A 272,458-nucleotide genomic window follows, 5' to 3' on the forward strand; every position below is an offset into this window, starting at 1 on the left:
TGTATATATAAATATATATGTATATAGCTGTAGTCAAATGTCTTCACATCCTTTGATTTTATTCAGTTTTGTTTTAAATTTAGGGTGTGAAAATTTTAAATGACAAATTAATGTCTGTGGGGTCCTTGGTTCACCACTGATGCTGCAGTCATCCTCTGGGCTTGTAAATACCTTTCAGGAAAGTAGTTCCCCTTGTAGTTTCCTCCTCTTTCGCTTACATGGAATTTTATCTGAGTTCTACCAGAAATAATATTAATTATCAACACATCTTGACCAATATGCACCTATCAACCAATACCAATTTCACATTTAAAATAAATACATAAATGATAAATCTCAGTTTTAAAAAATAAATATTTGCCATTTGACTAATTAAACTAAATCCTAAATATGGCCTTTGCAATTTAAACATTTAACTTAAATCTTAAGTATCTTTCTCACAAAATATTTATCTTTTAAATTAATGTTTAGTTTAAATCTAAATGTAAAATCTAAATCTAAATGTTAAATCTAAATCTAAATCTTTATTTAAATCTAAATATGTATTTAAATCTCAATGTTAAATCTGAAGTTTGCAAAATAAATATTTTGCTAACATACAAATGAGTCCCACCCATCTGGTGTACATGAGCCTTCTCAATGTAATGGAGGTGTGGTATTGCAGTAAATTCTATAATCTGAGTTGTGTTTTCGTGCATTGACTTTGTCATCAAGTTGTCTGATTGTGTTTTCATGATGTGGTCAGTGGACCTGTTGGTCACTGATCCACTTAGTAGAGACTAATTCAAAAGCAAAAGCAATCCTGTGAAAACTGCATAACAAATCTCACCAAGTTGGGGATGAGGCAGGGTTTCATGTGTAGTAAGTGGCCAGAGGACCAGTGAGCCCACGGTGTGAAGTTGTAAATTCATGGAGAACATTTTTTCCCTTTGGTACTTTGGCCACAATCCCACCAGTTTATTGGATTTTTTTTTAAAACCATATATTCCTGGACATTACTGGTCCACTCACTGAACCAGTTACGTGTTGTATTGTGGGATTCTTGCAGAAACGAGTGACTATAAAACACGAATTACGAAATATATATACCAAGGTATTACTACTTACATATATAGTACCTGTATTAATACATCAATATCAATGAATATATGTTTACCTTTCAGTTTCGAAACCATTCCCAGGGGCTATGGGAACTTCACCTGGAAGCACTTCAAGCCTACTAGCAAAGCTGCCACCCTTGTGCGCTGTGACCCCCTTGGCTGAACCCCTGTTCACTGCATGCAGGCACAACGCCCTCTTTGCCTTTTCACGAGTGCATGAGAAGCTTTTTTATTTTTATTTTTATTTTTTTATTATTATTTTTATTTAATATTATTTACATACCTGATATCCACTCCAAACCGCTACAGTTGTTGAATGGAAACTGACATCTGCTCCTTCCTGGGTGCTTTGGAGAGGATTCCTGTCAGTGGACTCTCCACCAGACAAGGATTCTAGTCCCTGAAGTCTTTTGGGAGTGAGTTTGGGGCTCCAGACTCCTACATCCCTTCTCCCTACTACACTGGAGTGGTGAGTCATTCCATGTTCGTCCACCGCCATTGTGTTTTTCCTTTGCAGAGAGAGAGACACGGGTGTCTACTGTGGCTCCAGTAGGCCTAGCTACCGGGCTTGATTTTTGTGCTAGCTGAGGCCTTTGTGCCTGACAGCCGACAACACTTGTAATCCAGCCTATGACTGTGGACCTGCATTGGAGTGTTTGTTGTTGCTGTTCCAGATTCTGTCAGGACTCTGTTTGCTGGAATCACCATAGCCCAAGTGGGGAGCTCCAAACTGCACCGGCCACACTGGCATGGGACCTTACTAACTACTCCATCTCAGAGGCGGACGACATTGGATTCCATCATCAAGCTCATGCATTTCAGTGCTAGGGCATTGGGGAGCTCACCAGCAGCTTTGGTGGTGGCCCAGTGCCAGCTGTGGTTCACCCAAGCCCAGGTGCCTGGGAAGGACACGCCTGTTTCCCCCGGTTTCCCCCGGTTTCACCCAAGCACAATTGCCTGGGATATGTAGTGTTTTAGACCCCCTGGTGACTTGTGCCACTATCTGCAGGCTTGGCAGGCACAGCAGCAGAGGGCAGGGGTGAAGCACCTTAGGCCTTTGTGCTTCTAGCCGCAGTGCGACTCTCAGGCTCTGCTATCCATCCAGCCAGCTGCCCCCCGTCACTGAGACTATGCAGCAGTCTCTGGCCAACCCTTACAAATGGCATTCCTGCACCCACAACTTGTGGGTGCTCCTAGTTATAGCGCTTGGTTTCTCCCTCCAGTTTTAGCTCTGTCCACCCCACTTTTGTGGTTTCATTGCAGAGCGTTCAAGTTCTGTGTTTGGCCTGTCACTCATTCCCCACACTTTCAATACATGGATACCATTCTAGCACCTCTGCAACTCCAGGGCATGAGGGTCCTCAATTACTTGGACGAAAATCTGCTCTGTGCCCAGTCGTGGGTGCAATTTGCAAATCATACAACGCTAGTCCTCTTTCATCTACTGGGGTTGGGCCTCAGGGTCAACCTGGAGAAGAGCCATCTGCAGCTGAGTCAACATCCGTAGTTCCTGGGTTTGCATCTGGACTCTGTGTCCATGCATCCCTCACGGCTGAATTGATACCAATTTTTTCTTGTCTGTCTCAATTCAGGCTGGGGTACAGAATCAAGGTAAGATCCACATCATGATCAACATTGCCAGGTGTTGGTGACCCCAAGAGGTGATCACCACTGACACCTCCAACAATGCTTGCAGGGCAGTGTGGAACAGAGTGGGAGTTCAAGCTGTTCAGGATTCTCCACATCTCTTGCCTTCATGGCCAAGTGCCCCTCCCAACACTTGCATTGCAAAATAATGCCTGTCCCACTGGATTGTGGATGCCTTTGGCTTATGAAGCAGTAGGCCTCCAGGCACCTGAGTGACTGGTAGGTCATTCTACACATGGTGTGGCTACCTCGTGGGCACTTTTCAGGGGCACACCCTTAGCTGAGGTCTGTGCTACAGTGAGCTGGTCAATGCTGCACATGTTCATGTGTTTTTACAGGCTGGATGTTCTGAGTTATGCTCCATCTCTTACATTACATGTCCTTAGTCCTGCTTCACCACCTGAGCAGGTTTGAGTTTTGAGTTCCTTGCTGCTATCCATATGGTTATCCATACCATCTTTTGTTAATTGAAAGATTTATTGATTATTGGAAGATGTTAAACAACATTGTTTTTGGGAGGATGCAGTCCCAATATTTGAATTACTTCTTGTTTCAGCTTACAGTATTGTACAGTATTGTGAATACATTTAATCTTTTTCTGACATAAACAAACTATAACATTATGAAATAACACAATTTAAAATATCCATTTTAGAAATTACTAAAATGGGAGAAAACTAAATCAAAACACACACTAATATGACAGTAATATTACACAGTAGTAACATTTGGTCTTGTCAATTGTCCACCTTTGGCATGTCTAGGCAATGGGGTGGCCACTGCAGTCATTTTAAACCTCCAGCTGTTTATTGTGCAATACATGCTTGTAAATCCTGTAATTTCACAAGAAAACACTGATGAGCTCAAACTTTTTTTCCCACAGTACTGTATAGTTATGTTTATATTAAACATGCCTTGTAAATTGTTAGAAATATCGCTTGCACTTTTTTCATACTTGAACAAAAGTATACATATTTTTTTCTGAAATAAATTTCCCCACATTAAATTTTCATATTTTTCTAAACATTCATATTAAATACATTTATGAACACACTTTTATCTGAAATATTTTAATATATCATACAAATCTGTTTATAAGATTCAATATTATAGGTTAATGAATCGAGTCTGGCAGATTATGCAAGTTCTGCTCAGTGCCTACCATGTCCAGGACTTATAATACTGGAGTAAAATCTGTGAAAAGGGATAGATGGAGAACATTATCAGAAATTACCCAAGGAATTCCAGGATGTGGATTTTTATTACATCTCTAATCAAATTATCATCATTATTAATTATCAAAACCTAACTTCTGCCAAAGCAGGACACATTTTGTTGTTGTGCTTGTTCATGTTCTTTTCATGACTATATGTCAGTACCATCCACTTTATATATTTTAACAAATTGATCTCTGCCAATATTATTACAACCAGTGCACCGTTATTTAAACAGAAAGATTTTCTTCTCGTTACATTTATTACTTTGGGTCACATGTATCATCCATTCACTCATTATCAATAACCGCTTCATCCAGTACAGGGTCACAGTGAGCCGGAGCCTGATCCGGCAAGGTGCAACGCAAGGTTCATCAAGGTCCATCAAGGCAAGGTGTGCGCCCGTCAGTCCATCACATTGCATGTGTAATATATAAGATTGACAAGTTACAAATCGCTTATTTGTGAGTTACACTTGCATATTGTTGAGTTACCACTCTGAATATTTGGTAGTTGTATAGAGCATGAAATAACTGTCAAAAATATGTCAAAGGTCACAGGCCAAGATTGTGGATTGTGGAACAGCTACAGAACGATGTTGTTGTGACATGAGAATGCTCAAGCGAAATGCCGATGCTAATGCTTTATTCTCTCTTAATATGTCAATGCCAATCTTGTCAAAATACTATATGCTTATTGTAAAAACTACACATGTGCAGGGCTCACAAACTAAACATTTTGTCCTCTTTTGAGAAGTTAATAGCTCATTTGACTTCCTCAGCGTCTGCGTTTTGCCGGGACAGTCCCGGATTGTAATGAAACACCCCTTGTCCCAACAATTCTCTCGATCGTTTGCATGTCCTGGTTTTTAGCTTTCCCTTGTTTAGACTCACTTAAAACTCCTAAAACCTTTAAAATAGACAAGGCATGTTTTATGTGATCGATTCCATGAAGAAGTGAACATTTTAATTATATTGGTAAACCCTCATTACTGGTAACTAATATGGTAATGTTACTATAGACAGTTTTCTGGATGACAATGTAAACAGAAGACACTGAGAGCGCATGCGTCAGAGCTGTGTGCCCCAGCACAGAGACGTGCAGCTGCCTGTGAAACCAACATGAATTTGACAGATAACAGGCACATGTTTCTTAGATTTACCCTGCAGAAATAAATCACTACCTTGAATCATGTGCAGTTAATACAACCACTTCCTGATCCATCAGGACAAGTTTCTTAATATTTTTTTTTAAGGAATCCCATACAAAATAATTTTCCGCACACAATTCTACAGTGTGATTAATTTATTTAGTTGACACTTATTGTAATTCAGAGGCGTTGCTAGGATTCCAATACAGTAGGGGCTTAGCCCAGAGTCCAAGTAGGGTGGTCCGGGGGCATTCTCCCCTGTTAGAAAAAAAAAAAAGATTTTGAACAGCTAAATGTATTAATCTGGTGCACTTTTTAATGAGTATTAATAAAAAAGATTTTCGACGAAAAAGGAAAGAAAACCTGATCTGAAAAAAATCTCCAGCCAGCAGTAACGTTAGCTAGCTAGCTAGACTTATACATTGTCAATCAGCCATCAACTCTTTAGCTGCTTAGTCAGTGGTACTCTAACTCATCTGCTGCTACAGCTACAGGAGATAACTTGTCCTCGTCCTCCACTTCCTCTAGCCTCGCCTGCGCCTCCTTGCCTTCATGATCCTTTTTCTTTTTGAAAAAGCTTCTTATATTCATAGCCGCCCTCCAGCTTAAGTCTTACCTAAGTGAATTAGCCACCACCAGATGTCAACAATGACAAGCCCTGTAACCGGGCTCTCTCTCTCGCGCTCTCTCTCTCAATTTAATTTTTTTAAATTTAAGGGTGCTTTATTGGCATGGCAAACTGTTATGCAGTATTGCCAAAGCAGTTAATATTACATACATACATTGAAAAATAAGATAATATTTTTGTAAAAAAAAAAAATTGAGATCCGGGGCTATTCATAAAACATTCGGGGCTGTAGCCCCGGACGCACAGGCCTAATGATGCCACTGTTGTCATTTTTAAACTTATGTGGAAGTTGTCCAGAGAAAAATGCTGACGCTGAATTTGTGAAAAACATTTTGAGTAAGTTGTAAATCCCAGATTATTGTACACATATTCATAATTCTATACAATACATGTTTTAACTGTCATTAAGAGTAAGTTCTGCTACGTTAGTTACAATGAGTTAGCAACATAGCCTATAGGCTGCGATATTTCACACTGCTAACACACATGGCTACATAGGACAGATTTAATCATCACAAATGGGACTTTTAATTATGGAACTATGAGTTTTATTCTCCTGCAGAGAAATCATAATGGAAAATATCTGGGATACTTATTCCCTGCTAACACACAATTTTGCCACAACATTGTAGCAATGTAAATTACATTATATTACGTTGCTACAATGTTGTGTGTTGTCAGTGTAATAGGGATGATGACGGAGAAGTCATATACATTTGTCATTCTTGTAAAAATTTTACTCAAAAAATAAAGGTAGATATAATGGCAGCAGACATCTGGAAATTAACACTTTGTTTAACAAATACCATAATTTCAAGTGATGTAAGTGTTTATCAAATATTTTTTCAATATGTCCAGGTTTTGAATTTTGAAGTGGAAATATTGCAGACATTTTGAAGAAAAGTTTATTAAAATTAAAAAGTTTTTAATTGGATGCATGCAAATATTATGATTATTAAATGTCGACTGTAAAAAAACAATAAAGTTATTGTATAAATAAAGTACTGGAATGTGCAGTACTCCAGTCACACATTGCTTGTAAATTTGGCGAGATTGGCATTGATTTATTAAAATGCAAACAAATACAGCATTAGTATCAGCATTTCACTTGAGCATTCACTGGTCACACCTGCTTTCTGTAATTGAACGCATGCACTGTTAAATTCTCATCGATTGTTCCACAATCCACAATCTCAGACTGTGACTTTTGTGATGTATTTTTGACAATTATTTCATGCTATATCCAACTCACAAATATATGTGAGTGGTAACTCACAAATATATGAGTGATAACTCACAAATAAATGATTTGTAACTCACACACGCATTAAAAAAACACATCAGAATGTTGCATTTGTGTTACATTTTCATTAAATTATTTTTGTAGTCTGAGGTGAACTCTTGGGCATTTGTGGTTGTTCATTTAAAAGTCTACAAGCATTCAGTGCAGACAATACCTATTTTTATAGACTTTTCTATTTGGGTGCTGGCAGGGGGATCTCATCATATAGTTAATGAATCTGTTAACTACCCTTGCATTGTACTTCCCTTTCACATCTCTTTTTTTTTTGGTAGAAAAATGGTAAGAACTTGACTATGTAACCCTGCTGTTTTAATTAAACTTTTCAAATATAAATGTGACACTTGTCACAGCTGAAACTCACATGTAAACTCAAACATTGGTCTAGAAGCTTTCCCTTTTTAACTGGAAATGATTTATTAAAATTGGGGCTAATAATACATGTGTTTCAACTTGATTTTGGTTTATTTGCTTTGAGTGCCAAAGTAAATTAATATTGTCTTAGTGCAAAGCATTGTCTTGGTTGGCTTTAATGTTAAGGTCTGTAGTGCCACCAGTTGGCTTTATTAAATACAGTCAAGAATGTCTTTGTTGTTTCTGACCTAAAAAAAACTACCAATGTGTTTGTTAGCATCACAAAACTGGTTCAGGTTTGTCATAGGTACATGGGTTAAAGGCCAGGGTGGGGTGTTAGTCATTAGGAGTTCATAAAAGATTAAAGTGGAGCTGAATTTTTTTGCATTACGTCTTCTGATTCCTTAACAACCCGGAACTTTTGAAAAATGAAAAAAAAAAGAAACATGACTGCAAAGCAGGTTAAAACCTAATCATAAAGTAAACTGGTTGGAGGATTACAGACTTGTGATGAAAGCAGTTTTTTTCTGTGTGTGTGTGGTTTCCTTTTTTTTTGTCTGCAGTGGTGGGGTGAGTATTGCTTTGGTTGCTAGTTTACTCAGGACTTTGGACTTTGAAATGAGATGCTGGGTGTGTGTGAGTCTGCATGTGCATTTCAGATGGAGGTGGGTGAAGAAGCAAGCACACACATTTTATGGCTTAACCCATAGAGTTAAACCTGGAATGCAGTTAGTCACAAGGCACCCAGACAAACTGTGCAGTCGGCTAAGGTGTAGGGGTCACACGTCACCAGTTATAGAACACAGAAATACGTTGGCAATCCTCCAATCTGATTCTGCACTATTTATATGAGTCTTTACATTTTGCCTTAAATTAATTTGTTTAATTAAGATTTATTGTGTATACACTTTCTATTATTTTTCTCGACCACGGAGCAATGGAAGAAGGTTGCCTGGTCTGATGAATCATGAGTTCAAGGTGTTGATTTGGCTCCAAATTCCCCAGATCTCAATCCAATCGAGCATCTGTGGGATGTGCTGGACAAACAAGTCCGATCCATGGAGGCCCCACCTCGCAACTTACATGATTTAAAAGATGTGCTGCTAACGTCTTGGTGCCAGATACCACAGCACACCTTCGACGGGTTAGGGCTGTTTTGGCTGCAAAAGGGGGACCTACACAGTATTAGGCAGGTGGTCATAATGTTATGGCTGATCGGTTTATATATGCATACACATGCCATGCAAAAGTATTCAGACCCCTGACCAATTCTCTCATATTACTGAATTGCAAATGGTACATTGAAAATTTGTTCTGTTTGAAATTTTATTTTAAAACATTGAAACTCAAAATCAATTGTTGTATGTTTGGAAATATTTGTAAAAAAATGTAATACTGAAATATGTTGCTTGTATAAGTATTAAACCCCCACACATTGATATTTGGTAGAGCCACCTTTCGCTGTAATAACAGCTTTAAATCTTTTGGGGTAGTTATGTACCAGCTTTGCACACTGTGTCAGAGTGATTTTGGCCCATTCTTCTTGACCGATTTGCTCCAGGTTGTTCAGGTTGGTTGGATGACTCTTGTGGACAGCAATTTTCAAATAGTGCCACAGATTCTCAATGGGATTGAGATCAGAGCTTTGACTGGGCCGCTGTAGAACATTTACCTTTCTGTTCTTGAGCCACCCAAGCACTTTATTTCTTTGGCCTTGTGCTTGGGATCATTGTCCAGCTGAAAGGTGAATTTCCTCCCACGTTTCAGTTTTTTAGCAGACTGGAGCAGGTCCTCTCGCAGTATTTCTCTGTATTTTGCTACATCTATTCTTCCTTCATTTTTAACAAGATGCCCAATCCCTGCTGAAGAAAACCATCTCCACAGCATGATGCTGCCACCACCATACTTCACTGTAGGGATGGTGTGTCTTGAGTCATGGGCAGTGTTAGATTTGCACCACACTTAACTCTTGGAGTGTTGGCTAAAAAGCTCTATCTAGGTCTCATTTGACCACAAAAACTTTTCCCACGTTGCAGCTGGGTCACTCTCATGCTTTCTGGCAAACTCCAGATGTGCTTTCAGTTGGTATTTTTGAGTACTGGCTTTCTTGACACCCTCCCATATGGGCCAGTGTTATGCAGAGCACTTGATATGGTTGACTAGTGCATCATTACTCCACTCCCAGCCATTGAACTCTGTAGCTCCTTCAAAGTGATTGCTGGCCTCTGTTGCTTCTCCTACGAGTCTCCTTCTTGTTTGAGCGCTGAGTTTTGAATGACTGTCTTTTATTTTCTCTTGGGTGGTATGATGCAGCTTCCACTTCCTGATTATTGATCCAATTGTGCTCACTGGGATATTCAAACACTTGAATATTATTTTGTACCCTTTTCCTAATCTTTAACTTCTGTAGAATTCTATTTGGTCTTAATTTTCCTTCAGATTCACAGCTGATCAGTGTGGTTTTTATCCAGAAAAGTGACAGCAACTTTAATGGTTCACAGGTGGAGACCAATGGTAAGGTAATTGTGTCCTCATTACATCTGTGTAAACTGGGAGCTTCCAAAGCAGAGGGGTTGAATACTTATGCAAGCAACATATTTGAGTTTTTTTACTTTTCTTACAAATAAAATTCAATGTTTAAAAATAAATTATCAAACAGAACGAAATTTCAATGTACCATTTGTAATTCAGTAATATGAAAAAATTGGTGAGTGAGAACAGAAATACAATGAATCGTTGATTATGGATTGTGGATTGGACAGATTGCTGTGTGTTCAGATATTGGTTATATTTTTAAAGAGGAACCTGTTTATGTGCAAATTAGACTCAAAGAAGAGTTAGGTTTTTGTATTTTGGTTTTGTCTGTCTGTTTTTTTCCAATCTCCAGTGTACTGTACATAAATAAATCACCTGATGTATTTTCCTAAACCCCAGCATTTAGAGCCCTGAGCACTGTGGCTAATCCTCCTACGGTGCTACAATATATAAACCCTCTTTTTTTATCTTTGAATTCATACAGCTATTGCAAACCTCCATCACTCTTCATATATCGTATGTCTGCTAATAAATAAATAAATAAATAAAAATAATAATAATTATTATTATTAATGGACACCAAACGAGCACAATGGGTCGAATGGCCTCCTCTCATTTGTAAACTTTCTTATGTTCTAATAATAATAAGGAACAAGACAAAACACTTCTACCCTAGAGAGGCTGTCAAAGAACACCTTCTATCTGAGAATTGGATGCAGATGGAACGGCACAACCTAAACCTGCCCGCACCTGAGCAGCCACAGGAGTTGCTTGTGTGGTGAATACTACATTTCCCCAGCCAACCTCCACCACTTTTATGTCTTTGCATTGAACACATTAAAAGATTTTTCAACATTTTATTTTTACCACCCTTAGCTATCAGAATAAGGAATGGTTTGATTCAATATGTTGAAAGGGTGGGAGCAATATCCTGCTTTTCATTTCTGGTTTCATATTCATCTGGTAACAGAAAAGGCCTATGGTAAAAATTGATATTATACAGAAGATTTGTTGACACCATATTTATAAACAAAGGAAGAAAGAGGCTGTTCATTCATGGACTTTAATTAAATTAATAGCATGTGAAATAAAGATGGCACCTTATCCAAGTTGCAAATATACAAAAAGAAACAAAAAAGAGATTATCTTGAAATGAAAACTATACAGATGCTAACTCATATATAATGTTATGTTAAACAAATCCAATATTAACAAAACAAAGTTGTACAACTCTATCTTAAATGTTTAGCTTTAAAAAAATAATTTTGAAGACTTTTGGTACTGTGCAGTTTCCTTTAGTCACCAAAGGTGAGATTACAAACACACAAACAAACAAAAAGACCACACAGAGACCAATAGGCAGTCAGTGTGTATTAGTACAAAAGCCATGACACTGAAGATACTTGAGTAGAAAGGGATGAGACGTGTTGTATCTGGAATACAGTATATTTTTTTATTCAATATACGTAAGTATTTAGTCTTTTGAATTTGAACACATCATATGGATAAACTTTTTTATTTTAAATTAAAATATTAACAAATACATATATAAAACAAAGTCCTAAAACAGCTGAAAGTAACTGAGGTTTTGACTGTCTGCAGTGTAATACAACTTTAAAGCTCAAATGAAAATTTGATTACACTGAATATACATGTATATGTTATACCAATTCACTATAGTATGGTCAGAAAATAGCATTAATAACTGTGTTATTAAGTAGTAGCAAGTGTCCTTTATGCCCATTGTCACTTTAAATGGTCTGTAATTGGGGCATAACACACATACACAGTCAGACTCTTCATTAATGTATAAAATATATATGAAACACTGGAATCGACTGCATTGCCTAAAGAAATTGGAAAACTATTCCCTTTTAATCAATCATTAAAACAATAAATAAATAAATACAAAATCTTGATATACAGTAGTATTATATTTTAACATTTTATTATTACAAATATTCCATAAACTTTTATTTTGTTCATAAACATTGGGAATTTGAACTGGTAACTACTATATTCAGCGCACAAATTGATAGTATTGAGTATCCTTTTGATTTATAGAAAATAATAATATTCTATTCGAGATGCCCAAATTGAATACGTTCATTCTTGTTTTGTATGGATCAAATAAAGAAAAGTCTCCCAAAATGAATTTGAATTAAAATTAATTCCACTGTTAATGTAGAATATAAGAGTGTGTGTGTTTATACTTCAGAGAACAAAAACAATCAGCTTTTTAAAAAACATTTCTTGGCAAAACTGTCTCAGACTTCCAGTTTAGCGGGTAGACCATGGGTTACATGTTGGTTCCAGTTCAAGCAGTACTTATTTAGTGGGTTAATATATATATATATATATATATATATATATATATATATACTTAATAACCCACTAAATACCTTTGTACTTCTCAGAGGGCTGCTCACATGAGAGAAAACCCATACTGGAATCTAATCCTCATGAAAAAAATACATAAATACACAAATAATGATAATAATAAATGTCGAGATTGAGATTATAGAAGTATCAACTATGGACAGCTAAGAATATTTTCAATTTTATGAACATCAATAATAATGACTGTCTATGTAATTAAACATCTGTGTCCATAGTTGATACTTCTATAATCTCAATCTCGACTTTTATTCTTATCATTATTTGTGTATTTATTTATTTTTTCGTGAGGATTAGATTCCAGTATGGGTTTTCTCTCATATGTGAGCAGGCTGTCTGAGCAGTACAAAGGGACTTTACAAATTTAAAGTCTTAGATTGCAGGAATATTCATTGACAAATATTTCAAATGGGCGATGTTAAATTTGAGGGAAGCAACTTGAAAAAGGACCTGCAACCTGCAATATCTTCATCTAGACAATTTGTAGAAAAAATAAACCAGGATATAAATCAAAAGTCAACAAGTAACATGTTGGATTTTGGCATTTCCCTATTAAACCCTAATTCAGATTATTGTAAACGCTTGTGCTCAACACACTACAAGAAGGACATGATGCCCTAGAAGGACAGAGTAATGCCTTGTTCCATATAATTGTCTTACATGGACAGGTACAGAGGATGGTTAGTCTCAAAGAGAAATTTGGTTATTCAAAATATTAATCACACTAAGAGTTTCAGGGGTCTGGAACAATCTCCCCAGCCATGCACATGAAGCTCACTTTAGGGTTCCTTCAAGAAACATCTTGATGATTTTCTATTGGGCTGTTGGATGTAACCTTACCATACCTAGCTGCTTAGTACTTGCAGGAACGATTCCTAGTCACAGTCTAAAATCAACTTGTTGATGTTGGTTCCCAGATTACTTTTTGTAGTAAAAAGAAGGCATTGTTTCAGTTGTTATACAACATTTTGGTATGCTATTACATTAAGGATAATGAAACCAAATACAAAAAGATTTTTAAAATATAATATATATATCAGGCACACAACACAAAGTCCATAGCTGCCTCTGCTGTTAAATTGAAGACACATTCAACAGCAGTTACATATCTGAGACAGCTTGTTCAACAGAGGAGTCAGTTATCTTTTCATGTAGAAAAATATATTAGCAATCCAGGGAGTAGACAATAGAGCCTGGTACAAGAAAAATGGTACAAGAAGCATGAAGCTGTTTGGTGTTCAAGAAGGCAATATGATGTGGGCTGGGATGATTCCCTATGCATGTGGACCAATTTCCATTGCCCTACAGTTTACCATTTGCATGATACAGTTATTTGAACATGTATTGTGTATACATGTGAATGGCTCAGCTGGTTTGAATGGTTCTAATAACATCAATCTCTGTCCATTCCTATATGCTCACCAGTCAGTGGATTGACAATGGCTGGAGGCGGAGATGCTTATAAAATATAAATGTACACTGTGTTCCAATTTGACTGCAATCTTCCTAAGAAAGTAGAACTATACATAAACCATCAGCTTATGCAAAAATGTATTGTCGATTTCAAAAGTAAACGTAACAGGGTATCTATCTAGGTCTAGAAAAAGGGTATGTTTTACTGGCATTTTAGCTATGTTACTCCTATTCAATTATTTTCCCTTAGAAGTTATCACATAGAAATCTGATGATCATGTGTCTATTATCACCCTGTTATATTACATAGGTTGAAGATGGCAATGCAAGATCATTTTTTGAGTATCCATGCAAGAAAACTATGCGTCAAACTGCAGGGCTAGAACAGTGAGCTGCAGTTTGATGGTAAATTGTATTATTTGATTGATTAATTGAATAGTACCTCCTTGCACTGTTGTCTTCCAAGGGACAGATTTCAGAACATGACACAAAACAAATCTAGAGCAGGAGACCCCCATACTGGTCCTGGGGGGCTGCAGTATCTTCAGGTTTTCATTCCACTAGAGAACTGTGCCTAATCTGTGCTTACTCTGTCCAGTTCTGAGAGTGAATTTTATGAAGACATGCAAACACCAGCTGGTCTGTAGCACTCCAGGACCAGGACTGATCTAGAATGATCAGCTTTCCCATTTCTCTGGTATTTGAAAGTAATCCTCAGCATTGTTCAGTAATGTTGGCAATGTGCTGAAGACCCATTCAACTGGAAATGCATCCCCACAAAATCTGGTTCTAGTCCTTGGTCCTTTTGAGCCCCAATCCAACATGTTATATAGGTCACCCTTACATTATCAACTGAAATTCAGTCCTTTAGAGATAATGAGACCAATCTTGCTTTCTAATCCTAATAATAACTAATAGCATGACACACACGAAAGCTAAACCAAGTATGTGCTCCATTTCTACACTTCACAGATGACACTTGCTAATCTGCTTGAACCTGATTTTTTTTCCTCTTCATGTAATCACATGAGTGGTTTGTTATCAGTTATCATGCTTTTCGTGAACTGGAAAATTCTAATAAGAATACCAGGAACATTTCATTAAAGTTTGAATTGTTATCTTTCTTTTACTGTTCAGACTTAAGATTGAATGATATTTTTGACAGATACACTTTTAAAAGATTATATTAGTTTCATAGTATTTTGTTATTTTTTAGCACCCCTTTTCTTTTGGATTGTCTTCAGAAATCCCTGCAAGCAATCTCCAAGATTTCTTCTGTGATTTCTTTCTATTTCTTCTAAAGTTAAGAATTAAGTGGTGGCCCCTTGTGGGAAAATATGTCAACTCAACCATTTAAAATAATGATAACATTACATAATTCAACATAAACCTGTGTTAAAGCATGGGAGTCTAAATACAAATTTGAATAACCATGTATAGACGTAAACCACATGTTTCTGTAAATCAAGCAAAACTAGAAAGGGATCACTTCAGTATGATATTGATCTGAAGAAATTAGATTTTTCTTATGAATTGTTAATTACATTTATTAAGCTGATTTGTAAATATATAAATAAAATATACCAGCTACGAAAGCAGATGTGTCATGTCCCAGTCTAAAGCCAGGATTAAATCCTAAGTGCAAAACCCACCCACCAGACTCTGATACTCTTTTTATTGTCTTTTTCTGTTTACCAGAGGCTTCTACTCAATAAGATTACTATAATTAAGTATCTGAGTTTGTAATATTATATTGGCTGTTGATTTAATCCTCATCTTAATGTTTTATTTTGTATAAAAAATAAACATATTATTGTTTGAACAATTTTACATAACTGGTGTTATTTTAAATTGCTCTGCAATTTTTTTAGTAAATTAATCAGCAGTCTAATTATTAATTGTGACCATTAACATGGACACATGGACATTTTATGTGTGGGTGGTCAGTGCTGCCAAAAAACTGCAACTTTTCCACCTTTGATCTTAACATCTCCACAAATGTATTTTGTTCTGTACCAGTGCAAGATACATAATGTATCTGGAAATAATTCCATCTGATTAATAAATTAGTTTTTTCAACCCAATTTTTTATGAAACAATACAACTGAGAGGAAAGTAAGGAAATCAAACAATGAATACCAGAAACCACTCTTTTGTCAATATGATGGGCCTTATCTAATGTGACACAGTAGAGCTCCCTTGTGCTGTGGAAGATGTACAGTCCCTCTGTGTGTAACACAGATAACAGTAGAGAGAGTCTGAGATAGCCCCGCAGAAACACTAGGCTGTGGGCCCCCTAATAGTCAAACACAATGGAAATTGTTGGTTTAGAGGTGTGATCATCTCTCGATCTCAGCCATCCCCAAGGGGTGGAAGTGCTTGGAGTCCAAGAAGAGTGTCCCAAGGCGGTAGAGGAGCCTGGGATACCAGTGGAGGCCATTCCCCTGTCCACCAGATGGCCCTATCAGACTGTACAGCAGCCTAAGAGGGGCAAATGCCCATTGGGCCACTGCGTGTTTGTCAAAGGTGGCATAGCAAGAAGCCAGGACACCGTTCACCACCACTGTTCCCTGGCGTGTAAGTGGGGCATACACCCCCAGGTCCTCTTGTACGCCTACTGAATTGATCCGGACTGATCGCAGTTCCCCCTGACCCCTGGGCACCAGCACACACTGCCCCAGCTGAGCCTCACTGGCGTATATCGTCCGCCACTCCCCTGAGCCCATGCCTGCTGAGCAGTTGGTGGCCACAAACAGAAGATGGGCGGCAGTGAGGGCCAACTCCCTTGGGAACTCTTCTTCAGTCCGAATGGTGTAAAAGAGCTTCCTGGCTAAGGGGTCCTTGTCCAAGAAAGTGATGAATTCGCTGTAGAGCAGCTGCCCATCAACCGAGGCGGCTAAAATACGTTCCCCGGGCTGAAGGTCCCTCAGTGCCTTTTGCTTTCCTGTCTCCAGGCTCACCAATGCCTTCCCAGGAAAGCAGCCTCCTGTCTTGGCTGCTACTGAATGTTCTGAAGAGAAGAAACAAAACAAAACAACAATCACTTTATTATCCTGCAATAACTCTTTGCTAATTTCGGTGTCCTAACAAAACTTAAATATGTTAAATAAATATGGTATTTCATATACTTTATTGTACTCTTGTAAACCTTATAAGTCAGCTTGGATAATGGCCACAACTAAATGTATATATATTATTATTATTATTATTATTATTATTATTATTATTAATAATAATAATAATAATAATAATAATAATAATAATAATAATAATATAATTAATGTAAAAACTCAGTCCTCCTCAGATATATAATTCACACTTAGATACCCCTTTATATATGTCTAAAAGGTGCCATACACTAATCACCTGCATTTACCATAACTACATATAATTACACAATTGCATTAAACAACATCAAAAATAATTATGAATTTTGGGGGGGAGATTATATTGTTGCTGTTGTTGTGTTGTATTGATTTACCCCAATACAAACATTTGATCACAAAAAAAAAAAATATATATATATATATATATGAATACCTTAACTTTTTTCTTACATCCTATTAGATATTTTTGCCTCTACCTAAATTGTTACTTGCCACTCAGTATTATAGCTAATAGATGCATAAAAGAACAGAGTGGGAAATTTGTTCAGTGTTACACAGTCAAACAAATGGGCTCCAGAACATTGTTCCACAGTCTATGGCTTCCTCGCTACAGGCAGTCAGGTCTGCGTTCAGAAGGGACTCCATATTCCATATTAGAATGAGCAACCCCAAAATCTACAGAATCCTCCAATGTTCCATCACTTTATTTGAGAGTGTGCATAATTTCTATGTGAAGGCTGCTTGTTTAAACACAACAGGAGCTGGCAGTGTAAAGCTCAATAGAAAATCAGTCAGAACACACACAAGAGGATCTGAAGCAAGCAAGAATGACACAAGAAAGTGGATGATTTAAATGTACCCTGTAATGGATGCAGTGGCCATTAAATGGCTGACTGGGGTATATAAGTGCACAGTTTATTGCTTTGACTCAGCTACAGATGCTTTATTGGCTATCAATCCAAGGTATCTACTGTTCTATTTCTAGTATCTTCAAACAATCTCACCAACCATCCCACCACCTTTGTGACTGTTGCCACATCTCTTTATAGACTTTCTTATTCATTGATGTGGTTGCGGCCCCACTTCTGTAAATACCTTTGTAGTGAATCAGTTACAGGCTGTCAAATAGAGTCCAAGATAACCCCTCCCCCCCCATCTACCCCCCCTACACATACACCCTCCCCACCACTTCTCCGGAAACCATCGCTGAATCTTTCCCTCTGATGATATATACTGTACAAGCAGGCTGAGAAAAAGTGAGACTCTACATCTGGAGAAACCAGCTGTGGTTTAAATGACTGCAATAAGTCACTGGGGATGGTAGTTAAAACTATAATGAAGGACAACTAGTCTGAGACGATCTTCATAATTATAGTGGAAAAGTGGTATAATTAATATTTTTTAATACTGGCAGCAACTGGATCAATTGCATAACAGTATAATGATTTTTTGTATTTTTATGGTTTTGAGCTTTGGCATCTTAGTACTACAAACAATAATGTTCATTAGTCTTAGGAAAAAAGTATTCTTAATTAATTATTGTTAATTTATGTTTTTTAGTGGGTGTTAAATAAGAAGAGTCTTTCAACATGTACTGTATGAGCAATGGTCTGTTTCTGCCTGTTTTTGTAACTGTTTCTACATGTTTCTATATTTTTAAATTAGTACTTTTATAAGGAAAACATTACCACCACAGCACTAAATGGCTTTGAATTGTGTAAATTCCTAAATCTAATGATTAAATAAATGTATCTTTTAGATTCATTTAAAGATGCCCGGATATTTAACATTGGATATCGATCAGGCTTTCAATGGTATTTTATTTTATTGTTTGACATTGGGAATGCTGGAACTTATGCATATGTATGCACACACTCAATGATATGTATATCTGTGTATTTATGTGTATGTCCTACCATGCTGAAAGTATGAATAGCCTTCATTTGAACCAGTCTGGGCTTAAATACTTAAAGCTGCATGGATGTAGGTATTGAATTATTTTATGTAAATATAAAACAATCAGTTTATTTTCCCCTCTATAATTGTTGCATTTCAACTGAAGTGAATTACTTGCATACCACATACAAACATGAAAAATGAAAAATTGTGTCAATAGGGCCTCCTATGTGCTCCTTACACTGTCAGATAACCCTGATATAATTAAGAGTTACTTTAACAAACAATGGTAATTACCATAGATTAGAAACAGATTAAATCATGGAATGCTAGCAGAACTTTCTTCATAAATAGGATAAAATAACTGATTCTCTTCAATAGGAAATAAGTACTTTAGGGAGACTTGATTAAGATACCCAAAATCTTTAAAGGCCTGAACAAATTACTTGCTTCAAACTCAATATAGAAACGAGGACATGAATGAACAGATCGTATTTTATTTTATGTTGTTTTAATTTAATTTACTTTATCCATCCCTCCATATTCAATAACCACTTAATCCAGTACATGGTCTCTCTTAAGGCAGGGTACAGGATATGTGCTAGTTTATTTTATTATTTATTCTGATGCACAAATTTATTGTAATGTAACACCAGCCTCTTACAAGTGTTTTAATTAATTAATTTGCACCTGATAACTGTTTACATTACTTGACGACACTGAATTGGATGGCTAATTTCAGTAGTTATTAACTTCAGTTTGATTATTTTTTATTTCTGTAAAAACAGTAAATACATGAGTTCCCTTGTTTTAATCAAAACACAGGCCAATTGCGCCAGCCTCATGACTTGATTGTTAGCCTAAAAGCTCAAATTAACTAATCAAGCCTGTCCTATGAAATAGATCACAAATTTTGACCTCCCTCAGAATTAGAAATTAGAAATTTGTACTCAATCATTTCCTGTCAGAAGCCACTTTATACTATGTATAGATAAAAATGCAATAGGGTATGGGTTTGTAATTCGTGGTTTGTGGATTGGTCAATGTTTTGATGTGGTCCAGGGTTTCATTAGGTGATGATCATATCAGCTACTGGCTAAATATGAAAATACCCCACAGTAACGAGAGACATTCATGACATTCCTGTAATTGATAGATTTTTCTTAGGTATAACCAACACATATTTAATGTTTTAATTAAGAGAAAGGATGAAGCGCTGTCTCTTACACATAAATATGTCAAGGACTTAATCATGGGAAGCATGAGTCTTTTAATTGAAGGAAAATCTCAATAGATTACAAGCCTCGTTACAATAAAATATATCTAAAAAAATATAATGATATGATCAAATGAAATCTTTGTATATATGTCACTCCACAGCATGTGTTTAAGGCAATAGTATATCTGATGGGTTTGTACCTGCAGGAGATATTCCGTTTACGGAAGATGTTTTGCATATTCTGGTGACTATTATATTTAAGCTGTGTGTAATTGAGTAGTAAGTTCTGCAAAATCAGTGAAAAGCACATATCCTTGAATATTTTAGGCAGGTTTTAAGTGCAACAAAATATAGTCAAACAGACTTATTTTTTTGTTTGTTTGGACTGTTGTCAATATTGATGCAAACGCATCAGTCGGAGATAATATCTTAATTGTCCTTCATTATTTTATAATACGCCAGTGTTAGGTGAGTTGATGACCTCATGATGATTGTTTAAATGTGTATTATTAAATTGGCTCAACTGACAGCTTCAAACTCAATGTAGTTAGTATATTATAGTATAGTCTGTATGTGAATGCATGTTGTCAAGTAATATGACTTTCCCTTTGAATTTCGCAGGACCTGACTTATGTCACGTGACATAGTAGAACTGAATGACTTCTGGGAAAGTGATAAAGACATACATCATTTGTGTTCTATACTTGTCCCCCCAGCCATCCAGGATCCGAATGTACAAATATTTGGGAAAGGTAAGAACCAGGAACAGATAAGAAAGGGATGAGATAAAGGATCTGAAAGAACGAACAAGGGGAAATGCCGATTCAGAAACAAAGGAGTGTGTTAATCATCGGAGGCAGCCCTTATCTACCCATTGTAACTTTCAGTCTGTATGACACCTCACAGTCTCACTGCCTGGTCCCTCGAACTGGTGTTCACTTTAACAGCAGAAATAATATATAATTATACAAAATAACAACATTTGCCCAAAAGTTACAAAATACGGATTTTAAGCTGTCATAATATGTCAATATCTATATTTATACACATATAGTTGAAAAATATTCACATACTTCATCTGAAATTGTTATCTATGATTCATTTAATTAATAAATACTGTTATTTAAACTTGCTTTTCAGCAAGGATTTTAAACTGGATTCAGCTTGGACTTGGGACAGTTTTCACAATGTCCTAAACTAGTCAACTGGAATCTTTTCAGTTTTAGTTGGTGTTGACTAAGCTCTTACTGCATACTCTTATCATCATTATAATCATTATTAATTATTTTAAGTAGCAACCGCCTAAGCAGATAGTATATTACAGGCTTTTTAAGTATTTTTAAGATTGAGTGTATTTTACTTGGTTACTGGGTGTACCTGGTTACTCAGTATTTATTTGATACCATATTTAGATTCACATTTATATTGCATAATATTTTATTTCTTTGCTTGTTTTATTATTATGATTATGATTATGATTATGATTATTATTGAAGCTGAAGGACATGTAAAAAAGATATTCTAATCTAAACAATTGTTTTGTCTCTAATAAAGGTCAAAGGCCATGTCCTATGAAGCGTTCTGTACTTTTTCAGTAATTATGAGTCATTGATTTGCATGAGTCATTAAGCCATTGGTTCGCTGAGGAGACAGGTGAAAAATTAAGGTAATGCAGAGTTTAAAAAAAGAATCTTAACAACAGCCCTTCAGTCATTGTGAGTATTAAGGTTACATTACGATTGGTTTGCTTTATCACATTCTGGAGCACTGCACAAAACTGAGATTTTTAACTTAATAAACTCCCTGCCTATGCACAGTACAGTGCCGAATTTATATCTTGGGGAAAACAAAAATCTATCTATATCTATTCATATGTCTACTTATGTACAGGTATTTTTAAAATGTCTTAATACTAAAAAGGAAATGAATTGTTTTTAGTCTAAGTGTTTTAAGACAGAACTTGGGTGTCTGAAACAAGAAATAAAGTCAACATGTTCAAGGAGATTCCCTGAGATGTTTCAGGCAATGGCTGGAAGAGACACTGGGATCAATAAGCTACCAAATAAGCTAGATGGACTAGTTACAGCTCCTCTTGTTTGAAACCATTCTTATGTTCTTTGGTATAGGAGAAACCCACCTTAGGTTAATGATATTACATTAATCATTAGTAGGGAGCAAACTCTGTTAACAACAGAAGAGGAGAAACGCAATGGTGGAGACAATGGGACTATCACTGGAACTTGCAATTCCACTTTATCTTTCTGGTAATTGTTTGTGTTGGGTTCTGCATCATGCAGGTATCTATCAAAGTCAAGATATGTGATATTATATCATTTAAATACAGAGGGAAGTATTGTATGGTCATTTTTTGTATATCAGATTTGCTTGGCAAGTCACAGGAAAGAGAAAGCCATATAAGAAGGGATATAGCGAAGATATTTTGTTTAATTAATATTATGCAGCCCAGTTGTTGGTTTTCTATTTAATACAAAATGATTTTTGGAAACTAAAAGAATTATCAAAATAAAAAAAGACCCAGATCATTAAATCAGTCTACATGTCTAGATTTGCAATCTGCATTAAATAATAAAATGGCAAAACCGGTACCATTGTAGAGGCAAATGCATTTGAGATAAGTAAACTCACACTGGACACTGTATGTTAACTAAAGTGGTTTAGATGCAGACACAATTAGGTGCTGCCAGAAAGATTGTACTATGTAATAAGTACACAGTATAGGAGTCCTATATGATATTGTTGCATTGCAGTGATGTCTATAGATTTTAACCTTTAAAAGTTAAATGTCTGACAATATGCTCTCTATAGCATACTCACCTATTCAGAGTGCACCATTAGATCCCACTGTCAATCTGTGCTTTGCAACCTCTAAAATATTATCACCATTAACCTGCTACTTCACAGATAAAATCAAAAGCTCCCTTTGTTCAGTTCTTAGTTCTTCTGCAAGCTGCCATTGCTGCACAATTGTACTGCATTTTTGTATAACTTTGCATTGTTACAATACACATTTTCTGATATCATGCAACTTTAACACAACGTAACTTCAGATGAGTACTATCTTGCACCACACTCTAAATTATCCACATTTGTACCAGATTTTACAAATATCCAATATTGGTCAAAACGTTAAAGGAATTAAGTCACAGCATCACTTATTCAACACAGATTTAAAGCCATGACATTCCTTAAATGTTTTGGTCATCCAAATACATACATACATACATACATACATACAAAATATTCCCGTATCCCTGTCAATATTGCCCCCCCTTGCCTGTGTAATTGCTGTTTTTAATCCATGTCCATTTCTCAGTTAAATTACAGAGATCAAGCATTCAGTCATTTCCTTTCCATTAAAATAACAATATTATACAAGCAGTTGATACAGAGTTTTGCTCTCAATTCATTATTATCATAATTTTAAGCATTAGGTAATGGCACGCTGACTAATTCATTACTCTAACAGGTGCATTGCTCCACATCTCCTGATTACCATTTATAAAAACATTATTTATCTTAATACAAATAGATTTTAAAGCCATGATATTTACTGTAGCAGTGGCAGCTCTGCATTGCATTTCTAAGAATATGGAGAACAAATGGAATTAGTATCTGTACTATATAACTCAGAGCCTGTAAAGCAAAAAAAAAAAAAAAAAATGAAGGTTAAGCAATATAAAACCTCGGCAAACCATTGCACACCCATCACCCACAAAAATAGTCAACTCCATAAAGTACACTGTGAATCTGCTTTATCTTGTTACTTGGGCCTAAATCAGCCCTAATAAGTATACATATGCCTGGTGTGCAAATACTTATTTGACTACTTAAATACTTATACTTAATCACATGACATGGTTAGTGTCTGCATGGACATGACCTAATTAAATTATATGCATAGATTTCACCTTTACATCTTCAAAAGCAATGGAATTCAGGGAACTTAAAACAGGATCCTTTCCATTATTTCCAGAAAATGGATGGTTATATTTTAAGAATATACTACTTGCTCAGGATTTTTTTTACCAAAATTTAGCAAACTGAGGAAAAAACATTGGCCAAAATGGTTTAATAGAGGTATGCAAAAAAATATCAAGAGAAAGAAAATGTTGTATAGCGCATACAAAAGGGCGAAACAAAATACAAAGAATATGTTGAACTGCAAAGAGATGTTAAGAAATGGATCAGGAAAGCAAAGAGGGAAATATAAAGAAACAGCTTGTCGAGCTAAAACTAAAGCAAAGAGCATTTTTCAATACTACAACAGCAAAAGGTCAATAAAGGAGGAAGTGAAACAGCTAAAAGGCAAAAATTGAAGTATCTTGGAAAATTAACAGATGTGGCAAATGTTCTAAACGAGTTTAAACATGCAACTGCAGCTGTGGATCACGTGAAAGCATATGATATGATATACTTCAAATTGGAAGCTCAAAAAAATATCAAGAGAAAGAAAATGTTGTATAGCGCATATAAAAGGGCGAAACAAAATACAAAGAATATGTTGAACTGCAAAGAGATGTTAAGAAAGGGATCAGGAAAGCAAAGAGGGAAATATAAAGAAAGCTTGTCGAGCCAAATCTAAAGCAAAGAGCATTTTTCAATACTACAACAGCAAAAGGTCAATAAAGGAGGAAGTGAAACAGCTAAAAGGCAAAAATCGAAGTATCTTGGAAAATTAACAGATGTCGCAAATGTTCTAAACGAGTTTAAACATGCAACTGCAGCTGTGGATCACGTGAAAGCATATGATATGATATACTTCAAATTGGGTGATTTAAGTAGATGGATTATGAACTGGCTGATGTATTGGAAACAGGGTGTCGATAAGAGGAGTTGCTTCTAACTGGAGTGAGGTTGTTAGTGGAGTTCCACAGGGATCAGTATTAGGGCCTTTGCTTTTCCTAATGTATATTAATGATCTGGACTCTGGGATAGTTAGCAAACTTGTCAAATTTGCAGATGATACTAAAATAGGTGGCTCAGCAGATACAATCTCGGCAGCACAGGTTATTCAAAGGGACTTGGATAATATTCAGTTGTGGGCCCACACCTGGCAGATGAAATTAAATGTGGACAAGTGCAAGGCAGGTAACAAAAATGTCCACTATAATTACACTATGGGAGGAATAGAACTAGATGAAGTAATGCATGAGAAAGACCTAAGAGTCTATGTGGACTCCTCACTTTCTCCATTCAAACAATGTGGGGAAGCAATAAAAAAAGCAAGATTCAGGTCTTCAACATCATGAACGGCATCGACCACATCAAACCAGAGGAGCTTTTCCAGATCAGCAGGGACACGTACCCGGGGACACAAATGGAAATTGGGCTTCAAGGCACTCAAGACAGAAAACAGGATACACTTTTTCACCCAGAGAGTTGTCACAATCTGGAACAAACTCCCCAGCGATGTGGTTGAAGCTGAACATTTGGGAACATTTAAAAATAGACTGGATAGTATTGAACTGGATAGTACAAATGAGCACGATGGGTCGAATGGCCTCATCTCGTTTGTAAACTTTCTTATGTTCTTATGTTCAGTCCATGGACAAGGACATCAATAATTAAGTGCTATAAGGCCAGAATCTCTGCAATAATCCTGCCTTGCACAGATTAAATGGTTTGTTATTGCCTGATGTTCTGTTTTTGTTATACTTTCCTTTCTTTCTCCCTGTTTTTGAAAGTCCCACTCTTTCAGCTGTGTTTCCCATTTTAAAATGCTGTTTTGAGCAATGAGAGCAGTTCTGTATAGTTTGAGCAAGATCTTCTTTTTATAAAGTAGAGAATATAGAGATGTCTAGTAGGGACTATCTCCACTGAATCAAATTTCCCCAGACATCCACTCAGTTCCAATCAGGGAGGAATAAAGCCAATATAGTACTATTGTTGAACCTCGGATAAGAATAGAACTTTGCTGCAGTGTGGGCTTGTCTTTGCACAATGTGTCAGCTAGTGTAAACTGCACTTCTTTAAAATCTCTATTTAAATCTGCGCTACTCACTTGGTTAATCTTGTAAATTAGGCCAAAAAAACTAAACAGGTAGCTACCTTAAACAGAGTCACTATCAACAACCCATATATGCATACTGATCCACGTCTCGTAGGTTCATCTTGTTGCTTTTTGGACAAGGGTGGCTGCTACGTTCATAGGCATCACAGACAATTCAAGAAGCCTTTCTCTGTGCCCAGTGAGAACCTGTGTTGGACGTGCACTGGAGATTGTCACCAGTACTGTATTCTAGATAGGGACAATGTCAAATGATTTGCAGTTTTTTTTTTGTCATGAGTCCATTTCTCATCGTTCTCTGTGCGTCTTCCCCCCAGCTGTTATTCTTCAGGGGAATATTCAATATTCTATGAGTTAGTGCTACTCTCTCTCGCTCTCACGTTTCCTTTTCTTTATTTCTCTCTTTCTCTTTCTTTTTTATTAAGGGGAAAATCTCTGAGGTTCCGTTTGTCTGTACCACAAAAAAAGCCCAGAGGCTATGTTGCCACGACGATCAAGTCAGCGAATGGTGAGCTGCGAACCGATCTGGGCAGAAGGAGAAAAAGGGAGGAAGGGAGGGGAAGAGAAAACAAGCAAGAGAAAGAAAACAAAAACAAGAAAGAGAGAAAAAAGAAAACAGACTTTCAGACAATGCTAAGAGGGGAAAGAAAAGGGGGGGGCACGTCGACAGTAGCAGCTTTTGAGATGGACAACACTTGTGGACAATTAACATTCTCACACTGTATTAAGCATTTTACTTGTAAAACAGTGTTTTTTAAGACAAAAAATAAATAAAACAGTAGTTTCTGATTAAATGACAATAAAGTGTGGGAGTATTTTGCAAGAGCATGTTGTCTTTGTCATTGCCTAACCCTCTCTATTTTCAGAACACAGTCCATTTACCATGAATGGCAATTGTGGTATCAAAAACAAAAAATACTGCAGCTAAGGATGTGATCTCAGGTCTGGGTTTTGAAGTAAATAACAGGTGACTGTGTGTTTAACGTTGCCTCACTGAAAGCCCAAATAAATACCACATGCCAAAAAAGCTCCTACTTTGACATGTATGAATGAGTCTAACCCAATGAAGGGTAGACAAATTTTGGATACATATCCGCATGCATACACACATATGAGGAATTTCAGTTCATTTCACTTGATTACCTGATCACCCGAACACATTTCTTAATGCATACTTTTCTAATTTATGCATATATCAAATATATACATATTAAAAAGCGTATTAATTAATAGCAGATAAAGGTTTCAGTCCATTAAACACAGCTGTTTCAAAAAAACACTTCCAAGCATCAAATGACAGTGTTAGCAAGCTGAGCATTAGCAATGTCAGTGTTAGTCCTTAGTCTGACATTTGATTGCCATCAAGTGTTTTGTCTGGTAGCAAGTGGTCTATTTTAATTAATGTTTCTCTTTTATGCAACCAAGTTCATTGTTGAGGTCGACACTTTGGTAGCCTTCAAGAAAGCAACTCTATCACCATCCTAAATTATGAAGTTATATTGAATGGCCTGCTGTAGTGTGCACCCTTTTTTAATTTTACTTTGTTATTTGGCCTCTGGACGGGGGGCTTCAGAGTGCAAGAGTCTCTAATACTGGCTATGCTTAAGCAAGGTTTTCCCATAGAGAACTATATTGATAAGAGATACATTAAAATTTATATACCTGGAGTTGACCCAGGAATCACAAACTCCCTGCTATGTTTTATTTTATTTACTGAAGCCACTATAAATCAAATTGTTTCAGGGTACAGGATTCTATTTTGATATTCACTAATATGTCAAAGTTTGATTTGGTCAAAGCCCTAATCTCTGTACTGAACACATTTGGAAAATTGAACATATTATAGGAAAACTCACGGCGAGGTACAATAATGTATTTCTACTAAATCAGTGAAAATGTTACTCTAGACAGCGTAAATATATCAGTGAGTAACATCATACACCAACAATGTTGTATAGATCCTGATGCAAAAACCCAACACACTACTTGATTGCTTTCCATTAAAATAACACATAAATTCAGTCAAATTATACAGTAATGCACCCATTTGATTAATGAACTCAGTCAGTGTGCTGCATAATTTTTCCATTGAAAAGAAATTAGTTGAGAGCAAATTACATGAATTCACTTGTTTTGTTAAAAAATACTTAAACAAGTGAACAGATAATAACTCAATAAGTCTTTATTTTCACTCAGATAATAACTTGACAGCACACTGATTGGTTGGTACTCTGCATCTCCTCATTTTAATGAAAAGCATGAATTAATACGTGTGATTCATCATCAGATCTCTGTGATTCAACTGAGAAATGGACATGGATTAACAATCCTAATTACAGCTTTAAATGCAACCAGGGACAGCAAAAATAATCATAGAAATTAGGCAGCCCTAAATATGATGTATATAGAGAACAATTCATGCATGTATTTGAACCTCAGATAAGTGCTTAGAAAGCAAAAACTTGATGAAAAGATGTTTGAGAAAGGGCAATGATTAGAAAATCCACAGCATTTTATATTTTCATATGCATACTCCTTTTAATATGTGACTTCAGACTGAGTGTCTTGATCAAGCAACTCAGACATTTTGTCAGACTTCAAAAAATGACTGGATGAGATATTTGGGTCAAAAAGCTACTGGCAAACAATTGACCAGGATCCCCCATTATTTGTAATCCTTCGCATGCTCTTATGATTTTGTAGTAGAGGATCACATTCATTAATGAGCAGCCAGAGAGTTAATTGCATTCTCTACCAAAAAAGACTGCTTTTTTCCTGCTATGAAGAGATATTCATATGTATGAAGGGTGGTCTTTTCCTCTAACTATTGTGTGCACAAACAGCACAAACTTTCAACATTGGGACAGCAACCTCCACCTCTCCTCCCTCCCTATAATGCAGCCACTGATGGGAAAGTGAGCACAGCCATCCCATCATATGCAATATGAGATTTAGAAGCATACATTATTAGTGACTCACTTAGACAACTAGACGCAATGCAATTGAATTTGCCTTGAGTGTTTTGAAAGGAATCTTACGGACCATTCTGCATAGCACAGGGGTGCTGATGTTAGGCAGACAACACGGGGGTAGTTGTTCCTGTTATGCTCAGATGTTTAGGTGCAGCGATGCAAATGAGACACCATTGGGTGAAAACACCTTTTGATAAAACAGAAATGTAGACAATGGAGTGATCTTGTCATGATGATCATTCATCTTTTTAATATGTCTGTCTGTCATAAATAGATTTTGACCTAATGCAGCTAAAACCAGACAAAAAGCCGAGTGGGAAAATGCATTTTCTATTTTGATCACCAGTTGGTACAAAATTATTTTCTTGCTGTATTGTGGTTGGTTTCATTTGCTCCCTGTGGCCACCCCCCTCCCCCCACACACTAGCTCAGGTGCCCTGCAAGCATTGTTGACCAGTAATTATCTTTTTGTATGGAACTCTGCATCATTACCTGTCTGCCTGAACTGTGAAGGTCTGGCACTTACCTCACCAGCACTAATGACCAGTGTCTACCTCATAAGAGCTCTCCCATAAGACCTGTGAGCAGTTTCATGAAAATCTGAAATTGCTTCTATACAGTAGAAAATAAAACCTTGCCTTTCAGTCATTTCAGTCATAAACCAAACACCAAAAGTGCTAAACATCCAAGACAGATTGCCTATAGATGCTATGCTTGAATGCATTTTTACTGCACATCAAATTTTTTACTCCAAACAAAATTATCCCTTTCTTTCCCAGCTGTTGAATGGTGAAGAAGAGAAAAATTGTATTGTAGGGAGCTGTTAGTCTTAATGATACTTTGTGGTTGATGATTTTAGAACGATCATTTTTGCCAATAGGCAATATTTTTTTAATTTCTATTTTTTATATCAGTTCTTAAACATAAAAAGAGTACTATATATCTCTCCATGACTCAAGGATAAATAAATAATCCAAAGGAAATTCTGAATAAAAAACAAGTTACCTAGCAAAAAATTCAAACTAACTTTAGACTGTTGAAATTGGTCCTATGACTCCAGGGATAACAGTTTTTGTATCAATCAATTTATTCAAAGTTACAGAGAATGGCATATCAGCCCATGTTTCCCTTATTATAGTAAACATGTTCAAATGTAATGTTGCTGTATGGGCAACACTTGAAAAGAAAAGGTAAATGTTCTAATGTTCTCTTAACTCTGATCTGATTTCTCTTGAGAACAGTCTCGTTAGAGGTTGACTAGCTTGAGAACTAGCAAACAAGTTATATCAGCCAACCACAGTCCTCAAGGGCAACAGTTCAGCAGACTTTATAGTTCTCTTCAACTCAGAATCTGGTTAAGACTAGTTAAGCATTAAGCAGAATCATTATTTCCATTTGCCAATTAAAAGCTCAGCTGGAATGAAAACAAGAAAACCCTGCAGCGTTTTAAACACATTTTACAACTAGAACTCTCCAACTCTGGTTTGTTCATGGGCACACTCAAGCTCCCTCAAGGCATTCTTCCTATTGTCTTCAATAATATGGACCTTGGAGGACAATGCCAGGCCCACACTCAGAAGGAGTCTGTTACAAGATCAAGTACATACTGTTTAAAGTGTACATACTGTGATGGGGGAGGGGGAGGGCATTAAAATAATCTAAGCAGAACTAATAAAACAAGTGAACATTTGCAGAGAGTGGAAAAGCAATCAACTACAGCAAACACAAATTAACTATACATAGAGACATCCTTTTTGTGTTCTGTGGCTTTTTTTCCTACAATGTGTTATTGCCTGACTGCTTTAGTCTGCTAAAGAGCATTCATAGGGAGAACCCTGGGTAGGTCTATTTGAAGAATGTAATACTTTGTTTAACCACACCATACTTGAAGGGTGTATACATGGTGCACCACGAGCTATTGTCTAATTGTAACATTGAACCATTTTTTAGTTATGATTGCTGCACCCAACTCATTTACAGGCAGATATTTTCAAAACAGCACTGTTGGCACTACTGTGCCAGCCTCATGCGAGTTAGCAGATTGTAAGAGTGGGAGATTAGCATTTCCATTAACTTATGAAAATACTATCAATCTCATCAAAAGCCATGCAGAAAGCCAACAATGGTGTCTAGAGACATTTGGCGAGATGGTATATCTCATCCTGCTTTGTTAGTTCAAAACTGCCCAATTTATGCCCTGACTTGACTCAAAGGTTATTCTTCTAACATTGGCACTTGCAAATGACTGTGACAATGACTTGCCTAAGTACATCATTTTGAATAGTAAGTTAATTAAATTAATCTAAATGGCTAAAGTTTAATAGGTAGTAAAAGTAGTGCAAATGTCATGAGACAGATACTACTTTTAAGCAGTTGATTAGAAAACTGCAGATGTTGTAGTTTCTTTATGCTTCACCTTTGTTTCCAAATTGATAACCTTTTCTCTCACCTCTCAGGTGGCATTTCAGATATAGTGTTGGTTGTTTAGAAATTTTGATCTAACAATGCTAATAAGGAATAATGTCTGCACAAAAAAGGAAGCATGCATGATTTCAATCATTTATTTCTGCATTAAGGAAAGAAAAATCCATCTTCCAGTCTTCATCTGGAAGCTGAAATGTTATTTCTTTGTGAAGGTGGAAATAAGATTTGAAAGGACTTTAAAAGTGTCCAGTCTGATTTTTGTGTCATTTACATTGATTTATTTATTGAGTGATCACCTACAGTGCATATTTGGCAGGGTGGGGAATAATCCATGCATTTGGTTACACTGAATGTCCTTAATAAACTGTTGTGTCTGGAACCCTGTTGCCTTGGTTTGAACCAAAACCAAATACGGTCAGCATGTGACTCCTGTATCAGTATCACTGACTTCCAAGGCAATTTAAAATTAATTTAATTACATTCAAGAACCTGTATAATAGTCTAATACAGTGGTTCCCAAACTTTCTGGGTGGCGCCCCCCAAAAACATTTGAGTCACCCCCCATGTCCCACACATTCATATTTATATTACCATTTATTTATTTTTAAAGCCCTAACGTTTACATTTCACTTTTCATAATTTTATTTGGCCATTTACATTGAAATCTCTAATGCATGAACCTATTCTTACTCCATCTAGTACGGATTAGCCTGAATCAACATAGTTACAGAAGATACAGTAACACTCTCTTTCCATTTTATACAATTTTACTAGTTATTTAATATATAGGATATATATTAAGGATGAGACCGAATAGTCGAACATTCAATTATTCGTTAAAGATGGCTACTATCGACAAGTGAATCTAACATCCGATAGTTAAAATAATAATAATAATAATAATAATAATAATAATAATAATAATAATAATAATAATAATTATTATTATTATTATTATATTGATTTTATTTTAAAACCTGTGCAGTTGATTGTCTCTCTTTGTAGCTGTAATGAAGATCGATGGCAGGGTGGGATTTGTAATTTCTTGTCTGTTTTTGATAGACAAGGACAGATCTGTGCGACTCCGCCAATGGGATCGGTGAAATTCTGCAGATCTGCACAGATCTGCGGCGTTACAAGAACGCAACCAATGGCTTTCTCTCAGAGAATTTCTGCGTGGAAATAATTAAAACACTGTTAAGTGTATAATATGTGCAGTGCAATTAATATACCACAAATCTACAGCTGGTATGTTAACCCACCTAAAAGCCAAACACCCTTCTGCGAAACTAGAGAGAGGCAACAAACAAACTAATATTATTAAAACACACACAGCCAGCTATTGCTATATATTTTCTTTTCACTGGAACTTGAACGTACAGGCATGTTTCAGAATTTATTTAATAAAGTTGTTGCGTCAGATGAGTATTTTAAAATAAAATTCAGAACTTCTTGCAATTGCAAAAAATGTTGCATTGCATTATTTTGCATTTAATGTATTTTTTGTTAATGTGTTTCCAAAATATTGTAGCACAGAGTCCTGGTGAGCTCGTTTCCCACTCGATGACATTTTGGAGCTGCAAGTTATTCTGATGTATTTATTTTACTGTAATTATCACCTTATATATACTGCTGTGTATTTTGATCTGAAACTACCAATTATTGGCTTTCACAGACACTGCTACCTGACAATCCTCTATTCTGATTGGCCAGGACTGGATATGGAAGAATCCAATAACCACTCTTGTGAGTCATGAAAGTACAGTTTGTTTTAAATGTGTGTAAGTGTAGAATAAGTCGTTTCACAGAGATAGGTCGATGCAAAAGATATCAGTTTATCCAATGCGATTTCAGCGGTGCGGCAATCAACAGTTGGCAGATCCCTTCGTGGATTTCTTGTGTCTTGTCTTGACTTTTTACAAATTCAGCTCTTTCCCCGCACCCCCCAATAAAGGGTCTTGCGCCCCCCCAGGGGGCACGCCCCACAGTTTGGGAACCTCTGGTCTAATACAGTGGATTATGCTAGATATAAAATATAAAGTTCTTCGAGATTTGTTTTTGCGTGAGTGGCTATATGCACTGATCAGCCATAACATTATGATCACTGACAGGTGAAGTGAATAACATTGATAATCTCATTATCATGGCACCTGTCAGTGGGTGGGATATATTAGGCAGCAAGTGAACATTTTGTCCTCAAAGTTGATGTGTTAGAAGCAGGAAAAATGAGCAAGCGTAAGGATCTGACCGACTTTGACAAGGGCCAAATTGTGATGGCTAGACGACTGGGTCAGAGCATCTCCAAAACTGCAGCTCTAGTGGGGTGTTCCCGGTCTGCAGTGGTCAGTACCTATCAAAAGTGGTCCAAGGAAGTAAAAGCGGTGAACCGGCAACAGGGTCATGGGTGGCCAAGGCTCATTGATGCACGTGAGGAGCGAAGGCTGGCCAGTGTGGTCCGATCCAACAGACGAGCTACTGTAGCTCAAATTGCTGAAAAAGTTAATGCTGGTTCTGATAGAAAGGTGTCAGAACACACAGTGCATCGCAGTTTGTTGCGTATGGGGCTGCGAAGCCGCCGACCAGTCAGGGTGCCCATGCTGACCCCTGTCCACTGCCGAATGCGCCTACATGAACATCAGAACTGTACCACGGAGCAATGGAAGAAGATCTGATGAATCACGAGTTCAAGGTGTTGACTTGGCCTCCAAATTCCCCAGATCTCAATCCAATTGAGCATCTGTGGGATGTGCTGGACAAACAAGTCCGATCCATGGAGACCCCACCTCGCAACTTACAGGACTTAAAGGATCTGCTGCTAACGTCTTGGTGCCAGATACCACAGCACACCTTTAGAGGTCTAGTGGAGTCCATGCCTCGACGGGTCAGGGCTGTTTTGGCGGCAAAAGGGGGACCTACACAATATTAGGCAGGCGGTCATAATGTTATGGCTGATTGGTGTATAAATGATGATGATGATTATTATTACTGTGTATGGAATTTGCTATTTCTGTAGGACAGCAGGACAGTATGTTTCAACATTAACAAACGTACCTGATTTGACACTGCAGTGGACGTGAGCCTTGGACTCATAGTAGACCCAGTCAAAACCAGCCTCAACTGCCAGTCTGGCCAGCATAGCATACTTGGTGCGATCACGGTCAGAGGTGGTGATGTCTACAGCACGGCCCTCATAGTGAAGAGACTCATCAGAGTGGTGGCCATCCTCGTCCCAGCCCTCTGTCACCCGCAGTTTCACTCCTGGCCACAAGTTCATTACAGAGATCGCCAGGGAGTTCAGCTTGTCCTTGCAGCGCTGCAGACAGTTGCGGGAAACACACACAGACAGACACAGGGTCAGAGACACACACGGAAGGTTAGAGACAGACAAGAGGCTCGTCATAGGTGAAAACACACATTCAAGCACACTCACACATAGGCAGACACAGACACACACAGACAGACGATGGAAGCCACATAGGGATAAGGCTGCACACATATCATCAGGTGGTGGCATTTAGGGAAACTGATGCAAGAACAAAAATAGGTAAGAACAGGGTCGTGCAGATGAACACAGGGGGTGAGAGAAAATAGAGATGGAAAATTAAACTGGAGACAGGAACAGATAGATTTGTTGAAGAGACACAGGAGATGTTGAATCAGATTAAATACAATGAGTCAGATGCTCACAAACAGTGAAAGTGAAAAAAGACTGGGGTAAGGTTAAGTGCACAGGCCACAAAACGACAGAGAGTTAGAGCCACAAAGAACAGAGACAGAATAATATCAATTCAGAAAGTATCTGAAGTTCATACATTATATATATATATATATATATATTTGTATATACACACATAGACATGCTCAAATTTGTTGATACCCGTCCACAAGAAACAAAGAATGCCCAATTTCCTCTGAAATAACTTGAAACTGACAAAAGTAATCGGCATGCATCATTGTTTATTCCATATTTAATAGAAATCAGACTTTGCTTTTGATTTTGTTTTTCAACATAATATTGTAAATAATAAAAAAGATGACAATGGCATGGACAAAAATGATGGGACCTAATAATTTTTTTGCACAACGTTTAGAGGCAATCACTGCAATCAAACGTTTTCTGTAGCTCTCAATGAGACTTCTGCACCTGTTAACAGGTAGTTTGGCCTACTCTTTCTGTTTCAGCTCTTTTTATAGATGTTCTATAAGATTCAGATCAGGACTCATAGAAGGCCACTTCAGAACAGTCCAATGTTTTGTTCTTTTAGCTGTGTGTTTTGGGTTATTATTATCCTGTTGGAGGACCCGTTTCACTCCAGAATGCCTTGATAGTCTTGAGATTTCATTGTGCCCTGCACAGATTAAAGGCACCATGTGCCAGATGCAGAAAAGCAGCCCCAAAACATAACCAAGCCTGCTCCATGTTTCACTGTAGGCAAAAGCTCCAGTTTTGACTCATCTGTCCAAAGGACATACTCCCAAAAGGATTGTGGCTTGTCAATATGCATTTTAGCAAATTCCAGTCTGGCTTTTTTATGTTTTTCTTTCAAAAGTTGAGTCTTCCTGAGAGGCCACTTTCGCTCAAACAGCGAAGGATGGTGCGATCAGAAACTGACGTACCTTTACCTTGGAGTTCAGCTTGTATCTCTTTGGCAGTTATCCTTGTTTCTTTTTCTGCCATTCACACTATCCTTCTGTTCAATCTGGGGCCGATTTTCCTCTTGCGGCCGCACCCAGGGAGGTTGGCTACAGTTCCATGGACCTTGAACATCTAAATTATATTTGAAACTGTTGTCACAGGAACATCAAGCTGCTTGGAGATGGTCTTGTAGCCTTTACCTTTACCATGCTTGTATATAATTTTCTTTCTGATTTCCTCAAACAACTCTCTCCTTTGCTTGTGGTGCACACAATGATACCAAATGGCACTTGACTGATTACATGACTGATTAGAAGATTGGAGACATGTGTGATACTAATTAAAGAAACTAATTAGTTTGGAATATCACTATAATCCAATTATTTATTATCTTTTCTAAGGGGTACCAACAAATGTGTCCAGGCCATTTTAAAATATCTTTGTAGAATGAGAAATAATTAATCTCTATTCACAGCTTCTTTGCTTTATTCTATGACATACCAAAGGCATGCAAGTATACACGATGCAATAGCTTTTAATTTCATCACTTTTCAGGAGGAATGAAGCATTATTTCAATGAGCTGTAAGGGTAAAAATTTGAGTATATATATATATATATATATATATATATATATATATATATATATATATATATATATATATATATTTGAATGCTGAATCACCAATCAGCAATTGAATGTTAACTATTTAAAAAATATTGACATTCAATCATCAATTGCTATCTGGGGCCCCACTGCACCTGCAATTCAGCAGGTTTTCTAGGTCTTCCTGAATCATCAGAACCTTAATAACTGGGCAATGTTGGGAAATCAGTCCAACTGTAGCAATAATGAGCTGAAATATGTGGTTAACGGTTTGGGTGGAATGAAAACATTAAGTAAGCTTAGTTTTTGCATATTTGACTGTGGCATCTTCTTATTAACAATATTAGCATCATGAACATGTGCCAGAAAGCCATTCTGGGATGTTTTGAATGCCACGACAAGATACCAACACATAGATTAAAAAAAATCTATATTGACATGTACATGACAAATGTATGAAAATGGCTTTTATATTTAAAACTTTTTTTAATGGGAATTGTGAAGTTTTGTAAGCTGTGCACTATTTTATTGTAAAGCCTTGCAACTCGCCTTACCCAATGAAAAGAAGAAGAATCACTAGTAGCTTGTGCTGAAAGCTTGTATCTGAAATTCTAATTCACTGTTTACGAATGGGACCACTGCTAATTCTAATACACAACAATCGTGTCGATAGCAGTTGCTCATATATCTCATTGTTTTAACCATACATAATTGAATATACAAATTTAAGGAATATTTACTCTAGCTGTCATGATATACAGAAAATATGGCACACATAATGAAAATAAAAATTATTAATGTAGTTATGCAATTTTCATTACGATTTTTACCTTACAATAACATTTTTGTGGAAACTGATATTTGCCACCATGGTAGAATTGTATTGAATGTATGTATTGATCTCTTGATCAAAGCCCTGGGATGGAGTGATAACAACACACACAATAATGATAGTAGTTTACAGGCATGTTCCTATTATTGCATGCAGAAAATTACTACTTACTAATTAAGAAGAAGAAGAAGAAGAAGAAGAAGAAGAAGAAGAAGAAGAAGAAGAAGAAGAAGAAGAAGAAGAAGAAGAAGAAGAAGAAGAAGAAGAAGAAGAAGAAGAAGAAGAAGAAGAAGAAGAAGAAGAAGAAGAAGAAGAAGAAGAAGAAGAAGAAATATAAACCTATGGCAAAGACTTGCAGAGTGCTTGAACAAGAACAAAACCACAGAAGAAAACAGTAAAGCCAAGAAAGAGTAACCTGAAACCTAGACAAGCAGGCTAAAGCCACACTTCCCAAGTGACTCACACATTACCCTGCAATGCTGCATATAAAGCCATTCAATTTGGTTATTAGGATTGGGCATCACTCTCTGACCATACACTCACAGACTACAGACCTAACAAAACAGAGGTTCTTATTAAAATAAAAAACAATAAGATTTTAACCTCATCAAAACCACATTCTTCTGTCAGGAGATAAGATTTGTATGTAGTTTAGTTTTTCAACCAAAGAGCTTAAACAAATATTTAATTAAGTTAAATGGCTTATTGAGTGCAACCTATAAATTTGACATTTACTGTTTTGCTAAGAGAATATTCATCACAGAAGAAATAAAAAGGGCTTATAATTGGACTTGTAATTTCACAAGTCATGCATATCCTTTCATTTTAATAAAGTATTGAATGCAGTGCATATATATTGCAAATATGTTTCCAAATCAATACAAATTACTGAAATCTATTTATAAAGTATCATCTGTACCCAGAAATAAATTGAATCTACTCTTTTACTGGTATGGAAAAATCTGCCATGAGCTTTCACACTGAACAATACTTATCTGTATAATGTTTTTGTCTCTATGGTTAATGATTTACACAGTTCTCTTTTTTAAGAATGTGCAAGTTGTGCAGAACTGTGTCTTATGAAAGGCCTGCCACTGTTAAAAAAACAACGATACATTATAATTCTTACAAAAAGAAATGCAATAATTCAGTGGGTTTTACAAGCCAACCAAAACCATAATAATTGCATGAAATATAAGGGAATTTAACGAGCAAGGGAAAATTTGTTTTCAAACATGTTTTTCAACATCCACTTCTGTACACTGCAATTAACAACAAGTTAATAGTGGGGAAGTGGTAATCTGTCTCTATGTTTCTAAAACTTAGAATTTCTAAATATCAAAAGGCTCTCAGAGAGATAAAGGTAACAAAACTCCTAATGTATAACTATGAGATCCACCAATCTGGTATTCTATGTAAAGTCCTTATATTCAAGTTTCCAGGTGGCCTTCAAAATGCCATTGCTTTAAACATATCAATAGTGAGATTTAGAGGTTAAGATGGTTTCAACTGTATCCCTGAAAGTTACCTGAAAAACATTGCTAAAGAAAGTGAACAAATATATATGTATGCTCAGATTCCTGTTGACTGATTTGATTTCAAACAGGGGCTGTTAATACTTATGTCTAGATCTCAACAGATACCTCAGTTTTACTCCACATCAGGCTTAACTCATCTCAGTCAACTGGAAGATAAGAAAGCTTTTCTCACTACAAGAAATAAAACACTTCCCCTAAATAAAAACACTTCCCCTAAATAATGATAGCTGTTGTTTGGAAAACTGAAAGGGGTAAGACAGCGATTGTACTTACTCGATGGGGGATAATCTGTTCACATTGGGGCACTATAATATTGGCAATTTAAAAAAGAATGTATAAAAGGAACGATAATACTCAAGCTGGCCTGTAAGTCAGAGAATTGGCTATTTTTTTTTTGTACCTGAATGAAATAAGAAAAATAAGAGAAAATTAAGTAATAACTATTTTGAATGTCCTGTATTAAGGCAAACAAAACAAAAACAAAACTAATGGCTAAATCACCATGAGGAACTTGAAGGAAAAGACTCTGAATAATTAATCGAACTCTACAGTAAACTGAAGTGCCGCTTCTACCCTGACAACAAGCCCAGCCCCTTTCTCAGCATAATAAATCCTAACTACATTTCGAGCCTGGACAGTAGTTGAATGTCAAGAGCCATGCAAGAAACTTACATTTGTGGGCTCATTATCTCCCTGTGCATGATACAGAGAATGGGCCAGATGCATATTAGAGGCAGTCGGTTGCCAAAAGCCGCATTACTGTTCTCTTAACCCAAGCTCGCCACAACGATAAACATACACTCACGCTAAATAATTCATTTAATGTTTGGAGGACCTTGCCTGAGAAACACAAACAGCAGCAGACACCAATAATGATCATTATTTTTCGGCTGGCAGACAGAAAATAAAAATAAAATACATTTTTAATTGGTAAACAGACTGGTATGGGTGATTGGGATGGGGGGATGGGGGATTCTGCAGACACTTTTTATTTCATTAAATGCTAGTATCAGCTTTTATTTTTGTCTACACATTCTGCAATATTGCAGTGTTTATAGGAAAAGCCCTGAACAATGTGATAACGGTCTTACAGTTTAGGTCCCCATCAATAAAAGAAGGCCAACAGAATGCTTTGATATACTGGCAGAATTGTAGAACTTGAATAAAGGAAAGTAATGTTTAAACTCTAAAATAAACTAGCAATGACATGAAGGATCCATTTTCATACAGAGATTTGTGGCAGTATGAAAGTAACTAAGTATACTGCCAAAGCCAAATCCTTAATATTATCTAATATCAGGCTTGATGCAATTCTTGGATTATTATGTCACTATCAACAAATCAAGTATGTTGGGTTGAATGGCCTTTCTTTCATTTGTCATTTTTCATGTTGTCTGATGTTTTTGTGTTCTCATGCTTCTTTCTTGTAAGCTGTGAAACAGACATAGTTACCTTTAGTACAGTGAAAAGAAGGGTCAAAATGAAACTGCCTACAAAATGAAACTGCCTACAAAAATAAAGTGAAGGAGCACAGCTGCAACTATACTCAGCAAAAAAAGAAACGTCCTCTCACTTTCAACTGCTTTTATTTTCAGCAAACTTAACGTGTAAATATTTATATGAACATAAAAAGATTCAACAACTAAGACATAAACTGAACAAGTTTCACAGACATGTGACTAACAGAAATGGAATAATGTGTCCCTGAACAAAGGGGGGGTCAAAATCAAAAATAACAGTCAGTATCTGGTGTGGCCACCAGCTGCATTAAGTATTGCAGTGCATCTCCTCCTCATGGACTGCACCAAATTTGCCAGTTCTTGCTGTGAGATGTTACCCCACTCTTCCACAAAGGCACTTGCAAGTTCCTGAACATTTCTCGGGGGAATGGCCCTAGCCCTTACCCTCCGATCCAACAGGTCCCAGATGTGCACAATGGGATTGAGATTCAGGCTGTTGTTGTTGCCATCCTGTACCTGTCCTGCAGGTGTGATATTCGGATGTGCTGATTCTCTGCAGGTGTTGTTACACGTGGTCTGCCACTGCGAGGATGATCAGCTGTCCTTCCTGTCTCCCTGTAGTGCTGTCGTAGGTGTCTCACAGTATGGACATTGCAATTTATTGCCCTGGCCACATCTGTAGTCCTCATGCCTCCTTGCAGCATGCCTAAGGCACGTTCACACAGATGAGCAGAGACGCTGGGCATCTCTCTTTTGGTGTTTTTCAGAGTCAGTAGAAAGGTCTCTTTAGTGTCCTAAGTTTTTATAACTGTGACCTTAATTGCCTACCATCTGTAAGCTGTTAGTGTCTTAACGACCGTTCCACAGGTGTATGTTCATTAATTGTTTATGGTTCATTGAACAAGCATGGAAAACATTGTTTAAACCCTTTACAATAAAGATCTGTAAAGTTTGGAGTTTTACAAAATTATCTTTAAAATACAGTGTCCTGAAAAAGGGACGTTTCTTTTTTTGCTGAGTATATATCTGTCAATATTTGACACCTTATAGGAAAGCCCAACTGGCAAATAAGCATGAAATATTATTGCATGGTCTTCATTTTTACATATTAGGTGTCACACTCAGTACCAAAAAAAAATGCAAAGCTGGTCAAGGCATCAAAAATCTAAATTAAATCTAAATTACATTAATATATTTTTTGTTTCATGAAAAAATATAAAAATAGGGAAACAATGAGGTTGACTTTTCGAACAGTTTGTCCAAGCAAGTTGGACATTTAAAACCTCACCTAATGGGACCTTGAAACAGATATTCAAAATCAGGACAGGTATTGATAAATGTACTACTACTTTGCAATGAAACATGAACTCGTGAACATAAGAGGAAATTAAGAGGATGTGCTGTTAGGACTGAAAACAGGAAGTACTTCTTTACACAAAGGGGGAGTGGGAGTCTGGAAGAAGACTAAATGTCTCCTTGCAAAGTCAGCAGGACACATGAATAAGTCATCTGATAAAATGAATTACATTTTAAATGCTTGATAAAGCCTAGTGGCAACTGGAATATAGTATTATTGAACTTGGTGGGGTAGAAATGACTAAGGGCTAAATTGCTTTGATTGAGGACTCTACTGGCAAGGATGTTACCTACAGGTTATCTTTCAAATTTTGAAACAGTTCCCCATAGGGTGTTGGGAAATTACTTTTCACCTCAGAAATACCTGAATAAGCCTTATTTAAAAGTCGCCGGTAGGCCCCTATGTCCAGTACGATACGAGACCCTTACTACTACTGCACTTTTTGAATATTCTTTAAAACTCTTTATCGTGTAAACTTTCTTATGTTCATATATTAATGGCCTCCTCTCATTTCTTTATGTTCTTATGTTTTATAAAAATGTTATGTTAAAAAAAAAAACTGTTGATGTAGTCCTGCAGCCCATATTAAGCGTTTCACCTCTCAGAGAAAGAATAATGTGTAAAAACAAACATGGAAATGCCTATTATATATTAGTTAATATTGTTAATATTTTTAAGATGTTAAATTCCGCTTACCTTAAATAACCATTATTCCTTCTTTAAATCACTAGGAAAATGTCCACTGCATGACTCAAACATGAATGAGTGTTGCTATGTCATCGCTAGTTTATTTGTTTTTAATTCTGTTCTTGTATTTACTTGACCTTCGTCATCCAGAGAAGCAGGAACCTTGCATATATCTTCCACTAGTTTTTGAAGTTTATTAACATTATTATTTTATTATTTTATTTTTGTAATGTTTTCTCACACTTGAAAAATCTATCAAGTACGTGTTTTCTCAACGCATGTACACGTGCACAGGAAGAAGGCGCTAGTTATGGACAAGGTGCGATGCCATGGAAACACAGCACTGCAACATGAAGTACCACACCATAACTATATATATTTGATCATGTTTTATAACGAATAATAGGGCTGCCATTTTTATTTTATTTTAATTATTATTATTATTTTTTTTGCATTATACGTTTGGTATTTTTTGAGAAGTGCTGGTATGGCATACCGTTGTATACCGGCCCATTTCGAACAGTGTATATATATATATATATGATTATTATTATTATTTTTATCTGTTATTATTACACATTGCGATAAGCTAACCTTACCGTAGTTCATGGTCCCGAGTCTCTGGACTGGAAGCTGGCTGCTGCCCCTTCCTGGGTTTCCACGGACATCTGTCGAAGACGGATAGGTAAGTAGGTGAAATTCAGGGCTGTGACGAGGAGGATTGTACAACCATGAGCTAGTGTCTGTGCGGCTGCGGCTGCACAGCACTTAGTTTTAAATAAACAGCAGCTTGTGTTTATTTTTCCTGTTCAGGTGTCCACGGCTCCTCTGCTTTAGCTGCCTCCCATGTGCTGAGGCCTCAGGTCTGTAATAATCAGAGTGCCCGTAGACCTACCTTTTTCTAAGGCTTTTGTTACAGAATGCTACCACACCTGAGGTCATGCGGGAGATTGCTGGCATAGCAGGCGTGGTGGTGGAGTTGATGATGTACACCACACATGCATCTGGACACTTGCTGGTGGCCCTTGTGGCAGACAGTTTTGATTTTCCCAAGCCAGGGTACCCCGAGAAGGACAAGCCACACCTTCATGCCATGTTTCACATTCAGCCCTGCAGTGGAGGTGATGTTGGAAGGCTACAGGGAGGCAAAGGAGCAGTCCCAACAGACGTCTCAAGTCCTTCCTCGCCAGGGAAGTCTTTTCCTGCTTACTGGTCCCAGTGGAGCCACACCTCTGTGCCTCTTCCTTCCCGGCCTCCCGGGCTTATTAGCAGTGGCTTCCAAAGCCTTACCGCTGGGACTGTTGCATCTCAGGCTGTGTCAGGCCTTGTTCAAAAACCTGGTGTTGCATCTGTGTGTCACTTCACACATGGCGCAACCCTTGGGACAGTCTGGCTATCAATGCTTCCAACAAAGGGTGGAATGGTGTAGGAATTCACGGGGGGTGGATTGAGCAGTTCAGGTCTCTCCATATCAATGTACATGATGTTCCTGGGTCTGCAGTACTTTCTGCCAGCCCTCAGTGTCTTCCATCAACCACCAAGGGGGCCTGCGCTTGCCAAGGTTACAGGATCTTGTTGTGGTCTCAGTCACAGCTAGCCTCCCTGCAAGCAGTCCATGTGCTTGATCTGGTCCTCGGTCATACAAATGGTGCCTTCAACTGCAAGTGGTGACTCAAATATGGACTCAGTTCAGCAAAGCATTTGCAGATCTCTTCACCTCATTAGAGTCCATGCACTGCCTCCTGAAAGCCCTCTGGGAATGGACGTGCTGGCCAATTCATGGCCCCGTGGACAGCTTTATGTCTTTTTGCAAGTCCCTCTTCTCCCGTCTTTCTTGAAGAGGGTTTGGTTTGAGAGCATGTAGGTCCTCCTGGTGGCCCCTCAGTGACCCCAGTGTGGTTTCCGCTGGTCGCGGATCTGTTGTCTCAGGCTGTGTTCCAGTTGTGGGTCTGGCCCCTGAAAGGCACAGGTTTTCAGTGCTAGGACTGTCTGACACTGTGGTCTCCAGTCTAAAGAGTACTAGGGCCCTGTCTACGCACTGCCACTGGTAGATGTTTATATCTTGGTGTGTATGCCATGGCTTACTCAATAGCGGTCAATTTCAATGGTGAGTTGGTCATATCGAATTTCCTCACCTCCAAGTCTTTGCAATACACTTCTGTTGTGGCACCTTGATGTAATGCTTTCCAAGGCCTTTGAAGACAGACTTCCTATTGCTATTGTTTCAGCTAAGCAGGTGTGTGAGTTACATGCAATTTCCTTGCATTCTTCCTGTTGATGGCTCCAGAGTTTCTCTGCGTCCGAACCCCACTTTTCTCCCTAAGGTTTTGTGCCTGACCCATGTCAACATGCCAGTGAAGTTGATGGCTTTTCAGCCTCCTCCCTTCTTATTGGAGGAGGAGCGTCATTTACATTTGCTTTGCCCTGTGAGGATATTGCAATGCTATGTTGACAGGACACACACTATTCAGCAGACTGATCAACTCTTTGTCTGCAATGCTGTCCATGCTTTGTCAAAACATCGCCTGTCTCACTGGATTGTGGATGCCATTGGCTTGGCTTATGAGTCAGCTGGCCTTCAAGTACCAGAGGATATAGTGGCCAGTTCCATGTGTGGGATAGCTAAGATGTGGGCCTTCGTGGGTTGAGTTCCTCCCTGCTCCTTTGTCTTGACTGGATGTTGAGCGTTGTTCCATGCTTTATGCTTGACATTACTGAACTGTCAGAGCAGGTTGATGTTCGCTCTCTGTGTGTGGATGTTTGTTTTGAATGCTTCTCCATCCATTTTTTTGTTTAAAACCTTAATTGTCTTTGAGTTCCCTTCTCTGCTTCTGGCTGGAGATACTGAACTCTGCTCCATCCTTTGTATTGCATGCTATGACTTTATTGAACATCGAAGTGGGTCGACAGTCTCAGTCTGGGGAACTGTTTCAAAATTGAAAGATAACATTGGGTTGTGGATGGAACCTTGGTTATTGATATGAAGAAAGAGTTACCCAACTTTCAGGGCCGCACTTGCGACCTAATACACTAATACAGATTGGCAAAGAGGGTCTTACTCCTGTGTGCAGCGTACAAGCTGGGCATGAGGCCAAGTGACTGACTGTACACAGGGGCCTATCGACAACTTTGAAATACAGCTTATTCAGGTGTTTCTGAGGTGAAAGGAAATTTCCCAACACCTTCTGGGAAACTGAATCCACAATCCAATGTTTTCAGCCCTGTTCCTGCAGTATCCCTGTGTCTTCTGCAACTGAGTTCTCACTTATTTAATTAAATCCTGGTCTAAAGTATCTCTTATAGTACTATAGTCAAAATTAATTGAAATAATCTACTTAAGCAATAATAGTTTAATTTAGTAATTTACTATTATTATTATTATTATTAGTAGTAGTAGTAGTAGTAGTAGTAGTAGTAGTAGTAGTATTACATACAAGGTGACTTATCACTAACATCCAATGCTATTCATCTATACAATATTACAAGGGTAACAACATAGATAGAAAATAATCTATTCAACACAGTGAATACAATTGAGGTAGGCTATGATAGAATATTAGAATTATCTAACACTAACCCTAACCCTAAGTGTCTTAAGGAAGCATCAAAAGGTGGAAATGTAGAGCTAAGATGGAAACAAATCAGGGTAAACCAGAACCAGGGGTGAAAGCCCCTGACCACGAAGGTCTGTTCTCCAGTAAAAACAGGTTCAGCAACAGCAGGTGGCTTAGAAATGTAAAACAATTAAAGGACCTTTTTCTGTTCGCGTAGCTTTAATGGTCTTGGGGTTTGCAAATGTGGCGATTGAAATAATAGACAACAATGACTAGAGACATCAACAACCTGTGCCACACTGCCACAGAAGTGATGTAGGATAATGTTGGAAAGCTCCACACTGACAGCAACAATGCTGTGGATTAGATATGAGACAGGTATTCAAGCCAACTACCTACTTTGATCATGATAGAAAGGAAGACTGGTGATGAATATACAGGTTCCTTGTCAATAGGTCTCTTACAGATTAATGTCACACTTAGCTTATTTTGACAATAATCAAGCAAAGGGCCACTCATATAATGATGAAATTAGTTGACAAAATGTTTTGACAAAGTCTGTAGCCAAGATTGGTAACAGTAAAAAAATATTGGGATTGGAATGAGGAAAATACAGATGAAAAATTACAATAAATGCCCTTGTGAAAACAGACTGCCCTTATTTTTGTTTAATAAATTTGTGTTTATCAGCTCTATTATTATAACATATTATATTTTTTAGCAGACATCTTTATCCCAGGCAACTTACAATTCATCACATTACTTTTATATACAATTACCCATTTATACAGATGGGTTTTAACCAGAGCAATCTATGTAAAGTACCTTGCTCAAGGGTACAACAGCAGAATCCACCTCCTAGGGATTAAATCCTAGCCCTAACCACTACTCCACACTGCTGCCCAGTTCTCAGTTCTAACTACACTTTATTAGCTATGAAAATGCATCTCAGCCTTCACTCTATAATAAGCAACTTGCACAAAGATCAACAGCTATCCTTAGGAGTGCTTCACCCAGCTATGTTTGAATTGAAACACTATAGGCCCTTTGTTTGCTGTGCGGTTAAGAATCAGGCAGAGTAAATAAGGTCTAGAACTCTCAAAAACTGAAAATTAACTACCATCCTCCAATCAATAGTGCGGCCCAGCACTCAAAATTAGAGTGTTCAGTAAGGGAAAGTAAACGAAGTCTGAGAGGGGCTACTGTAGCTTCAAATACTTTATTATTTATTACTCAGAACTACTTTTGGGTCAATATGATTTCTGTAATTTGGCAACTCTAGTCTTATGAAGCTATCACCCCAAGAACTTGACTTATTTTTCTTGATTTAGGGGGGTATGGGGGTGTCATAATTACCCAATTTCATCAACCAACACACTCACGTTTGAGGTGATACAAACAGCTCATTGTTCAGATATTGGTAGCTAAAGATACAAGATCTCTGTGCTAATGAGATATACATATTTATCACCTAACCTGCAAAGAAAAAGTAATTATAAAAACAAGTGGAAAATTACATATTTAGTCACTGGTGAATACAAACCTACATGAGATTTGGAAGCTATGATGTTTTTTAGTAGTTTTTTTATCTTTCTTTTGAATTTCTAATGCACAAGAAATAAATATTATGTATAATACACTTTTGCACAAAAGATCCCAAAATACATGTCTGATGCAAGACCAGATTTCTGTTTTTTCTGCATTGGTTTGCTAATGCAATAAGTTTTTTTCATTTATTTTTTCAAGCTGTATGCACCTCTCTGGGCATAAAGAAGATCAAGTGTTTATTTCATCACATACTAAATGATTAGTTTTTAAGCAAGCAAAGTGACCTCCATTTTGGTTTGTGAGTAAGAGTCATGTACTTTTCAAATCTGTTTCTTGGCTGCTACATTAACTGTACCATCAAATTAAAGATTACCTTAATGCTTATCTGATATTATCAATGATGGATCATTACTGCATTTTCAAATCATGACACCCGTTTTACTCATTCAAAATATCAATCAGAATATTTTATATTTTAGATGCTTAGAATCTAACAAATAAGATTTCAGGTCAGGAAAAATTCAGCCTAGTTAATTTAATTTGACCTTTAACTAGCAGATTGTTTATTTTAGATGCTATCACAGTACTGCTGTTATGTTGGCATCAAACATGTTTCTGAAGGTAATATTTTCAATCAGTGACTGAAGGCAAAATATTAGAAGTAGAATGTAGAAAGGTTCAAGTGCATCAGACAGCACTGTTGGTACCTAACAGCTGAGTTTACAAACTAATTTCTCAAATCATTCAAAAAGAAAACTCATATTTGCACACAGCAACCTCAAATTGCTTTTTCAAATATCCAATTTTAAATTGCTACATGAAAGGGTTAAAGACTGGGGAAAATGAACCACTAACAGCAAGCTTAAACTGCAATATGTAATCGCCTTTGCTTCGTAATCCTGATATACTTAATTTATTTTCTCTGTGTTTACATTCACATTTAAGTCCAGGTGTTAATATGCAAAGATATGCACACAGGATGATAGGATGGGTCAAAATGTATTTAATGTTTATTTACTGCTGATATCCTAAAGAAGCATGTCTCACTAATCTGGCAAGATTTACAATGTACAAGGTAAATAACATGCAAAGGAGATCATCAGAGTGAATGCAACAAGCTGATCAATAAGGTGAAGTGCAACAACTGTTATTATTATTATTATTATTATTATTATTATTATTTCTTGGCAGACGCCCTTATCCAGGGCGACTTACAACATAAGTGCAAAAATACAGTTAAGTACAAGGCATCAATCATTCAATTTAGCTAAAACAGCAATTCAAAATAATACATTTTACAAATTCAAATTTACAATTCAAACAAGTACAGTAAGTCCTACATCCTGGACGGTGAAAGCTAAGTGCTGTCAAGATGCAGGGAAGGGAAAGTCAACTGCTGCTGAATCATATTCTGACATGATAAATACAGAATTGTCTGCCTTCAACCTCCTACATTATATTAAGAAAAATAAAAAGTTTCATAAGCTGAAAGGAGAATGTAGTTGAACATTGAGATTTGTAGACACTTCATCAAGCTTACAACAGTGGAGAAAATGGAAATCTAGCTTTGAAAAATCACAAATGCATTGCTGGTCTTCCAAATTCCAACACAAAATGTAGTACAAAACAAGTCCCACAGATGTCAGTAAGAATCATTCAGTTAAAATCTATTTCTAGACATTAGTACCATAATGTCTAAAAGTGGCTGCTACACCATAAATATATAGAAATGCCATGTTTATTTCTCAGATAAGGCTGCAGGACAGAGTAATTTGAAACAATTATAGCATTCAACTTTATTGTGTATTTTTCAGTGCTGTATGGGTTGGAATAAATTATTTCTTTCATATGAAAACATCAGCTAATCACTTGAAATGTCATTGATTACTGCTCAATTTCATCAGTAGAGTCTCCTTAATTTATTTGTTTTCTCTTATCCTCATAATGACTTACAAATGTAAGTCCTGTGCAAAAATGTTTTAGGCAGGTGTGAAAAAATGCATTAAAGTAAGAATGCTTTAAAAAATAGACGTTAATAGATTGTATTTATCAATTAACGAACTGCAAAGTGAGTGAATAGAAGAAAAATCTATATCAAATCAATATTTGGTGTGACCACCCTTTGCCTTCAAAACAGTATCAGTTATTATAGGTACACTTGCACAAAGTCAGGGATTTTGTAGGCATATAGTCAGGTGTATGATTAAACAATTATACCAAACAGGTGCTACTGATCATCAATTCAATATGTAGGTTGAAACACAATAATTAATTGAAACAGAAACAGCTGTGTAGGAGGAATAAAACTGGGTGAGTATGAAAGTATGAAAGGGGTTGTTCAGACCTAGTGTAAAAATACAAATCCTTACACATCCATAAGTAAGGGGATGGAACCAGGCAATTACAAACCAATCAGTATTTTACAGAAATGCTAATAATATCTTAGTAATATGTTGTAAGTCACCCTGGATATGTTGTAAGTCGCCCTGGATAAGGGCGTCTGCCAAGAAATAATAATAATAATAATAATAATAATAATAATAATAATAATAATAATAATAATTATTATTATTATTATTATATATCACCTAGAAACCTATGAAATAATCAATACGGAATTAGAAAAGGCATCTTTAACTTTGATTATTTGTTTATGTTACAATCACACAAAGCTTTGGGAAAACTCCATTTAGGTAAACTCATTAGTGTTCAGTGAGATTAAAGTATTACCACTTGGGTAACAGACTTTCCTCAACTAGACTCCCACTAAACCAGACTCTTCGAAACAGCATCATTGTCTTCATGTCAAATTAACATACACAGTCACAGCTAATGGCCAGCCAGCCTACAATGTGAAATACATTCTACAATGTGAAATACATTTTTCTTATTTCTCTTGTTCTCACTGATTGCATTTACTCATATGTTTATTGTGTAATATTATGTCACAATTACTGTTGCACATTCTGATTTGTGAGTGATTGCTTTATGGTGATGTTGTTACCCTTGTAATGTTGTGTATATGTTGTGTAGTACATTGTATGTTGTATAAAACTATGAACTTGGATAAATGTGTTTGCTGAATACATATTGATACTTATAATATAATACTACACAGAAGGAAAGGGCTGAGAATCAAATCATTTTGGGTGTCTGGTGTTAGACCAACAAACTGAAGTATGTATTTCTTTCATGCCAGCATCTGACAAGTGGCATCTGTGAGTGGAAATACCTAATTCTCTGGACCCAGCCAGCCATAGGTCTGTGGGGCATTAGATTTAAAGTAATGGGTTCTGTGTCTACAACAGCACCATGACAAAATCTTTTTTTAGGAGAAGACTGTATGTGTCAGAGATAGCACTGCGAGTCCCTGGAATTGCAGGGAGGTGTAAATTGTGTTTTAATTTGTGTCTCTCACAAAGTCCCAGTCGCTCCTTTCCAAAGTTGAGTCATGCTTTACAGTGAGGGTGGTAAGGAAAACAAGATCAGTTTTTCAATAGGCTGACTTGAGCAGGTCAGTAGTGCATGTTGGCCTGGCTCATTAGCAGACAGGAGGCAATTCATGCTGGGATGATCTTGAGCTGGGTTTTCAAATTGAGGACAAAACCTGTTTAACAGCTCTTGCAAACGTGAAAATTACATTCAGACCCAGCAAACTATAACAACTCTTAAAATTCACTTTCTACTTTAAGTGATTCAGCAAATAACCACAACAAATACTTCCATCCATTTTCTAAACCACTTATCCTGGTGAGGGTCGTGGGGAAGCCGGAGCCGATCCTGGGCGGCATTGGGCGCAAGGCAGGAATACACCCAGGACAGGACGCCAGTCCATCACTGGGCACAACACATACTTATGGCTACCTAATATAAATAAATTAGTTCCATAGCATTTGAAAACATAAAAAATGGTCTAAGCAATTTGTGTACAAATCCACTTCAAGCGTTGCAAGAGGTTTCTTAAAAAACTGTCAAATTCAGCTCAATCATTGAAACCCATTTGCCTAATAACATATTTATCATTTGATTTAATATATAAGTCAATAACCGCCGTATTTGCATCTCATATAATATAATAATTTCCACAAGGTATATACGTTAAAGCATAAAGACATAAAGCAGCACATCATTAGAGGAAAATAACAGATTTCATACATATAGTATGAATTGATACAGAATGGCATAAATACATAATTAAAACAAATACCAATGTTTCTATTCAATAGAGTTTAAATATTGCACATGTTTTTCTGTTATTTTATCAGATAACAGAATTTATATTTATGTATATATACCATGAATTTGTGGTATCAGACTGAGAACACATTAGATACCGAACCCAATGACATTGCAATTAAATCTACATTTTGATTAAAATTGTTTTGGATTGGGTAATCAGCAATTAAAATGAAATATGAAAGTGAATAAATATTTAAATCTGCAACGTTAATTAAAAATGCAGATTTGTGTAGTTTAGAATTCAAGTCTATTTGTGATAGGAACCAATGGAGTAGAAGGGTGGTCATCTCCTTTAAATCTAAGTTGTCATCATCAAACGTACAAAGATAACATTTCAATATACAAGTAACAGTAAATAAAATCAATTGAAAGGTTTGGAGATAAGATGAGGCCATTTGGTGAAAAGAGACAGATCAATTACTTGCCCCAAGATATTATTTTTTTCTGTCATTTATATTTCTTCCTGGGCTCCGTATTCTTGTGGTATTTGGTAATATATAGTATGTAGAAATAAAATGGTTTAATTAAGAACTGGGTCTGGGTATGATCTATATGTTCGCAGTAGTTGCTATCTTTCTTCATTCTTTTGGCTTGTGCACTTAAAGTGTGAATCCCTGAACATATATTTGTGTATCTGTCAGTATACTTGTAGGGCCAGCAGAATGGTTTTCATAACTATTTATATGTATCATTATCGTTGTTTGTTCTCATATTCCAGAAGCTTTGACCACTTATTTCCATTCGCTTCACTTCTGCTCTGTTTTTGATTTGCCTATTTTAATGGTACATACCAGGAGCTAAACTGTGTATACCAAGAAAAAAAACACAGCCACTTTAGGCCAGTTAATACATCCCATTGTTGTCCTACACAAAATGGGGTAGGAGATTCAAATCCATGTGTCTACCACGTCTTTACATTTCTGTAAATGCAGTCACACCCTATGTTTTGCAGTTCAAGGTGCAAAAATGGGAATAGCACCTATGCTAATTGTGCGGGGATATATTCTATCCCCATAAAATTAGCATTGGTGCCATTCCCATTTTTCGCAAACTGATCTGGATTGACAATAGAAGAATGGATCGGATGTGATTCTTGAATAACTAAGTTTCTAGATTCAAAACAAGCTCAATGTGGTGAATAGCCTGCTCTCTTTTGTAACATTTCTTTAGGTTCTTATGTTCTATTTATTTCTGCTGTGAGAACAATAGATTTAGATGTTGTTGTGTGTGTTTTTTAAGATACATCTCTGGTTTGTGTATTCATGTATAGATCCTGATGTGAGATAAAAGCCAAGTATTGATTTACCTCTTGATAAATATATTATTTCTCCATTTAGGCACTAGGAAATCAGATTTCAATGCTATGGAAAATGTTTGTAATCTTGTCATACTGCTGTTGTTGTTTTAGTTTATGTTTTTACACAATAGTGATGTTATTTAAAGGATTGATAATGTTTAACTGAACTCAGAAATGACAAAAAACATCTGACAATGAGTCATCAATTAGATTTGATTAGTAAATGTAATGGATAAACTACTACAGTACTTCAGATTAGCTGGTCATGTGTAGTTCGCTGGTATTGTGATCACAGGTTTTTGAAGATTCTAATCAATGTGAAGTAAAGATTGCTAAACGACCGTTATGTCTATGTTCTATCAAATATGTTATAATAGTAAAGGCTTTGGGTACATTTTCATGCTTTGCGTTATACATGGCCTGGCTTGTATACTGTATTACAGTCATTCTGAACACAGGGCCCTACTCATAACATCCACATCCTGTGTCCAAGACCATTTTTTTCAATTGACATTCATTGCTTTATGCATCAGAAATCTTGTTTCTTTCAGACCAGCTCTCAGCTCCCTAATTTCTCTAATTAAATGACTGACTTTGTAGGTGCTGAACCTTGCGTCAAAAGAATAATTTAAGCTCTCAGCTATTTTAATAAAGGAAAACAATATCCATGTAAAACTCATAAGCTAAGCCTAACTTAAATGAATTTAGGCCTCAGCTGGAATTAAACAGTGAAACCAGTGTTAAAGAAACTGATATACCATTGATGGCCAACCATTTAACTTCTTTAACAATGTCAAACAGACCTTAATCATAGGAATCTGAGTTTACTAATGATTGCCCCAGATACATATTCCTATAACTAAGTCTCACTGCAGTCACAAATTTCCCAACAACTTATTGTCAAGGCACCCTAAACTTATAAGATATTTGTTCTGTCCATATTTAAAATACATTTTCTTGGATATTGTTCTACTATTAGAAATATGAACTTTTGAGAGGTGATATCTCAGTAAAAAAGGTAGGTTTAAATAAAGGTCACTTCTAACTATAGCTAAACAGAGTAAATGTATGGTAGGCCTTCATTTGCAACCCCTGCCATTTCAAACTATACTGCTTCTTCTCTATAATGTCTCAGTAGCTGCTGACCCTTTAATCAAACTTTGAATGTAAATGAAAAGAAAATCAAAGTTACTAATATATTTCAGTGAAAGAAAATTGCACTGTTCCAATAAAACAACTCTGGCATTTGATCAGGACAAAAGGAGGAAAAAAAGAGTCTGGAATACACTTTCTATTACAGAGCAGTTGGTCAGGAAAGGCGAGACAGGTTTAATAGAGCTCCACACATGATGAAGAAGCATGAGAAAGTCCACTGATAGTGGGGCCGTCAGATAAACTATCATAAGTGAGGGTAAAGTACACTAAAACGCTTTATGTGTGTGTTTGTCTATGTGTTGTGGGGAAAAGTTTGCACACCCTAGGCAGAAAACAGGGTAGATGAACTTCGTTTGCAGTTCACAAATACAATTGTGCAATGTGACTCTATTGGTATATATTGTTGATGTCTGTTTATTTACTTAAGCCCACTCCCACCCCCATATATATACACATATATCACAATTATATTGTTTTCTCATTTCATGTAAAGGAGAAAAATGCATTTAATAATCTCTCTCTTTCTCATTATATATGAATATATATATATACTTGCATATTTACATACATATTAATATACAAAAATATATATTCTAAGAGAAGCTGTTGCATTTGTAAGGCATATGCATGTGCCATAGTTCATACTAAATTCTCTTTTTTGTTTCTTGTATGTTTTTTGTATTATTATTTGAATCAGTTAGTGCTGGTAAAATGTATTTCACTTTAGAAAAGGTTAAATAATCACATTTTGCAGAGCATGGAAGTCAAACTTGGTTGGCAGTGCAATCGCTCAAAGCAATGTAGGGTAACTTGTTAAACATTAAGACTTTTTTAAACCTTTTACAACTGGCTCAATCTGTATTCTGCTCCCAATGTTTCAGTACCAAGGCTGAATCATTATTCATCTACCCGGACCTGAGATAGTAAACAACAAACACACTATTGCTATTGATTAAATGTTAATTAAAATATCAAATAGGAGTGTGATTTCATCATTTTATGTCAAAATCTGACTGGATTATTGTGGTATTTCTTTGTTCAGCCTTTCCAAAGATTTGTATTTGTTTTGGGGGGGTTTCATAAAGATGATATCCAGCTGTTTACTGACTCACTGATTGACTGACATGCACATTTATTTTCGCCTCACACTACAGTCCTGCTGTATAAGTCTCACAACTATTTCCCGTTTATAAAAGTATTTTGAAGCCCCGCAAAATATTTTATTTCCATTGGAGTGTTTTGCATGAGGGATAAGAGTAGATTATTACATATCTATAATACATGCCCATTCACAAGATGGTGTGGATTTCCAGTGCTATTTTTTTCCTCTGCGGTTGCAAAAAGAAACGAGTTCATAAATCAGTCTCTAAACTCTGTTAGTTTTTCTTTCAAGGTATAGATTGCCTGGATTTCAGTAGGAGCGGTTTTGCCGTAACCACTGGCTACACAAACATTCACCAGCGCACTCAAAACATGCGCCTTATGTGCACCTTTATTAGTCAGAGGTAATATAGTCACGTTTATATAAATGACATTGGGTCGTAGACGTGACCATCGGATTAAAATTAGCCCCTTTTACGCTCAACTTCAAAATTACAGCCTGCACAACGGAACTCAAATAAGCATGTATCTTCCGTTCAAACAGAAACATGCTTGAGTCGACGGATCATTTAAATCCTCGTTTACATTAAATGTACACTCCGTTATTCCTTGTTAGCATACGTTAATATCAACGCTTACTGACAGACAAAATGAGATTCAATGTCATTAGATGGTTTATTCAAATGAATTAAAATGTAATTCCACATGGAGCCACATGCAGTTAAAGTCCGAACACAAACAGGTCTTTAAGGCGCTCTCTGAAAGCTCACAGTAATGCAAACATTTTAACATGTCCAACTTTTATCTTTTTAAAGAATACCATACGCTGTGTACTTTCCTAAACGCAAGTCCAAAGCAGACATCAATGAATTAATCTGCTGTACTGTACTGTAATATTCCGTTTATCTTGCCCCATGACCAACTTCACAGTTCAATAAATACACTGACTTAAAAAAAAAAAAAAAAAAAAAACATTGTCCAGTATAACAAACAGGGATATCGATTACCAGCTTATTTAGATACATGCAATGCGTTATATTGCCACAATTTCAATTTAAACCAGATATGTAGAAGCAAAGGCGAGACGCAGCATGTCCAAGGGGCTGTTCAGCGCAACACACGGTTTAAAGCACGCACTATATCGCTGTGCACTGGTTACATTTGTGACTAATACTGTTTTTCTTTCTCTCTCTCTTTTTACACAATCCTGAGGGAAAGGTTACGTGACCATTTTAAAAACCACTGTGTAAATACCATTCTCTGTAATCAGTGCTCTCCACTGCGTCGGAGAAATGGTCAATAAACGCAAATCAATGGGCTCGCCCTGCTTTACTCAAAGTATGCAAATGAAAGCCTGTAAAAGAACAGCAAACACACACTCAGTGTGCTAACTGGAGAAGGGAAAGCAGCAGGAAAAAAACATCAGCATTGCAAACCAGCGCGCTGTCCTTACCTGTGTCATAAGGCGGTCTGCACCTGTGTTCTCCTCATCTTTGAATATGATGTCGGGGTTATAGTTGGGAGTGAGCTCTTTAAATCGATCCGAGTTCCTGGTTATTTTCCCCTCGTACCTGCCGCTCGCTCCTAGTGTTTTTTCGGCCACATTCGGGCTGAACTGTTTATAGGCGAGTGGCGTGAGCTTCCTAGGCGGCCGTCTCTTGCCGTATCCTCTGCCCGGCCCGCAACCCTCGGTAGCCGGGGAGAGGATCAGGGCGCAGCCGCTGAAGAGCGCCAGCAACACAGGCAGCCGCATTCCACCCAGACCCAGGTGGGCACTCCGACCCGAGTGGCAGTGTGAAACAGATCTCCCGTGTATTTGAAGCCCCCCCCCCTTTTCTTCTCCTTATTTCCCCCACGGGGTACGGGAGGGGGAGGAGGACAGTGCCTTAAGATCTGACCACGGGGTCCTCAATCCTCGCCATCCCCAATGCGCAAAGGAGATCCCGGGGCTGGGTGTCTTAGCACCAGGTGCGGCGCGTACTCCTCTCGCAGTCTCGCTACTCCTGCACTCCGCGGACAGGCACGGGAATAAATAGGAAAGTTCGTTTACTTTGGCAAACAGGTTCAAAGCCGGTTCCACTCTTACGACTGGTCCCAGACTGTCCGGGCTGTGTTTTAGGGCAGCGGTCAAAGGGTGTCCCGCAGCGGTTTGCGCTTCTGGTTGGCTCTGAATGCGTCCCTGTGGCGCACGGCTCCGGGTTGCAATGGAAATTGAAGAGATCCGAGATCAGTAGCCGCTTGAGACCGCACCCTGTCAGCCCAGCCTTTCTGTCCCAGCCTACCTCTCCTCCTCCCATCGGGTCACAGTGTCTGTGCTGCACTTTTATTACCCACCCGCTCCGGTCTCCCTTTGGCCAGAGCTCCATATCTGCCAACCTACAAATAGCGCAGTGCCAATTGAAAGCTATGGCACTAGCCTATGTACCATACACGCACTCTCATATGTAGCGCATACCAACTTAGTGAACATTCAGGTGCCTTTCCTTTTCTGTTAACTACAATTGTGCCAATGATATCCGTTTTTATCTGCTTTCCAGCTTATTCAATTATTTGCCACCCCTTTTCCTCACATTGCTTTTAATGGGTTGTCAGTGGGTTTAAAAAAATATATAAATACTTTGTAGAGGGAAAAAAAGTATATATATATATATATATATGGAATTGATGCTGTCGACTTGGTGTAAGGCTTTTATGTGGGTAACAGTTTAAGGCACACTTCACTGTCACCTGTAGACTGCACAGGACTTGGCGTATCAAAAACATCTCCAAGAAAAATAAGATACATATTTAAACAGTTTTACATGGTGGTGGAAAATAGTAATACTTTCCTTCGGGACCCTTTTATGAATGTAAAAAATTCCGATCCTTGGCTAATTCTAGAACCCGGTCTACCGTGATGCCAGGCAGAGCAGCTGCCTATCATTGCGCAGTGTGTTGCGCATTGACATTGAAAACATTCAGGGGCAGTTCCACTGGTAACCATTTATTAGCTTACTAAAAATATACTGAACTTCTCTTTGGTGAGTTGTAAATGAGAAAGCGATGTTTGAAATGTTTTTCTGACATGGGAACAGAGGAAATACTCTCACTAGCCCAAAACTGTGGGCCAGTGTATGCAACCTTGGTCAGTAGGCGATACATTAGTGCCACACTCCAAAACACAAATGAAATACACTACAAAAACGAATTGGTTAAAAAAACAACCAATGCGGTTGATCAGACGGTCATATTAACCAAATTCTTGTTTGATTGAACCCCAAAGCAACCAATAGTAATTGAGTCAACCAATTCTTTTTTCCAGTGTACAGTAGCATTAATTTCTGTATAGGTCCTAAAGATCTATATATGCAGTCTGGTGTAGACATGGGGATATCACGATTATAGACTACAATGTAAGAAAACTGTGATTGTAATATCAGGCATTTTTTTCAAATAATTAAATTATAACCATTCGTATCTCCCCCCAAAAAGTATGTATTAGCGAGTTTTCAAAGTAATTTTATGAATCTAGAATAAATGCACTTTTAATCTCAAAATTGTCATATATATAAAAAACACACATATATATATATATATATGGTTTCTTTAAAATTAGATAGAGGATATAACATTGATTCTTAAATGGCCTTGTACTGTATTTCAGGTTAGTTATTAAATTTACAATATTGTATTCCGCGTCGAAGGAAAGGATGAGCGCGTGTGCTTAATTGTAGTTCCGCTTCCACCCGACAGGTGGCAGCTCTTATAAACTTTGAATTTTAATTCCAGTAGGCATTCACCTGTACACTGCTAGAATTCTGCTAGTGTTAACACGGAATGAAAAATAAAATTAACAGATTATTACAGGGTTTAACAAAATCCGATTTCTATAGAAATTACACATGTCATGGCTATATTTTTCAGTGTTTTCAGTGTTTTGTGTTGAAGCGTTTTCGTTTTTGCGTGAATTGACCCTCTCAGTGGGTGATATTAAGATGTAGCCCTTAACATTGAAAAAACAAACAAACAAACAAACAAACAAACACATCCAACAAATGCAATTTGGATCTCTGCTCCAGTTGCCGTGGAATAGAAATACCCCACTTCCCAGCAGCAGTGTCAGAGCACACTGCAGGCAGAAGTGCTGTTTCATCAGAGGGTCAATCCATGGCAGCAATGCTCTATTAATAGCACTTTCATGCTTTTTCAGCAAAATACCAATTACTCTTTATACTTAAAACATTAAAGGGATCATAATAAGATTGTAAATTGCAGTAACGATACATCGAATAGTAGGAAACATTTTGTTGTTGTTGTTGTTAATTAGGAACATGATAAAGTATAATGTCCTCCAAACCACCGTGAACTAGTGCTGTAAATATAGGTAATATTCAATACGGATATGTTAGTTGGACCTCCTGCCTTTCTAATTGACATCCAAACCATATTTTCAAGAAAGTTTGAGATTATTTGTTTATTAAGAAACTGCAGCCATTTTTGTTACATTTTTCAAATCATCAAATGACTGTAGCTTAGAAAAATAAAGGTTAATTTGATTAATTCAATTAGGGGTTTAGAGGAGAATAAACTGAACTTAATTAAATTGAAAGGAGTATTAAATCTTAACAAAGAGGTCTACAACTAAAAAACCTACACCTTTTCCTTTTCATTAAAATAACCTACACTGAGAATAACTGAATCCAAGTGCATTTTTTGGTTCTTTTCGCTACTGCAAAGGTAATGTGTAGTAGTCAGTGCATTTCAATACAATACTATTGGGCCATTTGTGTGTTTGTGTGTGTGTGTGTGTGTGTGTGTGTGTGTGTGTGTGTGTGTGTTTTATGCCATGTCCTCCACCCTCACTTTTCAGAGTTCAGGTTATAATGTTTAACCTGAACTCTGAAAAGGAATACATGGGATTCTAGGTACAAATCTACTGTGATTTATTGTGATTATTCATATCCTGCAAGATTTCCTGCTTTGAAATGGAAATCAATGGCAGGTGCCTCTGTAACTAAAACACAGGCCTTTCTGTGTACGCAATTGTCTCGTCATTCACTGATTCATTTTGTGTGATTTATGTGAATTATTTCACATATTGATATTCACACGTTTTTGTTATTGTTTGCATGTTTTCAGTTGAACCCTTGCATCCAGGGCACACCTGCACTGCATCAGGTGTCACCCTACCCCTTAGCCAACAGGATTAATTGGGCAGCCAGATGAGAAAGGGTGAGGAGCTGAGCTGAGTGTTACTGACCACCCGTGACACAATGAACTAGGGGTGACTCAAGTGCTGCCCACTCATGTTTTTGAAAGTAAATGCTTAAGAGACTTCAAGGAATGGGTGATGAGATTTTTAATTTGATTATCGACCACCTCCCTTTTTCTTGTAAAAGTAATTTTTCATCAAAACATGACAAAGGTTACAAATGAGAGGAGGGCACTTGGCCCAATTTGCTAATTATTGTTTTTAGTACTTCAGAATGGTGAGGATGGCCATTGTCTGATCGAACGTGTTCCTTTTTTTTTAACCTCAAATATAAAATATGAAAAAGTAATCTATTAGATTGTTTTTTCTTTTTGATGTGTGCAGGCAACTAATGCAAAAGGCGAGTACTTCAGAACTTCAAAACTTACCCTTTCTTGAAGGAACCCAGGGAGTAAAATTCAACTACATGTTCCAGACCCCTAAAATCTTTGTGAAAACAAGTCCTTCCTATTTATATACTCAAACTTGCTTAGTCTTCATTTCCACTAGTGAACTCTGGTACTTGTTTAATTTTTTTTAGTGTGAAGTAGTCCTTGGAGGTGACCTGTTTTTTCCCCTTCAGGATTTGAATACTTGAATCAAATTGTTTATCTTATAGATAACTGCCCTTTATTTTCAATAAACACAGTTTACTGTATATCCAAGGATTGTGTTGGCCTTTTTATCACTTCCCCACAATCTATGGATGAGGACATCGATGACTCAACATGAAGTGCCTTTGTCCTTTTTATGGGATGTTCAATAGCACTCATTTAATATTTATTACATAAATTTATGTCACGTTGTTGTTATTTTCATGTTTAAACTCATCTGATCCCTTCTGCTTAATCATGGATATAGCTTAAAATCTTTTGAATATCCTTTACTACTATAGTTCTTGCTACACCTTAAATCTGAATCTTTGCAGAAGATTTTGACAGGCTTGATAAGTCTCAGGAGGCAGGTTAAAGCCCTCCATTTTATACAACTCTCTGCACACTCTGTGGAGACATGGTTAAAATGTTGGCACGCCTGCTAAGACTGACATCGCACAAAACAGCAGAAGCAGAAGGCAATGAAGCAAATTAAGGACACACAATCCTAAAATTTAATATTAATATATATTTATCTAAAAAAATGTAATGCAAATTGCAAACAGCAGGTACTTTGTATTCCAACTATTATCTCAAGTTAAAACGTTCTGCCTATTTTGAGGTGTCATTAAGACATATGCATATGCTACATTTCTGAGGTATGTTTTCTGAGGTACTTTGCCAAGAAAGGTTTTTGGAATTCTGAATTTATCACATCATACATTTTAACACCAGGAAAGGCAGCAGCAGACAGTTATTTATCTTGCGTTCTCCATACACAAAAGGAAACGATTTCCAATTAGTACAACAATAACAATACTGTTCTGCTTAAGCAGAACCCATCCCCTCATGGACTGCTCTCTTAGTTTTCAATACTCTTATTCCATAGGAATAGATCAGTTTATTTTTTCTCCCCTGTCTTTCTCAGAGTGAATTCCACTGTTATTTCTGTAGCTGCCTTCTATTGGCTTGTAATGCTGCTCCCCTCCCCAGGTGCTCTGCCCCTCTGGATGCTATATATCACACTCATAATTTAACTGCGGCATTGACACACAGCAAGCAATAGTAACATTACCAACAGACAACCTCAAAACAGCACATAAATCAAGCAGCCAGAGAGAGTAGCACAGTGTGTATATGTGTGTGCGCGTGCATATGTGTATCAAATAGCCAGAGAGAGCAGCACAGCAGTATCCTGTTGTTACTGCAGATTAGCCTAAGTCTGACTCACCATTACAGTCAGAATGTATTTGTTCTGGTCTTTGCTGATGCAAACTCATCAATATATATTTGAAGTTCAACTCACGCAGTTGGTCATGTTCAATTGACATCAGTGTTAGATGGTTAAGCCACTGCTCACCCATTGATGTTCTCAGTTTGTTTCTCCCACTCAGATTTACTTGCCAGCTAGCTAGCTAATAACATTAGTACAGGGAAGAATAATTCAATGTTTCCAAAAGTCGGCAAGCATCTACTACGGTGCACACTGAATGACACACTTGAGAAATGCAACAGATATTTTTTATTAGACAATGTAAAATATCGATTGACAGACTCGCTGAGCCCCCCTGGAGGTAGCAGCCCAAGTAGCCCAGAGGAAACCCACGCAGACACGGGGAGAACATACAAACTCCACACAGACACGCACCCTGAGCCGGGACTCAAACCCAGTGCTAACCACCGCACCACTGTGCCACCCAAAAACTATTATATCAAATATAAATCCAAACAATCAATAAATTAAGTGCTGAGATCTGCCACCCTCCATGACAAACACAAGAGCAGTTAGAATCTGCCTTGTTGGAAATGTATGCATTAATTGAGACAGGCAGTAATAAGACTATGGAGCTAAGTGCTGGACGGATCACCGCATAATATTGGTCATGATCAGAAATAATGTTCGTCCATCTGCCTGCCTAAAGAGGTCAACTAAGAAAAGGCTGAACTGCCCTTGACTTCAAGATGCTGAGCCCAAGAAAACCTATGAGAGTTTCTAGAAAAAAACCTAGAGAATATTGATCTGCTCATGGATTCAGAGGGATCCATTGATGACAAATCGATGTCAGTTATTGTGTCACATGAGGCTGCAGCCTTTTCAGTAAGATATAGCAACAAGACACACCAGGTCTGGTTTAATGAGAACACTCAAAACATCTCCATCAAAACATGGCCAAGGTGACTGTTGCCAGTCAAGAGCTGACACCTTTCAAAATGGGCACTGGTGTAAGACAAGGCTGTGTACTGGCACCAGTCCTATTTAATGTCTTTCACTTGTGTATAACAACACTTCTGCACAAGGATATACAAACAGAAAGTGGCCCTAACAGCAGCGGTCAGAGCATATACCAGAATCTGAACCAGACATCTTCATCTCAGACTCTAAACTTGCCATTGTTCCATACTTTAACTACCTGGGAAACATCCCTTATGAAGATTGTACCATCGACTAGGACATCCAGTATAGAATCAAACAAGGCTCATCCTTTTTGTACGATTGTAAAAGAGAGTCTTTAATAACAACGATCTGCTCCTTCATACCAAAGTTTCTGTGTATCAGAAACTGCTTGAATCCTTTCATATTGAATGTCTGCAATGCACTCTGAAGATAACCAGGCATGACCATGTTTCACACTTTGAGATCCTGCAGAGAGCCAACTGCAGGAGCATTGAGGGCACCATCACTCACCACCAGCTACAATGGCTCGGGCATGTTATCAGAATGCCAGCGGATGGCCTTCCAAAGCAGATATTGTATAGTCAGCTGCACATGGGATGCTGCTCCACAGGAGGGCAGACAAAAATTCTAAAAGACCATCTGAAGGCAACACTAAAGCAGTGTGGGATCAACAGTCATTGACTTGAGGCTGCTGCTGCAAATCGTTCTGCCTGGTGACAACATTGCCATGAAGGGGTCCAGCTGGCTGCAAAGTGAAGGGTAGAAGTACAACTGGTGGAACATCAGAGTAGACACATGTTATTGGCTACACCCACCCAAACAACTCAGCTCTTTGTTTGCCCTTTCTGTAGCAGGCAGTGTGCCTCACGCATAGGTTTATACAGTCATCAAAAAACTCACAAGCAGTACTGGAAGTCATCTTCGGTGGTGAATGACAACCAGAGAAAATAGAGACAGGCAGTAATCAGACTCTGGAGCGTGCAGATTTGGTTGATGGTTCAGTGCACCAATTAGGAGTATAGAACTATGGATCTGCATATAGTGGTTCAGTAGCAAAAGTATTTTCTCACAGGAGCAATAGTGCATAGGTTGCCATATGAAGTTGTATTGGACCAAGATGTACCCGAGTCAACCGATTTGGTAAAGACACCTATAAATGTGGTTGCATGCAGGCCAAGTGTGGTGCCATGCACATGACATTGTGTGGGAGGCAACATTCACTAATGAGGAGGAACTTGGGGATGTTATTTCAAGGCAGGAAGTCTTACCATCAAAGCAGGAAAGAGAAACAGGCAGGAACAAATCTGCAGATTGCAGAGCTGATGCAGCCAGAGGTGAAGAACTTGGTTAAATTTCATGAGTTGCAGAAAGAATATTGCAGATTGATAGGGTTGTTCAAACGTGCTTTAGAGACAAAGTCATGAAGGCTAATGGATAAGGGACAGAAAGGGAATCAAGTAGCAGTCCCCGTGTCAGAAACAGAGATAATTTTTAGGTTGGGACATTTCTATGGCAGGGCATTTGAGTCAAAGGAAGACATTTGCTCAAATTGCAAAAAGGGGTTCCTGGCCTGGCATATATACAGATATGATTAAGTACTGCAGAACATGCCCAGAGTTTCAGTTTACCTCTTAGACAGTACTCTGTTGGTTCCACTTCCAAACGGTAGATATCTAATTCTTTACAATAGCTTTGATGTGTTGTGTTAGGCCCTCTAGAAAGGAGCATTAGTGGGAATAGATTTATTTTGGTTATATGTAATTATGCTACTCATTATCCAGAAGCATATGCATTGCTCATTTCCAGAGTAAGAGTTCCCAAGAAAATTATAACTGATCAGGGCACAAATGTTATGTCAGGCATACTGAAACACATATGTAGGTTGCTCGGCATTATAGGTGTGTGTACCACCCCTTACCTTCCACTGACAGATGGTTTGGTGAAAAGGTTCAACCAAACTTTAAAGACCATGCTGTGGCACAAACTGGGACTGGTGGCTTCCATTTCTTTAACAAAGAAGTTCTGGAAATGTCAGGTTTTTCACCGGACTCAATCCTGGTGAGGAAATACCTGGACAGTGAGAAGCCAGAGTAGGCTTCTTTTCCCCTGTTGGAATTCCTGTGTACCACCCAACCCGGAGCATCGCTCTCCAGAACACCATGACTTCTTACAGGTTTTGGCACCTTTCCAGATTCATTTCACAAAGGAACCTGGATTGACTTGGTCAGTCATTCCATTGAGCTCACCCAAAACCCATCAGACAGTGGATGTACCGGGGAGATGCTGAGATGCAACATTATGTTGAAGCTGAGTGCTTGGATCATCCCTGTTGTCTTGGTGCCAAAGAGGGTGGGAAAGATTTATTTCTGTATCACGTTTTGGAAATTGAACTGACTCTCCAAGTTTGACAGCTATCCAATCCCACACATGATCTTCTTGATCGTGGCGCATGGCTTGCTGAGGACATGCCCTGGCTGCCCTGCACCTCTCCGGACCCCAGGGGAGGGAAGATACCAGCGGAACAGCTGACTTGCTGTTGCCTCCATCACTGGCTCCCTGCCTCTATAACATAGGGAAGCAGTCCACTTGCTGTTGTTGGGAAGGCAGGAGGAGTACCTATGAGGAGGGTGCGTTGGAGAACGAGCATGTGTGAGTGTTGCTGAAAGGATTGCTTTGGTTATTGGGACTTTGCTTTTGAATTACGGATTACGACTTGGATCACGTACTTTGCTTGTCTTGGATCTGCAAAGAGGAGTGGGACAAAATCCCTCCTGAGATGTGTGCAAACCTGGTGGCCAACTACAAGAAATGTCTGACCTCTATGATTGCCAACAAGGGTTTTGCCACCAAGTCGAAGGGGTCAAATACTTATTTCACTCATTAACATGCAAATCAATTTATAACTTTTTTGAAATGCGTTTTTTTGTTTTTTTTTTGTTGTTATTCTGTCTCTCACTGTTAAAATACACCTACCATTAAAATTATAGACTGATCATTTCTTTGTCAGTGGGCAAACGTACAAATACAGCAGGGGATCAAATACTTTTTTCCCTCACTGCCCACTACCCACCACTAGCAAGTAAGATTCTTCATGGGTTTGGTGGGCTAGTATCAATGTTTCACCCCTTACTTTTCTGACACCACCTTACAGGTTTGTCAAAAAATGTGCCTGTTTTTTAGTTTGCGAAGAAACCTTTACTCAACTGAAAGACATCTTCAGCAGTAAGCCAGTTTTAATAAGCCCTGACTTTGACAAGCCATTTCAGATACAGACTGATGCTTCAGATGTTGGTCTGGGAGCTTCAAGGACCCCACGGAGAAATGAGGTCAGTGGTTACATTAGTGGAAACTTAGAGCCAAGGGAAACCAAATACTCTTCAATCAAAAAGGAGTGCCTGACAATAAAATGAGTCATGGAACGGCTCCCTTGATATTTTCTGGGAAGAAAATTCATATTGGAGACTGACCGCCACAATCTTTGGTGGCTTGAATCTTTGTAGGATACCAATACAAACCCACTGGTCTCTATCCCTGCAACCATTTTCATTCAATATTATCCATACACCTGGGAAGGCCAACCAGGTTGCAGACTTATTTTCACATTTTCCATATGACGGTGGATTAGGGCAGGCTGAATTGAATAGACTTTTATTGATATATATATTTTCAGTAGCGAAACTGTAATGAATATAGAGAAAACGTTTGAATTTGACTACAAGTATATTGCTTGATCCAAATAACCATGTCTGGGAATTTAAAAGTGCTCTTAGTAAGAATACATTTATGAAGAAGGTCTACATTTAACATTTAAAGAAAACAGAAAAGCTGATGATCCCCTGAACCATGCTTTGAGTAGAGAAAGTGTGACATCTAATGTGATTGGTTAATCCTGATAGTGACTCATTATTTATACCAATTGGCACTGTGGGGGGGCTTTCCTGCAAGAATTGGCACCCTGAAGAAATTTCAATGATTTTTGCAGAATAAAATTCGGCATCTTTCTGTTTTTATGTATGACATGGGCATGTATGGCTGCCAAGGGAACTGGCAAGTCTACACTTGCTTATAGTAAGCCTAATCCTGTTGCCAAAACATTATCACAACATGGTTGTTTCCTTTCAAATCCATTGTGGTGGTGTACAGAGCCAAAATGATGACAATTGTGTCACTCTCCAAATATTTATGGACCTAACTGTACATGCTGTATCTCCTCATCCAGCGGTAATCAAACATGAATAATGGAGTTTGCACAGGAAAGGTGGTCCCCGCAGACCCAATCAGCCATAGACGACTCAGTTCTCAAAATGTGTGCCGGAGATCTTTGGCCGTTTAATGTTGTGTTTACATGCCTGTAAACAGACTTCCTACAGAAAACTACCATGCCCAGAATGCATCACTGTCTGCGTGTTTACATGAGGTGCATCCATGTTGCGAAGACTTTCGTCATTCTGCACAGACTCTGCGCATATTCTGCCCATTTAGCCCAGATTCTGTGCAGAATTGTCACACCCCATGTATACAGGGTGCGAAGCTTAACAAAGTTCTAGTTTGAAAATATGTAATGACTGGTGTTATTCTGAAAACGCATTGTACTTTCCAAGTAGCGATAATTGTTTAAAATTGTCCTTACATGCTTTACCCTTTCAGATTTTATGAGGTTAAAAGCAAGCTTTTATCATATTATTATTATTATTATTATTATTTGAAGTGCTCAGATTTTTTGTATTACTTGATATTGTCTCATCATCCGAACAGTGGAAAATATTGTGATATTAATTTCAGTTCATATCACCCACCCCTAATTCTAGAATGAATACATTATTGATTACATTTTGGAAATAAATACCTAAACATAGCTTTTAAGATTCCGTAATGGAGTAAGAGGTTAATAATAAGTGTATAATTAATAGGTACAGCTGGTAGCCTACTGAAATTCACTATATAGATAGGTTTTTAATTGTTTTAGAAAAGTAACGGTATGGGATGCGACAAGATTTTTTTTTTTTACAGGACAGGATTGGACGGGAATGAAAAAATATATATATGTGGGACAGGATGGAATGGGAAAAATTCTGACGGGACAGAATGGGACCGGACTCAAGAATCAGTCCTGTGTCACTCTCAACTCTCTCCCTCTCTTTGTAATTCTTTCCAATATGGCCCCCATCAAAATCCTAGGTGCCAAACGCTAATGGTGTATTATTAAATATATTGATCTAAGATCAGCCTTCACTATGAATCCACGTTCAAATAATATTAAATGACAAAATCATACTACTGATCATGGACCAGTCTGTAGGCTATATATGTTAGTAACATAAAAGTGAGATAATGCAAGAATATTGGTATGGCTAAGAATCTATGTAGGTTCTAGCTATCATGATTAAATTGATTACATTATCGGTTAGTTAGTGAGCAAAACCATTTGACAAAATGGACTGCTTCCTTCTTCCAACAATTTGAAGTGGTACTGCCAGTACCAGTTAGAACTGAGATCATGGATGAGGGGGATACCAACTGCCAACCAGAGTTGGAGAGTGAGACAGAAAAATCAGATCAGGATGAGTGGGAGGAGAATGTTGCAGTTGCTGCTGCTAGTGACGTCTGATATTAGCCAGCATCCAGACGAAGGACCAAGACATCCCAAGGCCTATGTTGTAACAATGGTTTGGCATTAGGATTAGGCTTACTGTAAGCAAAATATTAGACCCACATCTGCAGAAACAACTTTTTGTGTAAGACGTATAGCGTGTGCTTTGCATTGTGGTATATAAATGTTTGTAGTGTAGTAGTGACAACTTGCATGTCCGCGTGTGGTTGTACTTCATAGATCATGGAGCTACCCCACTCAATGACCAAGCACCCCCATAGCACCAGCAACCAAAACTCTCTGGCACCTCCACTGACATATTATGGCCGAACTGCAAAACCACATACATGTATTGTAAAATAGTGTTGCCAGAAATATTCCTAGACAGATGTAATTGGATATCTCTTGAAATGCAGAAAACAGAAGAATCTCATAGTCTGCTGAGTATAAATGTACATCTGACACAAACTGCAAGCAAATTAAGGTCTTAATGTGTGCCCTATATTTCCAAAGATATTCAATGCAGTGCAGATTTATTTCACATTCTGCATACACATTGCATCTATACTGAGCCTCATGCCAAAAAACACACAAAAGATATCAGTTTTCCAACTACTGTAATCTTTATCAATTCAATAAATTAATAGGTTAATTTAATTAATTTAGTTAATTTTAATTAATAGGTAAATTGCTTACTGTAAATTGCAAATTTAAAGTAGAATGAGAGACAACTTCAGCCCAGGTGCAACATATTTATTTTGTTTCCACTGCAAAAGCAGCACAGCAGCCTGTGATGACCATTGAGATCAAAATTGTACAGGCTCTGATAATGCTGTCTGAGTTTTTGCATGCCATCTACTGACAGGATGCTACAGTAATATTTATTAAATATGGCACCAAAACTGTGCAAACAGAAATCAAATCTTACATGTCCACAGAAACAAAGTATAACAATAATCAGAATCAGAATCAGACAAAAAGGATAAATATGAATATGCTATACAGTATGTATGTTTGTTGTCTCAGATAAATCAGATATAGTTTATGTTCTAAACAGCACCATTCATCACAAAAAAGAATGATAGTAATATTGTTATATGTATATGAATATACATGTCGTACATACATACATACATACATACATACATACATACATGTAAACAGTACATGCATAAATAAATGTGTGTGTATACACTGTTGGTATCCAGGATATGGCAATGCAGCCATGTGGAACACCAGTAGAAGGGTGCAGGCACAAACATCAGAAAGGATACCCCAAGTAGGGACATACTTTCCAAAATACAAAACATAGACAGATACATCCTCCCAGCCCTGGATCTCCTCCATTCTCCACTCATCCCAATCCACTCTGCGATCTGTTGAAAAGAAGTGGAAGAGGTCCAAACTCCCATCTGCCTTCAACCTCTACTGCTCTCTTCTGTCTCTGTCTGCCTCCTCACTCAGCCAAGAAGTCTAACTTCCAATTACTCTTTGAATCCTGTCAATAACCCCAGCAAACATTTCTTTCTCCACCTTCTCTTCCCTTTTACCCCTCTCCCATTCCTCCTCCTTCTTCCATCTCTGCTGATGATTTTGCTTTCTACTTTTCCTCTGAAATCACAGACAAGCCCATCCCATCCCATCCCACCTATATCTCGTACTAACCGATCTTGCTTTTCTTCATTCTCACATCTCTCTGACTCTGAACTCTCCCCTCTGCTCCTAAGCTACAAACCCATGACAAGCACCATGGACCCCCTCCCCACTTGTCTCACCAATTCTATGCAGATGATGCCCAGATCTTCCTGTCTTTTCCATCTTCTAATCCCCTCTTTCATCTCTTCCTGTCTGCTGTTTCCTTCTGAATGCATATTCCCACCACCTCAAGCTCAGCCTCTCTAAATCTGATTTCCTCTTCTTTTCCCCCTCTTCTTCACCTTCTGCTGATCTCTCCATCTCAATTCCCTTAGAATCTGCCTCTTCTTCTGCTAAGAACCTAGAAGTCACCCTGGATCCTGCATTCTCCTACTCAGCACATCACCACACTGACACCCACCTGCTGATTCTTCCTCAGCAACATATGTCCAATCCAACCCTTCCTCACTGACTACACTCAGGAGGAAATTAGTTCTGTACAGCAGAGTCCCTGACCACCTTCTGACGATTACTCAACACATCTATTCAGACTGTTCTTGTAATTTAGCAGCTTATTCACCTGAGCTGTTTAGCACTTTATATAAGTTTAATTATACTGATATTCTTACAAATAATGTGTTCATAATTTTTGGGTAAATTTTACTCATCCAAATATTTTTTGACTGTCAGTAAACCTGTTTTTATTTAACTTTAATTAGACATATATTACATTTACTAAAAGCCTTTATACCAGTAGTTTCTTGTTTTATCATCAACATTTCATTTGTTGTTCCATTTATCTTCAAAAAACAAACAAACAAACAAACATTAAAAACAGCAATAATTGTTCATAAAAACATGTCAATGTGTTTATAAAGTTGTCGAAAGGCACAGATAAGGGGATGAGTATAAAAATAACAACAAAGGCTTGAATATCCCTTGAAGCACGGTCAAGACCACACAGGGTCAGGTTGTCCCTCCAAACTGGGTGACCGAGCAAGAAGACTGATCAGAGAGGCTACCAAGAAAACAACAGCAACTGTGCAAGAGCTACATGATTTTATTGCCAAGACTGGTCAAAATGTGCATGGGACAACAATATCCCAAACACTCCATAAATCTGGCCTGTATGGTACTCAAGATAGGCAACCTTGACTTGACCATTTGAATAATGCAAAAAAAAAAAAAAAAACACTCATGTAGCAGCCATGTAGCAACATTTGTCTGGCAACAGTAAAAACTTTTTTTTTTACCTAAATTTGGCCCAAACCCAACAGTGCGCATCACCCAAATAACACCATTTGTGAAGCATGGTGCTGGCAGAATCATGTTATTTGGATGTTTTTAATCAGCAGTTACCGTTTTTAATCAGAGGTACTGCCCTCTGCAAGAAAGCTGAAAGCTGAAACTGGGACAGAAGTTCACCTTTCAGCATTACAATGACATAAAGCACATAGGCAAAGCTACACTAAATTGGCTAAGGACCAAAAAGGTGGATGTCCTCTTTCATTTTACAAGTCACAATTAAAATATTTTATAAGCATTGGTTTTGATCATGAAACTTGTAAACATATACCATATAAACTATCCAACAGATAAATGGTCAGTTCATAATTATTGAAACAATATTGCTTTTAATGTAGTTAAATGAAAAGGTCCTTGCTCTGGATTTTCAATTGCAAAAAGTTGCTACAATGCTAACAATGAAGAGAAATTGCAGATGCATAACTTAAAATACATGTATTAACATAAAAGCCTTTTTTAAGATTCCCTCTTTAAACACTGCAAGAGTTGGTGCTGTAACCTTTTTCCTTTCAATTTACATTAATTCATTAAGTTAATTAAAAAAAGAATGTTGACAATTATTCAGATCCCGGCAATCCATATTTTGTGAATCCATTTTGGCTCTGATAATATGGAGATGGCTAACTGAACCTTGTTTTAATTGGTTCATTAAATTGGGGGTTTCAATGAAAATTAAATTCAATATGGATGGTGCAAGTGCAAGGTATTACATGCAGGTAACAAAAATGTTCACTATAATTACACTATGGGAGGAATAGAACTAGATGAAGTAAAGCATGAGAAAGACCTAGGAGTCTATGTGGACTCCTCACTTTCAATGTGGGGAAGCAATACAAAAGGCAAACAGAATGTTAGGGTATATTGTCAAAAGTGTAGAGTTTAGAACAAGGAAAGTAATGTTAAGACTGTACAATGCACTAGTTAGACCTCATCTGGAATACTGTGTACAGTTCTGGGATCCACACTTCAAGAAAGATATCGCTGCTCTAGAGGCAGTTCAGAGGTGAGCAACCAGACTTATTCCAGGTCTGAAGGTAATGTCCTACTCGGAGAGAATGAGGGAACTGAACCTTTTCACCCTGGAACAGAGGAGACTACGTGGGGACTTCATTCAAGTCTTTAAAATCATGAAAGGCATCGACCACATCAAACCAGAAGAGCTTTTCCAGATCAGCAGGGACACATGGACCCGAGAACACAAATGGAAATTGGGCTTCAAGGCATTCAAGATGGAAAACAGGAAACACTTCTTCACACAGCGAGTTGTCACAATCTGAACAAACTCCCCAGTGATGTGGTTGAAGCTGAAAATTTGGGAACATTTAAAATACTGGATAGTATCCTTGGATCACTTAGTTATTAATGGACACCAAACGGGGACAATGGGTTGAATGTCCTTTGTAAACTTTCTTATGTTCTAACTTATGCCTGATTGACGACGGTTGAAAATGCTGACTCGGGTGTCATTACAGTATACACTCACCTAAAGGATTATTAGGAACACCTGTTCAATTTCTCATTAATGCAATTATCTAACCAACCAATCACATGGCAGTTGCTTCAATGCATTTAGGGGTGTGGTCCTGGTCAAGACAGTCTCCTGAACTCCAAAATGAATGTCTGAATGGGAAAGAAAGGTGATTTAAGCAATTTTGAGCGTGGCATGGTTGTTGGTGCCAGACGGGCCGGTCTGAGTATTTCACAATCTGCTCAGTTACTGGGATTTTCACGCACAACCATTTCTAGGGTTTACAAAGAATGGTGTGAAAAGGGAAAAACATCCAGTATGCGGCAGTCCTGTGGGCGAAAATGCCTTGTTGATGCTAGAAGTCAGAGGAGAATGGGCCGACTGATTCAAGCTGATAGAAGAGCAACTTTGACTGAAATAACCACTCGTTACAACCGAGGTATGAAGCAAAGCATTTGTGAAGCCACAACACGTACAACCTTGAGGCGGATGGGCTACAACAGCAGAAGACCCCACCGGGTACCACTCATCTCCACTACAAATAGGAAAAAGAGGCTACAATTTGCACAAGCTCACCAAAATTGGACAGTTGAAGACTGGAAAAATGTTGCCTGGTCTGATGAGTCTCGATTTCTGTTGAGACATTCAGATGGTAGAGTCAGAATTTGGCGTAAACAGAATGAGAACATGGATCCATCATGCCTTGTTACCACTGTGCAGGCTGGTGGTGGTGGTGTAATGGTGTTGGGGATGTTTTCTTGGCACACTTTAGGCCCCTTAGTGCCAATTGGGCATCGTTTAAATGCCACGGCCTACCTGAGCATTGTTTCTGACCATGTCCATCCCTTTATGACCACCATGTACCCATCCTCTGATGGCTACTTCCAGCAGGATAATGCACCATGTCACAAAGGTCCAATCATTTCAAATTGGTTTCTTGAACATGACAATGAGTTCACTGTACTAAACTGGCCCCCACAGTCACCAGATCTCAACCCAATAGAGCATCTTTGGGATGTGGTGGAACGGGAGCTTCGTGCCCTGGATGTGCATCCCACAAATCTCCATCAACTGCAAGATGCTATCCTATCAATGTGGGCCAACATTTCTAAAGAATGCTTTCAGCACCTTGTTGAATCAATGCCACGTAGAATTAAGGCAGTTCTGAAGGCGAAAGGTGGTCAAACACAGTATTAGTATGGTGTTCCTAATAATCCTTTAGGTGAGTGTATACCATAGATGTTCAGTTGGTTTCAGATCTGAGAAGGCCGTGACATATGGATAACATCAGTGAAGATGATCACTCAGTACCATTAAGTGAGGAGTAGCTTGACCTAAACCATGTCAGCAAAATGTGGCCCATAACATTACGGACCCACCAGAACCCCTTCACTGTGGGAACCAAGCGCTCAGGGCTGGAGAGTTCTTCAGGTTGTCACCAGACATGCTCTCGCCCGTTTGTCAAGAACACAGTGAACAATGATTATTCTGACCATATCACCTCTTACCTCTTGGAAACATGCATTGCCAGGTGTGGTGAGCGACTTGTGCCCTGCAGCTCAACTATGTGATCCCACTCTGAGATCCCCAATCAGGCATCTACCCAGATCATATATCATTTACCAGATGTTTACATTTTTTTGTCCACTACCTGTATGTACCAGTATTGTCAGATTTACTATTGAGGCATTTTTTAATTGTACAGAAAAATATAGAAAAGCTTAAATGGTCTGAATACATTTGTAAGATACTGTAAATACAAATAAAAAGAACACACCAAGTCATAGTCATTATATTTATTACTAAATTAAAAGAGTTTTGTTTAAAAAAAGGATTTAAATAAAGTCAGATTTCCTTGATTTGTCAAAACAATAAAATTATATATATATATATATATATATATATATTAAAAAAAGGAAGCGATTAAATCATACAGATGATTTAAAATAAGCCACATAAAGAAGTAGAGACTAGTTTAAGGATCTGAGGATTTAAAAAAACAACAGTCATTGCAGTACAGGTGCATGCCTTTGGAAGGCTACGAGCTTGACTCAGGAAAACAATCCTTTGGCTTTCTTCTTCTTTGGTTTTACACTGGACTGTGCGGAACGCGGACTTCCGTGGGGCTGGGGCAGAGCGCCGAGGGGAACAGTCTGAGAAAATACAGAACACCACCAGACAACATTAGCAACATTAAATCTGTTGTTTCAATTCACTTGCAAGGAGCAAGCCTTTCTGAGATTTTTGTTTGTGAATCATTAAAGGCAGAGGTCTACAATGCGATAAAATAATCAAATGCTACTTAATCATCGTACTTATAAGTACATCCGCAAGCTCTTCAACAGTCTCCCCCTCCTCACCCATCACGCCCAAGTCTCCCACCGACCAAGCTTCCTTTTCTTCATTCTCACCTCTCTCGGACACTGAACTTTCCTCTCTCCTCCTAGGTCAGAAACCTACAACGTGTGCCCTGGCCCCTCTCCCCACTCGCCTCCTCCAAGTGACTGCTCCTGATCTACTTCATCTTCTCCCTCCTCAACTCCTCACTCCTCTCTGGCTGTTTCCACTATGCTTTTAAACAAGCTGCTGTCATCCCACTCCTCAAGAAACCTACCCTTGACCCCACCTCTCCTCAGAACTACCACCCTGTCTCCTTACTCCCCTTCCTCTCAAACACCCTCAAGCGTGCTGTCCACCATCAGCTCTCTGCATTTCTTTCCCATCACTCACTCCTGGATCCTCTGCAATCCAGCTTCCGCACAGCTCACTCCACTGAGACCGCTCTCCTGGCAGTCACTGACTCCCTCAGCTGTGCTTGAGCGGCCTCCCTCTCCTCAGTCCTCATCCTCGTTGATCTCTCTGCAGCATTTGACACTGTCGATCATTCCATCCTCCTCTTCTGCCTCGCTGAGCTTGGAATCTCTGGAACTGCTCTCACCTGGTTCTCCTCCTACCTCAACGACCGGACCTACCAAGTGACATGGTGAGGTTCCTAATCCACCCCCTAACCTCTCCTCACAGGCGTACCCCAAGACTCCGTCCTGGGTCCCCTCCTGTTCTCTCTCTACATTATGCCCCCTCATCGCATCTGATGGTTTCTCCTACCACTTCTATGCAGATAATGCCCAGATCTAAAAATGCCTCTTCCTCACCTTCTTCTGATCTCTCCATCTCAATCCCCTTGGAATCTACGACACTCTCTCCCTCTTATTCCGCTAAGAACCTAGGAGTCACCCTTGATCCTGCGCTCTCCTACACTCAGCACATCACCACACTGACACACCTTGCAGATTCTTTCAGAGCAACACTGGTCCTCTCCCGCCTGGACTACTGCAACTCCCTCCTGGCCGGCCTGCCTGCAACTACTACCCGCCCGCTCCAGCTCATCCAGAACTCTGTGGCTCGTCTGGTATTCTCTCTGCCCCGATTTGCACACAGTACTCCACTGCTCCGCTCCCTTCACTGGCTCCCAATACCGGCACACATTCAGTTCAAGACATTGACCCTCACCTACCACTGTCTCGACCACACTGCACCAAGCTACCTTCAGACCCTCGTCTCTCCATACATCCCCTCCAGACCACTGCGGTGTTCCGGTGCCGGAAGACTAACTGCCTCCTCTCCACTCCCCTTCCTCCGGAGCCAACTCCTTCTTATCCCTGGCCCGTAAGTGGTGGAACGACCTTCCCACTGAAGTCAAAACAGCAGAGTCCCTGACCTCCTTCCGGCGCTTACTCAAAACACATCTTTTCAGACAGTCATTTACTCTCCTATAAGATAGCACTTTACAACATTCTATCATACTACTTGCCTTGTGTTACCAGTAGTCATATTGTTATTTTGAATTCCCCTATAATCCCTTTCCCTTTGCCCTTGACCTAACATCTTGTCTGCACTCAGCTTTCACAATCCAGGATGTAAGACCTCATATATTGTATACACTTGTGTAAATTGGAATTTGTAAAATGTATTATGCTTTGAATTGCACTGTATTATGTAAATTGGAATTTGTAATGTTTTATGCCATGAACTGCACTGTATTTTTGCAATTTGTATTGCTCTTATATTTTGTAAGTTGCCCTGGATAAGGGCGTCTGCTAAGAAATAAATAATAATAATAATAATAATAATAATAATAATAATAATAATAATAATAATAATAATGAGGAAATGGAGGATTCGTGTTGATAATTATGTGTGTAAAACATTGTCTACTATGTTTCTTGTATAGAGCAATGAACATTTTAACCATCCTGTGTGCATAATTAGGTGCATATGTGGATCATTTTAGGTGGGGCAGCGTGGGTTTTAAAATGAAATAGTGATTGGAACGGAGAATAAGGAGTGAGTCCAGAGCAAAAAGCACCAAAAGACAAAAGACGGGTGCAGGGAAGAACGCGCCAGGAGAAGGATGTCCAGTTCTCCCTGAAAAGAGCCACAGCTAACGAAGGGTGAATAATTCTTCACCTACTCCATATTTTAGAGCACTGCCTTGGAGTTTATTTTAGTGGCTGTGTGGCCAGGTCCACAGTTTTTAATAGTTAATGCTTAACTTGGATTTTTAATCTATTTATCACAGATCAGATTGTTTGCAGGCATAAATACCACTCTGCTTTTAGACTTATTTATTATGCACGTTATCTTTTCATTATCATCATAGGTTTTTAGTGTTATTTAATATAGGTGTTTTGAATAACTGCTTTCAAGGTTGGGAATCTAGTGTGAAAGAAGTAAAATGCAACTATATCATTTTAATGTAAATAAAATGCCTACTATTCATTCTTTGAACCTCACGTACATGTACAATACAAGGACACTGTATCAAAGGAGTGTCTATACTAGTACTAAACCTGTAGCAAAGTGGATCAATAACTTTGACTCCTTTTAAGCAGAAAATAAGCCATTGATTCAATTCAACTGAAAGGTCTATTCGGTAGCAAAGCCAATTGTGTGTATAATATACCCCTTTCCTATAATTTTGTACAAAAACTGAAATATTCCCAATTTTTGTGAGTAGTGTATATATGAATATGTCTGTAATATTTCTATCTAGGATGTAAAGAATACTGTGAATGTGGACAGGCAGCTGGACCTGTGTCAGAAGAGGATCTAGCTAATTCAGCATTACTCTTTGATTGAAAAATATGTACAGATAAGAAATACGTTAAGTATATTTTAATTACTTGTGAATCGGTATTAGAAAACTATTAGAAACTATACTCTCAAAAGCAGTATTCAATTTTGGTGAAGAGAACTCACATGCAAGTTGTGTCTTTGTGTAGTTTGTAAATAAGCAGACGCTTTAAAATGTGTAAAAATAAAAACAAATCAGATTACTAAAATAATTCCTGTGTCAAACAACTGTAATTTCCTTGCTATTAATTTTAAATGGGCAACAATAATACATTATTAAGTTGTGCGATATTTACTTAATTATGTAAGAAGATAAAAGTAGTAAAAGTGCTTCTTTCAGTTAGCTGGATTGTAATAGACAGACAGCAGAATCACGAGTCACCGTTAACATGAAATCCACAAATTGTATCTTCAGCTGATCCAAGAAGCTTTACCAACTCAAAAGAAAGGTGCTGAAGTAAACTACATATACTAGTATTTTTCTATATAGCCCAGTCTGTGTTTGTACATTAAGAATGACTAAATGCCTAAATATGTCAGTTTTAAGTGCAGACTTGAGATGAAAACTAGTGTAGTGGCATAATTAATTGTAACCGGTGCAGAGATTAATACACTGGGAGAAATTAAAGGCCACTCCATTGCTACCATTTATTTTAAGTTAGATATCAAAAAGACTCCTGATTTGTGTGTGTGTGTGTGTATTTCAGTGTTCATAAACACACTGCTGTAGATAAAATCACATTTGAAATATTACTAAACAGCATAAAAATGAAAAAAGTACACTAAATGGTTAGGATGTAGCAGAGAGAAAGACATCACACTGCGTGTTTGTATGAATAAACCCCACAAAATGGGGAGCATGCAGCCACAAACTTCTGGAAACTCCAGATAAAATTAGTTTTTGTTGCAGAGTGGGCACCCATAACACCAACAGAAAGCTTTGTGTCAGTATGATAAGATTTAAACCATAACAAAATATTTCCGGCCGGGCAATGTTCCAACAGATGCTCCAAAAGGATACTACCTTTTACAGAGCCCAATGCCAAATATATGTCAAGTACCATAGTAGTAAGCACAGTTAGAGCCTAAATTCGAAAAGATTACATGGTAGTAAACTTTTCACACTGTACTTATAATATAGCAACTTACTCTTGAACTGCTCAGCACTTCTATAATATTGCACTTTCTATAACTATGCTTCATTATGATCCTGCTCACTTGCACATTGTTAGAGATCCTGTGTTGTTTACTGTAATTTCTCCCATGCCCCCTCCCTTTAGCCCTTATCTAGGACATCATGTCTGCACCTCTTTGAACTAGGATGTATGCTTTGTATTTTTATTAACTACTTTTGCACTTTTGAAATTCTTAAATTGTAAGTTGAGTTCTGTATTGAATTGTATTGCTTCACTGTTGTAATGCTTGTGTAACCTGTAAGTCACCCTGGATAAGGGCATCTGCCAATAAATAATAACAATAAAAGTAATAATAATAGACCTGTACAGGAGCAAATGTTACAACCATCGTTAGGATTTTTAGTTTCTTTTTAATGTTTGACAAGCTTTATGGTTGAGTATCTGTGTCATGGTTCGACTCTCACTTAAAAGCTCCATATAAACCTATAAAGATATTATGAAATATTTAGTTACTTCACGTCATGGTTTGTTAATTTAATACAATTTGATTTGAAATTATTCTACAGGGCGATTGAGAATTTATAAATGTACACATTCACCAGTCATTTCAGAGGGTTGAAACTTGCTCTTCCTGAAAGTATAGAAAGCAGCATGGGAAGTGACCTTGTGACCTCTAACACAGATGCAATACTTAGATTAGAATATCTGTGATCAAATTTCCTGCAAAAATACTAATATTAAAAATAGTAAACTGATTTTCTATAAAGGCTGAAAGAAACTTTCAGTATCTCCATGAAAAAACTAGTCAATATCCTTGGAGATGACTCATCAATACACATACTCATCAATAATTTCGAAATTTCCCTATAGAACGATTTTGGAGAACGACTGAATCATTTGACATAATTTGATGTAGAATTAGAATCTGTACTGCAAAACATTTGGAATGGTGATGCCACGGCCTCATGAGTATTTTATATCATTTTTAATTTTAATTTTCCAAGTTCTGCTTGCATAGGCAAAATTTTCAAAAAATAATTTCAAAGGACAGAACAATAAGAAGGCTGGACCTGTTCTTCCTGAGAGCCGTCGGTTGAAGAGACGTCTCTCTTTGGTTTCTTTTCCACAGCCGTTTCAGAGGAACTCCTCTGATTGTGACTGGGCACAGCACATTCGCTTACAGTCTTTTCTGTTCAAAATAGTAAAAAACAAAACAAAAAGCAAAACAGTCAGTACAAGAACACTGGAGGCAGAGATATTGAGGCTTGTTTTTTATTTCAAAATCACACTCACAAGGAAAACAATACATTTCAAGCATTACTTCTAGGCATCCTTTCCTTTTTCCCCACTTCCTGTCAGTACACATGTGGAAAAGATCTCTGTGCCTTTCAGAGAAACTACAACAATGACTGACTTTTGGGTGATTTCAGGATAAAATAATATAATACAATAAGCTGCTATTGTGTAAATGTAGGTTAAAAATAGCTTTAGAGCATTTTCTCTAATTCATTAGAAATACATTGAAAAACTGTATTACTATGTGGATGTAAAGTATGTTCAGACACCAGTTGTCCAATGGCAGATTTCAGAAGGATTCAAAATACTGTAACATCAGTGCTATGAAAAAGTTTTTTCTTGAAGCAAATCTTGACCTAGAATATCTATTTGTCAGTTTCATATCATATCATATCATATCATATCACTATCATCAGCACTAAGCACAAAAAACAAAGTGCTTCCATCAGCAGAATACGCTGACTATGTATTTGTTTACTCGTTCAAGGCCCAAGGTCATAGAATGTGATTATAAACAATTCAATCCAACAGAAACCTGTAGGTTTTTTGGATGCTAAAATATAGGACATAAACATTGTAAGTATTTGTTAAAAGATGCACCAGAGACACCAAACTTAGCTATTTTAAATAGATGTATCAGATACTGTTTAAAAATACTGGTAATATACATGGATACATCAGATAAAGCTGTTATATTGCCCACAAACATGTTGATTCAGTATGTCATACTAACTGGTGAGGAAAGGCTGACATGAATATGTTTATACATTTAAACAAAGATTCAGTGACTGTGGTTTACAAGAATGGTATTCTAGTTGATTTTCCTTTATATTTTTAAATAATTTACATTGATATTTCTTTCGTTACACGTTTAAGATTTATTATTTTTTATTTATTCCAAGAAAGTGGTACAACATACAAAAGGATCAGAAAAACACTCCATACTAAACCCCACCCCAAATGTTTGTTTATTGTACATTTAGATATAGGAAAAAAGTATACAACATAAGCTGTTCTATTAACATTATAATCCAAGTTATATACGTACAAGTATTAGTTTCACCAATTTGCTGGATTTGTACTGGTTGTTTAGGCCTATGGACAAATTTTACCTGAATAAACATTGTACTGCTCCTATATTTAACTTTATTAATTCTTGATTACAAAAAACTCATATTGAGTGGCCTATCATGTTTACACTTCTTGAGGTTAAGTTGCAATGTTGCCTACTGTGATGTAATTTTCAGAGCAAAAGAGTGTGCAAGCCACATATTCAGAAATGAAGTGTTTTAATCTTAGTATAGCAGGACTTAAGTGACTAAACATTTGTGGATATATCTGACATTAAATGGACAACACAGCCTCTAAAACCCTCCAGGCATGCTCAGACCACATGGTTTCTAGTGCTGTTCCAGCTTTGCCATTAAGTTAAGCTGCTTCACAGTTTCACCTTTGGCTCATATACAATATCTATTATTTTACCATTATACCACAACACAGCAGAATGAAAAACAAGGTAACTTGACCTGAGATGCAGCCTGAAGCCTGTCCTAGACATAACAGAATTAACATGGGGCCTTACCTGTGTGGGTGGGGCTGTCTTGTGTGTTGGAGCCCCTGCGTTTGAAAGCTGCCCTCTGTTTCATCACTGCCATATAAAGCTCCTGGATGTCCCCATTGAAACCGTAACAGTTCTGCACGGCACACAATTCTGACAGCCTCTGGAAGACAAGGAATTCCTAAGTTAGACGTATTCTACAACTTAGTGTACTGTCCAACTTCCCACTTTACAAACAAAGAAAGACGCAGAAGCCTTAGAGAATGCCCATCAAAGAACAACAAGGCTCATTCAAGGGATTAAACCAGAGAGAGGACACATTGAAATGTGAAGCTGAAGATCAAAACAAGAGGAATCATTTGGGGAAGACTACAGATACCTACTTATGAGTCTCCATTTCATGTCTTGGCAATTTATTACACGATTAGATTTTTAGTTTAGTATCAGTGCAGGATCTACTTTTACAAGTTCCCTTTTGTGAAATGCGATTGATACACCTCTCTTATCAACCTATAATCTTGAGAATTTTTATTACACAGAAAACCTTTGCTATCATATCTGAGTGCATAAATAGGAAACTCTGGGCCCTTTCAAGTAGACTTAGCACACGTCTTTCAAGATGGTTGTTATTCATTTATTGGAGTCACACTGCTGAAACTGAAATAAAAAAATAAAAAAAGGTAACATATTTACCACAAGTGGTGGGCTCCACACTTTTTATGGTTTATGGCTGTTAAAACATTTCTTCACAATTTAAACTTTTTCCATAACTTTATTTGCTTATTAATCAGATACTTGTTTTTGGTTAATTTAATTTGCTATGCATAATACAAATAGTAGTCATGGAGATTTACTGTGTAATGATAAAACGGTCATTCCTGAACCTGTCCAGAAGAGGGCATGTTAAAGTGGAACAAAGGTTGTAAATAAATAATAAACATATTTATAAAATACATATATTTTTTATACTTTTCTAAACAATATAAATAGCAAAACTTTGGATTCACAAGAGAATATGAAATGCTATAATTAAGTCCCCTTGCAATTTTTTCTAATTTAGGTAGTTATTTTTGGCACACAGACACTATAAGGTAGTAAGTAGACTGAATACAAATTAAGACAAATAACTGAGTCACATTCAGCACTTGAGATGTTGCAGCAATTGATTACTAATTTGAATAAATACAATACAATACAATACAATACAATATAACAAAACACACACACATTGTATGTATGACACATTTAGCATTAATTTCCCAAAATATGAGAAAAATATCCACCAGTAGTTCTTGCAGTTGTTATTGTGAGAGGCAAAAGAAAAGTAAATGAGGTGTTGAAAGGGTCCCGGTGAACACAGAGCATATCAGCTTAGAAATTCATTTTAAACATAGTAATATAATAAACAACCAAAATACATTAATGTATATGCATGTAGTGAAGATGATGTTCACTTTTTGGCCTATGTACAATTCCGGTCAAAAGTTTTAGAACACCTCAATTTCTCCAGTTTGTATTGAAATGTATGCAGTTTAACGTCTCAATGTACTATGAAATTAAAGCATAAAACAAATAAACAATTGGAGATATGAGATGAGGAGATTGGAGAAATAATGGAATCATTTGTTTAACAAAATTTTATCTACATTTTTTACTCAAAGTAGCCACCTTTTGCAGATATAATAGCTGGACACACTCGTGGCATTCTTTCTACAATGGTAATCAAATATTGTTCGGAAAGTTCTTCCCAACACTGTTGCAGAAGTTCTCACACATGTGTTGCACTTGTAGGTTGCTTTGCTTTAACCCTTCTGCCAAGTTCATCCCAAACTGGCCATTTCATGATTTGAAGCCACTGTCTTGTTCTTTTCTTCTAAGGTAGTTCTGACATAGCCTGGAGGTCATTGGGTCATTATCTTGCTGTAAGATTAACCAACTAGGCACTGCAAAATGCTGTGGAAGCTGTTTTGATTCAGCGTGCAACTCACTCTGTGCAAGTCGCCAACTCTGGATCCAGCAAAAGAGCCCCAGACTATCACACTTCCTCCTCCATGTTTGACAGTTGGTGTCACACACTGAGGAACCATCCTTTCACCTACTCGACGACATACAAAAACCCTGCGTGATGAACCGAAGATTAAAAATTTTGATTAATCGGTCCATAAGACCCCTTCTTCCAGTCTTCAGTAGTCCACTGGCAGTGCTTCATGGCCCAGGCAAGCCTCTTTTTCTTATTTTGCCATCTTAGCAATAGCTTTCTTACTGCCACTCGACCTGTCAAACCTGCAGCTGAAAGCTGTAAGTTGCTTACTTCGACCAGTGATAAGCTGTGCTTGAAGCTTTTTGCCTGTGAGCTGTTGACTCTCAGAAACGTGTCTTCTGATTCTGTTGTGGCTTTGGATCTGCCAGACCTCTTCCTGTCAGAGTTTCCTCCAGTTTCCAAGTGCCTTTTGATGGTGTAGGAAACTGTACTCACAGACACCTTGGCTTTCTTTGCAATTTCTCTAAAGGAAAGACCTACACTTTTAAGGGTTATAATGGTCTGACTGTCCTTTGTTAATTGCCTTTTTCTCGCCATTATGATAGCAATATACTACTTCCTGCAGTACAATACTGTGCAAATAATTCTTCCAACACTGATTTTATACAGACAGAGGGTTTGTAAGTAATCAACAAAAGTTGGGACACCTGTAGGAATTGTTAGCATCAACTTTCAAGGCTTAATTTACTTCCATTGCTGCAAAACAGCTGTAAATTGTTAACCCATTACTTGTTCCCTGAAAAAACTGAAATTTACATTATTTTTCATTTTTTGGTAGCCTAAACTTTTTTTCTTTAACCTCTGTCAATTTACTGCTTAACTTTGTACCATTTCAGGTTATTCACTGGACTTGAACTGCTTACATTTAAATAAAAACTGGAAAAATGGGGGTGTTCTAAATCTTTTCACCGGTAGTGTACTGTTAGCAATTAGGAAACTATACAACCAATAGAAACTTGTATTATTTTATAATAGTGAAACCACGTTCAACTGATGGGTCAGGTCAGAGAAAAGATGACATCACGAAGGGGTGGGAATGTTTTGTTTCATGTTATTACAGTGGACCACAATGCTACATTTAAACATTCACCAATAGAAGCACAGAAAATAACAGAGCATGGGGCAATAGTGTGATCTTCCAGAGAAAGGAACTGGAAAGGAAAGGAAAGGAAGGAGTACAGCGGAAATACATTTAGTTTTTTTTTTCTTCTTATAGCCGTTGGTCATATTTGCATCCTTCCATTGTTTTGCATTTGAATGGGACCATATTGTTATAGCAATGGGCTCAGCTCTATTGTCTATAAGTCTGGTATAACTGTTGAAATAGGAAAAGACACCTACTGGCTGATTAGGAGGATATTCACATGAGGAGCACATGGCATCACTGCCTTTATCAACTTGTTTAATAACAAATAGAGAACAATAAATACAAAGTTGTGCTAAAGATATTGGGCTGAATTCACTACACACTATAATTTTGTCACCTCACAGTTTTGCACAGCAACAGTCTTCTATTTCCCCATGGCAGGTTCAACAGAAGATTATTTTGCATCTTGCTGACTGAACATCAGCAGGGAATAATATGATATTTTCTGTGAGAAACTGAAAACCCTGTGTAAACACTTTATATTTCCAAAAGGAAAGGAACAAATATGTGCATCAAAAACAATACACCAAAAACACTAGATCTAATTTTGCAAGGAAAGAACACAAACGCTCAACAATACAACATCCAAAATACTTTACATCTAAACTGCCAGGATTCTGACTTCTGGTCAGTATTCTTTGATACTATTTTTGCAAGTGGCAAGATAATTTATTTCTACTCAATAAATGTGCTTCCCCTAGGTCTAGGCTAATATATTTATATAAACAGGAGAAGGGTATTACCAAATCCTCCCATGGTATCAGCTCGGCTAGTGGGGATAGAGATCAGAAGCCACACAAAAGAGGTGGCGAACAGGGGTCAGAGAAGTTAAGTCCCATCGGCTTACAGAGCGCATCCTACTTAGGACACTCAACGGAAATACAGCCTCCCAGTGGAGAAGAAAAACAAACAGCACCAGGAAAGAACACAATTTGCAAAACTAAATAGGAAAAAATCTGTGAATGTAAATAGTCCTGCCAATAAACACATTTGCTTGGATTCCGCTATCCCACAGTCAAGTCTATTTTCTATCTCCTGTACAAATCCACCATAGTTTGCTCTCTCCACATATTTGTTTGCAGGACAGAGGGGCAGGCTGAGAAAGATGGGTTTAAGAATATACCTGGAAGACATGCGTTCAAGGTTTTAGGCCAAATTCGGCCAAATTAGCTCTTCAAATATTTACCTCATGAAAATGTCTCCCCCTGCGCTTTTTGGACGGAACAACTCCAAGCCTAAATATACCAGTGAGATTTGTTTTATTTGTTTATTGAAATAACATAAAAATAAATGTACGTTCTGGTCAGTAGAGGTATTTATTTTAATCCCCCCGCAAAAAAAAAAAAGCTTTTTCTCAGCTGCACAGATGCAACCAGTGTGCGGAAACTGATTCATACACCTTGAGCTTTTGCTGCTGCTTTCTCAGATACCCTTGAGAAATCATTTTCTGTATTAAAATGTGCTTTTTTTTTTAAACCACCAATTTAAGAGTTGCCCACTTCAATCTTAAAGAACACGAATGCACCCCTACATTCAGTAAGTCACATATGAGTCATCTACAGGAAATGTGCCTCAAAATGATCATTATCTTTTTCCTTGCTGGGTTAAAATAATTTACAATAGTCATTTGGGATGGTATTTTCTTCTTTCCCAATTCTTTGTTCAAAAGAAAAACAGTCCAATATTTCACAATGGCTTGTAAACAGAGATCATTTCATGTTGCTGCCTGAACTATGGATTTGATGGATCTCATATGAGATTCTGATGGAGAAAAAGAAAACCTTTATTAACTCTTTATAGTTCCAAGAACAAATAACTACAGAAAAACAAACACTCAAAAATAAAACATCTAAATTGCCTGCCAGGGCTTTTTCAGTGATTGTGTGGATTGTGTCAGCAGATTGACTTCGCTTTTACCCTCCGCACCCCCACCCCCCCAGCTGGCCCTTCCTTCCTGAGAACAAGAGACCTGAAATGAGGTGTAACTATCTCTTCAAGGACCCGTGATATACCCGTCTGAGTGCATTCATATCTCTTACCAAGGGAATTTAGAGATGTGCAACTTTTACTGAAATGGCGCTTGCTTTCTTTTTCACTAGACAGCTGTTGTCTAGGTTGTCATTTCTGCTTTTACAAAGGTGTATCTTTAGAAGCATTAGTGTGCAAAACAAAACATTAGGAACACCTGCTTTTTCCAAGAAATACACTGGTGAGGTGAATCCAGTTGAAAGCTATGATCCATCCCTTATTGATGTAACCTGTTAAATCCACTCCAATCAGCATAGATGCAGGGGAGGACACAGGTTAAAGAAGGATCTTTAAACCTTGACAAAATTGAGATATGGACTGTGTATGTGTGGCATTCAGAGGGTAAGTGGGCAAGACAAAAGATTTAAGTGGTAGTAGATGCCAGGCGCACTGGTTTGAGTCTAGAACTGCAATGCAGCTTGGTTTTTCATGCTCAGAAGTTTCCTGTTTGTATTAAGGATGGTGCACCATGCAAAGGACATCCAGCAACCAGGCCAATTGTCGACAAAGGAGGCTGACACGAATTGGGCAGTGCAACAGACGGGCTACAGTTAGTCAACTGACAGTACATTACAACATTGGTGCCGAAAGAATGCACAAATCGTCATACACTGACATGAATATGGCTGCCGACTACCTAACAAGAGTCGCACTTCTTTCAGATAATCACATTGTGACAATCCCGCAGGTGCAGAAGCTGAATGTGGAGGCGTGGTTACACGTGGTCTGCGGGTGTGAGGCCTGTTGGACATACTGCCAATTTCTCTAAAACGATTTTGGAGGTGGCTTATGATAGAGAAATTAACATTCAATTATCTGGCAACAGCTCTGGTGGACATTCCTACAGTCAACATGCCAATTTCATGCTCCCTCAAAATTTGAGACATCTGTGGCATTGTGCTGTGAGACAATACTGCATATTTTAGAGTGGCATTTTATCGTCTTTTATTTTTTGGCCTTGTGCATCTGTGTAATGATCATGCTGTTTAATCAACTTCTTGATATGCCACACCTGTCAGGTGGATGAATTATCTTGGCGAAATGCTCACTAACAGGAATGTAAACAAATTGTGCACAAAATTTGAGAAATAAGCTTTTTGTGTGCATGGAACATCTGGGATCTTTCATTTCAGCTCATGAAATATGGGATGAACGCTTTACATTTTGCATTTATATTGTAGTTTATTATATTTATTGTCTCAAATATGCTGATCCTTATACAATTAAAATACAATACAATTATTGTATACAATTTGCATAATTTGCCTAACAATAAGCTCTCATTATTCACTTATCTATTTTAAGGACAATTCCATTTTCAACTAGGCTGGATTAGCACAGTGAATAAAAACAACATCAACAAACCTTTTAAAAAATATATAGTCCTAAAAAAGTATTTTAAACAAACATAAGCAAAATCTTGCTTCTTAAGCGAATTTCACTATAATCTATATTGTCAGCACAGACACCTGCCCAAGAAGCTACTAGAGAAAGTTCTATGAACACATAAAGACAGACTATAACCTTGAGGTCAGCCCATAAAACATTGGAAGGCTGGAAATGAGTCATAGCCACACAAGCTGCAAACAGAAAGCAACCAAGAGAATGACAACTGGCAAGAGATGGCAAAGTCCAGAAGAGATGGCTGTCAAAGATGACAACACAAAGAAAAAAGGTCTCACTGAGCTGTTATAAAAATGAAGGATCTACCTTTTCCCTCTTTGTCTCTTCTTTATGTCAGTTTTGTAAACTGTAATGGCTAATGCCTATGGGCTTGCATCAGAACAGATGGAGTAGTTTCTTAAGAGGGTCCAAATAAATTCAGAATCTCTGCTTCAGTCAGCAGGTGTGCAGAGTTAAGAACATAAGAAAGTTTACAAACAAGAGGCCATTCGACCCATCATGCTCGTTTGGTGTCCATTAATAACGGAGTTATCCAAGGATCCTATCCAGCCTATTTTTAAATGTTCCCAAATTTTCAGCATCTACCACATTGTTGGGGAGTTTGTTGCAGATTGTGACAACTCTCTGTGTGAAGAAGTGTCTCCTGTTTTCCGTCTTGAATGCCTTGAAGCCCAATTTCCATTTGTGTCCCCGGTGTGCGTGTCCCTGCTGATCTGGAAAAGCTCCTCTGGTTTGATGTGGTCGATGCCCTTCATGATTTTGAAGACTTGGATTAAGTCCCCAACGTAGTCTCCTCTGTTCCAGGGTGAAAAGGTTCAGTTCCCTCAGTCTCTCCGAGTAGGACAGTCCCTTCAGATCTGGAATAAGTCTGGTTGCTCTCTAGTTGCCTCTAGAGCAGGAATATCCTTCTTGAAGTGTGGTGCCCAGAACTGTACACAGTATTCCAGATGAGGTCTAACTAGCGCATTGTACAGTCTTAACATTACTTTCCCTGTTTTAAATTCTACACTTTTGACAAAATACCCTAACATTCTGTTTGCCTTTTTTATTGCTTCCCCACATTGTTCGGATGGAGAAAGTGAGGAGTCCACATAGACTCCTAGGTCTTTCTCATGCGATACTTCATCTAGTTCTATTCCTCCCATAGTGTAATTATAGTGGACATTTTTACCTGCATGTATTACCTTGCACTTGTCCAAATTGAATTTCATCTGCCAGGTGTCGGCCCACAACTGAATGTTATCTAAGTCCCTTTGAATAGCCTGTGCTGCCGAGATTGTATCTGCTGCGCCACCTATTTTAGTATCATCTGCAAATTTGACAAGTTTGCTAACTATCCCAGAGTACAGATCATTAATATAGATTAGAAGAAGCAAAGGACCTAGTACTGATCCCTGTGGAACTCCACTAACAACCTCACTCCAGTTAGAAGCAACTACTCTAATCGACACCCTCTGTTTCCTATACATTAGCCAGTTCATAATCCATCTACTTACGTTACCCTGAATGCCTACAGCTTCCAATTTGAGGATCAGTCTTTGGTGTGGAACCTTATCAAATGCTTAATACTCGTCTAAACCCATGTTGACCATCTTAAGCATTAAGATGCTCCTCTATTTTCTGTCTAATAATTTTTTTCAAGATTTTACAAGTGATGCAGGTGAGACTGATTGGTCTGTAATTTCCTGGCTTAGTTTTGTCCCCTTTCTTGTGGATTGGAATGACATTTGCTGTCTTCCAGTCAGTTGGCACATCCCCTTTTCATTTGGAATATTTGAGTTAGATGCCTATAAATAATTTCCCTCATTTCTTTAAGTATTGTTGGAAATATACCATCTGGCCCAGGTGATTTGTTTGTTTTTAATTCTGCTAGTCCCTTTAGTACCTCCTCCTCATTTATCCTGATCTCTCTTAGGATTTGCCTGGACTGATTGTTAACCTGTGGCATGTTATTTGTCTTTTCTTTTGTAAAAACCTCTGTCAAATACTAATTTAGAACATTTGCGTTTTCCAAGGACTTCCATTTTTGCCCTTTAACTGTTTCATTTCTTCCATTATTGACCTGTTGCTGTTATAGTATTGAAAAAAGCTCTTTGCATTAGTTTTAGCTCCAAGAGCTAAGTTTCTTTCTATTTCCCTATTTGCTTTCCTGATACCTTTCTTAAGATCTCTTTACAGCTCAACATATTCTATGTATTTTGTTAAATCTCCGTCCCTTTTGTATGCGCTATACAACATTTTCTTCCTTTATGGAAGTTACAGTGAGGGAAAAAAAGTATTTGATCCCCTGCTGATTTTGTACGTTTGCCCACTGACAAAGAAATGATCAGTCTATAATTTTAATGGTAAGTGTATTTTAACAGTGAGAGACAGAATAACAACAAAACAATCCAGAAAAACGCATTTCAAAAAAGTTATAAATTGATTTGCATGTTAATGAGGGAAATAAGTATTTGATCCCCTATCAATCAGCAAGATTTCTGGCTCCCAGGTGTCTTATATACAGGTAAGAAGCTGAGATTAGGAGCACTCTCTTAAAGGGAGTGCTCCTTATCTCAGCTCGTTACCTGTATAAAAGACACCTGTCCACAGAAGCAATCAATCAATCAGATTCCAAACTCTCCACCATGGCCAAGACCAAAGAGCTGTCCAAGGATGTCAGGGACAAGACTGTAGACCTACACAAGGCTAGAATGGGCTACAAGACCATCGCCAAGCAGCTTGGTGAGAAGGTAACAACAGCTGGTGCGATTATTCGCAAATGGAAGAAACACAAAATAACTGTCAGTCTCCCTCGGTCTGGGGCTCCATGGAAGATCTCACCTCATGGAGTTTCAATGATCATGAGAACGGTGAGGAATCAGCCCAGAACTACACGGGAGGATCTTGTTAATGATCTCAAGGCAGCTGGGACCATAGTCACCAAGAAAACAATTGGTAACACACTACGCCGTGAAGGACTGAAATCCTGCAGCGCCCGCAAGGTCCCCCTGCTCAAGAAAGCACATGTACAGGCCCGTCTGAAGTTTGCCAATGAACATCTGAATGATTCAGAGGAGAACTGGGTGAAAGTGTTGTGGTCAGATGAGACCAAAATCGAGCTCTTTGGCATCAACTCAACTCACCGTGTTTGGAGGAGGAGGAATGACCCCAAGAACACCATCCCCACCGTCAAACATGGAGGTGGAAACATTATGCTTTGGGGGTGTTTTTCTGCTAAGGGGACAGGACAACTGCACCACATCAAAGGGACGATGGACGGGGCCATGTACCGTCAAATCTTTGGTGAGAACCTCCTTCCCTCAGCCAGGGCATTGAAAATGGGTCATGGATGGGTATTCCAGCATGACAATGACCCAAAATACACAGCCAAAGCAACAAAGGAGTGGCTCAAGAAGAAGCACATTAAGGTCCTGGAGTGGCCTAGCCAGTCTCCAGACCTTAATCCTATAGAAAATCTGTGGAGGGAGCTGAAGGTTCGAGTTGCCAAACGTCAGCCTCGAAACCTTAATGACTTGGAGAGGATCTGCAAAGAGGAGTGGGACAAAATCCCTCCTGAGATGTGTGCAAACCTGGTGGCCAACTACAAGAAACGTCTGACCTCTGTGATTGCCAACAAGGGTTTTGCCACCAAGTACAAAGTCGAAGGACTGTTAAAATACACCTACCATTAAAATTATAGACTGATAATTTCTTTGTCAGTGGGCAAACGTACAAAATCAGCAGGGGATCAAATACTTTTCTCCCTCACTGTATGGATGATTGGTAGGATGTGTAAAACTCCAAAACACAAAGCACTATAATGGAGTGGATTAATGTAATTCATGGTTGACCAGCCTTGGTCCCAAAGAACTACAGCATTGTCACATTTTCATTGCAACCGTGGTCAGCTGAACAACATTTCTTCAAAAAATCATTAACAAAAACTATTTCTTTATTAGTATAAAGATACAGCATTTGTTTCCTTCAGCGCCTTTCATAGCTCTGTTTTAAATTATTATAAACATAAAAAAATGTCCACCGGTAGAAATTCCGCTGCAAACCTACCCAGCTCAGCTCTTTTCTGGTCACAAAGCTACGCATTTCGTTTTTAATTTCGTACTTTCGTACATTTTCGTACTTTTTGTTAATCAGGTCATCAGGAAAAGCAGATTAGTTTGTGTCAAGATTGATGGCATCCATGGCCTTTAATTATAGCCTGTGTGAGGAAAAGAATACTTGCTTCTCCTCATTGCAGATGTATGATTCACTGGCCATCTGAAGAAGACAACTATTTTCAGCAAAAAGTGGCAACAAAAATAAAAATGAATGGAGAAGCTTGAAACTGAGATTGGAGGACAACAGATTCTAGAATGCAGTTAAGTAGTAAAATCGAATTAAGGAAAGATTAAATCTACACTAGATAATTTGGATTCATGAAGCATGCACATATAACTCTGGCTCTAGAGTGCAGTTAGTTATCTAATGTCAAAAGAAACCTGCTGAACAGAATAGACTGTGTCACCTTACAGCAAGAAACAGGGAAAAGTCATGTCATTGCAGATACATCTTCAGTCATCAGTCATCAGTTCATAAGGCAGGTATAATAATGACATGTGCTATCTAGTGGAGGCCCTCCCAAGTATTGTTGCTTTTCATTCAGGTATTCAGATTCTGGGGTTAAGATGTTAATTGCCTCAGTTAAAAGACAGTGGTGTCAAATGACTTTACCAATTTGCAATGAAACTTTTGCAATGACATTTATTGGTCGAAGTATGAGATCACCTAGCTCCTTCCTGCTATGGATCAACTGACTATTTCTTAAAAATGATATATACTGAACAAACATATAAATGCAACATGTAAAGTGTTGCTCCTATGTTTCATGAGCTGAATGAAATATCCCAGAAATTTGCCATACGCACAAAAAGCTTATTTCTCTCAAATTTTTTGCACAAATTTGTTTACATCCCTGTTAGTGAGCATTTCTCCTTTCGCCAAGATAATCCATCCACCTGACAGCATATCAAGAAGCTGATTAAAGAATATGATCAGTACACGGGTGCACCTTATGCTGGGGACAATAAAAGGCCACTGTAAAATGTGCAGTTCTGTTACACTGTGCAGGACATTCCTGCAGTCAGCATGCCATTTGCACACTCCCTCAAAACTTGAAATCCATAGATAAGGGCCTAATGCATTTTTAAAATTTACTGATTTCTTTATATGAAGTGTAACACAGTAAAATCTTTGAAATTGTTGCATGTTACATAACAAAAATAAAAAATAAACGGGATCACAGATATTTAGATTAAATAGCATTCGTTGTATTTATCGTGTTCTGGGACTATCCTATTTTGTAAATGTATTAATACAGTAGAGATGCAAAACCTAAATAAAACTAACAAAAACAGTACATAATCTTAATAATAATAAATATTTTATTTTTGATACTTATCAGGAGACCTTTAAACATTATCTTGCAAAAACTTTGGAAAGTTCAATGATGTTATTTTGATATACCATTTTTCTGTCATTATGTCATTTAAGGTTTAAAATTGGGAAATACACTCACCTAAAGGATTATTAGGAACACCTGTTCAATTTCTCATTAATGCAATTATCTAACCAACCAATCACATGGCAGTTGCTTCAATGCATTTAGGGGTGTGGTCCTGGTCAAGACAATCTCCTGAACTCCAAACTGAATGTCTGAATGGGAAAGAAAGGTGATTTAAGCAATTTTGAGCGTGGCATGGTTGTTGGTGCCAGACGGGCCGGTCTGAGTATTTCACAATCTGCTCAGTTACTGGGATTTTCACGCACAACCATTTCTAGGGTTTACAAAGAATGGTGTGAAAAGGGAAAAACATCCAGTATGTGGCAGTCCTGTGGGCGAAAATGCCTTGTTGATGCTAGAGGTCAGAGGAGAATGGGCCGACTGATTCAAGCTGATAGAAGAGCAACTTTGACTGAAATAACCACTCGTTACAACCGAGGTATGCAGCAAAGCATTTGTGAAGCCACAACACGTACAACCTTGAGGCGGATGGGCTACAACAGCAGAAGACCCCACCGGGTACCACTCATCTCCACTACAAATAGGAAAAAGAGGCTACAATTTGCACAAGCTCACCAAAATTGGACAGTTGAAGACTGGAAAAATGTTGCCTGGTCTGATGAGTCTCGATTTCTGTTGAGACATTCAGATGGTAGAGTCAGAATTTGGCGTAAACAGAATGAGAACATGGATCCATCATGCCTTGTTACCACTGTGCAGGCTGGTGGTGGTGGTGTAATGATGTGGGGGATGTTTTCTTGGCACACTTTAGGCCCCTTAGTGCCAATTGGGCATCGTTTAAATGCCACGGCCTACCTGAGCATTGTTTCTGACCATGTCCATCCCTTTATGACCACCATGTACCCATCCTCTGATGGCTACTTCCAGCAGGATAATGCACCATGTCACAAAGGTCGAATCATTTAAAATTGGTTTCTTGAACATGACAATGAGTTCACTGTACTAAACTGGCCCCCACAATCACCAGATTTCAACCCAATAGAGCATCTTTGGGATGTGGTGGAACGGGAGCTTCGTGCCCTGGATGTGCATCCCACAAATCTCCATCAACTGCAAGATGCTATCCTATCAATATGGGCCAACATTTCTAAAGAATGCTTTCAGCACCTTGTTGAATCAATGCCACGTAGAATTAAGGCAGTTCTGAAGGCGAAAGGGGGTCAAACACAGTATTAGTATGGTGTTCCTAATAATCCTTTAGGTGAGTGTATATATATATATATATATATATAGAGAGAGTGCATCCGGAAAGTATTCACAGCGCTTCACTTTTTACACATTTTGTTATGTTACAGCCTTATTCCAAAATGGATTAAATTCATTATTTTCCTCAACATTCTACAAACAATACCCCATAATGACAATGTGAAAGAAGTTAGTTTGAAATCTTTGCAAATGTATTAAAAATAAAAAACAAAAAAAAGCACATGTACATAAGTATTCACAGCCTTTGCCATGACACTCAAAATTGAGCTCAGGTGCATCCTGTTTCCACTGATCATCCTTGAGATGTTTCTACAACTTGATTGGAGTCCACCTGTGGTAAATTCAGTTGATTGGACATGATTTGGAAAGGCACACACCTGTCTATAGAAGGTCCTACAGTTAACAGTGCATGTCAGAGCACAAACCAAGGCATGAAGTCCAAGGAATTGTCTGTAGACCTCCGAGACAGGATTGTATCGAGGCACAGATCTGGGGAAGAGTACAGAATACTTTCTGCAGCATTGAAGGTCCCAATGAGCACAGTGGCCTCCATCATCCTTATATGGAAGAAGTTTGGAACCACTAGGACTCTTCTTAGAGCTGGCCGCCCGGCCAAACTGAGCGATCGGGGGACAAGGGCCTTAGTTAGGGAGGTGACCAAGAAACCGATGGACAGAGCTCCAGCGTGTCTCTGTGGAGAGAGGAGAACCTTCCAGAAGAACAACCATCTCTGCAGCACTCCACCAATCAGGCCTGTATGGTAGAGTGGCCAGATGGAAGCCACTCCTCAGTAAAAGGCACATGACAGCCCGCCTGGAGTTTGCCAAAAGGACTCTCAGACCATGAGAAACAAAATTCTCTGGTCTGATGAAACAAAGATTGAACTCTTTGTCCTGAATGGCAAGTGTCATGTCTGGAGGAAACCAGGCACCGCTGATCACCTGGCAGCATCATGCTGTGGGGATGTTTTTCAGTGGCAGGAACTGGGAGACTAGTCAAGATAGAGGGAAAGATGAATGCAGCAATGTACAGAGACATCCTTGATGAAAACCTGCTCCAGAGCACTCTGGACCTCAGACTGGGGTGAAGGTTCTTCTTCCAACAGGACAATGACCCTAAGCACATAGCCAAGATAACAAAGGAGTGGCTACAGGACAACTCTGTGAATGTCCTTGAGTGGCCCAGCCAGAGCCCAGACTTGAACCCGATTGAACATCTCTGGAGAGATCTGAAAATGGCTGTGCACCGACGCTCCCCATCCAACCTGATGGAGCTTGAGAGGTCCTGCAAAGAACAATGGGAGAAACTGCCCAAAAATAGGTTTGCCAAGCTTGTAGCATCATGCTAAAAAATACTTGAGGCTGTAATTGGTGCCAAAGGTGCTTCAACAAAGGCTGTGATTACTTATGTACATGTGCTTTTTTGTTTTTTATTCTTAATACATTTGCAAAGATTTAAAAGAAACTTCTTTCACGTTGTCATTATGGGATATTGTTTGTAGAATTTTGAGGAAAATAATGAATTTAATCCATTTTGGAATAAGGCTGTAACATAACAAAATGTGGAAAAAGTGAAGTGCTGTGAATACTTTCCGGATGCACTGTATAGTAAATACCTTGTACTGGATAAATTATTTAGTTTTTGCTAGGGTTAGGCGATTACCTTATTTTAGAAACTGTTTAGTTTGTTTTTGCCCTGTGCCAGTGCTGAATGACACTCCCTGCGAAATTATCAGTGTCTCTTTCTCGTTTTGTTGCGGTTATTCTGCTTATTGCTTTGCAAGTCTGACAAAGCATATTCTATCCATCTATCTTTCTAGTAATTTAATTCTAATTAAATCAATCTTTATTAACTGTATTTCGTGTACAACGATCAATTGAGTACACATATGCAACAGTTATTATTATTATTCTGTCTCTTGGTTGTGGTTGTGCTTATTGCTGTGCATGTCTGAAAAATAAAGGCTTATTCTTTCGTATTCTAGTACTTTTATGTTTATTTTGTCAAATTCACATTGATTATTTAAATACACAAGCACAAGTATTATATTATATACTTGTAGAAAACCTATACAGTATTTTTTAAGTCTTAATAATACACAAAGAAAAGTTAAGCAACTTAAGAAAAATTCAAAACTCATGCTCGACAGCACATGCGCACACATGACACTGATATGCAGATACATGGATGTGCACAGAAAGAGGAATTGTCAGCAAACCATCAAACACGTGCCTACAGTGGCCATTCACGTCTAGAAATTAGGGAAAATTCCCTGCAGTTTACTTTTGGCATAAATCAACAGAATGAAAAATTGAATCTTTTTCTTGCAAACCTTACAATGCTGTCCGCAAATGTGGACCTTTTTTAACCATAGTGTATAATGTATATTTAATTGTATCGAGGCACCTCTCTTTAAAACGGCAGCATTCGGGCATATTTGCCTCACTGGGCGCTGATGCCGCGCTGTCCCAGCGGCTCACACTCGCAGCGCATCAAACAGGAGTCGTAAAGGCCGCGGCATAAAGCAATCAACTGGCTCTCTCCAACCACTGTAGTTATATCCCGAAGTTAATTAATTTAATCAGACTGCCGACAGTGACAGTGATTAGCAAATTTTTAAATATATATATATTCACAAAATTCCAGCACTTTGAAGCACTTTATTCAAAATTCAAGCACTTTCACAACCTGAACAAGCAGGTGACAAGCTTCAGCTCGTTGGAGTGAAAGGGCACCTTGGAAACAAGCAGGTTGAATGGCAAAAAGAAGCTGTGTCACGTGAGCGACAACGTGAAGTGGCCAATAGTTGGTTTTGATAGACAATACTTCTAGTTCCCATGGTAACAAATATTTGTTAGTAATTTAAAAATATTCACTACTAGAAAGTCTGAAAAGTCTCTAACGGCGCCACATAGATGCAATGAAGGAACCTAAGGAAGGAAAACTGAGAATTACAAAAGTAAATTCAGGAGGGCACATAGGATAGCCTATGATTATGCAGAATACAGCCCATATGTAAACCACAACAGTGCCCCCATGTGGCTAGCCAGTCTCCTGAGAGCATACAGCATTATGAGAGCCATTATCACACCTCTTCAGCTCTTCAGCTCGGCTGTCTGCACTGTTTAGTGGGAAATAAAAAGCCGAAGACCTGATTACAAGTTTTGGGGGACAGCTGCATAACGGGTAAGCTGATATGACATGGTGGCAATGAGAGATCAACACTTGATAATTCCAAACTGTTAGGAGGGGGAGTATAAAAAAAAATGACTTCTGAAGTGTCAGAGAATATTACCAAGTCATTCAATAGTCAAGAGTCGCTAGTACAGAAAAGGTCTCTACCCAGAGTGCAGGATGTGTCTGATAGCTACTTCCAATAATGCCTATTGCTGAATTAAAATAGAGGTTCCTAAGTGGGGTGGCGCAAAACTGGCCAGCAATCACCAGGATCTCGAGAACAACATTCATCTAGGGATTCTTCATCGCACACCAGCACTTCCCTGTGGCTTCTCAGGCACCTACAGTTTTCAACTTAGCAGTTCCAGTTTGCATCCAATACTCCCATTAGCATAATAGCAGGACTGTGGTCATACTGGTCTGGCTAAATAAAAAACAGGAATAAAGCAGGGGTTCTTAATCAGGTGTGCAAGCCCTTTCTGTGGGTGCAGGACATTGCAGATTTTGTTTAGAACAGGGTTTCTTAAACTGGGTGCCATCCCTGTGGATGCAAGAAGGGAGTCAATGGGATGGTTTATTTATTTATTTATTTATTTATTTTAAATAATAAGACATTCCAATCCACCCAAAATGAAATTCATATTAATATGGCAATTCAAAAGGGGTGAGGGGTTGTGGGCTTACCATTGATTTCTGCAGGGAGTTTGAGCCAGTAAAAGGTTAACACTGGAATAGAGGAATAACCTGGACAGTTTGCGGTTCATCTCCTCCCTGCTGAGGAAGAGTTGTAGCGGTGATGGGTTTAACAGAAGACGCTGCCTTGAATTTTAATAAAAACAAAACCAGCACCATTTCCACCACTGAAATGAACCCACAAAAAGACAAATACCGAACTAGGCTCCGCCAAGATACATTGAAGTCCTATGGGAGCTGAATTTTAAAGACACCTTTTAGTAGTAAAGTGTCACTTTTTTTTTGCCATTTGGATATTTAGAAGAAAAGTATACAAAACAGCCAGCAAACCCAAATAGGAGATTATTTTCTCCAAGTCACAACAAAAACATATACAATTATACACATACTGGTAAACACACTCAGAAATGGCTTGAAAGAAATAGATTTTTTTTTTTTATACAAAAAAAAGCACATGTATAAGAGCTTGGCTTTTGACAATGCTTCAGAAGTGGTAACTGTAGCAAGAGATCCCTCCTGCCCTCAAGAAAAGGACCATTTATTTTGCTGATTCTAAAAAAGACCCAAAGCAGTGTCTTTCTAGGCTGAACGAGTGGTTCAGCCTGAAACCCAGGCTATTGATGTTGCACAGTTATTAATTTGCCCTCTCAAATAAAAGGACACCAAGGCCAAGGAGAGAGATGGATGCCTTTCAAAAGATGCCAGCCAGGCTCTTTCATTTCACTCCAGTGGGCTTGACATCACTGGGTCATCACATGGGCACCAAACACCAGAGGGGCACTATGGGAAGCCAAGGGCAGAACTGCAAACCAAAAAAGAAAAAAAGCCTATAAAGAAAAAGCACGTTGTCTTTCACATAACCCTTTATTATTTAATTGTAAACAAGTGGTTTTTTATGAAACCTTGTGCTGTGGTTTCATATTTCCTCCAAAATATCCCTACTCCCAACTCTGAAATAACCAGCAGGTAACCCCCCCATCCAAAAAAAACCCCGTAAAATTACTCAAAATTATTGTATCTTGATCAGTATAGAAAATGGATTGCAGTACATACAAAATTGAGATTCCACCAGTATATTCCCAAAAGACATCTCTATGTTAATCCACATAATCTAAGTCATGGAAACTGGTGTGGCAAATTTACCACAAGGAACCAAGAAGTAGTACCTTACAATAGCAAGAGGGTCACAAACACATACACAAATAAATAAGTGCATGCATACATTTGTTAATAAATATAAAGGTGGCGAACAGCTCGAACACTGAACAAACTTCACTCTCTGGTCAGTTTGGGGAGAAGCTAAAAGTGGACTGAGCTATCCTGAGAAATGGCCGCCTGAAAAGAAAACAAATTCTGCCTTGGGACGCTTTGAAAATAATCGGGGGCTGCTGAAAAGCAGAGACTGAGCCTCTATCATTATTTGCCACAGGTCTATTTCCCCACGTCGATCACCCGGCCACTAAGAAAATATCAGATATAAATGTGTGTAATTAGGGGATGCTGACAGGATTTATGAATGTCCCTGAATAACTCCAGGGTTTACACAAGCACCACAATGTAAACCTCAGGGCCCTCTCCCTCTGTCTGTCTGTCTGCACTACTCGCTCCTCAGAGGATGGGTAAAGGAGGAGTTTGTTATTTTTCCCCTTAAGTTTTATCACAGCTGAATTAAGGCCTATGTACAGTGTGCAGGTACAGAGAGCTTTCGGGTGGAGCATAGGCATAAGCTAAAGGCCCCTGAATCGATCCCAGACAAACCACAGAGCTGTCACACTTGTGACGCAATCTGTATGTATTGATCTTGTCTACAGCATCTCTACACAGCCTAGAACGTCTACACCCCCTTTCAAAGTTTTCACCTTTTGTTGTGTTCTTCATGTCTTCTTCATTTATCTAAACATCCTACTCCACAACTTCCAAAGTGAAAAAAGGGCAGTCTTTTTTCCCCTGAATAGTGTGGGGTATGGTGTGTAGATAAGTGGAAATAAATGTGTTAAACTCTGAGACACTGACACCACAAAATGTGAAAAAATGTCAAGGGGGTGTAGCCTTTCTATAGGCACTGTATAGCAATATAATATTAAATAAATAATAATATATATATTTGTATTGCACTTATGTTGTAAGTCGTCCTGGATAAGGGCATCTGCCAAGAAATAAAAATAATAATAAATATAAAATATTATGCTGAGGAATGTACACATTCAACCAAGATTGAGCAAAACAAAATTAAATGTTTTTGAAAGGTCAAAAAACACAGAAAATGTGAATAAAAATAAAAATGTTAACTGATAGTCTATATTATCACATTATAGTTATTGATTACAAACAGAAAATCGCTAACAATATGGAGACTATAAACAATTAAATAATTGATTTTTGTCCTAAATTTGAGTCATGAACTGGAAACAAAATCCATATTCCTTCCTTCCTCCCAAAAAGCACAGTAGGTGGCAGCACTAAGAACAACCACAATAGGAATTGGAAAAACAAATTGTACCTACAGTGGCTCTCAAAAATATTCACCACCCTTGGCCTTTTCCACATTTCATTGTGTTACAACATGACATCAGAATGGATTAAATCAGGAGTTTTTGTCACTGATCAATAATCAATGTCCTTAATGTCAAATTGAAAAATATAATCTGCAAATTGTTCTAAATTAATTACAAATACAAAACAGAAAATAATTGAATGCATAAGCAATCACCCCCTTTAGTCAATATTTGGTAGAGGCACCTTTGGCAGCAATTACAGCCATGAGTCTATGTGGATAAGTCTCTACCAGCTTTGCACATCTGGACATAGCAAATTTGTTACCATTCTTCTTTGTAAAATTGCAGGATGGGGACCTTTGGTGAACAGCAATTTTCAACTCTTTCCACATATTCTCAATTGAATTGAGATCTGGGCTTTGACATTGACCTTTGTGTTTTTAAGCCACTCCAGTGTGGATTTGGCTGTATGTTTGGAGTCATTGTCCTGCTGGAAGTCCCAGGTCTCTTGCAGACATGTTTTATTCAGGGATTTCTCTGTACTTTGCTGCATCCAGTTTGCCCTGTATCTTTACAAGGTTTCCAGGCACTGACACAGAGAAGCATCCCCATAGCATGATGCTGCCACCACTATGCTTCACAGTAGAGATGGTGTTCTCAAGATAATATGCCGTGTTAGGCTTGCGCCAAACGTAGCGCTTAGCGTTGAGACAAAAATAGAGCTTTTTGGCCTCATCAGACCATAGAATCTTCCTCCACTTGGTCTCAGAGTCTCCCACATATGCCTTCTGGCAAACTCTTGATGAGATTTGATGCGAGTTTTTTTCTCTCCCATAAAGGCCACTTTTGTGAAGCACCCGGGCTTTTGTTGCAGTATGCACAGTTAGCGCTTTTCCACCGACAAGGAGCTGGTGCCTAATTTGGAAAAATTTTTTGCTCTTCCACCGCAAACGAACTTTCTCGGTGCCGGCACGGAACCACTTTTCTGGCACCAAAAACTTGCTGGTCTGGAACCTAAGAACCAGTGACGTCAGAATCCGGGGGGCGGAGTAAAGACGTCTACACAAAAAGTTATTTGCCGGAGTTCAGCCGCCATGTTTAAAATGCCAGCAGAGACGCGAGCAGTGAGGAGAGTTTTGATTAAAAATGAGCGAAATCAGCAGCAAACAGCGGTCTGTCAGAGAGAGACACTACACTAACAATATGGTCTCACCATGTCAATAACTAGTTAGGAGTTGGCAAATGGCAGCAATGAAAGACGACTCCGTGACAGGAAAGACGTGTTACAGCGATATTATGATGATGAGAGTTAATGCGACGATATAGATTGAACAGAAATGTTGTTAGTTAATGAACTGGTCATTAACTGGTTCGGTGTGAAGTCAATAGGCTAGCATATAGTGATTGTTTTTTAAATAAGAATAAAATTAAAAATAAGCCACAAAATGAATGAAAATGTATCCACTTATACAAATATATTCATAATTAACTGTGTGCGCGGTGACGAATGCATGTTAACTCTATCTTGTATTTTATTCAATACAGTAAAAGTGTCTGAAATAGCGAATCGGTGTAAATCCCTTAATGCATCAATAAAAATAAAAGTCTGAGTTATCTTAGCATATTCGTATAGTTGTATTTTCGTTTCTGCTTGTCTACATGTGATCTTGCGTTTTTTGTTTTGCTTTTTACAATGAGTTTGATTGTGATGTTAAATAGGGTTTAAAGTCGCAGTCGCCTCGGTGCTGATTATTATTGCTGTGTTTCTCCACTTCTACTCCGCGCTTGAGAACGCCCACATCTAGTGACGTCAGCGTTCGGTTCCAAAACCGGTGGAAAAGCGGGCCGGTTCCCAAAAAGATAAGCTCGTTCCCAGGCCGAGCACCGGCTCCGGCTACAGCATCGGCTCCTTGTCGGTGGAAAAGCGTCTCCCAGCTCAGCTGTGGAAGACTGTAAATCCTTTAGAGTTGCAATAGGCCTCTTGGTGGTTACAATTCAACTAATTACGTGACTTCTAAAGACAATTGGTTTCACCACAGCGCAATCAGGTGTGTCATAGCAAAGGGGGTGATTACTTATGCATTCAAGTATTTTCTGTATTTAGGCCTCTTGGTGGCCTCCCTGACTAGTGACTTTTCACCCGAATACTCAGTTTTTGAGGACGGCCTGATCTAGGCAGCTTCACAGTTGTGTCATATTCTCTCCATTTCTTAATAATGGGCTTTACTTAGATCCAGGGGATATTCAATGCCTTGGAAATGTTCTTATATCATACCCTTGATTGGTGCTTTTGAAGAACCATATTCCTGATTTGCATTTAATGTTCCTTTGTCTTCATGATATAGTTTTTGTTAGGAATTGTTCTAACCAACTGTGGGACCTCCCAGAGACAGGTTACACACTTTAATTGTGGACTCCATTCAACTAATTACGTGACTTCTAAAGACAATTGGTTTCACCACAGCTCAATCAGGTGTGTCATAGCAAAGGGGGTGATTACGTATGCATTCAAGTATATCTGTTTTGTATTTGTAATTCATTTAGAACAATTTGCAGATTATATTTTTCACTTTAACTTTATGGATATCAGTGGCAAAAACTCCTGATTAAATCCATTCTGATTTCATGTTGTAACACAATGAAATGTGGAAAAGTCCAAGGGGGTGAATACTTTTGAGAGCTACTGTACATAATGACAGGAGCAATCATGTAGGAGGCAAGTAAGCACTTTAATACTTGCAAACAGGAAAAAACAAATATTGAAGGAGCTTGCATGACTGAAATACAAATAGACATTTACTATTCACAATATACATAAACTTCACACTCATGGACTTGTGGACATTTTAGGAAAATAAACAGGGAAGGGTTAATATTCAGTCTCAAAAGTGGTTCAGCATACAGCTTGACAGTTATTCATAAACATGTCCACATCTTCCCAAGGTATTGTCTTATTCTATCTAAAGAGAAACCTGTGTGTTTACAGACTAGGCCTCATGCAGGCAATGGCTGGACTAAAGACTGGAAGAAGGAAATCACAGGCAATAAAAAAAAAGGGTACACTGGCTGTAGGTCCAAAATTTCAAGTCAACAAAAACACGAAAAACAAAATGATCTCAGCAATGTTATCATCAAAATATTACTGACTAATTATATAATATTGTCTTAATAATTTGCAACATTTATTTATTCAGATGTTGTCTTGAGTCTCGTCTTCACTTTTGTTTTTGTGTCATATTAAACGTGTCTCTTGAGTTCTATCTTAACTTCACAAATATATTTCCATGGCCCCTGCTAGTTCAAGTAAGCTACATTTAAGGCATGCATGCAAGAAACACACAAATATTGAATAAACAACTGATTCTCAAAAATTCTGATCTGAAAAATGACATTCACCTTTTTGTTTTATTGTGATGGGTGATTACTTACAGTACTGCATACATTCATTTATAAATCACAATGTTAAAATAGTGAAAAGAGAGCTATAAGTAAAAACTACGGTTTCTGCCTATAATGTGCTGTAGTCTAGAAGACCAACTTGCAATTTGAAACCCTTTTCCAAGGGGTTACAAACTATTTATTTACCTTGCATTTTTGTTTTAATTTATATATTTGGGGATTTCAGATGTATTTATTTTAAACTTCTGAAGTGGACGGTACTACATATAACCACTATAATTACACTATGGGAGGAATAGAACTAGATGAAGTAATGCATGAGAAAGACATAGGAGTCTATGTGGACTCCTCACTTTCTCCATCCAAACAGTGTGGGGAAGCAATAAAAAAGGCAAACAGAATGTGAGGGTATAGGGCATTCAAAACAGAAAACAGGAGACACTTCTTCACACAGAGTTGTCACAATCTGGAACAAACTCTCCAGTGATGTGTTTGAAGCTGAATATTTTGGAACATTTAAAATCAGACTGGATAGGATCCTTGGATCACTCAGTTATTAATGGACACCAAACGAGCATGATGGGTCGAATGGCCTCCTCTTGTTTGTAAACGTTCTTATGTTCTTTCTTACATAGAAAACATCGCCACTACTAATGTTCTGAATCTTTAGCTTACCATTCCTACCTTCACCTATTCCCTGAGTGATCTCTGGCTCTCTACCTGTAATTATGTAATACTTCTGCAGACCACCTGAAAGGAGTTTGCAGATCACAGTTTGAGAACTTCTGACAAACTGTAGCAAGCAGGTAGTCTCCTATAATACGGTCATGAAAATGCATTTATAAGAAGTGGCAACCCTAAACTAATTTACAAAAAGAGAATGGCCAGAATAAAACAAAGCTTTGACCTACCTGCTAATAAAAATACTACCCACTACAAGTCAGTGCAGGCAAAATGTCTGGTCAGATGCTTCAATCTTTAATTCAAAATATAACCACTTAAATATTTCCACATAAGTATAACCTATGTAGCTTGCTAATAGTCGATGGGTCAAAGTTTTCATTTAATCTGATTTGGAAGGTGCAAACATTTTTAATAGAGCTACAAGGTGTCTTATCATACTTCAGGGAGCTTTAATGGTGTCCATTTAATTACGGGTACGACTGCAAAATTGTGGGATACTGGGACTCTGATAGGGTCTATGTGCTTTTTGAAAAGGTCTATGTGCTGTGGAAGCACCTTTTCCATGTGCTCAGGTTACAGGCTGGCTGTGTTGATGAGCTAATGGCAAGAGAAAGCAGGTGAATGTGCGAGGGCTCAAGGGTGGATATCTGAGACCAGGCCTGTGGAGAATCAGCCGGTTTCCACTGGATTATGCCCAGCACAGCTGGATACACAGAGACAGGGGGGCAGAGAGGCAGGCATAATGGAAACAAAGATATCTTTCCTGGATATCTGGCACTGGACCTACATGGGCCGAAGATTACCTATTATAAAGGTGAAACGAAAACACTATTTGTAGGAAATGCAGTTATATATATATATATATATATATATATATATATATATATATATATATATATATATATAGACCCCCCCACTACCATTCTTGGATTCAAACAGGGTTGTTGATCTATCTGCCTGGAGGGAAGTGATAGAATCCTTGTTGACAACTAATGTGGAGAGCAGGAACTGCCTCTTCCACTTGTTCCATATGTTTGCATCTGGATCGTTTGTCCCGATGCCCAAAAAGCTCTGTGGGACACCACAGTCACCCTCGCTGCGGCCAGCAGCATTCTGTGCTTCAAAGAGCCCACGGCTTGCCACACATCTAATTAGAGGGGCCATGGTTCTTACATTGCCCAAAGCCCAGAGTTGGGGACAAGTAAGTGGAAAGTTTGCGCAAGTGCACATAGCTGAGGGCCGATATCAGGCAGCTGCAGACTCACGCCAGCAGTGGGCAAGGCGCCTCATTCACGGCTCTTTTTTACGGAAATAATGGCGGTCCTGGCCTTGGTCTGATAGCTTTTGTTTGGAGTGTCTAGTGCATTTGCCGCTAATCTATTCCAAGCTTTAAACTATCATATACTGTCAATTTGAACACAAATACAACAATATCAAAAACAAACAGGAATAGTACACTTTGGAGTTTTACGAATGTAAAGTCTCTAACAGGTTTATAGCATGTACATATACATGTAGTACTGCATGCTAGGCAACAATATTTTCTTTAAGTTGCAGATCTCCTACAGCCAACATGGCCTCTCAAATGGGTATTAAAGCATTACATGGCTATCAGTGCAGTGGGATTACAACAACTCGGCCTGGGATTTTGTGGAGGCCTGGGGCTCAATTTCAGTAGGCAGGCTGACTCCCGGCTGACCCCTGGCTGGCTGCGGGTGATGCTCACTGGCAGGGGTCAGGGACAGGTGACAGCTCAGAGTAGACTGGTGTGTCAGGTTTCCTTTACCACCTGCCCATAATAAAACATCTCTCCACAGAGGGCCATGGGACATCCTAATCTATTGGGTCTAAGTTAGACAAACATCTGCAAAGCCCCCAGTAATTCCTGGTAAACCCAGTCACAACAAGTTCATCCTTTTTGCCGTCTACATGGGGTGATCAGCCCAACAAACTAAAAAATATACCAGCCATTCTGGACACTGCCTGTTGGCCAATCTGCCTATGATGACTGGGAAACATTTTATTGTGATCAATTAAGACATTACAATTAAGGGAAATTCAGTAATTCCTTTCAGCCCTCAATGAGCAGAACAACTGACGTGCACATTTTTTAAATTGAAGGTAGCTCCTGAGACAGAGTAATCTTGAAGTGTACCTGAACTTAGACAGTAATGTTCCAGTGCTCATGCCTATTGTTTCTGTAGCAGCCGACTTTATGAAGCCAGAAATGTTAAAGATGTGTGTGTGTGTGTGTGTGTAATGTGAACAAGCTTTAACAATTCTCTGCACACACGGCTCCTAACCAAAATGCACATTTAAAAAGAGAGGACCACTTAAAAAGAGCTGGTAGAATGAACTTGGTATACCACTCCCTAGAGGAACAGAGCCATATATATATATATATATATATATATATATATATATATATACATACACATACATACATGAAATATACTCAAGCAGTTCTCCATATTTATAGCATTGGGTTTATGGTTGAACAATTTTGGCAGATACACAGATACCCAGCTTTATTTCCTCAAATGAAAAAGTGGCATATTATAAGATGGTTATGGGTTTCAAACGTTTTGTGGGTGACTTGACAATGCTTTAGGCTGCTAATCTGGGAGGGAAGCTAAGTCAGTCTGTTCTGAGTCACTTATACACAAACACTTTAAATCTCACTCACATTAAGAAGCAGAAGAACTATTATAACTTCTATTAAGATTGTCCACAAATATTAGTTGCTTAGATTTGCTATGGCATAATTTCAATGTGTTACTCCTGTCATACTGGTAAATCCTACCAAATGTATATTTATTGTGAAATTTTAAAACGTCGTTCAACACTCATTTGTTTTATCCATTGGTGAACACTTGATTTAACTGAATGACCATATTCATTTATTTTGAAACAAGTGAGGAAATAAGGTGAATAATGGTAAGTATATAATTTGTCCCTCCCCCTCATAGCCCTGGATGTCCTCCATCGTCTGCTCAGCCTGATCCACTCTGCGCTCTGCTGAAAAGAAGTGGAAGAGGTGCAAACTCTCAACTGCCCACGACCTCTACAAATCATTCTGTCTACAGTGGCTCTCAAAAGTATTCACCCCCCTTGGACTTTTCCACATTTCATTGCGTTACAACATGAAATGAGAATGGATTTAATCAGGTGTTCTTCCACTGATCAACACAGAAAATGTACATAATGTCAATGTGGAAAATATAATCTTTAAATTGTTCTAAATTAACTACAAATACAAAACAGAAAATACTTGAATGAGTGAAGTAATCACCCCCTTTGCTATGACACACCTGATTGATTGAGCTGTGGTGAAACCAATTGTCTTTAGAAGTCATGTAATGAGTTGAATAAAGTCCACAAAGAGGCCTATGGCAACTCTAAAGGACTTACAGTCTTGCACGGCTGAGCTGGGAGACACTGTGCATACTGCAACAATACCCCGGGTACTTCACAAAAGTGCCCTTTATGGGAGAGAAAAACACTCACATCAAATCTCGGCTAGAGTTTGGCAGAAGGCATGTGGGAGACTCTGAGACCAAGTGGAGGAAGATTGTATGGTCTGATAAGACCAAAATAGAGCTTTCTGGCCTCAATGCTAAGCGCTACGTTTAGTGCAAGCCTAACACCGCACATCATCCTGAGAACACCATCCCTACTGAGAAGCATGCTGGTGGCAGCATCATGCTATGGGGATTCTCTGTGTCAGGGCCTAGAAACCTTCTAAAGATAGAGGGCAAAATGGATGCAGCAAAGTACAGAGAAATCCTGGTAGAAAACCTGCTGAAGTCTGCAAGGGACTTGGGAGAAGATTAATCTTCCAGTAGGACAATGTCTTGGAGTGGCCCGGTCCAAGCCCCGACCTCAATCCAATTGAAAATATGTGGAAAGAGTTGAACATTGCTGTTCACCAAAGGTCCCCATCCAACTTGATGGAGCTTGAGCAATTTTGCAAAGAAGAATTGTTGTGTCCAGATGTGCAAAGCTGGTAGAGACTTATCCACATAGACTCATGGCTGTAATTGCGGCCAAAGGTGTCTCTACCAAATATTGACTGAAGGGGGTGATTACTTATGCATTCAAGTATTTTCTGTTCTGTATTTGTAATTAATTTAGAACAATTTGTAGATTATATATAACAGTCCAAGGGGGTGAATACTTTTGAGAGCCACTGTACACCAATCAGCCATAACATTATGACCACCTGCCTAATATGGTGTAGGTCCCCCTTTTGCCGCCAAAACAGCCCTGACCCGTCGAGGCATGGACTCCACTAGACCTCTGAAGGTGTGCTGTGGTATCTGGCACAAAGATGTTAGCAGCACATCCTTTAAGTCCTGTAAGTTGCGAGGTGGGGCCTCCATGGATCAGACTTGTTTGTCCAGCACATCCCACAGATGCTCGATTGGATTGAGATCTGGGGAATTTGGAGGCAAAGTCAACACTTTGAACTCGTGATTCAGCAGACCAGGCCACCTTCTTCCATTGCACTTTCGGCAGTGGACATGGGTCAGCATGGGCACCCTGACTGGTCTGCGGCTACGCAGACCAATACGCAACCAACTGCTATGCACTGTGTGTTCTGACACCTTTCTATCAGAACCAGCATTAACTTTTTCAGCAATTTGAGATACAGTAGCTCGTCTGTTGGATCGGCCCACACGGGCCAGCCTTCGCTCCCCACGTGCATCAGTGAGTCTTGGCCGCCCATGACCCTGTCGCCGGTTCACCGCTTTTCCTTCCTTGGACCACTTTTGATAGGTACTGACCACTGCAGACTGGGAACACCCCACAAGAGCTGCAGTTTTGGAGATGCTCTGACCCAGTAGTATAGCCATCACAATTTGGTCCTTGTCAAAGTCGCTCAGATCCTTATGCTTGCCCATTTCTCCTGCTTCTAACACATCAAATTTGAGGACAAAATGTTCACTTGCTGCCTAATATAATCCAACCCACTGACAGGTGCCATGATAACGAGATTATCAGTGTTATTCACTTCACCTGTCAGTGGTCATAATGTATTGGCTGGTGTAGATTCTCCTCCTCACTCACCTCTGTCTTACTTTCAATAACTCTTTGAATCCTCTGCCAATAACCCTTGAAAAGCTTTGCTCCACCTTCTGCTCCCTCTTCATACACAGCCCTTCCTCCTCCTTCTATCTCCGCGGATGATTTTGCCTCCTCCTTCTCCTCTAAATTTGCACTGATATCTGCACTAATAACTCTTCAACATCCCCCTTCTCCTTCTATCTTCCCTAATTTTCCTACTAATCAACCTTCTTTTTCCTCTTTCTCACCTCTCTGACTGAGCTCTCCTCTCAGGTTCAAGGCCACAAACCCACCACATACACCCTTGACGCACTCCCCACTCGCCTCCTCCCAGCAACTGCTCCTCCCCTTCATCTCCTCACTCCTCTCTGGCTGTTTCCCCTCTGCTTTCAAACATCTTCAGTGATTGCATGCCTCAAAAAAAAAAAAAAAAAGCCTCAATCCTACTTCTCCTCAAAATCACTGGCCTGTCTCCCTTCTTCCTTTCTGCAGGCTGCTCACCATCAGCTTTCTGCATTTCTATCTTATCATTCAATCCTTGATCCTCTACAATGCAGCTTCCACACTGTTCAATCCACTGAAACTGCTTTCCTGGTGGTCATTGACTCCCTCAACTCTGTTCAGAGTGCCTCCCTCTCCTCTGTCCTGATCCCCCATGATCTCTCTGCAGCCTTCCACACTATTGATCACTACATCCTCCTCTCCTGCCTTTGAGCCTTGGAATCTCTGGAGCTGCTCTCCCCTGGCTCACCTCCCACCTCAATGACAGCACCTATCAAGTGACATGGCATGCATTCATGGCATTCATCCAAACCACAACCATTCCTAACAGGTGTGCCCCAAGGTTCTGTCCTGGGCCCCCTCTTTTTCTCTCTCTAGACCTGATCTTTGCCCCCCCTTATTGCTTCATATGGGTTATCATATTAATTCTATGCAGATGATGCCCAGATCTACCTTTCTTCCCCTCTCCTGATCCTTTAATTTCCTCTCACATCTCTTACTTTCTGTCTGCTGTGTCCACCTGGATGCACTCACATCATCCCAATCTTAATGATGTTAGCTCTAGGAGCTAACACTGATGCAAAGAGCTTTCTTAAATACTATAACAGCAAAATGTCAATAAAGGAGGAAGTGAAACAGCTAAAAGCTAAAAGATGTGCAACAAACAAGATTTACAAAAGAAAAAACAGATAACATGCCACAGGTTAACTATCAGTCCAGTCAAGACAGATCAGGATAAATGAAAAGGAGGTAATAAAGGGACTAGCATAATTTAAAACCAACAAATCACCTGGGCCAGATGGTATATATCCAACAGCACTCAAAGAAATTAGGGAAATTAATCTTAGGCTGCTAACTAAAATATTCCAATTGGCACTTAGAACAGGGGACGTGCCAACTGATTGGAAAACTGCTAATGTCATACCAATCCACAAGAAAGGGGACAAAACTTAGAGGAGCATTTTAATGAAAACCATATTCTTGGTGATAGTCATCATGGGTTTAGATGAGGCAGATCATGTCTTACTAATTTATTTGAGTTTTTTGAACATGCAAGTACAGCTGTAGATCACGTGAAAGAATGTTTTGACAAGTTTCCATACTAAAGATTGATCCTAAAATTGGATTGATTATGAACTGGTTGATGTCTAGGAAACAGAGGGTGTTGATAAGAGGAGTTGCTTCTAACTGGACTGAGGTTGTTAGTGGAGTTCCACAGGGATCAGTATTAGGGCCTTTGCTTTTTCTAATCTATATTAATGACCTGGACTCAGGGATAGTTTGCAAACTTGTAAAATTTGCAGATGATACTAAAATACGTGGCTCGGTAGATACAATCTCAAGATACAAGCACAGGTTTTTCAAAGGGACTTAGATAATATTCAGATATTCAAATTCAGTGTAGTCAAGTGCAATTTATTACATGCAGGTAACACAATTGTCCACTATAATTACACTATGGGAGGAATAGAACGACATCAAGTAACACATACTCCTCTTCACCTTCTTTTGATCTCTCCATTCCTCTGGAATCTACCACACTCTCCCCCTATCCTTCCAGTAAGCATCTTGGAGTCACTCTTGACACTACTCTGTTCTTTTCCCAGTCCACTTTTATAGGCACTTGCTGATTCTTCCTAAGCAACATTCACAGAATTGGATTCTTGCAATGGGTTCTGCACTGGCGACACATATGTAACTATAAGACTTTCATGTAGTCTAAATTAATAAGCTAGTATAAGATAAGGAGTTATCTTAAAGCAAAGTTTGAGCTGGGAAAGCTGAATGTTAAAAATTGGCACTGTAAAAGCTGACACTTTCTTAAAGTGTTCACACTGTAAAATGCTGTAAAATACTGCAGTGGCTTGTTTGCATGCTTTGTACTGAACAATTAACAGCAATAAGACGTATAGTTAAAAAATAAAATAGCATCTGTTTACTATCTTTTGGCATTTGGCAACATGATAGTTTTAGATTTTCTTGCCACATGAATTTGTAGCATCTGTGGGCTAATACGGTGCTTTCCAGAAGGTGGATGAAATGTCCAGAACACTTTTGAATACAGCCTTGTAAACGTATTGAGTATTTAGGATTAATTAAAAATATGTCTGAAATATTACTATGATTTAATATAGAAATAGGTATTTTTATTTCTATATTAAATCATAGTAATATTTCAGACATATTTTTAATTAATTCTAAATACTCAATACATTTACAAGGCTGTATTCAAAAGTGTGACCCGTATTCATCAAGACCTGTAACACAAATGCCATATCCTGAGATCATTAAATTAAGGCATGGCAGTTTGGCAAACACATGCAGGTCATTTCAATATAACATGATTTACCTAATGAATGATAAAACATGTTATGCAAGCAATTAATGTCTATTGTATGGAGGTATTTAAAAACATTTTGTAAAAAACCTTGCACGAAGTGCGTAAAGGATATTTGCTGTGTTACAACTTGATATTTTGATGCATTTAAATGGGATATATTTTCCTTGGATTCACACAACCTACTCAACACAACAGGCAAGTTAATAAAAAATGGAAATGTCTTAGTTAGAGATTGTATACAGCCCCCTGAGTCAATACCTGGTAGAACCATATTTGGCGGCAATTACAGCTGTGAGTCTTTTAGAGTAAGTCTCTACCAGGTTTGCACATTTGGATGGGAATCAAGTTTTGCCACAGATTCTAAAGCGGTTTCAAGTCTGGGCTTTGACTGGGCCAATCTAGAACATTCACTAGCTTGTTTTTTCTGATAATAAATGCTCGTTAGTCTATGAAGAATTCAGGACAAATTGAATTTCTAATCAGTGGGCAACTCCAATAGAAGACCTTTCTATTCTTTATTCTGTAAGTGTCATTGTTTACTATGAAAACCTGGCTCCCGACAACAGAACTAACAAAAATAATTGGTTGTAAGCAATTCCACTTTAGTTAGTGTGAATCCCAAGATCAATCCCAGGCAACAACAACAATAATACAAATAACACATAAGATCCCAGTAAGACAATGGCTTGTTATTGTCTAAGTTCTCGCAACTTTTTTTGGGATAACATTTTAAATTTTGGGGTTTCCACAGAATTATTAAGCCTTTGCCCTTGTCCCATCTCATGTTCAGAATTAGAGTTTATTCCAGGGAATTCATTTTTCAGATGCATACTAAATCATGATTGATGCTGTGATGCCCGAGAACAGACTAAGAAATCAGATAAGCAAATTCAGGAGCCTAGACTCGGAAATGGGACATGGAAATATTTAGAGCTAGGAAATAAAAACATGTTCTCTTATTGTGCGACTGTTTATCTGACAGCATACAGAAGATATTCTTAAAACCCACGAGATTATAATACAATTTTTAGATAAGAAAAAAAGCCCATTAAATATTTTTTTAAATGGCTTTTACTTTATATATATATATATATATTTTAAATACTTGCTAATGGCAAGAGCTTTCTGCAGTTATTTTTTATTATTATTTTTAAACTGTTGCAACTTCACCTTCATATCACCACTGAAGTATACTATGTAATACAATGGAAGATATCCTAAAAAAATATATATTATATGTATTAATATTTAATTTGTTCTTACAGAGGCAGATGTTTCACATTCTATTCAGATACATTTTTAAACATAAGTTTTTTCCCCCCGCACCATAATGATGCTGGTGGGGGTACGTGTTTTTTTTCATGGCATATTAAAAGAATGATTGTTACACATGAACATGATGAACATTAATGAAATACTTTGCAGTTGTCTTTACTACAATACTACAGTATTGTCTTGTTTACAACACAACAATCACAAACGATAGAAATATAATCAAATGGATCAAAATCAATCAATTTAAAGGCAACAGATTTTCACACACGAGATTCACATAAAAACGGTAAGGTTGTGTTTTGAATTGTACATGGGCTTTTTGTTCTCAGTCCATATGAGTCATGGACCTGACAAAAAGGGTCTACAGGACAAACAGACATACTTTTGTTTTACGGAAAAGGTTCACCAATACTGATTTTTGCTGACATTGAAACAAAACATCTAATCATATTGTTAGCATTGATACTCAAACATCACTGAGACCAGTAAAACTAACACCATTTGCATTTGCACCATATGACAGTAATTGTAGGTTGGAAACTCAGACAATGTCAAAGAGATCTTAAGAAAGGGATCAGGAAAGCAAAGAGGGAAATAGAAAGAAACATAGCTCTTGGAGCTAAAACCAATGCAAAGAGCTTTTTTCAATATTACAACAGCAAGCGGTCAATAAAGGAGGAGGTGAAACAGATAAAGGGCAAAAATTGAGGTATCTTGGAAAACGAACAAGATGTGGCAAATATTCTAAATGAGTATTTCACAGAGGTTTTTACAAAAGAAAAAACAGATGACATGCCACAGGTTGACAATCAGTCCAGTCAAACCCTAAGAGAGATCAGGATAAATGAGGAGGAGGTACTAAAGGGACTAGCAGAATTAAAAACAAACAAATCACCTGGGCCAGATGGGATATTTCCAACAGTACTTATTATTTATAGGCCGCTAACTCGATTATTCCAAATGACACTTAGAACAGGGGATGTGCCCACTGACTGGAAGACAGCAAATGTCATACCAATCCACAAGAAAGGGGACAAAACTGAGCCAGGAAATTACAGACCAATCAGTCTCACCTGCATTACCTGTAAAATGTTGGAAAAAATTATTAGACAGAAAATAGAGGAGCATCTCAATGAAAAACATATTCTTGGAGATAGTCAACATGGGTTTAGATGAGGCAGATCATGTCTTACTAATTTATTAAAAAAATTTGAACATGCAACTGCAGCTGTAGATCACGTGAAAGCATATGATATGATATACTTAGATTTCCAAAAAGCTTTTGATAAGGTTCCACACCAAAGACTGATCCTCAAATTGGAAGCTGTAGGCATTCAGGGTAATGTAAGTAGATGTAGTTGATTAGAGGAGTCACTTCTAACTGGAGTGAGGTTGTTAGTGGAGTTCCACAGGGATCAGTACTAGGGCCTTTGCTTTTTCTAATCTATATTAATGATCTGGACTCTGGGATAGTTAGCAAACTTGTCAAATTTGCAGATGATACTAAAATAGGTGGCTCAGCAGATACAATCTTGGCAGCACAGGCTATTCAGAGGGACTTAGATAATATTCAGTTGTGGGCTGACACCTGGCAAATGAAATTCAATGTGGACAAGTGCAAGGTAATACATGCAGGTAACAAAAATGTCCACTATAATTACACTATGGGAGGTACAGATCTAGATGAAGTAACGCATGAGAAAGACCTAGGAGTCTATGTGGACTCCTCACTTTCTCCATCCAAGCAATGTGGGGAAGCAATAAAAAAGGCAAACAGAATGCTAGGGTATATTGTCAAAAGTGTAGTATTTAAAACAAGGGAAGTAATGTTAAGACTGTACAATGCACTAGTTAGACCTCATCTGGAATACTGTGTACAGTTCTGGGCACCACACTTCAAGAAGGATATTGCTGCTTTAGAGGCAGTTCAGAGGAGAGCAACCAGACTTATTCCAGGTCTGAAGGGAAAGTCCTACTCGGATAGACTGAGGGAAGTGAACCTTTTCACCCTGGAACAGAGGAGACTACGTGGGGACTTGATCCAAGTCTTCAAAATCATGAAAGGCATCGACCACATCAAACCAGAGGAGCTTTTCCAGATCAGCAGGGACACACGCACCCGGGGACACAAATGGAAACTGGGCTTCAAGGCATTCAAAACGGAAAACGAGACACTTCTTTACACAGAGAGTAGTCACAATCTGCAAACTACCCAGCGATGTGGTTGAAGCTGAAAGTTTGGGAACATTTAAAAATAGTCTGGATAGGATCCTTGGATCACTTAGATATTAATGAACACCAAACGAGCACGATGGGTCGAATGGCCCCCTCTCGTTTGTAAACTTTCTTATGTTCTTAAGAGGAAATTAACAAAATAACGGCCATATCGCAAATACTCTTAAATACATTACTGCATGAGGACAAACTTCGAAAATGAGATGGGGGTGTGGAACCCATCTTGGCAGTTTAGACTTAATTAGCTAGTTGGATTTAGAATTTCTTGAAGCAACCCAAAGAGTCAGATTCAAATACATGGCTCAGGAACTTGTTTCCACTAGAACTCTGTGTCCCTAATTGCAATTGGACTTTCCTTGGATTGTTGCACAACAGTGACTCCCTGTGGCTTACTATGCACCTGTGAGATCCACAGTGTCATCAGTGAGAGTTACATTAGATTATAACTTCTTACAGTCTGCTGGTTCTGCTGGGGTATCTAAAACAGTTAGCAGATCACAGTCCTTACCATAGTACTAGTAAAAACATACAGATCCAAATCCAGACTATCACAATTGGATACAGTCATAGTTTAAATTGCCCGAGCTTTAAACCCTTTGATTGTTTGTTTGTGCACTCCCTCTCCTCCCTGTGTTTGGCAGGACCCCCAAGTTCCATTTGTGAGAAAGAGAGAGAGATGCAACATGCGATACAGGAAATAGTGAAATGCAAACAGCACTTGTCGTGAAAGGGTGACTCAGTTCCCCAGACCAGGCCACTTCCCAGCACACAGAGCAAAATATTCCCCTTGGTAGTAGATTGATTCCCCAACAGTTAATGGTTATGGCTAGAGTCTTTAAGAACATAATTTTATTTGCATGTTCCCTGGCCCCAAACAAAATGATTCCAACAATTATGAGAGACACGCTTCATTTGTGTAATCTTGTTATCTAGGAGTATAGGCAGCCCTGAGGGGTCCACTCGACCCGGGATGAGATGGTGTAGTGTGAAAACAGCTTAGGTCTCTTGATCCTGAATTTTCGAAAGTCTTTAATTGATTGCATCCAATCCCATCCCCGCTTGGCAATTGTAATTTTGCTACCCGACAGAGTATGAAAAGTAAATATTATCACACAGTCTCTGCTCAGCTGTGACCAGTCTTTTGCTAGTGTGTTGGCCCAGCTGCAAACTCTAGCACCTACCCACTAGACCTGGGAAAAACTAAACCAACTTAGCATGAAGTTCACCACAGAACAAAATATATACATCACTGGGACCTTACAAACATCACCACATCAACAGAGTTTATCTTTTAGTCTAACCTAGTGTATTGTTCATACAGCGGAGAAAACTGTGAATAGCAGTGTCTAGCTTAAGATTAAGAAAATAAATGAAAATGTGTCAATATGGACATCTACAGTTTAGGCCTAATCACAACCATTTATCCTCATTTTGCTCCCTGTGACTAGTTACTCAGCTACAAAAACTACATATTGATCATACGTTTTCGTTTTTTTTAAAGATAATCCGCCATTACATTTTTATTCTCACGCACCCCTTGAGGTCAGTCAGCATACCCCTGGGGGTTCGCGCACCACAGTTTGGGAACCGCTGGGGTAGACTGACGCTATGTGAAGACGAGTTCATTGAACTTCTCCCCCGGCACTGCTGGGCCCCGGGCCAGCACTAGGTAAGGAGCAAGTGCCGAAAATTGAAGTACTGGTTCTGGGTCGGCTTGACAAAATTGCCATTGGAAAAGTGGTATATGAGCTCCACAATGTTCTCAGTGAGATCTGTAACAGTCCTCCCACAATGCACTAGCCCTGCCAGTTGTGCTTGGGCTCGCAGTGTGACACAAAAAATAAGAAAGAAAAAAAAAAAGCTTGATAGCTTGATGTACCTGTGTCTGAAATACAATCTTTCCAGAGGAGATTACCAATGCCAACTTTGGAGAGCCAAGGTGAAGAAGAAAAAAGAATGGCAACTCAAAATTTTAAAGAAAATTTAAAAGAAAGTGTACAGTCCACGTGAATCAAGCTTTACAAAGCCTTCTGTGATCCTCTGTGGGTTTCTTGGGGGGAAGGGGGAGAGGGGGGTGGTTGTTGGGGGGTGGGAGAATTAAACTCAGTGCCTGTAATCCTGAAGTATAGCCTCCACCAATTAGAGAGCTTCAAAAGGCAAAAGGAAGAAAAAATGAAACCAGAAACCCAGCTAAGGCATATTTAGTAACATTTTGGCAAGCTGTAATTACATATGTGGCTAACAGAGTCATTTCACTACTTTCTCCCACTGATTGACAGCTCTGCATGAAATGGGGCTGCCGTTTTTACTGCAGTGAAAACCAACTCAATCATTAAGAGTGCAAGAGATTCTTAATGTGACACAGCTATGTAACAGGTATGAAGTAACAGGACCCAACATTAATTGATCTACTGCATGTGGTGATCAATTTGAGGAAAATAAATAAGAAAAACATTAAATAAAACTATATATATATATATATATATATATACACTCACCTAAAGGATTATTAGGAACACCTGTTCAATTTCTCATGAATGCAATTATCTAACCAACCAATCACATGGCAGTTGCTTCAATGCATTTAGGGGTGTGGTCCTGGTCAAGACAATCTCCTGAACTCCAAACTGAATGTCTGAATGGGAAAGAAAGGTGATTTAAGCAATTTTGAGCGTGGCATGGTTGTTGGTGCCAGACGGGCCGGTCTGAGTATTTCACAATCTGCTCAGTTACTGGGATTTTCACGCACAACCATTTCTAGGGTTTACAAAGAATGGTGTGAAAAGGGAAAAACATCCAGTATGCGGCAGTCCTGTGGGCGAAAATGCCTTGTTGATGCTAGAGGTCAGAGGAGAATGGGCCGACTGATTCAAGCTGATAGAAGAGCAACTTTGACTGAAATAACCACTCGTTACAACCGAGGTATGCAGCAAAGCATTTGTGAAGCCACAACACGTACAACCTTGAGGCGGATGGGCTACAACAGCAGAAGACCCCACCGGGTACCACTCATCTCCACTACAAATAGGAAAAAGAGGCTACAATTTGCACAAGCTCACCAAAATTGGACAGTTGAAGACTGGAAAAATGTTGCCTGGTCTGATGAGTCTCGATTTCTGTTGAGACATTCAGATGGTAGAGTCAGAATTTGGCGTAAACAGAATGAGAACATGGATCCATCATGCCTTGTTACCACTGTGCAGGCTGGTGGTGGTGGTGTAATGGTGTGGGGGATGTTTTCTTGGAACACTTTAGGCCCCTTAGTGCCAATTGGGCATCGTTTAAATGCCACGGCCTACCTGAGCATTGTTTCTGACCATGTCCATCCCTTTATGACCACCATGTACCCATCCTCTGATGGCTACTTCCAGCAGGATAATGCACCATGTCACAAAGGTTGAATCATTTCAAATTGGTTTCTTGAACATGACAATGAGTTCACTGTACTAAACTGGCCCCCACAGTCACCAGATCTCAACCCAATAGAGCATCTTTGGGATGTGGTGGAACGGGAGCTTCGTGCCCTGGATGTGCATCCCACAAATCTCCCACAAATGCTTTCAGAACCTTGTTGAATCAATGCCATGTAGAATTAAGGCAGTTCTGAAGGCGAAAGGGGGTCAAACACAGTATTAGTATGGTGTTCCTAATAATCCTTTAGGTGAGTGTATATGTATATGTATATATATATATATATGTATATGTATATGTATATGTATATATGTATATGTATATATATATGTATATATATATATATAAAATAGTTTCCTTATTTACTAAATTGTCTTTGAGAGCTGGATTGGAGAAAATAAAATCACCTCTTTGTTTTTTTTTTTTGTGAAGAAACAGTACAAGTAGAAACTTTTGTTGCCTGGTGTTTCTTGAAATGGATCTAGATAAAAATAATAAACAAACAAACTAAATACATACATATAAGAGTTGATTTTGGGTTTGGGCACATATACTCCCCATCACTCAATCATCTTCCATGATAAAAAAGCATAGGAAAGTAAATAAATAAATCGTATAAATATATGGCCACCCTTTAAAAATAAATGAAGGTCTGAAAAGGTCAACACAGTGTGGCAGGCACAGTGCAGTTATAATTAACCCCAGGTCAATATTGACCTTTGGGTGGGTGGAGGCTGAGAGCTATGTGCTGTTGACCACTGTGGGATCACAGTGGCTGCCCTTGCAGGGTTGGCCTTGGTAGACTGTGAATCAGTGTGGATCTGTCTATCTGAATGCCCCTGTATCCCAGTCCCAACTCTTCATTCTCCGGTAAGTTTGTTAACCCTAAACAGATGCCACATCCTTGATCCCCCTATCATAAGAACATAAGAAAGTTTACAAACGAGAGGGGGCCATTCGACCCATCATGCTCGTTTGGTGTTTATTAATATCTAAGTGATCCAAGGATCCTATCCAGACTATTTTTAAATGTTCCCAAACTTTCAGCTTCAACCACATCGCTGGGTAGTTTATTCCAGATTGTGACTACTCTCTGTGTAAAGAAGTGTCTCCTGTTTTCCATTTTAAATGCCTTGAAGCCCAATTTCCATTTGTGTCCCCGGGTGTGTGTGTCCCTGCTGATCTGGAAAAGCTCCTCTGGTTTGAAGTGGTCGATGCCTTTCATGATTTTGAAGACTTGGATCAAGTCCCCACGTAGTCTCCTCTGTTCCAGGGTGAAAAGGTTCAGTTCCCTCAGTCTCTCCGAGTAGGACTTTCCCTTCAGACCTGGAATAAGTCTGGTTGCTCGCCTCTGAACTGCCTCTAAAGCAGCAATATCCTTCTTGAAGTGTGGTGCCCAGAACTGTACACAGTATTCCAGATGAGGTCTAACTAGCGCATTGTACAGTCTTAACATTACTTCACTTGTTTTAAATACTACTCTTTTGACAATATACCCTAGCATTCTGTTTGCCTTTTTTTATTGCTTCCCCACATTGCTTGGATGGAGAAAGTGAGGAGTCCACATAGACTCCTAGGTCTTTCTCATGCGTTACTTCATCTAGATCTGTACCTCCCATAGTGTAATTATAGTGGACATTTTTGTTACCTGCATGTATTACCTTGCACTTGTCCACATTGAATTTCATTTGCCAGGTGTCAGCCCACAACTGAATATTATCTAAGTCCCTCTGAATAGCTTGTGCTGCCAAGATTGTATCTGCTGAGCCACCTATTTTAGTATCATCTGCAAACTATCCCAGAGTCCAGATCATTAATATAGATTAGAAAAAGCAAAGGCCCTAGTACTGATCCCTGTGGAACTCCACTAACAACCTCACTCCAGTTAGAAGTGACTCCTCTAATTGACACCCTCTGTTTCCTAGACATCAATCAGAATGTCTCCCGGGCCCAGCGTGAAAGTCAAGAAGGTCACAAAAGCTAATATCAATGACTGCCATTCCTAAAGAAACCATGAAGGTCCTGGAAGGCCCCAATCCAATGAGTTTTATAGGTCACGTGGGTTGTTCATTTCTTTCAGTTTTAGGGCAACTTTAAAATCCTTTCCTGTTTCAAGGTTTCCTAGAAATAATATTTGTTTAGTTTCCTTATATTTTAAACAAAGTGAAATCCAAAGATTCCTGGACATAACAATATATTTTACTGAAAAAATCTGAAAGTATTCTGTACCCTAGAACGGAAAACATTTTTACAGAGATAAGTGGGGAGAGTAGTACACATGTTCATTAAGAAAGGGCCACATTCATACAAATCAAATGTAATATTTAGTTTACCACCACATTTTTAAAATATGAATAACACATTAAAAAATAAAAAACAACCCTTTGCTTTGCTTTTATGTGACACTTCCTCAATTCCGTTTTTTTTTTCCCCTCATTACGAAAAACAGGTGACTAATTAATGCAATGCTAGACTTTGATGACTAAGACCCAAATAAATATAGGTGTATAAAAAAAAAAAAAAACATAAGCATAACCTGAAAAGCTGATTCACTAACTTGATTATTTATAGAAGCCTTTCATAAAAAATACAATGTTAAGATTTTGCTGGAATATGTAGTTAGCACATAAAGATTAAAGCAATGGAAAGAAAAAGCATCCCAACAAAATGTCATTATGGCAGTAAGGAGGAAGACTGAAGATACAGGAAAACGCAGGTGATGTGTGGATACTGCTTTAAAGGGAAAGAAGCTGTCAACACTGTGCACTTTTATTTATATTAAAGCATTTTCTTCTGATCTGTACCATGGCATATGCTTATTACTTGAATCAAAACAGTGATTTAAAAGAAAGGTTTGATACTGTTAGATTACTGGGCATGCTAATACAATCCACATATATGTAAATTTGCTTTGCTTTCTAAAACCATGCATTTCAGTAAGTCTTCCTTCACATAAAGCTGCTGATTTGATATACAGTAAAATTGCTGTCAAAAACGTAAGTATGCATGCAAGAAACTTGAAAACATCAATGTGTTGCTGCCTCAGTTTGTAATAAACTTAAGCAGCATCACATTGGTTATCAATTCTATGATGTTTCCTCAATGTGATGCCAAAACCTATAGGTTTAGGTATTAGATAGATTACATTAGTTATTAATGTATTAAATAAATGTAAAAGTATTAAATTAACTAGAATTTACAGATGGATGTTTTAATCACACCAAATGATAATCTGATGTATTACAATATAATGAATCCCTAGTCCTATTGTTTTCTTCACATCATTTAATTATAAATATCTGGAAAAACTATAAAATAGTGTTATAAATATTAATTTATATGTACTGTACATAAAGCAGAGATAATGACGAATGCATATGCATTAACATCCAGACCAATTCACCCCCCCATTGGGCAGCTAATGCTAATAGTGTTGTTGGTAATTTCAGTCTTTGCAAGTCCAAGTCATCATTAATGCACTTCACAAAATCTGTGCATTTCTGTGGATTACTATTTTTGCAAGTGGTTTTATGAATGAGTGTTGTCAGTATACAGTATAGATTTTTGGTGATTCGTACACTTACAATGCATACAAATACACTGCATCTTATGTTCTTTTTTGAGTTGACACACATTTGTTTTACATGCATACGAGTGTTATTGACAGCAATTTTACCAAATAAATAATACCAATATTAATACTACAGGTTATTATTATTGTTGTTATTATTATTAAAAATAGAAAATAATCAAGTATATTTCGCCTAACAAATAGCATTTAACAATATTATAGTATTTTTTTGCAAAGTAACCTTATTTAAATGTATAAGTTAAGTTCACCATAATTAAGACTTTCATTTCAAGCAAAACATAACTTCCAAACACCTTCCTTACATAAATAAAATGTAGGCCTAAATGTCTAGAACTAATCTACACATTAGAATGACAACCAGCTAAAATGATTTCTGACCCCTTTGGTCATACAGGGGAACAGGGTTTGTTTAATTGTACACAGTTTGGGGAGATTCATAAAAAATTAAACCCCAAAAATTGATGTGTGTGTGTGTTTAGAACAGCAACAGGTTGCCAAGACACATAAAAACAAGTAAAACCAAAACTCTCCTTTTAACCGTGACACTTTAATTTTAGGAAACTAAAATTGCTAAAAATACTATATTTCAGCTTACTTTGCTTTGATGACAAAGGCTCTTTTTCCAGAGTAAAATGAATAAATAAATATATTTCAGAAGTTAAATTATTAATAAGTATTGCTTTACCTAGTTTATGTCAACTGTGTTTAAAGATGGCATTGTATAAGGGGGCCAACTGGAAAATAAACTATTTTACGCATATATGGAACACAGCAATATATTAGTGATTCCTGCTTGTTTTTTTAGATAGTAATATGTTTCATCTAAAGCACAAAGGAGCTTTTTATTCTTGTATGGCAATGTATAATGATTTTTTCCAAGAAATACACATTTGTTTATTGCTTTGAATAATAAATATGTATTAACGTCCTCACTAGTACAAGGTCTACAAAATAGGTCTGGGACAGATATAAAGTGTGATACTGACTATTCTATGCTTGTCATCTTAATGTTGTTAGCATTCATAGTGACTAGTACTTAATTTGTACTGTTATTGCTGTTAATCTTGAGTTCCAGCTATGGTTTTCCTAACAGTTGCAGAGATATATATATTTCTTTTTGTTAAGGAGTGATTTCTGAGAAACTACAATTTTTAGTCATGATGTTGATAATATTTTTCTTATAATTTCTCATGGTCCCATCATTGTACAGCACTTTAACACATAACACTTCTAGCCTTCCTTATGTTCTTACATTTAAATGAAAAGGGAAAATTAGAAACAACAAACAAAGACCTAAGTGGCAAAGTTTATTCTGGGAACTGGACACAAAGAGCAATTAAAATGTAGTTGCATTGATAGATTTGCCTCAAATATATAAATAGACCATCTACAACATATAACACTTCATATTAAGACTTCAGCAACAAGCAAATCAACAATAATTATCCAATCAAGTGGCAGGAACCCTTCTTCTCTTTGGATTTTGGAACTATTAACGCCAAGTCAACTACATTTCTCCCATTATGGAAATCCACAAGCAACAGTAATAACACTTGGGAAGCCCTGGAGCTTGTACAGGCACGATTAGCATTTCCCATCCTCTAAAAGCTGACCGGAAGTGGCCCATTATTCACTGACAGTCACTATGTTTATATGGTACACCCAATAAATGAGCTTCTCCACTCCTTCAAATACCTAGTTTCATATAGGTTGCCTTATAATGTTTCTGCTTTCTGTTTCCCCTCTCACTCCTGCCTAGTACTTCTCCCCAGCATAGGAAACAGATACCAAAGAACATTCATGATTTGATTTCTGACCCCTTCTCAAAAACTTATATTCTCATACTGTACCTGCAGACTACATTTAATCTCTCTGATTTAAACACAAACTGTTAACCCCAACAGGAAAGAAAATAAAACCAACAACAGTAGCAGCAGCTCCACAAAGTTAGGCTATTTCCCCAACTTATGCCCATGTTTCTCAAAATAATATGTGGATTTACATGAAAGTAAGTTGTCTTTGAAAATCTACATGAACTGGTATCTTATTTGTCTCACACAGGAGACTCAGTTTAACAACAATAAAAAAATAATTGTATACACATATATTTCTTTAATGTAAGAGAATATAGAAGGACTGCAAACTGTGAATTACCTTTCTTGAGTCTTTTCTCTATTCTGTTTGTACTCTCCATCAGTTCATTACAAAACACTATAAAATCTGAAGTCCCAGCCCTTACTGTTTAAGGTGGGGCGCATTTAAAGGCCCATATTGTGTAGGCTAATTGAAGATCCTTTGCTGTCAACTTATTCTACCAACATCTGAAAATAAAGGTTTAAAGCAAGCAGGTAATCAATCATATCACATAAAGCCACACAGTCAACATTGCTAACTTTGAAACTATAGGTCCAGGTGGACAAATACCTAAAGCTAAAATAGTGGGAACCATGGAATTCAAAACCAGGTTTAATCAGAGGTGTAAAAAGTAGTCAGAAGTCATACTTGAGTAAAAGTAAAAATATTCTATCAAAAACTTACTCCAGTAAAAGTAAAAAGTCTCCCATTCAAACAGTACTAGATTAAAAATAAAAAAGTAGCTACATTCAACAGTACTCAAGTACCAAAAGTAAAAGTAAATTGTGATTTTAGTAATAAAGTGAATGTGCATGTGTTTGTGTGTGAACCTTATGAAGAGGCACGCAATAGATTAATTTGATGTTTTAACCCAACATTATATTTTCCATAAATGATCAAGGTATTTTATTTTTATGGTTCCTCAATTTTATCAATTTATAGAATAGCCTATTTTGAGTTTTCTTAGCAAACTCACTGCACACATGCACGCACACACCCAAAGACTTGTATTATAAAACAAAAAATAAAATAAACTATATAAAATATGTACCCCTGCAGTGATCACATTTGTCATCCTCCTGGGAGACTTCAACATCCATCTCTCCAACCCTTCCCACTGTGCCGGACTTCTTCCTCTCCTTCACTCCTTTAACTTCTCTCTCTCCCCTTCTCCCCCCACTCACAGGGCAGGCCGCCACCTAGACCTCATATACTCTAGAGGCTGCTCCCCTTCAACACTCTCCGTGACACCCATGGACATCTCAGACCACCACTTCATCTCCTTCTCCCTTTCCCTCCCCACCCCACACACTCCTTCTGTCACTTTCTGCTGTAATCTCCGCTCCGTCTCCCCCTCCACCCTTGCTTCCACTGCCCTCACTCTCTTACCTTCCATTGACTGTTTTGCCCATCTATGTGTCAACTGTGCTACCTCCTCTTTGTTCTCCTCCCTCACCTCCTTCCTTGACTCTCCGTCCTATCACGTCTCATCCTGCCCGTCCCTCCCCTCCTCAGCCTTGGATCTCTGCTGTTCTCCGCTCAACCTGAACTAGTCTGCGTGCTGCCGAACAGAAGTGGAAAAGGACCAAACTCCCAGCTGCCCTCGAACTCTACCGCTCTCTACTGTCTATATTCTCCTCCTCACTCACCTCAGCCAAGAAAGCTTACTTCCAATCACTCTTTGAATCCACTGTCAAGAACCCCCGCAAACTCCACTCCACCTTCTCCTCCCTCTTTGCACCCCCTTCCACTCCTCCTCCCTCATCTCTCACTGCTGATGATTTCACCTCCTTCTTCTCCTCCAAAATTGCAGACATCCGCAAGCTCTTCAATAGTCCCCCCTCCTCTCCTATCACACCCAAACCTCCCACCGTCCAAGCTTCTTTTTCTTCATTCTCACCTCTCTCAGACTCTGAAGTTTCCTCTCTCCTCCTATGTCACAAACCTACAACGTGTGCCCTGGACAACTATTTTCAGTCGATGATAACGCAGGATGTACAATGATCGATATTATAATTACACACACTGTTTTTGCATAGCTCTCAAGTTTTCATAACAACAATGCATGAGATTTGTCACAAACAAAATGCGGTGCCTTCACAGGTGACGGGCATGAGAGCCGAGTGAGGGACACATCAATCGATTACGAGCAGGATAGGATCATTATCGCTGACTGTACATATACATTAATATACACATATTACAGTTATAACAGTTGGTACTGGTACTGTATTTGTTGTTTGTTATGTATTAATAACTTTGTTTTTTTAATGTAACTTGGTGGTGACCAAATGTGATGCTGTTCAAGTTTATAACAAACGGAGGCAGCATCACTTTGACAAAACATTTCGGCTAATAAAGAGAAGTGAAACCAATCTAGACTCATGACGGTACAGTACTGCCCTTACATACGTCTTTTGATCAAACTGTCAATTAAGTGTCTGCCACACCATTTGAGCATATACAGTATGTTAATGTTATTTTTCGTTTTTTAATTATATTAATTATATCACCCAGCAGTGGATCACCCAAAGATGTTTTCACTTTAAACTGTTGGGTGATATAGTTAATATAATGTAGTTAACTGTATACACAGCTATAGGCTAGATTGAAGTAACTATAGTGGCTATAGTTGTATATAGAGTACATATAAATTGATTTGCATGTTAATGAGGGAAATAAGTATTTGATCCCCTATCAATCAGCAAGATTTCTGGCTCCCAGGTGTCTTTTATACAGGTAACGATCTGAGATTAGGAGCACTCTCTTAAAGGGAGTGCTCCTTATCTCAGCTCGTTACCTGTATAAAAGACACCTGTCCACAGAAGCAATCAATCAATCAGATTCCAAACTCTCCACCATGGCCAAGACCAAAGAGCTGTCCAAGGATGTCAGGGACAAGACTGTAGACCTACACAAGGCTGGAATGGGATACAAGACCATCGCCAAGCAGCTTGGTGAGAAGGTGACAACAGTTGGGACGATTATTCGCAAATGGAAGAAACACAAAATAATTGTCAGTCTCCCTCGGTCTGGGGCTCCATGGAAGATCTCACCTCGTGGAGTTTCAATGATCATGAGAACGGTGAGGAATCAGCCCAGAACTACACGGGAGGATCTTGTTAATGATCTCAAGGCAGCTGGGACCATAGTCACGAAGAAAACAACTGGTAACACACTATGCCGTGAAGGACTGAAATCCTGCAGCGCCCGCAAGGTCCCCCTGCTCAAGAAAGCACATGTACAGGCCCGTCTGAAGTTTGCCAATGAACATCTGAATGATTCAGAGGAGAACTGGGTGAAAGTGTTGTGGTCAGATGAGACCAAATTCGAGCTCTTTGGCATCAACTCAACTCGCCATGTTTGGAGGAGGAGGAATGACCCCAAGAACACCATCCCCACCGTCAAACATGGAGGTGGAAACATTATGCTTTGGGGTGTTTTTCTGCTAAGGGGACAGGACAACTGCACCGCATCAAAGGGACGATGGATGGGGCCATGTACTGTCAAATCTTGGGTGAGAACCTCCTTCCCTCAGCCAGGGCATTGAAAATGGGTCATGGATGGGTATTCCAGCATGACAATGACCCAAAACCACAGCCAAGGCAACAAAGGAGTGGCTCAAGAAGAAGCACATTAAGGTCCTGGAGTGGCCTAGCCAGTCTCCAGACCTTAATCCCATAGAAAATCTGTGGAGGGAGCTGAAGGTTCGAGTTGCCAAACATCAGCCTCGAAACCTTAATGACTTGGAGAGGATCTGCAAAGAGGAGTGGGAAAAAATCCCTCCTGAGATGTGTGCAAACCTGGTGGCCAACTACAAGAAACATCTGACCTCTGTGATTGCCAACAAGGGTTTTGCCACCAAGTACTAAGTCGAAGGGGTCAAATACTTATTTCCCTCATTAACATGCAAATCAATGTATAACTTTTTTGAAATGCGTTTTTCTGGATTTTTTTGTCGTAACTTGTCTCTCACTGTTAAAATACACCTACCATTACAATTATAGACTGATCATTTCTTTGTCAGTGGGCAAACGTACAACATCAGCAGGGGATCAAATACTTTTTTCCCTCACTGTACATATAGGTATGCTATATAAATATGTACACACACATTTTGTTGCCTTTTTCTGAATTAATACATTAATCCTGAACAGCCTTGTGTCATTCAATGCAACACAGGTGTGTCCTAACTAGTTACAGGTGTCGTATTTAACCGCCCCCCACACCTCTGCGCCAGCAGTCAGCATCAGCAGCCTTCAGTGCCCCCCCTTCCGAAGGGCCACACTTACAAAGGGCAGGAACTCTAGCGGCGGGGACTCCAGCGAGGAGAAGACTGCGAGGAGACAACAGGCAACCATGATGATCTCTCCGATTCCTGTCCTGCTCTCTCCTTCCTCTCGGCGTGCACCTGCGCGCCATTGTTTCCCTAATCCCTCCAACCTCATCTCTCTGCCTCTCCCCCCTCCTCCTCCCTCCCCTCTACTCCACTCTCTGGGGGCCTGTGGAACTGCCACTCAGCTTCCAACAAGGCCGACTTCATCTCCGCCTTTGCCTCCCACCAGTCTCTGGATTTCCTTGCTCTCACCGAGACATGGATCTCCCCAGACAACTCTACCACCCCTGCTGCCTTATTCTCTCTGTTCGTCCTGTCCCACTCCCCTTGTCTTACCGGGCGGGGAGGAGGAACAGGGCTCCTGCTCTCCCCTACTCTCCTCTTCTCTGTCCCCCCTCTCTCTCCTCTATCTTGACCCACAGCTTTGAATTCCATGCAGTGGAAATCAACTCTCCCTCTCACCTCATCCTTCTAGTTCTCTACCCTCCACCTGGTCCACTCACCTCCTTCCTCAATGAACTCAACTTTCTTTTCTCCTCCCTCCCCTCGCTGTCCTCACCTACCATCCTCCTGGGAGACTTCAACATCCACCTCTCCAACCCTTCCCAGTGTGCCGGATTTCTTCCTCTCCTTCACTCCTTTAACTTCTCTCTCTCCCCGTCTCCCCCCACTCACAGGGCTGGCCGCCAGCTAGACCTCATCTTCTCTAGAGGCTGCTCCCCTTCAACACTCTCCGTGACACCCATGGACATCTCGGACCATCACTTCATCTCCTTCTCCCTTTCCTTCCCCACTCCAACCACTCCCTCTGTCACCTTCCACCGTAATCTCCGCTCTGTCTCCCCCTCCACCCTTGCTTTCACTGCCCTCATTCTCTTCCCTTCCATTGACTGTTTTTCCCATCTATCTGTCAACTGTGCTACTTCCTCTTTGTTCTCCTCCCTCACCTCCTTCCTTGACTCTCTCTGTCGTCGCACGTCTTGTCCTGCCCGTCCCTCCCCTCCTCAGCCTTGGCTCTCTGCTGTTCTCTGCTCAACCCGAACTAGTCTGCATGCCGCCGAACAGAAGTGGAAAAGGACCAAACTCCCAGCTGCCCTCGAACTCTACCGCTCTCTACTGTCCACATTCTCCTCCTCACTCACCTCAGCCAAGAAGTCTTACTTCCAATCTCTCTTCGAATGCACTGTCAACAACCCCCGCAAACTCTACTCCACCTTCTCCTCCCTCTTTGCCCCCCCTCCCCTTCCTCCTCCCTCATCTCTCATTGCTGATGATTTCACCTCTTTCTTCTCCTCCAAGATTGCAGACTTCAAGCTTCCTTTTATTCATTCTCACCTCTCTCAGATGCTGAAGTTACTGCTCTCCTCCTACATCACAAACCTACAACGTGTGCCCTGGACCCTCTCCCTTCTCGCCTCTTCCAAGCTACTGCTCTTGATCTTCTCCCCTTCATCTCCTCCCTCCTCAACTCCTCCCTCCACTCTGGCTGTTTCCCCTCTGCATATAAACAAGCTGCTGTCATCCCACTGCTCAAGAAACCAACCCTTGATACCACCTCTCCTCAGAACTACCGCCCTGTCTCCCTACTCCCTTCCTCTCAAAGACTATCGAGCGGGCGGTCCACCGTCAGCTCTCTGATGTCCCAACACTCACTCCTTGATCCTCTGCAATTTGGCTTCCAAACAGCTCATTCCACTGAGATGGCTCTCCTGGCAGTGACTGACTCCCTCAGCTGTGCTCGGGCGGCCTCCCTCTCCTCAGTCCTCATCCTCCTTGACCTCTCCGCAGGATTTGACACCGTTGATCACTCTATCCTCCTCTCCTGCCTCGCTGACCTTGGAATCTCTGGGACTGCTCTCACCTGGTTCTCCTCCTACCTCAGTGACCGGTCCTACCAAGTGACATGGCGAGGCTCCTCATCCACCCCTCAACCTCTCCTCACAGGTGTACCCCAAGGCTCTGTCCTGGGCCCGCTCCTGTTCTCTCTCTACACTCGCTCCCTGGGCCCCCTCATCGCATCCCATGGTTTCTCCTACCACTTCTACACTGATGATGCCCAGATCTTCCTGTCTTTTCCCTCTTCCGACCCTCTCATACCCTCTCGCATCTCTTCCTGCTTGTCTGCTATTTCCGCCTGGATTCACTCGCACCACCTCAAGCTCAACCTCTCCAAATCGGATCTCCTGTTTTTCCCCCACTCTTCCTCACCTTCTGCTGACCTCCCCATCTCGATCCCCTTGGAATCCACCACACTCTCTCCTTCTTCTTCTGCTAAAAATCTAGGAGTCACCCTCGATCCAGTGCTCTCCTACACCCAGCACATCACCACACTAACACGCACCTGTAGATTCTTCCTGAGCAACATACGCCAGATCCGTCCCTTCCTCACCGACTACTCGACTCAGCTGCTTGTCCAGTCACTGGTCCTCTCCCGCCTGGACTACTGCAACTCCCTCCTGGCCGGTCTGCCTGCAACTACTACTCACCCGCTCCAGCTCATCCAGAACTCTGCGGCTCGTTTGGTATTCTCTCTGCCATGATTCGCACACGCTACTCCACTGCTCCGGTCCCTCCACTGACTCCCGATACTGGCACGCATTCAGTTCAAGACACTGATCCTCACCTACCGCTGTCTCGACCACACTGCACCAAGCTACCTTCAGACACTCGTCTCTCCATACATCCCCTCCAGACCACTGTGCTCCTCCAGTGCCAGAAGGCTAACTCTTACCTCCTCTCCACTCTCCTTCCTCCAGAGCCCGCTCCTTCTCATCCCTGGCCCCTAAATGGTGGAAAGACCTGCCCACCGAAGTCAAAACAGCTGAGTCCTTGACCTCATTCCGGCGCTTACTCAAGACGCATCTTTTCCGACAGTACCAACTAATATTAGTCCTTTTATCCCTGCTAGATGGCACTTCACAGTTTTATTATGCTCCTTTGTGCTTTTGATTGTTTTCCTCCTTGCTCCCTTTCCCGTAGCCCTTGACTGTGACCCTACATCTTGACAGCACTTAGCTTTCACTGTCCAGGATGTAGGACCTCACTTACTGTACTTGTGTAAATTGAAAATTGGAATTTGTAAAATGTATATTGAATTAGTTAAATTGAATTTGTAATGATTGATGCCTTGTACTTAACTGTATTTTTGCACTTTGTTTTGCACTTATGTTGTAAGTCGCCCTGGATAAGGGCGTCTGCCAAGAAATAAAAATAATAATAATAATTGGAGATTCCAATAATTCAATCATATCCAGCTAATCGGGACACCCGTCTGAGCGGCTCCAGTGTCGGATGATCCTTCTCTGCGCGGCGGGTATGAGCAGCTGTAGCTCAGGGTTGTGGGTCCGATGTGTGGATGTTATTTCTTATGTCGATTGTTTTTATTACATTGTTTGAATATACACTCACCTAAAGGATTATTAGGAACACCTGTTCAATTTCTCATTAATGCAATTATCTAACCAACCAATCACATGGCAGTTGCTTCAATGCATTTAGGGGTGTGGTCCTGGTCAAGACAATCTCCTGAACTCCAAACTGAATGTCTGAATGGGAAAGAAAGGTGATTTAAGCAATTTTGAGCGTGGCATGGTTGTTGGTGCCAGACGGGCCGGTCTGAGTATTTCACAATCTGCTCAGTTACTGGGATTTTCACGCACAACCATTTCTAGGGTTTACAAAGAATGGTGTGAAAAGGGAAAAACATCCAGTATGCGGCAGTCCTGTGGGCGAAAATGCCTTGTTGATGCTAGAGGTCAGAGGAGAATGGGCCGACTGATTCAAGCTGATAGAAGAGCAACTTTGACTGAAATAACCACTCGTTACAACCGAGGTATGCAGCAAAGCATTTGTGAAGCCACAACACGTACAACCTTGAGGCGGATGGGCTACAACAGCAGAAGACCCCACCGGGTACCACTCATCTCCACTACAAATAGGAAAAAGAGGCTACAATTTGCACAAGCTCACCAAAATTGGACAGTTGAAGACTGGAAAAATGTTGCCTGGTCTGATGAGTCTCGATTTCTGTTAAGACATTCAGATGGTAGAGTCAGAATTTGGTGTAAAGAGAATGAGAACATGGATCCATCATGCCTTGTTACCACTGTGCAGGCTGGTGGTGGTGGTGTAATGGTGTGGGGGATGTTTTCTTGGCACACTTTAGGCCCCTTAGTGCCAATTGGGCATCGTTTAAATGCCACGGCCTACCTGAGCATTGTTTCTGACCATGTCCATCCCTTTATGACCACCATCTACCCATCCTCTGATGGCTACTTCCAGCAGGATAATGCATCATGTCACAAAGATCGAATCATTTCAAATTGGTTTCTTGAACATGACAATGAGTTCACTGTACTAAACTGGCCCCCACAGTCACCAGATCTCAACCCAATAGAGCATCTTTGGGATGTGGTGGAACGGGAGCTTCGTGCCCTGGATGTGCATCCCACAAATCTCCATCAACTGCAAGATGCTATCCTACCAATATGGGCCAACATTTCTAAAGAATGCTTTCAGCACCTTGTTGAATCAATGCCACGTAGAATTAAGGCAATTCTGAAGGCGAAAGGGGGTCAAACACAGTATTAGTATGGTGTTCCTAATAATCCTTTAGGTGAGTGTATATCCCTGTGTTTAACTGTATCAGAGTAGAAGGGACAATGATAATGGGATTAATGACACGTTGAAACAGCTGGTCTGTATTGAATGGCGTGTCAGTATCATGGTTCACAGACTGACCCTACACCACAGAAATGAACACATTGATGCACTAGATTTCCTATCATACATCTTTAATTCGCTGCGAGTGAGATGTTGAGTCCGCCACCTTGGGTAATAATGACCCTTCTTCTGAAAACACCACCATGATAAAAGCATAGCTTATTAATTATAAAGTACAGCATACAATAAAACATAGCGAGCAACATATACACTAGCCTCAGAGTGTACACCCGTAATCTTTAATTTAGGCTTCATCGTGATGAATGCCTACGCATGAGTGTCCACATCGATGTGTCCCTCACTCATGCCTGTGACCTGTGAAGGATCCGCTCTCATCTCTAACCAACTACGCACACTGCGCATGTCCAACCCAGCATCTACACCACGTGACTTTGGTATATATATTTTTTCTGCTATGTGAAATATTTTTTCTGGTATATGATATATCCACTTTGGTATACGATTTTTTTTCCTGCTATGTGAAATATCCACTTTGGTATGTGATTTATATTTTTGTGCCATATGATATATCCATTTTGGTAAATTATTTTTTGTTTTTCTGCTATATGATATATCCACTTTGGTATATATATATTTTTTTCTGCTATATGATATATCCACTTTGGTATATGATTTATTTTATCTGTTAATTTTGAATTGAACGGCCCCTCATAGAAGGCTCCATCAACAGTACGAAGGTCACTCTTGAAATCAGGCTTTAAAGCATAACAAGCACAGTTTTTTGCGAATTTATGTTTTCGTATAGTGTATAAGTAAGATATAAACCATTCTTCCACATAGATTCTATCATATCAAAAACTTTAAAAACTAAAAAAGATGCAACTTACCAAATAGGCCTAATGGCCGATGTCTAAAGTTGGCATGCAGGCTATGCTCCTTCAGCTTTTCAGGATGTCACTTCCTGGATAGCAGAAATACTACAAAAGCACTGGATTTGTCTTTGTCATAGCAACTCAAGTGATTATAATCAAGTCAACCAAGTGTTAGTGTCACATGGTAATACTCTGTGATAGTAATTATAATCTCCTTAGAGAACTTGAAGTGCTGGTGTATCCACAGCTATATGAAAAACAGTGAAGAAAGAGATTCATCCACAGTTGAGTTTACTTGTGCAAGTAAACAATCTCCCATTCAAAAAAGGACACCACCACAACACCTCCTAAAGGAGAATTTGCTGGTTTTTGACACCAGCCAGTATTTTTTAATTGTTCATATTATAGAATCAATCTGAAAGAGTGGTATGTATCTTACTTATGCACTATAACAAAAAGATGATTTAAAAAAAATATTTTAGGAATCACGCTAGTTACACTTTAAAGGATGTGTTTGCAGTAAGAAAATAATTTCTAATAAGAAAGGGTAACAATACCTAAAGACTAAAGTATTTACAAGAATACAGAAATTGGATGATGGAACAGTGGTCAAAGGTGCTTAGGACAGATGAGTCCAAGGTTCACTTATTTTGATCTTGCTGAAGCCAACAATTAAGTATGAAGGTGGTTCAATTCAAGTTTGGCGGTGCATATCCTCAAGTGACAATCACTAGTTTCTACTGACATTATAGCAGAGGAACACAGGCTTTAGAATGGTCAGTCTCAAACATCATTACTTGGGAGGTGGTTCAGAGCACTGCATCAACAACATCAACTTTACCATTCTGGAAAAACGCGATTTCGAGTTTAAAGATCATGGGAATGTGAAGTGTTTTCATATGCACTATCTATTCCTGTTGTTCTTTAAAGTTGTATATAGAATTGTATATTTTTGAAAGCTACCCAACCTGACCGTTTAAAATTTTTCAGAGTAAAAATAAAGAAGGAAAGACATTCAAGAAGCGTTGCAGTTGCTGGGTTTTGACATCACCTAATTCTACATAGTAAGCAGATGGCAACTCATTCCATTACACTACTGCTCTGTTAAAATGGGATCCAGGGAAAAAAAATATGTATTTTTGGGGTTCGGGGGGGTTGTGGAGGGGAGGGGACGGACAAAATCACTATAGTGAATACAAAAGTAAAAAATAACAAAAATAAGAGTAACAGATCAAGCAAATAAATACACAACAGCAGTTGATCCAGAACGAGCATAAAGCAGCTTAGAATAATTTAAAAGCGATGGAAACACCATAATAATAGCTTCATAGTAATGGTGGCTTGTACACATTGCCCCAGGGCTTTATAACTTTGCAACATCTGAGTAGGTTGGTAAGGAATCAAAAAGAATAAAAAAGAAAGAACTGGGTGTACAGCAATATTAGAGGACTTTCTATTTGGTGCACTTACATGTGGTTTACGGTGGGAAGGTGCATCTAGAATTAGGCATGCCAGTTTGGACAAAAAATGAAATAAAAGAAAAGCATACAGGATAGTCAAAACAACCCCTCCCTTATCCCTTCCCTCTTCCCCCTTTCCCTCCATTAAACAGTGGGAGTAATTTCCATTCAAATACAAAAGCAAAGTAAACTACTACCACCCAAAGAATTTCATTTGTAAACAAGCCAGTACAATAATGAGATGTTAGGAAGTCGTCTCTAACCTCTGGTGACTTCTGGGATTGGCACTCAGACACTGTCTAGTTTCTCACCACAGGCTGTACCCGGTCCCACACTGACTCACGCATCTATACCTGCTCACATGTGTGTAATATGGGATCATTTAAGATACCAGTCCACATCAGTGCACAATTACCTTAGGCATGTTTACTATAGTACACCATGGTTTACACATTGTCAAGTGTAGTAAAGCACTGTGAACCCAGAGGAAACCACTTTTGAAAAATGGTAAAACCACCATGTTAAAAGTGCAATACACTTAATATACTTAAGGTAAACTTGCATATGCATATGGTTGGTATGGTTATTCAGTGAATGGTTTTAAATTTCATCACTGTCTTGCAAAGGCTTACAAGATAAGCACCCTGAAATCAGAACCACTGTGATCAGAATAAATAATCATTAATATAGGCTGCAGTCTCAGCCGAAGCGTTACTCAAACAATTGTAGTAACAGTTCACACTCATAGAGGACACCATGACGATTACAAATGCACAACAAAAAGTTTGAATCTTGGTTCATAACAATATGTTCTTACTGTTGTTTTGCTCATTGTATAGTCATAGCTGAAAGTTAATTAATCTGTACTTATCAGTAAACTTATTTTAGAGTTTGTTGGTGACTGAGTCAGACCAAAGTTCACCCCCCACCCACCCATTCTCCAAGCTAGTGTTCAAAATTAAGTTATTATATTATATATGATTATAGTACAATTTAATGTACTGGTATTCACCAAAATGAAATTCAACTGAGTTCATATATATATATATATATATATATATATATATATATATATAAAAATACTCAAATTCATAAGTGTTCAAACAAAAGTGCCTGAATGCATGTACAGTAGAGGCACAAATTAAGTCAATGTACTCCCCAAGAGTTTTTTTTTTCTCTCATTATAGTTTTGCAGGAGGCTGCAATGTTCTGCTGAAGTAGTTGTGTGAAATAGCTCCAGGATTTTTTTTTTTTTTTTTTTTTTTTGAGTAATGCTACCTGTAATTCTGATGTTGAATTTCTCAGGTTGGAAGAATGTGAGGGATACACAGACAACTATGGAATAACATGGTGGTTATAATAAAACAAAAACAAAAACAAACAAAAAAGACAAATCAAAAAACGAAAACCACAAAATAAAAAAAATGGTTTCTGTCACTTTACTGCATGTGATGCAAAATCAGAGAAATTCTAAGCTCTGGGTAAATGGTTCCTATTTTTTGTTTCTCTTCATGCTCCCAACAGATGAAAAGTTCAGGAGTGGTGCTCTATTTTCCCCACAAGAAGACTTATTTTCCTACCACAGGGCTGAGAGACTTAGCCACCAGAGGGTTTGCTGGTTCCAAACATAAAACAAAATGCAGAAAAATAAAAAAGAGAAAAAAGGACAAAAAAAGGAAGAAAAAAGCAAAAGAGAAAAAAGAAAAGAGAAAAGCATTTTCTAATCCAGCCTTTATTGAGGTTACTGGTTACAGCAGCATAACCTTTTCATGTGCAAAAACATGCTCTCTAATTACCCTCACCACCAAAAGTGGACAGACTTGTAATAAAGACAGCCTATTTTTGTACTCCTCTATAATAATTCAGTCCTTTTTTGTCAGATTAATGCATATCATTTTTTCCTGTTTTAGTCTTATATTTTGTGAAGAATCTGTCAATTTTGAGAGCAGTTACAACATGCTTTGGTGTTGGAAGTGTATTCCTGAGATTCTTGTTACCATCTGCTTACAGATGCCTGTGTTGCTATTTTGTATGTTTTATTTTAATATGTTAGTTGTCAGTAGTGTTATTTGTGTCTAGTGGAAAAAACAACATCTGAAAAATTCTTAATCTTTTAAAGCAAGCATGTGTTTAAGGACAGCTGGCATTTACTGCAACTAAGTCCATTGGTGAGGCATGATTTACAAAACGTGAGAAGCTGGAGGAGTGAGTTTTAAAGCCAGACTGATCTAACCAAATTAATTCATTTATATTAAAGCTGAAGACAGCATATATGAAAATTGAAAACTCTTTGAAAGGAGTTTATGAAGTGACACGATTTAGTCTCTAGTTCACCCCCTCAAAAAAAATCATAAGTGTCAATGAACTACAGGAGAAACACAATTTAAATAACATACAGAAAGAATAGAAGGAACAACAACCAAAAAAGGCTACATCTTATTATAGATAATGCTATTGTAAGCTATTGTCAGCCTGTTGTTTTCAACCCGCCGGCAGCCGCCAGCTTATTATAGCCAGAAACATAATTTTTATGTTAATGGAAGCTAGAGATGTGGGTCTTTCAAATGACACATTGCTGTGTAGAGATATTGACTTGCAAAGTAAGGGGGGAAATGACTCAGGTTCGAGGATTGTTATTTTAAATAAATGATCATAACGCCTTCAATTTGTATCCAACTTTCACCCAGTATGTCTTATAATTTGTATGTTGCCTAGTACTTCAAGGAACAATAACATTATATTTAATAAAAAATTAGCAATGCCCCCTCAGTTGGAATATTGTGCCCCTCACATTTTATTTTGATGCGGTTATTATTTGTCCATGAAGAAATGTCTTACGGTAATGTGCATTCTGGTTACAAAACTGACGTGCATTGCCACATTCTGCAATTTTACTTCCGCCCTACCCCGAGCGCACTTCGCCAGCAATTCCAACACTGACCGCAGCACCACCCCTTCCCCAAACTTGTGCCCCCCTGCCGAGTTCATCCTACGGCCGGGACTAATCAAGATGCAGTTGCACTTTAAAAATGCATACACTACTACAAAATGCAAAGTATAACTATGCAAGAGAATTAACTGAGGAAAATGTTAATCACCATTTTAATTGTTGAACTCAGCTGCTTTTGTTTTTTGATAAAGAAAAATAATAATAATAATAATAATAATCTAAAAGTATTCTGATTACGTTCTGAAGGTTGTGGGTTCAAATCCCAGGTGGGCAGTGCTGTTGTACCCTTGAGCAAGGCACTTCACTCAGATTGCTCCAGTAAAATGCCCAGCTGTATAAATGGGTACAAATGTAAGTCGCCCTGGATCAGAGTGTCAGCTAAATAACAAATAATGTAATGTAATGTATTGGATTAGGTTACAGATTATTTTCAAAACAAGGTAATCAGTATTCTGTAACGGAATACTTTTTAAAAGTAACCCTCCCAACACTGGTTATCTTGGGAAAAACGGTGGTAGTGTTGCAATATTGTGTGTCAAATCATGATCAACAATGGTGAAACTTATTCTATAGTTTGTATGCTTTAATTTGAGTGGTCCCACATGCCACATGACAGAACTAAGCCTATGCGGAAAAGTTTTTAGAAAATTAGTACCACAAAATGCATGCAAAAGTATGGCCGTTCCATAGGCTAGGTTCTTTCAAATGCACATTATTACTTCATTTCTTATGCTACCTTCACTCAACAACTTCTACAAAGTTTCAATTTGAGTGGTATAACATTTTCATCTCAAAATTGCCCATACACTAAAAATGCATTTCTGTTTTTGCGAAACAACTTTGTAGTATTGTAATATAGTTTATCTAATAATGATCATCTATGCAGAATATTATAGTACAGTTTGACTATGATAGGTGTCACATACCTGTATTCCTTATAATGGCCATATTAAAACTTTGTGTGTCTAAGAAGTTCAAACCAGCTGAAATTGGGGCTGAGTGTAGATAGTTAAAATACTACATACATTATTTGGTTTATGAACAGAACTGATTTAGAGAAAAAAAATTACTGATTCATGATGTTGTAACATTTTTTTATGCCTCAGACTTTGCAACAAACCAAGACCAGTAAATGAGCTTTTACACTGGATGCAGCCCGTTGTCACTGCAGACTAGTATTGGGTGGTAGTACCAGCGTTGCACCGCGATACTTAAATGCAGCGGTTCTTATATCATGGCCTCCCACGCTACTGCTTTACCACTTCCTGTGTGTCCTTGGCTGCTATGTCGATTATCCATACACTCCTCCTAGGTGTGTTTTTATCGCAAAGCCATTTTGATTCAGAAGACAATTGGACAGGCATTCAACCAACAGGAAGTGTCCGAAATTCTAAAAGCTATGAAAACCGAAGGTGCGTGGTGTAGTTACTCCTAGCAGCGACACATGCGTCAGGTGCTCTCCGATATTGTTTGCTTTTATGTTTGAATTTTTATGCTTTATTGAATGCATGTTTGAAGTTTTATTGAACATTCACTGCAAAAAAAAATGTTTTTGCATACGGGGTTATGCCACAGACCATACTGCGGTGTTACCGTAATATACAGTACATATACTGTACTACCCTTCTGAAATCTGAAAAATTCAGAATCCCGAAACACATCTGGCCCAAAGGGGTTCGGATAATTATTCTTAAAAAATAAAAATAAAAATAAATCTCTGTGCTATATATTAAAGCAAGCTAAGAAACACACATCCATGTTTTGTGCTGGTTTTATTGATTGATTGTAGCTACCACTTAACATGGAATTGTATTGGAGTTTTTAAAAATATTTATTACTAATGTTTTCTTCCACTGCCTATTGACCAAAAAGTTGTGCAAAAGTATTCTTTCCTGTATTCACTATACTACCACTTACATTTTGGTAATGCCAGTGTATGTTTATGACTTCAACAGCTCAGTAATAAGAAGAATATTAAGAACTTTTTGGTTGATGATGGTGTTAAATGGCATCAAGATGTTTTTTCATTATGAATCCAAAGTATTCTTATCAGGTGTCATTCCCTCGGGGGAAAGCCAGAGGAAACCAGGAAAGAGAACCATATATAATTTCTGAGTGCCTCCATTGTGGGGAAAAGTTTAAGGAGTGTCCACTACTCTGCCACTCTATGCTATTCTGGCAATTATAGTGAGGGTTGATTTGCCATCAGAATCAGGAACAAGCTACAAACTTCATTTGTTTTTATAAAATGTAATTTAATTTATTAATCAGTTATTTTTTCTCAGTTATTTTCACTGTAGTTTTTTAAAACTTTATGTTGCAAAGTAATTGTTTCAAGTTTCAAACCGTTAATATAATGATAATCTCTGCGTTCCAGACACTGTGTGATGAAGCTCCTGTTAGTCTGAAATTTGTGACTTTTAAAGTGTCTGAAAGACTTTGTTTGCTTGTTAGAGAAGTGTGGAAGTGATTGTGTGGTTTCATTGCTGTGTTATGAAAGACATTAAAGCAGGCCCATAACTGGAAGGTTCATCAACCCCACAAATATGTAGGTAATGAATCAATGAAGTGTAGCAAAAAGTGGGTTTGAAAATATTGATTAGGGCTGCATCAGTGACAGTCACTACATTTTGTGGTAGAAAAGCAAATAAGAATTTCATAAGTTTTACATTTTGTAAAGGTATTTGATTGGAATTTGTAATTGGTATTATTTAATTAAGTATTATACATGTATTATTATACTTAGGAAAAAATGTCCAATTAAAAATTCCTATCAATTTATTATTTATTAATAATACAAATAATACATACAGCCCTTTCTTGTGACGGCCCCCCCAACCCATTACAATATATATATATATATATATATATATATATATATATATATATATATATATATATATATATATATATACACAAGCTGTATGTAGGCGGGGTGTGGTCTTGAAACACACAGTAGGAAGGCAGGCAAAGGGTACAAAACAGGCTTGCTGTTGTTTTATTGCTTCCCTAAATGGCAGGCACATTGTCAAAAAGCAAAACAAAACCTAGCTCTGTCCGAGCACTAACTAAACGTAAACACAAGAGGGAGAATGGTCCAGATCCAGAAAAAGGGTCGTAAGCCAGTGAATCCGTCAACTGTGAACTTATCCCTTCTTTCTCCTGCTCTTCCACTCTCTCGCTCTCGCCTCTCCCCGTCGTCTTCTCGCCCTCCTGTACACCTTGCTACCCCAGCCAAGCATGCACACACTAGTTCGCTTCCTTCTTCCTTTTATAGGGGAAGTGGTGGGCGGGGCTATGGTCATCAGGAGCCCTGCTGGCTTCTGGGGTTTGGAGTCCTGGAGGAGATGTTCTATAGGCTCCTCCACTGAAAGACCCGCCCTGACCACAGCCTTGCCTCTCACTGCCACAATATATATATATATATATATATATATATATATATATATATATATATATATATATATATATATATATATATATATATTAGATAGTATTAATTGAATACAAAAAAAAAAATCTAAGAGCTAACTACTGCACAACATAGGTTTGGACATATAACATTATGGAAAATAGTCTGCTAGCTGCCAATTGTTACATTTCCATTAGAATATAAACAAAACTATTTCTTAATTCTTAAATACTTGTATAGGTAAAAAAAAAAGCAACATGACGATGCATTCTATACTGATCCCAAAAGAACACTCAATCTTTCTGTCAATCTTCATCACCCATCTGTGAGTGTTGTGTTTTTCTGCAAAGTACACTATTCTTGTCAGCTCACCTTGCAAATAGAGCTTAATCTTTCTTAATCTTTGCACAGAACTGGGAGAGTTACACCCCGTTTCCACTGGCTGAGCGTCCAGACACGTCCGTGTTTTGTAGAGGTTAAATATCTGGTGCTACGCGTGTCCGTAAGCGTCCGTCCCCACTGAGGACATGATTTGCTTTCAGGAACGGAGGTGTGCGTAGGACTAGCAGACACAGGGAAGAGATCAGATACATTATATCGGAAGATCCGTGTGTGATCACGAAGAAATAACAGTTTTATTAGCAGCATGGAGTGAAATCCCCCTACAGAAACAATGACTGCTTACAGTTAATATCCGAGCGTATTAAAAACTTGGATTTCATAGGACCGGTGCAGTGCAGTGATTAGTTAAAAATAAACTGAAGGATAATAATCGGATCGGTAGCAGCCGATTTTATTAATATTTTATGAACAACTGGACAGTGTTTCAGGCTGTGGTTTTGTGAATGGTGTGCAGGACAATCCGCAGAGACAATCAGTATGAAGGCGAACACGATTCAGTTAACGTGTGCCATTAATGAATGAATAAATAAATACAGCAGATCTGGGTTTCCCTCTAAAACATTAAGGACTGGTTTAATAAATGCGTCCATAAACGCCATGACTGAGACGTGCACACTTTAGTTAAATTATAACCTGCTATATTGTAGCTGGATGATTCATCGTGAAACGTGTGTATTTTGTTTCAACTATAACTTGCCCTGGTTAAGGACGTCTGATAAGTAAATTATAAATAATACGGCAAAAAGTATTGTTTGCAGTTACAAATCTGTAGTAAGAGTAATACATTAAAGGAGTCACGCTGTGCCGTTTAAAATACATATATACTAGCACAAATGATGACAATAATAATAACAATACATATTTGTTATTTAGTATTATTGTTGCACATAGAAACGTATTCTTATGGGAACATGCTTGTCTAAATATAATGTTGTCTATACATGTTTAGCTCTTCCTAATATCTCTTAACAGAAACGTGTATTTATTACGCCGTTTACAATCATGTAAAGCACAAAGAATAAAATAGACACAGAAGTCCTTTCCACGTCAGGCTGTATCGCTCGTAGTGTATGGGCAATTAGCGCCATAAGTATCGCATTCAAAAAAATCGAAGGCAAAAAAAAAAAAAACGATAGCAAAACTCGCCTTTGCTTGCGATGCTACAATTTATGCTTTCGGCGCCGGTTTCTTTGCTTTCAATTGTTTTTTTTTTTAGTTTACGAGTTTTGGCACTGTTTTGTCGTGAGGGGGGGATTTACAGGGATGCGTGGATCCTGGGTCTCCATTGGTCCAGTAGGTTTGAGTGACGGTTCTTCCTATCCCAATCAGTTATCAGGGTGGGCTGGTCTGACAGTCACTCTGCAACACATCTGACTTCACCGCTGACTGACCCATAGACTGAGTGGTGCAACTACATGGGCTCGGAATTTAATTATAAACAAACCATGCTTTTAATAAAAGTTGTGGACAGTCGCTTTCTACATATTACATGTGTTTATTTCATACAGCCTTCATTCGCATCTTTATCAATGGCGCCAGTAATTTTGTAGGTGACTATATATATATATATATATATATATATATATATATATATATATATATATATATATATATAATATGACGTGATCTACATCAGTCTGGCGCTGTGTTATCTGAGCAGCTGAATAAAGTGCTCTGCAGGTTACATTAATATGAACATGATATTAAACATGTTACTGTGCATGTAGCTGGTGAGTCCTGTGTTTTGTTTCAGTGCTGTATATATGGGCTCAAATGGCGGTGGGATCCAGTGATTGTCCAGCTCTTGGCTGCAGGTCTCTGCTTAATGAGTCGCTGAATCAGCTCTGCTGTTGAAACCGAGACAGTCGATTCCCATCCCACATAGAGATCACCACACCAGCCCACCTGCTCACTGACTGGGTTAGGAAGAACCGTCACTCAAACCTACTGGACCATTGGAGACCCATGTTCCACACCTCTCTGTAAATCCCGCCCTCAAGACAAACAGTGCCAAAACTCTTAAAAAAAATAAATAAATTGAAAGCAAAGAAACTGGCGGCGAAAGCAAAAATTGCAGCATTGCAAGCAAAGACAGGGACTGCAGGTTAGTTTTGCTACCATTTTTTTTTTTTTGCTTTCAATACATTTTTTTTGTTTACAATTCTATAAATTTTGCATTTGATTTTTAAATTTTTTATCTCAACATCAGTTTTTTTTTTTTTGAATGCGATACTTATGGCGCTAATTTGAGCCCATAGTAGTGTTTCCTGTCTCTGTTTTTAACACAAACACAAACCAAACCCACACTCGCTCTGCTCCTCCCAGAAGAGGGACGGACTTCACAATGGCCTGGTTTTACAAAAAAAGCTCTGGGACCCGGCATGGACGCTTAAGCCAGTGGAACTGAGGCATTAGTTATGGGCCCAGGCCAGAAATGTAAATATCAGTATGTTTTTTTTTTCCTTAATTATGCATGTCCTTCAGTGTATAATTTTATACGGTAACCATTACACTACAGTAATGGTACTAACCAGCTGTAAAAAGTAACCACCCTCAACCCAATGATTCAGAGCATTAAGCTTGAAACAGTCAGTCCACACAAACATATGAATGGAAAAGGCAATCTATTGACAATGACAAACACCATAAATTAGTAAAAAATAAACATTAAAATGCTTGTTAGATGGTATGAAAGGAATACGTTCTATTTCTTATATACAGTATATGAATACAGTGCCTATACAAAGTCTACACCGCATTGAACACCCCATTGAAGTTACATTTTAGTATGTCAATCCACAACATTTTTGTTGGCTTCCTTCTTTCCATCCTACCATACAGGCAAGATTTGAGGAGTGCTTGGGATGTTTTTGTCACATGGACACTTTTACCAGTCTTGGCCTTAAAAGCCTGTAGCTCTTGCAAAGTTACCATTGGCCTCTTATCAGTCTCCTTCTTCCTCAGTCATCCCGTGTGAACTGATCTAAGCGGGGTCTTGGTGGTGCCATACACCTTCCCCTTCCTCTTGGTCGCCTTTGTCAATCATTTTATTGATCATGCTAAACGGATTATTCAAGATGTTTGATATTTTTTTAAAGTGAGGGAAAAAAGTATTTGATCCCCTGCTGATTTTGTACGTTTGCCCACTGACAAAGAAAGTATCAGTCTATAATTTTAATGGTAGGTGTATTTTAACAGTGAGAGACAGAATAACAACAAAATCCAGAAAAACGCATTTCAAAAAAGTTATACATTGATTTGCATGTTAATGAGTGAAATAAGTATTTGACCCCTTCGACTTAGTACTTGGTGGCAAAATCCTTGTTGGCAATCACAGAGGTCAGACGTTTCTTGTAGTTGGCCACCAGGTTTGCACACATCTCAGGAGGGATTTTGTCCCACTCCTCTTTGCAGATCTTCTCCAAGTCATTAAGGTTTCGAGGCTGACGTTTGGCATCTCGAACCTTCAGCTCCCTCCACAGATTTTCTATGGGATTAAGGTCTGGAGACTGGCTAGGCCACTCCAGGACCTTAATGTGCTTCTTCCTGAGCCACTCCTTTGTTGCCTTGGCTGTGTGTTTTGGGTCATTGTCATGCTGGAATACCCATCCATGACCCATTTTCAATGCCCTGGCTGAGGGAAGGAGGTTCTCACCCAAGATTTGACGGTACATGGCCCCATCCATCGTCCCTTTGATGCGGTGCAGTTGTCCTGTCCCCTTAGCAGAAAAACACCCCCAAAGCATTATGTTTCCACCTCCATGTTTGACGGTAGAGATGGTGTTCTTGGGGTTAATAGGCAGCATTCCTCCTCCTCCAAACACGGCAAGTTGAGTTGATGCCAAAGAGCTCGATTTTGGTCTCATCTGATCACAACACTTTCACCCAGTTCTCCTCTGAATCATTCAGATGTTCATTGACAAACTTCAGACGGGCCTGTACATGTGCTTTCTTGAGCAGGGGGACCTTGCGGGCGCTGCAGGATTTCAGTCCTTCAAGGCATAGTGTGTTACCAATTGTTTTCTTGGTGACTATAGTCCCAGCTGCCTTGAGATCCTCACGTGTAGTTCTGGGCTGATTCCTCAACGTTCTCATGATCATTGAAACTCCATGAGGCGAGATCTTCCATGGAGCCCCAGACCGAGGGAGACTGACAGTTATTTTGTGTTTCTTCCATTTGCAAATAATCGCACCAACTGTTGTCACCTTCTCACCAAGCTGCTTGGCGATGGTCTTGTAGCCCATTCCAGCCTTGTGTAGGTCTACAATCTTGTCCCTGACATCCTTGGACAGCTCTTTGGTCTTGGCCATGGTGGAGAGTTTGGAATCTGATTGATTGATTGCTTCTGTGGACGGGTGTCTTTTATACAGGTAACGAGCTGAGATTAGGAGCACTCCCTTTAAGAGAGTGCTCCTAATCTCAGCTCGTTACCTGTATAAAAGACACCTGGGAGCCAGAAATTTTGCTGATTGATAGGGGATCAAATACTTATTTCACTCATTAACATGCAAATCAATTTATAACTTTTTTGAAATGCTTTTGTTGTTATTCTGTCTCTCACTGTTAAAATATACCTACCATTAAAATTATAGACTGATCATTTCTTTGTCAGTGGGCAAACGTACAAAATCAGCAGGGGATCAAATACTTTTTTCCCCTCACTGTATATTCACACCAATTTGTACCTTTCAACTTTGTCTCTGAAAGCTTCCTGGTGCTCATGGTTGAATCCTTGCTTTGAAAGGCACTATAGGAATCTATAGGAGCTGCTGAAGTTATCTTAACACATGGGAGGCAAGTTAACTTGGTGTGTGATGTTCAATGCATTTGCTTACACCTGAGCTAATTTAAGATTACAATTACATTTTTTTTTTATTCCACACATTTCTAGAATATTTTGTTTCACTTGGAAGGTGTGGGGTTGAATGTTTAGATTAATGAAAACAAAAAACAATTTTGCTGCATTTTCATTCCAGGCTATAAGGCAACAAAAGGTGAAATTATTGATAGGCATGCATTTATACACACACTTTACATATCTGGCACGTTTCCAAAAGCCAGACCTCAGGTCAGTTTAACTAAAAGCTGCTCAGTTAAAAGAAAAAGAAAAAGCAAACAGGGTGCAAATTCATTTTTGTAGCATAACTGTGTTATTAGTAAAATAAACCATAGTAGCCTACTATGCACTACTGCCTGTGATGTAGCCAACTCAAAAATAGATCCAATATTACAGTTACTAAATGGAGCCTAAGGTAATTTCAGCTACATGCCAGTAAGCCGAATTCCTACAGAAAACTACCAATCCAAGGATGCATCACTCTGTCTGTGTTTGTTTACATGGGGTGGGTCAATGTAGACTCATCATTCTGGCAGAATCTGCATGTAATGCCAGGAGCCCATAGCTCTTTCAAAGTTGCCATTGGCCACTTGGTAGCCGCTCTGATCAGTCTCGTTGCTCGGTCCAGTTTGGTGGGACGACCTTTGTCACTTTTTTCTGTGAAATCTTTGTTCTGCCAAATTAAATACTGTTAATCCTGTAGCCTTCTGTGATAGATTGGGAAATAATTATTGTGCTTTAATTAATACAAAATCCATTCAAAAACATTCCACAATGTGTTGTATTATTTCAGTTTAAATACATACATCTAATTGTTTATGGATTTTTGTATTTATATAGTATTAGGGCTGTGCTGGTAAAAAGTATAACACCTCACCATTGTGAAAAATCATTTATCAGCAATACCAGCCTTTGTGCGTAGATCTGCTCAGCTCTGTCAATGGTGTCGGTGGGATTCTGCAGATCTGTGCCACAAGAACACAATCTCATTCTACACCAAATATGAGGAAAGTCTGAGCTTTCATTGGCTAAATGGTCATACTCTGCACCAATGTTTTTTGATCCTCAGTTTGCTAAGCTAATTTCTCCTTCTCCTAGTAGTATATTCATGAACTATAACCATCCATTTTTGAATGAATCTGTATCCAGTGTGTTCCAGTCTAACTCTTCTAAGTGCCACCTCATACCTTCAAGGTTTGCTTTTCTAAAATTGTAGACCATTGTTTTAGACTTGGTACTTGTTTTTTGAAAGTATGCCTCAAAGCTAATCATATTGTGATCGCAGTTCACCATTGGCTGTAGTCATGCAGCAAAACATTTTGTGGTCTGACAAAACTAACATGTTTGGTACAAACTCGGGCTGGGCGATAAATCAATATCAATAATTATCGATGTAATTACTTACCTCAATAATGATATAAAAACGTTTAGATTAATTTTCGATAATGTCGATATAGAATAACGTGCTATATAGGAACATGCAGAGAAGTAACAATATGCACGTGGAGAGATATACGCCCACTAAAAAACGTATATGCCTCAGTTCCACTAGCTTAAGCATCCGTGCCGTGCCGTGCCGTGCCGTGCCCAGAGCTGTTTGTAAAACCAGGCCATTGTCGGAAGTCCATCCCCTGTTGTGGGAGGAGCAGAGAGATTGTGGGTTTGGTTTGTCTTTCGTTTTAAAAACAAAGACCGAAAACATCACTACGAGCAATAGAGCCTGATGTGGAAAGGACTTTTGTGTCTATTTTATTCTTTATGCTTTACATGATTGGAGACACCATAATAAATGCACGTTTCTGTTATGAGATATTAACAAGAGCTAAATGTGTATAGACAACATTCAGACAAGCATTACGTTACTGTAAGATTTTTTTTCCATGTGCAACAGTAAAATAAATATTTCCTATTTATTATTATTATTGTTATTATTGTTATTATCATCAATATATGTGCTAGTAGATGTTTTTTAAATTGCACAACTTGACTCCCTTAACTTATTACTCTTACTACAGATTTGTAACTGCAAACGACACCGTATTATTTTTAATTTACTTAACCAGGGCAAATTACAGTTGAAACAAAATTCTCACGTTTCACGATTAATCATCCAGCTACAATATAGCAGGTTATAATTTAACTAAAGTGTGCACGTTTCAGTTATGGCGTTTATGGACTTATGGACACATTTATTAAACCAGTCCTTAATATTATAGAGGGAAACCCAGATCTGCTGTATTTATTTATTCATTCATTCATTTAACTTGTAAATAGGCACACGTTAACTAAATCGTGTTCGCCTTCATACTGATTGTCTCTGCGGCACTGTTATACAACTGACCTGCACACCATCCACAGGACAACAGCTTGAAACACCGTCCAGTTATTCATAACATATTAATAAAATCGGCTGCTACCAATCCGATTATTGTGCTTCAGTTTATTTTTAACTAGTCACGGCACTGCACCGGGTCCTGTGAAATCCATGTTCGGCAACTTTTTAATACACTCAGATATTAACTGTAAGCAGTAATTGTTTCTTTACGTGAATTTTACTCCATGCTGCTAATAAAACTAATTTCTTTGTGATCCCACACGGACGCATCCACCAGTGGAAACGGGGCAATAGTGATCTGCCATAGAACAGCTTTAAAGCCAGAGACTGTAGACAGACATTTCTTTCTTTCTTGTAACTTGTAAGACAACAACTACTGTACCAACATAAACTGTGATGTGCCATTAAACTAACAGTTATAATGCATATTGACTGGCACTATTTTTTTTTTAATTTTCTATTTCTTGTTCATAACTTGTAAGGGTTTACAGCTTTAAAAAAAAGTGGAGTTAAAATGTTATTTGTGAGTTCTACGTCTGTCAATGAATAAGAAACATTAAAGCCTTTGGTTTGTTCATGCATTCAAGCAGATATGCACCTTTTAAACATTATTTGATTAATATTGAGGTATTATCGTTATTGAATGAAAAAAAAAAAATATATATATATATACACTCACCTAAAGGATTATTAGGAACACCTGTTCAATTTCTCATTAATGCAATTATCTAACCAACCAATCACATGGCAGTTGCTTCAATGCATTTAGGGGTGTGGTCCTGGTCAAGACAATCTCCTGAACTCCAAACTGAATGTCTGAATGGGAAAGAAAGGTGATTTAAGCAATGTTGAGCGTGGCATGCTTGTTGGTGCCAGACGGGCCGGTCTGAGTATTTCACAATCTGCTCAGTTACTGGGATTTTCACGCACAACCATTTCTAGGGTTTACAAAGAATGGTGTGAAAAGGGAAAAACATCCAGTATGCGGCAGTCCTGTGGGCGAAAATGCCTTGTTGATGCTAGAGGTCAGAGGAGAATGGGCCGACTGATTCAAGCTGATAGAAGAGCAACTTTGACTGAAATAACCACTCGTTACAACCGAGGTATGAAGCAAAGCATTTGTGAAGCCACAACACATACAACCTTGAGGCGGATGGGCTACAACAGCAGAAGACCCCACCGGGTACCACTCATCTCCACTACAAATAGGAAAAAGAGGCTACAATTTGCACAAGCTCACCAACATTGGACAGTTGAAGACTGGAAAAATGTTGCCTGGTCTGATGAGTCTCGATTTCTGTTGAGACATTCAGATGGTAGAGTCAGAATTTGGCGTAAACAGAATGAGAACATGGATCCATCATGCCTTGTTACCACTGTGCAGGCTGGTGGTGGTGGTGTAATGGTGTGGGGGATGTTTTCTTGGCACACTTTAGGCCCCTTAGTGCCAATTGGGCATCGTTTAAATGCCACGGCCTACCTGAGCATTGTTTCTGACCATGTCCATCCCTTTATGACCACCATGTACCCATCCTCTGATGGCTACTTCCAGCAGGATAATGCACCATGTCACAAAGGTCGAATCATTTCAAATTGGTTTCTTGAACATGACAATGAGTTCACTGTACTAAACTGGCCCACACAGTCACCAGATCTCAACCCAATAGAGCATCTTTGGGATGTGGTGGAACGGGAGCTTCGTGCCCTGGATGTGCATCCAACAAATCTCCATCAACTGCAAGATGCTATCCTATCAATATGGGCCAACATTTCTAAAGAATGCTTTCAGCACCTTGTTGAATCAATGCCACGTAGAATTAAGGCAGTTCTGAAGGCGAAAGGGGGTCAAACACAGTATTAGTATGGTGTTCCTAATAATCCTTTAGGTGAGTGTATATATATATATATATATATATATATATGTGATAATTTATTTGCCATATTGCCCAGCCCTAGTACAAACCCAAAACACCACATAACTGAAAGAACAACATGGAAAACGAACAAGATGTGGCAAATGTTCTAAATGAGTATTTCACAGAGGTTTTTACAAAAGAAAAAACAGACAACATGCCACAGGTTGACAATCAGTCCAGGCAAACCCTAAGAGAGATCAGGATAAATGAGGAGGAGGTACTAAAGGGACTAGCAGAATTAAAAACAAACAAATCACCTTGACCAGATGGGATATTTCCAACAGTACTTTATTATTATTATTTTTGTCATTTAGCTGACGCTCTTATCCAGGGCGACTTTTGTACCCATTTATACAGCTGGGCATTTTACTGGAACAATCTAAGTACCTTGCTGGAAGACAGCAAATGTCATACCAATCCACAAGAAAGGGGACAAAACTGAGCCAGGAAATTACAGATCTGCATCACTTGTAAAATGTTGGAAAAAATGGTTAGACAGAAAATAAAGGAGAATCTTAATGAAAACCATATTCTTGGAGATAGTCAACATGGGTTTAGACGAGGCAGATCATGTCTTACTAATTTATTAGAATTTTTTGAACATGCAACTGCAGCTGTAGATTTCCAAAAAGCTTTTGATAAGGTTCCACACCAAAGACTGATCCTCAAATTGGAAGCTGTAGGCATTCAGGGTAATGTAAGTAGATGGATTTTCAACTGGTTAATGTATAGGAAGCAGAGGGTGTCGATTAAAGGAGTTGCTTCTAACTGGAGTGAGGATGTTAGTGGAGTTCCACAGGGATCAGTACTAGGGCCTTTGCTTTTTCTAATCTATATTAATGATCTGGACTCTGGGATAGTTAGCAAACTTGTCAAATTTGCAGATGATACTAAAATAGGTGCCTCAGCAGGTACAGTCTTGGCAGCACAGGCTATTCAAAGGGACTTAGATAATATTCAGTTGTGGGCCGACACCTGGCAAATGAAATTCAATGTGGACAAGTACAAGGTAATACATGCAGGTAACAAAAATGTCCACTATAATTACACTATGGGAGGTATAGATCTAGATGAAGTAACGCATGAGAAAGACCTAGGAGTCTATGTGGACTCCTCACTTTCTCCATCCAAGCAATGTGGGGAAGCAATAAAAAAGGCAAACAGAGTGTTAGGGTATATTGTCAAAAGTGTAGAATTTAGAACAAGGGAAGTAATGTTAAGACTGTACAATGCGCTAGTTAGACCTCATCTGGAATACTGTGTGCAGTTCTGGGCACCACACTTCAAGAAGGATATTGCTGCTTTAGAGGCAGTTCAGAGGAGAGCAACCAGACTTATTCCAGGTCTGAAGGGAAAGTCCTACTCGGAGAGACTGAGGGAACTGAACCTTTTCAGCCTGGAACAGAGGAGACTACGTGGGGACTTGATCCAAGTCTTCAAAATCATGAAAGGCATCGACCACATCAAACCAGAGGAGCTTTTCCAGATCAGCAGGGACACACGCACCCGGAGACGCAAATGGAAATTGGGCTTCAAGGCATTCAAAACGGAAAACAGGAGACACTTCTTTACACAGAGAGTAGACACACGCGGAACTTGCCATGATAGAAGGGAAAATGAATGGCGCAAAAAAGTCCTTGAGGAAAACCTGCTGCCCACTGCAGGAAAGCTGAAATTGGGACGGAAGTTCACCTTTCAGCATGAAAACACCCCAAAGCACACAAGCAAAGCTACACTGAAGCGGCTAAGGAACAAAAAGGTCCTTGAGTGGCCCAGTCAGAGCCCCATCCTAAATCCAATCAAACATGCGAACATCGTTGTAAAGAATGGTCCAACTTTGCCAAATTTAGATGTGCAGAGTCGATAGAGAACTATCCCAAGAGACTCACAACCATAACTGCTGCCAAAGGTGCGTCCACCAAGTATTAACTGAGGGGGGGATGGAGACTAATCCAATTATGTTTATTATATAATATATATATATATATATATATTTTTTTTTTTTTTTTTTTTTTCCCCCAACACAATAAAAATGTTTTTCCCCTATAACAGTGTGGAGTATGGTATGTAGATAAGTGGAAAAAAATGCACAGGCACAGTAGATTCTTTTTTTATTGGGATGGGTGCATTTAAGAAATGAAATTAACAAAAAAACGAATTAAGTGACAATTGTAGTCGCTCCAAGTACTGTATGGAGTTGGTTGTCTCAGATCATCTGATTATACTGTTGGATTCCACAGGGATCTGCATGACAATCAAATCTGTACATTTAGGATTGCGTTAAAATACAACAGAACCAGAAACACGCATTTAAATTCCAATGATGGCTACTGATTATTCGGTTTAAAATCTATACTAGTAGGTTTTAAAGAACCAAGAGGGGGGCAGGGGTGCGCATTGATAATCATTCGTTTTGCCGTTACTATATTAAAATGTAGACTGAAGAGATGACTTAGAGACCAAAAAAGCCTACAGAAATAAGAAGGGAAATAGGAAAGAAAATTAACAGAAAGGTGTTTTTCAGGTGTTTTCTGTTGGTATTATCTGTCATTTCTTGTGAGGAATTTTCCCCCAATGCGTATTTGAAAAATGTATTTTGTCATTTTGTCATAGCCCTTTTCTAATTTGATCAAGAGGAAGTGAGAGAGAAAGAAAAAGTGTTGTTTTTGTTTGTTTTTTCCCCTGCCCTGTAATAGCCCCAGTGTCACCTCTCACTTTAATTAGCTCTTAATTGAAAACTTGCCATCTCCTCCCCCCTGCATTCCGGTGGTAAAAGTGATTAAAGCAGCGGTCAGTCTTAATACAGCGGGATGATTTTAAAAAGGACGGTCTTGTTGCATGACAGAATCCCTCCCAACCAAGACTTGTCCTTTAATACGAGGTGCTTTCATGTGGCTTTCTCGATTGTACGTTGGGTAATGCAAACCGCCTGGGAGGGTTGGCGCTAATTATATGCTTCTGTGTCTGTGAGCCAGAGGATTGGAACCACGATCTGTTTCCAATAGTGTAGCCGCCCAATCAAGTAGCCTGAGCGGAACCTGCTGGCACACACATTGCCCCTTTAACGGATGGGAAGAGCCTGCAAGCTCCAGGGGTGTCGGCTACATTTAGATGCTTTTCTTGTTTCGTGCTTGAAGAAAAAAAAATAAAAAAAAAATAAAGGCTAGCCGACTTTAAGAGCAGCCTGCAGAGAGATAAGGAGGTAGCATCGAATTGCTAAGCAAAAGGACTGTAAAAAAGTTCTGTCAAAGAATGTCTTCTTGTAGGCCTTTTACACTTTCTAAAGCAGGCTTGGGTCTCATCCTGACAGTGTAGAGGCTCGCTTTCTCATTCTTTTCAATTATTATTTATGTAGTGAGTGGAGAGTGTGACAAGCATAAATCAAGCCAAGGCAATCCCTGTTACTCCAGCCCAATAAGAGAGGATGAAAAATGAAACACTGAAAGGAGGAGGAGGAGGAGGAGAAAAAAAAACAGAACAGTAAAATGGAATAAATGGCCACAGACAATTATTATTAATTTAAGCATTTGTAGTAATTTGATATTCCCATAAGAGAGAGATTACTTTGGTATGAACATAGTATTTAAGACAGTTGCACATATCTTTTCAGAAATATGATAAATTGTAAACCACTGCACACAGGCCAGTTGCATAACAAGCCAGTCTTTGGATTATCAGTTTTGATAGGAATTTGCCATGATCTGAAACCAGGTACTAAACTACCAAAGTAGTAGCAGCAGACAGCAGTTTGCACTGTTAGGGTGAGATAGCAACTTTCACTCTTTATTTGTATTTGTGGGATGTACAGCAATCATACTAATATTGTACCATACTAATATTCCTTCACAAAATATTGAAAAAGCACATAATATTAATAAGAAAATGCAGGTTTTTTTTGTCAATTTATACTAAGGGCCTTCAAAGGAATCCTGTAAATGAAATGAACCTCCTTTTTCCAGATTCAGGGTACAAAAAGGAAAATGGTTTAAAAAGAGCAGTATGACAGCAACTATGACATCACCGGAAGGTCACCATCTCATTCAGTATATTAAGGCTCCAAGGATGAGAGGGTTTAGGGCGGGTGGGGGCAATGTCTCAAAGGGAGTGCTCAGATAGGGGAGGGTGGGGCACGTTAGTGCCAAAAGGGTTGGGAAAAACCCTGTTATAAACAGAACAAGCTGAAAAAGTTGGTGAAAAATAACTGAATACTGTGAGCTTTTGCAAGTGTGTGGTGTGACCATGTGACTTTGTTTTTAACACTAGGTGTTATTCATTCCCAGATATATATATATATATATATATATAGCAAACAAACTAAAACTACCCTCAGTACTGGATTGACTTTAAATGGACATTATTTCACACAGTGTAAATACCATGAAAATCAGTCGATGAGTCTCTCCCCAAACATTTCATTAGATGAAGCAAACCAGAACTTATATAATAACTTTCCATCTCTGCTCTGTACACAGGCAGAAGCACAGCTTCATACTGGGTGGGGGTGGGGGTACAACTATACACCAAATACAAACATTCAAGCAAGGTGCAGCTTTTTATTTTTATTTCACCCAATGTGGAATCGCCAAAGCCTATCTATTAAACCGTACAGAGGAAAGTGATAATGATCTGAACATCCAGGCACCTAAGAAGCCATTTGCAATAAAGAGGGAAATGCAAACCTCTGCCAGATTTAGCATTTAACTACACAAATAAACTTCAAAAAGACAAGTTGCATGCAAGTGAACTCAAAGTGTTACTCTATTTAATACATTATTATAATACAACTTTAAAACATATCAGTTCCAATGTACTCCTTTTTTCCCTGTATTTTGGTTTTGATTTGTGCCCCTTTCTAGACCAGGGGTCTCAAGCCCAGATCCTTTAAAACAATGTCTTCTGGTTTTTGTTCCAACCAAAATTCCAGTTACTTAATTGGTGTAATTAGCAGATTAAATGTATTAATTTCAATTACTTTACAGGCAGTGAATCTTGAATAATCAAATGTAAAATAACTGAAAACAATGTTGTCTAAGCCCCACTCATAATCTATTAAAATAGGAGTTCCAATAGGAACAAATGACAGAAGACATGGGGGCCAATCAGGAACTGAGTTTCTGATCTTTGGTCTACACAAAGGCTTCATCAATATTCTGGGACATGCACTTATACTGCCTCTCACAGACGTTTCACTGACTGCCTTGCCCATTCACTGATAGATATTACAAAAAAAATGACATACTGAATGGGTTTCATTCAGCAGGACTGGCTGTTTTCAGCAGCTAATGTGCCATCTACTGACCAGTCTCTGAAATAGTAGATCTCTAATATAGTGAGAAAAAAACACTTGTTGCTATTAATATGTATTTAAGTCTGGAAATTGGAAAGGGAAATGTGTGCCTTTTTTACACAAAAAAGATTTGTAGGGATCGAACAGAAGTATTTACAAGTTGCCACAGAGAGAGACAGGAGAGTACAGGTGAGAGGCAGCCATCTTGTTAGATGAGGACAGGAGAGGTCGAGACAGAGAGGCACTTCCTCCTCCACTGCAATAAATATGCCAAATTAAGGGACACATTCTTTAATAAATTCATAAATATTACAAAATCATTCTCTGAATTGATAAATGAAAAAAAAATAGCTATCCTCCTGGGGGAGGGACATACAGCCCCCCTGGCCGCCCAATATGTAGCCGCCTGCCACAGCCTGAGGGGCTCACTGTGAAAACATACATGAGCACCAGCTGTAACCTGATAACTATAAATCAAGTAAATGTACATGTCTATTAAATTTTATTTATAAATTATAATGTTACTGTTTTATTTTTTTTTCTTACCTTTTATTATTTTTCAATGTATGTATATAATATCAACTGCTTTGGCAACACTACGAAACTGTTTGTCATGCCAATAAAGCACCCTTGAATTGAATTGAATTGAACTGTTATTTGACTAGTTTCAGACCAGTCTTAGCACTGCTCATTTTGTTTTAAGTTTGCCTTAATTGATGTTAGCATTGTCTGTAGTTTGCCTAAATTGAAGTCAATTCAGTTCAGCTGCTGAGTTGGTGAAAGTAAACAGGTTGTAGAAGGGAGATTTTGTCTAGGACTAGCTGGAATTCTGTTGCAGGAGCAGCCAGGTGTGGCCTGTTAGGTGTGAATTGGGGGTAGGTAGACAAAAGCTACTTAAAGCAGCTGTTGAGAAAGGGCTGCGCTGTTTCTCGGTGATAAAAGTTAGGCAGTTGACTAGGCAGCAGGAACCAAGAGACGTAAAAAAAACGAACATTTAGAAGCATGTGGCCACTACAGTGTCAGGTTTGCAGAATGATTGCCTTCCTGGATGAACTCGAAGAAGGCTTCATTTGTGAACGTTGTCGGCAGGTTGAAATCCTAGAGATCAAGTTTGGTGATCTTGAGGCTCAGCTTGTTGATATAAGGATATAGTTGTTGTATTAGGGATATAGAAGAATTGGGTAATCAGCCCATGAGAGAGATGGTGTGCACGCCAAAACCTAGGAGAGTTGAGACCTTAGAGCAGGACAGTGTAGAGAACTGCTGGGTTACAGTAGGTCGTAAATGCAGAAAAGGGCGTGCACAACCCCTAGAGACACGCCAAGAGCTAGAATTGCCCAACAGGTTCCAACTGCTGGAAACCGAGTTGGACAGTGACAGCTCAGAGGGTGATGGGGGGGGGAGGCAGTTGAGCACCAGAGCACCACGGTGCCCACTCCCCCCCAGAAGAGGGAGGTAGTTATAGTAGGAGACTCAATTCTTATAGGTGTAGATCAAACAGTGTGTTCTAGTGACAAGGAGACCCGCATGGTATCTTGCCTGCCTGGTGCTCAGGTTGCAGATCTCCCTAAACTAGTAGACGGGCTACTGGCCAAAGCCGGGGGTAATCCACTGGTCATGGTCCACATTGGAACCAATGACATAGGCAAAGGTAGGACAGAGGTTCTGCAAGACAAATTTAAAGAGTTAGGAACAAAACTAAAGAGCAGAACCTCCACGGTAGTTTTCTCTGAAATACTTCCGGTACCACGTGCCAGGCCAGGGAGACAGACAGAGATTAGAAAGTTTAACACATGGTTGAAAGCTTGGTGTAGGGAAGAGGGGTTTAGGTTTATGGATCATTGGTCTTTCTTCTGGGATAGATGGGACCTGTACAAACCAGACAGTCTACATCTAAACAGAAGGGGGCTAATGCATTGGGAGAGCGTATGTGCAGTGAAATTGAGAATCATTTAAACTAGGAACCAGGGGGGCAGGAAGCTCTGACAATGGGAGATGTTCCTCTAAGGAAAGAAAACCAAGGGAAACTGCTAGTAGGAAAGTCCTGAAATGTTTGTACCTCAATGCCAGGAGTATAAGGAACAAGATGTTAGACTTGGAAGCCACAGTGCTGGCATGTGACTATGATGTTGTAGGAGTGACAGAAACATGGCTTACAGAAAATGATGGGGATGAATACAAGTTGGAAGGATACACACAGTTTAGGAGAGACAGGCAAAATCAAAGAGGGCGTGGGGTAGGATTATATGTGAAAACTGACATTGAGGCAGAAGAACTCGTATTAGATCCCTGTAACGGAACAGAATCTTTGTGGGTGAAACTGGGTGAAGAAGAGATCTGGAGGATTAGTGGTAGGAGTGTGTTACAGGCCACCAAACTCAGATATTCAGAAAGATGCTGCATTGTACAGTGTAATCAGGACTGCATGTAGCAAGGATGTGGCTGTTAAAATGGGGGATTTCAATTTCCCAAACTTAGACTGGGAAAGCCCAGTGGGGACTACAGAAGCAGAAATAGAAATGGTTGAGATGGTAAATGACTGCTTTCTAACTCAATTTGTCAGGGAACCAACCAGGGAGAGTGCATATATTGACTTGATCTTTTCAAATGACCAAGATAGAGTCAGGGGGACAGAAGTTAGAGAACCAATGGCAAATTGTGATCACAATATGGTTAGCTTTGAGGCATTCTTTCAAAAAACAAGGTCCAAGTCTAAAACAATGGTCTACAATTTTCGAAGGTATGAGGCAGCACTTAGAAGAGGTAGAGATTGGAGCACATTGGATACAGAGTCAGTCAAAAATGGATGGGTATATTTTAAGAATATACTACCTCAGGAGCAATTTGTACCAAAACCTAGCAAACTGAGGACCAAAAAACACTGGCCAAAATGGTTTAATAGAGGTATGCAAAAAAATATCAAGTGAAAGAAAATGTTGTATAGCGCATACAAAAGGGATGGAGATGAAACAAAATACATAGAATATGTTGAGCTGCAAAGAGATCTCAAGAAAGGGATCAGGAAAGCAAAGAGGGAAATAGAAAAAAACATAGGTCTTGGAGCTAAAACTAATGCAAAGAGCTTTTTCAATATTACAACAGCAAGCAATAAAGGAGGAAGTGGAACAGATAAAGGGCAAAAATTGAGGTATCTTGGAAAACGAACAAGATGTGGCAAATGTTCTAAATTAGTATTTCACAGAGGTTTTTACAAAAGAAAAAACAGATGTCATGCCACAGGTTAACAATCAGTCCAGTCAAATCCTAAGAGAGATCAGGATAAGTGAGGAGGAAGTACTAAAGGGACTAGCAGAATTAAAAACCAACAAATCACCTGGGCCAGATGGGATATTTCCAACTGTACTTAAAGAAATTAGGGAAATTATTTATAGGCCTCTAACTCAAATATTCCAAATGACACTTAGAACAGGGGATGTGCCAACTGACTGGAAGACAGCAAATGTCATACCAATCCACAAGGGGACAAAACTGAGCCAGGAAATTACAGACCAATCAGTCTCATCTGCATTACTTGTAAAATGTTGGAAAAAAAGATTAGACAGAAAATAAAGGAGCATCTTAATGAAAACCATATTCTTGGAGATAGTCAAGATGGGTTTAGACGAGGCAGATCATGTTTTACTAATTTATTAGATTTTTTTGAACATGCAACTACAGCTGTAGATCAGGTTAAAGCATATGATATCATATACTTAGATTTCCAAAAAGCTTTTGATAAGGTTCCACACCAAAGACTGATCCTCAAATTGGAAGCTGTAGGCATTCAGGGTAATGTAAGTAGATGGATTATGAACTGGTTGATGTCTAGGAAACAGAGGGTTTCAATTAGAGGAGTTGCTTCTAACTGGAGTGAGGTTGTTTGTGGAGTTCCATAGGGATCAGTAATAGGGCCTTTGCTTTTTCTAATCTATATTAATGATCTGGACTCTGGGATAGTTAGCAAACTTGTCAAATTTGCAGATGATACTAAAATAGGTGCCTCAGCAGGTACAGTCTTGGCAGCACAGGCTATTCAAAGGGACTTAGATAATATTCAGTTGTGGGCCGACACCTGGCAAATGAAATTCAATGTGGACAAGTGCAAGGTAATACATGCAGGTAACAAAAATGTCCACTATAATTACTCTATAGGAGGTACAGATCTAGATGAAGTAAAGCATGAGAAAGACCTAGGAGTCTATGTGGACTCCTCACTTTCTCCATCCAAACAATGTGGGGAAGCAATAAAAAAGGCAAACAGAATGCTAGGGTATATTGTCAAAAGTGTAGAATTTAAAACAAGGGAAGTAATGTTAAGACTGTATAATGCACTAGTTAGACCTCATCTGGAATACTGTGTGCAGTTCTGGGCACCACACTTCAAGAAGGATATTGTGGCTCTAGAGGCAGTTCAGAGGAGAGCAACCAGACTTATTCCAGGTCTGAAGGGAAAGTCCTACTCAGAGAGACTGAGAGAACTGAACCTTTTAACCCTGGAACAGAGGAGACTACATGGGGACTTGATCCAAGTCTTCAAAATCATGAAGGGGCTTTTCCAGATCAGCAGGGACACACGCACCCGGGGACACAAATGGAAATTAGGCTTCAAGACATTCAAAACAGAAAACAGGAGACGCTTCTTTACACAGAGAGTAGTCACAAACTGGAACAAACTCCCCAGCGATGTGGTAGAAGCTGAAAGTATGGGAACATTTAAAAATAGACTGGATAGGATCCTTGGATCACTTAGATATTAATGAACACCAAACGAGCACGATGGGTCTAATGGCCTCCTCTCGTTTGTAAACTTTATGTTCTTATGTTCTTATGATCTAAAACAAGTTCCCCAGCCATGTAGCTGATATGTGACTGTTTGGGTTCTCAAACAATACAACTATTATTGAGGTTAAATTTTTTGTTTACTAAATGAAACTTTCAATTTTTGTGAAAATTGTATTAAATTCAGTGTTAACCAAATATTAAACATATTAGGACAATAAAAACGTACAATTAACATAACGTCAAGAAAGTCTGTGACTAATGATGTTGCCAAAGACCAGCAGTGATTCAGTGCGATTACACAAGCATGAGATTTCAGAAAAATGTTATGAAAATGTATTGTATTTGGGAATGTCAGTTTCTGAAAATGAACTAATGGTATTTTCTAGAAAACACATTCTGATCATTTAATAGAATTATGCAAAAAAATATAAAAAGAAAATGTTGTATAGTGCATACAAAAAAGATAGAGAAGAAACAAAATACAAAGAATATACAGAACTGCAAAGAGATGTTAAGAAAAGGATCAGGAAAGCAAAGAAGGAAATACATTAGAAACATAGCTCTTGGAGATAAAACTAATGCAAAGAGTTTTTTTTTCCAATAACATAAAAGCAAGAGGTCAATAAAGGAGGAAGTGAAACAGCTAAAACCTAAAAATGGAACTATCTTAGAAATCGAACAAAGATGTGGCAAATATTCTAAATTAGTATTTTATAGAGGTTTTTATTAAATACAAAACATATAACATGCCACAGTCATTCCAGTAAACCCCAAGGGAGATCAGGATAAATGTGGAGGTACTAAAGGGACTAGCAGAATTAAAAACTAACAGATCACCTGGGCCAGATGGTATATTTCCAACATTATTTCTTTAACAGTATAAATTATCTATAGGCCGCTAACTCAAATATTCCAAATGACACTTAGAACAGGGGATGTGCCAACTGACTGGAAGACAGCAAATGTCATACCAATCCACAAGAAAGGGGACAAAACTGAGCCAGGAAATTACAGACCAATCAGTCTCACCTGCATTACTTGTAAAATGTTGAAAAAAATGATTAGACAGAAAATAAAGGAGCATCTTAATGAAAACCATATTCTTGGAGATAGTCAAGATGGGTTTAGACGAGGCAGATCATGTCTTACTAATTTATTAGAATTTTTTGAACATGCAACTGCAGCTGTAGATCAGGTTAAAGCACATGATATGATATACACTCACCTAAAGGATTATTAGGAACACCTGTTCAATTTCTCATTAATGCAATTATCTAACCAACCAATCACATGGCAGTTGCTTCAATGCATTTAGGGGTGTGGTCCTGGTCAAGACAATCTCCTGAACTCCAAACTGAATGTCTGAATGGGAAAGAAAGGTGATTTAAGCAAAGTTGAGCGTGGCATGCTTGTTGGTGCCAGACGGGCCGGTCTGAGTATTTCACAATCTGCTCAGTTACTGGGATTTTCACGCACAACCATTTCTAGGGTTTACAAAGAATGGTGTGAAAAGGGAAAAACATCCAGTATGCGGCAGTCCTGTGGGCGAAAATGCCTTGTTGATGCTAGAGGTCAGAGGAGAATGGGCCGACTGATTCAAGCTGATAGAAGAGCAACTTTGACTGAAATAACCACTCGTTACAACCGAGGTATGCAGCAAAGCATTTGTGAAGCCACAACACGTACAACCTTGAGGCGGATGGGCTACAACAGCAGAAGACCCCACCGGGTACCACTCATCTCCACTACAAATAGGAAAAAGAGGCTACAATTTGCACAAGCTCACCAAAATTGGACAGTTGAAGACTGGAAAAATGTTGCCTGGTCTGATGAGTCTCGATTTCTGTTGAGACATTCAGATGGTAGAGTCAGAATTTGGCATAAACAGAATGAGAACATGGATCCATCATGCCTTGTTACCACTGTGCAGGCTGGTGGTGGTGGTGTAATGGTGTGGGGGATGTTTTCTTGGCACACTTTAGGCCCCTTAGTGCCAATTGGGCATCGTTTAAATGCCACGGCCTACCTGAGCATTGTTTCTGACCATGTCCATCCCTTTATGACCACCATGTACCCATCCTCTGATGGCTACTTCCAGCAGGATAATGCACCATGTCACAAAGGTCGAATCATTTCAAATTGGTTTCTTGAACATGTCAATGAGTTCACTGTACTATACTGGCCCCCACAGTCACCAGATCTCAACCCAATAGAGCATCTTTGGGATGTGGTGGAACGGGAGCTTCGTGCTCTGGATGTGCATCCCACAAATCTCCATCAACTGCAAGATGCTATCCTATCAATATGGGCCAACCTTTCAGCACCTTGTTGAATCAATGCCACGTAGAATTAAGGCAGTTTGAAGGCGAAAGGGGGTCAAACACAGTATTAGTATGGTGTTCCTAATAATCCTTTAGGTGAGTGTACTTTGATTTCCAAAAAGCTTTTGATAAGGTTCCACACCAAAGACTGATCCTAAAATTGAAAGCTGTAGGTATTCAGGGTAATGTAAGTAGATGGATTATGAACTGGTTGATGTATAGGAAACAGAGGGTGTTGATAAGAGGAGTTGCTTATAACTGGAGTGAGGTTGTTAGTGGAGTTCCACAGGGATCAGTACTAGGGCCTGTGCTTTTTCTAATCTATATTCATTATGTGGACTCTGGGATAGTTAACAAACATGTCAAATTTGACAATGATACTAAAATAGGTGGCTCGGCAGATACAATTTCAGAAGCACAGGTTATTCAAAGGGACTTGGATAATATTCAGGTATGGGCTGACACCTGGCAGATGAAATTCAATGTGGACAAGTGCAAGGTATTACATGCAGGTCATAAAAATTTCCACTATAATTACACTATGGGAGGAATAGAACTAGAAGAAGTAACACATGAGAAAGACCTAGGAGTCTACATGGACTCCTCACTTTCCCCATCCAAACAACGTGGGGAAGCAATAAAAAAGGCAAACAAAATGCTAAGGTATATTTTCAAAAGTGTAGAATTTAAAACAAGGGAAGTAATGTTAAGACTGTATAATGCACTAGTTAGACCTCATCTGGAATACTGTGTACAGTTCTGGGCACCACACTTCAAGAAAGATATCACTGCTCTAGAGGCAGTTTCAGAGGCGAGCAACCAGATTTATACAAGAGAATGTCCTACTCGGAATGTCACCCTGGAACAGCAAACACTAGGTGGGGACTTGATTCAAGTAATCAAAATCATGAAAGGCATCGACCACATCAAACCAAAGGAGCTTTTCCAGATCAGCAGGGACATACAGACCCGGTCACACAAATGGAAATTGGGCTTCAAGGCATTCAAGACAGAAAACAGGAGATACTTCTTCACACAGAGAGTTGTTACACTCCCCAGCGATGTGGTTGAAGCTGAAAATGTGGGAACATTCAAAAACAGACTGGATAGGATCATTGCATCACTTAGTTATTAATGGACACCAAACAAGCATGATGGGTCGAATGGCCTCCTCTCATTTATAAACTTTCTTATGTTCTTATGTTTTTAAAAGGGGGGAAGGGAAGCAGGGAAGCAAACGAGAAAAGAGTGAGGACCGACTGACAAGTGATGTTCCATATGGGATACGGTTTTGGTAAAAGGATAACTTTGTCCTAGAGTTTATTTTATTTTTATTATTTTTTTAATATAGTCCTTGAGGTAACATTATTTGAATGCGTTATGACAACTTCTCCATGCGCCATAATACGTGCATACATATTCAGAACAACCTCATAACATGTCACACCATTATGATAATGTTATGGCAACACAGAGCTGCATTCAAATAAAGCATTACCGTACTTGATTATTTGAGGATCACACACCACTACACATTCTTAATTGTTTTAATGTCATGTAACAATGTTGTTTTAATGTAACATGAATTCCATAATTTTTACTATAATTCTTAGTTGTACTAAATCCTTTACATTCTAAATACCTGTTTATACTGTTAGAAATTTAGTGGAATCATCCTTCTATAGCTTATGTAAATATATATTCTATTAGTTTTGAGAAGGTTATCACTTCTGGTACTTTTGCTCTTGTGAAAAAAGAGGGGGTGAAATATAGACATGGAACTACAGCAGTGGTCCTCAATCCTGGCACTGGGGGACCACTGTGTCTGCTGGTTTGCATTCCGTCACAGTTATCAGCCAGTTAAATTAAGACTTCACTGTGTCTATTGTTTTTCATTCCAACCTGGCCCAGGCCCAGTATTGAGAACCACTGACATAGAGGAATGGCAGCTGAAGGAGAAGGAGGAGTCTGAAGAGAGGAGGCAGCTGAGAGAATGGGAGAGAAACTGCTGAAGTGGCGGGTGCGCTCAAGGAAATAGGAAAGAAGACAGAGGTCAGAAGGATGAATTGGAGGGCTGGAGAGGTGGAAAGAGGAGAAAGAGAGCATCCATTCAGCAGCCGCCTAGGTCAAAGCAGGAGGAAAACATGAAAAAAGGGGGAGAGAGATTTATGGGGCAATTAAAGCTCACTCCTTGAGAAAAGCTTCCTCAGAGCCGTCATTAAGAGGCTAAATTTATCAACACTATGTAAATAGCTGGTCGGGGCTCAGCACACCCTCCGGCCCCACTGACCTGGCCATCGCAGCATTCCTCTGTGGCCACCAAGCCCCTTCCAACAAGCAGCTAATTTTCACACTTTGTTGACATCGATGCTGTTTATACATCAGTAATCCCCCCACAGCAACCCCTTCTCCTTCTTCTCCAGCTATTTTCAGAGCAGAAACCCAAAGAATGTAAATATACACATATAAATTACACACATGCAGACTGGCGGTCAAAATGATGTGGACATGTGGAAATTGCACTGAAATGCAACAAGAATTAGTGCAGCCTGTTGATTTACAGGATAATGTCGTAAGCATCTCAATAGGAAGACCAACATAGTGCTGTATGTGTTTTGCTGCTTATTTGCTGACACAATCTTATGACTAACTTTACTGTATTCAGTAGTAACTTTCCACAAAACTCAGATACTCTATATGTATACACACACACATACAAATATAACATGCAGTATATATATATATATATATATATATATACACACACTCACCTAAAGGAATATTAGGAACACCTGTTCAATTTCTCATTAATGCAATTATCTAACCAACCAATCACATGGCAGTTGCTTCAATGCATTTAGGGGTGTGGTCCTGGTCAAGACAATCTCCTGAACTCCAAACTGAATGTCTGAATGGGAAAGAAAGGTGATTTAAGCAATTTTGAGCGTGGCATGGTTGTTGGTGCCAGACGGGCCGGTCTGAGTATTTCACAATCTGCTCAGTTACTGGGATTTTCACGCACAACCATTTCTAGGGTTTACAAAGAATGGTGTGAAAAGGGAAAAACATCCAGTATGCGGCAGTCCTGTGGGCGAAAATGCCTTGTTGATGCTAGAGGTCAGAGGAGAATGGGCCGACTGATTCAAGCTGATAGAAGAGCAACTTTGACTGAAATAACCACTCGTTACAACCGAGGTATGCAGCAAAGCATTTGTGAAGCCACAACACGTACAACCTTGAGGCGGATGGGCTACAACAGCAGAAGACCCCACCGGGTAGCACTCATCTCCACTACAAATAGGAAAAAGAGGCTACAATTTGCACAAGCTCACCAAAATTAGACAGTTGAAGACTGGAAAAATGTTGCCTGGTCTGATGAGTCTCGATTTCTCTTGAGACATTCAGATGGTAGAGTCAGAATTTGGCGTAAACAGAATGAGAACATGGATCCATCATGCCTTGTTACCACTGTGCAGGCTGGTGGTGGTGGTGTAATGGTGTGAGGGATGTTTTCTTGGCACACTTTAGGCCCCTTAGTGCCAATTGGGCATCGTTTAAATGCCACGGCCTACCTGAGCATTGTTTCTGACCATGTCCATCCCTTTATGACCACCATGTACCCATCCTCTGATGGCTACTTCCAGCAGGATAATGCACCATGTCACAAAGGTCGAATCATTTCAAATTGGTTTCTTGAACATGACAATGAGTTCACTGTACTAAACTGGCCCCCACAGTCACCAGATCTCAACCCAATAGAGCATCTTTGGGATGTGGTGGAACGGGAGCTTCGTGCCCTGGATGTGCATCCCACAAATCTCCATCAACTGCAAGATGCTATCCTATCAATATGGGCCAACATTTCTAAAGAATGCTTTCAGCACCTTGTTGAATCAATGCCACGTAGAATTAAGGCAGTTCTGAAGGTGAAAGGGGGTCAAACACAGTATTAGTATGGTGTTCCTAATAATCCTTTAGGTGAGTGTATATATATATATATGTCAGGGAATAAAATTAACACCCGCCACCTGCCAAATGCGGCTAGATTTTGCTAGTAGCGGGTAAATCTGTCAATTTTACCAGCTACTTTGGTAGGTAGACAAAAAGGAACTCAACTTGTTTTAGTTTCTCCTAGCGTATTGGTCGGTATGTTTTAAAATACAAATTCATTTGTTGACGTTGTAGTGTTAGTATCTTAGTTGATTTGGATCAAAGTGTTTTATAATTATAATTATAAATTGTTGCATTGACAAAGTTCATACACACACAATCAGTGCAATTCTGCAGATCTGCGGAAATCTGCGCTACAACGTGCCCCATGGCTTCCTTATAGAGAAGCACATACATGTATAATATGTGCAGTGCAATGAAACTACCACAAATCTACAGCTGGTATGTTAACCCATCTAAAAGCCAAACACCCTTCGGTATATTATTTTATAAACAAATACGCTGGAACGTATCGAAGACTTTTGTCTATCAAAGCTGCCAATGGCCCTTGTGGCTGTCAGCTGGCGGAGGCTTCCGCTTCCTGTTTGTATAAAAGGTGACGTCTGCACAAGGACTTCCTCTTTTTGCCGGCAGCTCGAACTCCCGCACAACCTTGCAACCCTTGGGCAGTGCTTCTTTACTTAGATAACCGGGGTTGCATACGCAACCTATCGTTATCTTTCGAGTCAGAAGCACTGCCCAAGGGGGAGGGGTTACAGTATAACGAGCCGTACCAACTCTATGATGACCAACTCTCCCCTTGGGCCACATCTGGGCTGCCCAGACGCGAAGACCGCAGTCACGCTGAACTGGGAAGAAATAAGCAATATTGTATCCACGGGCAACAAGACCTTATGCCTACCGTGAAGCCTAGTAATAGCGGCCTCCTGCACTACTAGCAGGGCTAGGAGCAGAGCAAATACCAAAACCACACCATATAAGCACAGGGCGCAGTCTCGCACCCCGTGCTCAACATACAGCGGGCTAACCAGACTAGATAGCCACTGCTGGATAGATCAATTATTAATAATGGAACTATATACACAGCGGACCAACAAGAACCAACTCAAGTGCCTTCCGCTGGACACCGCAGCAGTGGCCTCCAGCACATCTAGCATAGCTAGGGCGGGGCCACAGACTGCTGGCAAAGGAACTATATACATAGCAAAGCACAAGTGCCCTCTCTAACAACAGGAGCAGTTGTCCACGCTCAACTTAATAAGGAGCGGACAAGCTCAACTGTCTATTCTAAAGAACTATATACACTGCGGGGCGCAGGAGCCAGTTCATGCACCACACGCAGGACACAGGAGCAGGTTGCCCAGTGCCGCAGCTAGCGGCAACAGATGCTCTACTGATGTCAATAAATGAACTATATACACAGCGGGGCACAAGAGCAAACTCAAAGCCTACCGCTGAATACAGCAGCGGCCCTCAGCACAGCTAGTATAGCTAGGGCAGGGCCAAGGCCTGCTGACAAACTATGTACAATGGCGGGGTACAGGTGTAAAAAACACATGCACTCCTGCCTACAGGATGAACTTTATAAGTATAAGTCACAGTCTGGTAGGAATGGATAACGGTTCTGCATTGCTTTTCCCAAGCATGCTCAACAGGGGCAGACAGGGAGAGAAAAGCCAGGAGCCAGTGCCTAACAGGCTACTGAGACTCAACTGAAGCCAACACCGGATTCCCAATAGAAGGAACCGGGCCCGTCACGTCCAGCCCGTAGAACCGAACAAAGGTGTGCGGTGAGACCCAACTCGCAGTCGCACAGATGTCTGCCAGTGGGGCGCCTTGAAAAAGGGCGCACGACGTGGCTACACCTCGAGTCGAGTGGACCACCAGGTGTTCAGGCACCGGGGCTCCAGTTGACTCATAAGCCGTGGTTATGGTGTCCACAATCCAGTGCGAGAGGCGCTGCTTTGAAAGCGCCTGGCCCCGCGTCCGTGCTCTGTAGGACACAAACAATTGGTCCGAGCATCAAATGTCCTTGGTGTGCTCCAAATAGCACCTGAGAGCCCGCAGCGGGCACAACAGGTGTAGCCTACTCTCCTCCTCCAAAGAGAAGGGAGGAGGATGGAAAGCCATCAACTCAATAGGCCTATTGATATGGAAAGAAGACAGCACTTTCGGGAGGAACGCAGGATTAGGCCGAAGTGTAACCCTGGAACCATCTCCCGCAAAACGGACACACGCAGGGTCCAGCACTACATCAAGGCGCCATGCGGGCAAAGAAGGAGCGTGGGTAGACCTCAACCTGTGCGCACCTTTCAGAAACTGAGCCGCAAAAAAATAAGAGCCCGGAGGCTCGCCATCAATCCTGACATGACATGAGGAGATGGCGGCCAAATAAACCTAGAGTGTGGATGGGGACTTGTCCTGGTCCAACAGCTCCTGCAGGAATTGCAGAATGACACCTATATGGCAATTAACTGGGTCATGAAACTTCTCCTGACACCAAGTTTAAAAAGTCTGCCAGTGGTAGGAGTACTGCGACCTCGTAGAGGGAGCTCTCGCCGACTGCATAGTAGCCACTACCGCGTCTCACAGACCCCAAGCCATCAGGCGATCCCACTCATGGGACCCGAACAACCACTGCAGAAGCCTTAGATGAAGAAGGCCGACTGGGAGGGTTTGGGACGCAGCCGCTAGAAGGCCCAGCAGCCTCTGGCAAAGGGACACCCTGATGCGGGCTCTCAACCGGAAGAGGGAGAGACACGTGCATATGGAGGCAACTCTCTCTGGCACCAGTGTGGACAGCATGGCAATGGAATCGAGGCGCAGTCCAAGGAACTGCGCCTGCTGAGTTGGTACAAGACAGCTCTTCTCTCTGTTGACCCGAAGGCCCAACTTGGAGAGGCGGTCAAGGATCAGGCTCGTGTGACTCTGAACCTGCTCCCTGGAGTTCGAACAGACCAGCCAGTCGTCTAGATAATTTAGGATGTGGACCAAGGGGGTCAGCACTGCGTCCATGCACTTGGAGAAAGTGCGAGGGGCTAGAGACAGGCCGAATGGGAGAACAGCGAACTCGAACGCTTGGCCTTCGAAGGCGAAGCGGAGAAACTTCCTGTGCGCCTGCGCGATGGGGATGTGAAAGTAGGCATCTTTCAAATACACCAAGGTGAACCAGTCTCCAGGCTTGATAGCCTGAGACATGGCACGTAGGGTGAGCATCTTGAAACGCAACACCTTGAGGCGGCGATTCAGGTACCTCAGATCCAAGATGGGGCGGAAACCGCCATCTTTCTTAGGAACAAGGAAATATGGGGAATAGAATCACTCATGCTGCCCCGGAGGGGGCACTTCACGGATCGCGCGTTTCTCCAAGAGAGCGATGATTTCGACGCAAAGCGCCGCACGGGTCCCTCACTCGCATCCACACCACGCCTCTGAAGGGGGGTGGACGGGTCTGGAACTGTAGGGAGTAGCCAACTGTTATAATTTGGAGCACCCAGGAGTCCTGGGTGCGGAGGTGCCAATTGGAGAGTTACTGGGGGGTGTATGGGTGGGCCAGAGGCTGCTGGAATGCTTCAGGGCCGCGGCACGGGAGGTGGAGGGGGCGAAGGTCCACTGCCCATCCTCTTGCCACGGCTCCTGGCATTAGGCCTGGCTCTACCACGGCGGGCCTGGGTAGGTGCCTGCCTGCCGGTGAGTCGCGGGCCTGGCCCAGAGGTGCTGCTTGGGGGTACACTCGGGCTAGCTATGGCGACCTGTCCTGAAGGGAGCGTGCCAACATGCCCTCCATGGACGGTCCAAATGTGAACCCGGGCGAGATGGGGGCACCCATCAGCAGAGTTCTGTCTGCGTCCGGGACTCGCCTCGCTTGGGAAAGCCAGAGTTGACGGCGTGCCGCCACAATGGCTGCCAGGGAACGGCCATTCGCACGTGCCCCATGGCGAATGACCATCACTAGGACGTCTGCCGCCGCAGCCAACTCTCCAGTAGGCTGTGGGGCCCCCGAGGGCCTCACATTGGGGGCCTCTGCCAGCTGGGCAATGTATAGGGCCAGCAGGGACTCTGTATTGCTCGGCGGGGCGTTGCCTCTGTCACCCTGAACTGCCTGTTAGGACTGAACAGGTCCCTTGGCGTCGCAGAGAGGGGGCGCAAAGACACCAACGCCGAGATGGTGGAATTCACCCTGGGTCCTGGCGTTGAACTCGCCTGCCCGTGCTTGGGTGGGGGCCGTCGCCGGGTGGTCCCAGGAGGATTGTAGCTCCTCTAGGAGATCAGGCAGTAGTGGGAGGGCACGTGTGGGCAGCTGCGACCGCTCCCCTCTCTCAAACCTGGAGGGCGGGGTCCACTGGCCAGGGAAGCTGGAGGGACTCCACAGCCCGCTGGGCGACTGCGCAGAACTCAGCCTGACGGCCTGCCGCAGCAGGGATGAGATCCTCACCTGTGGGGGGAGGAGGGGGGGATACCACATCCTCACTCAGATTCGCCTACAGATCAGATCCCCCATGAGGGCTGATGGAGATGACGTCATCTCCCCAGGTCACCTACTGACTGTCCTCCACTGGGGCGTTGGGTTAAAAAACCAGGGAACACTTCTACCAAGTTGTGCCTTTTCTTTGGTGGCAACAACACGGGAGGTCCCGAGGAGTAACACCAAGCACCACCAAAGTGCGCTGAACAAAGCACTGCACACTGCAAGCGCCGCGCGGGCCGTACAAGCCTAGTTGCACCACGTGTGCCGGGGGGGTACTGGGGACACTGGGCGCCACGCTGTTCGGGATCCGGAGGGCTCACGGGAGAAAAACCACCAGCCGAAGCAGGGCTTAACACACCAGAACCACTGCACGGATGAGTGAGCGCAGCAGAGCTCAATCCAGTAAACTAGAAGAGTGAGACCTCTTACAGCCGCAGATGCGGGTTGTAGTGCGGGCACAAGCCGGCGGAGGAGCCCATCTTGCGGGCGAGGTCTCTTACGACAGACCGAGGCTTAGGCCAGGCGGCTGGCCTCGGCTATTACTGCCGCTGCGTACGCTCTAGCTGTGGAGGAAAAAGTCCTGTGGACACAAAACCAACACAGCGAACTAGCCTGAATAATAATAATAATAATAATATTAATATTAAACGACTAGTAGTCGTGTGAAACCCGAGATGAACGAAGGACTTCCGCGGTGCGGACAGAACAAAACCGCGTGGCTAATTTCAATAAAATTAAAATAGCACAACAACACACAACTGTAGCGAATGGGTGGAAAGAAAGAACAGTATGTACTGCCAGCCAACAGAAAAACGCAGATTTCTGGTTTGGACAAACACAGAGGCTCTCATACATGTCTTGACGAACCAAGGCGAAGGGCAAAAAGAGGAAGTCCTTGTGCAGACGTCACCTTTTATACAAACAGGAAGCGGAAAGGTCCTGTTTGAGTGACGGGCACAAGGGCCATTGGCAGCTTTGATAGACAAAAATCTTTGATACGTTCCAGCGATGCACGCTGAAACCCCCACCTTCCCCCTTGGGCAGTGCTTCTGACTCGAAACATAAAGTGCGGTTTGTTTGCATTGCCTTTTTGCTGGCGTGCATGGTATTGGCCAATGTAAAGGACGTTACTGTCTGTCATCATTCCTAGAGATTATATCTTTTACCCAATCCAAAGGAGCTCTCTCAGCCCTGGCGCTCTCAGCTGATAAAGCAGGTGCCAGGTTATGTGCTGCTGCGAGAGCAGTGGTCAGAGTGCAGATGAGAGAGAGAGACAGACTTTTACATTGTAGCTTATAAACAATGACTTTTATTGACTTTTAAAAAATACTTTGAAATGTAATGACTTTTAATGACACGCAGAAACCCAGAGAAGGGAGTAGCAGTGAAGACGAATCAAGCGACAATGTGTCACCATATAACACCCCTTCTCATTTGTTAGTTTAGTGTGTTTATACAGATCCCCATTAGCTGCCATGTTATTTCATATTTGAATTTGAAAACAATGCTCCCGCACACTGTCTCTACTAGCAAGTGTTATAATTCAATAGAATGCGATGTTTTGATCAAAGACCTTACAAACACTTGCAATTAGAAACTGTATGGAAGCATGATTTTTCTATCCAGATCCTTTTCCCTCATATGCACCTGTCTAGTCTATACAGGTGAGCGATTAGCTTTTGTTATAGTGATTGAAAAATTACCTGAATAAATGTCATATTTTAACATGTTCACCACACATTTATACACCCTCATGTATTTCTGGTGATGTTTGCCTTTGGCTGGTAAAAATATCAAGTGGCTAGTAAGTTTTTTCCTTCTACCAGACACAGTGGCTAATGTCCAAAAAAGTTAATTTTATCCCCTGGTATATGTATATGTATATATATATACACTCACCTAAAGGATTATTAGGAACACCTGTTCAATTTCTCATTAATGCAATTTTCTAATCAACCAATCACATGGCAGTTGCTTCAATGCATTTAGGGGTGTGGTCCTGGTCAAGACAATCTCCTGAACTCCAAACTGAATGTCTGAATGGGAAAGAAAGGTGATTTAAGCAATTTTGAGCGTGGCATGGTTGTTGGTGCCAGACGGGCCGGTCTGAGTATTTCACAATCTGCTCAGTTACTGGGATTTTCACGCACAACCAGTTCTAGGGTTTACAAAGAATGGTGTGAAAAGGGAAAAACATCCAGTATGTGGCAGTCCTGTGGGCAAAAATGACTTGTTGATGCTAGAGGTCAGAGGAGAATGGGCCGACTGATTCAAGCTGATAGAAGAGCAACTTTGACTGAAATAACCACTCGTTACAACCGAGGTATGCAGCAAAGCATTTGTGAAGCCACAACACGTACAACCTTGAGGCGGATGGGCTACAACAGCAGAAGACCCCACTGGGTACCACTCATCTCCACTACAAATAGGAAAAAGAGGCTACAATTTGCACAAGCTCACCAACATTGGACAGTTGAAGACTGGAAAAATGTTGCCTGGTCTGATGAGTCTCGATTTCTGTTGAGACATTCAGATGGTAGAGTCAGAATTTGGCGTAAACAGAATGAGAACATGGATCCATCATGCCTTGTTACCACTGTGCAGGCTGGTGGTGGTGGTGTAATGGTGTGGGGGATGTTTTCTTGGCACACTTTAGGCCCCTTAGTGCCAATTGGGCATCGTTTAAATGCCACGGCCTACCTGAGCATTGTTTCTGACCATGTCCATCCCTTTATGACCACCATGTACCCATCCTCTGATGGCTACTTCCAGCAGGATAATGCACCATGTCACAAAGGTCGAATCATTTCAAATTGGTTTCTTGAACATGACAATGAGTTCACTGTACTAAACTGGCCCCCACAGTCACCAGATCTCAACCCAATAGAGCATTTTTGGGATGTGGTGGAACGGGAGCTTCGTGCCCTGGATGTGCATCCCACAAATCTCCATCAAATGCAAGATGCTATCCTATCAATATGGGCCAACATTTCTAAAGAATGCTTTCAGCACCTTGTTGAATCAATGCCACGTAGAATTAAGGCAGTTCTGAAGGCGAAAGGGGGTCAAACACAGTATTAGTATGGTGTTCCTAATAATCCTTTAGGTGAGTGTATATATATATATATATATACACACACACACACACGCGCAAATATACACAGTATATATAATGTACATACAGTAGAAGCCGTCTACTGTAGTCCCGATTCAACCCAAATTTCACTGCACTGCAAGCAAGTCCTCCAAAATATGTGAGAAGGTACTGGTTTATACAGGGAACAGGGAATTAAGTGGGGTGACAGAATGTGTCCTAGTGTTTTGTTTCCATAGAAATGTTTAACATTTAACACAGAGACTACGATAAGGCAGCAATCAGTGCAAAAGCAAGATGCATCTATAATCGTTTTATAATCGCATCGCAGCCCCCTGAATAGTAATCGAATCAAATCGTGAGGTGACTAGAGATTCCCACCCCTAATATATATCAGCTCTGGAAAAAATTAAGAGAAATCAATGTTATGTGCTCTCTTATTTTTTTCCAGAGCTGTGTATATACAAAAACACACACAGGTGACACTTAAAGGAAAAAACAACAAAGTGTCTCAGTAAGGTGTTGGGCTACCACAAGCTTCCAGAACAGCTTCAGTGCTCTTGGCACAGATTCTGCGAGTCTCTGGAGCTCTACTGGGGGGATGGAACACCATTCTTCCAAAAGATATTCTTCTCATTTGGTGTTTTGATGATGGTGGTGGAGAGCGCTGTCTAACACGTCGGTGTTCAATTGGGTCGATATCTGGTGACTGTGAAGGCCATAGCATATGATTCACATAATTTTCATACTTTCAAACCATTCAGTGACCCCTCGTGCCCTGTGGATGGGGGCATTGTAATCCTGGAAGAGACCACTCCCATCAGGATAGAAATGTTTAACCATAGGATAAAGGTGATCACTCAGAATAACTTTGTAATGATTTGCAGTGACCCTGCCCTCTAAGGCAGGGGTTCCCAAAGTGCAGCGCGGGGGCCAAATGCGGCCCTCGAGGATGTTTGGTGTGGCCAACCAAAACCAACCTTCAACACACCCTTTTCTGAACCTTTACTATATTTTAACACTTTCTGAACATTTTCTGTTACAAATTGCACATGTGATTTGGGATAAAATAATAAAACAACAATTCAAGTTCATAAATGTTCCCTAACAGAAATGTATAGGAAATAGAAATGTATGATTTGGGATTTCATAAGAACATAAAGTTTACAAACGAGAGGAGGCCATTAGACCCATCGTGCTCGTTTGGTGTCCATTAATATCTAAGTGATCCAAGGATCCTATCCAGTCTATTTTTAAATGTTCCCAAACTTTCAGCTTCTACCACATCGCTGGGTAGTTTATTCCAGATTGTGACTACTCTCTGTGTAAAGAAGTGTCTCCTGTTTTCCGTTTTGAATGCCTTGAAGCCCAGTTTCCATTTGTGTCCCTGCTGATCTGGAAAAGCTCCTCTGGTTTGATGTGGTCGATGCCTTTCATGATTTTGAAGACTTGGATCAAGTCCCCACGTAGTCTCCTCTGTTCCAGGGTGAAAAGGTTCATTTCCCTCAGTCTCTCCGAGTAGGACATTCTCTTCAGACCTGGAATAAGTCTGGTTGCTCTCCTCTGAAATGCCTCTAGAGCAGCAATATCCTTCTTGAAGTGTGGTGCCCAGAACTGCACACAGTATTCCAGATGAGGTCTAACTAGCGCATTGTACAGTCTTAACATTACTTCCCTTGTTCTAAATTCTACACTTTTGACAACATTCTGTTTGCCTTTATTGCTTCCCCACATTGTTTGGATGGAGAAAGTGAGGAGTCCACATAGACTCCTAGGTCTTTCTCATGCTTTACTTCATCTAGATCTGTACCTCCTATAGAGTAATTATAGTGGACATTTTTGTTACCTGCATGTATTACCTTGCACTTGTCCACATTGAATTTCATTTGCCAGGTGTCGGCCCACAACTGAATATTATCTAAGTCCCTCTGAAAAGCCTGTGCTGCCAAGATTGTATCTGCTGAGCCACCTATTTTAGTATCATCTGCAAATTTGACAAGTTTGCTAGCTATCCCAGAGTCCAGATCATTAATATACATTAGAAAAAGCAAAGGCCCTAGTACTGATCCCTGTGGAACTCCACAAACAACCTCACTCCAGTTAGAAGCAACTCTTCTAATTGACACCCTCTGTTTCCTAGACATCAACCAGTTCATAATCCATCTACTTAAATTACCCTGAATGCCTACAGCTTCCAATTTGAGGATCAGTCTTTGGTGTAGAACCTTATCAAAAGCTTTTTGGAAATCTAAGTATATCATATCATATGCTTTCACGTGATCTACAGCTGCAGTTGCATGTTCAAAAAATTCTAATAAATTAGTAACACATGATCTGCCTCGTCTAAACCCATGTTGACTATCTCCAAGAATATGGTTTTCATTGAGATGCTCCTCTATTTTCTGTCTAATCATTTTTTCCAACATTTTACAAGTGATGCAGGTGAGACTGATTGGTCTGTAATTTCCTGGCTCAGTTTTGTCCCCTTTCTTGTGGATTGGTATGACATTTGCTGTCTTCCAGTCAGTGGGCACATCCCCTGTTCTAAGTGTCATTTGGAATATTTGAGTTAGCGGCCTGTAAATAATTTCCCTCATTTCTTTAAGTACTGTTGGAAATATCCCATCTGGCCCAGGTGATTTGTTGGTTTTTAATTCTGCTAGTCCCTTTAATACCTCCTCCTCATTTATCCTGATCTCTCTTAGGGTTTGACTGGACTGATTGTTAACCTGTGGCATGTCATCTGTTTTCTCTTTTGTAAAAAACTCTGTGAAATACTAATTTAGAACATTTGCCACATCTTGTTCGTTTTCCAAGATACCTCCATTTTTGCCCTTTATCTGTTTCACTTCCTCCTTTATTGACCGCTTGCTGTTGTAATATTGAAAAAAGCTCTTTGCATTGATTTTAGCTCCAAGAGCTATGTTTCTTTCTATTTCCCTCTTTGCTTTCCTGATCCCTTTCTTAAGATCTCTTTGCAGCTCAACATATTCTGTGTATTTTGTTTCGTCACCATCCCTTTTGTATGCGCTATACAACATTTTCTTTCTCTTGATATTTTTTTGCATACTTCTATTCAACCATTTTGGCCAGTGTTTTTTGGTCCTCAATTTGCTAAGTTTTGGTACAAATTGCTCCTGAGCCTCAAGTAGTATATTCTTAAAATATACCCATCCATTTTCAACTGACTCTGTATCCAATGTGCTCCAGTCTACCTCTTCTAAGTGCCATCTCATACCTTCAAGGTTTGCTTTTCTAAAATTGTAGACCATTGTTTTAGACTTGGACCTTGTTTTTTGAAAGAATGCCTCAAAGCTAACCATATTGTGATCACAATTTGCCATTGGTCATTTGAAAAGATCAAGTCAATACATGCACTCTCTCTGGTTGGTTCCCTGACAAATTGAGTTAGAAAGCAGTCATTTACCATCTCAACCATTTATATTTCTGCTTCTGTAGTTTAAGTTTGGGAAATTGAAATCCCCCATTATAACAGCCATATCCTTGCTACATGCAGTCCTGATTACACTGTACAATGCAGTATCTTTCTGAATATCTGAGTTTGGTGGCCTGTAACACACTCCTACCGCTAATCCTCCAGATCTCTTCTTCAAAAGTTTCACCCACAAAGATTCTGTTCCGTTACTGGGATCTAATACAAGTTCTTCTGCTTCAATGTCAGTTTTCACATATAATGCTACCCCACCCCCTCTTCGATTTTGCCTGTCTCTCCTAAACTGTGTGTATCCTTCCAACTTGTATTCATCCCCATCATTTTCTGTAAGCCATGTGTCACTCCTACCACATCGTAGTCACATGCTAGCACTGTGGCTTCCAAGTCTAACATCTTGTTCCTTATACTCCTGGCATTGAGGTACAAACATTTCAGGACTTTCCTACTAGCAGTTTCCCTTGGTTTTCTTTCCTTAGAGGAACATCTCCCATTGTCAGAGATCCCTGCCCCCCTGGTTCCTAGTTTAAATGATTCTCAATTTCACTGCACATACGCTCTCCCAATGCATTAGCCCCCTTCTGTTTAGATGTAGACTGTCCAGTTTGTACAGGTCCCATCTATCCCAGAAGAAAGACCAATGATCCATAAACCTAAACCCCTCTTCCCTACACCAAGTTTTCAACCACGTGTTAAACTTTCTAATCTCTGCCTGTCTCCCTGGCCTGGCACGTGGTACCTGAAGTATTTCAGAGAAAACTACCGTGGAGGTTCTGCTCTTTAGTTTTGTTCCTAACTCTTTAAATTTGTCTTGCAGAACCTCTGTCCTACCTTTTCCTATGTGATTGGTTCCAATGTGCACCATGACCAGTGGATTACCCCACGACTTTGGCCAGTAGCCCGTCTACTAGTTTAGGGAGATCTGCAACCTGAGCACCAGGCAGGCAAGATACCATGCGGGTCTCCTTGTCACTAGAACACACATGCAACCTCCGGTAATTGGCCATCCATCACCAGATATTGGGAACCCCTGCACTCAGGGGACAAGTGGACCCAAACCATGCCAGCAAAATGCACCCCACAGCATAACAGAGCCTCCGGACTCCCTCACTGTAGGGGTTAAGAAGTCAGACCTATACCGTTCTCTTGCTGTATGCCACACATGAAAACTGAAATAACCTAGTTGGATGAGAGTGAGGCTACCAAGAGGTCAATGGCAACTTTGGAGGCTCTTATGGCCAAGACTGGTCAAAATGTGCATGTGACAACAATGTCCCAAGAACTCCACAAATCTGGCCTGTATGGTACTCTGTAAATTACCTTTGTAAATTTAAAGACAGGCACCTACCAACACATAAAAAAGTAAGTGTTTAAAGTAATATTAAAAGTATCATGTTAAGCCCTATCAACATTAAGTGCAATTTGTTATAATAGGGCATAATATGATAGTTATTTTAATATTAATTTAAATATCCAATGTTTTGTATATAGGAATGGTAGGCATGTCTTTTCACTTGTAAAGTTTGGATCTAATTGGTTACATTTTAAGTGCAGTAAGGCATAGCGTTTTCCACATTAAGCAGAATTTACATTTGGCTACAATAGTGCTTAACATGATGCTTTTAATATTTCTTTAAACATCCAATATTTTGTATATAGTAATAGTAGGTGTTGTCATTTGGATGTAAACAGGTTGGTTTTCAGTACAGTATGTCACATGCTTTTTCAACATTAGGTGGAATTCACCTTAAAACTGATTATATGCAGGGCTTAATGTTATTATATTGTTAACAATAGTAAAAAGTCTCAATTTTTATTGGTAGCATTAGGAAGTGCCAAACTGTGAATGTACAAAATCTAAAAAGGAATGATTATGTTTAAAGTACACTGAGTAAGATTAACCTTTAAACCCTCCCTTTTTCCCTCATGTTTAAGAACATTATATCAAAGCTCATAGTTTCCTCATGTTTAAAACTACAAAAAAATGTTTGTCTAAAATTGCATTTGTTTTCTTTATTTAATCAACTAATAGATGAGAAACAGTTGCAGTATGTACTTATGTGTAATGGTTCACGTGTTTACCAAATGCTTTGGGTCATGTCAGGCTAATTACTTAACAAGAAGACAGCAGCATAAAAAAAATATCAAAAATATGATTATTCAGAAAAAAAGGATATTATTCAAATTGTGAAAACATTTGAAATGCCCATCCCTAGTACACACACGCATTTTTAATTTAAAGGCAAGTAGTTCAGGAAGACACATTTTGTCTTGATCATTTAACTTTTTTATTTTTTCTGGTACACAGCACTGTACTGTATTTGAGAATGCAGCATAATGCTACGGAATTGCTGAAATTATGGTAATGAGAATAATGTACATTTTTAAACAGATTTTGTAGAAACAAATACAAACATTTATGCATGTATTGTTTCTGTTTTGCAAACTTGCTAGTTGGGATACTATCCATGTGATATCAGGCAGAGGTATTGTCTGGATTCAAACCAGCAACCTGTAAGCTACAGCACTCAGGGACTCAGGAGTCATTCTCAGTTTGTAGCACTACAACCACAAAACATCAACTTGGCAATACAAATGAAGTACATCTAAACTGGAAATGCAAATGGTAGTGTAGCATTTAAGAAATGAACTGTGTACTTATTCAGAACATAATATCAAAGGCAAGAACCGCAATATTTAATATTTTGGATAAAATGCACTCATGGTTATCCAAAATGGGAGCAGAGACACAGGTTGCCTGCCAAGACTAAGTATCCTGATATTTTTTACTCAAAGGACTTCTGATGTCTTTTGACAGCTACAACAGCTCACTAAAATAGACCTGCATGCCAAAACTAACCAGTCCTTCATACAAGGCATACACTTGAAACAACTTATACCCATTTAAAAATATAAAAGCATACGAAAAGGTTACAAATGAGAGCTCATCTTGTGGGTTTGGTTGTTAGTACCTCATCAGTTGATGTACAATCACTGATATACACAATCTTCTACATATACACCCTATCACAAGGGTAATCACATAACTATACAAGGAAAGATCAGAATGGTCTACAAAAGTACTCTCAACAGATGGGTCGGAAGGAGTTTTGAAATGTGGTAAGACAATATGCAGCACCAGTGTGCAGACCTCTACTTCTTTGCTGCTGTGGTTAACTCATCGTACTCTTTGGGGTAACTTTGTCCTGCTCTTTCTTCAGGGTTTAGAAAAGCTGAATCAAATCCCATCTGTTTGCAATCCCGACAGCAGAGAGATTTAGCTCATTTAAGATGTCCATGTGTGAAATTCCTTAAGACTTAAGAAGCAATGACCATAGGCACACATAGGATTGACAAACCGTGGAAGACATCAAGAGTCTAGACAAATCAGAAAGTGGAAAAAGGAGAAAGTGAGGTGAATTGCCAAAAAAAATTACATTCTGTAATATTTCCTTTTCAAATTGACAGAAATGTGTTGCATATGCCTGTGGTATAAGTATCCCTTCTTAGGAGGATTTGTATCAGAATGGCCAGGTGGGCTACTCCCATTGATGGTTGATGGAGGAAAAGACTCTTGGTTCTCAGATTCAGCACTGTAGTCAGGACAGCAATTGATCAAATCTAGACTCGACTGTGACCAGGATTCCCCTTGAGGTGGCACAGTCTGGGTCAGGTGGGCTCAAGTCTGTCAGGGTTTCATCAGCTTGTCCCACAACAATAGCGGCTGTTGGTGCTGACCCAGGTGTCTGTCAAGCCATGATATCAGTGACAGCTACATCAGTCCTCCCCAAGCTTCAGATTGAAGTCTACTGTAATATTATAACACTCATGAGTATTGCAGACATGGTGTCAGTGCAGATGACTCCTTAAAAACACAACAAAACCAAACCTCACTTCCCTGTATGCAAGGTTTTAATTATGTGACTTTTCTTGGAATGGTTCAGCTATTCCAGCTTTTTTTAAACACAGATCCGAGATGAAAGCATGATGATTTTGATGGGAATATTAGACACAGAGTTTAACTGATCTCATCTTCCTAACGAAAAACAAAACAAGCAATCCTTTATAGGAATTGTGAATCAGCCAGCCGCTGCAACTGTTACCACTGCACCGGCTTTGTATACCAAAGATCAAAATTGAAAAGGAACACAATTGCAGAAAGTACGTCAACTACACAAGTTCTCACATACTGCTCTTTTAACAATAACATCTTAATTTAACTTGCTCCAACTTTGCCACCCTAGTGAATTTTGACAGTGAGTTTCCCTGCTATATCCCTGTGCTGCAACATGACATGTAAGTCTAAGGCAGATGCTGTTAAGCACTGTAATAGCTGTTACAGTTATGGCACTTTGCTGTATATAGTTGTCGACAGACCATGGAATCTAATACAGATATTAATTAGAATAATGATTTGTTCCATAGAGTGCAAGCACCTAGATGATGTGTTATTTTCTGATGCACCAAGGAATTTGGAGCACACAGGATAATATTAAGACATTCATGTTGACAGTAATGTAATAGTTATTTGGAATTAGAGCTGCAGGTGTATTAGCACTGTGAAAGAACAGCATGAAATAAGAAGTCTGTTTGCAATGTCATTTCTAAAACCTAATTTTGATCGTTTAAAAAACTCCCTTCAAAGGGTTTACATAAAATGTATCATGTATCGTTTTCTTCATCTTTAAAAACATAAACAAAGTGATCATCTTGCATTAAACGTGCTTTAAAAATCACTTTCTATAGTCATTGGTGAATGTGAGTCGAGTGGGACAAAGGTGTCAGTCTAATTCCATAGTATTATTCCATTCTTTGCTTTTCCTATTTCTAACTAAACAGACACAGAAACAAGGCTCTAAAATGTACTTTCAGTCAATACTTTGAGCATTTCTGTATATTTTCTTAGCAAATTTGTGTTTTTCTTAGTGGGTTAGAGTCAAACCTGAGCCTGCCAAAACAAGTTTTAAACAGCTTTTTTTATCCCACGCCTACCAACATAGGCACAAAAGATGGTTTTCCATAAAGTGCCCATTTAAAAAAAAAAAGCTCATAAAATATCTCACCAGCCACAGAGCTGTTTGATCAGGGAGACTCCAAATAGGACGTTCCGTGAGGAAAACGTTTCTCTTCTCTTTTTCTTTTGAAAGAGTCTCTTATTTCTGAATGTTACAAAGTAAACACGCACTGTCTATCAAAGGGTCTTATAATTAGAAAGTGGTGGTGTTAATATGATTGAATTAACACAAGAGAAATCTGTTTAAACTGCAGTAGTCTGCTCAGACTACGGAGACACTGGGCCCTGAAGTTTTCCTTCCTTCCTTCTCATCCACAACACTTGTCTCTTTGACCAGCTACTCACGTTTACTGCTTCCTTTTCTTTTATTCTCTGCTACACATACATACCACTTTTCACCATGCACATCAGATCATTGTTTCTTTCTTTCTTTACATTTTTATTTTCCTTGGCCTGAAAGCAGATTGGGCACAGGCTAAAGTTCAGAAGGCAGTAAAAGACTATTCTGTGTTCCCTCAATACAGGCTCATAATACAAAGAAACTTGGTGCAAATATAGAAATTAATAATAAAATTATCATATATGTAATAAACAAATATGATTATGAGTCAGTTTCCATCTGTGTCCCCAAGCCCTTGCATCATTATTGATCTTGTAGAGGTCCTCAAAATCTCATGTAATCTTCTCTATTAGTCTACAGATTAAAAAGAATAAATTCACTTAATATGTCCAAGTACAAAATCTGCTTAAATTACATAACTAGGAGCTTTTTCAGACTGCCACAAACTTTTGTGTAAAGAAATGGCTCCTGGTTTCAGCCCTAAAAAATGCATCTTAATTTCTGCTTGTCCCCCTCAGGTCATTTCACTGTTGATTTTAAAGCAGGTCTTCTAGTTTGTCAATACCTTTCAGGATTTGTAATAATGGTATCTTATCCCTTGTAGTTCTTCCATTCAAGATTCAAGAGTTTCTGTTCCTTTATCTGTCCCTGTGTGACATTCACGTCAGGCCTGCCATTAATCTGATCCCGGTTCATTTAATTGTTTTCTGTACAGCACAGTCCTCTCTTGTAATGTGGAGACCACATCTGTATACAATATGCTAAATGAGGTCCACATTCAGCTGAGCCTGCTGTTAACGGACTTAGGCCTAAATGTTTTGTGTAAGTAATTACATAACAGCTGACATATTAATGCAAGCAATAAAAACAGTTTCTTAACAGTCACAATAAACAAAAGAGCTCTATTAGCATTTTTTTCCATTTTGCTGAAATCTTTGTTACTTCTACATTTTTGTACAGAAAATGAACTTAGTGCTGCCTTTCAAACTTTATTCTCAGGAATTTCTATCACTATGTTTTCTCCCCCCAGTTCAGGATATGTGCTGATTTGAGCGGGTTAACCAAGTGTTCCCTCAAGTGTTTACCTTTTACACAATAGGTGACTATGTTAAACAGGAAACACAAGCCCCCGTTCCTCCCGTTTCCTCATTATCTCCTTGTTATAATCTACTGGATGTAATTATACCACTGGTCTGTCAATGTCTGCTGAACTTGGCCACAGAACAGAACTATAACTTTCTTTCTATGAGAAGGCCTGGCTCATTTGTCAGGCATGGAACTCTATTAACATCAAAGCCTAAAACATTTTACAGAGGGCAGGGAAAAAAGGTATATAATTTAAAGTGTTATCTTTAGGTTATATTTACTTTTGTGAATTGAGAAGAACACTAAAATGCTTCTTGATTCATAAAAAAGATGGTGACTTGTGGACATGAACATGAACTATTGGGAAATATGCTAAACCAGGGAAAAGTTCAACAGTGACAGAAAATGCACCACAATCTCTGCAACCTCTCCCTGTTTGATCATACAAATATAAAAATGTTTGTAGCCTGCCACTGATTTTTTTTTTTTTTTTAATATCTGCAAACGTCTAATAACTCTCTAAATCAAATTTCTCTAAAAGCACATACACATTTTATAAATGTAGGTCTAAAATAGTGTCCATATTTAAACTAAACAGCATAAAGATTTTTCTCAAGTCATTCATGGTTGCATTTCTAATAACTGTACAGTAATCTGAGATCGTAAATGGTTGTCTTTTGTGAACAGGTAATACCTCTTCTGGTGTTGAGCAGACATGATTGCTTGATTTTGATTAATGTGATTTTACCAATTGCTAAAAGGGAAGGACAAAGTGAACCAATCAGACTGCTTCAAGTTCAACAATTATAACTGTTTTGATGTTTAAATATGTGAACAGTTTAAATACACAGTTCCTATAGAAAGTTTACACCCCTTTTCAAAATGTTGACCAATTGTTGGCTTACAGCCTGCAATTAAAATCCAGTAAAAAAAAATATATATATACACTACACTACCCTCTGCTAAAGAAGCTGAAACTGGGTCGGAATGTCACCTTTCGGCATGACAATAACCTAAAGCACACAGCCAAAACTGCCCTTCAATGACTAAGTGATACAAAGGTAAATATCCTTGAGTGGCTTGAAGATTGCTGTCCAACAACACTCCCCAAAGAACTTGACAAAGCTTGAACAGTTTTGTAAAGAAGAATGGTAAAGTATGACCAAATCTAGGTTTTCAAAGTTGGTAAATACCTATCCCATTTGGAAAATGCTTGGAAGATGACCTAAATGTCAGTACTTACAGTAAGTACAGTACTTAAAGATCTAGTTTTTCACTTTTTCTAAAAAGAAAATGCTTTTCATTACTATTATGTTTCAACATACGCATCCATGTCAATGCTCAATGTTTATGTAAAATCATTGGCAATACAGAAATGCATATTATAAAATACAGGGAAATTCTCTATACTGATTTCTATGATACCATGTAGAATACAATAGCTCCCCATGTACAAAACCTCTCACTCTAGCTTCTGGTTCCAAAACATTGTTTATTTAATTAAATGTAGTTTCGTACTAGATGATATTCTGTAATATTAACTCTTTTTTTTACTTTGTTCATTTTGTCTGTCCAAATAGCAAGTACTAACTCATCACAAAAACATGACAAATGCATATACAGTGAGGGAAAAAAGAATTTGATCCCCTGCTGATTTTGTACGTTTGCCCACTGACAAAGAAATGATCAGTCTATAATTTTAATGGTAGGTGTATTTTAACAGAAATCCAGAAAAATGCATTTCAAAAAAGTTATAAATTGATTTGCATGTTAATGAGGGAAATAAGTATTTGACCCCTTCGACTTAGTACTTGGTGGCAAAATCCTTGTTGGTAATCACAGAGGTCAGACGTTTCTTGTAGTTGGCCACCAGGTTTGCACACATCTCAGGAGGGATTTTGTCCCACTCCTCTTTGCAGATCCTCTCCAAGTCATTAAGGTTTCGAGGCTGACGTTTGGCAACTCGAACCTTCAGCTCCCTCCACAGATTTTCTATGGGATTAAGGTCTGGGGACTGGCTAGGCCACTCCAGGACCTTAATGTGCTTCTTCTTGAGCCACTCCTTTGTTGCCTTGGCTATGTGTTTTGGGTCATTGTCATGCTGGAATACCCATCCATGACCCATTTTCAATGCCCTGGCTGAGGGAAGGAGGTTCTCACCCAAGATTTGACAGTGCATGGCCCTGTCCATCATCCCTTTGATGCGGTGCAGTTGTCCTGTCCCCTTAGCAGAAAAACACCCCCAAAGCATAATGTTTCCAACTCCATGTTTGACGGTGGGGATGGTGTTCTTGGGGTCATTCCTCCTCCTCCAAACACGGCTAGTTGAGTTGATGCCAAAGAGCTCGATTTTGGTCTCATCTGACCACAACACTTTCACCCAGTTCTCCTCTGAATCATTCAGATGTTCATTGGCAAACTTCAGACGGGCCTGTGCATGTGCTTTCTTGAGCAGGGGGACCTTGTGGGCGCTGCAGGATTTCAGTCCTTCACGGCGTAGTGTGTTACCAATTGTTTTCTTGGTGACTATGGTCCCAGCTGCCTTGAGATCATTAACAAGATCCTCACGTGTAGTTCTGGGCTGATTCCTCACCGTTCTCATGATCATTGAAACTCCATGAGGTGACATCTTGCATGGAGCCCCAGACCGAGAGAGACTGACAGTTATTTTGTGTTTCTTCCATTTGCGAATAATCGCAGCAACTGTTGTCACCTTCTCACCAAGCTGCTTGGCGATGGTCTGGTAGCCCATTCCAGCCTTGTGTAGGTCTACAATCTTGTCCCTGACATCCTTGGACAGCTATTTGGTCTTGGCCATGGTGGAGAGTTTGGAATCTGATTGATTGATTGCTTCTGTGGACAGGTGTCTTTTATACAGGTAACGAGCTGAGATTAGGAGCACTCTCTTAAAGGGAGTGCTCCTAATCTCAGCTCGTTACCTGTATAAAAGACACCTGGGAGCCAGAAATCTTGCTGATTGATAGGGGATCAAATACTTATTTCCCTCATTAACATGCAAATCAATTTATAACTTTTTTGAAATGCGTTTTTCTGGAATTTTTTGTTTTGTCATTCTGTCTCTCACTGTTAAAATACACCTACCATTAAAATTATAGACTGATCATTTCTTTGTCAGTGGGCAAACGTACAAAATCAGCACGGGATCAAATACTTTTTTCCCTCACTGTAACATTTTTCTCGTTTTCAATTATGGAATAATACACCCATCTCATTGATACAGTTTGATGCATTGATTAATATTTTTTATTATTATTTTTATTTCTTGGCAGACGGCCTTATCCAGGGCGACTTACAACTTAACATTATTTCAAGATGCTGGCTCCACAAAATACTACAACCTTAAAAAAAAACTGACAAATCTTGTTGCACACCTTCTGTAGAAATGCATGAAAAACAAATAAAGCAGACATTGGATTAATTGTATATTTAGCAATTACAAAAACCTCAGGGGGGAACAAAAACAAACCTGTATGTTGTGGAAATTGTTTCTTGAAAACTACAGTAGTGTGCAAAAGTTTTAGGCGGGTGTGAAAAAATACTGTAAAGTAAGAATGCTTTCAAAAATAGACATGTTATGTCAAAACCTTCAAGCCTTCAAAACAGCATCAATTCTTCTGGGTAAACTTGCACACAGTTTTTGAAGGAACTTGGCAGGTACTACAGTTTTTCTGTGGATTTAGGCAGCCTCACTTGCTTCTCTCTCTTCATGTAATCCCAGACAGGCACGATGATGTTGAGATCAGGGCTCTGTGGGGGACATTCCAACACTTCCAAAGCTCCTTGTTCTTCTTTACGCTGAAGATAGTTCTTAATGACTTCCACTGTATGTTTGGGGTCATTGTCATGCTACAGAATAAATTTGGAGCCAATCAGATGCCTCTCTGATGGTATTGCATGATGGTAAGTATCTGCCTGTACTTCTCAGCATTGGAGGAGACCGTTAATTCTGACCAAATCCCCAACTCCATTTGCAAATGCAGCCCCAAACTTGCAAGAAACCTCCACCATGTTGGCTGCAGACAATCATTCGTGTACCGCTCTGCAGCCCTTCGGTGAACAAACTGCCTTCTGCTACAGCCAAATATTTCAAATTTTGACTCATCAGTCCAGAGCACCTGCTGCCATTTTTCTGCACCCCAGTTCCTGTGTTTCCATGTAGGTGGTATGGCTTTTTGGATGCAAGTCTTCCATGAAGGTAACTTCTGACCAGTTTTCACGGGACAGTAGAGGGTGTACCAGGGTCGCACTGTTTTCTGCCAATTCTGAGCTGAGCTGATGGCACTGCTGGACATCGTACGATTGTGAAGGGAAGTAAGCATGATGTGTCTTTCATCCGCTGCAGTAAGTTTCCTTGGCCGATCACTGCGTCTATGGTTCTCAACGTTGCCCGTTTCTTTGTGCTTCTTCAAAAGAGCTTGGACAGCACATCTGGAAACCCCTGTCTGCCTTGAAATGTCTGCCTGGGAGAGACCTTGCTGATGCAGTATAACTGCCTTGTGTCTTGTTGATGTGCTCAGTCTTGCCATGGTGTATGATTTTTGACAGTAAACTGTCTTCAGCAACCTCACCTTGTTAGCTGAGTTTGGCTGTTCCTCACCCAGTTTTATTCCTCCTACATAGCTGTTTCTGTTTCAATTCATTATTGTGTTTCAACCTACATATTGAATTGATGATGATTAGAACCTGTTTGTTATAATTGTTTAATCATACACCTGACTATATGCCTACAAAATCCCTGACTTTGTGCAAGTGTACCTAGAAGACTTGATGCTGTTTATATGTCATATATGGATTTGATGTAGATTTTTCTTCTGTTCACTCACTTTGCATTTTGTTAATTGATAAATATAATCTATTAACATGTCTATGTTATGAAATAAAACCCACATGAAGGTGGCAGAACAGAACAATATCTGAAATGGAGTGCTGATGGCGCTCATATATAGGTCGGGGGCTGGGGAAATAACAATTATACCTCACCTTGGATAAGGGTGTCTGCTAAGAAATCGAGTAATAATAATAATAATAATTAACCATGGACAATGTCAAATATCATCACCCTACAACTAACAAAAGTACTAGAATAAAACACATCCCCTTCACTTCATGAAACTATATTTCCAAAAGCCAGTTTAAAATGTATTTCAAATTACAGAGGAAATTAAAAAGTCCAAAAAGAGGAAAGTGGGCATTGGATAGTAGTAGCAGTACATTAACATACAAACTATACTATTATACTATTAACAATCCAGGCATCAACAAAAATTAAAATATAAAGAAAGTGGCATTCTGCACTTAAAATACCATATTATAGTGACTGTTCCTTTACAATACTTAAAACTGTCAAATTTATATGAATAATCTGTGCATATAATTAATAATTTTCACATTAATACACTACCGGTCAAAAATTTTAAACACCTCAATTTCTCTAGTTTTTATTGAAATGTATGCAGTTTAATGTCTCAATGTACTCTGAAATTAAAGCATTGAACAAATAAACAATCGGAGATTGAAATATCATGGAATCGTTTTAGTGTTTGAGAATGAAACACGCTGGTAGCCAAGAGAATAAGCTTTCAAACGATGTGCACATTGTAGGAATACAGTGTAACTTCTATGCACAGGAGCTGTGTGTAACACTGCCAAATAATGCTGTAACACAGTATATAACTCTGAAATGTACATTATTTTTCAGTTTTTGGTAACCTAAACTTTTTTTCTTTACCTCTGGAAGTTTACAGCTTACCTTCGTACCATTTCAGGTTATTTACTGGACTTCATTTCAATAAAAACTGGAAAAATTGGGGTGTTCTAAAACTTTTGACCAGTCTTAATGACCCTGCATCAGTGCACTACCCCCCATTGTAAAATAACAGAATGATGCCTTTAGTTTCCAAAGAGTCAAAACACCAAGAACTCTTCCTCAATATCATCCTCTTCTAGAATTCTAAGCACATTTTCTCTCTCCCTTTCTTCATCAGCAGCAGCAGAAGGATAGCATGGTTTCAGATCATTCATGTGTAAAACACGCAGATCCTCACCATTATCTCTTCTAACGATGTTATAATTGACAGGTCTTACTGGCTGTATAATCCTGTAGAGTACAAGACAGCGAGGAGACAATTTCGCAGTAAAACCCATTGCTGCATTGGATAAAGGGTGTGCTCGAAACCATACACCAGGGGTACTCAATTAGTTAAACCCTCAGGCCAATTTGTGAATTTTATATCAGGGGGCAGGCTGTGCACAGAAGGGTGACAGAAATAGAAACTCACACAACTTTAACTGAAAATATGTAGCCTGTTGGTTACAAACATAGTAGTATTAGTGTTTGTAATTTAACAGAGTTTATTAAATTGTCTATAAATATAAATGTTACCTTTTGTTTGTGTCAGTCTAACGGGAGAAGTGGCATGGTTGTTCTCTGGCCAGCTTTGTGAAGACTGGTTTGTAAGTGGTTAGGGCAAGCGCAGGCACTGCTGGAGATGCTAATCTGTGACACAATTGCAGCATTGGTGTTTTATGTTCAAACCCAGTCTCACAAGAGAAACGTCAACAGGCTGACAATTTGGTACTGTACTGTTTTCTGCTGGAAACACATCACCCGGATAACGTTTTCACTTTCAACCACAATGCCTTGCCGCTGTTCCTAACACAGAGATGGAATAAATGCACCAATAGAAAGCTACATAAACCTACCAAACACAGCAACAACAACAACAATAATAATACTATTTCTTCAATAATCTAGCAATAAGGGTAATTATTTCCTCAAATGCAAGATTATGCCATGCAGTACGTTCAGCTATTATCATAATGATGATGGTGTTAGGTAGGTAGGTAGCCTAATATTATCATATATAAGCCTATATACAGTACTAGTCAAAAGTTTTAGAACTCCCCCCATTTTTCCAGTTTTTACTGAAATTTAAGCACAGTTTCCTACACCATCAAAAAGGCACTGGAGGAAACTCTGACAGGAAGAGGTCTGGCAGACCCACAGCCACAACAGAATCAGAAGACACGTTTCTGAGAGTCAACAGCTTGCGTGATAGGCAGCTCATAGGACAACAGCTTCAAGCACAGTTAGTAAGCAAGTCTCAAACCCCATTCGCACTTGAGATTTAGTGGCCCTGGGCCAGGTCACAACTAGTCCCGCTTTTTGACCCGGCCTAAATCTTTCGATGCGGCCTAATGCCGGCCTAAATGTGAATGTGAACGCGCCGGGCCCTGGGCCGGGTGAAAAGCGTCAGCGTGTGACGCAACTCAAGCCCCGCCCCCAGAGACTGCGTGTCTGAGAGACACGGAATAAACAAAGAATAAACACGGGCACCAAGACAGCTAACACTACTGCAGGACACACAGTATTGTCTCTATATTGTTTGAATGTCATATTGATCTATAGCCTTAAATGTACTGTTACATTTCGCTAGCTCACATCTTTATATATATTATAAAAGTCTAGGCTAAGTAACGAGTTATAATGTAAACAGTTCAAACTACTCAAGTCGATTAAAATAAAAGTGTGTAACTGGTAAACATGCTATTGTTTGTTCTTGTACTAAGTATGATTGAAGTCTGAAATTTAATAGTATGCATTTTACATGTGGAAAGTGCATTGTGAAATTGTGAACGGGAGCATAACTTTATTAATTATCCGAATTTTGCATTAAAACGATATAAATTTAACCGAAGCAGGTTTCCATTCAAATCAGTGCATTTTAATACGAGACCAGATATTTACTATGCAATCCGAAATGCAGTTATATTGAGCTGAGCAGTACAATCACAAATGCCGGCATTGGAGGAAACGACTGGGACGATGCAGAAATTAAAACGCTGTTTACAATGTGGATGGAAGATAAAGTTAAAACAGAAACCACAGGAAGTGTCCAGCGCTGCTGTCTGATAAAACTGACGCATCACAGAGGCTGCTTTCAATGCATATGACTGCATACTAATGCACACGATTTCTTGTGATTTAATGCAGATGTCCTAATAAAGGTGCTTCGCTTTCGGGTGAATTGTATAACAGCACTACAACAGACTTGCAGAACCGAATATAGATATTTGAAAAGGGAAATATATGAATTAGATTCCACATTGAACCAGCACATTTTTAATTATTTTAGAAAGCTTCGGCTGCAAAGGGTTAAGATTACTTTCAAATAAAATATAGAACCGAACAATAGCCAATCGATGTTAATAAGTTGTGATACACCTGTAATCAGAACTAATGTCCTGCGTCACTAGTTTGTTTGAGCAGATTTGTTTATTCCCGGCATGCTTTTCGTTTAGGCCGGCTTTTCGCCCGCATATTAACGCACTTAGGCCTCCTAAAACCGCAAGTGTGAACGGGGTCTCAGTTTCAACTGTGAAGTGAAGACTTCGAGATGCAGGTTTGACAGGTCCAGTGGCAGTAATTAAGCCATTGCAAAGATGGTAAAATAAGAAAAAGAAGCTTGCCTGGGCCATGAAGCACTGCCAGTGGACTACTGAAAACTGGAAGAATGTCTTATGGACCAATGAATCAAAATTTGAAATCTTTTCAAACAAAATTTGATTTCCATTGTAGATAGAATACATTGAGACATTAAACTGCATACATTTAAATAAAAACTGGAAAAATGTAGGTGTTCTAAAACGGTAGTGTATACCTGATCATATTTTAAGTAATAAACATGTACATTGGAAAAACAAAAACACAATAGAAATGCAATATGTATGGTTGTTAATGCCAGTATTTATTCAATGCAAAATGTTAATATATAAAACAGTATATATTATACTTATATTCCACTGTTTGATGATAAAGATCTTACCGCCATTCGCCTGCTTTCGTAATGTTCTCAAACTCTGGTATTAACTTTTCCTGGGTTCTTGTTTAAAATAAATCAACCTGTCACAAGCTCTCTGACATCTGATTGGTTACTTGCCTTTAGGAGGTAGGACATGCATGACACAACTGATTGGGTAATTTAAATCGGAATTCCAGATCTCTGGGCTGTTTCTGTGCTTAGTCTCGCCTTCAAGGAGTAAATTACCCAATCAGACCTAATAAGGTAGGGCAGAGAGCTTCTGCCTTATTGGGTGAGTTGCAAGGTGAGATTTGTTGTATGTGTTTCCTTGAGAATTGAATAATTTTTTTTAACTTTTTTTTTTTTTTTTTTTTTTAGAAATAAATATTTATTTTAACTTTCAGGCCATTCTGAAAGCATTCGCGGGACATTTATTCTTGTTGTAATTTCGCCTTTGTCTAGCTCTAGCTTTGGACAGATTTTCCTTTACATTCTCATGCATGTGTTTCAATTGTGAGACTAAGCCAGACCCTGTCCTGTACTCATTTGCTTCAGTAAATACTTGATCTATCGGTCCCTTCATCCAACATCCCAAATTCATTTCCACTGGAGAATAGCCAGTGGATGCCTGAATAACGGAATTAATGGCACAACGAAATTAACAACCTGCCACTGATCACATATTCTGTCCAGAAATGAAATTAATTGTGGTCCCCGATCTGATAGTAGGAATTGAGGTGTACCCCACTGGGTAAAGATTTCCTTCACAAAGACTTCAGCAATAGTGTCTGCTGTAGCTTATCATGATATGTATTAAGAACCACAACATGCAAAGATTCAGGAATGTATACTTGATAACAAAGCCCTTTAGATTCACGGTTTACCATGCGATACACTTTGTCTTCAATTACTACAAAATCCTCCTCCAAACTATCCCCATCTGGTTCAAGTTGGGAGAGATACACCTTCTGTATTGCAGGATCCTCCTTCTGTGCCTGCCAGATATCCTCATCCAATTAAGGGAACGACAAAAAACTTATTTCATCAGTCTGTTGCTGCACAACCATAGCAACTAGATCGAGACATCACGTCTGGTGCACAATTCAATTTCCCTTTTCGGTACTAAATTGTAAATGTAAACTCTTGTATATTCAGTGCCCAGCGAATAAGTCGAGAATTGGTTTTGTTGGTATTTAACACCCACATCAGTGCAGCATGATCCGTGACTACCATAAAAGGTTTCCCTTCTAAATACTGCTTCCACTTTTCAAGAGACCATACTAATGCCAGACACTCACGTTCCATGGCAGAATAATTTATTTCAGCCCCTGTCAAAGATCTACTCCCATAAGCCAATACTGCTTCAGAAAATAAAGCAGAATGTCTTTGGGCTAAAATAGCTCCAATCCAGTCACACTCGCATCAGTATAACCTCACATGTATTGTGAAAGTTCGAATGTCCAAGAATAGGTGCGGATATTACCTCATCTTTCAGTGTCTGAAAAGCTTGTTGACATGCAGAAGTCCAATGAAATCAAACACCTTTATTCTTTAGATTGTTCAATGCTCCTACAATCTGTGAGAAATTTGCTACAAAACTGTGGTACCAGCCCACTATACCATGGAAACGCTGTACAACAAATTGGTCTCTAATTGGTCTCTTACACAATCAAGGCCCGAAATCAATGGATGCTATCTGCAGCCAAAACTACAGTAGGTACTGTCCAAAATTAATCATGCATGTGATATTCCACTACCTGATAAGTCATCTCACCATTGGCCAAATACAAAGGTTCTCCAGTACAAGCCTTTAATTCTTCATGAGGTTCTTTTATCTTTTTCCAAAGGTTCTCCTGTAATAAAGTATACGTAGAAACCCTACCCACAAGTGCCCTGTCGAGGAATAACATTAGATATGTCAGGAGCTTTTGTTGTATTAGTTACATTAGGATGCCTTTTTGAAGGGAGGCGATTAACCATCCCAACTGTCATTATATCATTGCCGTGAGGTTGTCTAGTACTTTCATGATTAACACACATTTTTGTGGAATGATACTTTTAAAAGATTTTGTTTCACCTTGATCCTTACGATATTTAGGACAATCACCAGGATAGTGAGTCCCCTGACACCTCCAACACAACAATGCACTTGGTTTCAGACAGAAATCCATGGTTTTACTCTGATGAGTACTTTCCCCTGACTGCTCTAAATTCATTCAAAGCAACACTTGTTTATGGGCCTGTTGATGTACATAATCCTTCTCTAATTGTTGCCCCAAACGAACCACTTATTCTACAGTATTTTCTCTACCTCTTATGTGACTTTTTAAATATGGGTTCATATTCTTAAAAAGCATTTTCACCACTTTGTCTTCTCAAACATCCAGTTTTCACCTCTGATACAATGCTTGATATGTATAAGCTAAGTCTTGAATATTCTCATTAAAAACCTTGTTTTCGAGTACGAATTCTATCTTCCATTTCATAATCTTCAGAAAGAAAAAAAGGTGAATACTTGCATTCTTCCTATTTCCAACCAATCCTGAGCTGTACCATGTAACAAACTATGCATAGTAGCCAATATTTCTTCATTGCACATAGGCTGCAATGCGAGAAAATGTTTACATTTAGACAAATACAATAAGGGATTGAAATAATCTTGTAGCCTTCCGAAAGACGAAAAAGCTAACTTAATCTAACTAATCTAACTGCTAAGGATGTAGAAACCATTTCACTAGACCGATCGACATCATGTGCAACTGGTAAACTCATCCAGCAGGTGTTGCTGTAGTTTCAATTGCTGCTTCAAAGAGTTAAACTCAGATTGCAGTTGTACATCGTTTGTCAAACAACCTTCCATGGCCTCTTTAACAATTCTCTGCATTTCCTGATGTGTACTCTGTAGACCAATTCTGGCTGTATCTCAGACTATAATTGTAATATAATTATATTGGATATATAATATATAATTGCAATATAATTATATTGGAACCAATACATTTCAAACTGCCTTCAACGATCCTTTCACTAGTTACTGTCTAGTCTACCAGGGTCCACGATTCCTTCGCCAATACTGCAGCACATTTTCCACATACTGTTTCTAGGGCTGGGGGGTATACCGTAAAAAAAACAATATACTAGTATTCATTTATTTACCGGTTTGGACTTTTGGTATACCTTCATATCGGTATTTTAAAGTTTTCTATGCTAAATTGAATACTTTACTAATTACCGTGTCATTCAGTCATAGCATTGAGCTACCAATATACTTGATCGCGTATCCCACAACTTGCTGCGCTGCTGCTTGAGAATGCGCTGTCTGACCTGAGACGCATCTGATCAAAGAACGTCGAAGTGTTCGTGTAACGCAAATTTCTGCAGATCTGCAAGGCTCCAACAATGGGATTGTCGTCACACAGAAACACTGCAAGAACGCGCGTTTCTGAATCGCTGCGCTCCTGAGCGGGACCCTTGTGTTGGAATGAATGCTGCCTCAGCCCAATATCGAAAATAAACTCCATGTGTATTGCGTGTTGACATAAACAAACAAACGTGATAAATACACAATGAATGAAGACGAGATGGACGAGAGCAGTGTGGGTGAAACTTCACCGCAAAGTGACCCCAGTGAATCTGTCCCGAAGATGATTTGGTTTCAAGACAACGGACACAGAACAGGGAAACGTAACTGAATGTCAGTTGTGTCCTATTATTTTTGCTTTACGAACATTATAAAATGGACCTCTGATGACGATTCAGGCGGATCCGCCTAAAATTGGGGCATCAATTACAAACTATTAATTATCGGATAAACAATTTGAGATAAAGACATGCGGTCTTTATAGCTGCGTACCTGAGATTCTGCTGAAAAGAACCACGTGCGGTTTGCTTACATCGCACACTTCCTGGTTTTAGAAATTCAATGCGCAAAGCAGCACATGAAGCTGGAATTGCCCAATGGAGAGGATGTTACTGTGTGTGTCATGTGCCATGGAGATCTAGTTTTTTAAACTAGCCAATAAAAAAACCCCTCTCTCAGGCAGTGGAATAGATCAGCTGATAAATGTCGTTACAGACACTGAGCAGACAGAAAGAGATAGAGAGAGAGAGAGAGAGAGAGAGAGAGAGAGAGAGAGAGGGGCTTATACAATTCAGCTCATAACTCTGCTATAATATATGCTACTGCTATATATATGATATCTATGGATTCAGCATGCATTATGTACTTATAATACAGTATATATTATATAATTGGAAAATGTGCAATAATGTAAAAAAAGAAAAACTGGACACAGCAAACCCTCAATATAGCTCTGCTGCTTTGAGCAGGAACTGTGAGCACTGTAAGGTCAGCAGAATATATAACAAGAGCCCCTGGCATGCCAGGTGCCCCTCTGCAACTTCCTACAGAGGCCCTGCTTTGCTCAGTGGCATGTCTGAGGGACCTGAATAACTCAGGGAAAATAGAATATCAGTGTTCGTCTAGCATTGTTTGTAAAAAAGGTGCATTATTTCAGTATTATGTATATAGTTTATTGAAAAACAATGCATATTTCAATACCTAAGGCTTTGAAGAGCATGTGTCAAAACTGTTCACCATTACTGTGTGGGGTGTGAGATCAATAATACAATTTAAAAAATGAATTCCATTTCTTATTTCTTTACTCAGATACTGTCTTATAAGTACATTATACATGAAAAATGCATTTAGCAGAGGTTGTTCTGAAAAAATAGATATAAAACACTTTGTGGTTAATAAGCAAATGCATATTGTTTATCAGCCAGAATTTAAAAGTGGTAAAAACAGGAAGAATTGGCTCAGTCCTCTGAGGGTTAAAAAATACCGTCATACCGTCAAAAATTTGAACAATACGGTGATACTGTATTTTGGCCATACCGCCCAGCCCTAACTGTTTCAACATATGTACCACACAACCTTTCACACGGCATACCTGTTGAGTATGCACCCTCTCCTGTTGCATTTTCTGTGTATCTTTCAACATGATTTTCATAGACTCTACCACCTGTAAAAATAAAGGCAAGTCTGGGGACCCAATAGCTGGGGTAGCATGGGTGGAACACTGCTCATATTGTTAATCTCTAAATCGATTAAAGAGTCATTACCAGCAGATCAACATCGACTACCATCCCATCCCTGTAGGTAACACAACCTCCTGTAAGACCAATTATTCGTAATGTATATCCATTTCAGTATGCAATAATACAAAACAATAACTGTTCAATACTCCATGAGTTCTATGCTTCAGAAAAGGTCACTGTATTAATGTTAATTTGATAATTCAAGTTATCAAGACCACGGTTCATTCAAGTCCCTGTTCAGTTGCCAAATTATGTGGCAGTATAAAGATAAAGTCGTTCGGGTGCCAAGAAGGTATTTAAAAACCGAAACGATTAGCAACTGATAACTAGGGCGATCTGGTTGATTCACCTCCTAGCGTTAGGACCCCACCCCTCTCCTCAGTCTTTCCATTCTGTCTTTCGCCTTTTCAATACAGCAGACAAAACTCATTCCAGATGTTAAGAACATAAGAAAGTTTACAAACGAGAGGCCATTCGACCCATCATGTTCGTTTGGTGTCCATTAATAACTAAGTGATCCAAGGATCCTATCCAGTCTATTTTTAAATGTTCCCAAATTTTCAGCTTCAACCACATCACTGGGGAGTTTGTTCCAGATTGTGACAACAGGGGTTCCCAATGTCTGGTGATGGAGGGCCAATTTCCTGAGGTTGCATGGAATGGGGGGGCCGCAGCAGAAAATGAGCCACCGATTTAATTTCCTATACATTTCTGTCAGGGAACATTTATTAACTTTAATTGTTGTTTTATTACTTTCCCCCAAATTACATGTGCAATTTGTAACAGAAAATTGTCAAAGTGTAAAAATATAAAAAAGCTTCAGAAAAAGGGTGGTTGAAGGTTGGCTTTAGGGGGCCGCACCAGACATCCTCGAGGGCCGCATTTGGGAACCCCTGCTCTACATACTCTCTGGGCCCCCTCATCACATCCCATGGATTCTCCTTTGCAGATGATGCCCAGATCTTCCAGTCTTTTCCATCTTTTGACCCCCCATAACCCCTCTCACATCTTACAGTCCTGTCTGCTATTTCCTCTTGTATGCACTTGCATCACCTCAAGCTCAGCCTCTCTAAACCTGATCTCCTCTTTTTTTTCTCTCCTCCTCACCTACTGATTTCTGATTCTCAATTCCCTTGGAACCTACCACACTCTGCCCCCGTTATTGAGTCACCCTTGATCGTGCTCTATCCTACACTCAGCACATCTCCACACTGACGCACACCTGCCAATTTTTCCTAAGCAACATACGCCAAATCCACACCTTCCTCAAACACTACTCGACTAAGCTGTTCGACAAGACCCTGGTTCTCTGCCGCTCGGATTACTGCAATTTCCACCTACCTAATCCAGCTCATCTAGAAATTGGCTGCTCAGCTGGTGTTCTCTCTTCCCACATTTTTGCACATGCTACAACACTACTCTGCTCACTGGCTCCTGATCTACTGATTCAAGACTTTTACTCTTATCTACCATTGTCTCAACCAGACTGCACCGAGCTACCTTCAGATACTCATCTATCCTTACAATCCAGACCTCCAGTCCTCCTGTGCCAAAAGACTAACTTTGCCCCTTCTCTACTGCCCTTCCTCCAGAGTCCAAAAAGTCAACATAATTATCATCAACACTATTTTTGTGCTTGTAGAATAATAACTACTAGGTAGTCTAAAACATTTGAAATTATTCAAAAGGTGGTGAACAACAGGGTACACAAAGCCAAAAATGTGTAATGTGGTTGATAATTGTACAATATACACAAATTACAGTTGGAAGAGTCCACTGAATATAAACCTAGAGTCTATTTTTCCCACATTTCTTGCACACGGAGGTTCAACAGTGGTAAACAAAGAGGGTGTAAGAATTGGAGGAGAGACACTGTAGCACAGTGTGCGATCAAATTTTAAAAAGCTTTTGATTTTTTTCCTCATAGAACAAAACCCACAGTATTATGAAAAACTCATCAGTATCATCAGAACTTCTGTATGACCCACTGGGTCAAGACATCAGATCCTTTTAATGATTTTTTTAGTGGTTCGATTTTATGCTCATTTTAAAATGGTAGGGCACCCTACATGCTGTTTCATGCTGTGTGAAAAGAACTGCGGCCATTCGGTGCTAAAGTACACGGCGGGTGCCTACTGCTCCCCTCCAGATCCGTATTTACATGCATGACTTTGCCAGCCACAGAAAAAAGACAAGTCTAAATTAAGTGCCCTCTCATTCCCAGCATTTCATGGTTTGGTTAAAAGGAGGGTGCCAGATGATTCACATTTTATAAGTTTCTCTGTGGCTGGCTGCGTCATCCTGGTCCTCATACCACTGCTCTTTTTTGGGTGAAAGCCACTCTTTATCTTTTTATACCTTATTTAAACATGTAAGTAAATACATAAAAAAGGAAAAAAAAAAAAAATAGATCAAGCTGGGATCTTTTAATCAAGACCAGTGAGAGGAGTGGGTAAGGGTTGTGTGTGGCTCTGTACGGTGCTACGTCATCGCCGTGTGCATCATGTCCAGTTAGTCACAGGCTCAAAACAGCCACACTTAAAACACTGTTTGTGTTTGTTGCTATTCTGAAAGTGTGTGTTATGCATTCATCTAGGCTCTGTGGATATGTGAGGCAGAAGTGACCAAAGGTGGGATAAGTGCAGCGGGTCTCCAAAGAGAGCCACTGTATATTTATTTCCATTTTTCAACTCATTGATAAACCTTTATTCCGAAGTTTGTCCTTCAAGTTGCTGTTCTCCTTGTTCTTAACACACAACACTTTTGCCCTTATCTGCAGCACTTCAAACTCACAATGTGGTTCCCAAACTGTTTTATTTGTGGACCTTTTGAATCTTGAGGGAGATATCCATGAACCACGCAACACACAGCATGATTTAACTAAACGCCATAGAATCATTAAAAAAAATCTCTACTTAGGATACCGTCAAGCTTATATTTCTTATCTTATCTTGCTTATCTATTAACACGTGTAAAGAATGTAATTTATAATCTGATATATGGTAGTCGTATATACGTATATGGTTTACTATATACAATAATACAATATACAATAAGAACACAAAAAAATATACATAACAAATGAGAGGAGGCCTCTTGAACAATTTAACTCATTTGGATACATGCTTGCAACTAATTGATGCAAGAATTTCATCCAGCTATACCTTGAAGGATCCTAGTGTGTCTGCTTCAACAATGTGACAACAACCACCCTGGTTTAATGTGCCAGCTGTTTTCAGTTTTTAAAGCACTTCCTCTTAAATGTTCACTTGTGTCCTCCTCTCTGTGTGAAATTAACACAAACAAGGTAAAACATAAGTTCTACGAAGCATGAAAACTTCCAAGTGAAGAATACAGTATATTTTAGATAATCTATCTATAAAGCCATATAACGGACAGTTCTCTACTGTTTCTACTAAAATAATAGCTGTATCCTGCATTTATACTTTGACATTTTAATGTAGGTCTGGGATTGGCAACGAGACTGATAATGCTTCTTTCTTCCATACTTATGTAACTCATCCACTGCCCCAGCAAAATGGCATCACCAAACCAATTGCAATTGGTTTAATCCATTACATTTTACTGCACTGAAAACAATATATATATTGCATTAAAGTACACAATGTTGCACGTGGGTCTAATATTTTGCTGAACACAAATGTGTTACATGAGGACTCCGCAACGTTGGCAAGTTGATTTAGAAATGATCCAGTGAGGACCTCAAAAAAAGTGAGAAGCAGAGGAGAATTAATTTTCATATTAAGGATGTGTATTAAATTAATACATCAATTAGAATTATTTCTTCTGGGCCACAGTGAAGAAGGAGAAGGGTGGAGAACTCATTTTAATTTGAATATGCCTGCTGCTTCTATTCAATAAGCCCAGTATTTTTAAAAACAGAACCCAACATGCAAGCACAATACATAACAGTTTACAATTGTCCATAAAGATTAAAGAAATACTTTCAGTTGGTCAGGCAGAGTATCAGCTGCCTCAACAAGAACATCTCACAGATGAAAATCTTACTTGGTCACCTGAATATCTGGAGCACCACTGAGTACAAAACTTTCCCTAAGGAGAACTGCTAGGCCAGTTAATTAAAGATTTACAAGAATGAAAAAATACTTCTCATTTAAGATAATTCACATATTTTTACATCTTTTCACCGTATGTTATGCAAGAGATTAATGATTAAGGTTATCGCTCAATGAAAGTTCTCTCTTGTACTATGCACTCAAATGATCCAAAAGAAGTTAGGTTTCACAATGCAGATCCACATTTGGAACTGCATTCACCATCCTCAATGACTTACTCAACATTTGGAGAGGTATAGGCACCTTAAAACACTCAATCCTAATTCATATTTGTTCCACAAGTAGATTAATTTGGTTTTGGTTGTGGTTCTTTGCTTCACTTAGTAGAAAGTTTAGAATTAAAAACAAGGGAAGTAATGTTAAGACTATACAATGCACTAGTTAGACCTCATCTGGAATACTGTGTACAGTTCTGGGCTCCACACTTCAGGAAAGATATTGCTGCTCTAGAGGCAGTTCAGAGGCGAGCAACCAGACTTATTCCAGGTTTGAAGGGAAAGTCCTACTCGGAGAGACTGAGGTAATTGAACCTTTTCACCCTGGAACATACACGACTACTTAGGGACTTGATTCAAGTGTTCAAAATCATGAAAGGCATCAACCACATCAAATCAGAGGAGCTTTTCCAGATCAGCAGGGACACACGAACCCAGGTAAACAATGGAAATTGGGCTTCAAGGCATTAAAGATGGAAAACAGGAGACACGTCTTCACACAGATAGTTGTTACAATCTGGAACAAACTACCCAGCGATGTGGTTGAAGCTGAAAATTTGGGAACATTTAAAAATAGACTAGATAGGATCCTTGAATCACTTAGATACTAATGGACACCAAACCAGCATGATGGGTCGAATGGCCCCTTCTTGTTTGTAAACTTTCTTATGTAGTTAAAAACTACTGTCTGTGCGCAGACGGAGAGAACTGTGAACAAAGATGAAAAAAAGGGTAACTGACCTGTTGCTTTTGGACTTGAACAAGGATTGAGATTTGGCTTTGTGTGTTTATTAGTGTTTTGCTGTAGTAGAGAGTGACTGAGGAGAACTCTCCAGGGGAGCTAGAGGGCTTTTGTTTGTTTTGCATCATCCCTACACTGTATATAACACATCCACCTTCTATGCACCATATTTCCCAGCATTAATTTGTCTGTTTCCATATACTCCATCTATTTATCAAGGGCAAACCTTTGGACATCACCCTACAGTGCCACACTCGATATGTAACGATTGAAATTACTGATGCACAGTAAAAATGCTGTTCACCTATTTATGGATTGTGCTCCGAGTAAACAAACACAAGGCATTAGATCTGTCAATTACATTAAGCGGAAGATGAAAATGTTGTGGGAAATGTATGGAAAAAATACTATTAAAACATTTGAACAAGAAGCATTTCATAATAGACCAAAATCTTTCAGAAGCAGGCAGGCAGACATCAACTACACTAAAGTGAAGGAGGAAATCAGAATGGTCTAGTAGTATAATCTAAATGGTTGGTCTTAAGCAGGTGAGTGAATGAGTTTCACATTACCTCACCATCTTCACTGTGGCAGTAACAGTGGAGATACAGTGAGACCTGGTAGTTCTGGTAAAAAATTGTTTTACATATTATGGACTAAATGAAATTATTACCCTTCAGGCAGGACCGGCCCTCGTATGTGCTGACGGTGTTTCCTTCACGCTAGTGGGGGGGGGCTGACAGCATTCGTAAAAAAATAAATAATAATAATCTTAACTAATCTGGGCGCCCCTATGGATGGACAGCGCCCCTAGCATTTACATATTCCGCCTATGCCACGGGCCGGCCCTGCCTTCAGGACTAGTAATCTAGGACAAAAGTTCCATTAACATAACAGAACAAGCGACTTGCTTCATTGATCAATAATGAATGCTCATGGTATTTAGAAATGAAATGATTTAGGTGTGAACTATAAAACTAAATGTATTGGCAGGTCTGTTCAGGACTATGACCGAGGGCCACTGAGGGATCCAGCAATCCCAACTTGGTACATTTTGTTTAAGTTAGGTGTATACATAATTGGGGAGGGAGGGCACCTAAGATGTCAGCTGGTGTCTATAATACTGTTCATGTGCCTGGTGCCGATAACTTCCATGTGCATGTGGCGTGGCCATGGTGCACAGTGGGGAGAAAATGTTCCTATGGATATATTCAAAGCAAACAGGAATCTGCTCAGAGGAAGAAGAAAAAAAAAAAAAAAAAAAAAAAAACATACATAACAACCAAAGGGCCAATTACGCCCCAGCAGCGTGATGTCTGAGGCTTTATAAAAAGAAATACGAGGAAAAAAGGAATGACATTTCTCTAAATTACATTGACAGCAACTAAAGCTTTAACCATCCTTATCATTTCCTAATTATCTCAACCAAAAGCCTGGCACCACCAGTAAGGAAAACAACAACAACAACAGCAACAAACTATTGGTAGGAAAGCTTTTTGTTTTTCTTCTGATTGATGAATTTTGAGATTTTTCTATTAACTAAAAGGGAAAAAAAATGGATCAAAGAAGTCTTTTTTTGGTGTGCAATTGTTCTACTGAAGCATGAAAAAGAAAAAAGCCACTTGTTTAAGTTATTACTAATTTTAATTACTAAAACGAATGTCACATATAGACCGCTTAAACAAATGTAAACCCTGTAGTCACACCTCTTGAACCTGCTCTTTGTGCAGAGTGCCAGTGTTGAACTTATTTGGTGTTTTCTTCTGTGAAGAAGGAGAAGCTTCTCCTTTACTTAAAAGGGGACCTAGTGGGGTTGCTGAAATTATTTTCTAGTAATGGTTAGAGCTTTGGACTCCTGAGGGGAGGCTTGTGGGTTGAAATCCCAAGTGGGGAACACCTTGAGGTAATCCAAGGTACCCAGCTGTATAAATGGGTAATTGTATGTGATACAGTACTCACCATGTTTAACACTGTTCTGATTATATGTACTATAATGTTTATTTTTAACCTTAAGCTTCCCATAATATATGTTTCAAAGGGTAATTCCCCTTGTCCCTTATTTCCCATAAGCCCTTGCACAGCATGTTTTTGATATACAGGTATCTTCAAGAGCATAAAGTATTAAACAAGAGATTAGTGTATAATTGTAACAACTAACAGTCTAAATTTAAAACTTACCAAATAATGTCAGATTTCAAAATCTGAATTGTATGTTCTTTCAGGGTCTCAGGAAGTCTCATGTTATAACTTCCTGGATAGTAGAAACAGCTGAAAAACTACAAAAGAAAAAGATTCAACTTTCCCGCTGCAATTTGAGTCATTATAATCAAGTCAACCGAGTGCTTTTAATGTTCTTACTCCTTGTTAGAAATTGTTAGAAGTCCTGAAATGTTTGTACCTCAATGCCAGGAGTATAAGGAACAAGATGTTAGACCTAGAAGACACAATGCTGGCATGTGACTATGATGTTGTAGTGACAGAAACAAGGCTTACAGAAATTGATGGGGATGAATACAACTTGAAAGGATACACACAGTTTAGGGGAGAGATGCATAATCGAAGAAGTGGTGGGGTAGCATTATATATCAGAAATGACTTTGAGGCAGAAGAACTCAAATTAGATCCCAGTAACGAAACAGAATCTTTGTGGGTTAAACTTTTGAATAAAAGATCTGGAGGATTAGTGGTAGGAGTGTGTTCAGACACCCATATTCAGATATTCAGAAAGATGTTGCATTGTACAGTGTAATCAGGACTGCATGTAGCAAGGATGTGGCTGTTATAATGGGGGATTTCAATTTCCCAAACATAGACTGGGAAAACCCAGTTGGCACTACAGAAGCAGAAATAGAAATGGTTGAGATGTTAAATGACTGCTTTCTAACTCAATTTGTAAGGGAACCAACCAGAGAAAGTGCATGCATTGATTTGATATTTTCAAATGAACAAGAGAGTCAGAGGAAAACTAGTTAGAGAACCAATGGTGAACTGTGATCACAATATGGTTTTTGAGGCATACTTTCAAAAAACAAGGACCGAGTCTAAAACAATGGTGTACAATTTTATTCTAAAATGGATGGTTATATTTCAAGAATATACTACTTGAGGCTCAGGAGAAATCTGGCAATTTAGCAAATTGTGAAAAGAAAAACATTGGCCAAAATGGTTTAATAGAAATTTGCAAAAAAATATAAAAGTGAAAGAAAATGTTGTATAGGACATACGACAGAGTAAACAAAATATAAATAATATATAGAAATAGCTTTTTTCAATACTAGAATAGCAATACGTCAATAAAGGAGGAAGTGAAACGGGTAAAGGCTAAAAATTGAAATATCTTAGAAAATGAACAAGATGTGGCAAATGTTCTAAATGAGTATTTTAAAGAGGTATTTAATAAAGAAAAAGCAGATAACACGCCACAGGTTAACAATCAGTCCAGTCAAACTCTAAGACAGATCAGGATACATCAGGAGGTACTAAAGGGACTAGCAGAATTAAAAACAAACATCACCTGGGCCAGATGGTATATTTCCAACAGTACTTAAACAATTTTTAGAAATTATTTAGAGGGTGCTAACTAAAATATTCCAAATGACATTTCGAACAGGGGATGTCCCAAGTGATTGCAAAACTGCTAATGTCATAACTATCCACAAGAAAGGGGAAGAAACTGAGCTAGGGAATCATAGACCAATCAGTCTCACCTGCATTATTTGTAACATTTTTGAAAAAATTAATAGACAGAACATAGAGTAGCATCTTAATGAAAATGATATTCTTGGTGATAGTCAACATGGATTTAGACAAAGCAGATCGTCTTACTAATTTATTAGTTTCCTGAACATGCAGCTGTAGATCACGTGAAAGCATATGATATGATATACTTAGATTTTCAGAAAGTTTTTGACAAGGTTCCACACCAAAGACTGATCCTAAAATTGGAAGCTATAGGTATTCAGTGTAATATAAGTAAACTGATTATGAACTGGCTGATGTATACGAAACAGACGGTGTTGTTGAGAGGAGTTGCTTCTAGGGTCTGTGCTTTTTCTAATCTATATTAATGATCTGGACTCTGGGATAGTTAGCAAACTTGTCAAATTTGCAGATGGTACTAAAATAGGTGGCTCAGCAGATACAATCTTGGCAGCACAGGCTATTCAAAGGGACTTAGATAATATTCAGTTGTGGGCCGACACCTGGCAAATGAAATTCAATGTGGACAAGTGCAAGGTAATACATGCAGGTAACAAAAATGTCCACTATAATTACACTATGGGAGGAATAGAACTAGAAAAGTAAGACATGAGAAATACCTAGGAGTCTATGAGGACTCCTCACTTTCCCCAACCAAACAATGTGGAGAAGCAATAAAAAAGGCAAACAAAATACTAGGGTATATTGTCAAAAGTGAAGAATTTAGAACAAGGGAAGTAATGTTAAGACTGTACAATGCACTAATTAGACCTCATCTGGAATTCAGTTCTGGGCACCACACATCAAACGAAGATATCGCTGCTCTACAGGCAGTTCAGAGGAGAGCAACCAGACTTATTCCAGGTTTGAAGTCTTGAGACCGAGGGAACTCAAGCTTTTCACCCTGGAACAGAGGAGACTACGTGGGGACTTGATTCAAGTCTTCAAAATCATGTAAGGCATATGCCACATCAAACCAGAGGAGCTTTTCCAGATCAGCAGGGTCGCACGGGCCCGAGGACACAAATGGAAATTGGGCTTCAAGGCATTCAAGACAGAAAACAGGAGACACTTCTTCACACAGAGAGTCATCACAATCACAATATACATATAATAAAATAAATCTATACATAAAAAATAACATCTCTACATCAGGAATTAACCACTATGCTAACTGAGATACTGGCTTTAGTGTGAAACCTGTTTAAACTTGCCTATAGCCACCAGAGTTAATTGTCCTGATTATTTGTATGTGGCTGAATTACTGGAGTTACACTGATCAGGCATAACTGCCTAATATTGTGTAGGTCCCCCTTTTGCCGCCAAAACAGCCCTGACCCGTCGAGGCATGGACTCCACTAGACCTCTGAAGGTGTGCTGGTATCTGGCACCAAGAGGTTAGCAGCAGATCCTTTAAGTCCTGTAAGTCTCGAGGTGGGGCCTCCATGGATCGGACTTGTTTGTCCAGCACATCCCACAGATGCTCGATTGGATTGACAGGGGTCAGCATGGGCGCCCTGACTGGTTTGCGGCTACGCAGCCCCTTACGCAACCAACTGCTACGGATTGTGTGTTCCGACACCTTTCTATCAGAACCAGCATTAACTTTTTCAGCAATTTGAGCTACAGTAGCTCGTCTGTTGGATCGGACCACAAGGGCCAGCCTTCTCTCCCCACGTGCATCAAATGAGCCTTGGCCGCCCATGACCCTGTTGCCGGTTCATGTGAGGTTATGGGGTGCAACTACTTTAGACCAACAAAAATGGTCATAGTATAGTGAATTATTCCAGATTCCACTGCTGGAATCAATTAACACTGAAAATTAGAGGGAGATTTATTGTTTCAGCAAAACAAAAACAAGGGACTAGTACTTACAATATACAGAGAAGCAGAAAAACAAAGAGAAAGAAGAGAAACTGATCTTGTAGATTCATTAAGTTCTTTAACGTGTTAAGTCAGAAAGTTGGAAAGATGGCTAAGTGATACTAAGAAATCTTTACAGGTAAGAAATCTTTATAAAAGGGGAAAAAAAAGAGCACCCCACCACCAAAATAGAACAAGAATTACAGCTAGAATTAATGTGGTAGATCACATCTTATATAGTTTCCAAAGCAGATCAACAGAGGCTGTGACAATACCACTGCTGTTTAGAAAATAATCCATTAAAGATACTCTTGTATCAAGCAGGTGAGGAATAGAGCCTTCAATCTGCATCTAGACTGCCCCCTAATGACCTGAAACTGCAACTTCATTTGCCTCACCAAACAGGAATATGACGATTTTTTTCAGTTTCCATGTGCTTTTTTTTTTTTTTTTTTGTAAGTATAGATTTCAATGTTTGCAGCAGCAAACAGGGTATTTCAGTCTGAGTGTCATACAAACAGGTTCAAATGACAGCTCTAAGTGTAAAGAAGTGCCTCCTTTTCTCAGTCTTTATTGCCACCCGCACTGACACACAATGTAATCACAACATTCCAGAACATTGATGTAAGATTGTACTTGATTGTTGCAACGTTTATTGAATGATTAGTGATCAGATTCTGTCAGATGTACAGAAATATACAGAAAGGTAAGAGAAACTTAAAAATATATTTCATTATTTTAAAGGAATAGAAACCCATCTTTATATACCTGTTTGACAACCATTATATAATCATGTATAATAAATTAATACAATGATATTCAATTAAACTACATTTACCATTGCCTTAAGTACCTAAGTACTGTGCATTTTTGTTGTCCTCGTCCCAAAGTCAAAATATAATTGAGGGGCTGCAGAAATGTTGTGGTTATGTTGCAACAACATTCCTTTTTCATTTAAGGTAACGTTGTACTGACTTCAACAATTTCAAATAAGCAAAATGTTATGATGACATAGTAATTGGGGTTTATATATTATTACTGAGATTGAAAGTAGTCCTTAGGGTTGAGTTTATCAATACATTTTCGGGGTTTTGAATGCTTGAATTAAATCCCTCCTCTTATTAAATTCAGTGCCTTTAACTTGACTGTATATGACAATGACGGCCAAACACAGTACTGGAGAGCCCCTATCCAGTAAGTTTGAGGGCTGAAAAGGGTAGTTGATTATCTTTATACCCAATCTCTACATTCCTTCATTTTACTTAATCACTTGCTTAAATGATCACATTGAAATGGTTCCAAGTATGAAGAAATTGATCATTAAAGGTTACCTATAAAACCTGTTTGATAGGGGCCCTCGGGGATTGGGTTTGGGTAGTTTATGACGTCTTTTAAACTAGTACAGTAAACCATCAGGATCAATTCTCTGAAAAGTGTGTTTACATGACACAACGTTTGCTATTTCTCAGAATATACTCAGACAAGTGGGGTCTTCAGAAACTATTGGTATCGGAATACATTTTCAAAATACAAAGTGATTTCTTCACTTACAACAGTGATCTCCAAACCTGGTTGTGGAAAGCCCCAATGCAGTTTTATAGGTCTCCAATGACATGAAAGTATGTTAATAATGCATTAAGAATGTCTCTTCAATCAAGGGAAGTCTTTAATATCACAAAAACCAGCCTATTTTATCAGAATGCAGTGTTTCCCCTAACATTATAGTGGGAGGGCAGCCCAAATAAACATTATTATTATTATTTTTATTTCTTGGCAGATGTCCTTATCCAGGGCGACTTACAACATAAGTGCAAAAATACAGTGAAGTACAAGGCATCAATCATTACAAAATCAATTTAGCTAAAACAGCAATTCAGAATAATACATTTTACAAATTCCAATTTACAACATGCACATGCTCTGCCCCCTACTCTCGTTCACCACCTCACTCGTTTGCTATTGCTAACCCCCACACTCGTTCGCTAAAACTATACCCCTCCCCCTTTTGACAATCCGCTTTCACCCATCCAAACACTAGAATTATCAGTTTATATTGACAGAGTAGTAGTAATGATAAATGATGACAGCGATGAAGATGATAATAATAATAACGCAATTTCCCACAATATGTCATGCAGATACCCCTCTCCATCTTACAATGAATGCCCTAACGCACACTTGTATGAGATTGGACAGCAAATATGCCAAGCTTGGCCTTCAGCACTCATGAACAAAACCCACTGAGACACCAAGCGTTGGTCGAGTTTCTTCTAAGAGGGGTGGCCTTCCCAAGCGCACCCCCCCCCCCCCTTCCCAACAATACCTGAGCATAAGGAGTGGCAGACAAAATTTGAGAGCTTGGAAGCTCGATCGAGTCCCTGCTGTGCATGCTGGGTTGTGGAAACTGACCTCAACATCTGGGAGCTGTGAGAACCAAGCAAGGTCTCACATGGCTGAAAACCCAAGTATTCTCCCTGCCTATTTTCCACCCTTTTTTTGCAAAATACGCAACTGTGCGGTTACATTCAACAATTCAGATTTGTCCATGCCTTAACCCTTGCATCACTTGGCTTTAACTTTGAAATGCATGGAACCCTTGAAGACAGTGTGGGAAATTAACACCCGCAATTCGCCAAATGCGGGTACTTTCTTGCAGAGGTGGGTAACTTTGCCTTATCGACCAGCCTCTGCGGTGGGTGGATTGTAAGACTTTATTTGTTATTACTTCAAACATAATTGTCTCGGATTGCAAGGCCTTTGACAAGAAATGCTGTAGCTTAGTAACACTTTGATTAGTTTTCGGAGTTAGTCATGAGCCATCCAGCCTGAGCTGTGGTACAGACGATGGAAAACTAGCCAGCTGATTTTCTGTTTTGTATTTGTAATTAATTTAGAACAATTTGCAAATTATATTTTTCACTGACATTATGGACATTTTTTGTGTTGATCAGTGGCAACAACACCTGATTAAATCCATTCTGATTTCATGTTGTAACACAATGAAATGTGGAAAAGTCCAAGAAGGGAGAATATTTTTGAAAGCCATTGTATGTATTAATAATACAATTAATGTATTGAAGGAATTCAGAATATGCTTGTATGTTCTCATTTATTTATTTATTTGAATTGGGGGAAATTGGCAGGTAAAATTGGGCATCATCATGTTTCTTCAGGAGGCAAGTGATCTAGTGCATTTCAGCAAATGCATATTGTCAGTATTTTGCACTGCAAGTCCAGAACACCCCCAATGCAGCCATTACACCAATCAGAGAACTTGATGCAGCTGGAACTGCTAACAACCTGAACCTTGCAGCTTCGAGAGGTTGCAGGGACTCTCTGGTGTGCAGAGCACTGAATATTGCCAGGGAAAGAAAGTAAAACTCTGCATTTAACATAACAGAATTGACTGTATTTATCAATACGAAAAACTTAAGCAACACTTTCAAGTTGTTTCCCATATATTGCTTCTAGGTCCTTTCTACACTCTACTCCTTCATTGACTCAAATACATACTCTATGACGTCAGTACATCGTCATGCCAAGTGGCCACTTGCTGAAGGGAGCAAGGGAGTGGTTTGGGACACAGACATATAATCTATTTAAAGTTATGTTCTTAAAGAGACAGTGAACATTTACCGACTACTACCCACATGGCCCGGTGACGGTGTTATCATGACATGTGATGCAAAACTATGACCATTGATTGTGGATTTCAAAATTCAACACAGCTACAGCAAACACTGCAACACATGACAGGGGTGAATGTGTCAATACGCAAACATGACACCTGTGCAACAACAAAAAAAAACAATGAACGTCTGTCTACCACACAATCACTGGCATGCATTGGTTAGAGGATGATTGAAAAACATGAGTCTCCAACAATGGTCCATGATGAACATGGGGTGGCATAGTAAGTGCAGGATATTCAAGCAAAGTAATCACATATTAGACATAGTTTATGAACCCTGCTAAGATTTAATGGAGCAGTGCTTCTGGGTTGTGACAGTGGCGTTTTTTCACTAACCTCAGAGAAGAAGGACTCCTTGTAGCACTGCTCAATGAAGACTTCAGTTTCCAAGCGCCCTGGTGTTCAACAGACACAGGAGATAGCCGTTAGCTTCAGAGAAGACCAACTGACAACAAATTGGCTGACTAAAACTGAATCTGACCACTGGATTGAACAGTTTTTGGGTGTGAAGTTCTGGGTATAGATTTGTCATGAGCAATATAAACATAGTGATAAGCTGAGGAAACCCTAGCCAACTCCGACACATTCTGGGCAGCACTCAGCCAATTGTGCACCACCCCCTAGGGCATTCCTGGTCACAGTTGGCCATGACACAGGCTAGATTGGTACCAGCACTGTCTGGGCTACAGGGCTTGACCTGCACTCCACTGGCGCCTCAAAAAAGTTCAAACATGTCTGCAAAAAGCTTTGTGGCTCACCACTAACTAAATCACTGTTATCCTAAGGGCTCTCTCAAAGCAAGCAGTAGGTAAGACAATACCACACATTCTACTACTCTTATTATTTGCATATTAACTTGATAGGTAAAAATGTAGCTCTGTTGAATTTAAAATTTGATTATATTTCAATTATCAAATAAAACAGATACTCAATTTCAGTTTCACTTCACTTTAAGTGAAGCTGAATAGGTCGCAAATCCCATTTTAAGTTCTATATAAACATAACATAAACCACAGCTTAAATGAGTATTCAGTTAATTTGCTTGTCTTCATTTTGCAGGAAGAAAAGGAATTCTGCAGAATTACTGAATCACTGAATTCCCAAGGGAGTGAAAACGTTTGAAAACCACTGGTATAAGAGTGAAAACAACATTCACAGCCTTCTGGCAGTTTTATGTTGGTTGGAATGTGAACCTCACATTCTACAGCAAATCCAATTCTTGTTGCAAGGCATTAAATTGAGTCTGGATTGAACAAGCATCAAATCTTAAGCATTTCAGAATCATTCAGAATCAAACCACTTAGAACTGATGGGCCACAGTGTCCCCTGGTTTAAATCTATTTGACTTAACTATATAATTCCAATCAGTATGCCTTATCTGGACAAAACTTATCAAAGCTTTTAAAAACCTATTTATAAAATAATAACACTTAACCAAAGAGAGATTTGTATTGGTGTGTGTGTGTGTGTGTTTGATGGCTTGCATTTCAATGGAAACATGCGGTCTATCATCCCTCTGAGGAATCACAGAATAATAACAGTAGGTTAGGTCGATTAGTTTGACATGAATGCTCTTACCCAAAAGCAACCAAGTAGATTTCAGCTGCAGTCCTCTGCAATGGGTGAATTGAGACTTACAGACACTGCACAGACAGCCCCTCTGCAATCCTAAACTTTGTGCCCTCACCTCGGCTCAGTACAGCCCCATTGTCCCTATAGTCCTGTATCTCAGCATCTTTCCTCCCCAGCAACGTCATCAGCTCCTGGACCTGACGCTGCAGTACCTGGCTCACAGACAGTAGGGGGCGTACCAGCTGTTCACACACCTGGAAAACAAGAGTCAAACTGTGAAAACCTACCAAATAAATGTTTTATCACCTTTCATCATTTCAGGGGCTTTTCACCCGGTGACATTCATATGATGAAGATTAAAAGGCAGATCCAGTATAGGCAATTTAAGAACATCTAGCAACTGCACGTTGCCTACTGCTGAATTTAAGAAAATTATCAATCATATTTTTGTTATGGATTTAGGAAAATAAATCAAATCTTATTCAGTGTGAGTGGAAATATAACACACCAGTCCAATAACCTAGGGAAGATGAGTTTTGGTTTGGTCTTACTTCAACTCATTGAAGCAACTGGCACTTAAATAACAGCTAAAAGAGTAATTGGAAACAAAACCTGGAAAAAATACCTCTCTCACCGGTGAACCAGTTCGTATTTTGCGGATCAATACCATACAGCTGGCGCTTACATTTTTTGTGGCAATCAGCAGTCAGTGTCATTCTATACCACCTGCTGACACCTCATATATTCTCACTGAGCCCCAGCAAGAAATACACAGAGGCAGAGAGAAGGGTGTTGTAGTGTAAAGTAACAGATAATGATGCACAAAACAAGAAATTAAGTGACTGTACCAAAACAGAAAAATGCCATAATCAGACACCCTAAAAACCAGAAACAACTGCAGAAACAGCCAGAACTGAGGTTTTGTGTAAAAATGGTAACTATGCTGGTTAACTGTGGTACTGGCCATAGAGGAGGCTGCCAGCTTACAAACACAGCGCTGTTCTGAACAGAACAAGGAAGCCCAGACCACAGGGATCAGCTTCTTCTTTCCTTTTTTTTTTTTTTTTTTTTTTTTTAAATAATAGTTTTGCTATTTCTGTTATGCAACACCATACTGACATGTTGGCCCATTATAGCAGATGCAAACATGGTGCTGCAAAAGCATTCTAAGGAAACTGCAGATAATGCTAACAGAACAGAGTAGCAGGAGAAAAAAGAACATGCAACAGAATATTTAAATTAATGTTATACTATGTGAATTCAAAGTAATTTGGAGGAAGAAGTCATAAATATTAACTCATTCAAAAAGTGCCCATGTTTAACTAGGCGTTGGTGTCATTTTTTTATTATAAGGTGAATGAAAAAGGTGATTGGCATTAAAGACTGAGGGACAAAACTGCAAGTGAGTTGGTATTGATTAATCAGCACTGTGGGAAAGCGACAGAACCATAGACATTCTTACAAAATGTGAAGAATTCTCTCCTCTCTCATCAAGTGAATCAATCAACTGTTCAGGAACAGCAATTATCATCACTAACTGAGTATTGGAAAAGCTGTGGCGATGAAGGCAGTATTGTTTTCATTAAACAACAGAAGAGCAAATTTGTAATTAAATGCTGAAAATTAAGACATTATATGCATTTTATTGTATTGATCTCAGTTTAAAAGACTACTGCATTTGTATCCTGCCCTGAACTAATTAATAAAGAATATCAATTATTCATGGATTTGTATTCACCTGTACTCTAAACAAGATGTACTGAATAAGGCCCAAGTTAGATCCAGAATTATTATTACAAATACCATTTAGGTTTTAAGGCATACGCTCTGTGTATTGTGTCATGTAAATCCTGGGTTTTCCTCAGTGCCAATCAAATGCATGAACGAAAAAAAAAAAAGACACTTCAAAGCAAAAGTACACATGCTCCACGCCCCCATTGATCTCATTTAATTCGACAGCACCCACCCCTACCCTTGACAATTCAGTAACAGATCGCTATGCCTATGAACATTTATGCACGGAACCCTGAAGTATCATTAATACTTTGGAATTAAATATATAATCAGCCTTCTCTCTCTCCCTTTCTTTCACCATCTCTCTGAAGTTACAGTGTCCTAGATTATGTTTTAAAATAATGCAGTTATCAATCTACAGTGAGTATGAATGAGCACAAATGTACAAATCAAAGGCATAATTTAGCTTTCTCTTGCCAACTTTATTATGTTTTTAAATTATCGGAGTGTTAAATATGAATGATTGTGGCCATTTCCATTTGATACAGGAGACAACGGGAAACAACATGCTTTCCCTCCTCGTGTCCAACAAAACCGTCCATTGCTGACAACAATTAATCACAACAGGACAGACTTGTGATTAACATCTCTTTCATGAAGTGCAGATTTCCACAGTTCTGTGCGGATCTGCGCAGCTCCACCAATGGGAGCAAAGGATTCTGCAGTTCTGCACATAACTGAAAATCTGTACACAAGAACCCGACCTAAAACATGAATATTCAGAAAATAACATGAGCGCTGTTCAATTACTTGGTGGCGGTGCCAAATATACGGACTGGTTTTCTAAAGTGGCAATCAGTTTAAACAATTGAGGGACGAGCTGGCAAAAAAAAAAAAAAAAAAAAAACACAGATAGTCACTCACTTGGCGTGCCAACCTATATGGCTCTGTATGCCACAGGTTCGTCATCTCTGGTGTAGGGTTTAGCACCGCCCCTGGTACAATACAATTCTCCAGGGTGCACATCTGGTCTTATTACCTATAGGATAATGTGGCACTCCTGTCCACTGCCGATTGCTGCCATGAGTCACCCTCATGAATCATCTATACCTGCCACACACTGAAGCCCTTCTCACTTAACGACTCTATCTGGGAGGTGGTTTCCTTACAGAAGGGCCAGGGTATGTGGTAGCTGCCAGGCACCTAGTGGTGTATTGTATCCCGTCACACAGTACATCTATGGAGGACTGCATTGCCAGGCTAATCTCACCTTTTGCCTGGAGCTCCTGAATGAGTTAATCACAAGGGATCGCGTTTACGCAGAATGCTATCACTACCGTATTCATGGTGGGGGAACTCTATAGGAGACCTATAGATGGGTGACAAATTAAAGGAAAAACCAATATAAAGTGTCTCAGTAAGGTGTTAAGCCACCATGAGCCGCCAGAACGGCTTCAATCTTAGCATAGATTCTATAATTCGCTGGAACTCTACTGGAGGGATGGAACACCATTCTTCCAAAAGATATTCCCTCATTTGGTGTTTTGATGATGGTGGTGGAGAGCGCTGTCTAACACGTCGGTCCAAAATCTACCATAGGTGTTCAATTGGGTTGAGATCTGGTGACTGTGAAGGCCATAGCATATGATTCACATCATTTTCATACTCATCAAACCATTCAGTGACCCCCTCGTGCCCTGTAGAAGGGGGCATTGTCATCCTGGTATAGACCACTCCCTTCAGGATAGAAATGTTTCACCATGGCCCAGTTTTTCAAAACTTTTCTAACAGGATTTAAGTAATCGGATTGGATTAAATTGGAGAATTGGGTATTTCAAAACTGAAAAAGGGTTTGAGATTGGGATTTGGATCTGGTAATTCAATCCTACCTTCAATCAATATAGTTTGTTTATTTTCCAACTAATCCTGAACACATCAAGAGGATCAAGTGCAAGTTTTTTGATTTGGGGAAAAATGCCAAATACTATTGGGGTGATAGATGTGCACATCCAGGCAACCCATGAGAGGGAATGCAAGTTTGTGAACAGAAAGGAGCAGCACAGCATCAATGTGCAACTTGTGGGAGATGCAGACCTCATCATCACCAACTGCGTGGTGAAATGGCCAGGGTCTGTCCATGATGCACGAATTCTGAGGGAGAGTAATATCTTCCAAAGTTTTCAACAAAAACCCCCAGAAGGCATCAGTGACAGTGCATACCCACTCTTACCATGGATAATGATACCTTTTGCCACAGCAAGCACTGATGCAGAGGAAAGGTTCAACAGTGCTCATGGAACAACCAGGAGCACAATTGAGCACCTAAATGGAGGGTTGAGGAGGAACTTTGCATGTCTGAACTACCTACATGTTGAGCCACGGCGAGCATGCAACATCATTCTCGCCTGTATTGTCTTTCATAACATAGCTCAAACATGAAAAGTTCCTCTCCATGATGACAGCGGTGATATTCCACAGCCCCAAGTGGATGGCCCTGACACACCACTGGCAGCATTGTAGCCAAATGGACCAGCTGGAAAGTCAATGAGAGATGCTCTAGTGAACCTTTATTATTAAAAGGGTCCTTGAATTAATTAATTATAACCAAATGTTTTGGGTTGGGAATGTTTTGGGTTGTTAATTATTTTGTTATCCATTGAGAGTTGAATTGTGTCTATAAGTTAGTCTGATGCATCACATGTATGTATATGTGAATCAAAGTTACATACAAACATAAGAAAGTTTACAAACATCAGGAGGCCATTCAACCCATCGTGCTCGTTTGGGGTCCATTAGTATCTAAGGGATTCAAGGATCCTATCTAGTCTATTTTTAAATGTACTCAAATTTCCAGATTCAACCACTTCACTGGGGAGTGTGTTCCAGATTGTAACAACTTTTGAACTGGTCATTCTGATCCAGATCAAGTTTTGAAAAACTGGGCCCATAGGATAAAGGTGATCACTCAGAATAACTTCGTAATGATGTGCAATGACCCTTCCCTCTAAGGGTACAAGTGGACACAAACTCTCAAAGGTGAATTTGTCTTTGTAATGAGAGGTTTAAGCACTGCCGTCTTGATCCAAAATAGAGGTCAACTGGATCTGCTCAGCATTTTTATACATGCAACAGAGCATGATGGGATGTTAATTGCATCATGCCATACACCTGTTTGGAGGCATCTGCATTCGTTATGTTCCTCCCCTCATTTATTCAGGTTTTTCCTTTAATTTGTCACCCGTCTGTTTCTTAGTGCGGACGGTATTGTTCGTACAGCATACTCTGGAACAGGTAAAACTGTACAACTGTGCAAGAATAATGGTGAACACTAGGCCACAGACCAGTATACTGGAAAATGTTATAGATAAGGGAGTATATCAAGGCACTTGGTGGGACTGGTTTGTCTGGGTATAGCAGTCACATTAGTCTGTCTGCTCACACCTGCTGAAGAGGTGAAAAAGACTGAAAAGGGCCTTGCTCCTGCCCGCCACATCGAGTTTATAATTGTTGCATTTTATTACTTCTAATTGATCACTTATCAACATTTCACCTACTCATTTATAAAACTAGTATTAATATTAGTCATTAATTATATTTACTCTGTACCGAGGAAAGAAACTAAAATTTAGTGGAACAATGTGATGGAATCGTAATCTAGACTGGGAGGTTTTGTACACGGGGAACTAATGTATCCTACCAAGTACCATAGTTATCAGTAGATATTTTTCTGTAATCTGCAGGGTAAAACAATGGGTAATACTAAAGGGCACAGAATGTGACATCCAGTGCACCCGGTGTGTCTGTTAAGCAGTTAAAAATACAGGCCACACCACACTTGTCACCTCCCGACTGCCACATTTCTAGTGGCCTTTGCCTACAGCGGGACAGCAGACTCCTGTTGCTCTGCATCCTGGCAGCCTGCATTGCCAATCTGCACAGTTATTTCGATCCCTGCGGTGAAATAATAATACCAAAGGATCGCCAGCCAACCTGTTATTTCAGACGCTGCAATAATACAGCACTGTCATCTGGCAGTGCGCCCCTGCTGCCTCTCACTCTCCCTCTCTGAGGCTGCACTGTAACAAAAGCCCTGCCAGCAGCACGCTTTTTTGGTCAGAGCACTAGAAACTGCCAAACACAGCTGCCTGACAAACTGATGCTTTTTGGAGATTAGCAAGGAGATGCACAGATTGAAGCCCTTCAATCATGCCATTCTTAGTTCTGCTGAAGACCCTGAGGATGTGGTAGGTTCCCTCCCCCTCTCCCCTCAATGTGTCCCATATTATCTGCAAGGATTTGAAATGTGCAGGTTTGTTCCAATAAAGATCTTGGATTGACTGAAACACTTTATTACGTGCAAGTTGCATATTCTTTTCAGAATTGCTTAGTACACTAGTCTAAATGTTAGTTTAAAATAGTTTTTAATGTGAAGTTAAACACAACAAAGGAAACATATTGGGACTAAAACAAACACCAACTAAATTGATACTGATACTTACAGAGTGAGAACTGAACTTGTGCAGAATTGGACCCTAGGAGACTTAGTTATAGATTGTTTCTATGGAAAACGAATAAAACATTCACATTAAACATTTCTGTATTTTTTTATCTGGGTAAATAACAGAAAAGGCACTGGAACCCACAAGAGACGCATCTTTTCAGACAGTACGTGTAATATTAGTCCTTTTATCACCACTAGATAGCACCTCACAGTTTTATTATGCTTCTTGTGTTTTCAATTTTTTTTTCCTCCTTGCTCCCTTTCCCGTAGCCCTTGACTGTGACACTAGATCTTGACAGCACTTAGCTTTTACCGTCCAGGATGTAGGACCTCACTTACTGTACTTGCCTGTGTAAATTGTAAATTGGAACTTGTAAAATGTATTTTATATTTTGAATTGCTGTTTTATGTAAATTGAATTTGTAATGATTGATGCCTTTATTTTTGCAATTTGTTTTGCACTTATGTTGTAAGTCACCCTGAATAAGGGCGTCTGCCAAGAAATAAAAATAATAATAATAAAGAGAGATAACTTCCATATTTACACCTTTAGTTGATATTTGACTAGACTCCAACATCTGCTTTTTAGAATTAATTGTTTCTACACAAGCCACACACTTATGCAATATGGACCAAAATAATATTTTTGTAACTTTTAATCCAAGATAAATAACACACACACATTCAATTTATATAAAATGTCTTGGGATAAAGATACATTTACATTTACATTAGATTTTCTTCTACTCCACAGCTCAAAAGACTTTAAATCTGAGCATTATATTTTTGTCTCAGGTTTTAGATTGATCATGAAAAAATGTTTTGGAAATGATAACCCAGGTTCCGCTTTCTATGTCAGATTTTCTTTCTTGACCCCTGAAGCTTATAACACTTTGTTAATGTGCAGCAGTGCTCTAGACCTGTAACTGAAGAGTCATTGGTTCAAATCTCAGACAAGACACAGTTGTTGCACCTTGCTGGATACTGCATCCATATTACTGCAAATAAATCAGAAGAGCCCAACCGTATGAATTTACGCATAAGTCACATTGTAAAAGTAAAAAACAAGTACATTAATAATAAACAAAGATGTTGCTAAGTGTACCTTGAGGAGCTGTAACAAATGGTGCAAACTAAATGTAAACCTTACCACTGAAAGTGGAGCAGGGGAGCAGCGGAACTCCCAGTAGAAAGGCACCCCGGCCAGCTCGCTTTTCAGACGCACCAGCAGCTGGTGTGGGAGTCGCTCTTGTGAGAACACAGCCATCACGTCCTCCGGCGCCCCTCCATTTAGCCTGGGCCGTGCCACCGCACACAGGTGACAGAAGAAAGAAGCCACGGGGGCCTTCAGACGCCTGTTGAGCTCCTGCAAGGGAACTCTTCCGAATTAGCAAATTTGCAATCAGGTAGCAATATATATATATATATATATATATAACACTCACACTTGATCCTGAAAGTTTCAGAGGGGTTTTCTAGGTCTCTTGGAATCACCTAAAAACTGGGAAATTGTGTAAAAATAATCAAATTGAGCGTAAAGAATGATGAAGAACAACAGAGTTTGGAGAATGTCAGCTTTTAATTCCCAGATAACAGAATCTTTCCTGGCCTTCACAGAACTGAACATTGCTTATTAATCCATACTTTACACGGAAGGGGTGAATATCTTTGGGAACAATTTTCCTTCTTTAGGGCTACAACCATTGAAGGAATGTGTGGTATCTGCAGAATATTTAAGGAACCGTACAGCTGTAATCAAACATATTCTCACCCTTCTTTTGAAAGTTATTGAGTGATATATAAATATTTAACTATACGATGTATCAATGATATATACATTAAGACAGGGGGGGGTGTAGATATCAATGGAATGACAGTGCCAGGTTTATACACTTGTCTTAATGCAGTACAATCAACTGGAATCTTTACAGTGTTCATCAAACCCTGAAATTATATAATTTATAAAAAATGTTTATTCTACAGTATTTAATCAACCATATGGATATGTTTCAAATGAAAGGTGTAAATACTTTCAAGTACCATAATACACATTTATGATGTAAATTATTATTATTATAATTTTTTAACTCATTGCACAGCTTAGGGGTAGAGGCACTGAAATTGTAAACTAAGTCGACCTGGATAAGCCCATCTGCTAAGAAATTAGTAACAATAAAAACAATTTAAAAAGGAAGGCGATTTATTCTGTATTCTTAAGTGGCCACCACGTTTTTGGAGTGGCACAATATTAGTACTAGGTAGTATTTGGCTGGAGAGACTCAACCTGCATCCATTCTACATTTACTGTGTTTCAGAGATCGGAAAGCAGAGCAAGTAGGTACTGCATATTTAATTAGTTATCTTTCTTACTTCTAATGGTGCTTATTTTAGTTCCTCAATAGGCAAGGGTGCTAACCTGTGCCCGGTGATTTATCGCTTCTCTGTTCATGTCTTCATGCCAAACCGTGTCAAGATCTGAGATCAGCAGTCTGTAGGAGGTTTCTCCAAAATGAACTTTGGCCAGGAAGGGGATCTCCGCAATCTCCACAGGCACCCAGGGCTGGTCCAGAAGAACCCCAACTGAGCGTCCTTCCACCTCCATCCTGGACAGGGCAGACAGGGACAGGGACAGGGACAGGGATACTCAGTCATCATAGCGAGACACAATCTGAGCAGCAGGAGTCACTAACGACGGACAGCGGTCACTCTGAATGTTTAGGGTCTGATTCAATGATATCATTGCACGTCAGAGCCAAATGAAAGACTATGGACAAGCCTAAATCCGAATTATATTTCTATAAATAAATATCACATTACCCCAAGTAAGACAAATGTATTAATTTTACAGGGGGGAGAAATGTCAGCGGCAGACTGGATTAACAGTATTGTTTTGCAAAAGTTACATATTTGTGGGAATACGCACTTTAGCAAGGTGTCTGCACGCATTTTAAACATAACTTATAGTGAATGTACTGAACATGCATGAACCTCTCCAAAACATCGTGGTGGGGCCAATATTTTGTTTGCTCCACAACACTATTTTGAATACACACGACCCTCGCTGATCTATTTTACAAACAGAAGTTTGTACTTTGAAAATGAAAGGATTTCGCGCTCACCCCTTACAAAACAGAGGCTATGCAATGAAATCTCAACTCACTTGTCCTGCCAACTTACTGCTCCGACAGCTGTAGGGTTCCTGCAGGAAACAAGGTCGAATCTGCATGGTTCCTATATTGCAGGTCATCAATCTTGTGTAACGCCAGAGGGAGCCCTTGCGACAGTAATACTGCAGTGTTTTTCAAAGCCATGCTTCCCTTCCCCATAAATTGGCAGCAAACCAAAAATGGGCATAACCACTTTCAAATGTGCAAGCTTTTAATTTAGTTTATGTTTGTTTGTTTGTTTGTTTAAAGTAAGCTGCTGCTTTTTGGTTAATACTTTGGGAAACATTTCTATATTTTCACCTTCACAAAAAAATACAAAAAGAAAAAGCATGTTGTACAAATCTGTATGTGAACATGTAAAAATCATAGCCTATTAAAGATGTATAAAAAAGTATGACTTGGGTATAATATGGAAAAGAATGGAGTCTTCTTACACTTACAATAACCGTACAATAAATTAGTAATTTAATAATCTAAATTGTACAATATTTAATACAAGAATTTGCATTACATTACTTCAGCACTAGCTTCCACTTCGAGAATATAATCCAGCGTAAATGAACAAACATCCAGGTTATTTATTTTGTTTGGTATTATATAATTAATGTTACAAATGTATATTATTAATAATTGACAAACAGTATTTTCTAATGTCTTGTAGGTCTAAAACTAGAATTGTATATTAACAACAACAACAACTCTGGGCTCTACAATAATTATACTCATGCAGCATATACCAATGAACAATGCTTTTGCGTGTCGAGTAAGTTAAGAAACAATTCATCCCACACCTAGTGAGATACACCTACACAGATACCACCTCACGCTGGGCAGCATGGTGCTACAGCACAGCACCAGCTACAGCTACCTGGGCCTGACTCTCAGTGCCTCAATCAGGTCTGACCTAACCAGGGGCCCTAATCAAAAGTCTGCTAAGGGCCCTCCTACCTGACCCATGAGCCATGTAAACCATTTGCCATTGCCACACAGTCACACCTGACACACCTCTGCTGCCTGGTAATTAGTCCAGTCCTCACAATATTATACAATTAGCTTTATCTATACAATGTAAACATAAGCCTATAGGCTATGGCTGCAGCTATATGTCTTAAAATAGTAAAATAAAACCTATACAGCTGTGTGATTAGCTTTAGTTCCCTCTACAGCATGGGAATTTTCAGCATCAGCATGGGCACCAGTCTATCTGGACTGTCTGGAAGAAATTGAGAAAGTATTAAGTAGTTAAGTAGTCATTTACACAAATGCATTTCTGCCATACAATCTTAAATGTTACTAAGTGTGTAAACATCTGAATGTTTGAATTCAAATCTTACCATCAAAATATTCCTCTTCTGCACTTTCTTGAAGTGAAATCATCAATGATGTGTTTCCCCACGTCATGATTTATGCTCATGATGGCCAGACCACTTAAACGTTCCTGTGACATGGAAGACCTCAGGAAGCTTTTGATGAGCTTTAATTTTGAAAAGCTTCTCTCTGCCGATGCTACTGTTACTGGTAGGGTGACCAAAGGTTAGGATAGAGTTCCTCCAGGTTTTTCTCACAGAAAAAGGAAAGCAGCTCAAAGGCAGTCATTTTATCTGATGGCAGATCAGGTAAATTCAGAATCTCGTGTGCCAGATCCATTCCACTGATGTCACAGTCATCTCTGAAGGTTAGAGTGTTTTCAACTTCCATATGCAGTGAGCCTTTAAAGATTCACTGGACATCTGAGAGGCAGTGCTGAAGTTCAGCAGCACTCCATATTTGTTTTTCACCTGGTTGAGTGTTTCAAATCTCTCATCCATGGATGTCACAGCCACAATGTTGAAGTAGTTGACTTCAAGGTTTTTTAGTGCATCAGTCACTGGTTCATCAGGAGCCTCATAGCTGAAATGCCTCTTGCTGTTTCTGAGTCTATTCTCTTTCAGAACAGCCTCCACATGAATTTCTTCACAAATGCTTTTGGCTGTTGTCTGGCCTCAGAGAATCCAGTTTCCTGGTATGTAGTGACGGAGGCCTTTGCATTTGAGATTCAATTCACTGTGATATGCAACTGCATTAAGGCAGATTGGAGGAGCTTGTTCACCTTGTTTGTCATTGTCAGTATCTCACACCATACGACACAGCAAATCAAGAAGCGGTAGGACCCAACTTCTTCTGCAAGTGCTTGTGCCTCAGTTTTGGCCACAGGATCATTGATCATCTGTCTGGCTTCCAGTAATGCCTCCCGAACCTCAGAAGCCTGATACCTGATTGCATGAACACTTTGGAGCCCACTCTCCCATCTTGTGTCACTCCATTACTTCACGGTTATGTTCACGTGTTTCTTGTGTGCCAGCTGAAAAGAAGGTGAAGAGCTTTTGCACATGCCCAAAAAACCCAACTGCATCTTTTGAAGATTTGGCAGCATCTGCAATGACAAGGTTTAGAGTATGTGCTCCACATAGGACAAACACGGCTCTGGGATTTTTTTTGAGTAGTCTGGCTTGTACTCCTTAGTGCTTGCCCTGCATGTTGGCCCCATTATCATAAGTTTGCCCACTGCAATCTTCAAATGGAATCTTCAGCTCGTTCAGCTTATCTAAGACGACAGTGGACAGTGGACCTCAACATTCACAAAGCCAAGGAAGTGCTCCTTGATCTCTGGCTTTCCATTTAAAGCCATGCTTCTCAGAATAATGGACATTTGCTACTGGTGACTAATGTCAGGTGTACAATCCAAGATAATGGAGAAGTGCTTTGAGTCTCTTACTTGAGTCACTATTTCTTCCAGAATCTTGTCACTCACAATCTGTATCAGCTCATTCTGTGTGCGCTTCCCAAGGTAATGAGCATGTGTCTCTCCATCTTTAATGATGATTTTCCATAACAGATTTGATGAACCCCTGAATGCTAGATTTCTTTCAGCTAGAGACTGGGTGATACTTATTAAACGTGTAAGGACATCCCGCCATCTCTTTCTTTCAGCCTCCAAAATTGTCATTAGTATCTGGTCAAGATTCTGTCCCCAACTTAGGCACAGATCAAGTTCTCTCCACTGAATCATATTGTTTGTTGTGTTCAGAACTACCCTCATGGTGTTTCAGAATGACGTTTATATTTGACCAGTCATTCACGCCTTCCTTTATTATTTTGTAGTCTTTTGTAGAAAAGAGATTACAGCAAAGACAATACATAGCATTGTTTTTGATTGAGTATGAAAGCCAGCTCCTGGTAATCTTTTCCCCATTTGACAGCTGTCTCTGTAATAAGCCTGAATGGAAACCTCTTCTAGACTTGTCTTTAGGGCAGTGGTTTTCAAATCGGTCCTGGAGTACACCCTGCCCTGCTGGTTTTTGTTCCAGCCGAGGAATTAATTGAATCCAACATTGACAGAACAAAGCAATATACCATTCAATTAAGTAATTAAGACCTAGGTTGCAACAAAAACCAGTAGGGCAGGGGGTACTCCAGGACCGGTTTGAAAACCCCTGTTTTAGCGTAAGAAAAATCCAGTCCTGGTTTGAATGGACCTCTGCGCACTAACTCAGTCCTCATAAAGTCTGTTAAGACTGGAGGCCAATCCACACCTGGGTCATTTGGTGGAGCAGCAACTGTTCTATTAGGGTCTAAGCTTCTTGTATCTGATGCTGGCTGTACACCTCTGGTTGTGCTAGTACTGGCTAAGGCTGCCTGTACCTCACCTGGGTCTGTGTTAGTACTAACTGAAGCTAGATTTCCTTTTATACATTTTCAAATATAAAATACTATTTATACTATGGCTGGACTGAATACTTGATGGTTATTATTTACAGAGAGATGTGCATCCATATTGCCCAGTATGCCCAGCTAATCAACATTTTAAGTTCAATATATAAATCAATAGTCAATGTCAATCCATTGCTTTCCATCTTGCATAGGCCAGAGTAACTACACCTTGACTAAGAGACTAGATAATCATTGTCTTGATTTAAAATTATGTGCGCCTATGAGGAGTGCCATCACGCCCATATATTGTCTGGACTGGTCCCCACAGAGGTTGCTGCTGGAAAGTGCGAGTTTCATTTTGTGCACGTGCATATGAACGCATGTTCACGCATGACACGGTTATCTTTTCCGAGCGGCAGTTTATAAACACCGTTGCCCATTGGTGTCTATCAAACGTAATAAAAGTTGTATTTCACTCTCACATTTGTCAGGCACAAAGTCACAGAACACAGCACTGGAAGTGGCTGGCAAGCAAGCAAGACACAGACAGACCAAGAGATGCACTGCCCAGCTAGGTTAGCAAGACAGACAGACTAGAGAGAGATACACTGCAAGCTAGCACATCAACTCAACGTTACTGTTCTTTGCTGATATCAAAATTGGAGAGGAGAGAACACCTTTAGTGTTTACCTGATTGCTGTTCCCACAATTCACTCTCATGGTGTTTTTTTTTCTCTTTTCTTGACCAGAAGGATAGTTCCGCTTCATCCTCTCATCGAAGTTGTAAACATTGACACCCGCTTTGACACGAGGTGGAGGCGGAGCCCTATGCAACTTGCGTAGTGAGCGTATAGGGCCACCCGGCTCTGCAAATCTGGTTGAACATTTTCCAAGCAATTATCCAGCCAATCCTCCTTTACGGGAGTGAGGTGTGGGATCCCCTCACAAACCCCACCTATACAATCTGGGACAAAAGCCCAACTGGGACAAAAGCCAACTACAACTTGAATTCTGTAAGCACATCCCGCAGGTCCACAGGAATGCCCCCCAACACAGCCTGCAGAGCAGAGCTGGGTCTGTTTCCGCTGCTGATCCCTATCCAGAAGAGGGCAGTGCAGTGTCTGGGGGAATGCACTACAGCTGCTGGGGGATGGCTTGAGGTGGGGGATAGAGTGAATACTGTTTATTTGGTTAAAGTATTTTACATTTCTTAAAATAAAACAATTCCAATTTTAATACTTATGATTAAAATCATTTAAAATATCAGTTCTTAAAATCACTTAAATTTTTTTTTTAAATCTTGTGATTTTTAACAAAACTAAAACAATTAACTTTAAAATAAACGTGCTCAAATCAAATAAACAAAACGTGATAAAAGCAAAAACTGCACACCAACAAAAAAGTCAAATACATTGAAAATAACTGAAAATGCATTAGACAAAATAAAGAAACAATTAAAAAGGAAAAATAAAAAACAAACAAAAAAAGTCTAATGCATTTTAAATTAAACCCAAAACGGTCAATGTATTTGACAACAAAATATAACAAAACTATAAATCTTTAAAAACAATTAAGATTCGTTATTTAAAATCTTCTTTTAAAAACAATCATTCATAAAATCTTTAAAAGATCTTTAAAAGATCTTGGACTCGGGCTCCAGCAGGGGGAACTAACCGTCCCCGGAGGTGGGTCCCATCATGGGATCCTGAGCTCCCCCAGATCTTGTATGCGCCAGTTCTTAAAGGCTTCCTCCTTGCCCCTCTGATGGACCTCCAGATTGACGTAGTCTTTCACAAACACCATGCCCCTCCGCGCGATGACGATCGGGTCCAGCTCCTGCTTATTGAACAAACAGATGTTCCGTCCCTCCCACAGTGCCTGCTTCACTGCGCAGACGACAAAATAAAAGCGGTTCATGAAACTCACTTTCTTGCCAGCAGCCTGGATGTTCTTGACCACATAAGCCAGCCCCTGCGCCTTTATCAGCCGCACAACGTCCGGGACCCCCCTGCCTCCATCCAGGGTACCCTTCACCATCTGCACTCTTTTCAGCCTCTCCATTTTGCTCCCCCAGACAAACCGAAATATAATTCGGGTCACTAGTTTTGCGATAACCTTGTCTGGGGGGAAGATCATTCCTACGTAGAGGAGTATCGGGAAGAGGATGGCCTTTACGACCAGCACCTTACCAGCCATCGTCAAGGTCCTTGTGCTCCAGCCGTGGATCTTCCTTTGGACCTTTGCTATGGCCTCCTCCCAGCTCCGGGTGCCCGTGTTGGTCCCGTCGATCGTGATCCCCAGAACCTTGATAAACGGCTTCACAGGGAACACGGTCGGCGGGCCCCGGCCGACAGGCCATGCCCTGGAGAGGTAGACCTCGCTCTTGGCCTTGTTCACAGCGGCCCCCGTCGCCCTGCAGAAGCCGTCCAGCAGTTCCTCGACCCTGGCCACGGACGGAGCGTCCGTGCAGACCACGGCCACGTCGTCCATATAGGCCAGGGCCTTCAGTTGCTCTCCGCCGGAACCCGGGAGATGGAAACCTGTCACCCGGACGTCCCGGCGGATCGCCTGCATGAACGGCTCCAAGCAGAGGACGTACAGCAGGGCCGACAGGGGACAACCCTGCCGGACCCCCGACCTGACCGGAAATGGTTCGGTCAGGTGGCGGTTCACAAGGACCCTGCTGCTTAGGCCGCTGTAGATGATCTTGACCCACTTCCTCAGGCCAAGAGCGAGACCCATCCTCTCCATAACAAGCTGCAGGTATTCGTGGCCCACTCTGTCGAAGGCTTTCTCCTGGTCCAAGCTGATTAGGACCAGGGGAAGCCCTCTCTCGTTCGAGTAGGCCACGACATCCCTGAGCAGCATGGCGTTGTCGGCCGCCGATCTCCCCCGGGCACCACAGACCTGGTCGGGACCCACGACTTGAGGGAGTGGCCGCTGCAGCCGGAGCGTCAGTGCTTTGGCCAGTATCTTGTAGTCGGTGCACAGGAGGCTGACTGGCCGCCAGTTCCTCAGATCTTTCGGGTCTCCCTTCTTGTGAAGAAGGGAGAGGATACTTTTCTTCATCGAAGGGGCCAATCTGCCCTCTCTGTACATCGACCCCAGGACCTGGCCCAGATCTTCCTTAAGCACCTCCCAAAAGATCTTATAGAACTCAGCAGGGATCCCGTCGGGACCCGGTGTCCTTCCAGAGTTAAGACTCTTTATCACCTGGGAGAGTTCAGTGGTGGTGATCTCTGGATCCTCCTCCTCCTCCTCGTCCCCCTCATTGCGGGACTCCAACAGGGACAGAAAGTGATGGATCAGATTTTGATCCACCACCTTCTGGTCGTACAATTCCCTGTAGAAATCCCGCACCACTGTCTCAACAGCCTCTCTGCCCTCCACCTCTTGCCCCGAGGAGTCGATCATGGAGGACATTGCAGGCCGCCTCTCCTTCGTTTTCTTGAAGAAGAAGCGGCTGCATTTCTCATCGTCCTCCATGATGCGGACCCTGGAAAGGACCTTGATCTTCTCTTGCTCCTCCCGATAGAGGGCGGAGAGACTCAGTTTGACCCGGGCCACCTCCTCAGCTAGGTCGAAGCCTCTGAGCTGTAAAAGACTCAGGCGCTGGAGGCGGGCGTTTAGATGGGAATATCTCGCCCGCCTCTCGCGAGCTTTCCGTTTCCCCAGCTGAATGAAGTAGCCCTTGGTTCTTTTCTTCATCATGGGGGATAGAGTGGTCAGCATGCAGTGCAGCGAGCAAGGGAAGCAGTGATGGGACGGATGGCGGGTGAATGGGAGGGGAAGCGAGAGACTCGGCTCCACACCCGGGGTGTGGTAGGTAGAAGATTGAGGCATGACAGATACAGGCCCCTGACTGCCTGCTGGGAGCCCAGGAACGGGTGTGGTGGAGCTAAGCACCCCCAGAGTCTGCCGAGTCTCGCTGGGCAGGACTGCACCGAGGCGGTGCTGCGCAAATGTGTTCTCTTCCCTTACAGCCCAGCGGCGGAGATCTCCGATGTGAGCTGGAATGAGTGTGTATTGGAACTGTGGCTTTTAATTGGACTGAGGTCAAGACTGCCGTGGAGTTTCCCCTCCCCATGGATGGTTTGTTGGACTGATGGGGGAACTTAAAGACTGTTCTCTTTAGAGAACTAGACCCGTTCATCCCTTGGACTGTGGGGTTGATGGAGTGATTGTGGAGGGGGGAAAGAAGAGAGATGGGGAGATGCTGTGCTGGGTTGTGTCTTGTAAAAATCTAAAACTCCAAAGAAAGGCAAATATTGACAAGGTACAGACTAAGTTAGGTAAGGTGAGGTAAGTGACCACAACCTGGTGTGGTGAAAAGGGCTGACAAAGACAGTCCTGGGTCACCAGAGAGGAGCGGCTGTGCGGCCACTATGAGCAGGGAGAGACTGAAACAGAGACACACTTCCTGCTATGCTCCTCGAAATACACAGACATACGAAAAAAATACACCCCCAAATTTCTGAACCATATCAGAGAATTCACACCCTTCCCAGACACTGAAAAGGTCCCCATCCTTCTGGGAGAGGAAGAGAACACTGCCAGTATAGCAGCCAAATGTGTGTCTGCCTGCCACAGCCAGAGGGACAATGTGTGGACAGTGTGTGGACAGTGTGTGGACAATGTGGACAGTGGGTGGACAGCCTGCAACCGCATGGGCCCACTGCTGCAGGGAGGAGTGGGGGCAGCCACACAGCCCATAGTCTGATATAGGATAAGCGCATCAGAGATGGGGGCAGTGTTAGAGATGCTTTCAAAAAGTGGGGGAGGGGGGACTTTACAGGCAATGAGGAACGTTTTATAAATATTATTACTATTATTTACTATGATATATATTACTTCTATTTATTCATTTAATTATTTTAATGATGTTTAATCTATGTCTTTATTTTTTATTTTATTTTGTTTGTTTTACTTTATTTTCTATAAATCTATATGTCACGAGCGGGGCGTGACTGGCCTTAATAACTTATTTAATTATCTTTTTTTTTTTACTATTCATTATTGTGTGCACTAAATTATATTATTTTACTGTTTCTCTTTGTTATATTCACTTATTGATAACTTTATTTTGGTTTCCTTTGTTCTTTATATATCTTGTTGTTTTCCTAGTTTCAGACCAGTCGGACCAGCATTCCTCATTTTGTTCTAACTTTGGCTTTGAAGTTAATCTTGTCTGTAGTTTACCTTAATTGAAGTCAATTCAGTACAGCTGCTGAGTTGGTGAAAGTAAATAAGTTGAATAAAGGTGATTTATACAAGGACTAGCACTAGCAGGAATTCTGTTCCAGGTGGAGCCAGTTAGGTGTGAATTGGTGGCACGTAGATAAAAGGGTACTTAAAGCAGCTTTTGCGAAAGAGCTGTGCTGTTTCTCTGTGACAAAAAGTCTAGCAGTTGACCAGGGGACAGAAACTAAGAGACTGAAAAAACTGTAACATTTAGAAGCATGAGGCCACTGCAGTGTCAGGTTTGCAGAATTATTGCCTTCCTGGATGAACTCATCCAAGAAGATTTTGTTTTGTGACATATTGTTGACATGTTGAAGTCCTAGAGATCAAGGTTCGTGATCTTAAGGCTCAGCTTGTTGATCTGAGGTGTATTAGCGATATCAAAGAATTGGTCAATCAGCCCATGAGAGAAACAGTGTGCATGCGAAAACATAGGAGAGTTGAGACCTTAGAACAGGAAAGTGTCGAGAACTGTAGGGTTATAGTAGGTTTTAACCACAGACAAGGACGCACACATCCCTTAGAGACATCCCAAGAGCTAGAAATGCCTAACAGGTTCCAACTGCTGGACACCAAGTTGGGCAGTGACAGCTCAGAGGGTGATGGGAGGGCAGTTGAGCACCAGAGCACCATGGTGTCCACTCCAAAATAGAATATAATTAGAAGGAGACTTAATTCTTAGAGTTGTAGATCACATAGTGTGTTCTAGCAATAAGGAGACCCGCATGGCTACAAGCCAAAACAGGGGGGAACCCACTGGTCATTGTCCACATTGGAACCAAAGACATAGGAAAAGGTAGGGCAGAGGTTCTGCAAGACAAATTTAAAGAGTTAGGAAAAAAACTAAAGAGTAGAACTCCCACGGTTTCTCCGAAATACTTCCGGTACCAAGTGCATGGCCAGGGAGACAGGCAGAGATTAGAAAGTTTAATATGTGGTTGAAATCTTGGTGTAGGGAAGAGGGTTTTAGGTTTATGGAGCATTGGTCTTTCTTCTGAGATAGATGGGACCTGTACAAACCGGATTGTCTACATCTAAGCAGAAGGGGGGCTAATGCATTGGGAGAGCGTATGTGCAGAGTAGTTCCACTAAGGAAAGAAAGGTAAACTGCTAGTAGGAAAGTCCAGAAATGTTTGTACCTCAATGCCAGGAGTATAAGGAAAAAGATTTTAGACCTAGAAGCCACAGTGCTGGCATGTGACTATGATGTTGTAGGAGTGACAGAAACATGGCTTACAGAAAATGATGGGGATGAATAAAGTTGAAAGGATACACACAGTTTATGAGGGACAGGCAAAATCGAAGAGGTAGTGGGGTAGCATTATATGTCAAAAATGACACTGAGGCAGAAGAACTCAAATTAAATCCCAGTAACGAAACAGAATTTTTGTGGGTTAAAGTTTTAAACAAGAGATCCAGAGGATTAGTGGTAGGAGTGTGTTACACACCACCCAACTCAGATATTCAGCAAGATGTTGCATTGTACAATGTAATCAGGACTGCATGTAGCAAGGATGTGGCTGTTATAATGGGGGATTTCAATTTCCCAAACTTAGACTGGGAAAGCCCAGTGGGGACTACAGAAGCAGAAATAGTTGGTTGAGATGGAAAATGACTGCTTTCTAACTCAATTTGTCAGGGAACCAACCAGAGAGAGTGCATGTATTGACTTGATCTTTTCAAATGACCAAGATAGAGTCAGGGGGACAGTAGTTAGAGAACCAATGGCAACTTGTGATCACAATATGGTTAGCTTTGAGGCATTCTTTCAAAAAACAAGGTCCAAGTCTAAAACAATGGTCTACAATTTTAGAAAAGCAAACCTTGAAGGTATGAGATGGCACTTAGAAGAGGTAGACTGGAGCACATTGGATACAGAGTCAGTTGAAAATGGATGGGTATATTTTAAGAATATACTACTTGAGGCTCAGGAGCAATTTGTACCAAAACTTAGCAAATTGAGGACCAAAAAACACTGGCCAAAATGGTTGAATAGAGGTATGCAAAAAAATATCAAGAGAAAGAAAATGTTGTATAGCGCATACAAAAGGGATGGTGACGAAACAAAATACATAGAATATGTTGAGCTGCAAAGAGATCTTAAGAAAGGGATCAGGAAAGCAAAGAGGGAAATAGAAAGAAACATAGCTCTTGGAACTAAAACCCATGCAAAGAGCTTTTTTCAATATTACAACAGCAAGCGGTCAATAAAGGAGGAAGTGAAACAGATAAAGGGCAAAAATGGAGGTATCTTGGAAAACAAACAAGATGTGGCAAATATTCTAAATGAGTATTTTAAAGAGGTTTTTACAAAAGAAAAAAACAGATGACATGCCACAAGTTGACAATCAGTCCAGTCAAACCCTAAGAGAGATCAGGATAAATGAGGAGGAGGTACTAAAGGGACTAGCAGAAATAAAAACAAACAAATCACCTGGGCCAGATGAGATATTTCCAACAGTACTTAAAGAAATTATGGAAATTATTTATAGGCCGCTAACTCAATTATTATGACACTTAGAACAGGGGATGTGTCAACTGACTGGAAGACAGCAAATGTCATACTAATCCACAAGAAAGGGGACAAAACTGAGCCAGGAAATTACAGACCAATCAGTCTCACCTGCATCACTTGTAAAATGTTGGAAAAAATGATTAGATCGAAAATAGAGGAGCATCTTAATGAAAACCATATTCTTGGAGATAGTCAACATGGGTTTAGACGAGGCAGATCATGTCTTACTAATTTATTAGAATTTCCTGAACATGCAACTGCAGCTGTAGATCGTGTGAAAGCATATGATATGATATACTTAGATTTTCAAAAAGCTTTTGATAAGGTTCCACACCAAAGACTGAACCTCAAATTGAAAGCTGTAGGCATTCAGTGTAATGTAAGTAGATGGATTATGAACTGGTTAAGGTATAGGAAACAGAGGGTGTCGATTAGAGGAGTTGCTTATAACTGGAGTGAAGTTGTTAGTGGAGTTCCACAGGGATCAGTACTAGGGCCTTTGCTTTTTCTAATCTATATTAATGATTTGGACTCTGGGATAGTTAGCAAACTTGTCAGATTTGCATATGATACCAAAATACGACACCTGGCAGATGAAATTCAATGTGGACAAGTGCAAGGTAATACATGCAGGTAACAAGAATGTCCACTATAATTACACTATGGGAGGTACAGATCTAGATGAAGTAACACATGAGAAAACCTAGGAGTCTATGTGGACTCCTCACTTTCTCCATCCAAGCAATGTGGGGAAGCAATAAAAAAGGCAAACAGAATGCTAGGGTATATTATCAAGAGTGTAGAATTTAAAACAAGGGAAGTAATGTTAAGACTGTATAATGCACTAGTTAGACCTCATCTGGAATACTGTGTGCAGTTCTGGGCACCACACTTCAAGAAGGATATTCCTGCTTTAGAGGCAGTTCAGAGGAGAGCAACCAGACTTATTCCAGGTCTGAAGGGAATGTCCTACTCGGAGAGACTGAGGGAACTGAACCTTTTCACCCTGGAACAGAGGAGACTACATGGGGACTTGATCCAAGTCTTCAAAATCATGAAAGGCATCGACCACGTCAAACCAGAGGAGCTTTTTTAGATCAGCAGGGTCGCACGGACCCGAGGACACAAATGGAAATTGGGCTTCAAGGCATTCAAAATGGAAAACAGGAGACATTTCATTACACAGAGAGTAGTCACAATCTGGAATAAACTACCCAGCGATGTGGTAGAAGCTGAAAGTTTGGGAACATTTAAAAATAGACTGGATAGGATCCTCGGATCACTTAGATATTAATAAACACCAAACGAGCATGATGGGTCGAATGGCCCCCTCTCGTTTGTAAACTTTCTTATGTTCTTATGTTCTTATGCAAGTAACAAAAATGTCCACTATAATTACACTATGGGAGGAATAGAAGTAGATGAAGTAATGCATGAGAAAGAACTAGTCTATGTGGACTCCTCACTTTCTCCATCCAAACAATGTGGGGAAGCAATAAAAAAGGTAACTGAATGTTAGGGTATATTGTCAGAAGTGTAGAATTTAGAACAAGGGAAGTAATATTAAGACTGTACAATGCACTAGTTAGACCTCATCTGGAATACTGTGTACAGTTCTGGGCTCCACACTTCAAGAAAGATATTGCTGCTCTTGAGGCAGTTCAGAGGAGAGCAACCAGACTTATTCCAGGGAATGTCCTACTCGGAGAGACTGAGGGAACTGAACCTTTTCACCCTGGAACAGAGGAGAATACGTGGGGACTTGATTCAAGTCTTCAAAAGCCATCAACCACATCAAACCAGAGGAGCTTTTCCAGATCAGCAGGGACACACGCACCCACGGACACAAATGGAAATTGGGCTTTAGGGCATTCAAAACAGAAAACAGGAGACACTTCTTCACACAGAGAGTTGTCACAATCTGAACAAACTCCCCAGCAATGTGGTTGAAGCTGAAAATTTGGGAACATTTCGAATGGCCTCCTCTCATCTTATGTTCTTATTTATTTGATTGTGTTGAATTGCTTAATTGCTTATTTAAGTTATTAGCCAATCATGCGCTGCCTGGTTGCATTCCCACATGGACTTCCCACATGCTACCTGACGAGACTGAATTAACAGTATCCCTGGTTGCAAATTTCTCGCTATATTTGAGCATCTCTGGGAGAGACGCCTCTGAATCTGTTGCTGTTTACTGTGAATGCTGACATTACGGGAAGATTAGTTTATATTGATAGATAGTGTGTTTTATTAGATCCATTATTATTATGTCTTTATGTTCTTTAGGTTTAGTTTTTTATGCACCCCAATTATTAAAGGTGAATTTTAGTTTTATCTAGTGTATTTATTGCCTTTGTTATCTTCCCTGATTGTGTTTATTTGCTATTTGTTTTGCACAGCCTTCATGCTCTGTGCGTGTCAATCGAAAGGAAGTTGCGAGTTCCTCTCTCACTCACCAATTGAGGTGGCGTAGTGTTTACATGTTTCACATTGAGCTATGACACGGTTTTGGCATAGCATCGGCAGGATTCCAGACACACAGTATGGATGGGCAGATTCCACATGCTCCCCCAGTGTGGAGCAGGGATAGCATGCCATGGTATATGGGTTTGCCATGGGTTCCCAAATTTAAAGGGGAAGATGGGGACCAATATGATAATTGGAAAGAGCAGGTCCAGGCGATGTTGCAGGCACAGGAACTAGATGAGCAGCAAAAGGTAGATTTTATGTGCAGTGCTTTAGAAGGCCTCGCTTAAAGGGAAATGTTTTTATTAGAGCCAAGGGAAAAGGCTACGAGTCAGCAGGTTCTAGGGCTTTTAAATGGCCTATATCAAGCACGTGGGCCGAAGGCAAAGCTTCGTGCCCAGTTCTTCCAAACCAAACAGTATAAGGGGGAGACTTTGGAGTTCATAAGCCTGACTTAGTGGGACAATCCCCGGGGGTGGAGGTTATGGCCGAGGGGGTCACACTCCACTGTATACTGGACACTGGGTCCCAGGTGACCTTATTTAGTGAGTATCTGGGTTCCCATGTGGTGGGAGATCAGGCTTATATTGCCTGGTTGAGGCTGCGAGCGGCAAACTGCTTACAAATTCCCTATGTGGGTTATGTGGTCCTGGACTTTGTGATTGGTGGAAATATAGTACCACAGAAGGGGGTCGTTATCATGGCCAATGGGAACCTTAGCACCCACAAAGGCATCCTGGGCATGAACAGTATTGGCTCGGTGTGGAAACAATTATTTGAAGTTCAAGATATGCAGTGGGAGATGTTTCGGGGGGCCTATTAAACTTCTGAACCTTTGCTTTTACCCCTTAGAAGTGCCTCAGCATCGGCCATTGGCTTGAGTCTCGTGCATGGACCCAGAGGAGATCTATGCCGAGAAAGAGATTGTGCTGCAGTATCAACACCCAGAAGTGATAGCCATGGACATTGGCCCAGTCAATTTGGTGGAGGAGGAAGGCCCATTGGAATGGGTTGGAGAGATGGCAGGGATCCCTGGGACAGCGGGAATGGATGGAGGCACTTTTGCGGTGTTGGCGGTGCGTGTTCTCCACCCACAAGGAGGACTTTGGCCGGACAGATGTCGTTTTCCATCATATCCCCACCGGAGCTGCCCCTCCATCGTGGGAACGTTATTGCCCAGTGCCCACCACTATGTACAAAGAACTGCGGGGGTTAATCCAGCAGATGAGGAGCCAGGGCGTGATTACTTAGAGCAGCAATCCCTGGGCCACCCCTGTTGTGTTAGTAAAAAGAAAGATGGGTGCCCATGCTTTTTTGCCATCTAAATGTGGTCATGCCTATCCTCTCCCCCGTATTGAGGAATCACTGCCTAGCTTGACCGGGGCCAAGTGGTACTCGACCCTTGACCCTGCAAATGGATACTGGCAGGTTGCAGTAGATCCTTAGGATAGAGGAAAAAACTACTTTTTCAACCCCTACAGGGCTTTACGAGTTTGAGAGAATGCCCTTTGGGTTATGCAATGCTCCTGCCACCCTCCAGCGCCTGATGCAGAGGTGCCTGGGCGATCAGGTAAATACTTCCTTATTGATTTGCCTAGATGATCTTATTGTTTATTCCCCTGATTTTGAGACTCAGTTGTGCCACTTAGAACAAGTGTTTAGGACACTCCACGAGTATGGATTGAAACTCCAGCCTCAGAAGTGCTGCCTGTTACGCAAAGAAGTTGGATACCTTGGGCACTGGGTGAGTAAGCATGGGGACAGTTGGACAGTTTCCTCGACTCTGCATCAGATCTGGTTGTTTTTGGGGTTTGTGGGGTATTACCGGCCTTTCATCCCCACCTTTGCTGAAATTGCAGCCCCTCTCCATGGGTTGTTGGTGGGAACAGCACCTGCATAGAAAAATGCCCATGTGACGTGGACGCCGTCGTGTCAGGTGGCGTTCGAGCAGTTATGTGCCCAGTCAGTGAGTGCCCCAATTCTCATTTATGTGGACTTTTCGCAACCTTTAAAGCTCTACAAGGATGCTAGTTTGGATGGGTTAGGGGATGTCCTTTCCCAGGTACAGGAAGGGGAAGAGAGAGTCATCTCATACACTAGTTGTAGCTTACACTCATACACCTTATGATCAGAACTATAGTTCCTTTAAGATAGAACTGTTGGCCCTTAAGTGGGCCATAACGAAAAGGACTATCTATGGGGGATGACGTTCACTGTGTTTACTGATAATAATCCTTTAGTACATTTGAGCACTGCTCAGCTGGGGGCAGTAGAGCAGCAATGGGTGGCCCAATTGGCCAACTTCACATTCGATATTCATCATAGGCCAGGGAAATGTAATCAGAATGCTGATATCCTGACTCCAGGAGTCCAGCTGAGTGTGTGCTGTAGTAAGGAGGAGCACCATGGGAACTGGGGGAGATGGAATACTTACAGCTGATGACTGTCTGGGGAAAGAAGATTTCCCCTGGGTAAAGTGGAAACAAGAGGATGAGGCCCTTCAGGTAGTACGGGACTGGGTGGGAAGACGGCAATATCCTCTGGGGAGGGTTTCCCGTTTATGGCCCTCCGAAGTACGGCGGATGCTGCCTGAGTGGCCCCAGTTAAGGCTGCATTAAGGGGTCCTGGTTCGCCAGCGAGTGGACTCGGTAATGGGGGACCAGGTGTTTCAGATTATAACCCCCCGGGTGTAGGGAAGAGAGGTATGGGTCCGGTACGATGAGGCCACTGATCATGCTAGTAGTGTGCGAACCTTATCGGTATTGCGGGAAAGATATATTTTGATACAGCATGCAGGAGGACTCGAAGCATTGGCCAGGGGAGTGGCCTCAGTGTTCCCAGGCCTAGGTGTGGCCAGAGGCGGGAGCCCCCACAGTCTCCATAAAAACTTCTTATCCCTTAGAGGTAGTTTCTCTAGATCATTTGTCCCTGGGCCGTCCCGATGACTATTATCCATATGTACTTGTTATGGTGGACCTATTCTCCCAGTTTGCATGGGCAGTACCGGTATGTGATCAGTTTGCCCCCACTATGGAAAAGATGCTGTGGAAGGCGGTGATACAACCTTTGACTGTCCTGAGCACCACCACAGCAACCAAGGGGCCAGTTTTGAGTCGAAACTCATGGCAGACCTGGCCAACATGTATGGCATAAGAGAGTAGGACCACTCCCTACCATCCACTGGGCAATGGGGCCTGCGAGAGGTTAAATCAGACCCTGTTTTCCCTGCTAGGGGCCTTGGGGAAGTGGCCTGAACAGCTCCCCAAATTGGTACACGCCTATAATAACATTGTACATGAGACCATGGGTTATTCTCCATTTTATTTAATGTTTGTTCAGCAGGCACGGCTCCCTGTTGATGTGGCCACCGGAGCTTTGCCATCTACTATGCCCCAGACATTGGAGGGGTGGGTGGCCAGTCATCACCGGAGATTAAGTGCCGTGTATTTGAGTGCTGCAGAGAAGGCAGCAACAAGACCGAGATGGTCAGCGACTGAATAGGGGAGCCGTAAGTACCCCTTTTCTGACGGGAGAATGGGTGTTTGTGTGCAAGTTTTGTTGCAGGGCCCAGGGCAAAAATCCCTTTGTGGTATTGGCAAGATTGAGGGATGGAGTCCCAGTGTATCAGATTCGGCCCAAGGGTAGGGAGGGTCCGATACTAACAGTCCACCGGAGGCATTTATGGTCATGCCATATTGGGGGAGGGTTAGAGAGAGAACATGTTCCCACACAGGAGATATGCCCCATTTCCACTGGTGGACACGTCCAGCCCCAGGCACTTAAACGAGTGTTTCCACTGGCTACTGGATGCTTCCGGACACGTCCAGGTTTTGTGGACGGTTAACTATCTGCTGCCAGATGTGGCCATAACCATCCATCATGCCCACTAAGGAAATACTTTGCTTTTAGAAGTGGTGATGTGTGCTTGATTTGTAGACAGACAGGGAAGAGATCAGGTACATTATGTCGAAAGATATAATCTCAAGTGCCTGTGGGACCATGAAAAAATTACAGTTTTAGAGAAATCCACATACAAAAACAAAAACAGCTTACAGTTAATATCCGAGTGTATTAAAAACTTGCCGAACATGGATTTCACAGGACCCCAGTGCAGTGCCGTGACTAGTTAAAAATAAACTGAAGGATAATAATCGGATTGGTAGGAGCTGTTTTATTAATATTTAATGAACAACTGGACGGTGTTTCAGGTTGTTGTCCTGGTTTGCAGGTCTGTTGTATAACAGCCCCGGAGAGACAATCAGTTTGAAGGCGAACACGATTTAGTTAACGTGTGCCCATTTACAAGTTAAATGAATGAATAAATATACACAGCAGATCTGTGTTTCCCTCTAAAACATTAAGGACTAGATTAATAAATGCGTCCATAAGTCCATAAACACCATGACACCATCACACTTTAGTTAAATTATAACCTGCTATATTGTAGCTGGATGATTAATTGTGAAACGTGTATTTTGTTTAAACTGTAACTTGCCCTGGTTAAGGATGTCTGCTAAGTAAATTAAAAATAATATGGCAAAAAGTGTTTGTGTGTGCCATTTAAAATACATACATATCTACTAGCACATATCTTGATGATGATTACAATAATAACGATAACAATAATAATAAATAGCAAATATTTATTTTTACTGTTGCACATGGAAACATTTTCTTACGGTAATGTAATGCTTGTCTGAATATAATGTTGTCTATACACGTTGAGCTATTCCTAATATCTCTTAACAGAAACATGTATTTATTACAATTACATCAAATCATGTAAAGCATAAAGAATAAAACAGACAAGAAAGTCTTTTCCACATCAGTCTCTCGCTCGTAGTGTTGCTTTCTGTCTTTGTTATTAAAATTAAACACAAATCAAACCCACAATCGCTCTGCTCTTCCCACAACAGGGAACAAACTTACTACAGTGGCCGAGGATGGACGTGTCCGGCACGGCACGGCATGGCATGGACGCCACCAGTGGAACCGAGGCATAAGAGAACCAGTAAGACCAGAGCTGGCTTGGTGGTCATTTCCCTTGTAGGCCCGGCTCACGTATCCTGCGCCCGCACCTGTACCTTTTCCTCCCCTGGATCTAGAGGTAGGTGGGGAGGGTGAGCCTGGGGTAGAGGCCCCTGAGTTGGCCATGGTACCAGCGGTCCCAGTAGTAGAAGGGGTCCGAAGGTCACAGCGGGTGAACTCTGGGGTGAGACCCCAGCAGTATAGGGAAGGGGGTGATTCCTTGTGAAGGAGTAAAGGAAAGGAGGATGTTTGGGAAAATGTTATATTAGATGTGTGATTACTCTATTTAATCTCCACTCTCCTTCATCCAGAGCCTGCTCCTTCTCATCCCTGGCCCCTAAATGGTGGAACGACCTGCCCACCGAAGTCAAAACAGCAGAGTCCTTGACCTCCTTCCGGTGCTTAATCAAGACGCATCTTTTCCAACAGTACTTGTAATATTAGTCCTTTATCCCTGCTAGATAGCACTTCTCAGTTTTATTATACTTCTTGTGTTTTCGATTTTGTTTTCCACCTTGCTCCCTTTCCCATAGCCCTTGACTGTGACCCTACATCTTGACAACACTTAGCTTTTACCATCCAGGATGTAGGACCTCACTTACTGTACTTGCTTGTTTAAATTGTAAATTGGTATTTGTAAAATGTATTTTGAATTGCTAGGTTTAATTTAATTGAATTTGTAATGATTGATGCCTCTACTCAACTGTATTTTTGCACACGCACACGCACACGCACACGCACACGCACACGCACACGCACACGCACACGCACACGCACACGCACACGCACGTCTACGCAACTCAAGACCAACTCAAGCGCCCTGGCATAAGGGAAGGTAGAGACTTACTCCCCACACTAGGAAGCTCATTTATATATCCCATACCCGTGGAACCCATTAAAGAAGTTACCTGCACCAGCTGCATTTAATAATGAGGACCAATTAACCTCACCGGTTACAAATGGATTGATTGATTGATTGATATATGTTCATCCTTTAAAAAAATCTAGGTCTTTATTAACTTAATGTATGTTTCATCGCTCTAATTTGAACAGATTATCCTAAACAAGAACAATTGATCACAATACCTGCCATCAATCACCCTGAGCAAATAGCTAATCAGTAAAGCTTTTTTGATTAGAAAGAGTGAGAGTCTATGCAAAATAAGGCCAATACATTAATTATAGAGAGAAACAAACGTTTAGGAATGTGTATTTATTCTCAGTGATGTAAACAGCGGAGGGGGGGGGGGTGTTGTTAAGCCCCTGTCCTTCTGTCCACATGCTGCAAAGTTTCCCCCATCCCTGTAAATGAAAGTGCCCTTTTTTCTTTAAGAGCCCCCTGCCCTTTTAATGTTTTCTGCACATTCCTTTTTATAATGTATATATGCACATAAAACCCCCAGTTTGAGAAACATTGCTGTACAGTGCTCAAACAACTCTGTTTATACAGCTGGGGCAAGTAACTGTGAGAGACAAAGACTTTCCCAAGGTACACAAGCCTGAATTTAAAATGAGAAAGTTTGAGCAACACAGAGTGACAGATGAATATGTAAAATGCTACCACAAAATAATGAACATGGCTTAAAGAACACCCACAATATGTTTAGGTTTCTATAAATTAACTTATTTTTAGTATACAGTTGAAAATATTCACACAGTTTACAACAATGTTATACCGTGACTATTTTATCATTAAATTGTACAAAATTATATTTCCAGAGTTTGTTGAACCATGATTCAGCATAGAGAACAGTGTAATTGTCCAAACATTTTATTTGCTTTTGCTTTATTAGCTTTTTTTAAAATTGCACACTTGTCCTTAAGGTCTTAGAAAATTTAATTAGATTTTAAAATCTTTTTAGGCTTTATAATAGAACTTAGCTCAGATATTTGTTTAATTCATGAGCACGTACATATTGTGGATAATATGCAGATTGTGCATGAAACTAAAAACGGAATTAATCATATTTGAGTAGAGCATTTAAAATAATTAAAATGGTAAATCCTAAGACTTGTCGTCTTCCTTTTCATGTGAGTATAATTAGTGTTTCAAAAATGACCAGTTGATCTGGGTAAGCCTAAATTACTGCAGCAGTGTTGTTTAGGCATTTACTATTTTGTCCAAGGGGGCTTGCCAAACTGAGCAAGGCCCATACTCCAAGGAGAAATGCATGTCTGAAGTGCTTTAAAAAGTTACTAATTCCACAATCATTTTCAGAATGTAGGCTTAAGATGATTGAAGATACACTCCACATTTCACATACGCAAAGGTGTTATTTGTATTTCAAGAAAGACAATGGTTACTTACTTGTTTTTATGTCATAGTTTAAACATCAGTTAGTCCCAATTATCAAAAGTGAATTCCTCTGTCAATAATATAAAAGTTGTTCTACTGAGGTGTTCCTCAACACACTCAAGGTTTATCCAATTTTTTAAAAAGTACTCAATTTCCTCAACCAAGTGTACATTTTGTGTTTCTCTAACTACCTCTTCCATTTTCCTGTCTTTCTGGCTCTGATAAATAAATATTTGACTAATCATCCATTGCAGGTGATTTTGACAATTATTCACTAATTTATGCTCTCTCGTGTCTCCTGTTCTCAGATACTGCACCTGCATGCTTTCTTCTTGTCCTGCCCCTGAGTTTTAGAAGAAAGAAGAAGAAGAAATGTTGGTATGATATTGATTTGTACAACTTGTATGTGCAATAAACCTGGTTCATTAACAATTCATTTCAGATAATTTGATTGATGGATTATAATAATATAAAAACAAGTGAAAACAAGTGTAACATAATAACATTTACAGTGACTGAAAATCAGTATTGGGCCAAATACAAGTGGGTAAACGAGGTATGTGTTTGACCGATCTCCATGGAGTGGCAGAAAAATGTTTATACACTATCTGTCTTAGCTTTTACCAATGCCTGCATTTCTTGAATGATACTGTTATTATATTTAACATTTAAAGTTTTGTCCTTTGTGTGTCCTCAGTGTGAAAGCTTAGAGTTAGAGAGAGCGCAAAGATAGAAGAAATGTTGAGAATAAAGCAAAATAAATAAATAAATAAATAAAGACACAGAGATGCCGAGAGAGATGGGGAGAGACTCCTGCTGCCTATTCACAGTAAGTGGAGTGAAGAGAGATTATTCAATATTTGCACTGAGAAACTGTGAACTGTCGTTAACAACTTTCCTCTCAGCTGAATTAATTAGATCCAGGCCAACGATTCGCAGCATTCCTGAGTAAAGGTAATCACTCAGCAGTTAATTGTTTCTTTGATTGTTCTTCTTTCATTTCTTTCTTTTGGGCACAGAAAACTAAATTCATAAATGTGGGAACAATGCAAGTAAGGAATTCCATTTACAATATCGGTGGAGGAGTAATGTGCCAGGATTCCATAGAGCTAATTATTTTAGTTTTTTTTTACTAGCCTATAGTACAATCAAACTGTACACTACAAATTATACTGTATTGTACAGTACAAATCAAAGTAACATGGGTCAAAGTTTAAAATGTCTCAAATGAGATCAGCTTGCTAGAGGGTGTTTGTATTTTGGTTCTAATTCACCGACTGTCTTGAACACATTAGCTGTGTAACTGATCAAGAAAAGTACTGGAGGTATTTAGAGTGATCTGTGAAATCCCCCCCCTGCCCCACTGTGTGTATTGTCTGTGATGGTCTGGTGTGTTAGTTGATAGGGAAGGGGGGAAAAGCAAGAAATGCATATTATTTGTGTGTTCTGTGGTTGTTAGTGTGTGTATTTGTGGTGGTTTATGGTGCAAAAGTGGGTGGTCTTCACAGTTTCCTGTGTGATAAGGAATGGAAAGGGAGGGCCAGAGAGAGAGGGAGGGAAAGTCTTCCTTGAAAGGGGAAGCATGCTAGTTTAGAGACACACACCTCCTCCATAAGGGAGAAAGCAAGGGAAGACAGAGAAGGAGTCATTCAGACACAGAGGCACAAAAAAGTCAAATTTGCCTAAGGTATATGGTCTTGGATTTGGAGTCAGAAAAGCAGAGAGAGAAATGCAGGAGACAAACGCCCATTCTGAGATTTATTTGTCCTAAAGGTAAGAGTACACTGCTCTGTTTTGGTTATATATATATATATATATATATATATATATATATATATATATATATATATATATATATATTATATTGGTTATATTTTTGAGTAGATGTTAGAAGCAACGGACAAAAATAATATTCACCATTTCTGTTGGCTGGTGGGTCAGGGATTTGTAATCTGATCATAAGTCCGTGTAGTAGGTATTTGTGCATGTGTGCAGCTATTCGGTAGTTTGCATAGGGTCCTTCCATTACCGTGAGTGGTAACTGATAGTTTTTGTGTGTTTGTATGTTCTCTGTTAAGATTTTATGTGAGATTCGACCCATCATGCTCGTTAGGTGTCCATGAATGAAGTGATCCAAGGATCCTATCCAGTCTATTTTTGAATGTTCCCAAATTTTCAGCTTCAACCGCATCACTGGGGAGTTTGTTCCAGATTGTGAAGACTCTCTGTGTGAAGAGTGAAGTATCTCCTGTTTTCTGTCTTGAATGCCTTTTCCATTTCCCAAGGTCCACCAAGACAGATGCAGAAAGTTAATTTTGTTTAATGTTTTCTGTTAGCAAATAGTTCTAAAAAGGAAAACTATATTTAGTTTTATGGCTTAAAACATCTGTGATTGTAATTCTTTTGACCTGTCTTACAGGAAGACAGGAAGAACTGAAGCAATGGTGGAATGAGTGTGCACCAGAGTGAGAAAGAAACCGGAAACTGAGAGGAAGAGGGAAAGGGAAACAAACACAAACACACACACAATGTCCATATCCACCCCTGCACTCCCCTCTGTTTCCCCCTCTCCACCAGCTCCCTGTGACTATAGCGAGTGGGGCCCCACTTGGATCCTCATCCCCTTTGTCTATCTGCTGGCATTCACTTTAGGCTCCCTAGGGAACGGCCTTGTCCTGTGGGTGTACTTGGGACATAACAGTGACTGGAGGGTCTGTGCAGAACCCCAACACCAGTCATCATGCATCCCCACACCCTGCCCTCCTTCAAGGCACCTATGCCCCACTCCCCAGCATTCTCCGGCCTTGCGCCCAGGCCGCTCCCTCACTGATGTCCTCATCGCCAGCCTGGCAGCAGCAGACCTGGCTTTTGTGCTGACCCTGCCTCTGTGGGCAGCATACACCGCATTGGGCTATGACTGGCCCTTTGGTCTTCCTCTCTGCAAAGCCAGCAGCTACCTGGTGGCCCTCAACATGTATGCTAGTGTTTTCTTCTTAACCGGGCTCAGCGTGGAGCGCTACTGTGTCATCGCTGGCCACTTCAGGGGTGCTGGAGGGAGAGGGCTGAGGAGGAGGCGGGGACTTTGGGTAGTGGTAGGCATCTGGGCCATGGCAGGGCTTTTGGCCTTACCTGCCCTGGTGTTGAGGACTGTGAGGGAGTTGGACCCCAGGGAGGTGATGGAAGACATGTGGGGGGAGATAGAAGAAGAAGACCTCAGCTCTGGCTCCCACGTATACGCCTGTGAGATGGACTATTCAGTCTTGATTTTCACTGATGACCCTGATGAGAGGGAACGATTGCATCTGCTGTGGACAGCCATTTTTGGGTTCAAATCCACCATCCTGGGCTTCCTGCTCCCCTTGGCTGTTCTTCTGCTGTGCTACTGCTCTCTGGGGCATCTCCTTTCCCGCCACTTCGGGAAGGGCCCACGGGCTGACCGGCGGAGGCAACGGCGTCTCCTGCGGGTCATTGCCACCCTTGTCCTGGCCTTCTTCCTGTGCTGGCTACCCTACCATGCCAACAAGAGCTTGGCCATCCTCACTGAGCTGGAGGTCATCCCCTTCTACTGCCCCTTTGACAGGGTTTTAGTTCTTGCCCACCCTTATGCCACCTGCCTGGCGTACGTAAACAGCTGCCTAAACCCACTTCTCTATGCCTGCTGTGACCCCGCTTTCCGACGCCGCTGCAAATCTCTATGGAGACGGTGCCCAGGCAGAGGGGGGCAACAGGAGGAGGAGGAGGAGGAGGAGGAGGAGGAAGAGGAGGAGGAGGCCAGCAAGAGCTCAGCAGTTACTCAGCAGACTGGGTCACGTAGCAATACAGAAAATGGCAAGGGAGCGGAGAGGGAGCTGGTACAAGGCTGAAGAAACAGAATAATAACAGTAAGACTTTCTGATATTACTTGTCTAGAAAGGACAGTATGCTTGGCCACTGTACAGACCAAGAAAAAGAGAAAGAAAGAAAAAAGAAAAAATATTGTCTCCAAGTATTATTATCATTTATGTATCTGTAACATTACTCATGGTGTATGAGCTTGTTACGGTGACATCATCCCTCTCTGAACTTGGTACAGTCCATCACACCGTGTCTTAGGATCAGACTTTTGGCATCTTCAGTTTGTTGCTTTGCTGGTGGAGCTGTGTGTATCAGATACTCTGAGGTGTGCCGGACAGTGTGTGTGAAATGAAATCCTAGAGAGGTCTGACCACACACACTACCTCTTCATAACAAAATGCAAAGTGTCAGCTTTTGTTGTGGCATTAAACACTATGGTCAACATTGTTTTAGTATACTGTTGTATGTTCAGGTAAACAAGTAATATAAATCAGTAAAGTGTTTAGAAGTAGTACTTGCTTCTGTTTTCTGTAAATATAGTTTTCTATTTTCACATCATAGTTTTTTTGTTCAGTTCCTACAGATGCATAAGTCACGATTTTTAATATAGAAGAGAACCACAAAACTATATGTATGTATAGAAAATAATATTTTTTGCAGGAACTATAGTTTGTGTTTTTATCCTGGGTATACGGCTGACAAGATATATTATACTGCAATATTTTGTCAGTTTATACAAAATATGAAGATGCTGTAGAATGTGTAAAAATGTAAAACTGTTGTCGATGTATTTAATACTGAAATAAAGTATTATCATGGAAGTTATTTTTAAGGTCTCAAGACTCTTCATTCATACTAGGGAACTGAAATATTATAAGGGGTCTCCATTAAATTTTATAGTGCTGACTGCATCAAATATGTTTGAGGAAGGCACCAAAGGGTTGTCTTATGATTTGATCTGACATTTACATTATTCACAAATGTTAATCATATGTAAACATTTTTTACAGGTATGAAATAGATTATGATTATGAGAACAGTTAACAGGACTGGAGTGGGTGTATACAATGGTGTCCATGTAAAGTGTGAAGGTCTGTGCTGCAGAGGTAGAACCAAAGTAATTAAGATATTTCAAATTACTGTAGCTAAATAAACAAATAAAACCTAATCTTTATCCTGTATTGTAAATATCTGCCTTTCAAAAATGGCCAATTGTACCTAATGCTGGTAAAAGAGTAGGTTAATTTATTTTGTTAACTAACTCTTAACTAAATTGTTTTCTTTTCACAATAAAACTACTTTCTTTCATATTTGATTTCATCCAAAAGTATTACTTTGTAAAAAAAAGAATGAAAAGAAAAGTGAATATTATTAAATGCTATTCCAATTCTGAAATAATAGTTCCAATATTTTAATTATTTTATTCACATCACTGTGATTCTCTGGAATCAAAAGGGGGAAACTAATTGAACCACTGATACCCAAAAGCTTCACTCTATCTGTTTCTTTGTCCAGCTGTATGGCAAGCCAAATTATCATTTAGAGATATCGTCAAATATTTTGAGATATCTCTAAATTATTTGCAGATATATTTAAATGATTTCAAGATATCTTCAAATATTTAAAGATATCTCTAAATTATTTAAAGATTATCTGCAAATCATGTAAATATATTTCATTTAAAAGTACATTTAGAGATATCTCTAAATTTTGAAGATATCTTTAAATGATTTAGAGATATCTTGAAATCATTTAGAGATATCTGCAAATCATTTAGAGATACCTTTAAAAAGCACCTTATTTAGATATCTCTAAATGGTTTTCATATATCTCTAAATCATTTAAAGATATCTTTAAAGATATGATTTAGAGATATCTCAAAATATTTGAAGATATCTTGAAATTATCAAATGATAATTTGGCTTACCATACAGCTGTGTCTGTTTCACTGCATTCATTGTTCTTTCTCACACATAGAAATAGCCAAAATAATCAAACATTTACAGCAAGAACAGTTAACTGTGTAATGAGCAGACCCAATACACAATGTCTTTCCATGTCTGTTCTTCTCTCTTTTATGCCCCCACTCTCTTTATACTCCTCTTCTCACTCTCTAATCTCATCCTACATTGTACCACCTTTTATTTCTCTCTGTCTATCTCTCTCTCCTTTTCTATCAGGCAATGTATTTGTATTTGCAGTCTATGCATATCTGTACAAGTTACAATATATTTAATACCGTTATTGAACTTTGAAAACTGACCCATCTCCATCAGATTGCCATTCAATGTCTGGAACCACAGTCAAGTTCCTATTTAACCTCACTCTGGCTGGTTTATGCACAGTGTAAATGTATTCATAACATTACCATATTGATAAGCTTTGTGAAACATGCTACTTTTCACATGAGCCCCCTTTGCCAGGGCACTAATCAATAGAGCATCCATAGTATATAGTAGATAGTATATTATAGTAGATCTCTTTTAGTCTGTCCTCATGCCTCATTTCTAGGACAATTGGGGTACTTGCCTCTAGTCACTAGATATGTTACATATGTTGCTCTAACAACATAATCATACTTTAGAGAAAAGACATACGTTGTGATTGCTGGAAATATATTTTATTACTGAACAAAAGGGATACCAAAAACAAACATACATTTAGTATAACTGCGCTATAGAACCTCTGGCCACAACTGTTGTAAACTTACATCACAAATTAATCTCTAAATTACTCTAAATTAATCTCACAAATAAGTAAATTTGAAAAAGGTTTAAAATTGTGACATTGCAGTTTACTTTAAAGCTATTTACTTAGAGCTATTCTCTGAAATCATGTTCCTATGATTTGTAACACAATAAAATATCATATGGGTGGAAACTACTAATTGCAAAAGTACATTTAATTGAGGATCTTGGCCTCAATTTAAAAACTATAACAACGTGGTGCATCCATCCAGTTATAGGCTCAATTGTGGCATTGTAGTTTCTCCAGGTTACAGGTTACATATCTACTGCACTGTTTCAGTATTAAGTCTCTGTACAACCCCAATTCCGAAAAAATTGGGACAGTATGGAAAATGCAAAAAAATAAACAAAAAGAGTAATTTGAAAATTCAATTCACCCGGTACTATATTGAAAACACATTATTAACACATAATTTGATGTTTTACTTTGTGAATTTAATTTATTTTTGAAAATATACACTCATTTCAAATCTGATGACTGCAACGCACTCCAAAAAAGTTGGGACAGTCGACTGTTTACCACTGTGTAACATCACCTTTTCTTTTAATAACACTTATTAAGCATTTGGGCACTGGAGACACCAGTTGGTTAAGTTTAGCAAGTGGAATTTTCCCCTATTCATCCATTATGGATTTCTTCAGCTGCGTAACTGTACGGGGCCTTCATTGCCTTATTTTGCGCTTCATAATGCGCCACACATTCTCAATTGGAGACAGGTCAGGACTGCAGGCAGGCCATGCTAGCACCCGCACTCTCTGCTTACGCAACCATGTGCTTGTAATCCAGGCAGAATATGGTTTGGCATTGTCCTGCTGGAAAATGCAGGGACGTCCCTGGAAAAGACAATGTCTGGATGGCAGCATATGTTGCTCCAAAATGTGTACATATCTTTCTGCATTAATGGTGCCCTTACATGGGCACTGACACACCCCCATACCATGACAGATGCTGGCTTTTGGACCTGATGCTGATAACAGCTTGGATGGTCCTTTTCCTCTTTGGCCCAGAGAACACAACGGCTGTTTTGTCCAAAAACTGTTTGAAATGTACCTAGTCAAAATGCTAGCAAATTTGCAGCAACGGCTCTGTTTGAATGGAGCAGGAATAAGAATGCCGGCATATAATGCATCACGTTCTTGTGTTGTCGTGATACAGTACATTACCTAACTGGCATAACCAATCAGAATAGGCTACAACTTCAGACATGTATCTGTAAACTGCCATGGATTATAGGCACAGATAATGTTTTTCCGAGTGTACTGCGTATACCTTCGTATTGCAACCTTTGTTTTGCCAGCCTACGCATTTTGGTTTGGCTCTCGAAACACACAATCCATTGCATCTCTATCACTTTCATAGTCTTCCCCAGGCCTTTTAAGCATCTTGGTGCTGAGGCACCATAATTCTGAAATGCAAGATTGCCTAGGCAATTTCCAATTGCGCTGTAAATATTGTAGCAATGCATTTACATTTAAAGAAATTAAAGAAATATTGCCATTTTCAGTGTTTACATCCCAGCATTTTGCTTTCATTCAAAGTCAGTGTGAATGGTGGTGCAATAGGAAAAAAGCAAGCAAATTCTGCCTGCTTTTTGCTGGTATTTGAGTGTGAAAGTGGCTTCTAACTCAGTTTAGTATGGGGACACCACTGTTACCCTTCCCCCAGTACTGTTAAAGAGACTATGAGGCGGGGGGACTGAGGGACTGAGAGAGGGTGTGCAAAATTAATAGAGCCGTGCGTGTGTGTACACTGCATGGCTGTAACTGAGCTGGCAACTGCAGTGGGAAAGTGATCGCATTTCACAACAGACCTCTTGCTTATCCCTCGTTCCCACACGGCCAATTTGACACAGTTATAAAACCCAATCTCCTTACCGCTCTTGCTGTCTCTCACTTTCCATCATGGTGCCCTCTCACCCCCATCTACCTCCCTCACTTCTCTTCTTTACAACACACCCTTCTCTTCATGTCTTATCAGTTGCAAAGAAGCTGGGTCTACCAGTCAAAGAAGAACAAGAACAAAATCCAAAAATAAACTAAAAGACTCACCAGTTCAGACTGTACCTTTAATAGCGCAGCCAACATCTCTTGGACACGTCAGCACTTTTTTGCATTAAACTGATATATGTTTCAAAGACCAAGATTAGAACTAGTCCTGGACTATCCAATGATATTGGGGGTAGGGCAATCCAAGTGCTAATCAGGGTCTGTGAAACCTGCTTTTAATCATTTTACTGCAACTACTTCTGCACTTATACTCTACTAGGAAAGGCTGTCTGCTAAGAAATTAATAAAATAAAAAACAATTCTGGTTCTGAAAGCCATACCTTTATATTCTAGTCTAGCATTTGATGCCAACTGTATATCAGAAATGGACAAATGTCTACAATTTGGAAAATAAAACATGGGCCTTGGATTAATAAAGAATATTTTCCAATTTATCACAGGAGGCTTAAATATATTAAGCTGTTCCAAGAAAAAGAAGACTTAAATGAGACACACGTACAATGGAAGGCCAAATACACCAGAATGCTCTGGCCAAATACATCAGAATCACCAATCACCTCCTATTTTGTGAAAAGGTTATAAATTCACATCCTCCGGCAAACCTGCACTTATGAGCTATACACTTATTTTCACACTGAGGGATCCACCGCGCAAACAGAAGCGCAAGGGTGAATTGAGAAGGACTGATGCAGATCTTGCTGATGTCACTGTAAAGATTAAGAAACTGTCGAATCTCTGGCCAACTGTGTGCCATCACCATTGAGAATCCTGGTCACAGACTGCTATGATGATTCAGCCCAAATTCTAACCAGATCCATCTGAACTATACGGAGTTATTTTCTTGTTGAGACACTCGGGAGCTCCAGTTCATGTTTTCAAAATGTCCTGCTAGTGATACAATTCATGACACCAACTGGCACTAACTGGGATTAAATCAAAAGTTTAACCAACCTGCTAATCACCAAGTGCTGGACAGGTTGCTTTTCAGAGGGTACCTGCTTCTGCACCCAAAGGATAGGGCATATTATTGCATTAATTGTTACACATTAATGGTATAATATGCTCTCATTCTCAAGGAATACAAATTATATTCAATATTAAATACAGCACAGGGCACAGCTCAATCAGTTAATCAGGCCATTGTCATAGCAATAGGAAATACTTTATTTTTACGAAATAATTGCTGTTTATAAAATTTAGGGGATAAGACCTTTTCTGAGCAGACTCGGAAGTTCATGCAATGCAATTTATCAGGCTTCAGTTTATAGTTCACCAAGCAGAGCTCCAGAAAGTTCATAATCTGCTACTACTAAATTCAAACTTTTTCCAGGAAATTAAACTTGACATTTTTCCAGGAAATACTTTTCCTTCTATGCCTTTTAGCACAGATAATGTTTATCAGGTTTGGCCTTTAGCTAGTTGTGCTGGCTAGCACACACATGCTATTATGCTATTATCCCATTGGTATCAACATCTATCTACCTACCTGTCTATCTACATATGTATATATGTATACTGGTACTCAGCTTCCCCATTCCCTGCAAAATCCACCAACAATGAAGGTAAATTACCCAAAAAACAAAAAGGAAGGATTCAACTGATTATTAGTGAAGAATATTTTATTGATAATAATGATATGATGATGATAATGGTAATGATAATAACAATGTAGACCAATGTCTATTCTGTGCTCATGGATGTTGAAATCCCATTATTGACCTAGTGTTGATTTTCAAATTCGGGACATGATTTCTACGTTGTGCTTGTGCTTGCGTTGTGCATTGTTTCAGTGTTGAAAAAAACTAAAATGCTCAATGGATTATACATATAACTTTTTTTCCTACAAACATCTTTGACTGTATTAAAACCTCTGTCAATTAAGCTATGTGAGACAGAACTTAATTTTTATTTTATATGACACAGTTTGACCCTGCACATCTGCATCTTTCAACCCTGGAAGAAGACATGGTTCTTTGGCTGATCTTCTTTGACCCAAGATGGAAGTTCTGTTGCTAAAGGCTTGCCAATAATGCTCTACATCCTGCTTTTACAAATTCTGTTTATATCTCAAATTTAAAAGCTGGGTTTAGGGGAGGGAATGGGAAGTAAATTCCAATCGTTCACACAAACATTTAAAAATCAGTTCAGTTACAACTTACTAGAATTACTAGAATTGTGGATGGTGTTTATGCACACTTATATACGTTTTTTTCATATTGAAGGATTGAATTTAGAATTGTACTGCCACCCTCTCCTTCTCACCCTCCCATCCTTTCTTCTCTCTTCTCCTTACTCCCTCTATCCCCTTTCCCCTCCATTTCAAAATCTAACTCAAATATGCTTTAGTGGTAAATATGCATAGTCAATAACCTTCTTGACTGCAGATTGGGGATCGTTAGTGTATTGAAACAGTAGGTGTGTATTGCTGGGCTCCAGCGAGTCTTGAGAGGCAAGAGTGTTAGACTATTGTATGAAGAACTCACACTTTGCCATCTGGTGAGCAGATTAGTGACAGTATGACTTTTGAGAACTAGTGGAGATAAGTTTACCATTTTGTGTAGCTGAAAGTTCTGTGACCAGGGAGTTTTCTTTAGCCATTAAACCCAATAAATAGTTTATTTGCTGAAGTTCCTTGTGTTTGTTTCTTTTTGTTAGGTTTGTGTGTCCTGAGTTGTATCCCGGAATGTATCCCTCCCCCAAAAACTACTCCCTTCCCCATAATTTCCATTCTGCTTTGCTATCATCTAATTTCTGTTAATGTATCTCTTTTTAGAAGGTATTTGTCTCCTGCTGTCTATTCTCCATATTTTCCTCAAAATCTTGAAGAGTGCTGGAAACTCAGTAATGACATCAGAACTCCCCCAAACCAGCTGCTTCAGATGTGTGCAGCTGCTTGTAGAGAATTCAATTACTCAGAAATTCATAAACATCTGAACTGACACCCACTAATACTAATATAGCATAAACATATTTCACAAAATATTGTACAATAAGAGCAATCAAATACAATTACTGCTAACTGAAGTAAATTAACAAAGAGTGTGTGTATGTGTGTGTGAGTGCATGTCAGCGGGGTGCCAAAAAGGTGTGTGTTTCCATATGTGTGGGAATTAAGTATGTATTTCTGTGTTTTTGTAGTGACTTTAGCCAATCAAGGTTTTCAAAGTTGCCTTTGAATCAAGGGGATGATAAAAACAAAAGGAAAGTGAGAAAATTCTGCAAGGAAGTTGAATGCAACTCTTTTGTAAAATAATTGCATTAGAAATGTATTTATGTAGTGTACTTTAAGCATGTCAAATACATCCAACTACCAATCCACTTTCAATATCTGCTTCATCCAGTACAGTGTCATATCATATAAATTACAGTTTATTAAATATTTAAATTACTGTCAGTATAATTAATACAACATAATGTTTCCTAAAGTTTGCCAGCTAAACACATCCCTTACCTTATTACCAGTCAAACAAGTTTGGAAATATTTAAATAGTTATGTGATACACAAAATACATGAAACACCAAAATCTTCAACATATTTCATTAGCCAAGACAGCTGAAATGCAACTTTACATTATTAAAAGCCAGTATGATACCATACCAGATTGTTTTCTTTTTATATTGTATTTAATCAAACCCTTAAATTATTAGACGTCAGACTTCAATCTGGGAATGTGGAACCTGAACCCTCACCCTAATCAGTACAAATAAAATAAGTTAGACTTGAAATATGCATACATTTATAACGAAACTATTTGAATACTTCGGCCACCCTTGGTTGTGACTCAAAGCCTTTTAGAGATTGAACTGACAGCTCCGTAAAGTTTTTAATTCTTCACAAAGTCTCCCCATTTACTTCTGTTATTTTTTGAATAAGGTCCAAATCTTGCAGTGGTCTCTCCTTCAGGGCTGATCCCTATTTGTAATATAACCCCCATGCAAGTGACCAAATTAATTTTGGTCCTTTTACCTCACATTTTTTAATACCGTAATCCATTTGTTATTATTTTAGTGGTAACTTAAACAACAGGTTCCTTTCAGACTGAAGTTTTCTGTGGTATTTTTGTTAAATTGCACTGGGCACGTGTGTATGAGTTGTATTTCCTTGTAAAGCAAATTTCAACTTGCAAACAATCTCGGAGGGGGATGTTTTCAAATCTCTAGATCTTTAAACTGTGATAGAAATGTATGATGTGGGATGTGTTCCCCCAGCACAGGAAGTAGGTATGAAGAATGACACAGCTTCCTGTTCTCCTTTCCCGTCTCTATATTTAGGTGTCCCTTTTATTAGATCAGATGGCCTTCAAGTGTCTGTTGGTCTCTGTGTATGTATGAATGTTTTTGACTCACTTTCAAACTGAAATTAGCCAGTGAGGGTAACACATGGCAGCAAATTTAAATACATTAGAATGAGCTGTGCAAGTTTAATCTACTGTATTAAATATTATGCTTAGCAATTAAGTAAATTCATTAAAATGCTTAATATTGGATACACTTGAAAATTCAGTGATAAATGCATTATTTTTGGTTAGGTAAGAAATCCTTTCAATTGATATCTTAATTTAAGCCTTGGGATATAAACATTTAGAGTTATATCCAGAAGCTTCTCAATTTTTTTTTTTTTTCTTAAGCCGTTTCCATAACCACCTCTGGGTCGGGATCTGTTTGGCTACAGGATTTCTTGTTGTTGTGTTGCACTTTATTCTGCAGTACATTCATGTACAATTGCAATTCTACAATATATTCTTTTCCACCCTGGAAATATATAATGCAGATTACATTCTACAATTGATAAGGATTTTAAAATACATTTTCTATTGAACAGATGACTAGTCTCTCTCTGTCTTTCTGTATGTGTGTCTGTAAGACTGTAATGTATGTGCTGTGCTTTGGTTAAGAGTTTGGTGTAAGTTTACTTCAGAGATTCAATTCGATCAAAAATAATAAATTACAAGACTACAGTACACAGGCTGAAAATGTCGTGAGGTGCACCACATAACATGAATATTTGTCTCCACTGACTGCTTTACCCATTTATCTGTTGACTGTTTGTTCTACTTCCACCTTTTTCTCCTGACCTCCTTCCTTGATTCTCTCTGCCATCTCACGTCTTGTCCTGCCCATCCCTCCCCATCTCAGCCCTGGATCACCTCTGTCCTCCAACCACCCAAATCCACTCAGCTTTCTGCGGAAAATAAATGGGAGTGGTCCAAACTTGACCTCTATTGCTCTCCTCTGTCTATATTCTCCTCCTCACTCACTTCAACCAAGATGACGTAGCTTCAATTACTCTTTAATTTACTTTTTGTCTACTGTAGCAGCTTAGGATGCTTACATTTTAAATGGCTACTTCAGCAGTGTCTATGATTTTTTAAAGACTAGTCAGTTCGTTGTTCAGGGAAAGAAATGTATCCAGGGGAATTAGAGAAGACCCAAAACCAATTCTACGATGCCTCCCAATTCAGTTCATACGGCATTTAAAACTTATTCACATCCTTTATCTGAAAGCATGTTCTTTTTTATTTTACTTTAATTTTATTAATTGGTATATTTCCTGGTCTAAAAATACCACCAACCTCGGTTGTGTGGCAATAATAAAGAATCTCACCAGGACTACCCCTAAATAGGCCTTTGAATCATTACAATCAATTGCTCTTCATTCATTTTCCAGTTATTAAGATATTGTGTATTGTATTGACAACTGTATATCGCTGGGTAAGTGCATCTGCTAAGAAATCAATAATAACTTTACCTCTCTATCAATTACATTTTTTCAGTTTGTTGAAAACTGATTAAACTGATGTCAATTGGTATGAGACATGGTGTGTATTTTACTGCCATTCCATAGAAACTGACTTTCTGAATACTGTACAGTACAACTGTAGAGTGACCTCACCTACTGCATGATTACTTCACTTTGTTTAGGCAATGTCTCCACCTGCTGTTCATTTTAAGAGTCCCATCTGTGTGGTTTAGTAACTTCCGATAATTCAGCTTTAGGAACGTGAGGATTTCTTGGCTGTGCTTTGTCTTTTTGAAACTGGACTTTAAAGGTGATAATATTACTGCTACTAATACCACTATATATATCTAGTTTTAATACTTAAATTACTGCTACAACTAGAATTATTATTATTAGTAGTAGTAGTAGTATTTTTATGTTCAGAGCTTACACTTGTGACTCCATTACCGTAATGCCTCCCAGCTAAAAATATTACGTTGCCACGTTATGGCAACACAATGGTTTTGTTGCTGCAACATTGTACTACAACTTAGTCACAGCGTAAAAATGAAGTTCCCAGATACGCTGCTTCGGCGTTGCAATACAACGCTGTCACAACGTAAAAATGACGTTGCAACATTGTGGCAACTTAGCTTTAAGTTGCAGGGATGTTGTGACCACGTAGTTTTATAACGTGGCAACGTCAAAATGAAGTTCACAGATACGTTGCTATAATGTTGTGTTCTAACTTAAATAATATTCTCAAATGTATTTACACAACTTAAAAACAAAATGCATTATGCATACAACCATCAATATAATTATGTATAGCTTCTTCATTAAAAACACATAGAAATACCTTTAGAAATAACACAATTCCAATAAATACAACTCAAATGTTTTAAAAGTAAGAAAAACACTGTTTATTTTAACAAACCCATTTAATAATGATTAAATAATATTCAAGGAATTAGTAAATAACACATGCATACATAAATATAAACAGTAAGGAACACAAAGCCTCAAGGGAGAAGGGTTTGTTGTGGATCGGCATTTGCCTGCCGTGTTCATTAACAGGGTATACGTTTATAAGAGGTTTAAACATGCATTTGATTCAAGGTACAGATGGTCTCTTCTCTTCCTCCTCTCGTGGCTGTGGCAGGAAAGGTATTTGAAATAAAGAGTTTTGCTGGTACACACTGTCAATCTAAAACATTTGCAAAAGCTTGCAATTTAAAGGCTAACAAATCCTAACAAAACCCTTGGAAGGCAACTCAACAAAGGCCTATTGCATTTCAGATGTTTTATATCATGTGTTCTCCTCCCATTCATGTCAACATGATTAAAATCTTCTTTTTTTTTACTATGCTACGTTCAAAGAAATTAAAGAAAATAGCAGCGGCCTTTCATTTCACGTAATATTGTTAGCATGGGGATTTTCCATTACACTTTTAATAATATGGCTAGTTTAAAGATGAGTCCTCACATATAGATTGTACTATATACTGTCAGAGAGACCTTGGTTATTTTCCAATTGTTGCATGTTTTGCAGAGCCTTTGTGGCTGATCTCCAATGTTTAAGGTAATTATGTAGTAAGTTTCAGTAGGTCCCATCCTGAAAAATGTAAACAGACTATACTTTTTAAAGAAAGTAAATGCTTATTTACAATAACATTTTACCTTATTCTCAGACGAACTACAATAGTCCAAGAGAAAAGTGTCTACAGTTCTACTAGACCCTGTGAAAATAAAAATTAACATGCAAATACATAAGACAATGTATTGCAGTAGATATGACGTGTCATGGTTATAAATAATTACATTACAAATCTGATTTACTGATTGTAAAAGATGCCAATGCCTGCTACCAGAGGGAAACAAAATGTTTATTTTAGTGTATGTGTTACATGTTCCTGTGTGCTGCTACAATAATTAGTGTGCATGTGAAAATATGCAGTCTTGTTCTCTTACAAAAGCTTCATTATTATTCTTCCATTCGTCCGGACTGCTACTCCTCCTACAATTCTTAACGTACAGACACCAAACTTCACACAGAGGTTCATTATGATACCGTTCAAGTTGCTTGTGCTTTTTGTGCGGCTGGGATCGATATTTATTGGGATATGATCGATTAAAAAACCAAAAAATCCCATTGACTTGAATGGTGGAACGGATTCTGGCGCACAGACCAACTGACAGACCGGCAGCCAATCAGCGTTGAATATGCAAATTACGGTCCAGTCAGTAGCCAATCAGCGGTCTCAATTCCCATCATTCGATTCCTCCTCTGTCTCTGGTATACCCTGCGTCTTGCGCGCTGCACTGTGATTTGCACTGCGGTCACAGCTGTATTATTGATTTCTGTATTAAATACTGTATAATTATAATACTTATACCACTGCTACTACTAATAATAATTATACTACATTCAATGTGTGCATACGGGGCTTTAATACGGATTATTTGTCATGTTATTATTCCATATTATTCAGTCTTGTTAACTGCGCTACGAGACTTGGTTAGAAAAAGCCGACATGTCTCAGTTCATTTCCTATATTATAATATGGTATGTTCTATGATTTTACCTGCTTTAAAGAAGCTTTTACCATACGGTATCCCCATACAATACTGTATCATGTCTTATAAACTACATTATATCAGTATAATACTGTTTTATATACTAATATGTATTCACTGCTACTACTTATATACTAAATTACATTCGTTAACTACGTATTCCACTAAGGTTACTAATAATAATAACAGCACATTAAATTCGTATATATGGGACTTCAGTACCGATTATTATGCACATGTGAGCGCGGTGCTGTTTAAAAGTGCAGCCGAGTCTACGTGCCTTTGTCAACCTGCTACTACTCCCTATTATCCCATTGCGCTTTGTGTTAATAGAGATTAACATTGCATGCATGTGTTTAATATAACTTGAAATGCTTAATCTTTTGAATGTATACTGGTAGATAGCGGTCTTTTAAATGCATAATAAGTCAATATAAGCAGATCGTAATCATACAGTTTGTTTAAAGCACGTCATGAAAACAACGATATAACAATAATAATGTCCCCACAAAATAGTGCCAAATATAACATTAGAGAGCCCTTCCTTCACAATCCAGCAGAGGATAGTCGAAAAAACAATATATATTTATATATAGAGAGAGAGTGAATGAAAAAAAACCCTACACGAATACATGTGCAGCAAACAAACGCATTTTCACTTCCTAATTAAACCACGCCCCTTCCCAGTGCCAGTAATAGTAATGGTGTTTTAAAGCACATTAAACGTGTTCTACATTAAGCACGTCTCCTCTGACAATGTCCACTCTAAGTACTGACACTACGTGTTGATACATTTAAACTGGCCTCTATTCAATCTCTTTTTCTAACTTTGTGATTCATATTATTTACAACAACTATTGCTACTACTTGCTTATTATGCTTATTTTGCATTATGTTCAATAAGATTAACAAATACACTGGCAAAATAAGTTCTTAGAGGAGACCATTTCTTAGTCATTGTATGTCAAATTGTACAGTCATATAATTCTATGGCTGTGGCACATCTTTTTGTATTCAATAGAATTATACTTTTATTCTTACTGGGAGTGACAAGGAAAGTAGCCAATCCTGTTCTATTGTCCTCCCACCCTTTTTAAAGCCCAATCACAGCTTTAAACATTTGATTGACATCAGTGAAATATTTTCCACCTGGTTAACTCTACTCTACCATAGCAACAGTGACATTGGCAGGCAGGGGTGTGAGAAGTTTAACTCCAGCTCAATACACATAAAAAAAGTTACATCCAACCGATTTAAAGACATTTCTTCTCGATTTCACATATTGTACGAAAACCTAACAATAACATATCGTTTTCCAGTAATAAATTATCCCATTCTTGACATATTATATTGTAGCGACCCTAGCGGGTGTCTGCAGGGCGAGTGTGTGTGCGTGTCTGTGCCAGTAGGGCAGTCAAGGGGACGGGAGGGGACAGTAGGGCAGTCAAGGGGACAGTCAAACTGTGTATCGTGGGTGGGCGGGTCAGTTCGGGGACCCTGTTTGTCTGTGTTGCTGTGCGTGAGTGTGTGCGTGTACTACATGTGGGGTGTTGTTGTGTTGGGCTAGGGAGGGATGTTCGGCATTGTTACATTCATTTTAACTACATGTACTACTCTAGACATTAACGATAGGCCTAACGTTAACTAAATGTTTGCCCGAAGACCAAATTGAAAGAGAATTTGGACGAAAAAAATCATTTAAGCATTACAAATTGCTTTTATTAACATGTACGGATAACATTAATCATATCTTTAAAGATATATTTATACATACAAGAACTATGGAAATTAAATGTATATTAAGACACACATTATAAATGTATAAAGTGTGGTTGTAGATACGTTGCCACAACATGTATTTGATTCAAGTAACATTTCTAAACTTGTCACAATGTTATACCAATGTTGTGTTGGCCCCAACCAATCCACAACCTTACTACAACGTTGGGAGGACTTTGTGTGTTAGCTGGGCTGATAACTGTGATGTTGTTATCAAGGCAGTTTTAATGGAGTTGGCTTCCAATGCTTTGCTGTGGGCTTTACTGTTTTCATACGTTTAATAATGTTTCTCTCTTTTTTTATTCATCTCTAAAAGTGGAAGATAGTTACAGTGCATCCAGAAAGTATTCACAGCGCTTCACTTTTTCCACATTTTGTTATGTTACAGCCTTATTCCAAAATTGATTAAATTCATTATTTTCCTCAAAATTCTACAAACAATACTCCATAATGACAATGTGAAAGAAGTTTGTTTGAAATCTTTGCAAATTTATTAAAAATAAAAAAACAAAAAAAGTACATGTACATAAGTATTCACAGCCTTTGCCATGACACTCAAAATTGAGCTCAGGTGCATCCTGTTTCCACTGATCATCCTTGAGATGTTTCTAAAACTTGATTGGAGTCCACCTGTGGTAAATTCAGTTGATTGGACATGATTTGGAAAGGCACACACCTGTCTATATAAGGTCCCACAGTTAACAGTGCATATCAGAGCACAAACTAAGCCATGAAGTCCAAGGAATTGTCTGCAGACCGCCAAGATAGGATTGTATTGAGGCACAGATCTGGGGAAGGGTACAGAAAAAATTCTGCAGCATTGAAGGTCTCAATGAGTACAGTGGCCTCCATTATCTGTAAATGGAAGAAGTTTGGAACCACCAGGACTCTTCCTAGAGCTGGCCACCCGGCCAAACTGAGCAATCGGGGAAGAATGGCCTTAGTCGGGGAGATGACCAAGAACCCGATGGTCTCTCTGACGGAGCTCCAGCGTGTCTCTGTGGAGAGAGGAGAACCTTCCAGAAGAACAAGCATCTCTGCAGCACTCCACCAATCCTACTCAGGCCTGTATGGTAGAGTGGTCAGATGGAAGCCACTCCTCCATAAAAGGCACATGACAGCCCACCTGGAGTTTGCCAAAAGGCACCTGAAGGACTCTCAGACCATGCGAAACAAAGATTGAACTCTGGCCTGAATGGCAACTGTCATGTCTGTAGGAAACCAGGCACTGCTCATCACCTGGCCAATACCATCCCTACAGTGAAGCATGGTGGTGGCAGCATCATGCTGTGGGGATGTTTTTCAGCGGCAGGAACTGGGAGACTAGTCAGGATCGAGGGAAAGATGAATGCAGCAATGTACAGAGACATCCTTGATGAAAACCTGCTCCAGAGCGCTCTGGACCTCAGACTGGGGCGAAGGTTCTTCTTCCAACAGGACAATGACCCTAAGCACACAGCCAAGATAACAACAGGAGTGGCTACAGGACAACTCTGTGAATGTCCTTGAGTGGCCCAGCCAGAGCCCAGACTTGAGCCCGATTTGAACATCTCTGGAGAGATCTGAAAATGGCTGTGCACCAATGGTCCCCATCCAACCTGATGGAGCTTGAGAGGTCCTACAAAGAAGAATGGGAGAAACTGCCCAAAAATAGGTGTGCCAAGCTTGTAGCATCATACTCAAAAAGAGTTGAGGCTGTAATTGGTGCCAAAGGTGCTTCAACAAAGTATTGATCAAAGGCTGTGAATACTTATGTACATGTGCTTTTTCTGTTTTTTATTTTTAATAAATTTGCAAAGATTTCACACAAACGTCTTTCACGTTGTCATTATGGGGTATTGTTTTGTAGAATTTTTAGAAAAATAATTAATTGAATCCATTTTGGAATAAGGCTGTAAAATAACAATGTGGAAAAAGTGAAGCACTGTGAATACTTTCCAGATGCACTGTACAAGTTTGTAAAATAGTAAACCAAAATGCCCAAGTATACTTTTCAATTTGTTTGTGATTTTATTATTACTTTTCAGTGATTTTTTTTTTTTTTTTTAATTAGCAGATACCCGGGGTGACTTACACAAAATATGTATTTTACAGTAACAGCAGATCAAATACAGATTAACTTCAGTACTAAGAAGTGCAACTTTAACTATGCATATAAAGTTCGATAACCTATACAGTGAGGGGGAAAAAGTATTTGATCCCCTGCTGATTTTGTATGTTTGCCCACTGACAAATAAATGATCAGTCTATAATTTTAATGGTAGGTGTATTTTAACAGTGAGAGACAGAATAACAACAACACAATCCAGAAAAACGCATTTCAAAAAAGTTATACATTGATTTGCATGTTAATGAGGGAAATAAGTATTTGATCCCCTATCAATCAGCAAGATTTCTGGCTCCCAGGTGTCTTTTATACAGGTAACGAGCTGAGATTAGGAGCACTCCCTTTAAGAGTGCTCCTAATCTCAGCTCGTTACCTGTATAAAAGACACCTGTCCACAGAAGTAATCAATCAAACACTTTTGCAAACACTTTGCACTGAATGGATGAAACAAAGGGGTATAAATACTAGAAGCTGATGAACCAGGCAACAAGAGACAGGTGAGTTAATTGATTGATGGTGTGTAAACTATTATCTAATAATAAGGTGATTGGAACAATAAAGCTATAGGAAAATTGGGAGTGCAGCGACATTTAATGGTGAGCTGGGGTACAAGACATATGCATGACAACAGGATGGTCACCAAATTTTACAGTGGCTGTAAGAAACTGTGCCCCTTGGAAAAAATGGTGACCCCTTCCTTAGTGACAGCAAATACACACTAGAGTCACAAAAGTGTTTGAGTGTGCATTCAGATGGCAAATAATTGACCATTATAATCTCCTTTAAAGTTTAAAGTTTCTGTTATTGCTTCACCTGTGTGTGTGATCATTGTGAATAGCTGTCAGGAATTAAATTACTTACAAATAAATAAGTAAATAAACATTTAGAATATCGTACTGCATTTATGTTGCTGAAGTGTATGATGTCTGCATATGTTAACAAGTGGTATTACTTGTGTAGTATTGAGAAATGAATGAGTGTCTCAATGCGTTTGTTGTGGTCTGTGAAAAATACACGTACATCGTATAATACGTAAATTTAATTACCTCTGTTGCATTAGGTTCTCTTTTTAATTAGCAGATACCCTTACCCGGGGCGACTTATATTTTACAGTAAGAGCAGATCAAATACAGATTAAGAGTACATATACTTAAATCCTATAGTAAGTGTAACTAATGTATACCTCTATCTGTATATATCTCAAGAAACTATTTGTGTAGTTTGTGTAGCTGTTGTTTTTAAACAATCCATTCAGCATGTACAAATTCATAAAGACAACCATGCGCCTTGCACAAGCACTAAGCTCGCTCTGTTTGCAGCAGAGCACATGCGCTATTGACAATGACACGCTTTGCGCCGTGAGCGAGTGATTACACACTCCCGTAGGCAAATAGCGGGGATAGGAAAACTGAGCATGAGCACATCCACCAGGTCACATGAATCCTAGCGGTCACTGAATTCGTCGTAACACCGGCCCTAATTTTTTGGGGGCCACAGGCGAGATTTGATTGTGGGGGGGCCCCACGTCACTGCAAAACATTTTAGTGGTGCCCATCTTTATGGCGGAGAGAATATGTGTAGGTAAAACTTAGAGAGACAACAATTTGAATAGTGCACATAACAGAACTTGCATACGAACTTAACATACACTTAAATAGATTTAGTAATACATACACATTTAAATAGTACACTATGCACACTGAAATAACAGCAATAACTAATAAAGAGTTTAGGTAAAAAACAAACACCCATACCATAAATACTCAGTACTGAAAATACACATTAAAACACTAAATGTATTTAAAAAAATAGAATACTATCAAAAATCATTAGCTGACAACTGGCAAAGTACTGTAGTAGTTAACTACTAATCATTAGCTATCTATCCAAGTGATCACATCACCAACATTCAAAAAAATTAGACTATTACTTAATCTGATTGAGCTGGATTATTGATTTATATATAATAGTTCACTGCTCAAAATGTTATGACATTTTATAGTCCCACTACTTGGAATATACAAAACAGTTGTTAAAGATCCAGTGACCTTCGCTTCATAAACTCCTCAGCAATATACACTTATATCCATCATATTTACATGAAATTTTGCATACATATCCCTGACACGTGTGTTCTGACCTCACTGGAGACACTATGGTCGAGTGTCGAGTCACAGATGAAATGCCGATCTCTCTCCCTCTGTGGTTTACATGGTCATAGTTTATTGCACTAAAGAGGATCTGTCACCCGTAGCAATGCAAATGGAAAAGGAGTGTCTTGCAGGTTGCCGGTGTGCAGTAGCTCGACAATTGTGTGTTGCGTGTGTAGGTGGAGCGGTGAGGTCATGACCAGTGGTTCACAGGCCTGTACTGTCCATCTGGCACAATGTACTGCAGACATGCATTTGAGAGATCCACCTGGGAGAGAGCTTCAGCCACTGCCTGGTGAAATAACGTGGGGCTGTTGTGAAAACCCTGTGGGAGTCGCGTCCACGTGTATTGCTTGGCACCTATAGTAAAAGCAAATTTGTTCTGGGAGTCTGCGTCAAGAGGCAGGCTCCAGAATCCATTGTTAATATCAAGGACAGTAAAAATTGAATGGTCAGTCACCAAGAGCCATCGGGTTTGGCTACAGGCGATTTAGTAGTTGATTGTGTTTCGGGTACAATGCCTTGATCTTGTAGTTCGTCAATTATTTGTCTAACCGCAGTGAGTGCTTCTGGTTTAATTGGATATTGTCTGTTTGTATTCAGGGCCTAGCACTGATATTTGCTGTGTCCTGGCTAGGCTGCAGTCTTGTGGCCCAGATTTCAGGGACAGTGGCGCAGACGTGGCCCAAAGGGGTGTCTGGCCATTCATTTTTGCTTCTGGGTTCTGAAAGCCCAATGCTGGCACAGTGGGCGAAATGGCTAGAAAAAGCCTTTTGATTACCATAATCATTAGTCCAAATTACTTTATTATTACCAGTGTCCACTATTGCTCCTGCTTCATGGAGAATATCTATGCCAAGAATAGTACCCTCTGGGTTAGGGCAAACCCAGAAGGTTACTGGGATTAAAAGCCCTTCAATTTCTAATAATTGGGGTGTGCTGAGTTTTGCAGTTAAAGTGGCTCCTCCTACACCTGAAATTTGGAGTTGGTGGGTACCGGTAGGTCGGTTATCGATACAGAGGCACCTGTGTCCACTAACATGACACACTGTCGACCCCCTAACAGAGCTGAAATGTGGAGTCTAGGGTCACCGCCTGCGTTGACCGAAGGGGGCTGCTGCTACCTATTTTTTATTAAATTTGGCTGTCAGATCTCGTATGATCTGAAGGAGGTTTTCAGTATCTCCGCTAGGGGTGCCATCCTGTGGAGCCGTGGGGGTCTGGGCCCATGGGGCTCCTGCCTTACAGAATTGCTCTGTTGTGTGCCCGGGGCGGACGCAAAATTAGCATTTTAATCGGGTATCATTTGTATATTTATTTCTGGACCGGCATTCTTTAGATGTATGGCCCAGTCGAACGCAATTGAAGCATTTCCGGTTTGCAGGGAATGCGGCTTCGGTGGAGATGGTGGTGACTGGTTTCTTTATCTGATTCTTTAGCCCACTGGATTATTCTTTGATAGGTGTCGCCTACTGGTA

General features: G+C 39.4%; 3 protein-coding genes across 5 annotated transcripts; 1 reads left to right on the top strand and 2 right to left on the bottom strand.

Annotated features, from left to right (window-relative positions):
- Positions 1 to 12,609: 12,609 nt before the first annotated feature.
- On the bottom strand, positions 12,610 to 57,672 carry ihha (Indian hedgehog signaling molecule a). Its single transcript, XM_066688314.1, has 3 exons — positions 56,847 to 57,672; positions 34,436 to 34,697; positions 12,610 to 16,748 (listed from the first exon to the last, which is right to left on the bottom strand). Exons 1-3 carry the CDS (start codon positions 57,144 to 57,146, stop codon positions 16,078 to 16,080), a joined length of 1,233 nt encoding a protein of 410 aa, XP_066544411.1. The 5' UTR covers positions 57,147 to 57,672; the 3' UTR covers positions 12,610 to 16,077.
- A 17,555-nt stretch (positions 57,673 to 75,227) lies between these two features.
- Positions 75,228 to 226,888, bottom strand: nhej1 (nonhomologous end-joining factor 1). 3 transcript variants are annotated; one of them, XM_066688317.1, is made up of 8 exons: positions 226,818 to 226,888; positions 226,074 to 226,260; positions 224,808 to 225,023; positions 217,538 to 217,676; positions 216,187 to 216,245; positions 82,538 to 82,676; positions 80,730 to 80,848; positions 75,228 to 75,543 (listed from the first exon to the last, which is right to left on the bottom strand). In XM_066688317.1, exons 2-8 carry the CDS (start codon positions 226,257 to 226,259, stop codon positions 75,442 to 75,444), a joined length of 960 nt encoding a protein of 319 aa, XP_066544414.1. In that variant the 5' UTR covers position 226,260; positions 226,818 to 226,888; the 3' UTR covers positions 75,228 to 75,441. The 3 variants fall into 3 exon arrangements, with proteins under 3 accessions (XP_066544414.1, XP_066544415.1, XP_066544416.1); XM_066688318.1 differs by having other exon boundaries at positions 226,777 to 226,863; XM_066688319.1 differs by having other exon boundaries at positions 226,835 to 226,855.
- Positions 226,889 to 249,636: 22,748 nt separating this feature from the next.
- Positions 249,637 to 252,719, top strand: aplnr2 (apelin receptor 2). The gene is made up of 2 exons (XM_066688313.1): positions 249,637 to 249,833; positions 250,480 to 252,719. Exon 2 carries the CDS (start codon positions 250,589 to 250,591, stop codon positions 251,921 to 251,923), a length of 1,335 nt encoding a protein of 444 aa, XP_066544410.1. The 5' UTR covers positions 249,637 to 249,833; positions 250,480 to 250,588; the 3' UTR covers positions 251,924 to 252,719.
- The last annotated feature ends 19,739 nt before the right edge of the window (positions 252,720 to 272,458 follow it).

The sequence above is a fragment of the Amia ocellicauda genome, chromosome 16, assembly GCF_036373705.1.
Source record: "Amia ocellicauda isolate fAmiCal2 chromosome 16, fAmiCal2.hap1, whole genome shotgun sequence".
NCBI classification, from domain to species: domain Eukaryota; kingdom Metazoa; phylum Chordata; class Actinopteri; order Amiiformes; family Amiidae; genus Amia; species Amia ocellicauda.

Coding starts and splice junctions, on each gene's coding strand:
- ihha (XM_066688314.1), bottom strand. CDS start 57,146: ATGCGGCTGCCTGTGTTGCTGGCGCTCTTCAGCGGCTGCGCCCTGATC. Junction 34,698..56,846: donor CAGACCGCCTTATGACACAG/GTAAGGACAGCG, acceptor AACTGTCTGCAG/CGCTGCAAGGACAAGCTGAA. Junction 16,749..34,435: donor CCACTGCAGTGTCAAATCAG/GTACGTTTGTTA, acceptor TCTTCTCTTCAG/AACATTCAGTAGCAGCCAAG.
- nhej1 (XM_066688317.1), bottom strand. CDS start 226,259: ATGGAGGTGGAAGGACGCTCAGTTGGGGTTCTTCTGGACCAGCCCTGG. Junction 225,024..226,073: donor CGATAAATCACCGGGCACAG/GTTAGCACCCTT, acceptor GTTCCCTTGCAG/GAGCTCAACAGGCGTCTGAA. Junction 75,544..80,729: donor ACGGCTCTCAGGAAGAACAG/GTCCAGCCTTCT, acceptor GTATTTTCTCAG/ACTGTTCCCCTCGGCGCTCT.
- aplnr2 (XM_066688313.1), top strand. CDS start 250,589: ATGTCCATATCCACCCCTGCACTCCCCTCTGTTTCCCCCTCTCCACCA.